The sequence below is a fragment of the Aedes albopictus genome, chromosome 1, assembly GCF_035046485.1.
Source record: "Aedes albopictus strain Foshan chromosome 1, AalbF5, whole genome shotgun sequence".
Taxonomy (NCBI): Eukaryota; Metazoa; Arthropoda; class Insecta; order Diptera; family Culicidae; genus Aedes; species Aedes albopictus.
The window spans coordinates 252586394-252849936 of NC_085136.1; the positions used below are offsets into that span (position 1 = coordinate 252586394).

At 39.8% G+C, this 263543-nt stretch overlaps 4 protein-coding genes and 1 long non-coding RNA gene across 6 annotated transcripts; 2 read left to right on the top strand and 3 right to left on the bottom strand.

Annotated features, from left to right (window-relative positions):
- Window positions 1-19640: 19640 nt before the first annotated feature.
- Window positions 19641-21248, bottom strand: LOC134287281 (uncharacterized). Its single transcript, XR_009997186.1, has 2 exons — window positions 20391-21248; window positions 19641-19794 (listed from the first exon to the last, which is right to left on the bottom strand). It is a non-coding gene; the product is annotated as an uncharacterized LOC134287281 (long non-coding RNA).
- A 22113-nt stretch (window positions 21249-43361) lies between these two features.
- On the top strand, window positions 43362-122141 carry LOC109622456 (transmembrane protein 235). Its single transcript, XM_020076785.3, has 6 exons — window positions 43362-44246; window positions 87735-87864; window positions 115607-115757; window positions 115835-116033; window positions 120708-120873; window positions 120979-122141. Exons 1-6 carry the CDS (start codon window positions 44121-44123, stop codon window positions 121083-121085), a joined length of 879 nt encoding a protein of 292 aa, XP_019932344.1. The 5' UTR covers window positions 43362-44120; the 3' UTR covers window positions 121086-122141.
- A 5511-nt stretch (window positions 122142-127652) lies between these two features.
- On the bottom strand, window positions 127653-149551 carry LOC109621641 (carbonic anhydrase 7). Its single transcript, XM_029860473.2, has 3 exons — window positions 148960-149551; window positions 137915-138125; window positions 127653-131528 (listed from the first exon to the last, which is right to left on the bottom strand). The coding sequence occupies exons 2-3, from the start codon at window positions 137970-137972 to the stop codon at window positions 130579-130581; spliced, it is 1008 nt and encodes a 335-aa protein (XP_029716333.2). The 5' UTR covers window positions 137973-138125; window positions 148960-149551; the 3' UTR covers window positions 127653-130578.
- Window positions 149552-178160: 28609 nt separating this feature from the next.
- Window positions 178161-182420, bottom strand: LOC109400515 (ADP,ATP carrier protein 2). The gene is made up of 4 exons (XM_019673034.4): window positions 182244-182420; window positions 179162-179607; window positions 178858-179092; window positions 178161-178787 (listed from the first exon to the last, which is right to left on the bottom strand). Exons 2-4 carry the CDS (start codon window positions 179581-179583, stop codon window positions 178545-178547), a joined length of 900 nt encoding a protein of 299 aa, XP_019528579.1. The 5' UTR covers window positions 179584-179607; window positions 182244-182420; the 3' UTR covers window positions 178161-178544.
- Window positions 182421-213121: 30701 nt separating this feature from the next.
- LOC134285569 (carbonic anhydrase 2-like) lies at window positions 213122-256696 on the top strand. 2 transcript variants are annotated; one of them, XM_062846619.1, is made up of 3 exons: window positions 213122-213542; window positions 252991-253068; window positions 255233-256696. In XM_062846619.1, exons 2-3 carry the CDS (start codon window positions 252993-252995, stop codon window positions 256294-256296), a joined length of 1140 nt encoding a protein of 379 aa, XP_062702603.1. In that variant the 5' UTR covers window positions 213122-213542; window positions 252991-252992; the 3' UTR covers window positions 256297-256696. The 2 variants fall into 2 exon arrangements, with proteins under 2 accessions (XP_062702603.1, XP_062702604.1); XM_062846620.1 differs by lacking the exon at window positions 213122-213542 and adding an exon at window positions 245345-245682.
- Window positions 256697-263543: the final 6847 nt, after the last annotated feature.

Consider the following 263543-nt stretch of genomic DNA (forward strand, 5'->3'; position numbering starts at 1 on the left):
CTGAAAGCTGGCAAAAGAGAAACGATATGCAAACTCATCCGTGGAATGTATTCAAAATATACAGGGGATAGAAAAAATGATCGGGACAGGCAAAATTTTCACACCTCAAAAAATTTTCAAGTAGCTGTAACTTTTCGAAAAGTGCATCAAATATTCTCAAATTTTCACTGTAAGTTGATCATTTAGTTGTGTATTGGTGGTCCAATTTTGGAAAAGATCGAGCTATTCTGCACGGAGTTATAAAGATTCTAAGAAAAATGTATATTTATCCGATAGCCAACTTTGAGATGTTATATCTCCGGATTCAATGAACCGAATGAAATGAAATTTTGACCAATTATGACTTACATAATGAGCTATGAAAAACTTTTGACTTAACCTAAAATTCTTAACACGAAAGAAAATTATAACGGTTAGATTAATTTTCTAATAAAACTCCAAATTATCTAAAACGTCAACATCGTTTCAAAATTCAAGATGCAAATTATAGTTCATTTAAATTCCCTCTAAATGACTTATATATAAATGTGTTTTGAAGGAAAGTAATAACATAGCCGACAATAAATGGAGAAAGTAATGGGTCGCATATTAAAAATAGATCAATTTACTAAAATTCGTGAAATAAATGAAATTGCTATAACTTTTTCTCTTGTTAAAAATTTCAAGTTAATTCAAACGGTTTTTAGAGTTCATTATATAAGTCATGAATGGTCAAAAATTCATTGAAATCAGTTTATTGAATACGGAGATATAACAGCTCAAAGTTGACTATCGGATAATTTTACCTTTTTCAAGAATCTTTATAACTTCGTGGAAAATAGCCCGATCTTTTCCAAATTTGGACCACTGATATTTAACTAGTTGATGAACTTACTGTAAAAATTTGAGAATATTCGATGCACTTTTCGAAAAATTACAGCTAGTTGAACATTTTTTGAGGTGTGAAAATTTTGCCTGTCCCGATCATTTTGTCTATCCCCTGTAATTAGATTTCCAAAAATATGCTGAATGTTCGTAACATTCACTTTCTAATAGGATATTCCACTCGCCTGGGATTTTAGTTTGGGTGAACAGGTTTTCACTACCGTGTTACCCCACTCATACGACAAAGAATGATATCGAATGCGGTTGCGAATATAAGCGCAATATTTGATTATTTTGCTTTTACCTAATGTGTGCATCGCAGTGACATTTGAACACATTTCAATTTAAAAAATGCCGAATGAACGAGTTACCGTAAAATTTGGAAATTGTAAACCATTTTTTATACGGTTTGCCGATTTCTCAAAGTAGTATGTGAAGACGAATCCCTTAACACTGTTAAGTGTTAAGGGATTCGTCTTCACATACTACTTTGAGAAATCGGCAAACCGTATAAAAAATGGTTTACAATTTCCAAATTCGCTTAAAATGTGTGTTGGCAATAAAGGTATACTATAAGGAAAATGCGACTTTTACTGGACACTAGACATCAAAAACTGAACGGCATTGCTTTTTCTAAATTTCGCTACCATTGAAACGGCTCTATAACATTTACCCGAAAGACATCTACCCGAAAACCATTTACCCGAATGTAACATATACCCGAATGCCAAATACCCGAATGCGACATTTACCCGAATGCGACATTTACCCGAATGCGACACTTACCCGAATATGACATTTACCCGAGTAATGTTTTACTCTGCACAAATCATGATTTTGAATAAAGTTGTAAATAAAGTTTTTTTTTTCTGTTCGGGTGAGCCACTGCGACCAGTATTTAGATCTTTTGTGGCATTACCCGTATCCTTAGTATTTAGTGCATGTCGTACTACTCCATTGTCATTGAGAGGCAATGAAGCATCGATTTCTGTACAGTTCCTGTTTTGTTATCCCAGAGGTGCAAGAAATCGATTGCGATGAAAAGGTCCCGTTATCATAGAGATTTAAATCCCAGTGAAAGAGCGCCCCTAATCAAACACAATTTGTATTCTGAGAAAAGCAAAACGGTGGTACTGATATTTATCCATGCATCGGAACTCTAGCCCCATCCATGTCTTGCTTCTAGTTTAGTCCCAGGACAACATAGAAAAACCCGGGACTTTAGGCTAGTTGCAAAACTCTGTCAAATTAGAAAATGTATTCTGCAATAAGAATGCACGTGAGTCCTTGAATTACCAGAACTTAACAGTCCTTAATAGATTAGTACGCAGTTAGATACGTAAGTCATGTTTGTTTTCCTAACATCAAGTGTAGTGTCGGGTGGGCAAAGTCCGATTCTTTAACTATCAGCAAGGCAGAATAAATGCAATTTTAGAAACTGTCACCAGTAACAAGGACTTTGTACCATGAATCCTTATTACCAAAATACATTACCCCAACTTGACAAACCGGATGTCACTAGGGTTCGGTTTGGTAGATCTTGAACCGTAACGCAACACATAAAGGCGATCTACCGACGTTACGGGCTCCGTTAAAGATCGAGCATATTTTAAACCCCCTCAACCATTCATCCAACAGCACGGGTCGCCTGACACCTTGGATTGGGGTTCCCTGTTTGGTGGACTTTTACCCCCGGAACAGGTGGTCCGTAGTGTTATTCTTAGCCAATTGAGACAACCGCTACCGACACTACACAGCTATCTAGGCTGATCGGGAAAAGAATTTAACATTGAAAGTTAATTTATTTTGTTCAATGTAAAAATTACATGTATTTTTGTATTGCGGCTCGGACAAGAATTTTAAATGTCAAGTTCATCAAGAACACATTTTATTAAATTTTCTCTGAAATGATGCGCGATAGGAATTCACAGGGCAAATACCGTCAAGACGCCATTCACCGTGGGGGCTCCATTCACCATGTGCCTTCCGAATATTTTTTTCATTATTTCCATATTACGATTGAATGATATGACAATTTCCCTTCAATTTCACCAATACAACACTAATGTATTGTTACCATGTCAAAACGCTCATTTAAAACATTTAAAAGTATCATTTTGACACTAAAGTGTGTTTATATGAGGCGGGTTTCTTCTCGTTCACTGCATTCATAATGAAAAAACGAAAACTGCGCTAAGGTGATTTAAGCGATGATAAACTAAACGTAGTAACGTTTTTATTCCACCAAGAAGCAATTAAGTTCACATATCAGGTATGTATTTTGCATTATCGAAGTAAGTTTTAAGTAGATCACTCGTACTTTTTAATTGAAACAAAAAGGCACGGTAAATGGGTACCCTAAAAATCAATGGTCTCCATTCACCGTGCCCCATATTGTCCCATATATCTAGAAAAAATCAAAATTTGAACATTTGTTTTTCTAATAAAATCTTGCAAGTTATTACTTGAAATGAATTTAAACGAAGAAAATTCCCTTGGCTGGGTTGTTTTGATCATTTTTAAACAAAATAGAATAAAATTTCTCATACACGGTGAATGGGTCCCTACTACCACGGTGAATGGTGACCTACCATGGAATCAGGCGACCTTACTACCCTCTACTAATTGTACTATATCACCATATTTTGTGAAAAATTTTCTACTTCTGTGGACATTGCTTTAATTTTAACCTATAATGAAGGCAATTAAAAGCGGCACCAACAATGTTTATAAGACTGGTGTCAAATAAAAGCCCTTATTTGCCCCGAATCCTCTTAGATCCACGGTGAATGATACCTTGACGGTACCTGAATAAAACTAATCACTGCAGCTTACTATTGTTTGTGTTAACGCTGTTAGTATTCTCTCTAGAGATTTACCCTTCTTTGATTCATAAGCTGTTCTTTCGACCAGCAAAGAACAGTTTATGATTTAAAGAAGGGGAAATCTCTGTTTGTAGGTCGAATGATCATTAGACCAAATAGATTAGAGAACAGCCCTAGGAAAACCAACATATCATTAGAAAAAAAAACTTTAATTGAAAAGTTTGATGTTTGTTCACTAAATAGAACATTCTGTTATTAAAAGAAGGAAAGAATCTTAGATGTAGATTTGGAATCCATCAGTTTATCTTGTAAGAGTGTAATTTAAAAGAACATCCTATAACCGAAAGAAGGTCAAAACTGATGTACAGTAAGTAGTTCGAACGCCAATAAAATATGCAGCAGTAAAATTTGAAAGAACAGCCATTGAAGAGAAGAAGGAAAAATTTCCGAAGGATTGGTAATAGTTTGGCCACCAAACAACTCAGTGAGGGTCACAACCAAGTAGCCATATGACACTTTTATCCGCCTTGCGTACTAATACAGTGGTAGTGCACAACTGACCTGCTGTATATTGGCCGTATAATAGGCCTGTAAGGCTAACAAGGCGAAATATAGTGCTAATGGTTACTTGGGCACAATTTCTGTAGAAGAAACTCTATCCCAATTACCCCGAATGCCAAGACCTGAAAGCCATAATCCCGAATAGGCCATTATTCCAAGAAGGACAAATCTCCCATGGAATTACAAGTTTGTCTGAAAATAAACCATATAACATCTAACTCGGAAAGGTGGCCTCTAAAGAAAAGAAGGAAGAAATGAGCAGTTTGACCGACCAACTCAGCAACAGTACACGGTTGGACACTGCGAATTCGAAAGAACAGCCTATTTTAAAAAGAAGGAAAATATTAGAAAAAGTTGGGAAAGCTTGCAGTATGGATACCAGTTTGTGATCGTGTATATAAGTGTTTATAAGTAGCTCAAAGCAGCCTGTGTTGAGAAAATGTTATAGCTTGGTAATGAAAAAGTCAACATATTCGCTCAATTTATACCAAACCGCTTGGTGACAATTAAGCATTCATCCTCATGACTTTCGGCCTGAATGATTTGTGGCCGAATGGCTGGACGTTTCATCGGCCATTCTCACTCATCAAAAAGTCAGTTAGTTGACAAGGTCGGGGGAAGTACTCGATACCAAATGAATTATGATGAAAACGAACTTTGTAGGGGCATTGTTATTTGTCTGTTTGAAAGAACAGTCATCATTTGAAAGAAGGGAATATTTCAGATTAAACTGCTTATGGCTTCCATAATAACTTCGAAAGGACAGTCATAGCTTGAAAGAAGGGGAATTCTCAAATCAAAACTTCAAAACCTAAATGCAACAGCATTTTACTGCTCCAGAGAACAGCCAATGATAAAGAGAAGGAAAAATAATTATTGAAATATGATTTGAGATTCAAGCACTTTTAAAAAAACACCTGAGTTTCAAAAAAGGCCGATTAGATAAGCATACTCAACTCTATCACCCAAAACAAAGCGCGCATATTTTAGGAGGAAAGCGCTCACGCTGCAAGCGCAAAAGTAGCTTGTCGACGGTAGAAGCACTTTTCCGTGCTTATTTGATGGTGCGCCTGCTCGCACAAAAATTCGAGTAGTATTTTTGACCACACATTGACAAGCTGCAATGTGTGGGTGTCATCGGTTGCTACGTTGCTGTGAATGTATTGGTGTTCACATACTTTCGCGTCACCAATACATGCAAAACGTGCATCTGTATTGGTTGGGAAAAATGTTGAGAATGTGTGGGTGTCCTACCGTGATCGGTGGTTTGTTTTCGTTCCGATCGAACGATGGACACGGGTGCGATTATCGGTCCTCGTAGGCGAACGGCATTGCGGATTCTTTGCCGTTTATGAAACATTTGGGAAAGTTCGTCTCCCCATTTCGCTCCCATTATCCCATTCAGTTCAAACCTGTGACAGCAGGATGAGCGAACCAAACAATGATACGACAGAAGGGGTGGTGGGTGGGTGCCTGTAGCAGTCGGATGCGATGCAGAAAGGTACCGGCGTAACGGGCTCAGACGCACCGCGATGACAGCAGCAGGAAACAGCGGTGTTGGTACTTTTCGTCGTCTGCAACTACTTATTAGTACTACATATGAATATGGTAGACGTTGAGAAACAAAATTCCTTCGGCAACTCGGACAATATTTTATTTAAAATTTATCGGCAAACTTATTTCTGGATTCTTTAAGAAGTTTATTAAAAAAATTTCGAAATCTTTTTTTGGTTTTTACTTTATGTTAGGTATTTTAACTAAATGCTCATTATACGCTCAAATCTATTTTTGGGAAATTTCTTTGGCAATTCTTTGTCAATTATTAAGGAAATGTCTGCGGTAGTGTTTTGAGGAATTATTCGTAGTTCCTTATATAAGTTTCTTTGGCAAACAATTAAATTATTGCTACAGCAATATACTGGCAGTTTAGTCAGCGTTTCTCAAGGGTTCCTTCAGGAATTTCTCCAAGGATTTCTCCAGGAAATTCTCCAGGGCTACTTCCAGGGTTTCCTCCAGGAATTTCTCCAGGAATTCCTCTAGGAATTTCTTCAGGGATTCCGCCAAGAATTTCTCCAGGGGTTCCTCCAGCAATTTCTCCAGAAATTCCTCCAGAAATTTCTACAGGGGTTCCTCCAGTATTTCTCCAGGGATTACTCCAGGAATTTCTCCAGGAATTCCTCCAGGAATTTCTTCAGGGATTCCGCCAGGAATTTCTCCAGTGGTTCCTCCAGTAATTTCTCCAGGGGTTCCTCCAGGAACTTGTCCAGGGATAACTCCGGTATTTCTCCAGGAATTCCTCCAAGAATGTCCCTCAGGGATTCCGCCAGGAATTTCTCCAGGGATTCCTACAGAAATTTCTCCAGGGATTCCTCCAGAAATTTCTACAGGGATTCCTCCAGCAATTTCTTCAGGGATTCCTCTAGTATTTCTCCAGGAATTCCTCAAGGAATTTCTTCAGGGATTCTACCAAGAATTTCTCCAGAGGTTCCTCCAGTAATTTCTCCAGGGATTCATCCAGTAATTTCTCCAGGGATTCCTCCAGCAATTTCTCCAGGGATTCCTTCAGTATTTCTCCAGAAATTCCTGCAGGAATTTCCTCATGTATTCCGCAAGGAATATCTCCAGGGGTTCCTCCAGAAATTTCTCCAGGGATTCCACCAGAAATTTCTTCAGGGATTCCTCCAGTATTTCTCCAGGAATTCCTCCAGAAATTTCTTCAGGGATTCCGTCAGGAATTTCTCCAGGGATTCCTCCAGGAATTTCTCCAGGGATTCCTCCAGGAATTTCTCCAGTAATTCCTCCAAGAATTTCCCTCAGGGATTCCGCCAGAAATTTCTCCAGAAGTTCCTCCAGTAATTTTTCCAGGGATTCATCTAGTAATTTCTACAGGGATTTCTCCAGGGATTCCTCCAGGAATTTCTACAGGGATTCCTCCAGAAATTTCTACAGGGATTCCTCCAGTAATTTCTCCAGGGATTCCTCCAGTATTTCTCCAGAAACTCCTCAAGGAATTTTTTCAGGAATTCCGCCAGGAATTTCTCCAGGGGTTCCTTCAGTAATTTCTCCAGAAATTTCTACAGGTTATCCTCCAAGAATTTCTCCAGGGATTTCTCCAGTATTTCTCCAGGAATTTCCTCAGGGATTCCGCCAGAAATTTCTCCAGGGATTCCTCCAGAAATTTCTACAGGGATTCCTCCAGAAATTTCTCCAGGGATGCCTCCAGTATTTCTCCAGGAATTCCTCCAGTTTTACTCCAGGAATTCCTCCAGGAATTCATCCAGGAATTTCTCCAGGGATTCCGCCAGGAATTTCTCCAGTGGTTCCTCCAGTAATTTCTCCAGGGATTCCTCCAGTATTTCTCCGGGAATTCCTCCAGAAATTTCTAAAGGGATTCCTCCAGAAATTTCTACAGGGATTCCTCCAGAAATTTCTCCAGGGATGCCTCCAGTATTTCTCCAGGAATTCCTCCAGTTTTACTCCAGGAATTCCTCCAGGAATTTCTCCAGGGATTCCACCAGGAATTTCTCCAGGGGTTCCTCCAGAAATTTCTCCAGGGGTTCCTCTAGGGATTCCTCCAGGAATTTCTCCAGGGATTCCTCCAGTATTTCTCCAGAAATTCCTCCAGGAATTTCCTCAGGGATTCCGCCATGAATTTCTCCAGGGATTCCTCCAGAAATTTCTGCAGGGATTCCTCCAGTATTTCTCCGGGAATTCCTCCAGTAATTTCTCCAGGGGCTCCTCCAGTAATTTCTCCAGTGGTTCCTCCAGTAATTTCTCCCAGAGTTCTTCCAGTGTTTCTCCAGGGATTCGTCCAAGAATTTCTCCAGGGATTCCTCCAGGAATTTCTCCAGGAATTTTTGCAGGAATTTCTGCAGGAATTTCTCCAGGGATTCCTTCAGTATTTCTCCAGGAATTCGTCCAGCAATTTCTTCAGGGATTCCGCCAGCCTTTCTCCAGGAATTCCTCCAGGAATTTCTTCAGGGATTCCGCCAGGAATTTCTCCAGGGGTTCCTCCAGTAATTTCTCCAGAGATTCCTCCAGTTTTTCTTCGGGAATTCCTCCACGAATTTTTTCAGGGATGTAGCCAGGAATTTCTCCAGTATATCTCCAGGGATTCCTTCAGAAATTTCTCCAGGGATTCCTCCAGTCTTTCTCCAGGAAATTCTCTAGGAATTTCCTCAGGGATTCCTCCAGGAATTTCTCCAGGGGTTCCTACAGTAATTTCTCCAGGGATTCCTCCAGAAATTTCTCCAGGGATTCCTCCAGGAATTTCTCCAGGAATTCCTCCAGGAGTTCCTCCAGGGATTCCGCCAGGAATTTCTCCAGTGGTTCCTCCAGAAATTTCTCCAGGAATGTCTCCAGGGATTTCTCCAGGAATTTCTCCAGGAATTCCTCCAGGAATTTCTCCAGGGATTCCGCCATGAATTTCTCCAGGGATTCCTCCAGGAATGTCTCCAGGGATTTCTCCAGGAATTTCTCCAGGAATTCCTCCAGGAATTTCTCCAGGGATTCCGCCATGAATTTCTCCAGGGATTCCTCCAGAAATTTGTGCAGGGATTCCTCCAGTATTTCTCCGGGAATTCCTCCAGTAATTTCTCCAGGAGCTCCTTCAGTAATTTCTCCAGTGGTTCCTCCAGTAATTTCTCCCAGAATTCTTCCAGTGTTTCTCCAGAGATTCCTCCAGGAATTTCTCCAGGGATTCCTCCAGGAATTTCTCCAGGAATTTCTGCAGGAATTTCTCCAGGGATTCCTTCAGTATTTCTCCAGGAATTCCTCCAGCAATTTCTTCAGGGATTCCGCCAGCCTTACTTCAGGAATTCCTCCAGGAATTTCCTCAGGGATTCCGCCAGGAATTTCTCCAGGGGTTCCTCCAGTAATTTCTCCAGGGATTCCTCCAGAAATTTCTCCAGGGATTCCTCCAGGAATTTCTCCAGGGGTTCCACCAGTAATTTCTCCAGGGATTCCTCCAGAAATTTCTCCAGGGATTCCTCCAGGAATTTATCCAGGGATTCCTCCAGTATTTCTCCAGGAATTTCTCCTGTGGTTCCTCCAGTAATTTCTCCAGAGATTCCTCCAGTTTTTCTCCGGGAATTCTTCTACGAATTTTTTCAGGAATGTAGCCAGGAATTTCTCCAGTATATCTCCAGGGATTCCTTCAGGAATTTCTCCAGGGATTCCTCCAGTCTTTCTCCAGGAAATTCTCTAGGAATTTCCTCAGGGATTCCTCCAGGAATTTCTCCAGGGATTCCTCTAGAAATTTCTCCAGGGATTCCTCTAGGAATTTCTCCAGGAATTCCTCCAGGAATTCCTCCAGGAATTCCTCCAGGGATTCCGCCAGCAATTTCTCCAGTGGTTCCTCCAGTAATTTCTCCAGGGGTTCCTCCAGTATTTCTCCAGGAATTCCTCCAGGAATTCCTCCAGGGATTCCACCAGAAATTTCTCCAGTGGTTCTCCAGTAATTTCTCCAGGAATTCCTCAAGTATTTCTCCAGGAGTTCCTCCAGAAATTTCTTCAGGGATTCCGCCAGGAATTTCTCCAGTGGTTCCTCCAGTAATTTCTTCAGGAATTTCTCCAGGGATTTCTCCAGGAATTTCTCCAGGAATTCCTCCAGGAATTTCCTCTGGGTTTTCGCCAGGAATTTCTCCAGAGGTTCCTTCAGGAATTTCTCCAGGGATTCCTCCAGAAATTTTGACAGAGATTCCTCCAGGAATTTCTCCAAGGATTCCTCCGGGAATTTCTCCAGGGATTCGTCCAGGAATTTCTTCAGGGATTCCTGCAGTAATTTTTCCAGGAATTTCTCCAGGAATTTCTCCAGGGATTCCACCAGGAATTTCTCCAGGGGTTCTTCCAGTAATTTCTCGAAGGATTCCTCCCGAAATTTCTACAGGGATTCCTTCAGGAATTTCTTCAGGAATTCCTCCAGGAATTTCTCCAGGGATCCTCATGGAATTTTTAAATAAATAATAATAATCCTCCAGGAATTTCTCCAGGGATTCCTCCAGTATTTCTCCAGGAATTCCTCCAGAAATTTCCTTAGGGATTTCGCCAGGAATTTCTCCAGGGGTTCCTTTAGTAATTTCTCCAGGGATTCCTCCAGAAATTTCTCCAGGGATTCCTCCAGAAATTTATTCAGGGATTCCTCCAGGAATTCCTCCAGGGATTCCGCCAGGAATTTTTCCAGTGGTTCCTCCAGTAATTTCTCCAGGGGTACCTCCAGAAATTTCAACCGGAGTTCATCCAGGAATTTCTCCAGGGATTCCTCCAGTATTTCTCCAGGAATTCCTCCAGGGATTCCTCCAGAAATTTCTCCAGGAATTCCTCCAGGAATTTCTCCAGGGATTCCTCCAGTATTTCTCCAGGAATCCCTCCAGGAATTTCTCCAGGGATTCCGACAGGAAATTCTCCAGTGGTTCCTCCAGTAATTTCACGAAGAAATTTTCGAAGACATTCCCAATGAGTTTGCAGCAAAAATTTCTAAAGATATCCCGGATTCATGTCCAAAGCAAATTTCAATTGAGTTTCTACGCTGAAAAAATACCAAAGGATTACTAAAAATTAATTCTAAAAAAAAAAACGAAAAATTGCGTAAGAAAATCTCTAATGAATTTAGTAATATTCTGCCAAAGTCAATTTTAGCCGAATTCGTCAAAGGAACATTTAAAAAATATATAAATACTCACATGCTTCCGAAGATATTCCCAATTATTTGTCGAAAGAAATCGCATTATTACTGTAATAATAAATTGTCAAAATTACCAAAAAAAATTACCAAAAAAGGTATTAGAAAATCACGATAGAATTTTCAAAAAATGTCAAAATATTTCCTACTGTTTTCCTGAAAAAAGAAGTAAATTTCAAATGAACTCACGACAAAATCGGCAAAGCCATTATAAATAGAATTACCAAGAACAAAAAAAAACAAACTAATGAATTTGCCGAAGAAAATCTCAAATAAACTTACAAATTAGACTAGTTCTCAAGAATGCAGTGTCAAATTTACATAGAAATCCAAGCTGTACAAGCAAACATAAGGCGTTTTGCGCCTCGCTCCCTAACGGGCGCGTAGAGCATACTTGAAACTTTAAATGCGATTATCTCTGAATCAAGTTTCTTGCGGAAACAGTTCTCAACCGATGTTTTCTATTGATGTGTCCTTGAACGATCAACAATAATTATTGTTTATTTGTTTATTGATTGAGTTTAAATAAGAGCAAAAGTAACACGACTCTATCTTCTTAAATTATCAAATTAAAGTGACAAGATGCTTTTATGGTTACACTCTTCGATCATAAATCGCTAGGTTGCGATGCAATCCAGCGTCTATGTATAAACATGTTTGATTGAATTTGCATCTTGTCACTTTAATTTGAAGAAGAGAGAGGAGATGAAGAGAACTCGCTCATGTTACTTTCGCCCTTACTTAAACTCAATCTAGATTAAAAAAAAAATAAATAAAAAATGAGGGGCCCAGAATCAAAGGGGTGTAAGTGACCATTTTGTCGATTTTGAGCTGAGCATATCATAAAATTCTTCAGATTTCAAGCTTTCAGCAACTTTTTTAAGTTTATTTCTACGATGATTGGAAAAATTACAATAAATCAGAGAAAATTGGGTTGCTTTTGAAACTCCATACATTTTGTATGGGATGAAAAATTGGTCAAAAACTTCAAACCTCATTTACTCGAAAGTGGGGTTTTGTCACTTACATCCCTTTGCTTCTAACCCTCAAATTATATCAGTGTTATTATTTTTTTCATACATTTTTTGGATCAAAAAAAGTATTTTTTTTTTGGAAAAAAAAAGTCTCACTTGAAAAATAAAAACATTTTTTAATATTCTTATGTTCTTGAACCACAAGGTTCTCTAGTAACGGTTTTGTTTTGGGTTTGTACATTCAGTTGAGCCACTGGACTGTAATCGTAGTCACGGCAAACCTCTTTGAGGGAAATACGTTTTACAGGAATTGTTATAACTTTGGTAATTAGTGCTTTTTGTTTAGGTTCTCAAGCTGATTTTACACATTAAATATTGTACTATGAATGACGGAAAATATGAATTTAAAAAAAAATATAGTTAGATACTTTTACAACAGTTCAAACTTTTCCTTATATTCACGCACTTCAACATATTACATTCTTTTGACAACTTCTCAAATTACCAGACGGAAATTAAGTTGAAATTCACTTCAGTAATATACAAAAAAAAAACCCTTTGAGATTTCCTTCTGCAGATGGTTTGAAAAATTCCTTCAAATATCTTTAGGATTTTTTTTTCGTACTTTGTAAAAAGTTAAATTCAATTTGAGATTTCTTTCGGCAAACTAGTTTGGAATCTTCTCGAAGTGTCGTAATGGTATTTTTTTTTGAAAATTTCGGGAAATTGACCTATCATTTTTTTTCGAAATTCCTTTGAAATGTCATTCAGCAATTTAATTAGAAATTTCATCGGAAAATATTTACATTTTTTCGGTAATTTTTTTGATGATTCCTTTGGCAATTATCAATTTAAATTGAAATTTCCAAAGGAATGAACAAATACATCAATTACGAAAAGAAAAATCTTAGAAATTTTTGAAGAAAATTACATCTGAATTTTCAACAAAATTGAGATAGAAATCATTAAAAAAACCCCAAATTAGTTGCCGAACTTAAATTTCCAACAAAATTTCCGAGGAATTATGAAAGAATTACCGAAAAAATCCATGAAATTTCCGAAAGAAATCTCAAAGGAATTTCTATGAAATCTCCAAAGGAATTTTCACTTTAATTCCCAACGAAATTGACAACACAATTGTCAACAGAATAACGTGAAAAATTCTCACAAGTTACCGAAGAAATATCATTTTAATTTGATGAGGGCAATCACAAATAATTTCAAAACAAATTGCCAGAATCAATTTCTATTTCAAATTAAGTACAGTTCAGATTAAATACCAAAACAATTTGAGAACAACAAGGAAACCTCAAAGGATCTTTCAAATGAGTTGCTGGATGAAAGTGCAAAGAAATTCCTGAATTAATTTCATCTGTTTTTCCAAAGAAATTAACAAAGAAACTATTAATAAAAATGCAAAAAAAAAGTTTTCGAAGAAGTGCAAATTTATGTACCGAAATAAATATCAAAGAAACTTTTAGATAATTTGCCGGAGCCAATTTCAATTGAATTTCCAAAGACATCGTCAAAAGAGTTATTAAAAAAATACCTAAGACAAATTACTTACAAAATCCGAAAGAAAAATCATACTTATTTTCTGGATCAATCTGAAAGAAAACGTCTAACCATTGACCGGAGTCAATTTTAATTGCTTTTACTTTGAAATTGCCGAACAAATTTCATAGAAGAATTAAATTAAAGACAAATACTTAAAATATTTTAGAAGATATTCCAAATTAATTTGCCAGAGGAAATCTCAAACTAAATTCTAAATAAATTAACAAAGTCAATTTCAACTGAACCTAACGCAGTTCTTGGAAAAAAAATATCAAAAGAGTCACCTCAAAAATTTCTAACAATTTTTTTAAGAAATTTGCTGAGGAAATTCGAAAATAAACTTTCACATTATTTGCAGAGCGGGGATGGAATCTCAAAAGAATTTCCGAATTAATTACCGAAGAAAATTTCATGTGAGTTTCCAACGGAATTTCCAAAATAGTTATAAAAAAAATTAGCAAAAATTTCCGAAGGAATTCTAAACTGTATTGCCGAAGTAGGAATTCTCAAAAAAAGCTTTCAAATTACTTACCGACATTAATATCAATTGGCTTCCCAACAAAGTTGTCAAAGGAACTATCAAAAGAATTACCGAAAAAATTTCAATATTTTCCGATGAAATTTCCAACTAAATTGCTGAATGACATTTCAAAGGAATTTCGAAAAAAAATTGATAAAGTCAATTTCCTGAAATTTTCAAAAAAAATCTTACCACACTCCGAGAAGATTCCAAACTAGTTTGCAAATTGAATTTAACTTTTTACAAATTTTCCGAAAGAATTACTAAACAAAGTACGAGAAAAAAAAACCTTCCTAAAAATATTTGAAGGAATTTTTCAAACCATCTGCAGAAGGAAATTTCAAAGGATTTTTTTGTATATTACTGAAGTGAATTTCAACTTAATTTCCGTCTGGTAATTTGAGAAGTTGTCGAAAGAATTTCCAAAACAAAACTAACAGATTCAAAAAAACATCCAAACTAATTATCCGAAGGAAAAACTTCCAGATAAGTTGCTGAAGGAATCTTCAATACATTTCCAAATTGATTGCAAAAGTCAACTTCACCTGAAATTCCAACAGGAAATTGCTAACAGGATTATCAAAGGAATTGCCAAATAAATCACATTTTCAGTTCATTGTCGAAGCCAACTTTAATAGAATTCTCAATTAAATTGCTGAAGGATTCAAAACATTACCGAAAGAAAAAAATGCTAGGCAATTTCCAAAGGAATTCCCTAATAATTTGCACAAGAACATGTCAAGGGAATTTTCAAATAAATTGCCGAAATAAAGTTTAAGGCGAAACTGAACGCATGTCCTCGTATTTTTGGTTTTTGATTTTTCATTAAATAACGAAGCAATATTTTCAAAATCGGTTTTCATATACAGTTAGAGGAAGAATCGAGCTATCTCCTGGATTTTTTCAGGTGTAAAACTTTTACTAATTTTTCAAAAAACATTTTTTTTTAAATTTTATTCAAAAATGGTTCCATAAAACTGAAAAACATTTTCCACTTGAAAAAAAATTCAAGAGATACCTTGATACTTACTCTAACTGTGTACGAAAATCGATTTTGAAAATATTGCTTCATTATTTAATAAAAAATCAAAAACCAAAAAGTGAAGAAATGCTTGCAGTTTTGCCTTAATTAAATTTCCGACGAAATTTCCGAAGGAACTTCCAAAAAACTACCTAATTGGGTTGTTTAGTTAATAAAATATTGTTATTTTCTATAGCCTTGTCGAAAGAGCTTTTCTGTGTATAACGTAAGTTCATGGCGTTCCAATACCTTTGTTTTGATGGTTTAATAAACAAAACAGTATTGATGTCCGTGGATAGAATGACAGTTGTACATTCGATAAAATGATTGTTCGCCTCGAACAAAATTTTTCCCCATACAAACTTTAAATGCATTTTAAAAATTGTTCGGGGGTACCAAAAATTATGAAATTTTGGATTTCGACTAATTTGAGGGTGGAGATTCCGATTATGAAATAATCTGGATACCCCTAAAGAACCCAATTATCATAAGTTTCCAAAGAAATGCCAAGTTAATTTACCGAAGAAAAAAAAACAAATAATTTGCTGGAAAAAATATCGAAAAAATTGTCTTAGTCAATTTTATTTGAATTACCATAGACATTGCCAAACGAATTATAACAAAAATCACCGTATAAAATGTTCACAGGATTGCGAAAAAATGTTAGTTTTTTTATCCAAGGAAATCTGAAATGAACTTTCAAATTAATTTACCAGAATAAATTATAATCGAATTTCCAATGAAATCCCTGAACAAATAACCAAAACAATGACGGACAATTATTTTCTTAAAAATTTCCAAAGGAAATAATCCTCGAATTCGATTTCAGCATAATCCTAAAGTACGCGATCACAATGATTCAAAAAAAAAAATGTGCAAATTCCCGGTTGGAACTAAAAATACTAAAAAAACGATTATCGCCAGAAATATTCCAGAAAACACTCACTGGTCCCTGGCACCAGAAATCCTTAAAATTGATTTTGAAAATCGACTATCTCCACAAAGATATCTATTAAATTATCAGTTGGCACCAGAAATGCTAAAAATATATTATGGAAACTGCCCAGACAACCAGTAATCGTACAAGATGTTTTTTTTTTTTTATTCTTAATCACTTAACCTAATTTACAGCTCTATTGTCCACTGGGGCACTACGTGAGCAATTTCAATTGACAGCTGCACTTACATTTTGTGCAGCGCCTAGATTCTATTCTACTTTATCGAACTGGTTGCCTTTCTGCTGCTTTCACTTTTTCTACTTTATACCTAGTAGAATGATGAGCACAAGGATGATGATGGATGGGCGTTGTTCCTTTCCAGTCCGATTGGGGGTCCATTATGAGAAGCAGTTCGCCGATGTCCAGGTATCCGGGTTCGTTTGAGCCATGGGGCTCAGAAGAGGGTCAGTGTCAGTTGCTCTCGGGGGAAAAGCAACTGACGTAAAATTGCAAGTGCCGGGGCTGGGAATCAAACCCATGACCATCCGCATATGAAGCGAACGTGTGACCAACTACGCCACGGGCCCCGGCTTACAAGATGTTGCATAAGATGATAAAGTGGAGGCCATATCCATACATGCCTCCATTTAGGCGCCTGTATGCCCGTGTAGCTGCCGGCTTGGAATAGCACTACGGACCACCTGTTCCGGGGGTAAAAGTCCACCAAACAGGTAACCCCAATCCAAGGTGTCAGGCGACCCGTGCTGAGGGATGAATGGTTGAGGGGGTTTAAAAGATGCTCGATCTTTAACGGAGCCCGTAGCGTGGGTAGATCGTCTTTTTGGGTTGCGTTGCGGTGATAGTTCTACCAAACCGAAATCTAGTGTCGTCCTATTTTTCAATTTTGGAATATGTGTTCTTGTAATTCAAGGAGTTATAGCATTTAGTCCTACTACTGGTGTTTTGGTGACTTCCAGTTTTTGAATAAAACTGAGTTTACCAACTTCATTTTGCATATAGTTAAAAACCTCACCATCTGAGGCTAAACTCAATGCAAAGGAAATCAAATTGGGTTAGGGATCCATGTATGTATGTTTTTATGTATGTTTTTCGGAAACTTGGAAGTTTCTTCGCCAAGGCCTGTGAACTTATTTCTGCATTTTTTTTTGAAATATCCACTAAAATGTCAATTAGAATTCTTTCAATAATGTCAATACATTTTTTTGCCAAAAGTTTTCTGCAATATTTCTGCATCAAAATATTTGCTAACTCTGATGGTAATTCTTTTTGAAGTTACCTCGTCATTTCTTTCGAGAATTCCTATTGTAAAATGAAAATGTCTTATATATTTTCGTGAGAAATGGCATCGGAAATTTCATTGGCATTTTCCTCCTTCTATTTTTTTTTAAATTTGGTTTGTGAGTTCTTCGATTTCCTTGGCGAAATTCTTTGGAAATTTTATGGAAAATTAAAAAAAAAGTTGCTCTGAGAGTTTCTGCAGCATTTCTTTTGTTCTTCAATTTCTTTATTGATTTATTGGAGCACTTCCTTTAGAAATTCCTTTAGATTGTTTTTGCGCAATGCTTTGAACAGTTCTTATATTTTTAAGTAATTCTTTCAAAAATATCCTTAGAAATTTCTCCGGAAATTCCTTCTAGAAGTTTTCTTAGCATTTCCGTTGCAAATTGTCTCTGAATTACTTCGTAGTTTTTTCTGGAGATTCATTAAAGAATTCTTCGATAAAACTTCTTCAGTTGTTTGTTCACAATTCATTCCGAGAATTTCTCCAGCAAATTCTTTTAAATTTTTTTTAGGGATTAAATCAGCAATGTTTTTTTTCTTTGAAAATTACTCCAGCAAATTTATTAAAGTTTCATTTGATGAATTCCTGGTCAGTTTTCTAGAAAATTCCTTTGAAAATCCTTTGGAAAATGTTCTAATCTAATCTAATCTAATCTAATCTCACACTAACGCAGCCATTACTTGAATGCATCCTGGAAAATGAAGACTTTTAAAGTCTATCAAACAATTGCATTATGGTTCATAATGCAACTCATTTCGGTTGAATTAATCAAAATTACAAGTTAACTTTCAAAACTAATTTCAACAAATTAATGAGGCGCGGGCGCCTGTGTTTTGAGTTAGCTGTCACGTTTTTGATCGATTCCGCGTATTCGAACGACCGCATAGTGAAATAATTGCTGGTGCTAAGCCATCCTTAGAAGAAAATTGTGTGCGCCCAATAGTTTCGGTTGTGATTTCAATTGGGCTCCTACTTTCAAGTTCCTGTGCATTGGGAATGTATGATTAGCATTACGAGAAGAAAACAGCAATTAGCCTGGAAGCAACAAACGAAAACGGTCACGTATTTTCTCGCTTCAAAGTGACTCATTTCATTGGTTTGGCCGACGAAAGTTTCTGTGAAATAGTTTAAAAAGTGATGAAGATTTGTAAGCTTGCACAGAACTAGTGAACTAGTGGGTGAAATGGTGTTCCTAGATCTTCTTCAGAGCGCTGCTTAAAGAAAGAAAAGCGGAAAACTCGCGATGGCGTGATGTCTAATCTTAGGATTATGTTTTCGTTTTCAACTATATCAAGGCCCGCTGCTGGAAGAATACTGGAAGTATGATTATTTGGTGAGATCTTTCTTATTTCTATGAGATGCCTTAATGTTGAAAGTGTGAGTCTGTAAACATTTCACAATTTAGTTGCTTACAATTTGATTGTTTTAGTATAACCGGGGAAGGGATGAAATATGTTTATCTCGTTTCAGAGAGCGAGCAATGGCGCTTAAGCCTAGGCTTTCGAGCCCGGGCATATGGGGAAATTCCTATGTCCCATCCCAGGAAGAGGAGCCTTGACGGAGTGACAATAACTTTCTTAGCAAAGTCACTCCCAACGTTTTTGCTTAACTTCTATACCACATACTACACGGAGCGGTTGGTACGAGATGTCCCCGTTCTTTGGTTTTATTTTCATTCAATAACGCTGCACAGTAGGCCTGGCCATTTCAATGCTTGTAATGCATCACTGATTCACTGCAAGTATTGATAATGACAAGAAAAATGATAGAAGTAGTCGATTCTATCATTTTCCAGGATTCTTCCAAGTGATGGCTGTGTATGTGTAGACTAGACTAGACTAGACTAGAAAACTAATTTCAACAAATTAATGAGAATTGCTCCAAGCATCTCCACAAGATATGTGATCTTACGACAACAATTCTTAATACAAGGCAAATAAAAAAAAATCTATAAATAAGAATTGCTCCAAAGAGTACCACAAGCACTGTAATCTTTTAAAAACTGTTCTTATCACAAGTAAAATATAAAAAAAATAATCAGAATTGCTCCACGAAGTTTTAAAGAAACTGTAATATGACGACAACAATTCTTAACGCAAGTCAAATGTTTCAAATAAATTAAAAAAATAAGATCAGAGCCCCATAAGAACAAAAAGTCTCAACAAAAGTCAAATTTGTAAAATCATTTCAATAAATTATCCTTAAATTCGATAAAAATAAAAAAAAATGCGACAGCATTTCTTAATACAATTGAAATTCCAAAAACAATTTTATAATATTTATAATCGGAATTGCTCCAAGGAGTTCCACAAGAATTGTGAACTTTTTCAATTCAAGAAGTTCCGTAAAAGGGGAAAAATACGTACTTCTAACTTGTTGTCCTTTTGCACTGGATCCGGTCACACGCCGACCGTTTCCAATCCTTCTGGACTTGAGCGATCTTAGGTTTAAATCCTCCTCAACTTCACACTGCCTTCCTTCATTACTTTCAAATTCTTCACTCACTTGAAATTTGGTAATGAAACACTACCACCTCCCTCCCCACACATGCACTTAGGGTAAACAGGTATAATATGCCCCCCCTAAGCAGAAATGGTAATATATCTGAAACTGGCGCCTTATTCCATCTATTGTTCACTGCAAATCGTTGTTATTAAAGTTAGTGAAGTGTTGCATGCGAACTTTGCCTTCGGAGAGGTGACTATGGAAGCCTTGAAACGTTTTTCGAAAACGTTCCAAAATTTGCCTTTTCAAAACAAACGGGGCAATACGCCCCATCAAAAGAAAAACATCCAGCCCCGTGATAAAACTGTCCCAGGGGATAATTCCACCACATGCTTATCCTAGAAGGGTCTTTCAACAAGTGTTTAACTGCATAAAAGTTGCAAAGTAACACAAGCGAACAGAACTAGCTTCGTTTACAATGAAGTCAGCTCACAAGAGGTAAAATATTACGCCAAAAGCCTCGATTTCAGACTTTTTGATATTTTAATTGCTTTTCTGTACCAATCCACTAACGGACCAGCTTGATGGCAATAATTCTTCAATATTTGAGATTTCTTATCGATCACGCATGCGAAAAGCGCTTGAATCGCTAGAAAATGAAGAGGGGCGTTTTGCCCCGGTGGGGCGCATTATACCCTTTTACCCTATTTATTCCAATAATTTTCTTGCTACTGCGCTGCCATAGTGCCGCATGAAAGGTAGAGTGGGGGGCACGTCCAAAGGATTTGCTGTTGTTGATACTTTCTTTCCGGCTTCACGCACGCGCACTTTCAATTTCGCACGTAACTATCGGTGCCCTTAGGTGGCATTATCACTGCTCATTTCAATTTTCACTATTTATTTTTTTTTCATTATAACACTGGTCGACTCAGACCGTTCACTTCTGCATGCCAATTTCACTTCCGGCTGCATGCTATATTTTTTGTAGATTAAGAAAAAAAGCCCTTCACTTTATCAGCATGCTGCTGACAGATGAGCCACTTCCCCAAATCGAAATAACAAAAACAATTATCGCCACCACCGCCGCCGCGCCGCGCCACCGCTGATGACGACCGGTCCGACGGTGTTTTTAAAACGTATTCACCGAAATCACTTCTTGCACTTTATTTAAAACAAACATTTATATTAAAACTATTTTAATTCGTAAAATATTCGCGATTGATTCCGCAAACCGTGAACCGACGACGATGGTTGAAAACAAACTGATACAAGATGATTTTGGTCACACACACTTGAGTGTTGGTTATACTGTACGGAATCTGTTTGTACATTCCATACAGTACTTGTGTGCGTGCACCATCATTCGCAGTTTGTTCGAGTTCCATCGTCGAGCAGTTCAGTGGTCGATCTTTGTATCCAGATACTATTTTTGTTACGCATGTATGCGATAACCGAGCATGAGCGTTTGCGCACCATCCAACGTGCACGTTTTGCGCCTATGCCGTGCACGTTTCGTGCACAAAACGACGTGCACTAAAACGCTCCTAAATTCCAGTTTTGGGTGTACAGGATCCATATTTGAAAAGACACGTACATCGTCTTCGGCCATCCGATATGCACACTGAATATCAGGCAAATTGTTTGAATCTGCAGCTTCTTCTTTCGTCACAGTCTTCTTAAATGCATTGCATTTGCTTCTTATGTTTCCACAAACCTTTCTTGTTCATAAAATACAACGTTTTTTGTGTATTTTAACTAATTGCTTATTCTACACTAAAAAACACAACGTTGTTACAGATTACCCCAAAGATGACCTTTTTCTAACTAATTAAGTTCCATCTACTTCTAATAAATTGTCACCAGTGAACACTTTTTGGGCGATCTCCTGAATGATTCGGGTTAGTGTTAGTGTTAGTGAACAAAATATTTAAATAATCCTCTGATTCAAATTGCATTCTGACCATCAGTTAGTCCTCCACCAGAGTGCTTGATGATCACTCAGCATGACGATTATTAGGTCTAACGAAAGCCGGCTGAATGACACTGGGCCTTAACATATTTATTACTGACAAGTCATATGGTGATCAAGTCCACCCTTTTTTCATTTTTTGGGTAAGTGTCGCATTCGGGTAAATGTCGTATTCGGGTAAGTGTCGTATTCGGGTAAATGTCGCATTCGGGTAAATGTCGCATTCGGGTATTTGTTGCATTCGGGTAAATGTCGTTCGGGTAAATGACATTCGGGTAAATGTCTTTCGGGTAAATGGTTTTCGGGTAAATGTTATAGAACCCATTGAAACAATCATTTGTAAGGTCAGAAATATTATTAGGAAAAAATATGTGAGTAATCGTAAGGTGTTCTACAACTGATTTCAAACGAAACTAGGGCAACATATTTGATGTTACTAAGGTGGTTTTCGAACCTTGACAGTTTTTGTAAAAAAAAGTCTTGTTTCAAAAACTGGTGGGTGTTAAGGGATGAAATTTCCATGTCACTTTTTATTAGTATCGTGAAATTTTGAGGCGATTGATTCATTGTATAGCAGTAACTATTCTGAATGACGTAGTACGAGTTTCATTTTCGGACATAAGCATTCCAACAGTTGATATGGATGATAAATTCAACTAATACAATGTAGACCTTTAGAAACAACTGTTAGTTTGATACTCAATATCGCAGTAGTCCCCTATTTACAGAAGTTTGTGTTCTTCAGGTGTTTTATTATGTATCAACGAAGGCGTATTCTTCAAAATAAATTTCTCATCTGTTTTCTTATTTAAATATTATCAATGATTGGCGTCAAAATGTAACATCCAAAGCTTTTCCAAAATGTGGAACATGCTCACTTGTTCCACAGAGAAACAGATGTCACAATCTGATCGCTTCCCATCGATCACCTTCTTAACGGTTGATTAAAATATTTAGTAGTTGATCAATCGACCACTCGCGGCGCTGGCATCGTTTTTGCTCCTGTTTGACGTTTGCTCACTACCGCCACCTAGTGGTGGCCCGGCCAAACACAGTGCGTTTAGCATTTTCGTCACGATTTTGTTTAATAAAATTTGTTCTAAGTGTTTCGTCTGTTTCTCTGTGCTTGTGCCATATATTATGTAAATTAGACTGACTGGTGCAAAAAGAAGTGTTTATGAAGAAGACTCATGGTATTTAGTAAATCATTCAAAAACTTATTTTTTTTACGAAAAACACAACATGAATGTTATATAAATGGCATGCCATAACGAAAAAAAAAAATATACCATAAAACGGGGTAACTTTGATAGTTTTTCAGCGAATTTTCTAAATATTTTTCCATGTAACAAGTACTGAGGCATCAGTTATCGATTGCAATTGATAGATTCGATAATCTTAAATATTTTGGGTGACTTTTAGTTTTCCATATGAGCGAGAATCAGATTTTTATTTAGGGGTAACTTTGATAGTGCCCTGAAAAACACATCAAATCTTTAAAAAGTAATCACTGATAAACATCTTAGGAGTATGAATATGATGAGAGAAGTCTTGTGAAATATTACAGATAGATTTTTCGTATCAAAGCATTGATTTTTTTTACTAAATTCTACAAATAAAAATGACTTGGTGAAGTACTGAGTGAAAAGCACAGTGAATTAAGCTATAATAAGTGATTATCTTTGTAAAAATATATGTTTAACGGTACGTCAACATGTGACCACAGACAAACAGACGTAACACCTTGAACGATTTTCGTGGAAATCCATCGCCCAGTTCACACTACCATCACCTGGTGGAAAAGTTGCACGAATCACTGTGTTGTGCAGTATCACCAACAGAAGGCGCTAGTGTGAAACGTCAAACGCATAGGAAAACGATGCGCGCGCCTCTGGTTGTGAAAGCGACAACTATGAAAATTTAAAATGATCGTTAAAAGCGTGGTCGATGGAAATTTCGAAAGTGTAACGTCTGTTTGTCTGTGATGTGACGCTATTCATGGTGAGTTTTCTTTTTCGGGTAGTTTTCGAATGTTTTATTAACAAATTTTGAACAACACAGATTTGTCTACATGAAATTACAAGGGCATTGCATACTTTTAGGCGTTTTTCGATGTATGAAGATTTATGTCCCAATTTACAAAATTGTTTCCATTTCGTAAAAACACACTTCGTTAAGAGATTCAAGGCCAGATTTGGAATCTACTATGATGGATCTATCAAGAATAAGAGTTCATTCATGGAAAAAATAGTTGAAACAAAGTCGTATAGCATATTGTTTGAAGGGGTTGGCAAATGACAAAAATATCAAAAACTTTAAATTTTTGTCCAAAACACAAACAATACGAGGCGCGACACAAGACAACACTTATCGTTCTTACAATCGTCATGAAAAGATTAAAAAAAAAACCTTTTGTCGACCGGTTTCGGGCGAGATCTAGCCCATCTTTAAGACAATGTCCGACTGGCTGCGTTGTGTTCGTACGTTGTTCGTATACGTCCAAAAGAAGAGAAGTTACTCTATCGTCAAGTCTGCTAGGTCGAAGAGACACGATGCAATGGGAGGGTCATCCTCATTCATCAATTGCTTTTTCGACCCTGTGATGAACATGGACTCCCATGCATTCAAATGCGAAGATTTGTGGACACATTTGAGCAATTTCGCTTCTTCCCGGTTGATGTTGTGATTACTGCTCGCTGTATTCGTTCAAACGAATCGTGTCTCTTCGACCTAGCAGACTTGACGATAGAGTAACTTCTCTTCTTTTGGACGTATACGAACAACGTACGAACACAACGCAGTTAGTCGAACATTGTCCTGAAGATGGGCTAGATCTCGCCTGATAAAGGGTCAACAAATAGTTATTTATGCAACAAGTTGCAAAATGATGATTTTTTCAGCACGAGTCATACATTTATCCAACGAGGCTTGCCGAGTTGGATAAATATGACGAGTGCTGAAAAAATCGAGTTTTGCAACGAGTTGCATACAACATTTTTTGCAATTATAAAAAATATCATTGAATTGGATCATTTCCAGCTGTAGCCATGTTGCAAGAGATACACGTGTGAGCACCAATGCCGCGCTGGACCACGTTTTTCAATCAGGTAGGCTGTGCCACAGTTGGTTGTCAGCAATTTTCGGGCAGCCGTTGGAAATAAGTGCCACAAACCTTCGTGAAACAATTCGGATTTTCTGGGAGTAATTCAACGAGAAAAGTGTCTTCTGATGCTCAATGGACGCAGAGGAGCAGAGGAGCAGAGGAGTCTTGTCCCGGTGTAATGTTCCCTTAAAAAAACCCGAGCATTTCACAGAAGCTTGACAAAAGTGTATACGAACAAAAGTGCCAAAAAGTGGTACTTTTCGGCACTCTTAAGTGTGCTGAAAAGTAGTACTTTTCAGCATACTTATTTGAGTATCGAAAAATAGGACATTTTAGTGTTGTTCTCGCGTGTGAAAAATTAGCTATTTTGCAACTTAATTGCAAAAAGGTATTTTTTTAAATCTTTTCTTGACGATTGTAAGAACGATAAGTGTTGTCTTGTGTCACGTCACGTATTGTGTGTGTCGTGTAGTTCTCACGGTAGTGCAACTGTAAAGTAAATTGTGTTTTGTCCAAAAAGTTGTTTATAAACTGGATTTTAATGAAAATGAGTCTAACAAGAACTTTATTATGTATAGAATTGATTTACGTTTGCATTTTCTTAACTGGTTGAAGGAGTCATACATAGTTATTAAGAAAAACTATACAATACCTGTCGCACTATCAAAGTTACCCGCATTATCAAAGATACCCCGTTTTACGGTATCAAACTTCTTGTATGCATTATTTGCTTAACTTTGCTTATCGAATATTGCTGCTAAAATATTTCAACATCTTAAAATACGACCTATCAGCGATGCTCCAGAGTAGAAATATCAGCATTGAATACATACAGTTTACACTCTGGGCCATCTAATGATGCTTGCATATAAAACATTTCAATATAATGTGTTTTTAAATGAACAAGAAACTGTCAATACACATTGATAAACTTGTAAGCTAAACCTGTTGGTCAGTCTAAGCTGTTCAATTTGGTTACTCTAAATAATAACAGTGAATAATGTGTTTGTTAAACATTGAAGCCACTCAGGTACAATTGACCGTATTTTATATTTTTTTTTTCAGATTTCGAGGCTTTCAAAAAATACTTATATACAAAGGTAGATGACAATTAGACTGTCCCTGTTCCTTCAGAACTATGATAATCTTTTTCGGCAATGTTCCAGAAATATTACAGTCATTGTTTACGATGAATCAATTTTTATCTTTCTTTGAAATATAACAACTTTTAAATTTCTCCCCTTAAGGTGAATATATAACGAAGCCACAAGAGCACAAATGTGAGGAACCAAAACACTGATGGCGCTGAAAAGTTGATCGATTGGTGACCCGCTGGTGGTGACCAATCGATCAACTTTTCAGCGCAAAATAACCCTCGGTTCTTCAGATTTGTGCTAAGTGTGGCTTCGTTATATATTCACCTTAAATTCCTTAACATCCCATTTTTCATATTTTCGAAAAATCCGCACATTTTGTTAAATATCATTAATTTCTGCCAAAAATCATCCAATTTTACAATCTATATGCGTATCAGGCAGCAAGAAAATGGTTGGACTGCTTTCCCTGAAAGTTTTAAGAAGAAGAAGAACCCATGAATTAATGAGGTCCACATTTTTTTCCGTCCCTTAACACCCCTTTTTACGGGACTTTTTTAGTCTTCGAAAGAATGATTCATAAATGATTTTTCTACAAGTACAGTAGACGTTCGATAAGTGCAACATGTTTACGTTTCAGTTACCGAATGAAATTCGCTAACTGCAACGACTGACAGCCGTCAAACCGATGTCAAATGCTGTTGGACGCAGCCAAAATGCACTCAAAAACATCGCAATGCAGCTGAAGTGCATCCGAAAAACATCGCAACTCTATTGACGTTTTGTTTTTGACAGATAGCGGTGCGATAACTGCAAAATTGTTGCACTTAGCGGACTTGCAGTTAAAAAGCATTGCAGTTAAACCGTTTGCACCGAGCGAACGTCTACTGTAGCGTTGTTCGATTTGAATTAAAGAGGCAAGGGGCGACCTCTGGGATTTTTTATCTGATAGAGTAACTGTGCAAACTTAGAATCGCTTGCGCTAAATTGTAGTTTCACCGATTGCCCTGAAGTTTTGCACAGTTCGTATTGGACCTAAATGGAATCCAAAAAGTCGACTGGAGTGAGGATTTTTTTTTTCATACAAGCGTATCCCGTGAGGGCTGTTCTTAAACCACGTAGACCAAATTTTGGTCATCTCAGACCAACCCCCTTCCCCTCGTAGACTTTCATGAGCATGAGCATGAGCATAGATGACCGCACAATTCGTAGTTGCTACTCCGTGATTGACCAGAACAATAGAAATTGCACAGAGAACCAATGAATAGGGCTTGGAACTAGCTTACTATTCTGAATGTACACAGTTCGAGAGCTCTCAACTTTAATAGGGTCAATAACGGCGCCGGCCACGTCCTTACGGTCATCGAGGATGGGAGGGAATGATAGTAAGACAAACATTGTTATAAAGACCGCGAATCGCTACATCTCCACGTTTGTCTCAGGAAAGATTTTTTGTTAGTGGGGTAAGGTACCTTGTCAGTCCGGAAGTTACCTATGGTTGGTGATATGTTTTGACAATGGATCAATATACACAAACCACCGTTAACAACCGACCACTTTTCGACGCAAAAACTAGCCAAAAAGAAAATGCTATCGCGCGTCTCCATTCCACTAGGGAGCAGAAACCTTTAGTATATTCCACACAGAAATACACTGAACGCGACTCACTTATCGGTGCCTGGATTTTTTTTTCTCGGCCGGCGAGCCCGAATTAACACTTTTCACTCTTTGGTGTAATTGCAAAAAATGAAAAAAAAAATATTTATTATCAACTAAAAGAGTAGGGGAGACTGGGGAGACTTGATCCCTTTTTCTTAATTTGCCTGTAACTGTAAGAAAAAAACACAAAAGTAGATCCATTTTTCGTACAGAATAGCAGGTAAACATCTATTGCAAGTTTATACAAAACAGAAGAACTTTAAATTATTGTTTAAGTTTTCAAAACTGTGTTTTTATGGAGGCATGTCTTATGATGTATTTAAAAAAAAAATGGGTCAAAATTGAGCACATGGTTAATTTACAGGGAAAATAACTGCAGAAGCTTCCTATTCATTTTCTTTTCAAGTTTTCTTGCATTTTTATGCATACGGTGCTTCCAAATTGAATTTTATTTTTCACTTGTATAATGTGTGTGTAATCCTCGAGGGATCAAGTCTCCCCATGTCACTGTTGTATACACTAAGCTACATTAATTGAAATATTTATATATTGCGGCGCTCATAATAAATCCACATTGGGCGGCGGCGATATACCCACGAGGAGATTCCCGCGATACAGACGCAATGTCAAAATCGAACAGATACTGTCACCCACCCAGCAGCATCGCAGCAGCCTTCAGGCCGTTCATACCAAAACAAAAGTTAACACAATGGCAACTCAGGTGGCCAGAAATCGTATTTAATAATAAATATTTATCGCGACAATGATTCAATATACGCATACGCATCACCTCGTCGGCTTTGTGTTTAATAATCGGGATGTTATTTAGTGATGCTGCAGGGGGATGCGGCTGCATCTTTTCCATTTCCACATTGCGTCTGTATCGCGTGCATCTCCTCGCAGCCTCATGTGGATTTGATATAAGCGCCGCATGCAGATTTTCTGACCATCAGGTCGCTCATAGTGGTGCGGTCATATTTTGCAACTTGATGGAAAAGAAGAAGACTAACGCGTTTTGCGGATTTATCTTGCAAGGCACAATAACAGCCTAAAAATAAGTTTGATAGTACTTTATTTACTCTATGTGCTGTGAAATTTTGACACGATATGGTTCAATTTTCACAAAGTTATTGAGATTTTTCGGAATGGCCTAAAAGATTTCTGAAAGACTGAAAACAAACCATCAGCCATTAAAAAATAATAAAATATACAATTGAAATCAATTGTAGCACAGAGAACAGACATCCAAGTCCAGTTCCGAAACTGTGTAAGGAATTTAACGACCATTTGAAATCGGCAACACAAGTGGCAATAGCGTGACGCTGCGATCGATTAATTTCCCAAACTAATTTAATTCACCAGTTGAAATGTTTCAATTCACCACTGACTGTGGCAATATGGTGTTTGGTGGCGTTAGTGTTGTCATCGTGTATTGGTTTCCAATCTTACTCAAGTAAAGATTCAAATCCTTACACAACCTTCCGAATGAAACTTGTTCTAGCCTGGATGTCTGTTCTCTGTGATTGTAGCCAAAACATTGTCGTCTGTCCAGATGTTGTTTTGAAAAAAATATGCTAGAAGAAAACTGTTTTTGATTCCGAGAAAATATGGGGGGAACAAGTCTCCCCAGGGATCAAGTCTCCTCAGTCTCCCCTATTGGGAAGTAGCGCCGACGGGAAGCGAAAAATTCGGATCCGACTCGATCCACCGCACACTAAATTCACAGAGAACAGACATCAAGGCTAGAACAAATTTCAATCAGAAAGTTGTGTAAGGATTTGAATCTTCACTTGAGTAAGGTTGCAAACCAATATACGATGACAACACACGCTAAGAAAATGTTACTCTAAAATGAGTAAGATTCACACAAAACTGAGCTAAACTGGAACAGCTCAAAAAATGAGTAAATTGCATTTCCAGCGATAGCGCAGGCCCAAGTGCAAAAATCCAACTGGTTTAAGCCGTATAATATTCTTCGCACACGGTCAGAAAATTCACTCATTTCCGAGCTAAAGTGGGTCAACTCAAAATTGAGTAAATTTTTTTTCTAGCGATAGCGCTGGCCCAAGTGCGAAAATCTCATCAGTTTAAGCCTTATAATATTCTTGATGATGCGAAGAATATTATACGGCTTAAACCAGTTGGATTTTTGCACTTGGGCCTGCGCTATCGCTGGAAATGCAATTTACTCATTTTTTGAGCTGTTCCAGTTTAGCTCAGTTTTGTGTGAATCTTACTCATTTTAGAGTAACATTTTCTTAGCGTGCATCATCAAGAATATTATACGGCTTAAACTGATGAGATTTTCGCACTCGGGCCAGCGCTATCGCTGGAAAAAAAATTTACTCAATTTTGAGTTGTCCCACTTTAGCTCGAAAATGAGTGAATTTTCTGACCGTGAACACTAACGCCGCCAAACACCATATTGCCACAGTCAGTGGTGAATTGAAACATTTCAAGTGGTGAATTAAATTAGTATGAGAAATTAACCGATTGCAGCGCCACGGTATTGCCACTTGTGTTGCCGATTTCAAATGGCCGTTAAATTCCTTACACAGTTTCGGAACTGGACTTGGATATCTGTTCTCTGTGTTAATAACAAAATAAAACATGAATCAGAAGCGGTAGTCACTAGACACCCAAGCCCGTTCATATGGGACCTAAATAGAATCCAAAAAGTCGAGCTTATTTTTTTTTCATACCAGCGTGTCCCATACTAGTGCCCATAGCCGTAAGGATACGATAGGGTAGGGTATGTTGCAAGAACCTCAGATTAACCCTGCATAATAAGTGTTTATCGCTGATCCGGATGGTACAAGAACGCATGGACCACAGGACAAGAAGACTGGTCCATGTAGAAGGTGGTCTGGTAAACATCGGTCGTGTTCAAATATTGATTCTGGACGGACAGTCAATGGAACCGAAAACTGTGTAATGTATTGTGGCGTACCTACATAATGTTATGAAATTCCAAGGAATGTATGAAATGTTCCAAATTTTATGAAAATAATTCATCTTAATTGTAATGTGAAATCAAATTCAATGTTCAATCAGCATCGCATATGCATTGCAAAACGTATGATTTTCTTTTTATTTATCATTTAGGTCGTTTGATTCATCAAGGCATGTGTAGTATAATTAGATGTATTGGCTTGGTTTCAAGCCTACTTAAACTACCCGCCTCGGGTTGTCACCATCCACAAGCCAGACACTTTCTCAACTGGTTTCAACTGGTTTAATGTCCAGGTCCAGCCGTGCAATAACCTGCTTCATTTGGTATCGATTAGCTATCTATTGCCCTGTCAACAGTAGTGGTGGCAAAGAAGAAATTTCACATTTTTTAACATCTTACACTTTGTAACCCGTTGTTGGGTTGGAATGGAACCATTCCGATAACGGACAGTCATGGCAGTGAGATTTTTGACTGAGAGCCTCTATCCTACCAATGAACGTACCTAGTCAATAACGTTGAGCAAGTTTTGTCACCATCCACTCTGGGGACCCCGGTCATCGTCGTCTCCCTTCGGAAGGAAAAGTAGTTCCATCTGCTTATACTTGTGGTTGCGGAGTGATTAGGCGTTAGACAGAGTTAATGACCTCTTCGAAGTCTGGTAGCGATATTCCGCGCGCAAGCATGGTTCATTCTGGCAAGACGATAAATCTTTCTGATGACCCTTTTTTTCTCGCGGGTGGGTGCGATCAAGGTCACGGAGCTTTCAATTTGAACAGTGCCGTTACGACTTTTCGCTCGTCAATGCTTAGGTAGTGGTGACATAGGGTAATTGTTCCCTTCGTTGTGGTAGTACCTAATGTTGCGGTAGTGGCAATTGAGCACTTTTTCGACTGAAATGTTACCAAAAGGCATTTTTAATAGATGTATTATGCTTAAATTATGAGATTGCACCATTTGTGTGCTAAGAATTGCCCAAAAACCTATTTTAAAAAAATATTTTCCTTAATTTTTTTGCTGCTGTGTTCCTATTGTTGCGGTAGTGTTCCTAATGTTGCGGTATCCCATATGATTTCAATGGGATACCGCAACAATAGGAACCAAAATTAAATTTTACCTCCATAATAGGAACAGTGTGCCTAATGTTGTGGTAAGCTATTTATGATCGAAAACAGAGAGAAACGATAGTTTTTATATTTTTCCAAGCAAATTTGGATAGAAAACTACCAACTAACGTTTTGCAACCCTTCATTAGATGGTACGATCATTGTTTTTAAAATGAATTTACCTTAATACCACAACGATGGGCACACTTACCCTACTTATTGTTTGCACACACCTTGTTTGGTTAATAATACATAATTCAATCAGATTTCATTGGAAATTCAACAAGCGGTTGAGTCTTTCCTCGCTAAAACAATCCACCACCAAACGGTACCATGGTTGACATTCATTGAACAAACTGGGGTATGTTATGTGCATAAATAAATATGTGACGCTGTTTGTACGGTTTCGAAAATAAATATTCATCGCTTCTGCGTACCAAATTGCATTCCTCATGGTTATGTATTCCATTCAGTGTTGGGCTGAAGACTATCTCAAACAAAAACGCGCTGTTGAGAAAATGGGACGAATTTTACACAAACTTACTAAAAATATAGATTTTTTCTCTTCAAGTTCAATTCTATAAAAACCTATGGATAAGAATCTGACACGGATCCAATTGTGCAGAGATTATTAGGGAGGCATCTTGGTGAACAGGTTTGAGGTGATCCAAAGGTGGAAGCAGTACTTCGATGAACACCTGAAGAGTAAAGTAGGACTTACTTTATTGCCTACAGAGTAAGTTGTGCGATATTCCTTCAGTTTCCCCGAATGTTGGGATCCCGAGTTTTCTTCAATCGCGTGCAGCCCACGTAGTCACGCACGCTATGTCCAAAGGGAAGTATTATGAAAATTGAATGTACCCCAAATGTTATTCCGTAGGATCGTAGTTTTGGACTCCTAGTTTCAGAATCTGTGCGGTTTAAAATATTTCATCTAGGGTTTTTTTTATATTTTTGATATTTTTCCTATTTTCCCATACAAATATCGAAAAAAAAGTCATTTTAAGGTCAATTTTGTCCCATATAAAAATGTATGGGAAAAAAACCCAAGATGGATTATTTTAAACCACACATTTTCTGAATCTAGAGGTCCAAAAATATGGTTCTAGCGAATACATTTTGAGGTACATTCACTTTTCATAATACTTCTCTTTGGACATAGCGTGTCACGTAGTCACCTGGTTGGCCGGTAGATTGGAATCCAGCCGGACATCTTATCAGAGGTAGACCCAAAGGCTCATGGTGGCGCAGCCTCAACAACGAAATAAAGCAAGTCAACAGAAATTTGACCTGGCCTCAGCACTGGTCAAGGCGATGACGGGCAAACGTCCAGGATGGAGATCTTAGAATTCAGTCCTTTGGACCGACCACCGTGGGTGCTTGAGACTGAAACTCAAACTCACAATGCAATACCAACTAAGCACATAACTCTTATGGTTCATTCAAATATTACGTAACGCGAAATTTTACAATTCTAGACCCTCTCCCTCCCCCACGTAACAACTTTTGTATGGAAAATTTTTAAATGTTGTGTGAAGCGTAACACAGCGCTAGACCCTCTCCTTCCCCTGTCAGCGTTACGTAATATTTGAACGAACCCTTAGCTGGCCGTCTTCGTCATTGATTGACCCGTGGAAGCATGAGGTTGGAACTGCTGAGGACCAGAGCTATGTTGGAGGACGCCCCAGGTTGTCGATTAACCATAAGTTATAAGGTAGAAGCAGAGTATCTGAAATCTCATGTGTACATGAATGAGATAGTGTGTCATGAGCTTGTTTGAAATGCGTTTCATGGATTTGTTGAGATTTGAGATCATAGCACGCGCAAGGATATCCACAAGCACACCTTCTTCGTCTTCTTCTTTTTGGCAATACGTCCTCACTGGGGTTTGGCCTACCTCGCTTCGACTTAGTGTTTTTTGAGCACTTTCACAGTTTTTATTTGAAGGGCTTTCTTTGCCTGCCATTGTTGCATGAATTTGTATATTGTGAAGCAAGTACAATTATATACACTATGCCCAGGGAGTCGAGAAAATTTTCCCGACAGGAACGGAAATCGAACCCGTCGTCTCCGGATTGGCGATCTACAGCCTTAACCACTAAGCTATCTGGAGACCCCATCTTATAGCTTACATCGATGTGATGGCATGAAGGTTGTCCAACAGTATCAACATATCCGGTCGCTTACTTTGGACGCATATCGCGAAGATATTGGTATGCTGCCTTCATTTCTGCAGCGTTTACGGATTGCTTGGGACCTTGGATAGACGAAAAAGCTTTACCGTCTGCACTGCTTTCAGAAGTGGTTTCCTTTCATTTTTAGATGGTGATGTCCATAGACTCGCGTGCGTTGTACTCCTCTCGTCTCAGGTAACATCGGCTGTCCTAGTGATCGTCACCGGTTCGTGAACACTTTCTACACCTAGACTGTCGGTCAACGACCGTTGTTCTAATGTGATTGACGCTACATTATCTAGGAACGCTCATAACACAGTTTCAACAGTGAAGCGTCACTGGAATCATGTGAACCATTATTTTTAACGTGGACGTGGAAATGGGTGTTCATCACCACCATTGCATAGTATGCGACGGGAAAGACAAGTGTACCTCACTGGCGAAGTTCACTCCCTCCGAGAATATTGACACTACAGCGAGGTAGACTAAAATGTTAAAAACGGATTTTGCTCACACACTTTGCTGCTACGAGATGATCACACAGCTGCGGCTTATTCAAGACGGCATTCCCAAAAGTAATTAACGTTTCTAACTTTTCTGCTTTCGGGCACTCCAGCTGATCCACTTTCTCCAAGTGGAAATACATCAGGTCGTCCACAGAGTTGCACCAGCTTTTCGATCATCTTGGGCACTGATTTTGGCAACAACAATTGCCCACGTTCATTGTCCAGTAGAGCCGCTCATTAGTGGTCCTCCTGGAGCCGTTCTCGATGTCGTTGTTTTATCAAGCATTGTTCAACCCCTCACAGCTACCGATAAACAGTGACCATTCTTCAGATTTCCAAGAGAATGTCGGAAGCTTTCTGGAGATCCCCTTCTGTGCAGCCAGTTGGGCTTTCGTGGGGCCCGACGAACATCACGTTCTCCGTCACTTTCTTACTTGATTGCTTCGTCTTACTCTTCAGTTTCTTATATTATTCGGATGCCTCGGATTCTTTGCTTGTCTCTTCTTCCTTCTCTTCTTCGTAGTCGCTCGAAGCTTCTACTTCTTCCAAACTTTCTGTTCCACTTTCTTCTTTCTCCCCTTCTGCAAGCTCGAGCTGCTTTGCCTTCCTTCCTTTCATACTTACTCCTTTCTTCTTCAGCGCAGGCCCTGTGGTCACGTCAAATTGCTTTCGACTTGCTCGATTTCGTTGTTGAGCTTGCGCCGCCATGAACCTCTGGGCCTTCCTCTGCTGCGATGTCCTGCTGGCAGAGAGTTAAAAAATCGAAGATTGAAAGTGAAGATTGACATTCGCATTTTTTCATTCGTGTTTGGCCACATTCATTGTCAGCTGAATGCCTCTCTTTTTTCATTCAATTCTCTGTCACGAATATTTTTTCGCACGTCGTAAAATGTCCAATTTCTGGTAACAGACGCACAATCCGACTTAATGGGCAAATAGAGAACATAATTAATATTCTAAATAACTACTATACACAAGTTTTGAGGTAATTGGAAGTATAATTGGGAGTTACGGTCCAGCTTTATTTCTCAGTGAAAATTGTGACAGAAAAATGAATGAATAGGTGAAAAAATTCATTCACCAAAATGAATTTTATGTTGATCCCTCAATTGAGAATCTTCAAAATTCACGTTGAATTTTACTCATTGAAAATGAAAATTTTAAACTCTGCCTGCTGGGTTCCGATCTAAGGGTACGGCCAGAGTGGACGCGTCCCGCGACGCGACGTGGATTTCCCATACGATTGGACAGCTCCTTATTATTCATTGTTATTCCTTTGCGTGCAAATTTTCGCATCGCGCCACGTTACGCGTCCACTCTGGCCGGCACCTTACACTTGTTTGCAGATTTCGTTCCCGCCTGTGCGTAGAGTGTTGCCGACTCACCTCCACTTTCGCTTTCGAATTTCTGTCGCTATCGGCTTTTGATGACATCGACGATTGAGCTCCACGGTAAAGATCCAATTGTGAGGCGACCATCCACCAATTAAATACCGCAGGCATCTATTGATGAAGATCTGCAGTCATTTAGGTGCTCCATGGTAATGAGTTGCCACAGCAATCCTCGATTCGGTTCACTATCAATCGCACCTACCAGGATCTCGTCGATAACGATGAGGAACAGTAGCGGTGATAGAATACATCCTTGCCTCACTTCAGTAACGACCCGGATGGGATCGGACAAGACACCGTTGTGCAGTACTCTGCACGAAAATGCCCTGTACTGTGCTTCAATGAGGCTGATAATTTTCTCATGGAGACCCTTCCGGCTGAGGACTTCCCACATGTTTCCGTGATTGAGACGGTCGAAAGCTTTTTCGTAATCAAGGAAATTCATTTATTTCCTCCAGGATGATACGGAGCGTGACAATATGGTCCACACAAGATCGTCCGGCACGGAATCCTGCTTGCTGTCGTCGGAAAGTTGCGTCAATCTTCTCCTGTATCCGGTTAAGGATCACTTTGTAGTGGACTTTGAGAACGATACACATTAACATGATGCCCCGCTAATTGTCGCATACAGTCAGGTCACCCTTTTTGGGTACCTTTATAAAGACGCCTTGTATCTAGTCGGTCGGAAATGTCGCGGTTTACTATATGTTGCAGAATAATTGATGCAGACGTTGTGCGGATACTACGGGGTCAGCTTTGAGCATCTCAGCTGATATGCGATCGACCCCTGGGGCTATGTTCGATTTCATGCTACGGATGGCTGTTTCAATCTCTTGCACTGATGGAGCTTCGGTGTTGACACGGGTAATGCGTCGAAGCCTTGGCAGATTATGCTGAGGTGTTAATGGCGTGACCGACGTTTGATAAAGCTTTCCAAAGTGCTCGAACCAGCGTTTCAACTGGTCAGTCGGGTCGGTCAGTAACTGTCCAGACGTGTCTTTCACGGGCATCGTAGCATTCATCTTAGTCCCACTAAGGCGACGTGAAACATCGTAAAGTTGACGGATGTCGCCGGTGTTTGCGGCTTTCTTGTCTTTGTCGGCTAGGGAGTCCGCCCACGCTCTTTTGTCCCGTCTACATGAGCGTTTCACTTTCTTCTCGAGAGCCGAATAGCGCTGACGGGCTACGGCGTTGGCTCCTCGTGTTTTCGCTTGCTTTATCGCGTCTTTGGCGTTCCTTCGCCTCCTCTATCTTCCTCAAGGTATCATTTGTGATCCACTGCTTTCTCCGGGTGCGTAGCTCACCTAAATTATTCTCGCCGGTGGCGATGAAGGCGTTCTTGATGGCGCTTCATTGATCTTCTACGCTTCCACCTGCTGGAATATCCGCAGCATGGTTCTGTAGCTCCTCGACGTAGGACCTTTTCACTGCAGCATCTTCCAGTCGGCGTTTGTTGAACCGGCGCGCTGCGGCGCTCGATTTTCTCCTCCTTTCGCTGGATCCTGGCAATGCGCAGTCGGTTCTCGCCGATTAGGAGATGATGCTCGGACGCAATATCGGCGCTACGTTTGTTCCACACATCAAGAAGGCTCCGTCTCCTTTTTCGGCTGATGCAGATGTGGTCGATTTGAATTTCTGTGACGCCATCACGGGAAACCCATGTCACTTTGTGCACTGATCGTCATTGTTGCCACAAAACTCTGCAAACAGCTCTCCGTTTTCGCTCATTTCTCCGAGACCATGGCGTCCCATGACGTGCTCATAGTCCTAGTTGTCGGAATCAACCTTAGCGTTCAAGTCACCCATGAGGATCTTGATATCACCTTTCGGAATCTAGTCCACGACTGCATTCAGTTGACTGTAAAAGTTCTCTTTATCTTGCAATTCGGCAGCATCGGTTGGCGCGTAACATTGGATCATGATAAGGTTTCGAACCCGTGTTCTAAATCTGACTACAATTATCCTCTTATTAAAAGAGTTCCAACTTCATGAGCGTTGCGTGGGCGTGAGCGCTGAGCAGGAAACCAACTCCACGGTGGCGAGGTGCGTGTTCACCTCGTAGGCCAGAGTATAGTAGAATTTGACCCGACGCCAATCTGTGTTCTCCAAAGTTCGGCCAACGGATTTCGCACAGTCCTAGGATCTCAAGCTTTATACGGCATGCCTCATTGGCTAGTTGTGCCAGTTTACCCTGCTGGGCTAGGGTTGGTACATTCCAAGTTCCAATTCTTGTCCGTTGTTTCGCGCATAAAGTCGTTGCCGTTGAATCAGTTCGTAATCTTTCATTTTCGGTTTCTGTAACGATGTTTTGGTTTCGGAAACAGTATGTTGTTGGCCTAAGGTACCTATCCACCGTGGTGGGGCCGCCACTTTAGGTACAGCTTCCGGTGGAGGACCATTTCATACTCAGCCGCTGGGTGCCAGAACAGACGCTGTTTGAGCCGCACCTCTTTGGTGAACAGACGCTCGAGACGTACCTCCTCAATCTAGCTGAAGTCAGAAGGACAACACCCAACTAACATTTTCAGCGCTATAAGCTTCAGTCATTTGCGTTTTGTTGTGTAACCACGCATAAAAGCAGTCAACGCTGAATAAAAGGGAAGCTAGTCAAATATAAATCATAAGCTAATACACGACTGCAAAACAAGCACCATACAGCTACCAAACTCGGTTTTCAGAAATCCATTGCTTGTCACTGTGGTTGCCTTTACTCCACTCTATTCCAACTCCGGTTATTTCCCGGAAGATGTGACAACTTGAACAAATCGAATAGGAGTCTCCACTAACAAAATAGCTGCTACTATACAGTACAATTCGTTATACTGATAAATCCCCAAACCAGCAGCGCTTTAAAGGCCGTTATGCGATTTCATTACAGCTAGAAGCTGTAATAAAGAAACTGATTGTTTACCAACACGGCTTGTCGGATGAAAACATTATTGTCAAAACAAACTTTGAGCGGGATATATAGCTACTACACAAGTTATTCACAGCTATTCATCTCTGTGCTGTGAAATTATTTGGGTTGCTCTTATTGCACTTTAATTCAATGCCGGAAGATTTGCCGGAAGATGTGCAAATCGAGTAAGAGTCCCAGCCACCACAACAGCTGCTTTTATACAGTACGTTTTGTAATGTTGCCAAAACACAAAACAGCAGCGCTTCGTAGCCGTTTAAAGAACACTTTTTCAGCTAGAAGCTGTGAAGAAGAATCTGTTGGCGCAACCACACAGCTTGTTCAATGTAAACATTATTGAGTTTGACGTTTCACAAGCTTTTACAGCAAGATGAACTTGGGTAAGGTTTCTTGTGGCACAATTATGAAGCCTTGTCTGGAGTAAAATAAAACGGGCTATTTTCTATGCTATTTATATATAGCAGTGTGGTAGCGAGGACATCATCGGGACCAGTGGATACGGAGATCGGAAGTTCGATTCCAAGTAGCGGCAAGTACTTTAATTATTCAATTTTAAAAGTGATAATTCCAGTTCCACATGTATTGCGTCACGGTATCCATAACCTTATTATATTTAATCGATTAATTTGGGGATCTCGTATAACTATTATTTAACACCTGCGAAAAGGCTGAAAACGCGCCTTCTCAAAATGTTATTCAGTTAGTGGTTACATAGGAGCCGAGAAAAGAGCTATAACTTCGTGGCATAGAAGCTTCTCGCACAGCATATACAGTGACCCCACAATTTATGAATCGGCAAAAATGACCACAGTTTATGGATCACTCCATTTGATCAACATAGTGATTCATAAATAGTGTACAAAAAATTAAGGTGATTCATCGGTGTGGGGTCACTGTACTTGTGGATTAAGTTCGCCAGATTCATTGGTATAGGGCTTGCATAGAAGCTTCCGTCCATATGTACAACACAGTAACTCAGCATCAAGCCATATTGAGGATGCTTTGTTGACGTTTACATTCACAATAAATGTTAGTTGGGCAGTGCCCAGGCTGCACTACCAGCTAAGCACACAACTCTTAGCTGGCGGTCTTTGTCATCGCTTGACCCGTGGAAGCATGAGGTACGAACTTATGAGGACCAGAGCTATGTTGAACGCTCTCCTTTTCGATTCATCGTTTTGCAGCCCATGACAGGCTATTGTTTAAGGTTTAATGAAAATATCTTGTACTCGCGAGGTTCATAGAAGTAAGTTGAATAGGTTATTGAACTCGTCCAACAGGCATCGAAGGTCATCCAAGAACTTTTTGAAGTATAGTCGTCCTGATCTACTGCCATAACAAGGTTCATAGAAGTATGTCGAATAGGTTATTGACCACGACGGACGTCCAAGGTAATCCAAGATCTTCTTGCAATAAAGTTTTTTCAGATCTACCGGCATAGTATGCTGTTATTTATGGTTTTATGAAAATATGAAATACTCACGTGGTTCGTGAGTACCGTAAAACGGGGTATCATTGATCAGCGGGGTAACATTGATCGGCTTGGCCGACCTCATGAAATGTTCAAACAAGCATTTCAGATTGAATCAGTTTCTGCTATCGAATGGTATATCGTAATCCGCTGTTACTTAGCTATTAAATAACATGTAATTCTTGAAAATTGAATTTCATAAACATTGAAATAAATCGATTTTTCTATAACTGTGTTTCGTAATGCAATGAGATACATTGTCAAACATTCATGCATGGCACGAATACTAGGTACAATATTAGGTTCGAATTCACTGTATCACTTCAATATGATATCCTAGAGTTAGATTTAATGACCGAAACTTTTATGAAAATGCTCTTTTTCAATAAAATATACGATTTATTAAAAGTAGGCTATCAATTCTTTAAGGCATTGCCTACCTTTAGGCGTTATTCGCGGTTTGGAAAATTTTTATCTTAAAATAACTCAAAAAGTACATAACTTGTAAGAATTTGGACAACATATTCGAAATCAGCGACCCCGAATTCAGTAAGTAAGGGTATTTTCAACACAAACGAACATTGATCACTGACGTGATCAATGTTACCCCAAATCAACAAAATCAAAAATTAGATTAAAAAGCCTATTTAAGCATGTTTAAACGTTTTGCAATACTTATTCGAGTAGCTTAACACATAATCAGAGAGCCAGTACTTGTTTTAAAAATATGAAACATGTAGCATTTGCTTTAACAAGAGAATCATTCAGGAAAGATCGAAAATTCTGATCAATGTTACCCCGGATTACGGTATATAACATTTTCATTGAACATTAAATGGTGGCTTGTTATTCCTGTAGATCTGAAGGTCTTTAATTCAGGTAGATCTTGGATGATCTAAGACGCCTGTTATGGCCGAGAACCTTTACCGAAAACTCAATTGAATAGCTAGCTGAAAAGCCTAGCAAATAAATAAAATTTGTTTGCTTTTCGTTATCGCAATAACTGAACTAACTATGATATGGCTATCTAAGCATTGACTTGAATGGTATCAATATTTGAAGTTATTATCCAATTCAATCTCACACGTGTCGCAAATTTCACAACTCTCCTGTTGACCCGACAACAACGTCCATATGACAAGTTTCTTTCTTCTCCATCACATTCTTCGTCTTTCGATTCAACCTACACCTACCTGTTTCTCCACATTTCATCCAATAATGAAAGAAAAAGACGAAGAAAGAGCATGGAGGAACACAAACACCGAACCTGAATCGACGGAGTTCGCCTGGATTTGGTGCCTGGTTGGTTTGGATAGAAGGTGCCGCACAAGAAAGCAGCAACCACAGAGCCAGAAGCAGCTTTCCGTTGTCGTCGTCGTTGTCGATGTCGCCTGCCTGCATCATCTTCTTCATAGTGGTTTCTGCTTTTAGTGGTGTTGCGTGTACGTACACGCTGCATTACACGAACACCACCTGAGTTACTGGTTGAAAATAGTAAACAAAGATCAGCTGTTCCCAGCAAAATCAAATGGGCATATTTTCAACCAGTAGATTTGCATTAGTGTTCGTGACACCGCGCTGCGAAACCACTATTGATATTGGTTTGGCCGGGCCGCCCGCCGCATGATGGACGAACGATCGCCGCCATGTGAGTGTGGTGTACAAACCAACCAACGTCGCTGACGACGACTTGAATGAGCAATGCAACGACGAGACGCAACGCAAATCTCGAAAACAACTGTAAAATGCTTGGTTTGGTGGCAGCCGCGCTGAAAATATTTACATTCATGCCGAGGGGGCAGAGGGATGAAATGCGGTAGCTAGCGCAACTTAAGCTGGACACGCAGAAAAATATTTTGTAAACACAATTAAATTCTAGTTCAAACCAACCGATTTTTCAGTTTGTTATAGCGACAAACTGATTTCTAGTTTAAACTGAACTGTTCCATTGTTTGATAATACAAATATTTGCATTTGCCGAAATTTTTGACAGTTTGTTAGAACAAACAGAGATTTGGTAGTTTCAACATAAAATAACAGATTGTTTTAAACGACTGCACTTTTGCCACTTACAAAGCCGGGAAGTGATTGTGTTGGTGACGGCAGCTCCTGCGGCAGCTCGGAAATCTATTTTTAGACACTCGACAAGCAGATGGAAGCGAGAACGAATAAAAAAAGGCAAAAAATCGAAACCGACCAACTTTTTTTTTGATGCAGTCTTGAGTACCTGCGCGTTATCCATCACGGCCAAAACTGCACTTGGAAGTTGGAGTGATGGATTTGTTACACTTTCTTCGTTGTGGCGATGTTAGGGTAAGAATTTTGAAGATGTGTGAGTGCTTCCGGGCCATGTTAATGGTCCCCAATTTGTTGAAACAAATGCAGATTTTAACGTTATATGGAATGATCGGAATTGGTTGTTTTGATCGATATACTCTAAGTAAGAACAAAGAAATATAACTTTGGAATAAATAAATGCTCAGTTTGAAAATCAACCATGCGTTTTATTGTTTTAAACAAGCCTCATTTTTCTGCGTGGAGAATGTCACATCGCCGAAGATCACTCTCGTAAGTGTTCATTGTGTAAATATGATGCATACATTAGGGCGCCGTACTAGACATCGCTGGGTTAAACCACAGAGAACAGACATCCAACTCCAGTTCCGAAACTGTGTAAGGAATTTAACGGCCATTTGAAATCGGCAACACAAGTGGCAATAGCGTGGCGCTGCAATCGGTTAATTTCCCATACTAATTTAATTCACCACTTGAAATATTTCAATTCACCACTGACTGTGGCAATATGGTGTTTGGTGGCGTTAGTGTTGTCATCGTATATTGGTTTGCAACCTTACTCAAGTTAAGATTCAAATCCTTACACAACTTTCCGAATGAAATTTGTTCTATCCTTGATGTCTGTTCTCTGTGGTTAAACATTTAAAAGGTTCTAGCTTTATCCAAATACGACAGTTGTTTTGGAGGTATGTACTTTGAGTCAATGGATCACTAAAACAACTTCAACGGGATGCATAGATAGCGCCACCGTAGTCTTGTGTGTTTGACGTAACTCGTCTGCTGTCACAATGCTGAAGCTAATGCACGGTGGAGCGTTTGTTGCCGATTCCCTGCACACTCGACAGCCAAACAAGCGATTCAAGAGCCTCAAGCGCAGTGACGATGTGGCGGCGACGACTGTGGTGAAATTCCTCCGAGCAGTGGTGAATTTCTTACCATTCGTCTTGCGTGCGGATAGGATCGACCGATCGAGTGTCTTGAGGAGGCACCAACAACGCCGCGTTGGTAAGTAGTATTGGTGATCGCGCTCACCGTCGTCGTCGTCGTCGGCTCAGCTCAGCTCAACTCAAGGCAACAGGCAGCCAGGCAGGGGGTTCAGCATGATCTTGCGTCCAGCGGTGGATTTAGTCGAGCCTTGCCCATCGAAGATGTCGGAGTGAGAAAACCGCGAAGCGCGTCAGAAGAGAGAAAATCATCCCCCGTGGTCATATTGGCGCTGTGCATAGGTAGGCTGTTGTGGTAGTGTGTGCACGTAGGATAGAGAAGAAGCTGTTCCAACAACGGGAGATTCAGCACCAAGAAGAAACAAGATCGCCGAGTGATCCGAATTGCCCCGTTTCTGTGGTTGGCAAGTTCTGTTATTGGTAGCGGGTGAAATCCGTTCGAGATCGGTTCGAAAGTTTTTGGGAGTTTGACACCTTTGATCCGGGAGTGTTAAGGGAATGTTAACAGCTCGAACCAAGTGAGATTTCGAAGCACTGGTTGGAAGGTGAAGTTGAAGCAGTTGGTGGTTCGAACGCAGAAGTGAAGATCGAGTGGAGGGCAGAGTGATCGGAAGAGTTATTTTTTCGGTGAAACCGTAGCCAATGATCGCCAGTGAGTGTGCCCAAATAACCTGATTCCGGTGAAGATCGTAGTTCCCGCAGTAGAGAGAACGTCCAGAGTTTGCGTTACAGGAATTTCTGGAAGACGAAGAATTCTCCCAGCAGCGAGAGATCGTGTTTGTGTGGTGGTGTAGTTGTAGAGAAAGTACCCTAGAAAATCCGACGAAGACAACGACAACGACAACGTAACCAAGATGCCCTGCAGTGCAGTAACGTTGTCTCTCGCGACGATATCCGCCATCATTGCCGTTGCCCTGCTGGCAATCGCCTTCTCCACAGATAATTGGCTCAGCTACGAAGTGAAGCGGAATAACATACAGGTAAGCGAACAGTCTCTCTTATTCGGGAGAGTCTCCCCAACGATGGAGCAGGTTGCGGGAAACTCTCTCGCACGATCGCGCGGATCGCAGCAGGGGATGGAAATCGCGCGAGAGCTTTCGATCGCGCAGAGCTGGAGATCAGCTGCTGGCTGGAGAGGAAGTGTAAATGATGATGTGAAACTTATCAACGACGATCCCCCATCACACGGCAAGACGAGACGGTCGGTGGTTTACATTTTTCCGTGAACACGTAAATCCACCCATCCGGGTCCGGGATTCGTTGACGACCGTCGTAGTCGTGAAAGCCTATCATTATAATCGATTAGCAAGAGTCGGTCATTGGCGATTCACGGTGTGTGCAGCTAAACCAAATCATTATGTTTTGGTCAACCTCAGAACTACTGGTGATTTCGGGGGATACTTGGTATTTTCAGTTTTCAGTCATGGAAAAGCGTTAATTATTTTCTATCATCACTTTTTGGAGGATATTTTAATTTAAAATAATCTGTTTTATCGGAATACCGAAGTATCATGGGAGCTGGAAATCTACTGCATGTGTACTAAGGTGGCCCACACTTATATGAAAAACAAAAACTTCGAAAAATGCCAAGTCTTACCTCCTAAATCAGTTGTTTTGGACTCCCAGAAGCTACGTTCAAAATTTGAGCAAAATCGGTTGAACCTAAGGGGGCGCTCAAAACGCTTGAAGTTTGTATGGGAAAACTAGGCCAAATGTATGCAGATATTTTAAGTTTTCGAATTTTGCCGCTAGGTGGCGCTGTGTGCGTTCAATTATCAAACCCTTCGGTATTATTGTAGGTGACTATATGCCAAACAACTTTGTCGAAGACCGCAAAGTGATCCAACGTCTGTGAAAAAAGTTATACCCTAGGTAAAGTGAGGATAAACTTAATTGTTGTTTTTTCAATACATGTAAAAGAATAATATCAATAATGAAATCTCAACACTTTGCCTCACTTTGCCTAGGGTATAACTTTTTTCACAGCCGTCGGATCACTTTGCGGTCTTTGACAAAGTTGTTTGGCATATAGTCACCTACAATAATACTAAAGGGTTTGATTATTGAAAGCACATAGCGCCACCTAGCCGCAAAATTCGAAAACATAAAAATTCTGCATACATTTGGCCTAGTTTTCCCATACAAAATTTAAGCGTTTTGAGCGCCCCCTTAGGCTCAACCGATTTTGCTCAAATTTTGAACGTAGCTTCTGGGAGTCCAAAACAACTGATTTAGGAGGTAAGACTTGGCATTTTTCGAAATTTTTGTTTTTCATATAAGTGTGGGCCACCCTAATGTGTACTGTGTAGATCATAAGCCCTGAATTACAGGATAGCAGGACAGGTTGAATGACCTATCACCATTCCAAATGGTGTTCCAGTATTCATAGTCATTGCGCTACTATCTGGCCAAGGCCTTGCGAGCTTTCTAGTTCATGTTTCTTATCATCAACTAAGAAACCGTCCAGACCAGCAGTAACTTCCAATAGATGATAGGATGATCAAAATACCGCATTTGTAACACTAGTTTACAAAATAAAACGAAAGTCGTGAACTTCTGTCAACGACCAAAATTTTTGAAGCACAATTTAGCGCTGATTTCGAAACCCCTGGGCTTGGATTATATCTTCCAGGAAGCTTTGATTTCAGGCATGTGGTCGACGGCCTTTGCAGTAATGATTGGATTAGCTGAATGTATAATCAATGGCAAACAATTCTGTAAGAATCAGATCTTGAAGTCATCCGATATAGTTATACTGATCATGACGCTGCATAGTATATCGAACATTTGTCGAAGTCATTTATGTGCCGGGAAAATATAATTTCAAGTTGGAGAGAATATTACAAACTGAGGGAGGGTAATAGGCCCAGTCAGACCCCTGAATGGGCAATGTGGGTTAGTTTATGGGAATGCCATTGAAGGTTTGTAATATTCTCCGAGGCTTTCAAAATCCAACAGGGCGCGTCCCCGGGTTGCGGATAGGGGGAAAAGGGAGATTTTTCACATTTGTACTGTAATCAGCCAATGTGGTATTATCTCCTATGGTGTTGTAGTGCGAATGAATGATCTCATTCTATGGGAATTCGAACCTTGTAATGTATTGTTTATCAACTTCAATTTTCTAATCTTGATAAGGTTTTGAAGACAAACATGAGATGAGAGAATTGCCTAATAGGAAAGCCACATCAGCAAAGCTTTTACATATGCAAATGCTATCCATGGGGTCATGTCTAGCATTTAATATGTATGGCAATGACTGATTCTTACCTAGCAGGGGTACTACAAGACCACGCGGACAATTCGATTAAAGGCCTTATTGGGGATAATATATTTTCCAGAACTGAAGGGACATTTTTCCGGTGTGACTGGCGAGTCGGAGAGGATAGAAGTTTCCGTTTGTTATAATTGACAAAATAAACAATCGGGCGCTTTTTCTTTCTATGACTTGCTTGGTATTTTGTGAATTATTGTTTTTTGGTTTTGGAAGGTATGCGATTCACTATTGAGCCTTAAAATTATTTTGCATCTGAATAGCATTGATATCGTCAAGTCTGCACCAACACCCTAATCCCACACCAAAATACCCTTTTCCTATCCCATGGCGTTTATGTGGTCAGCAAAGACTATTCAGCCATTACCCCTCCTTATCATCGGCTTTGGACTGACTTGCGCTCTCATTGCCCCACCAAATGCTGCAAAATGAAAATGAAAATGAAATGAAATTTAGCGCTGATTTCGAAACCGTGCTTCAAAAAATTTCAAGTAGAGCAGTTTCTGAGTTTTAGCTCAATATCGAGTTTTACAACTTTTTAAAATAAGGAATTTACTGAAATTCAAATAGGGTGACAATGGGTATTATCGGCAGGTTTGTTCTCTTCGTCATGGGGGGTTTTTGTCAGCCAAATTGTCTGAAACTTGGCCATATAATTCAGCTTAGTTGGGAAGGATTTAAGACCAAGTCTGAGTTCAATAGGTTTCAAAAATCCCTCAAAGACGAAGAGAACAAAACGGCCGAGTATAGGTAATTTCCCCTATCTTGCATTTTGTTTAACCAATTTTAAATCTTTTTCCATAAATCAAAAGCTGAATATAATACCATTCGATCATCTGAATGCTGGATTTGCGTCAGATTGATGTAATTCAAGATATTGGCGAGTTTTAGGGACGATCTCCTTAAATTTTAGCCAAATTTCTAAAAATATATGAAGAAATGTTTTTTTCCAATAAAAAGAAAACATTTAAAAAATTCTTTCTCAACGGTTATTTGATATATAATATGTTGGCGAGTTACAGTAAAAAATTCAGCTCAATCGGAGCATTGATTACGGAGAATGAGATGTGCGAAGTGAGCGCCTATGCTTTAAAATAGAACAAAAATCGATTTCAAATCTTCAACCTTGTATGGAAAGTCGAAAAAATTTCCGCTCTATTGTATTTTTTTTCCTTTGCGTTTTCGAACTCAGGGCATGATTCTACACCAAAAATGATCATCAGCTTACCGAGTTCAAAAATGCTGTAAACTAGTGTAATTAATCGGAAAGATCTCACCAAGTTCCATCTCTTTGGAAGATCGCATCCAAGATTCGATTTGCGCCTCATTTTTGCTTCACTTCTCACTCACTGTTCACTTTCCGCGGTGAACAGTGTATACTTTTGGCAAGAATTCCCCTAAAGAAGTCGCGCCCATGCCAATGTACTCGTCTCGTGTCGAAACACCCATTCCCGACCAAGAAGCTTCCGAATCTAGTCGTGCTCACGCCGTTTACATTTAACGTTGAAAAACTCACTTCCGACAAGGAACAAGGAAAATATTCTTATCAGCATTGATTTGAGGTTCATTTTAATCTAATATGAGGAAGTCAATCACACTCAGTCCTCGCAACTCATTGCCGGAATACAGAGAGGAATCTCTACCGTTCATGACGAAGAATAAATCGCTGGCAATCAGCATTTATTCGGGTCATCAAATCAGCTTTTTGCTGTGTGTGTGGCTGCTGTCTGATGCTGGAATGTTTGAATCCATTCAATCCCATCGGATCGTCTCTACAGCAAATGAAAAGAATATGAACAAAAAAAAACTAGTTTTATTCCCCTGCTGATTCGTCGGCAACCTGTGCTGTGGGTATCTTGCAATCAACGTGGATGACGGTGGTTTTTGTTTCTCTTGTGTTTTCTAACTCTCGAGGTTTGACAGTGTTAGTCATAGTGTTTGCGACTTTTTCCGAGTTTTATTAAATAAGTGTTAACTTCGGAAGTCGTAGTAGAATTCGATTGATAATTTTATTGTCTACATACTAGGGCATTGCGTAAGTGATTACACTGCCGTTATTCTGCAAAGTGACGTAAGCGCCATTCAAAATTCCGATATTTTGTGGTATCTATCTATATATATATAAATGCAGTGGCATACGTGGGACCGCGCATAACTTGCGAACAGAAGGTCCGATTTTGATCGTCTTAGTTTTGTTCTGTAAGTTTTCACCTAAGGAAGGTTTATGAGGCAAAAAACATTGAAATATTGAGAGTTTTTAAAAATCGATCTTTCATACATTTTGTGACCGGGGACTTGGTCTTGGATAGAAACTTGAAACGTCAAAAAACGCAGTAGGCAAGACAAAGTTTGCCGGGTACCGCTAGTCTATCTATATATATATAAATGAATTTCTGTCTGTCTGTCTGACCGCTATGGGTTCGGAAACTAATGAAACAATCGGTGTGAAATTTTGAATGTGGGTGCTGTTGGGGCCGGGGAAGGTTCTAAACTTGGTGTGAGACCTCTCCGGTCTTTGGAACGGGGGGCTCTCATACACATAACTTTGCGGGGGACGTCCGTATGGAGCTGTATGTCAAAAAACACAGTAGGCAGGCAGTACGACGTTTGCCGGGACAGCTAGTATCTAGTCCTAGGCTAGTATTATATATAATATCTGGTGTAAAAACATAACTGTGGTATTCCTGCTGTGCTAGAATGCAAGATCTAGTCGTAATATATCATCTGTAGAAAGAAACTTAGAGGATGAGCAAGAGTTTTATGGATAATAAACAAGAAATTGGTTAAAACTATCAATGTCGCTTACGTCACTTTGCAGAATTACGCCAGTAACAGTTAGCAGCTGCACTTACACTGTATGCACTTACAGTTTGGTATATACAGCTTCTAAATGTTCTATATCGAACTGGTTGCTTTAGTGCTGTTTTCACTTTCTGCGTTTTTGAAACTGTCATACGTTTTCTTCGATCTGCGTTGTTTTGGTTATGGCTGGCCGATTTTAGAAACGGCTGGTGTTGCCAGTTTTACCTCGGAAAGTGCTTGTAAAATAATCTCCGGATAAAATTAGTCATTGCTATGAGAGCTTTTCTTATTCTCATCGGGGTGCCGGAATTCGTCTCCATTTCCGCGTGATTCGCCTGTTGTTTTTGGTGATAGGGGCTGTCCATAAACCACGTGGTCATTTTTTTGGGACTTTTCAACCCCCCCCCCCCCCCCCCCGCGTGGTCATTAGTCCATACAAAAAATTTTATTTGTCCATACAAAATGGTCAGTGACCGAACCCAACCCCCCCCCCCCCCCCCATGGCCACGTGGTTTATGGACAGCCCCATATTGCTGCTGGATGTCCGGGACACGCAAATGGAATTCAATAATTTCGTCTGAAGAGTACTGTAAGTCGTTTGATTTGGTGAACCTGTTTCTGTACATACAACATTTCAACTGGTTTGGATTTGACTGAATTATAGCGAAAAAAGCCAGCCAGTGGCTCGATACTCTATTAACGTCAAGATCAGTGAAGAGAATTGTCAGACAAAAGAGGCACAAAACAAGCAACAAAGAATACGCGGCGATTACTCTTTATCCCAACTGGTAACAGATAATGATATGATCTCGAATTTTTTTGTTGCAGACAAAACGGAAGCTGAATTTGTTGCGTACTTTTCAACTCGTGAATAATCAATTATTACTAAACCAAAATCGAAACTTTTTGATGATACATCTTCAGCAGCGTTGCAGTGTTTACCGACTCGAAGTTGCCGCTTGAAAATCACAATGCCAGGCTTAAAAATCTCTAAACTCGTGGTACACGATCTTTGTCCTATTCTGTTCAAGTAGGGACAAACATATGTCGCATTGGGTAGAATGTCGCAACAAATTCAGGTTGCGACATTGTCGTTATTGTTGCACGATGGTTGAATTTTGATTCACTGGCCAAGAATATCATCTACCTGGTAATCTCTGTACACATTCTTAGAGGAATATCTGGAAGAATATCTGAAAGAGCTCCTGCACCAATGCGTAACGGAACTCCAAGAGGAATCATTGAAGAAAGTCCATGAGGAACCCCTGACTGGTTTCCTGGACGAATCTCTAAAGGGATTTCTGAGGTGATCCCTGAATGAATATGTAGTGGTTTTTTTAAAGGATTTCTAAGGGAAATACCTAAAGGTACTCCTAGAGGAATCCCTGAAAAATCTCATGAAATAATTCCGAAAAAAAAAACTCCTAAAGAAACTTTGAATGAGTGCACAATATGCAATGGGTTTTGGTATACCTTTCCGTCTTCTATTGCTTATGTTTTCATAGATACGCGTATTTAGACGCGTAATAAGACAGAAAACTATGATTGGTACAAATTTGGGCTCGATTGATTAATTTTTTCGCGAAGTAAGAACCGTTCGGGTAAAACACTATTATTTAGACAACTAACTTTTGAACTGTCATATCTCGGAAACCAGTGAACCGAATTGAATGATTCTTTTTACCGTTTATCAACAATATATTGATACTTAATACGACGTTTTAAAATGTAATAGTACTTAAGAGAGTTCGACTGATATGTGTGATCTAGCTACTTTATCGGCGCTGCAGTTTTGGGGAATCAAAACGACTGTTTTAGATTTGTCCCTGTTTGTCACTGTTTTGATTCCCCAAGACTGCAGCGCCGATAAAGTAGCTAAAATGTAATATTTTCTCACGGTAAATTAAGTTATACCGGGTTGAAATTTTTACCCATATATAAAAAAAATAAGTCAAATTTACAATACATACCACACAAAAATTACTAAATGTGTTCTTCCATTAATCTAAATAGGCTCTAATATATCTGATTAGAGATAACTTGAGAACAGAAGTGGAAAGTCTTTGGATATCAACACTAAAATTTATTGACATTGATTTAAAAAAAATGCCTTTTTTCGAAAAAAAAACCAAAAAGTGTCAATCCATGATCACTTTTTTCAACGTTTAAAAAGTACCTATGTTTTAATAGTTTGTGAAGCATTTACATATTGTTAGTGTGCGTTCAAAATTTTATTCAATTCGGTTCACTGGTTTCCGAGATATGACAGCTCAAAAATGAGTTAGCACAGCATAGCATAGCATAGCATAGCATAGCATAGCATAGCATAGCCGACCGTACACATCCTGGGGTGGCTGTCGATAGAGAATTTTAATGCGCCAGAAAAGTTGCCTGGGACTTGATAAACCTTTCATTTAACGAACTCTCGACACCTGGCCAGGTCCTTACGATCAGCGGGGATGGGGAGGAAATGTTGATTAGATATCTACTCAGAATATGTCCAAGAACTTGGCCCACTTCGTAGATACCTGGAGTTGGAAATTGGATAGGGTTTAATGGGGTGCTTTCCTTGGCGAAAAAGCGTACGAGAAATTGTCATGGTTTAATCATTTACCTGGTTACCACTGAAAAAGTAAAAATAAGCATTAATCAAGTCGCACACATTTCGTAGGTAGTACAGCCATAGACCACAGGTGTGAGGATTGCCTCCTTCCCGTCGGATACCAAAACACAAAGATTGGAGACTTCTCTCTGACTTCTCAACAAGACTGACGCAATCCTCCAACAGTCTAGAGTTGTCCTGGCCTCGTTCTTGCGACTGCTGAGGAATATGAAAGGATGGTTAGTTAGGCATCTAAAGAAAGATGTAGAAAGTTCTACGACTTCTCTGGCCTAGGTGTCAAGGGAATATGGGTGTTGTTCTAGGTGTTGTTAGTGGAAGGGTACTCCAAAGGATGCGGTTGGTACACCATTATTAGACTGCTCCAAAATAGTTATCTGCCCAATACGTCTTGGTTTTCTCGTCATCTTAATGGCATTTATTTGTATTACTTGATTTTTCGGTTGAGAATCTGAAATATTACATAATATCAACATTGACGCCGAATAAGCTACATATTAGTGATACGCTCGCCACAGTTACATATTTTTACAATATAATTTGTATCATAAAATAAATTTACCTGAATCCTGCTGAAATAAAATGTTGATTAGCAGCAAAATTGAAACAAAAATATTACATAAACATCAAAAAAGTGCATCAAACTTTGATCTTGGAATATTTGTAAACTACTGCCTGATTACTTTAGGCAGGAAAATTTCAAGATCAAAATTTGTTTTGGTAGATCTTACGCCGTAACGCACCATTCTGAGGTGATCTACCCACGTTACGGAAAAAAAAATTAAATTTGTTATTGAAATATTTTACAAATGCACTGTTATTTAGTTGTTATTGAAATTACCTAAGAAAACAAGCTATCAAAATGGTATTCCAGGAATATTTTTTGTTATAGTATTTGGAGGGGTTAGAAGCAACAAGAAGTGACAAAAACCCACTTTCGAGTAAATGAATTTTAAAGTTTTTCACCAATGTTTCATCCCATACAAATTGTATGGAGTTTCAAAATCGACCCAATTTTCTCAGATTTATTGCAATTTTTTCAATCATCATAAAAATAATCTTAAAAAAGTTCCTGAAAGCTTAAAATCTGAAGAATTGCTTGGTATGCTAAGCTTAAAATCGAGAGAATGGTCACTTACATCCATTTGTATCTGGGCCCCTCATTTGTTACTTTGTCGCAGTCCGGGATGAAACTTTGAACAAATTTCGGAAATAATCCTTGGAGTCCCAGCTAATAAAAGTAGCTGCATAACAGCTTATTAAGCAAATGATTGAACAAAAGTGCTTAATTAAGCTCTTATACAGCAAACATGTTAGTTGGGGTGTACTCTGAAGAAATATCCAAAGGGTTAAGGAGAGATTTCTGGATGAATCACGGAAAATATCTGGAAGAAATCAAAGATGCATTTCTTGGTGGAACTCTAAAAAACATTCCTGGGCAATTCCCGAGAAAAAAAAATCCAGGAAATCTTAGGAGGGATATCCACGAAGCAGTCCATGAAAGAATTCCAGGATCAAATATAATACATTGAGGAATAGTGAAAAAATACGGTTTCCCGGGGAGAATCCATGGAAGAATCCCTGCATGAATGCTGAGAGAATTATAGATAATAACCTGGAACAATCCCATGAGAAAACAATTCTGAAACGAATCCTTAGATGATTACTTAGAGGAATCTTGATAAAATCTTCACGAAGAGATCGTTGGGAGAGATTTGTTTCAACTACTACATCTCTAGTTGGTGCATATATGGTAGGAGAATACTAGATCAGAAGAAAATAGCACAATCAAAGCAAGGCATGTTATTGATATATGTATCTGTTATAAACTTGCCCAAGCGTCACAGAAGAGTCACCATGGGGCAGGTTTTTGTTGCGCTGAAGTCACCGTGACTTACTTCTAGCCAGTTAGTATTTATTTGTTAGAAGTAAGTCACAGTGACTTTTGCGAAACAAAAACCTGCGCTGCCGTGACTCTTCTGTGACAAGTGTGTTACTTGGGTGGTAGTAATAACGTTAAATAATTCGTAACTGACTAACTCAGGGCGTCACTTCAAGTATCATCTAAATCACAGTTTTCATGTAGAGTTGATTAAGCCTCATTTATTAGGCATTCAAAGTGGTAGCAGCAACTAAACAATATTTGCTTGATATTTCAGCAGAAATATTCACGAAGCTAATGCATTTTCATAGATTTTTCTATTCTTAAACCACTTAACCTAATTTACAGCTCTTTCGTCCACTAGGGCACTGCGTGAGCGATTCCAATTGGCGCTGCACTTACAATTTGTACAGCGCCTAAATGTATCCTATTATAATTCTACTATATCGAACTGGTTGCATTTGCGCTGCTGTCACTTTTATACCCTGTCCATGGTAGAATGATGAGCACGAGGAAGTTGATGTGTGGTTCTTGTTCCTATTCCAGTCCGATTGGGTGCATTATGAGTTGCCATTTGAGCTATAAGCTCAGAAGAGGCTCAAGTGCCAGTCACTCTCGAGGGGAAGAGCACTTCGAAGAGCAACTGACGAAGCTCAAAAATGAGTTGTCTTAAAAATAGTTTTTTACCCGAACGGTTCTAACTTTGCGAAACATTAATCAATCGAGTCCAGATTTGTACCAATCATGCACATATTATAGGTTGACAAACAGTCAAAATTTGAGATTTTTTGATGCACTCTATGAAAAGTTATAGCATGTTGAACTTTTTGTGAGAGAAAAAATAGTTGTCTACCCCAAACATTTTGGTCTGTCTCAAATTCTGTAAACAATACGCATGATTGGCTGATTAATGAGCGAACTGCATTATCTCACGGCAAATGGCTGCAATTGTCAGGTTTCTGGTATAATTTTTAGTTGATCCTTAGCTTACGTGTTGTTTAATTTTCATGATTTCTTTCTGTGTAGACAATCGTTTACCCTTGCCAAACCTGAGCTATGTATTTGAAAGCAGGTTATTCGATTCGACCCAATGATCGAGTCGTGATAGAATCATTTTTTTCCAACAATTGGGCGGTATGAATTATGATCAGACGCTGGTTAACCAGGCTTTTGAATAGCTATTACTACATTCATGCGGAACGATGTTGTTCTCCATGAATGAGTTGAACAGGTCCAGTAATCGTTTTTCGTGATATCTGGGAGATTCTTCAGAAGATTGAACTTTATCATATCGCGTCCTGGAGCTGAATTGTTTGATGACAGAAGAGCCATAGAGAACTCCAGCATGGAGAATGGTCTGTCCAGAGAGCCGTCTCCTGAGGAAGTTTCCCAAGAGAGCGGTTAGCTGGGGCCGAGTCTGAGCAGACCTTTTTGCGAAGTTGAATATCCGGCGATTGGAGTATTCCTCACTCTAATTAGAGGTTGAGTGGTTTCGCATGTTGCGAGCCACTCTCCAAAGCGTTGTCATCGAATTTTTTTCTTAAGAGACCCTTAATGAAATGTCGCCTATAACTACGCTTTTTTGCTTTCAGCAGGTTTTTCAGCTGTCTTTCAAGCTTAGCGTACTCTTGATAAAGATCTGAACTACCATGCATACGAAAAGCTTTGAAAGCATAAGATTTTATATGATATAACTGAATGCAATCATCATTCCAGCCTAGTGTGGCTGGCCTTCTTTTGAAGATTGCACTTGGAACACGCCTTTTTTTTGTGATTCTAATGCACTCGTGTAAATCAGTTCAAACAGGAATCGATACTCATCTAAAGGTGGAAGTGGATTGAATGATTCAACTCCAAAGGATACCGCTGCTGCAGATTATTGCCAATCGATATTCCTAGTGAGGTCAAAAGGAACCTGAATTGGTTGGTCTGACCTTTCACTGTTATTCTTCATGGTGGATATAATGGGTAAGTGATCACTACCATGAGGATCCTCGATTACCTTCCACAAGCAATCGAATGATAGTGAACTTGATCCCAGTGATAGGTCAAGACGACTTTCTTTGCCGTCAGATGCAATACGTGTCACTTCACCTGTATTTAAAATGTTCAAATTGAAATCGTCGCACAAACCATAGAAAATGGCCGCCCTGTGATCGTCATATGGATCGCCCCACCCAGCACCATGTGAGTTCATATCACCCAGAATTAAAACTGGATGTGATAGTGAAGAAACTGCATTCCAAAGATGTCGGCGGTTAATTGAAATTCTTGGAGGTATGTAAACGGAATCTACGCAAAGTTCCTTACCCTTTTACGTTTATTTGGCAAGTGACGATGTCTACACCAGGGTGAGTCGCGATTGGAATTCTATAAAATGAGTAAGTCTTTTTGATCCCCAATAGAACTCCCCCATAATGGTCATCTCGATCCTGGCGTACAATGTTGAAATCGTGGAAGTTGAGTTCATCTTCTGAAGAAAGCCATGTTTCACAAAGGGCAAATGTATCACAGCCAGAGTTGTGAATCAAAAACTTAAACAGGTCTAATTTTGGTTTTAGACTATGACAGTTCCACTGTGGCACAGTGAGATCACAGCAACCCGTGATTGTGAACGGTCGCGTTTTTTGACAGTGATTCTGCGTTCGCGTGTTTCCTCGCTGAAATCGGCTGACGAAATTGGCGGTGCTACGCCTTCCAGCAAAGGCGCACAGTTTTAGTTTTGGCCGTTTCGGAAGATTTGAGGTTGTGCGCTTGTGAAAATAACGTGAAATTTTGGAACAATCAAGAATCAAAGTTAATCTCGGTGGACTTTGGTCTTCAGCCACTTTTGGTGAAACTATCGGGATATTGAGTGGCAGAAGCTTTTCAATTCGCGTCATACGGAAAAATAGCAGTTGAGAGTATTGGTCGATCGATGTCATTTGCAAAGTATGTTTCCGTTTGCTAGGTTCGGTTCCTGTGGCTACAAGTGGACATCGTGGCGCAGTTTTGTGTGTGTGCGGCGGAAGTAGAAAAATAGTTTCGTTTGCTCGATACGTTCCGTTTGAATGCTGCTCAGTAGAGTCGATATTTCCGCGGCGGTGTTCTCGTGCGTACTTGCGCAGTTGCAAACTTTAAATAATAGATTCGGATGAGTGAATTGGATTCAGTTGACATGCAACAAATTTGGTGTAAATAACGGTATTTAGTTGGAAATCTTTAATTTCCTAAGGCGTAATATTGTCTCGACCTTCGGACACACGGAATTATTTATGCCAGTGCTTCCCAAACTGTGCGCCGCGGCGCCCTGGTGCGCCGTGAACATCTCTCAGGTGCGCCGCAGGCTCTTGGGCCAAAACACAAACAACAAACTCTTATTATTGAAGGCAGAATATATTTTTACCTATTTTTGTATTGTTTTGCAAAACTAGTGTCACCTCAAACCCTTTTTTGTATTCGACACCAATGTTTTGGCTTTTTTTTGTGGAAGATTTCAAAAGAAAGTCATTCAAAGGGCTTTTCCCTCTTCTAAATTTTCAATTAAATAGTATTCCAAAGTCAACGAATGTTTTCTGGAATTTATAATATCCTCATGAAACATTCAGATTTTTACAAAAAATTTATATTTCCGGAATTTTGAAAATTTTCGTAAGACTCTCAAATGGTTGGACTTTTTATGATTCGGCTTAGTTTTCGATTAGCTTGTAATTCAATGTAGATATTTCCAGAAACTGTTTTAAATTCTTTCGTGCTGTCTCAAAAGTTTCGGGACGACATTTTTACTTACATCAGCCGTGCGGTTAGCGTCACCAAGCAGGGTGAGGTTTCGATTCCCACTCCGAGTGATGAAACTTTTCGCAAGAAATGTTTCTTCCTCGCATCCACTGGTGCTCGTAATTTGTGTCGTGTCCGTTGTCTAGTGTAAAGTTTCGTTCAGTCTGTGCAGCCTCTGGCTAAAGACGGTGTCCGTGTCTTTTTAGACTGGTTTAGCTCCTTTTCGTAAAAAATTGCGGTAATTTATGTGTCGATTTCATGCATGATTCTGAAACCGCCTTTTTTGAGTTGTTGAGTTGAGCTTTTTGAGTTACGAATACAAAAACATGACCCCTCACCGTCATTGTCAGCCGTCCTGACAGCTTCTGAACAATTCATTTTTACACCTATTTTTTTCTCTTATATTTGGTAATCTTCGTACTTAATTTAAAAAAAAAAATAAAAATTTTGCAATGCAATTCTTCAGAAATCTAAAATTTATGTTAAGTTCTGCGGATCTTTAAGCATTTTTTTAATATTAAAAAAGCATGACATTGAAGGCTTTTTCACGATTTATATTTGAAATTTTGAACTGAAGGTGTTAAAATTATTAAAATTCTTCGTAAAAAGTTGTTGGTGCGCCGCGAAAATTCTGAAAATTTTAAAAGGCGCCGCGGTAGCAAAAAGTTTGGGAACCTCTGATTTATGCTGATCAAATGGCGCTGAAATTCGGTGAGATCTTACCAATATATTTTGTATCTTCCGTATGTTTGTTATCACTTGCCAAGTCACCACTTCGCACACCCTTTATATATTTGCCTATACATGTATTTATTTACTGATTTATTTATCATAACATTTTTGAGTTTTCGTATATACCGGGTAAGATAGTTAATGAAAAACTAATTTATATTTTTGAGTTGGGCCATCATTGAAGGGTCATGGGACCATAACAATTTAGTTTATTTTCAGAGAGCGAGTAAAGGCGCTTTAGCCTAGGCAATAGGGCCAGGACACGGAGTAAATACCTGTGTTCCATCCCAGGAAGGACCAAGGACTAAGGACCAAGGGGTGACATTAACCTTCTTAGCATAGTCACCCCCACCGATTTTCACCGTATTTTGCTTTTCATAAACTGAGCGGTTGGTACGAGATGTCCCCACTCATTGTTTCTATTGTTGTATTAAAACGCTGCACAGTAGGCCTGGCCGCTTTAATGCTTGTAATGCATCTCCGATGTACTGCAATCATTAATAATGACAAGAAAAATGATGGAAGTAGTCAATTCTATCATTTTCCAGGATTCTTTCAGTGAATGGCTGTGTATGTGTAGACTAGACTAGACTAGACTAGATGACAGTTCCACTGTGGCACAGTTATCTTGTACGTAACTTGATGAATTATCCATCGAAAGATATGATCGCAGCAAGGAGGGGCCATGATTGTGTCAGATTCCGAAGATATTCTTCTACTGTAGGTATAAACATATCAATAATGCCTCTAAAAGTTTCTGGAAGGCCGAGGGCATTATATAAGCGATCCACGAGAACCCCAAAAGTAAACAGTCCTCGCTTTGGTCTAGGAGGCTTATTGCTATATACAAACAGAATAAATTTAATTTCTGTGGATCGACAGTTCATTCGATAAAATGACAGTTCGCCTGAACAAAATTTTTTACCCATACATACTTTAAATAGTTCCCGGCTACCACAAATTATGAAATTTTGGATTTCGACTAGTTTTTTGACGGAGAATTCGATTATGACATAAACTAAATACCTCTAAAGAGCCCAATTGGGAGTAATCTTGCCTAATTACTTTCCAGGATGCTTTCTTATACGAGCTGTGTTTGTGTTAGATTAGATTAGATAATATGTTAGATTTAGCTATGGTTATCATTTTGTATGATTATTCACGTATTTGAATAATCATACAAAATGATAAATAATGCAATTGGCTTCTTTAACGGTGTTGAGATAATTCGATATTCTGAATCTGCATGTCAAACTGAGCCGAAATCCAAATTTTCATGAATTTCGGAGCCCGGGAACCTATTTAAAAATCAATTTGAAGTTTGTATGGGAGCGATTTGTCGAATCACCCCTTGTCGCAGTTTGTACTGGGCGGAGCTGTCAAACAGTTGCCCAGCTGTCAAAAGGTAAAAAAAATCATAGTGACTCAGAAAAAGGTGCTCTTTCGTATAAAATCGAAAAATCAATATATTTTTCTTAATTTAAAAACTCAATTGAGACCGATACTGTAAAGTGTACGAGAATGATGATTCGCTCTCTCGCTAGGCTAGCAGGTACACTACCCGTCATAAGTACGGACTCACAAAAAGTATTGCAACAATATTGCATCACCCTGACTCACCTCGATATCTCTAAAACCAGAGCACCTACAAAAATGCCGCCTTCAGAAAAGTTGTTGCTTTTGTTCTTCTGAATAACTTTCCTGAAGACAGCATCTTTGTAAGTCCTCAGGTTTTGGAGATATCGAGGTGAGTCAGGGTGATGCAATATTGTTGCAATACTTTTTGTGAGTCCGTACTTATGACGGGTAGTGTATGTAGCTATACTACAGCAAATTTGAAGAGCCAAGGTTCGCCGCTCGTGACGCGACCAAATCACTCGTATTCGTTGTTTTTCCTTTCCTCCCGCTGAGAGCGACGATTCCGCGGGTGAGGGCATCGATTTCATCGATTCGAAGAAGCTCAGCGTCGCTGATGCAGCTGAACCGTGAACCGTGACAGCGACGCGGCCGTGCGGTGGTTGCTTGCGGTGCTGAATGTCAAAAATCACACCCCTCTGCTATTATTGGCATTACTGCCTCTTCTGTAGGGTTGTGAGATGTTACCTATGTACTTGGTGGCCAACCTGCCTACCTAGATTGGAATTGGATGAGCTAATTTCGGATGAGCGTGCGTGGCCTGGCCTGCTAAGACGATTGGGAAAGATGTGTGAGCAATGCGAACGCAAAACGCGAACATATTTTGGCCCAAAATGAGATTTTAATGTGTGTAATTTGACGTTTGAACAGCGTTGTGATGTAAGGCTTAACATCGCATTATTCGAACGAATGCGATGTAGTTGTTGGAGCTATAGATAGATGTGCAAATGATGAAATCATTTTCAAACGGTGCATGTATGGTTATTTTTATAACTGCATCATCTATTCATTAAACTGCATTGTAATCGTGAGCACGTGTACCGACCGGCCATAGTGCACACGATCGAATGACAGCAGAACATGACGTAACGTGTTTTGTTGACTTTGGCTTGGAGACATCGTGATTGACTGTCTGATGATATCTATTATTTTGTAGTGGAAAATAGCCAGAAGTTTGAGAGATTTTGCGACTTTTAAACATTTAAATTATTATTAAAACATGATTCGTAAAGCCAAGATTCCTCACGATCCCACGCATTTCACACCCACGGTAATTTCTTAACTTTTTTTTTTTGCAAAAATTGGAAATTTATAAAGTTCAATATTGCAAAATAATCGTTTTCACTATAAAAAAAAATGATAAAATTTGAAGGCCGTGTTGTTTACATAAATTATGTAACATTTAACCGTCAGTAAGAATGACTGATATACAAAAAGTGATATATTAGAGCACTCGGCATAATCTTTGGTGAGCTCATTTCATATTGTTATTTTTTCACTCACTTGTCGTTTTCACAGCTCTTTCCCATATTTTACCACAGACCTTGGGATGCATGTCCTCAACAAATGGCAAAAATCACGATCTTAGCGAAGCCGCTTTTGCGTTGTGTATATTATTGCGATAATTCTTCGAACCTACAAAAGCCCTAGCAGGTATAATCCCACTCTTCCAAGAAACGACCACTTGGTTTCATTCTAATGTGCGGTGGCGGCGTGGTCCACGTCCACAAAAGATTCTCTGAGACAAATGTATACCGACCGAGCCAAAAGCAAACATGTGTGTGCACGGTGAAACACTCCCCGACCGACGATTGGACTAAATTTGCATTCCGGTTCTTGTTTTTTCCTTTCTTTCTCGCTTGGTTTCAAGACAGTCACAGCCGGTTCTTTCTGCGTGGATTGTATAACAACAAAGGCTCGAACCCGCCGCACACATGTGTTCCGTCTCCGTCCGGTGTTTCTCCGGTCGTGCCGCATACCTGACGACCTACGATGGACACCCGAGTAAAACTAGGTGTGAAAAACGGACACGGATGGTAGGGAAATAAGGATTGTTGGGGACTTCGAAGGAGATGATTTTGTTTGCGGTTTTCTGGAGGAAAGTAAAGGAGGGAAGATTGTTTGTTTTTTTTCACTCATACTCCCATAAGAAACATCGTAGAAAGAAATTAAAATATACAACAAATCTTGAGAATAGTTAACTTGAGAAAATATACACAAATAAAAATAATAAGTGTATAAGGCGTTATACGAGTATAAAGCCAGGCAACTAACAATGTTACTTTTCCGCTTGTATTTCTATCATCTTTTTACTGAGTTCTCAACAGCAGATTTAACTCGGTACGCTCGGTTGTTTATTTTGCGGATATTCTGTAAATGAGTTACCGAGCTCAGCTAACAAACTGTCAAAAGTTACTGATGCACGGTAAATATCGTTACTGGTGAACGGTAAATACGATTACCGAGTGTAGCGAGATAAATCTGCTGTTGAAAACTCAGTAAAAAGATGGAAAAAATACTGAACTCAGTGAAAAAATTACTGAGCTGGAACATCTGAATCTTAGTGTGTACAAATGGTTAAAAGTTTGTTCTCATTTAGTGTAACAATTTTTCCTGTGTTCATCTATATAAATAAAAATGGAATGATGTTTGTATGTCACGAATAGGCTCGGGAACGGGTCAACAGATCGAAATGATTCTTTCAATGTTGCATTCCGCCAGGGCTCCGACGTGTTCGTACAAAAAATAATTAGGAAAAGTGACCGGGAAGGCAAGAAAAACGGGAAAATCAGAAATTCCATTTTGAGGGGCATTTCTTCATGGAACCGGATGTCAAAAAACAGAGTAGGCAGGCAGTACGACGTTTGCCGGGACTGCTAGTTATAAATATAATAGGCATTTAAATTGATTGGGGTTTAGCTTCTCTTATTAAGGTAATATGCTTTTTTCTAGTAGCTGATTTCGCTGATTTTATTTAAAAATAAAACATTGGTTTAGATAAATTACACTAGGTTCGAAGACTACTATATCAAGAAGACATGCAACAGCAAGCATTAAGTTAAAATTCACAAATACAAAAAAACTAAAAATAAAAATAAAAAAAAAATACAGCAAGCATCACCGACGGCACCGCCGCCTGGTGAGCTAAGGTGGTACCTTTGTGTAAAAGTGTAAGAGTATATTGGTGCGAGTATGAAAATTTACACACTATATTGAATAGTGCCATCTTTATCCGGGGTGGCGCTGCTAGCAGTGACTCCCGATTTTCAGCAGTGCTGCAAGTCTTCTTGATAATGTGGTCTTCGCTAGTTTACAGCATTTTTGAACTCGGTAAGCTGATGATCATTTTTGGTGTAGAATCATGCCCTGAGTTCGAAAACGCGAAGGAAAAAAAATTACAGTAGAGCGGAAATTTTTTCGACTTTCCATACAAGGCTGGCGATTCGAATTTCATTTTTGTTCCATTTTTAAGCAAAGTCGCTCCCTTTATACATCTCATTCTCAGTAACCATAGATCCGATTGAGCTGATTTTTTTTTACTGAGACTCGCTAATATGTTAATGTATGTTGAGAAATAATTCTTAAATTATGTTTTTCTTATTGAAAAAAAAAAATAAAAATCTGCATTATTTTTTGGAAATTTCGCTAAAATTTTTAGGAGTTCATCCCACATACTCACCAACATCTCGACTTACACCAATCTATCGCAAAACATGTGTTCAGATGATCGAAACATATTATAATCAGCTTTCTATTCATGCAAAAAGATTGAAAATTGGTTGAATGCAACGTAAGATATTTGAATTTTAGTAAATTTCATATTTTGAAAGACTGTAGAACTTGATTTTCAGAAATAAAAACTCGAAAACTGAATACCGAGTACGGTAATTTGTTGACGAAAATAGAACAGCTGTGCTGTGTTCAAAAATGGATTGTTTACCATTTGCTCCCGTTTTTTGACAGTTGTGGTACTGAACCTCAGTAAAATCGATTACCGAAACTACCCAAACGATTCTGCTGTTCCGTTTTCGTCAAAAAAAACAGTACCGAACAGTGAATTCGGGATTGAGTATGTAGTGTTATTATTTACTGATATTGAATTTCAATTTTAATTGCTTACGATAACAGTTATTAGAAAACAGTTTATTACTTGAGATTGATGAATATCTACAAGTACAAATAGATTCTTACAATACAGGACACTGTTAATTCTAGTATATAGCACAATACTTGAACTGTCTCTGTTAATGTTGTGCTTTTCTGCAAAATTTATGGTTCAACCACTTTTAAACAATTTGACTTGCAGTTATCCTTGCAAAAAATGGATAATATGTCTTCACTATGACATACAGTATTGCAAAATTTTTGTTCGAGAAAAATGCTGTTTTTTTATAGTAACCTAATTTAACCGCCTTCCCCATATTCTGAGAATGCCCATTACAATATGCCAAATGAGTTACTACAATATACACACACTAAGCGGTGTGATGACGAACAACATGTGATATTGTTCAGGCATTGTTGCAGATGGTTGTGAACAATATGCGGAATAGTGCCCTTACAGTTTACAACTATGCGGGCTGTCATCTATACTTGGAATCAATGGATCAATGAAGCACACTTTTCTAGCATTCATCGCATGTAAACAAAGGCGCCACTGTATATGGACAATCAGAATTGTGACAGTAATGGAGTTATGTCAAACACAGAAGGCTACGGGGGCGCTATCTGTTCATTGCATAGCGACTGTTTCAGTTATTTTAGTGATCCATTTGTCTTGTAGAGGTTATGACAACAAACATAAAACCTTAAACCTTCTATTTTGGTTTTATAATGCTTTAGTAGTCTATTCGGCTATGAAATGATACTTGAGCCCTGCCAAAATGGTCTCACTTGTTTAGTAATATTATCAATCCAGCTATAACCCAGTATTTTCGACTATCGAAGTTAGATTTTTCTGCAAATCCATGCGTCGGACCTAACCTCGGAAGTAGTGCGCTGTATAGCGGACCACTTCCGAAGTTAGGTTCGATGCACGGAATTTGGAGAAAAATCCAACTTCGCTAGACGAAAACTCCGATTTTCAACTGGATTGATAATATTAACACCCTGTATCTAGCAACAACATGCCACCATTAGGGAACCACAATCAGCGCATCCATTGGTCAGTGAAAGCTGCCCTGTAGCAGCGCAGGTCGCAATGGAAAGGAGAAGCTTGGAAATTCCATATGCCTGCCATGCATCCGTAGGTACCCATAGACAGACATATAGAGAGGATAGAGGACTAGCGCACGGGCGGATGTTGTGTGTAGGTACAGTGAGTCAATATACAGTCGGGTCTCCTATAAGACGCTGCCACTCACTTTACGCCCACCGTAATTTTCAGGTTGTCTTCCAATCAATTAAATTCATTTTCGGAATGTGACAAGCTTGTAGTATACTCTAATTACAGTCAAAAAATCAGCTTGATCGGTTGCAAGACACTGGAATATTTCAGTGGGCGTAAAGTGGGTGTCAGCGTCTAATAGGAGACCCGACACCCGACTGTACTTTGGTTTGGTTGGGGAAACACTCCCTTTTCTGCACCCACCCTGCTGATGGCTGTCTGCTGGAGGGCCGGCAGCGGCAGCCCGGTTTATGCTGCCGCGGTGGTACGAGAAGGAATGCAAGCAAAAGCAAATAGACTCGCATTGCGCGGCTGATGGGCTGCCTGAGCCTGCCTAGCATTCGGTCTCGGTGGAGGCAGACTTTCATTTGTTGACCTCAAGTGTGTGAATGCACATTGAACATATTTTCTCTTTAAGGTGATTTGACTCATTCATGGTTGTGCCATTATGTGTCATTTTGCGACTGTTCCTGCCTCGGACAACAAGAGCGACTGTCCTAAAACCGTCAATAAAAAACCAAAATTCAAAACAATGTTGAAACATGTTCAACACCCAAGTCTGAAGGAGACATATGGCTAACACGGTGAACAACTGATGAAATGAAATCACAAAAGCAGTAAACCAATCAGCTACCGTCACACAAATTTCAAACACATGAATTCGTGATCATAAATCTTAAGTGTTGCGTTCTTGAAGGTAAGGGTCAAATAAATGAAGTCTACAGTTTCTAGTGTAGGGGGTGAACTAATTTCTAAACTTGGATTTCAATCCAGCTGGTTCATAATGTGAACTTTTTTTCCTAGAAGACAGCAAGCGATTGTGAGCATATGAAAAAAATACGAGTTACGAAAATAATGCTTTTCAAGCACTTAGTGCTCACTGAAATGCGCAATGTTTGGCTCTGCGCAAATTTTGGTGTTTACCCGGTACCAATGCGTAGGGTCAATTTACTCACTGTACATGTATGTACAGATGGGTAAATTATTAGTAAAAAAAGGTAAAAAATCAACAGCTTAGGTGAGATTTGAACTCACGACCCTTTTACGCTAGAAAAGTGCTTTAGCAACTAAGTAAACGAGCTAATCAATGTCACGTAATTTTAGTTCCTATAAGAGGTCATCCATAAAGTACGTCACGCCTAGAGGGGGAGGGGGTGTTTAGGTATAGTCGTATACCTTCTCTATATCATCCAAATTTTGAGAGTAATGATGATGAAAGAGACGGCAGATACATAGTAAAATTAACACGGTGTCCTGTACCACCATAAGGTGATCAGAAATGATATTGATACTTGGAAAACTTTTAATATTTTTGGCCGTTCTAAAATTTTGACGGAGATGTCAAAGCTCTAAGGGCTGATTCAGATATGACGTCCATCATTTTTCAGGATTTTAAAACCCCCCTCCCCCCTCTGTCACGCTTTTTCGTATACCTAATACATGGAGTGTCACACTTTCTCAGACCCCCCCTCCCCCCTAAAAGATGGTCGTCATATTTGAATGACCCCTAATGCTAGTTATGATGGGCCTCAACCGGAATCGCTCAACCTCAAGTAATTTCCGTTCAGTGCATTCCTTTTCCTGGTCTGGAACGGTCAAGAAATTTTACACAGCAAGCTTCATACCTATGATTTAACCAGCGCTGTTATTGGTCGTGAGCTTCCCATGACGATGAACAAGTAGGCCCTTTCATCGTCACAAAACAAAACGAGCATTCACGCACTTCGTCATGTCATTTTGCAATGATCAAGGGTCATGACGGAAACTTTCATTTTGATTTGAAATTAAAATTTTCTCCTGGTCCAAGTAAATTTAGGGTATCCGTTGTATTTAACAGATAGAGAGGAGTTACATTTATGCTTTGAAGGATCTAAACAATGGCAAAATCCATAAATGTTGTAGTAATTGCATTGTTTACAACCATGTCACGCTCCGTCATGACCGAAAAATGAGCGAATATCGTCAGCCTCTCTTGGTCATTGGCTCCCGATTGTATGTAAAATTCGCGTGACGACCCGTGTTGACGCTGACGCTTTCCAAGCCTGGATTTAACGTTCATTCTCAGCTGCACTGGGGTAAAGAAAATTTAAACGCTTGCTCATTTCTTGGGTAAATCCAACGGAAGCTAACGATCCCTCCGCATCTGGTGGCAGGAATAAGAACCCTATGAAAAACGTGACTCCTCCAAAATTTCACATAGCGCAGCATAGGAAAAGTGCAATTTTTTCACTTTTTCATATCGAATTCCGCTTCGATCAAAAAACGATCAATTCTGACTATACATGTCAATGGTTGCTCCTCCGTGATTGATCTGAACTGGTACCAATTGCACTGAGATCCAACTGAATAAGAGGCTGGGACATTCCACTTATTCTCAAAGTGCAATTTTAGCAGCTCATGCATATTTGATCAATAACGGCGCCGGCCAAGTCCTTATAGTCAGCTGGGAAGGGAAAGGAATGTTAGAGTGTACTGGTTGTTGCTACTAGAGACCGAGAGCACTCTGCGTCCCCACAACCCGCACGGACTGGGATATTTTTAGACGGAAAGGATGGAAGATCTGGGAGTCACCGTTGGGTCGGTGATGCGATCCATGGATAGGGGATATTTATAGTGTTCGTGATAGATTGTGTGGTGAATAAGGTGAATAAGGTCAAGCGGCACAGCACGCTTTGGTTGCATAACTTATAGGCGTTATATATACACTGTGCTGTGAGTAGAAGTTGGAAGGGAGGGAAACGACTTTTTTTCAATTCGTTTCTGGTTCTAGCGATGGCTATGAACATATGAATATACATGAGTTGTATATGTAGAGAAGAGAGAGCGAGAGAAAGTGGATAGAAAGATACAAAGTAGGATGAAAAGGACGGGCCAGGGATTGAACCCATGACCTTCTGCATACGAATCAGAAGCGGTAGCCACTAGACCACCAAGCCCGTCACTTTTTCATATCGAATTCCGCTTCGTAGAGAAACAAAGGAGCACTTTTTGGAAAGAAATTTTAATTCTCTTTCAGATGCGCATAGATCCGGTAGGTACTTACGAACAATTTATGTGATTAACCCTTATGTGGCCGGCAGGGTACCCGGGTACCCAGCACCCATTTAAAATACACGGTGTAGAAAAAAGCAAAAAGTTTGCCGGCCACATAATGGTTAATTTGAGGAGCTCTTGCTATGCCTCCGGCAGGCGATCTTCCGGATTTTTTGTTAGCTGGCCAATACGGTGTCTGTCGGCATGGACATCGAGAATGATGATATTAGAAGCCATTGCAAATGGAAAATAGCAACTTCTAGAGCAAACAATTTACTCATTGACTTGTTTTATGTAAACAAAACGATGTTTTCCTTATCTCACCTAGCACCTCTACAATTGGGGGTCAATTGAATTAGCCTATAGTAAATGATTTAAAAAATCAGGCCGAACATTTCAATAGGTCCTATCTGCATTTGGGTGGCTCTCTTTGTTCACTTTCTCTTTCAATTATTGCAATGTACACTTTTCAACTACTTCTGCAGTACAAATCAAAAGACGATTGTTTTGATCATCGTTCAATGCAAGGAGACAATCATAATACAAATAAACAGCCGAGATATTAACGAAAGAGAAGCAAACCAAAGAGAGCATCTTCTGCAGATAGGACCGTTAGACATTTTTGGCCTGAAATGGTAGAATAACTATTAAATTTCTAATTTAAATTTTTACTAAAAACTAATTTTGTAACTGATGAGATATTGTTGATTTCTTATGAGTTTGATGAAACATCGACGTTTTGGCACTGATTGCACAGTTCAAACCAAATTGGACTGCACGGTATGAAAGTGTGGCGGTTGAAAAGTGTGACGAACAGTGCAACCAGCCTAACTGACAGCATTGTGACGTCTAGAAATGTCATAGATTAGAACGTGGTGCGTAACGCGCCCTATTCTTTCTGTTCTTTTTTTTTTCTAGCCAACTAGCACCGTTCGATGCCAGTTGTGCTTTACGTCGTCTGGGTCTAGGAGCTAAGCCTTATGCCGTTTTCTTTTTTTAACCTGGGTTGGAACTGGATTAGCAAACTTTAGTACAAGCGAAACCGAAGTCGGGTTGGGGTTGAAACTGTGATCTCATCCAGTTCCAACCCAGGTTGGAACTGGATCAAAAAGAAAAACGGCATTAAATTCCGACGCCCAGGGAGACAGCTACCACACCAGGGACCCTGCATATCGAACCCATCAACACATGACACATATGGGCCGGGACCTACGCCTTTACTTCCTATTCGAGGGAAGGCGTGATCACGGATTTTATGTCTCAGAAAATCCCACCGGCGTCGATGGGAATTGAACCCCGACCGACTGGGGTAAGCGGCAACCATGCTAACCGCTACACCACCGACGCTGACTATTATTTCTCGATTTTGTTCTGAATCTCGTCCGCATCTGACAATTCTTCCCACAGCTTGCCACTCGTATTTTCGTGCTTCGTGCCAAGTAGTTTCCGTGTGGCCAGTTTGCAGGTTTCTGCGTTTCTTCTGAAGGAAAAAAGTGAAATGTGAAAATTTTGGAATTGAAGCCGGCAAACGTGCCCGAGCACAATAATAGTGTGGTAGCTGCAGTGCAAAAAGAATTCAACTTTGAAGGCAGTTAGCAATATTAAGAAGACCCACAATAAAATTCATAATAAATCCAATTAGATGCTGAACTCACCAGTTTTGTCACCCTTTAAAAACAGTTACGTAGGACATTTCTGGTTTTCAACCAAATTTTTTTCGATATCATTATGGAAGGCCTTTATAAATCACCCATAAAACTTGAACAAACCCTGTAAAGCTCTGTAAATGTTATTTTGGTACCACCTTAAAGATATTTCTGCGAAACCGTAGAGTATATTTATTGGTTGGTGATATTTTTCGGTGATTGCTACACACTGAAAGACTCAATAAAATCGATGAAATTAAATTCTCTTCATCGATTTTCTTTTTGGTCAATTGCTTTGCAGGCAAATCATTTCCAGTTATTTTTATTGTTTTAGATGCTAGTCCTAGTTGTTCTGCACCGAAAAACATCAAGAGATCATCCGAACACTGATAGTATTTTCAGGAAAAATCCAAAAAGAAAATCGATGATGAAAAATCGATCATTTAAGATACGCCTGTATGATATTAAACGCGAGATTTATTCACGTTTCGGCCAACTTTTTTTCAGCCATCATCAGATTTGTCTAAACCGATACATTCATAGAGTTTCTAACATTTGTTCAAAAGATTTAATTATTACTCGGACGAGATCACAAATAATTAGAAGGAGCTCCACTGCACTGACAGGTATTAATTAACATTGGTTGGTTTGTACTTCTTAGTCTATAGAACACAAAGAACCGTGGTCGGTGTAAAAACCGAAGAAGGCACATGCACGTGAAGACGGTGGCCTGCTCTACAACCGCCGCCGACGCCACCTGATGTGGTAGGTGTAACGGATCTGTTCCGCAAAAGAGAATCAACATTATTTGAATCAGTCCCGATCCGACCAGATCTCGTCGACTCGACAAAACGACGACGCGCTGATTTTCATTGTGTTGGTGACTCAGCTCTGGGTTATTGTTGCGCTGCCACGACGACGACACAACTTGCACATTGTGTGCGGTTGCGGTGGATGTTGAAAAGCTGGGCTGACGACAAATCGCCTCCTCAAGAGCACATGTGTACCGTACCTATATGTAGTGTGGGTTCGCCTGGTTTTCGTCTATCATGCATTCGCCCAGCAGAGCCCGCCGCACCAGAACTTGTTTGTGCGATTACGTTGCGGCGCTGCACCACCGACCGCGCCGGTGTCCTCTACCTACCGCTTCTGGAGTATGTTTTGTGCAGCCTCCTGTCAAGCGGCCATGTTTTTGAGGTCAGCATCAAAATCCAGGAACGATTATTGACTGTGGCTGAATCATATCAATAACAATTATAAATTTTATGGAAACTTTATTCCCGTGACGAAGACAAGCTGATACTATAACGACTTCATTTTTAAATAAATAATTGCGAAATTAAAAACCATGTTTTGCTTAAACTAACGATTTAAAAAGGTGAAAAAAAAAAAATTAATTGTGAAAAAAGGTTTCGCCGCTTTTGATTTTTGCTCCTGGAATTATGTTTGTTTACAAACTTTGCGCTGTCATGGGGAACCAAGCCGCCGAGCCGCCGCTATTGATTTCAACGAGGCGGCTGGAAGTGGGAACCAGAGATGTTGGCTCGTTATTTTCCTGTGGGGCAGTATTGCGGTGACAAGAGGCTGGTTTTGTGCCTTGTCTTGTGCTTTTGGATTTTTTTGTGTTGATGAATTCTTGTACATACGAAGGAACGTGGCCCACTTGAAAACAATTTATCTGGATGTACTTGAACCTACCACCACCGAATGCTTACCGAACTCGCTCAAGAATGTTTGTTTCCTGCTGGTGCTCGAAGGTAGGCTGAATTATAGAATGGATATTGTTTCAGAACATAAATTTAAGTCGAGTGAGTTGACTGTTGAGATTTGGATTTGTTGTTTGGGCATATTTTGCAGAATCAATTGAGATGTAGGGCTTATAATTGTAAGGAAACATATAAAAAAACGAGCAAATACCGATATTACGGATCTCGTCACCCAAACACACACTGTACTGAAAATGCTACGCATTGCCTGTTTACGCATTGAAAACAGTGAGTAGTTGTTTAAGCTTTGTTTTGTGGATAATTAGTCCAGTCCCGTACTCTTTGAAATGCGAGTATAAGAAATACATCTGGACGTGCTCTAATTTTATCTAGAGAAGATTCATTAATTATCTTGAAGATAGAAGCGCCGCATGCCTAGTTTTGGCGCTATGTTCAATTCATCCTCGAAACAGGTTCCTCTAGGGCACATTCCGATGGGCATGGGATGGCCAGGGAAGTCATTGGTTATTTTAATGATTACAGGTTGGACTCGATTATCCGGGGTTTTAACTATCCAGGGGCTCGGTCATCCGGGTAAAACGGCTCGATTACCCGGTATGATACACCTGCCCAAATGGTACAAGACCCTACTTCCGATAACCTTGGAGGAATCGGTTTAGCTTGTGAATCTTATTGAGCAGAAACCTAATTATTTATCAAATAAATAGGAAAAAAATCTCTTTTGATTACCGACTTTCAAAAGGTTTAATTTTAACCATGTAAACAACAAATACCATGGGTCCATCGCCAGCTTTTCGGGCGAATCCTTGACCTAATACATCTCCCAATCACCCACTCCATAGTACTTATGAGAGTGTCGGAGACCTCTCAAGTAAGTACTACATCAACATTTCCTTCCCCTATCCTAAGTTACGGTAAAGATGGGCGTGGCCGGGAATAATTACATTTGTGCTTTTTCCGATTTTATAGACATTCCAAAAATTGAAATGTCTGCTAAATCGAGGTATACCTATATATCCCCATCAATGCATCGCATCACCGACCAAAGGTGACTCCCAGATCTCACATCCTACCCTAGTAACAAATACTCCATCCGTGCTGGTTGTGGGGACGCAGAGTGTACTCGGCCTCAAGCTCGGTCTCTAGAAGCAACAACCATCACACTCTACCATTATTTCCCTTCCCTAAGATTGTAAGGACTTGGCCAGCGCCGGTATTGATCCACAATGTATGAGCCTAAATTGCACTTTGAGAATTCTTCATTACACCAAAAAAGCTAGCCGTGAAAATGTTTGGCACTTCTCATGACATTTTGACAGACCACACACATGCACGAAAAAAAAACGGATCATGTTACACCTAAACCTTGTTTTACGTCCACTATTGGCTAAGCGAAATAAAATTCTACTGCCAAAATAATAATCAAAATAGACATTTTTATATTTTTGTACACTTCTCCTAATCACGGAGATGTTTTAAAAAATATAAAAATGTTGCGTTTGCTTTGTCTTGGTGGTAGAATTTTTTGTCGCCTAGCCAAGCATGGACGTTAAAAAAGGACGAGGTGTACTACCTTATATAGCCCAGTTTCATGTTCAAAAGGAATCGCTCAAGAAATTTCTTGACCGGTTCCTGGCAGGAACTTTCTACAGTGAATGCCATTTGAATTGTCATTTTTTCGCAACTGCGTACTGCGATCAAAGCAAAAGAATTTCTTGGGCGATTCAGGCAAGGAATTTCCCATGTATCAAGATAGGCCGAGAAATTCCTTCAGATCTGCAAACAGCCCTTATCGATCTTGTTGCCGCCCTTTTCATGTTCATATTACATCTGTCAAAATGGTCTGAGAGTTGTCAGTCATTTTGAGGTTAGGTTCTTTGGTGTAATAAAGAATAAGTGGAGTATCCCGACACCTGGGACGGGACGTGACAGTTGACTAAATAGTTAAATCCCTACTTTCCTTTTTGTTTGGTTTTGTATACGAGGTTGCTCTAATGTTGCCAACAATTTGAAATGCAAATCAATCAAAACCTGGTGAAAATGAAGCCCAGGATTATACACATCAGAGCGCCCACAACCTTCACTTTGCACATTATTTCACCACGTCAATTTCATAATCAGAACAGCACAGAAAACGAAAAAAAATGATTAATTTGGATGATTATCAATTTTCAACAATAGGAGGTTTAAAAAATAAGTGACTTCCAGCAATACGGCCAACTTAACAACAAAGTGCCCTTTTGTAAACGAACGTACCGAGACGCAACGCTGCTTTTGTCAAATCGACCAATCAGATGTGGTGTTTTCTGACAGGCAAATGGTTTCGTTTTTGCACAAGCATCTGACGGGTCCCGTCGAAGGCTGGCACATAAGGACGCGGGCTACGCGTGGTTTTGTAGCTTTGTATAATGAAAGAAGTTACCGTTACACCGGTAGACTTTAGGAACTAAACTCAAGAATAGTTTGGATGACCTAGGATATTCCGGCTGATTAGATACAGTCAGGTTTTTTTTTACGCGGGGGATACGTACCGCGTAAAAAAAACTCAGTTCAAAATTCAAAAAACCGCTTAAAAAAAGTCTCACCATTTCTCGACGAATCATGCAAAAATAGAACGATGATTTTTTTTTGTATGGAGTTTTCATTTACGCGGCCGCGTAAATCAAAACCGCGTAAAAGAGACCTGATTGTACTGTCTATTGAACTTTCAGAAGACTTACTGGACATAAAAGATAACAAATCGTAGCATTTGTATAATGAAAGAACTTACCGTTACACTCGTAGACTTTAAGATCTAAACTCAACAACGGTTTGGATGACCTAGGATAACCAGAAACAATATTCTGCATTATTTTCCACCCTTTTTATGCTGTTGAGCACCAAAATTACAGAAATACGTAGAAAAAAACTCTATAATAACGCTTGAAAAAAATCCGGTTTCAAAGGGTTAAGCTTAGCACAAGTGCTGTTTGAAAACAAAGAAAAAATGTTTTGCTCACCGCGTGGTCATTAATTCATACAAAAAAATCTGTGTGGACCATGGTCTTTGCCCTAACCTAGCCACATTCCCCAACCCTACAATGACCACGTGGACGGTCTCTTAGCGCTGTGCATCGCGGCGGTTTATCGGTATCGGCGATACGCAATTCATCTCATATAGGTATCGGCGATATATCGGATTCCAAATTATCGATATCGTATCGATATCCGATAACTTTATTAAAAGGCAACACACAAAAAAAAATGACGAATATGTGTGCCTTTTTAATAAAACATATGTTACAAATGAACATATGGGATCAATGATGTTGCTAAAATAATGAAGCTTATTAAAATTAAAATTAAACTATTACAAAGTGTGACCTTAATATTCAAATTAATCGGAAATATCGGGAATAGTTAGCCTTTATCGTTATCGTTTTATATCGGTTTGAGCAATATCGGATATCGTATCGATAAATTTGATCCGATAATATCGATATTATCGATAATATCGATAAATGCACAGCCCTTGTCTCTAAGCTGTGAAGAAGGTGCTGTCCCAGTTGAGGCGTCACGCTTGAAAGAAGCCGAAGATTCCAATATTCACTGCAAAAATCAAGCACAAATTTGTGCTGCTTACCCAACCTTGCGATTTTGAAGCAAGTTGTATGTATCCGAATGTCACCACCACCGAAGTGAAAACGCGAAAATATGCAGCAGAATGAAGTGCCATCAAAATTCCCAGCGAAATTACCGTTATTATGGTTATTACCTCGCCCTGACTTCATGCTATATGTCTTCGGGCGCGTGTGACTCAGAGAGCATGCGCTTGAGTTTGCAGAACTACTAACGGCGCGGCGTCGGTGGATGGTATATATGTAGCAGCAACAGTCAACTCCATAGTAGGTACAAAGTGAAAAGTGAGCAATTTCTGCAATGTAAACAGACAGCAAGCCTCCAGTCCACACCTTTCTTGAGGTTAGCTGTAGCACAGACCACCATCCGGCCGATCCGACTCTCACTCAATTACTCCGGTGGTGCAGCCAAGCTCTTCTCTCGCGTCGCACTGCACCAGCGAGCTTTCAGAAATTAAGTGCAGTGGGGGTACATTGACCGAGCAACCGGCGCATGATGTGTGCTGCTGCTGCTGCTATGAGAAAAGCGCGCGAGACCACCCACCCGCACCGCACTACATACTGTATCCGCCGCGCCAAGTGTCAGTTTCCGTCATCTTTCGCTCATCGCTGCCGCGCGCGATGGACTGCGGAGTCGGCGGTCGAATGTGGCATACAAATTCGCGAAATTTACGAAATTATTGAATCCATTTCCTGATTACGCGCATAACCACCCCCGGGTACTCCGACTGCACCATGTTTCGGTTATAACACATTCCAATTGGGGACAGCAGGCCGTAAATTTATTAGATACAAATAAGCACGAGGCGAATTATGGGTTATGTGTGCTAACGGTGATATTACGCAAACTACATATAGTGCGGCGCTATTTCATCATGATTGTGCGGTGATGTGATGTCGTCGGTATGCGGGTGGAGATTTGAAGAAATGCTGTGCTATTTAAATGGAAAATTCACTTAGTGGATTAACAATGGATAAACACATTTAAGATAGAAGACATTTTTAATACTTTTTTATTTGTGAATTTTAACGACAGCTAATTCTTCACACAGAAAACACATCCGACTTCAATTTCAAAACTGCGTAAAGAAATCAACGATCATTTGAAATCGTTATAGAAATTGCAACATCATCGTGGCGGCGCCACTGTCGCAAAGTTGACAAGCTGTTTTCATCTACTTACTTAATTCAGTTCTGAGCACGGTGGTGCAGAGGGCCGAAAAGAAAGTTCTTAACCCTGGGTGATTGCCCGCCATCGGATTGATCTATATGCTCTTTTTTCGTTATTTGTTAATTTCACTGCACTTTTTATCCCTTATCTGTAGTGTCTTTTAAACCACTGCTTCCATTCACTGCACTTAGTTGGGAATGTTATACGGTGACATCATTGAATATCCATAACTTATCAGTGTTAGGAACTGGTTATGTGTAAGAACAGAAATTAACACCGAAAGTGGTATAAACAGAAAAATGTTATGACATTTTTGTCATGAAATTCCGCGCAGATTTCGTTACCGCCCCTGCGTAGAGTGTGGCCAACTCACCTCAGCTTTCGCTCCCGAATTTCTGTCCCTATCGGCTTTTGATGATATCGACTTTGGAGCTCCGCGTTTGAGATTCTGCAGTTGTGAGGCCATCACGGTGTGTCTGGTAGAACAAAATTAATTTAAAAAAATCGGTATCGCTAAAACACCCACCAAACGAAAGCTGAAGGTCCCCTTTTTCATTTGAGACTAAAAGGAAAAAGTTCTATCGGCGGGTCTAGAACAATTTTTTTTTTTTCAAATATTACTATCTTTGAGGCTTGTATTTTTTTTTTCAACCTTGAGTGTAGCCAAATGGGCTTGTACGAGGTCGCCCATTAGTAACGTGCCCTTTTAAAAGAGTAAACGGATCAAATCAAAAATTAAAAATTTTCCTTACAAAATATTGCTTAGACAAAAAGTGCAAAAAAATATTTAAGACAGTTGAATAGAATTTCAGCAGTATCTGGGCATATATACAAATAAACTTTGACTTTTATGTGGAAGTAGTTATTGCGGCTGCAATTATCTTATTTTTTATTGACAGTGTCTTATGATTTAACAGTTTTACGATTAAAGTAGGCCGAGTAATGTCAACAAAAATAGAACATACATCAAAGTAGCTCGGATAACGAGGCACAACATTTGAAAGGTAATCTATTTCGGAAAACTGAAAGTTTTTTGATGATGCAATTAAAATCGTTCAAAAGCATGAATAACACGATCTAGAACTCCACACCAATTTTATCAATGTGATGGTCTGTCTTATAGGGCACTGCATGGAATCCTCTCCATCTCTTTCAATCTTACAGAAATCTTGTAAACAACAAGGCCAAGAAACGTCAAAATTCCATACAAATTCAAAACAGTGCGGTGCCCTATATCCTTGTATGCCGTGGCTCGGATAGAATTATCACATGCCGGTATTTGTTCAATTTGTGCACCTTTATGGTACCTAAGACTTAAACATATTTAGTTAATTTAGACTATTGCAGTTAGGTATAGCTCCTTACTTTTAAAGAAACAACTACGACAAAAACCCCCTAAGTGACGAGGAAAAACAAACCAAAGAGTACGTTTTGTGTTTGAAGAACACAACTGACAAAAACAGAATAATTAATGCTACATGCCTAACGGTATATGTAGTAAGAACAATGTGCTAATCTGTCGGTTATCAATAGTTTGATCTTTTGCTATTTTTTTTTTAATCTCTATTAACGAGATTTTTAGCCCTTGGCTAGTTCATCTCGGGACCCAAGCTTCATTTCCCTTCCTAAGGAAGAACTCACATTTTGCGAGTTTGTCGGGAAACATCTTCTGCTAGCATCATGGCATTGTAGACGAGTTAGCAACTTTTCATTGAATTCTACAGCTTTATTGACATATACACATGTTTTACATTAAAGTACTTATGTCTGAGCACATACATATTAATCAGAACGGATTGAACATGCCTTAACTTGTTCTTGTTTCTACTTGCAGGTTTTTGATATTATGAAAACTTTTTTCTGAAAGATATCAGAGATAGCAGTTAGTACTACCCCACAAAAAAGTTCGGACTTGCTCATTTAACCCTCGAGCAGTCGCGTCTTTGACTACCTGCAGCGACACCGCGCTCACGCTGTATACCACATGCGTGCATTTTTTATGGTGCGTGTACTCAGTACACGACGCGACCGCTCCCGGGTTAATTTATCACATTCGCCACCATATACCCATTAGATTTACTCTCTATGAGCTTACATATTATTTGAAACCTTCTACATGGAGTTGCGGCCCTTGTTTGTGAAATATGTAGTTCTGCAAGAACTACAACTTCTCATAAAGGGCAAACGTGGCAGATCTAGCGCTACTACCGATGACGCAGAAAGAAATTGCTCGTTTCAGTTGTGTTCTAGATGCTACAGGAAGGTGATCAAAGGCAAGCAGCTTGTTTGCACTATAGCTGAAGTACATTGAAACTTGTTGAACATCATTCAGACTTCTCATAAAGTTGCTGAGGTTGCTGAATATTTGCGGGCAAAACCCAGAGATCAGGCTGATCAGATGTAGCTCTCAAATATTCATGAACTATCATCCAGATGGAAACCGGCGTCAACGAGTGACCAGAACACTAAACCGATTTTGTTCACCGATGATTTGTTTTTGATAACGAAAAGTGCCCATAAAGCCACAGCTGCAAAGGCGTGAGTACCCAGCACAACCATGCTGAGAATGACGGGTTCGATTCCCGGTCAGTCCAGGACTTTTTCGTGAAGGAAATTTCCTCGACTTAAAAGAGCATGCAGTATTTTCGTGCAAGTCACACGCTATACACATGCAAAATAGTAATTGGCAAAATAAGTTTTTAGTAAAAAACTGTGAAGGTGCTTGTAGGAGATAAAATAAGAAAATTTCAAAAAAATCTAACAATTTCATTTATTCTTATTGCATCTCCTACAGTACTCGTAGAACAAGCTAAGAAGCATGCTTTGTCCCTGTAGGGACGTTTCGCCAAGAAGAAGAAGAAGAAGAAGAAAAAGAAGAAGAAGAAGAAGAAGAAGAAGAAAGAAAGCATGTGTCTTGAGTACCAGACGCGCATTGAAGTTGAGAAGCTGTTTGAGAAGAATATATGACGAAGTCACACCCCGAAATTTCAAGAGCACAAATCTGAAGAACCAAATGACGGTATATGCTGTAAAGGTGGCACCTGCTGGTGCCAGTCAAATACGAGACCCTAAAGACGTATACGCATCTGTCATAGGATGCAAACACATTATTGGAATCTAGATTGGAATTCAAAGGAACAGCATATAACTCTATTTTATACTCACTGTTCTAGTACTTTCACCACACTGTCTATAAACACAAAACTGTCATCTGCTGGATTTCCCATTCACATGGGACTATTGTGCTTTTCTGTGAAGAATAATAAACATAATATAAAAAATATATCGTCGGAAAATCATGCTTGCAATGGAAAAACAGTGTTTTGTCATAAATGTGTTCTTCGAAAAAAATGAAAAAATATCATATTTTTTCAAAAAAAAAAATTGTTCTAGACCCTCCGATAGAACTTTCTCCTTCAAGTCTCAAATGAAAGGGGGGACCCTTAGCTTTCGCTTGGTGGGTGTCTTAGCGATACCGATTTTTTTAAATTAATGTTCTCCAACAGACACACCGTGCCATCTTGTACGAATTGTGCATATACTGCAGGCATTTATTGCTGAATTTTTTTTCCTGTTGGGGACATAGTACCACTGCGACCATTAATTTGATCTATTGTGGTGTCATCCTCTTTATTTTTGCCGTACTGAAAAGACTCATCACTATGGAGAAATGATCATCTTCACAGCTATTGGCGTGTTTCCCAATCAGGTACTGCATTTCGTATGAAATTCAATACCTGCTTGGGATGAGAGGCCCGGATTTCCCAAGGCTCCATCAAGCCCTTATCAAGGTAACCGCGGCGCTTTTGGTAAAGTGCAGCACACTCACACAATAAATGCTCAGAGCTTTCGCTCTCAAATTTACAGAAACGACATTTGTTATCTTGTACTTTCCCAATTATACTTAAGTGATATTTGCAAGGGCAGTGGCCTGTTACTAGTCCAGTGTAAATATTTAAATCATGTTTGTTCAGGTTCATTAACCTTAGTGTTTTAGATGCATCTGGTTCTATGAATCGTTTAGAATGACGACAATCTGAAGTATTCGACCAGATAAGTTTCATTTTAGTTTTTTTCAAAGTTCCTTAATTCCATTTTTAGGGCACAAGGAGCTATTCCAAAAAATGGCTCAGGCCCAATGAATTGTATGGATGACCCTATTTTTTAGATGTCGGCACATTCCAAAATAGCATAAACTTCGGCCTGAAAAACTGTCGGCCACCTTCCTAATGGTAGTGAAACGTTAACTCCAGGGCCATGTATTCCAGCCCCTACCATGTTATCTTGTTTCGAACCATCAGTAAAAAAGATTGTTGAGCCAGATCGAAAATTTGGTTTTCCAGCTGCCCAATCCTGACGAGTCACGCCGGGAACTCGAAATGAATGATCAAAAAATTTACGTTTTACCATGAAATCTTCATTCATTAGGTATATTGGACGGATATTAAAAGTTTTTAAAATGCTCATATGTCCTCTTAGATCACTACTGGTGGCTCTCGAGGACCTTCTTAGTCTCAGAGCACTTTTAACAGCATCCATTTGTATAAATTCGTGTAAAGGAAGAATATTTAACATCGCGTCTAGGGCTTTAGATGGTGTAGTACCCATTGCCCCAGTTAGTGAAGCAGTTGCAAGCCTTTGAAGCTTGTTCTACTTGGGTTGCGTAGCATTTTGTTTGGTTTTTTCCCACCAAACAATAGAAGCATAAGTAATAATAGGTTTCACGATGGCCGTATAAATCCATAGAATCATCTTTGGTTTTAGACCCCATTTCTTTCCAAAAGTTATTTTGCAGCCCCAGAAAGCATTTCTTGCTTTTTCTATCTGTTGTTCAACATGTTTGTTCCAACACAGCTTGCTATCTAGTATGACTCCTAAAAATTTTACATTCAAAGATAAAGACAGCTGAGCATCACCAAGTTTCAAAACTGAAAAGGTGATTTTGCGTCTTCTGGTAAACGGGATTATTGTAGTTTTTGCAGGGTTAATATTCAACCCTTCATGTTTACACCAGGTTAAAGTGAAATTTAACGCTGTTTGCATCCGATCAGAGATAATCTTATCGTATTTTCTGCGGACAACAATAACAATGTCATCTGCAAAGCCAATTACTTCGAATCCATGATACTGTAATTTGTCAAGGAGATCATCAACAATTAGGGACCAGAGGAGGGGAGAAATGACTCCCCCTTGAGGACAGCCCTGAACAGCTGTTACTTTTACAACTGAATTCCCAAGATATGCTGATATTTCCCTTTTAGACAGCATCACTTCAATCCAATCAATTATAAGTCTAGAAAAGCCTCTATTTCTCATGGCCCTTTTCATCGACGCAAAACTAGCGTTGTCAAACGCACCTTCGACGTCAAGTACTGCTGCCAGAAGTATTTCTTTATGTTCAAAAGTTTTCTCTATTTTTGTAATTAATGAATGTAGAGCCGATGTTGTTGATTTGCCCGTTTGGTAGGCAAATTGAGTTCTGTTAATGGTTTATCATTAAGTATATTAGACTTGATATACTCGTCTATAAGTTTTTCCATTAGTTTCAGAAAGATCGACGTAAGACTTATTGGCCTATATGACTTCGGCGACAATTTATCTTTTTTATTAAGCTTGGGTATGAAAACTACTCTAACTTGTCTCCACTTTGTTGGAATGTACCTCAGTAGAAAACTAGATTTGAAAAGTATTATCAAAATTGGAATAATTTTATCCTTGCACTTTTGTAAATGCACTGGTAAAATTCCATCTAAACCTGGAGTTTTAAATGGATCAAAAGAGTCTAGTGCCCATTCGATCTTTGAATATGTGAAAATGTAGTTTGCTAGGTCAGTGTTTTCCGATCCATTAGTTAATCCACAAAAACTGACATCTCGACTGCTTTGAGCAGAAGGAAAAGGAATAGATCCTGGAAAATGAGTTTCCATCATTAAATTCAAGGTTTCTTGAGAATTTCCAGTGAAAGACCCATCAGTCTTTTTTAGCGTTCCAAGACCATTAGCATGATCTTTGGAGAGAACTTTTTGAAGTCTTGCAGTCTCAGGAGTACTTTCTATGCCTTCGCACATGTGTCTCCAATTAAACCGCTTTGATCTTCTAATTTCTCTAATATAGTTTGTTAAAGCCTCTCTGTGCGGAGACCAGTTTAGGGTGAGTTTTGCTCGATTGAATTGTTTTCGAGCAGTTTTTCTAAGTTTTTCTAATCTTGGATTCCATCAAGGAACGTCTCTGCTACTGGAGCGTACCTTAGTTGGACAGCTTTTATTGTAAGCCTCTGTAATTGAAGTAGTGAAGCAGTCAGCTGCTTTTTCAAGTTCAATGGAAGTGGTAATGATATCCGAAATCAGTTCATTTTGATGTAGTAGTCGAGAACAATATAGTTCCCAATTCGTTTTTCGAGGATCTTTAAACGTTTCCCTTAGAATTTCTTTTGCTTCAAGCTCGAATAGAATTTGTTTATGATCTGACAATGAAACTTCATCAGATACACTCCAATTTTCTATTCTACTTGATAATATTGAGCTACAAAGAGTTAAATCCAACACTTCTTGCCTTATGGCATTAACAAATGTAGGAGAATTTCCCCTATTGCATATGTCGATGTCATTTTTAGTTATGAAATCAAAAAGGGACTCACCTCTGTTGTTGATTCCCGTGTGGTGGGAATTAGCATCGCATCCGATGATATACCCTCTGTTCTGGCTTCTGCAGTGGGACACAAATGCTGCAACTTCTGGAGGAGGTACTTCCTCAACATCGCCAGGAAAGTACGCAGATGCAACAAAAATTTGTGTTTTTCCTTTCGCGGGTGGCAACTCTAGTGAAATTGCAGCAATGTCCCTTCCGATGAATTCTGTAATTGGTGTAAAATTAGCATTGCGGTTTATTAGGATTGCAGCTCTTGGAGCAAGCTGAGTATCATCATAAACCAACTTACATCCTGTAGTTTGTATTCCTAAAATCTTACGGTTTCTTGTCCATGGCTCTTGCAGGAGCGCCACGTCCAGTTTGCCTTTTCTAAATGTTTTACTTAATATCGCTGAAGCTGCCTTTGCATGGTGAAGGTTTTCTTGTATGAATTTTATGCTTCTGTTAGTCATTTCTTATAGATTTTTTTCCTAAGCTTTAGTTGATTTATAGGCAGTTTTATCCGCCATTGTTTCATGCTGTTGCTTCTGAGTTTGGCTGTGGTGGTGATCTTTACCTTCCTTATCAGCAACTTGTAGAGAGCGTTTGGGCATATTCGAACGTCTAACAACCTTTTCTCTTGTTTCCGAACAGTTTTGATCTACATTCTGCTGCCCTTTCAATTCCTTGATCTCGTTTCTGCTTTCCTCTTCCGTTTGGTGAGGTGAATACCTGAAGCCTTTGAATGTTCTTCACTGATACACACCAGGTTTCACTGGCGTACAGCAACACAGATTTCACGTTTGAGTTGAAAATTCAGATTTTGGTGCATTGACTACTCTGACTATGTTTCCATACATTTGTTAAACTCGCAAAAGCAGCCCTCTCCTTCTTGATCCGTGCACCTATGTCGATCTTGGTACCGCCATCGGTCACCATTTGGATACCAAGATATTGGATACTTTTAACATTTTTCGCTGCTTGCCCAGCTACCGAAAAGTTGGAAGAGTTGACCCTGTTCAAATCCAACGATTTGATCTTGTTCACATTGATTGTGAGATCAGCCTACTTACTCTGCATGTCAGAGCGTCGTTGTGCTCATCAACCAGTTCGAAGTCAATTAGGTGCATGGTCAATCAGCTCCATGGTAATGAGCTGCCACAACGATCTACGATTTGGTTCACGATCAATCGCACCTACCAGGATCTTGTTGATTACGCACTACTTCCGAAGTTAGGTCCGACGCATGGATTCGGAGTAAAATCCAACTTCGCTAGTCAAAAATACCGGGTTCCAGCTGGATTAATAATATACATCCTTGTCTCACTCCAGAAACGACCCGGATGGGATCGGACAAAACACCGTTGTGCAGTACTCTGCACGAAAATGCCCTGTACTGTGCGTCAATGAGGCCGATGGTTTTCTCAGAGACACCCTTGCGGCTGAGGGCTCCCCACATGTTTTCATGATTGAGACGGTCGAAAGCTTTTCCGTCATAAATGAACACCAGGTAGACAGATTCTTAAGATTCATTGATTTGTTCCAAGATTATACGGAGCGTGACAATATGCACCACACAGGATCGTCCGGCACGGAATTCTGTATCCGATTTAGGATCACTTTGCAGAGGACTTTGAGAACGATACACAGTAACATGATGCCCCACCAATTATCGCATACAGTCAGGTCACTCTTTTTGGGTACCTTTACTAAGACGCTTTAGGACCCATATAGCCGAGGCGGTAAACGCACGGGTATTCAGCATGACCATGCTAGGTTCGATTCCCGGTCGGTCCAGGATCTTTTCGTAAAGGAAATGTCCTTGACTTCCTTGGGCATAGAGTATCTTCGTGCCTGCCACACGATATACACATGCAAAATGGTCATTGGCAGAGGAGGCTGTCAGTATCTCAGTAACTGTATAAGTGCTCATAGAACACTAAGCTGAGAAGCAGGCTTTGTCCCAGTGAGGACGTTACGCCAAGAAGAGGAGGAACTAAGACGCTTTGCATAGTCGACCGGAAATGCCACGATTGTCCATATGTTGCAGAATAATGGATGCAGTAGTTGTGCGGATACTACGGGGTCAGCTTTGAGCATCTCAGCTGATATGTGATCGACCCACGGGACTCAATTTCATGCTACGGATGGCTGTGTCTATCTCCTGCACTGATGGAGCTTCGATGTTGACACGGATAATGCGTCGAACCCTTGGCAGATCATGCTGAGGTGTTGATGGCGTGGCCGACACTTGAAAAAGGTTTCCGAAGTGCTCGAACCAGCGTTTCAACTGGTCAGCCGGGTCGGTCAGTAACTCTCCAGTCGTGTTTTTCACGGGCATCGAAGCATTCATCTTAGTCCCACTTAGGCGACGTGAAACATCGAGGAGATGGATGTCGCCGGTGTTTGCAACATTCTCGTCTTTGTCGGCTAGGGAGTCCACTCACGTTCCCGTCTACATGATCGTTTCGCTCGCTCTATCGCGGCTTTGACGTACTTTCGTTCCTCTATCTTCCTCCAGGTATCATATGTGATCCACTGATTTCTCCAGGTGCGTAGCTCACCCAAATTATTTTCGTCGGTGGCGAAGAAGGCGTTCTTGATGGCGCTTCATTGATCTTCTACGCTTCCACCTTCTGGAATATCCGCAGCACGGTTCTATAGCTCCTCGACGAAGCAGCTTTTCACCGCAGCGTCTTCCAGTTAGCGTGTGTTGAGCCGGCTCCCGATTTTATCCTCCTGTTGATTAATCCTATGCGCAGCCGGATCTCACGGATTTAGGAAATGATGGTCGGACGCAATGTCGGAGCTACGTTTTTTCCGTACATCAAGAAGGCTCCGTCTCCATTTTTGGCTGATTCTGATGTGGTCGATTTGATATTCCGTGACGCCATCACGGGAAACCCATGTCACTTTGTGCACTGGTCGATGAGGAAAGAGCGATCCCCCAATCACCATGTTATTGTTGCCATAAAACTCTGCAAACAGCTCTCCGTTTTCGCTCATTTCTCGCAGATCATGTCGTGCTCAGCTCATAGTTCGAGTTGTCGGAACCAACCTTCGCGTTGAAGTCGCCCATGAGGATCTTGATATCACCTTTCGGAAACTTGTCCACGACAGCATTCAGTTGACCGTAAAAGTTCTCTTTGTCTTGCAATGCATAACATTGGATCATGGTGAGGTTTCGAACCCGTGTTCTGAATCTGGCTACAATTATCCTCTCATTAATAGGTTCCCACTTCATGAGCGCAGCAGCGAGGGCGTGAGCGCTGAGTAGGAAACCAACTCCACGGTGGCGAGGAGCGTGTTCACCTCGTAGGCCAGAGTATAGCAGAATTTGACCCGACGTCAATCTGTGTTCTCCAAAGTTCGACCAACGGACTTCGCTCATTCCAAGGATCTCAAGCTTCATACGGTATGCCTCATTGGCTAGTTGTGCCAGTTTACCCTGCTGGGCTAGGTTTAAAACATTCCAAGTTCCAATTCTTGTCCGTTGTTTCGCGCTTAAAGTCGTTGCCGTTGAATCAGTTCGTAATCTTTCATTTTCGGTTTCAGTAACGGTTTTTTTGGGAAACAGTATGTTGTTGGCCTAAGGTACCTATCCACCGTGGTGGGGCTGCCACCTTGGGTATAGCTTCCGGTGGAGGAGCATTTCTTACTCAGCCGCTGGATGCCAGAACAAACGCTGTTTGAGCCGCACCTCCTTGGTGAACAGACGCTCGAGACGTACCTCCTCAATCTAGCTGAAGTCAGAAGGACAACCAGTGCCCAGGCTGCACTACCAGCTAAGCACACAACTCTTAGCTGGCGGTCTTTGTTATTCGCTTGACCCGTGGAAGCATGAGGTATAGGAACTTGTGAGGACCAGAGCTATGTTGGACGCTCTCCTTTTCGACTCACCGTTTTGCAGCCTCGCACGACGGCATGCTGTAATTCTGGCATGTCGTTATTCAAAAGAGATTTTTAACATAATTCTTGCTAATTGTTCCGGTATGTGTTAAATGTTTTCCGAAGATCAAAATAAGAATAAATTAGGAAATCATATCACGATGAGATATTGAGCAGTTATTTGGCAAATCTTTTAATAATTCATCAATATCATATTAACATATGTCATCAAAATTTGTTCGGTTTGGGATATGATTTAGATATTCCCGTCTGCTAGCGTTCAATGTCTTAGATGTCTGTTTCCTGTGTTAAAAGAGGTTTAAACATATAACATTATTTCAGTTCAGGGTCTTACGTGTCCCATTGACTACGAACTGCAAATAATGTCTGGTGCATCTGTTGCCATTTAAACAACTTGCAGATAGGCTACATACCTAATTGTTAAATGTAAGCGAACCCAACTTTCACTGGCCGCTTTGGCATTTATCTCGAAAGGCTCTTCTGCTGCTGTTGTAGCAGTAGCTAGGAGTGTTCCAAACCGAAAGGGAGGCAATGAAACAGAAGTTCAACGTCACCGATCATGTAGTCGCCACACCGCATATGCTTCCGACGACCGAAGCATGTGCCCATCAGCTACATACAAGTCCTCTCTAGTTGGCACAGCATGTTTTGTCGGATGAAGCGTGCGAGCTAAGTGCCAAAGAGAAAACATAGATAACGGCTAGCTACTAGTACTGTGACTTAATTTGTTCACCTTCTGCTATGATTTCGCACCACATAAAGCTGCAGGAGTTAAACCGGAGATATACCACGATTTTATCAGCTTCATTCATAAGATCCATGTGACAACGGAGTTTTAACATTTTTTTTCTCTTCTCCATCTTCCGATTTCAGACATTTATAGCAAAACATCCGGATGGAGCGTCACTCACCGAATCGTTCAACAACAGGCTCGTCTACTACACCCGGACGCGCGGTTTGTTCCGGTACTGCTACCCGAAGGAGAAGCCCCCAGCGTCATCTGGTGAGTGATGGTGTAAGGGTGATTAGGGCAAAGAATGAATCGATGATGCTAGGTTGTTAGGACGAAGGTCATAAGGTCGAATGATCATCAGGACGAATTGCAATTCAGCAGTTATGAAACTGAAAAACAGTTATGAAACTGAAAACTGGAAAAGTGTCCCCCATGAGATACTTTCAGAATGTCTTGCAACTCCACCTTTTATTGTCCAAAATTACGGTACAGTGGAGTTAACCTTCCGTAACTCGCGCGGTTGACTACCTGCGTCAGCACCACGCTAATGCTGAGTACAAAAAGCGAGATTTTTTCAACGTGTTGTACAAAATACAACAGCGCGATCGTTCGAGGGTTAAAAAAAATCTGATTCCTTTGGATGCCTTTGGAATGTGTAACCTATCGCTATTTTAGGATACCCTAAGTACCTTATTTTTTTTGCCCAAATCCAGAACTACGTAACAATTGATATTGTACAATTGCATAGAATAAAAATATAACTCATTCGTGATTTCTGCAAAATTTTCATCAAAATTGGATAAACCATGATAAAGTTACAGATTTTTGAAAAATTGATGTTGGCCCCTGGTACTGTGAAGGTTATTCTTGCGTGGGTGTTGATCGAAGTATGTAGATCAGTTGAAGAAAAGAAGGGGAGTTGGTGAGAACGTGAGCGAATTCCACCGAGTGGAACATGTTCTGTACCATACATAGAGGAAGAATAATCACTGAGCAGAGTGGGTCGATTTTTTTTTTATTATAACACTAATAACGGAAGAATCAACCGTTCGACGTACGGTGCATTCTTCGTGGGGGCGCTCTCGCGTTGCGGCTAATAGCAGCGCAGTTCTCACATTGATCATTTTTTGATGAGGTGATGATAATAATCATTAGCATTTTCTCGGGATGTGTTGTGTTGGTTTGTGATTGGGGGTCAAGAAAAAAAGCAGAAGATAAATAATTGCTGTTGACCTTGTTTTCGATTTCCATGAAGCTTTGATTTTGTGGCGAGGTGATTGTACAGAGAACAGACATCATTCTAGCTAGGATAAAGTTTGTTTCAAAAACTGTGTAAGAATTCAACTCTGAATACTTACGTTGAAAATATTGGCTTCATCTAGATAAGCTTTGTTTTCTCACCACTGACAACAACCATTTCAAATGACCGTTAAGCTCTTTACACAGTTTTATTTTATCTTAGATGTCTGTTCTCTGTGATTTGAAAGAGTATTTCTGCTGGGTGATTTCAAAACTGTGTGTAAAATTTGACAATAATTTCAAATGATAGCACAAGTAGCTACACCATCTCGGCGCTCCGTACGTTCCTATCGTAAAGTTTTCATGAAGCTGTCAGTGGTGAATATAAAACTTATCTTGACACTAGTATTTCACCACTAACTTACACAATATGCTGTTTGGTGGCGCTAGTGTTGTCAACGTATGTTAAAAGGAATTCTTCTTTCGAAACGAAATAACCTAATTCAATTCAATATTGAAATTTGTTGTTAAATTGAATTCTTTAATCCAAACTCAAAAGTATCAAGACGTAGCCGTCAGTCTTCGCTAATGGCTAGTTTCCACTTCGTACGTACTGTGCAAAAAGATAGGACAAGTAATGGTCAAGTAATGATTCTGCTTCAAAATTACTTGAGCGGTTCGCAGATGGCAAGTAAGGATAAAAGTGTAACACTCATAACGCCTCCCGTGCGAATCAAATGGAGCTGTCACTTTTCCTTGCGGAAAAATTGTCCGCGCTATTATTCCGTAAGGAAAAGTAACGTTTCTCCCCATACTGGATCAGTTGTCAAAATTACTTGGGGAAAAAGAGGGAATTTTACTTGAGCGCTCTACTTGGCAGCACGAAACTTAGCTCAATCATCAATTTTAATTTCCCACATGAAAATTTTATTTTCATAAAACCCGCTTATCACTCACAGACCAAACGTCAATAATACCGTTGCAGTTGCATTTTCAAATTTTGATTAAAATTTCTCCTTACCTTCAGTTGATTTTCTTTCTTCTGTCATTCAGTTGTCTTGTCGATTCATACCCATCATCATACACATATGATTTATACGGATAGGAGGAAAAATGAGCGAGTAACAACAAATCTGTTGATGCGCACCTTACCTTGCCTACTTGGATGAATGATTTTGCAAGGTTGCTCCTCGATCGCTCGATCATCAACGGCGATGGCTGGCTGATCAGCGCGTACCTTGAATATCTCAATGACCACCATCGCACACGTCATATCAATCAGTTCAATGTTAGCCGAAAGGGAAAACGTTTTTTTTTGAGATTTTGTGAATGGTGATAGAGATATATAGAGGCATAGGGGTACTGATTGCAAGCAAACGGTGCTAATTACTTTTGTACATTTCACCACTGTTTACAAATTTTCGCCTTTTGCGATATTCGCAGTGCGTTAGCTAGTTCCAACCAGTCCGAACAAGACGGTTGAAAAATTTGATTAGCTTTTTCAGCTACCGTAAAACTATCCTAGCCTTCACAACTTGAAATTGGTTGTCGAGCAAGGCCTTTCACAGATGTTCCAACAGTTTCAAAATTGAAGTTGTTTATCTGATTTCTGTGATAATACTTCCAAGTGCAGTATACATTGGGCTGCTATTTTCTCCGAATAAACGTTTTAACGTTGACAACTCTAGCACCGCCACATACAGAAGCATGTTTCCACAGAGAAATGTTGCTACAAATGGTAAGATTCAGTCGAGGTTTTCCTTAGAAGAACACTAAGCTGAAGAAGCAGATTAAGTTTCATTAGGGTTCTTATGAACTCGCGGAATAGTTGCGACTTCTAGACTGCGGTTTTAAAAACGCGAATTCGCACTTAACTGCCCAAGGAACAATTCAAAGTCATACATAATCATGCATGTCGAATTATTGCTGATTTATATCATTCTCAGCTGGACAAAACCAAATGCTCAATAATAAGCTGAAATGATGCTATTTACATTGTAAATAAGCCAAAAGTTAACATTTGGCAAGTATGTGAACAACGATTAAATTACAAGCTTAACAAACGTCAGCAATTTGTGTTTGTTCGATTTGCTCTTACTAGCTTTGATATAAGCTGAAAAAGAACTTTTTTCTACAAGTTAAAAAACTTATACTACACGGTTTCCGATAGCTGATTATTGTGGTTTAATTTGTTCGATTATCACGCTTCGATTGAACACCAGATTAAAGTGATGATAATAGAGCAGTTCTTCAGTAATAAATATGAATTGAAGTTAGTTATACACCAATGCTAAATATTTGAAATTTAGCAATTATAAAGTTGCAGTCATCTTGCAACTTTTTTTTTGGTAAATATTTCCAGGGTCTCCAGTTAGCCTAGTGGTTAAGGCTATGAATCGTCAATCCGGAGACGGCGGGTTCGATTCCTGTTCCGGTCGTGAACATTTTCTCGGCTCCCTGGGCATGGAGTATCATTGTACTTGCCTCACAATATACAAATTCATGCAATGGCAGGCAAAGAAAGCCCTTCAATTAATAGCTGTAGAAGTGCTCAAAAGAACACTAAGTTGAAGCGAGGCAGGCCAAGTCCCAGTGCGGACGTCGAGCCATAAAGAAGAGAGAATTCCAAGCTTCCATAAATCTCAATAATAATCTTTCACAGCTTTGGGAAGATGGTTCGCTTTCAGCAACCGACTTCCTAGTTCCAGGATGGCGTAGACGACAAGGCATGCGACGGGTGATTGGGAGATCACGAGTTCAAATCCCAAGTTGAGAAAATTTTTAGAAGAGCCGGTGTGTTACAAATGTGTTTGGAAGGAACAAAAAAAATAATGATTGGTCTGAAAGGTAGAAGCTGACTGTCAACTGGGAACAAATTGCGCCTACCCTCTATCATGCTTTAGAACCAGTAAAAAGACGTAACTGCCAAACAAGAAAAGTTCAATTTTCGATTGCAAAACTGATTTTAATACCGTTTTATCATGCTAAAAGCAAGTCAGTATGTGATTCAAACATAAAGAATGTTATATTCAGCATATTAGATTAAACAATTTCATTCCGAAAAAATCAGTATTTTGTTTTCACCATTATGAAATATTAGTCTCTACTCTCGTTTGTTTTTGTTGTTGTTTTGTTTGAAGTGCGAAAATCGACTGAAAATTCAAAACTCCCTGAACGATTATTTTTCTCCAATGTGAGCATAATTTAACACTATGACTCAAGAAATGTCGGTAATTACCGAAAACACTGATCATATGCATCAAAATCGAGAGAAAAACACTGATGTTTGTGCTACTGTTGATGTTTATAAAACCATTAAACAAAAGATGTTTACAAATTAGAACCAACAGTAGATGGCGCGCAGGTGGGCATGTTTGGGTAGGCGTAACGGGTAGGATCTTCTACCCCTGGTCTGAAATTACACCACAGAGAACAGACATCCAAGTCCAGTTCCGAAACTGTGTAAGGAATTTAACGGCCTTTTGAAATCGGCAACACAAGTGGCAATAGCGTGGCGCTGCAATCGGTTAATTCTCCATACTAATTTAATTCACCACTTGAAATGTTTCACTTCACCACTGACTGTGGCAATATAGTGTTTGGTGGCGTTAGTGTTGTCATCGTGTATTGGTTTGCAACCTTACTCAAGTAAAGATTCAAATCCTTACACAACTTTCCGAATGAAATTTGTTCTAGCCTGGATGTCTGTTCTCTGTGATTACACCTCGCACGTCAATTTGTTTTTATTTACAGCAGGTTATCATAGCTGAATACAAGTTTAATATGAGGCTGATATCAAATATACTATATTAACAATATAGGTCACTTCGTGTTTTCACATACAACGACATGGAGACGCCGTTTACGAATGATTACAGCACCACCTGTTGTCAGAAAAAGTCAATAATTGAATTTTGATCATTTTTAATTTACCGTGCAAGGTGACATTTCTCGAAAAAAGATGTTAGGGGTGTCGAAGTTTTTTGTTCCCAAATAATCGATTAATAAATAATCGATTTACAATATAGGTACACAAACAAAATAATATTTCATTAGATGACATCTACGAATATAAATAGTCTACTTAGCTGTAAAATACTCAATATCTGTAGAAGAATTTGAATGCTCCCTTATTGTAAAGTCACCGAAATCGTTTAAAAAAAATTGAAATTTAAAATTTTCACCCTCAAAATTTGTTGAACTTGGCCTCGCAGTGGACACGGTTATATGTAATTCCAACCGATCTATCACATCACTACCGTCCCGGGATTCGCGTAACCAAGAAGAAATTGATTAACTCTCAGAGTGCGTTTTTACATTTGTTTATTTGCCAACAGGCTAGTACGGACTAATGATAAAAACAAAACAATCAACACAATTATTCAGCAATATGCTTCGTCGATACTCGTACACATACACACTCAGACAGATCTCATCAGTCATCATCATTCATCGTTATTATAATTCTAGTAGAAGGGGGCTGTTTCTACTTTACTCCAACAAAATTAACTTATACAGTACTGGCCAAAATTATAGGCAGTGATGATAATACGATGCATAGTTCGATATACCTTTCTTCGGGTTAGCTTAACTCAAATGCCATTATTCGATTATAAGTGTTTATTGATCACGAAATAAAACTGCATTGTTTCAAACATTAAGCAAAACTTAACGAAGGAGAAAGAATTCAAATCTTGAATTTGGTCGAAAATTGTCTGGCCAAAATTATAGGCACTTATCGACCTTCCTAAGAAAGTTTGATGTTCTCTCTCAGACATTAGTAATAACATCACCAGGATCCTACAATATTCTGTTTAGCAGAGGTGTTAGTATTGTTTAGAATCGAGATCATTGGTTTGTAAGTTTGATTTTGGGTGTATTTTATCAAATGCCAATGATAGCTATCTCGAGATACTTGTGATTTCTAGTTTATAAATTTGCAGTTAATAATAAATGTCCTCCATACGTTTCCAAAAGGTTTTAAGTGTAGGTTAGTGGGCAAGCCATCCAGAATATGAACTCCCAGGTATTGTAATGGGTAAGTTTTGTTGTATGGCATTGAAATTGATTAATTTTGAATTGTGAAATGAAGCGTTGGCTTGTTCAAAATACCTGTAACCATCATTACGACTAAAGTTCTTGTTGAAATATTTCTCGTGGACATTGTAAATGTTTCTGATATAGCTAATGGAATTCAATCTATCTTTCTATGAAACCGGCAGTCCAGTTTCTATTGAAGAAATGCAGTCTCAGACACTGTTAGTATCCAGTCCCACTTTCCGTTATTAGTTATACAGCTACTCAAAAAAGCGGTTTTCAGTCTAAGACAACAAGTAAATTAAGAACGCCTCGAAGGATGCCAAAAACATGCCCATTGGAGCCAAATACAACGGTACCATGCTGTATTCAGTGATTTTATCCTTTTTGAAGAAATTTACTGGAATATGGGGTGTCTGTAAGGTGGAGAGTAGAATAACGCAATATGCCATTCAGCATCCAAATACGACTGCAAGGGGCTGGGGTAGTAACAGTCTGTGGGGATGATTTTTTTTTTAAAGATATTGATCCCCTGATATCATCTGGGGGTATGCTGAATGCCAAACAATATATCAAAACTATATCTGTTGTCTAGGATAAACACTTTGATGAGAACTTCAGTTATAATGATGATAACTGGTATTTCCATGAAGAGAATGCTTCATATCACAAGGTGAAATATCAGATGATAGGTTCCAAAGCCATGGAATTTCTGTCCAAGCTTGATCGTCAACTAGCCTAGATAACAATCGTATTGAGAACACTTGAAGTATATTGATCAGCAGCTGTAGAACTATCAAACTAAAAATCGCCAGGTATTCGTTGTAGCTTTCATGGATATTTGTTCAAAATTCACCAAACGCCAATGGCATAAACTTATGATCCCGATTCCAAACCGTACTAAAAGAATATTTAAGGCTCGTGAAAGTATTATAACCTCGATGATAAAAAGTTTCTGAGATAGGACATCATACCTTCTTTAGTAGGTCAACATAGTGCCTATAATTTTGGCCAGACAGTTTTTGACCAATTTCAAGATTTTAATTAGTTTTTTCTATGTTTATAATCGTTTGGAGTAAAAAAACGTTGTATTGTTAATATGTAGTCAATAGACAATAATACTAAAATAATTGCATTTGAATAAAGCTATCTCAAAGGGAGATTTATCAACCTAAACATAGTATCATGAGCATTGCCTATAATTTTGGCCAGTACTGTATTTTGCCCTGGTGGTTGCTTTTTTCCGTTGACAATGGCTTTCAATGTCATCTTTCTTAATGTCCACGCTGACATACATACATCGGATTGGATAGCTTACAAAATCCGGAAGATCACCAACCAAGTATCATACAGGTGTATCTACAATGATCGATTTCTCGTCATCGATTTTCCCTTCGGATTATTCCGGGAAATACGACCAATATTCGGATGATCTCTGGGCGTGTTTCAGTAAAAGACTACTAGAACTAGCATCTAAAACAAAAACAGCCGAAAATGATTTGCTGGTCAATTTATTAACCAAAGAGAAAGTCGATGAAAAGAAATCGATCATTGTAGATACGCCCGTATGATACTAAGCGCGAGAAGTGCACGTCAAATTTCTTGTGGCAGAGTGCAAGACATTGCATCCATTCCGTGCTTACAAAAAATAAGCTCCGGGACCGGACCTGAGAATGAAAATATTTAATTTCGATTAATTTCGTTGTTCTTCCGAAGTGAACTGTGAGTTTATTCGAATACTGATAGTTTTATTCTAAACTAATTGATTTCCTTGCGCCTGCGGCTCAGTTAGCAGCGGTTAGCGACGGTTAGGAACGGATAAATGCGGATTTTCCAATTAGAAAAAGGATATGCCATTCCCCTTGGTTTCCTCCTAGAGTTTTTTTTTTCAGAGATTCATTCAGGAGTTCTTTTTGAAATTCATCCAAGAGTGCCTTCAGAGATTGATTTAAAGTTTTTTTTTCTTAAATTTCTCCAGAGGTTTTTCGAGGGACCCCCTGGAGTTCCTACTGAAATTACTCCAGCAATTTCTTCTGATGTTCCTTCAAGAATTAGTTCTAGGAATCCTCAAGAATTCTCTTCTTGGATTCGTTAAGAAGTTCCTTATAGGATTTCCTTATAGGAGTTTCTTGGAGTCTTTCTTGGATTTCTGCAGAAGCTCCTTTAACGATTCCCTCAGGAGTTTTATTTTACGGATACCTCCCGGAGTTCCTTCTTGAATTCCTCCAAAGTTGTTTCAGTGATTTATCCAAGAGTTCCTTCAAAAATTCCTCCTTCTGGGGATTTCAACCGGGATTAATACCAGTATTCCTCCAACTGGAACTGGAACGAATCGCCCAAACGTGTACCAGACGGCGTGACCCTTTTCAACCCGACAGTTTTAAATTTGAACAAAATTGTGTAACTTGTTGATTAGCGTATCGAGTGAGTTAGTGTAATGTAGTTTTATGTGTTTAATGTTAATTTGTGCCAATTTTAATAAAATTTACTCTTACTGTTTACTCTTAAAATCTGTCATTATGGATATCTTCAAGTATACTATAAAACATTTCCTCGATGGTTTTCATAAAAGCAGTCATAAAACTGCGAGTTTTAATTATTGCTGTAATAAAACCCTAATAAAAATCAAACAAAACCAATCAGCAATGAAATTGTTACTTGGGAGGGATCTCACAAGAAAATTCTTGTGTAATTTCCGGAGAAAATACCGTTCATAACTCGCTAACGGAAAGCTCGTTTAGGGTCTTCTGTGTTTTAGTCTGTTATGTACGTTTATGAGTTTAGTTATTATGCTTTTGGTCGAAATACAAAGTGACCGAACGTGCGAAAATTGATTTTTAACCTACATAGAAATGTCGCAACTCAATTTGGATTAGTGCATATTGTTGCTCTTAACTAGCTTAATGATGCGCAACAAAAAAATAGATTCAAATTTACTTCGCAGCTGCAACTTCGCATGTGCTTCTAGCGACGACTTCGATTTGGTGGTGCGACGATAATATTTCGCATGTCGCGAGTCGCGACTTCGATTTGGTGCTGCAACGATTCTAATTTGAGTATAGTTGAAAAAAAAATCGATTAATGTTAAACGATTATTTCAGAAGAAATGGGCATCCCCATCATGCAATGACAGTTCGACAGAATAAACGTCATTCGGATAGCGCATGCATTTAGTGTGTAGTAGTACCTCTTCTGACGCTTGGTGGCGCCACATTCACTAAAAAGGTGTCGCCAAAAAATCGTAAGAGTGACCTATATTGTTAATATAGTATATTTGCTGATATGACACAGGTTACTTCCAACTGTAAAGCCTGTATCGCGCTTGGAGAGAATAATACTGAATAACTTCTCTACTTTTGTTTGAACAGCACCTGACTACAAGCCGTTATATGGAACAATGTTAAACTGTATAAACCATTTTAGTGATTCCAAGAAGAAGTCAAAATACATTGCGCCGAAACGTCGGAGAATAGATAACATCTGTTTCCTTTGATTTGAGAGACTGTAAGCCAAGCCATTTTTGATATAAAACTTTACAGTCAATAAATCAACAGGTTAAACTGTAATTCAATCAAATGTGGAATAAAAATGTCATTGCAATGTTGATTAAATGAGTGATTGTTCGTTGGGTGGTGCTTTTTTGTGTAAACAAGATAAAATGTTCGAATGATATAATAAAATTTCCGGAGGAATCCCTGGAAATTTTCATAAGAGATATTCTTGGGAGAATTTCGGAAAGTTTGTTTGAAAAAATTCTAGGGAAATCCTTGGAAGAATTCTTCAAAAAAGTATTGACGGTTTCCCCCCATATCGAATGCGACGATTGGAATCCGTCGCGAATGAAACCGTCGCCAGAGTCGTCGCAGCCAATCAGCAGGCGAAAGTCTGACGTTTCTCCGATCTCACTAACACAAATAGCAGCAGAGGTGGTGCTTGATTCGTTGCGATGATTAAGAAATGCCGACTGTAAGTTGGCAGCGCGTTTTGTTATGAAAGCAACATACAATACTTGGAAAAATCTTTGAAAAAAAAAATGTTGGATAAATCCTACGAAGAAATTCCGGGGAAATATATGAGGAATAACTAACTTGCAAAAAAAGATGAGGAAAACATTTGGAAAACCTGCTGGAGGAATTAAAAAAAAGTTATTGAAAAAGTCTTCGAAGGAAACCCTTGAAAAGTTTTCTCGGAAAGTCATGAAAGTAATCCTTCATAAATCTCTGAAAGAATTCTGCATTGGAGGAAATTCTAGTAAGAACTCCAAGAAATTCTAATAGGAATGCAATTTTTTTTTTTTGAAAAAATCCCCGAAATTTATGGACAAATTCTTGAAAAAGTTGCAGACAGAATTTCCAAGAGATACCTGAAGATCCCTATTTTCACAGAGAACAGACATCCAAGTCCAGTTCTAAAGCTGTATAAGTATTTTAACGGTCATTTGAAATGGCAAGACAAGTAAGTGGCAACATGGTGATGGCACTGCTATCGCAAAGTTCCCACGCTGCTGTCAGCCTTGAATGTAAAGCTTATTTAGATATGTATATTCACCACCGACTGTAGCAACAGGCTGCATAGGTGGCGCTAGTGTTCTCAACGCTAATAAAAGATTTCTTACACAGCTTTCGAGGGAATTTTTATCTAGTTTGGATGTCTGTCCTCTGTGTTATTTGTTTATGCTTGTGATCATAAGCTTGATCGATAGCACTCAGATGCCGAATATCTGTGGCTGGTACTTACTTATATTGATATCATTTCGCGTTGTGAGTCTTATTTTGGGCTGTCTGCATCTAATCTAGTCTACATTGGGGGTGTTCTCTACAAGGTTCTACCACAGAGAATAGACAGCCATGATAGAAGGAAACTCCCTCGAAAGCTGTGTAAGGAATCAAACTTTTTAAGCGTTGAGAATACTGGAGCAGCATGTTGTTACAGTCAGTGGTGAATACGCATATCTAGATAAGTTGTATATTCACCACTGACAGCAGCATAGGAACCTTGCTAAAGCAGCGCCATCATGAAGTTGTCACTTGTGTTGCCATTTCAAATGACGGTTAAATTCCGTACAGTTTTGAAATTGGACTTGGATGTCTGTTCTCTGTGGTACTACGTAACATCACAGAGAAGCAACAGCCCGTTTGGTGGCGCTAGCGGTATCAAAGCAAAATAAATCTTATACTGCTTTCAAGAGAAAGGTTGTTCTAACTTGGATGTCTGTTCTCTGTGATACATGTTCATTCTATAAATACAAGATGATGGGAATTGAAACAGGAACCCACAATCGTGGGAGAATGACAATTTTGGATGAATCACGTGTTTTAATTGGAATTGGTTTATGATTTAATGGTAAGGACTTTTTTTGTATAGAATGACATAGTACGAATACGACTGCATAGGAAGCGATTGTTTGATAGTTCCGCCCGAGAAGAAGGAATTAAATATAACCGAGATAAATGGAGATCAAACCGAAGCTTTGTTTGATTTTCTCATGAACGAAAAACGCATATAAAAAGACCGGAAGCCATGGCAACGGCACGACGGCTCGCTCAGGTATTCAAACAATTTGCTTTTGTCAAAGTCTTCCTCCGCTTGCAGTGATTGAGGTTCGGGTCCGGTTGCGTGTCAGCTCAATTAAATATCGGAGAAAATCACTTGGAATAAATAACTTTTCCACGCTGCATCGAAAACAAACACAAAAAAACGTCGAAACGTCAGATGCGTGTGGTGAATAAATTATCGACTGCCTGGCAACGCGGTAGACCGGTGGTGGTGTGGTGTGGTACACGCAAAGTAGGCCCTGTCGGGCCTATACATGATTGAACTAGGGACGCCGCACGAAGGCTTTCATAATCGAAGAGAAAGTGTACCCTCTAGACGGCTCGGCACTCTGGAACTGGACTGGACTAGGTGCGCATGAGAGATCGCGGATAAAGCGTTCACCAAAACTGGCCGCAAAATTGCGTCGATTACGAAACTCGCACATATACGATTGGAACTCACCACTCGTGGTCGCCGTGTAGTTGCATGGGATGGAATGCGTTGTCATAGCCTACTGCTGGCTGTTGTCATCGCCCGCGGTCGCTGCAAAAATACCTTGCCAAAAGACATGCCGCGGCATTGATTGATGGACGTTGTTTTATTGACGATATTTTTTTCTTTCTTCTACGCTTTGATTACCTATTCCTCCTCATTCGCTTTCATTTACACACCACTTAAAAGGTATATGTCACGCTCTCGCGCAGACTTGAAACCCGGTTGGCTACTCTCCTCGGCGAATGGAAGGTGTTCATCTACCTGCACAGATTCGACGGACGGAACAGGTTTGCGTGTTTGGCCATCCGTTCGGAGGGTACCTACTCATCCAGTCCGATGGTTGAGGGAAATTTTAATTTTGTGCAGTACAATGCACTGCACATCACCGGGTAATGATTGGTGGCAGTTGCAAGGAAAATATTTATGATTTATATGCGATGAAAGTGAAGCTCTCTCGAAATTCACCACATTGGTCAGCAACAGGGTTGCCAGTTTTATTTTTAATGGTTTGGGGAATTTCCTTTTGTTTTAAACACTTCATACAGAGAACAGGCACTTTCTCGATTAGGCTTACATGTTTGTCCCTTTTTGTCAATGTCTTCAAAAACTGTCAAATGCTTTAAAAGTTAAGACTTAGCTCCACATCTGGCATCTCTGCTCAGAAGTTGCATATATACTTCACTGAGCTCCAACCAAGTGGATCATTGCGCGGTGAGCTTTGGTCAGAAATAAATATGGTCGAACAAATCAATTTCGGCCGGGTGATGCTCATCATCATCGTAACCATCATTAAATTTAAACGGTAGCATGTAGGTATATGAAGGAAAATTTGAAGCGAAAGACCGGCTAATGACCGGACGTAGTGGGTTGTTGTTGTGTATATCTCGCAAATACGCGGCCTACTTGTGAAGGAGCCGCGGTGTTATTTTGCTTTTGTGACGTTTGCGGAATTCACCATACCGTACCGACGGTGCTCAGTCATCTCTCTTTTAGTTATGCGCGTCATAACAAATCACACAAAGTGATCTACCATCACTCATCATTGCGGGATTGTTGTAGAAGTAAATTTTATAATGCGATCGCGCATTCATCGGAGGAGATTCAATATTTATTTTCTACGAACAAAATCACTCATAGATTTGGTTTGAAGTGCGTTACCGTAGAGAAACAGACGCAGCACTTAAGACTAACGCATAATGGATACACTTGCGTTGTGTTGACTAAAACTAGACATATAACCCGAGGGAAAACTGTCAGATTAACGCAAACGCAACCGTAACGTATCAATTCTGCGCCAGGCTTTAGAACAAAGTCGTAAATGCTAAACATGTTGTGTTGGGTTGAGCAATCACTAGGTGGCGGTAGTGAGCAAACGTCAAACAGGAATAGGAACGATGTGAACGCTGCAAGCGGTCAATCAACCCACTAACCTAATAGGCATTTGAATCAACCGTTCAAATGTGATCAATGGATAGCGAATGATAGCGAGTGAAGTATGACGTCTGCTTCTCTGTGGTGTTACCTAACGCAGGATGAACTATTTTACGACTGATTTTAGTTACATTTGATTTGGTGCTCATTAGCTATAGATTTTTTCGCAACGTAGGTAAGCGAGTTTTGCTTGAATGAAATCTAATTAGCAGTCGTAAAGCTAGCTGTACTTATAAGATTCGCCAAAGGAGGCACCAGTGTGTATGCATTTGCGGCGGCTTCACTTCTCAATGAAAAATGACAGTAGAGTGCACTTTTCATTTCACAAGTCGCCACTAGGTAGCGACGCGACGAGGAGAAAAGATGGTGTAACGAAAACTTTCGAGTGATCGCCCGCGAGTTGATGTGACTGCTTGCTTGCTTGCCTGGAGGCAACTTGCGCGAGGGTTATTTTGTGTCATATTCTCCCACTTCGACAAGATGAAAAGTGTACTTCATACGGGTGAGATTTATTTCACCTATTTGCACTTGTCTGCAGCAAATGGGGAGTGGTTTTTGGTTATTGAATTCTGTTGCATAATAAGGTATGTGCAACGCATTCGTACACAAACAGAAGATGTCGATGTAAGGCAACCCAATCCACTGCCGTTCGGTAATTTTTACCGAAATCTCAACTGCTGAGCAATGCTAGTGGGTTTTACCGAAATTCTGTAAAAAAATACCAAATTTCGGTGAAACGCTACCCAAGTAACAAAAAGTTCAGATAAAAGGGTACTTTATAAGCTAAGCAGCTTGTTCGAGGTTGCTCATTAGCCTTCTAAGCAGCTTCATTTTTAAGTAATTTTGGAACTTGAAAGTTCACATAAGCACGCTGGATAGCCTTCTAAGCAGCTTCTGACAGAACTTTGACAAAATTCATGCAGAAACAAAAATGTGTTTTTCAGAATCTCAACCCTGTGATTCACGTCTGGAAATTGCTTCTGATAATTAATTTTCACACATGTCGCTGCTATGTAGATTTGAACTGGATCCTCCTGCGTGATAACCTGTTGACTTACCGCTGCGCTGCTGAAGACACTTGACAAAGTCAAGCTAACTTCACTACTGTACAAATGTGCAAAACTAGCTGCCGACAGAAAATCGATTCAAGTCAGACTTTACCTGCTGTCCACTCAATCACAGCTGTAGTACTGTGGTAGAGTATAGGGTACTCACGCAGCGACTATCGGTTCGAATCCGATGGGCGGCATTTTTTTTTGCTTAAGCCTAGTATTTATTGATTTGATGCATTCATATTTGTCTTTTATTCGTTTATGCTTAAAAAGTTGTTTTCTATAAAAGAAATAAATTTAATCCTCATTGAAACACAATGCTACTGAACTGAACTTCTATGAACTTGAAAGTTCCGACAAAGTTCCGCGTAGCATCTTAAGCAGCTTTAAAGTTCCGCGAAGTTCAGATAAAGCTCCGAATGGAACTTTCTGGCTGCTTAAGAGGCTAACAATGAGCCTTGCCGGAACTTGTGACCGAAGTTCCAGCAAGGCTCATCGTTAGCCTCTTAAGCAGCCAGAAAGTTCCATTTGGAACTTTATCTGAACTTCGCGGAACTTGAAAGTGCATTTTGTCATGGGAAGCGGAACTTTTGGTTACTTGGGTATCGTTTATCTGTCAAATTCTAACGAAGTTCGGTAAAAGTTGCTATCTTGTTTTGCCAAGCCGAAAACCCCAAAAAAAGCCGAAAAAAATCGAAGAAACCCGGTAAAACCCGCAAACTTTTGCGCAAGCTGTCCAAGCTCATGAGGTGCAGTTGTGTAAAGAGTTGCAACGGTTGTTTTGAAATAACTGGGAATGTGGCCATTACGCGGCGCTGTCGCATTGCGAATCGGGGTGCAAATTCCGCCGTTGTTTTATCTTTTGGCGCTAGTATCGCCAAGTGTGCACCCCAATATAGTTCCACCGAGAGAATGTGTTGGATTTACTTGGAAAACAATAATTGTATTGTTGTTCAACTCACTTCTAATTGAAAGCCATGAAACAAATTATCAATGGGTTGCCCAAATTTTGTTGTTGAATTAGTGAAATAATCATAAACATCTTGTTATTTTACCAAATACAGCACAGTCTCTGAGTAGGAAAATTTAAAGGTGCGCTAGTGAAATATTTCTTTAGTAAGCGCCATCATGATGTCAAAACGAGTTTTTAGGTGGGAAAGTCACCGTCGATGCCACTACTGAGCTTGTTTTTTTCTTTACACAAGATTTTCAAGCAATTTTGTTCGAGCATGTTCGTCTGTTCTCTGTGCTTCCACCCAGAGATGTCAGGTGAAATTTTCAAAAATCTTCGCAAGGCACGCTAAAATGTCTTTACATGTCTTCACACTCCATATTGCGGCTTGTGTATAAAACTAATGTAAAAAATCAAAATTTATGCTATGTTCTCATAGTGTTCACACTATGCCGACATTAAAAAGCTTACCATTTATGTTTATGAACTAAAGAAACAATAACGTTGCGCGTAAGCTTACATTTTCAGCCTCCTCAAGAAAATGAAAATTCCTTAAAAAGCTGCCAAAGAACTCCTGCAGCATTTGTGGCAGAATTCCTTCAGGATTGCCCAGGGAATTTTTCCATGATTTGACCCGAAAATTCCCTCAAAAACTTCCATGAAATACTTTAAGTCCTCCAGCAATAATGCATGGTTCTCTCAGGATTTCCTTTGAATATTTCTTGTTCTTCTTTGCCGAAATTCCTCAAGAAGTTCCTCGGATTGATTTCCAAGAGTTCCACAAAAAATCCGGAAGTTCCTTCAGAAGATCCTCAGGCATTCATCCTGGAGTTCCTCGGAATTTACTACAGAAAGTTTTTGGAAATTACTGTAGAAATAGTTCCTCAAGAGATCCACGGGAATTCTTTTAGCAGTTCGTTGGGAGTTTCTGCTGGACTTCCTCGTTAATTCCTTCAGGAGTTCCTCGGATATTTCTCCAGGAGATCCTCGCGAATTCCTCCAGGAGGTCCTTGGGAATTCCACTAATAGATCCTTGGGAATTTCTATAGGAGATCCTCGGGAATTCCTCCATGAGTTCTTTAGAAATTCCTACAGGATTTTCTAGACAATTTCTTCAGAAACCCCCGAGAGTGTATCTTGGAGCTCCCAGGAAATTTCTTCAGGAGTTTAATGAAAATTTCTCCACGAGTCTCTGAGAATTTTTCCAGGAATTCTCCGGGAAACTCCATCCAGAATTTTCATGAAATTTACTTCAGAAGTTCACCAAGAACTTCTCCAACAAAAGTGCATGGTTTTTTCCAGGTTTTCCCTGGTATTTTTCATGGTTTTTCCCGAAGTTTCTCGTATTTATTTCCTCAAGTGCCGCAAAGAAATCCGAAAATTCCTCCAGTAATCCCATGGGTATTCCCCCGTAAATTTTTCGGAAATTCTCCCATGGTATCCTCGGAAATTCCTCCAGGAGATCCTCGAGAAGTCGTCCAGGGGTTCATCAGGAATTCCTCCAGGAGTTCCTCGGGTATTCCTCCAGGAGGTGCTCGGGAATTCTTTCCGGGGTTCCTCGGGAATTCCTCCAGAAGATTCTCAGGTAATCCTCCAGATGATCCTTGGGAAATCCTTCTGAAGATCGCCGGTAGTTCCTCCAAGAGTTCCTCAGAAATTCCTCAGGAACTCAATCAGGAGATCTTCGGAAGTTCCTCCATAATTTTCCCAAAAAAATCCTCCACTAGTACCTCAGGAATTTCTTCAGGAGTTCCTGGAGTTATCCATAAGAACATCCAGTTGAACTTCTTAAAAATCCGGAAAGATTTCTTGAGATTCTCGTGGAAGCATTCCTCAGAAAATGCTAGAGGGATTCTCGAGGATCTCCTTGAGAAATGCCCAAGCAGATCCTAGAGAAACTCCCCAAGGATCTCCTTAAGGAACTCCCGAGGGACTCCTGGAGGTATACCCGCGAAACTCCTGGAGAGATTTCCGTGGAGAAATTCCCGAGAAACTCCTGGAAGAATACCCGAAGAGCTCTTGGATGAATTCCAGAAGAAATTCTGGAGAAATTCCCGAGGAACTCCTGAAAAAAACACCCGAAGAACTCCCGGATGAATTCCAGAAGAAGTTTTGGAGAAATTCCCGAGGAACTCCTAGAGGAATTCCCGAAGAACTCCTGTTGGAATTGTCCAGGAGCTTCTGGAGAAATTCCGAGGAATGCATGTAGGAATTCCCGAGGAACTCCTGAATAAACTTTCGGTGAACTCCTTCAGGAATTCCCGATGAACTCATGGAGGTATTTGCAGGGAACTCCTAGAGGTATACACGAGAAACTATCGAAGAGCGTTCCGAGGAACTGCTGGAAGAATCTACGAGGAACTCACGGAGAAATTTCCGAGGAATTTATGGAGAAATTCCCGAGGAACTCCTGGAGGAATACCCGAGGAACTCTTTGAGGAATTCCTGAAGAACTTCTGGGGCAAATCTCGAGGAACTCCAGGAGAAATTTCCGAGGAACTCCTGGAGGAATGCCTAAGGAACTCCAGGAAGAATTTCCGAAGAACTCCAGGAAAAATTCCCGAGAAAATCTTGGATTAATTCCCCAGGAAATCCTGGAGAAATTCCCGAAGAACTGAGTGTCTGAGGAACTCCTGGAGGACTTTCCGAGGAACCTCTAGATGAATGTTCTAGGTGAGATTCCCAAGGATTTTCTAGAGGATTTCCCAAGGAACTCCCATAGGAATTCCCGACGATCTCCTCTAGAAATTCTCGGAATGCTTCTGGAAGAATTTCCGGGGAACTCCAGTCAGAATTTTCGAGGAGCATCTGGAGGAATTTTCGAGAAAATCCTGGGAGAATTCTTGAAACTCTAATGAATTTTGCAGATGAAATCCTGAAGTAATTCCCGTGGAATTTCTGGAGGTATTTTCCAGGAATTACTGGAGAAATCTTAACAGGCTCTCTTGGACAATTCTTCGGAAAAATATGCGGGAAATTCTGGACGTAGCTCTGTTTGAAATTCAAACGAGGTTCTAGTGATAGTGACCATTTTGACGATTTTAAATTGAGCATATCAAAAAATGCTTCACATTTCATGGTTTTAGGAACTGTTAGGATTGTTTAGGTTGTTTAGAAAGAACCTCTGTTTTTGGAGATTTTTGGAAAACTAGAGGAGGATATCCAGATTCCTTGAGAAAACTAAAAAAAAATCTAAAAATAACGTTTTTCAGAATCTTTGATGTCATTCAAAAAAGTCCTCGAATGAAATGATAAATAATATGAACAAATAGAGTAGGTGTTCCATCAGTAATCTCATGCTCCCATATTCATCCTATTCGAAACCAAGCGATTACGGTACCAATAGGAAGCAATCAGTGAAGTACTAGATTGAAAGTAGTGAGCTGAATTTTTGTATGGTGAGATGATCAGTTCTCCATTTCTGCTATGAAATGGTGCAAACAACGTGGATTATATGGTTTCATGCCTAATTTGATGCTGTTTGAGCAAAAGTTTGGGTAACTGTTTTGTTGAAGTTGCAAGAAATAAACAATACAACAACACAGTTACCCAAACTTTTGCTCAAACAGCATCAAATTAGGCAAGAAACCATATAACCCACGTTGTTTGCACCATTTCATTGCAGAAATGGAGAACTGATCATCTCACCATACAAAAATTCAGCTCACTACTTTAAATCTAGTACTTCACTGATTGCGTCCTATTGATTCCGTTCTTTTTGTTTTCATGCGTGCTCACTTCTAACAAAAAATACAAAAATATGAAACACAACAAACAACGCTTCAATCCTTTGTTTTTCGTAGGATGAAAATGGGAGCCACATGCTTAATAAGGGAACCAATACCCTATTTGATTGTTCTGGAAGATATATTGAAGCATTCATGGAATGCATTGGTTGTTTCCTGAAAATTTTGCTTTTTTTCATATAATTGCTGATCTAAAATAATTCAAAAAATCGGCACATATCCTAAAATTTCCAAGAAATTGTAGTCGTCATATTAGAAACGTATCGACGGTCTCCCCCTTATCGAACGGGACGATTTGAATCCGTCGCGGATGAAACCGTCGCTAGAGTCGTCGCAGCCAATCAGCAGGCGGGAATCTGACGTTTCTCAGATCTCACTATCACAAACAGCAGCAGATGTGGTGCTTGATCCGTTGCGATGATTCAGAAATATCGACTGGAAGTTGGCAGCGCGTTTTGTTATGAAAGCAACATACAATATTTTAACTAAAAACTGCTTCAAAAATTCCACCAATATGAAGACCGAAAATTTAGGAATCTTTAAGTTTTTACCAACAAAAATTAAAACGCATTTAATCTGATTATTGGATTGGATCAACAATATAAATATTATTTTTTCAGCTTTTAAAAGTCTTCAAAAGTCTTCACATAATTGAAAATGTCTTCAATATGTCTCCACAGAAAAAATGCCTTCACAGAAGTTCAAATGCCTTCAAATTGAAGACATGTCTTCACATCTGGCTCCACCAGAGGCGCTAGAGTTCGATCGCTATGACGTTTGCCAGTGTACACGTTGCTGAATGATGCAAACGAAAATTACAGAGAAAATAGGTAGAGAAGCGAAGAGTGAACTACCGTCTGAATGGCAACACTTTTTCTGTTTTGATTTCATCACTCGGATGTTGGCAACTGCCGGAAAACAGATTAATCCACATATCGAGGGCAGTGTCTTTCTCGTATACTCCATTAGAAAACTATTTATGGTGTTTATTTATTAACAGGGAATCATCTCAATTGTATCCCAAAATGAAACAATTTTCATCAATGTAAGGAGTCAATGTTATTTACAGTGATATTCTTGATATTTAACCTCCGAGCGATCGCGCTGTTGTATTTTGTACAACACGTTGAAAAAATCTCGCTTTTTGTACTCAGCATTAGTGTGGTGCTGACGCAGGTAGTCAACCGCCCGAGTTACGGAAGGTTAAACATTTTGGTGAAACAATGATTTAAATGATTGCGATACCTATCCTTAATTACGCGACAATCGTCAAGGTTTGTTGATTTTGTTCGATAGGATACCAGTTTGACGGTTCGATAAGGTATTTTTGGCTTCACACTCTTCGCTTCTCTACCTATTTTCTCTGGAAAATTACAGACGATTTATGTAGTAGTGTGCGTGTTAGCAAACATCAAATCGAAATCCATCATGGCCGAAAGTGTCTCGCGCGGTTGTACCAGCAGGTGGCAGTGTGATCATGAACAAGACACCGAGCAAGATTTTTTGATGAATTTCCTTTAACCTTCCGTAACTCGCGCGGTTGACTACCTGCGTCAGCACCACTCCACAGACAAACAGACGTAACACTTGCGAAATTTCCATCGACCACGCATTTAACGATCACTTTAAACACAGAGAACAGACATCCAAGTCCAGTTCCGAAACTGTGTAAGGAATTTAACGGCCATTTGAAATCGGCAACACAAGTGGCAATAGCGTGGCGCTGCAATCGGTTAATTTCCCATACTAATTTAATTCACCACTTGAAATGTTTCAATTCACCACTGACTGTGGCAATATGGTGTTTGGTGGCGTTAGTGTTGTCATCGTGTATTGGTTTGCAACCTTACTTAAGTAAAGATTCAAATCCTTACACAACATTCCGAATGAAATTTGTTCTAGCCTGGATGTCTGTTCTCTGTGCTTTAAATTTTCATTGTTGTGGCTTTCACAACCACAGGCGCGCGCATCGTTTTTCTATGCGTTTGACGTTTCACACTAGTGCCTTCTGTTGACGATATTGCACAACACAGTGATTCGTGCAACTTTTCCACCAGGTGATGATAGTGTGAACTGGGCGATGGATTTCCATGAAAATCGTTCAAGGTGTTACGTCTGTTTGTCTGTGACCATACTAATGCCACAGAGAACAGACATCCAAGTCCAGTTCCGAAACTGTGTAAGGAATTTAACGGCCATTTGAAATCGGCAACACAAGTGGCAATAGCGTGGCACTGCAATCGGTTAATTCCCCATACTAATTAAATTCACCACTTGAAATGTTTCAATTCACCACTGACTGTGGCAATATGGTGTTTGGTGGCGTTAGTGTTGTCATCGTTTATTGGTTGTGTACCTTACTCAAGTAAAGATTTAAATCCTTACACAACTTTCCGAATGAAATTTGTTCTAGCCTTGATGTCTGTTCTCTATGCTAATGCTGAATACAAAAAGCGAGATTTTTTCAACGTGTTGTACAAAATACAACAGCGCGATCGCTCGAGGGTTAAGAGTTACGTCTGTTTGTCTGTGGTTATACCCTTCACATCGACCCATTTTTTGTATTTTATAGAGGCTTTTAATTTCGCGATTCATTCGCCTCTGCACACTGCTCCATGTCGTCTATTGCTCGTCTGGCAATCAACGTTCGGTCTAAGACATCTTGACGAATCCTTCGTTGTAGTCTACAATTACAGTTGTAGCACGTCGCATTTAGCACAGAGAACAGACATCCAAGTCCAGTTCCGAAACTGTGTAAGGAATTTAACGGCCATTTGAATTCGGCAACACAAGTGGCAATAGCGTGGCGCTGCAATCGATTAATTTCCCATACTAATTTAATTCACCACTTGAAATGTTTCAATTCACCACTGACTGTGGCAATATAGTGTTTGGTGGCGTTAGTGTTGTCATCGTGTATTGGTTTGCAACATTACTCAAGTAAAGATTCAAATCCTTACACAACTTTCCGAATGAAATTTGTTCTAGCCTGGATGTCTGTTCTCTGTGCATTTAGGTTGGGATAGGTTTTGGTGGTGTAGTTGTTAACATAACACTAAAAAATTAAAACATGCTTGCGCCGGGAGTGGTCAATCGACCAACTACCGAAAATTTGAATCAATCGTTAAAAAGGTGATCGATGAGAAGCGAGTGGAGTGGGACGTTTGTTTTTCTGTGTCTGAATACTCCGACATCTGTATGAGTCTGTGCAGACGCAGTGGTATATTACGGTCTGCCATAGTCATGCGATTGCAATCATCATTTCGCTCCTCTTTCCAATATTGATCTGGAACACGGAGAAAACAAAGTACCCAAATATGAGTTTGTTTCACCCAACTTCGGGGTTGCGTGCGGGAACCCATATTCGAGTCCGTGGAAGCGATGTTGAAGTAGGATTTTTACATTTGATCCCGTGCGGCTAAGTTTTTTTCACCCAACTGCTAGTTCAAAATACTCAAATTTGAGTTTAATGCTGTTTACTCAATTTTGGATACTCGCACCAAACTGTCAAAGTTGAGTTGTTTTGCTCTTCGCTCTCTGACAACAACAAAGAGAGTGGATGAGAGAGAAGACAAAAAAGAACTCAAAAGTGAGTTTAAAAATACTCAAATTTAAGTTCTCGAGTTTCTCCGTGAACTGACGTAGCAAAGGCCACTCTCGCCTAAAAATAGAAGATCAACAATACTCACACACTGAAGAGCCTGTTAGTCCTAGACAGCCGTCTCTTTGGTTCCTTGTGTGAGTTTAGTCTGACGATACTGGAATAGAAAGTTCTTTTCCCCTACTGGGACAACGCCATCCTCTCTAAAGAGATAAGTGACATTTCAACACACGAACACTAGCGCAAATTTTTCCTCACACAAAAGTGCACGCCGATTGAAAGGCTACTCAGATTGCATATGCAAATATTACCCAATCGATTTGGGTAAAACGGGTAAATAATGATAAAACTAACGTCCGGAGCAAGAGTGCAAATATTTTCCTCGCAGTTTCACAACAGAGGTAATCACATTCAAATGTATGCGTGCCTTTTTTGTAGATGTAGTTGTGAAACTGCGAGGAAAATATTTGCACTCTTGCCCCGGACGTTAGTTTTATCATTATTTACCCGTTTTACCCAATTCGATTGGGTAATATTTGCATATGCAATCTGAATAGCCTTTCAATCGGCGTGCACTTTTGTGTGAGGAAAAATTTGCGCTAGTGTTCGTGTGTTGAAATGTCACTTATCTCTACTACATCTACAAAAAAGGCACGCATACATTTGAACGTGAGTACCTCTATGAGATCAACCAGGTGTACTATAGAGGTAATCACGTTCAAATGTATGCGTGCCTTTTTTGTAGATGTAGTTGTGAAACTGCGAGGAAAATATGTGCACTCTTGCCCCGGATGTTAGTTAAGTTTTATCATTATTTACCCGTTTTACCCAATTTGATTGGGTAATATTTGCATATGCAATCTGAATAGCCTTTCAATCGGCGTGCACTTTTGTGTGAGGAAAAATTTGCGCTACACTGAACGGCGGCTTGCGGTGAAAATTACTATTCTCAGGGTCAATTTAAATACACAACGCCACTAAATTTGTGCAGACTGATTTTCGTTTCAATTATGTTTTCAATTTTACCATGGACTCGATTTTCAATTAAAAAAAGTTTCTTTTGGCAACCGGATTCGAACCAAGAACCTTGACATCACCAGGCTCGCACGCTACCACTCGGCTATCGAACTGGTTGATGAGAGATGAAGCAAAACGCACACAAGAAGCGTTGGTGGGTCGATGATGATGTTTTGCCATGGTAAATTTAAAAACATTGTTATGCTTGTCATTACTGCAAGCCGCCTTTCAGTGTAGTGTTCGTGTGTTGAAATGTCACTTATCTCTATGAGAACTCCCACAGTTATTAAGGCGAAGGTCGCTTCCGTCTACTTTCTTCAGAGCTTTCTCTGTTGATGACCATTTTGCCACAGAGAAACAGACGTAACACTTTGAACAAATTTACGAAAACTCAATCTCCCAATGCTAAATGTAAAACGATGCCAGCGCCGCGAGTGGCCAATCGACCTACTACTAGATATTTGAATCAACAGAGTGTGACGTCTGTTTCTCTGTGATTTTGCATTTGTGTATCGTGAGACAGGTACGAAGATACTATATTCCCAAGCAAGCCAAGGAAATTACGAAATAAAATCCTGGACCGACCGGGAATCGAAACCGTCACCTTCAGCATGGTCAGCTGAATACTCGCGCGTTTGTCGCTCTGACTAGCTTGAAATCAATATCCTTATAATAAAAGATTAGTTCGTCTCAGATTACCCCTTAATTATAGCAAACAGTGGTTAACTCAACTCTCCAAAAAGATGCCCTTCAAACTGAAACCGATTGTACAACCGGCATCCGTTTCGGACGTTGTAACAATCAGTTCAAGAAGCCAAAAATTAACACAAAAACCAGCATAACGAAAGCAGCCCAATCAAGAAAACAAACGGTGAACTTGGAACCACATCTTATGCGTACAACACAACTCTGCTGGTTTACAAAACCCACCGCATCGCGTTCCGGTGGTGCGTTGACCAGCGCTCACTTGATTTCGCACAGCACAACCACTGCTAGTTGGGTGGTAAAAACAAACCGGACGAAAAATACCTTCCCAAAAAGAGACCTTGCGCTTGCTCCGCGTGGTGCAGTGGCAGTAGGCGTATCAACGCATCAGGGCCCACCGCACCGCTGAAGAAATTACATCACAGCTTCTTTTGCGCTGGCGCTGCTTTGTTGATCTAGTCCACTGTGAGTACGTATACATTTGGGTACCGTGCTACGGGGTGATATCGATCAGGTGGATATCTCGATTCACGGAGAACACAGAGAACAGACATCCAAGTCCAGTTCCAAAACTGTGTAAGGAATTGACCGGTCATTTGAAATGGCAACACAAGTTGTAACATCGTGATGGCGCTGCTATCGCAAAGTTCCCACACTGCTGTCAGTGGTGAATATAAAACTTATCTAGACATGCGTATTTGCCACAGACTGTAGCAACATGCTGCTTAGGCATAATACCGAACCACACGATGAAGGCGACTTGCTCCGCCAAAGCTCCTCTCCTTTAAGAGGCAGCTTCACACTGACCACTTCGTCATGGTGCTGGTTGTCACTGATGCTTGCTAGGAGAAGGACACGTAAGGGGAATAACACTAAACTATATTCACACCCCACAAATTCTTTCACTGATATTCCAACTAAATTTGTTCTTAAATTTGACACACTAGTCTGTTCTCTGTGTTTGACTGCTCAGTAAAGACGGCAGACATCGAAGTCCTGCTTCAAAACTTTGTAAGGAGTTCAACGGTCATAAGAAATGACAACACTAGTAGTAACATCATGGTGGAGCTGCTGCCGAGAAGTTTCCAAGGTACTGTCAGTGGTTAATATAAAATTTATCTAGATGAGTGTATTTCACTGTTGGCTGTTTTGCGACGCTGGAGTTTTCAACTAATTCCAATTTGAATTCTTTGTGATTCAAAGTGGTTTTTTAGCTTTAAGTCTGCTTGAAAATTGAATTAATGTGACCCCACATTACGGTCGCCTTCCGCAACAGACACCGGTGGGCGATAATGGTTGCCGCTAGATGCACGCTTGGCTGCACGCAGTTCAAAGACTTGCGCTTGCTTGCGGAGAAGAATTTAGATCAAATCGTGAAGCTGGAGCTATAGTTGGCATGGCATTACACTGGCGTGATTCATTGCATAGGGGAAGTCAGCGTAAAATGCACCATCTCGGGGTGAAACGACAGAGAACAGACAATTAAACTAGAACAAATTTTCTTTCAAAAGTTGTGTAAGAATTCATATTATTTTAGGGTTGACAACACTAAAACCACCATAGAGCTTCTTGCGCCAATCATCGGTGAATTATACATATTTAGATAAAGTTTATATTCACCTCTGACAATAGCGTAGGAGCTTTGCGATAGCAGCGCCGTCACGTTGTTGCTATACTTGTGTTGCCAATTCAAAAGGATATTCTTTACAATGTTTTGAAACTGGATTTGGATACTTGTTCCACAGAGAAACAGACGTAACACTTGAAACAAATTTCAATAATAAACATTGTTACGAAAACTCGACCGCTCAATGCTAATCTCACTGTGTTGGAACGGATCATCACTAGGTGGCGGTAGTAAGCAAACGTCAAACAGGAGCAAAAACCTACCGAATAAAAAAGGGTGTGATGGAAAGCGAGTGGAGTGTGACGTCTGTTTCTGTAGCTTTGGTTGTAACGTTGTAATATGGGCCATTTTTCTGACGGAGGCATTTCATCCCAAACTCCCCTATGAATGGCTGTGAAGACTCATAGCGAAACAAAATTTTGCATTTCAATGACGTCCAAGACCGTTGTTTCCTGGATGTCTCAATTAGTTTTAAGGGTCATCCATTGAGGAGACCATAGGTATGTACATTGTAACAAATGCAGTTTTCGTGGGTGATTTTGCCGAGTTCCATTTACATTTCCATTTCGAGGAAAATAAAATTACGGTTTCACTAGTTTTTGTGCTTTAGTTTGAATAGGTAAGATTGATTTCCTTTCCTGCATCAGGGCAGGGCCTTTATATTCCGAGAACGCCGCGTGGGCTTGTTCCGTTTCACTACATATACAAAACAAAGGAAAAAAAAGTTCGCCAAAAGAGAATCATGGGGAATTTAATTAGCTTTCTTTACGGTATTTTGCTCGAATTAATTTTCACTCATGTTAATTTCCTTTGGTTGGTTCTTTGCCTTGGGGCAAGACAAAGCAAATATGGGGTGGTGAAGAAAATAACAAATTATATGGATGCTGAAAAAGCACAGTCAGTCAGTGGCCATTACGGGTGGGCATGATGGGAAACGAATTGGGCAAAAGTGATTTTTCGTAACAGAACTTTCGTCTGCGGAATGAACTAATAAGGTTATATTTAGCTCATTTAAATAGTTGAAAAATTGGGGCACATACCTACTGTGTGAATGCACGGTATAGCAAGAGATAAACATATCATTGATAAACATACAGATATCCGTATGTTTATCAATGATATGTTTATCTACTCTGCTCCTGCTCCTGCTCTGCTCCTGCTCTGCCCCTGCTCTGCCCCTGCTCTGCTCTGCTCCTGCTCTGCTCCTGCTCAGCTCCTGCTCTGCTACTGCTCTGCTCCTGCTCTGCTCCTGCTCTGCTCCTGCTCTGCTCTGCTCTGCATTCATTTCAAAATCAGTTCTTGAGCCGCACAAAACCTTCCCAAGGGCCGTAGTTTCAAAAACTACACAATGATCGCTAGTTGCACATTTCCCTATAATTCAAGGGTATGCTGGATGACCCAAAACAGACGTCGCATCAAGCACATGCATCACAGGGTTTACATTTTTACAAGCTTTTGGATAACCTAAGATGTATCCAAAAAATTGTTTCGATACGCTTCATAATTAATTCTAAACAACCAACAATGATTGGCATTTTTTACTAATCTTTCACATTCACAACTCTCTCGTTTCAGTTCAAATCTACCTCTCGCCGGTAGAGACCCACTGTTCCAACATTGACTACTTCCCTCAGACCGAGGAGGACAAGTCATCGCCCGGCTTCAACGAGGACATCATGGCTCGTCTGCATCTGGCCCGTTCCGTCATTGCCGCCTTCATTCTCAGGTTATTGACGACGAATTGCCATCTGCAGAAGTCACATTATCCTAACTCTCTTCTTTTTTCAACGTCTACATTTTTAGCTTCGTTGCCATCTTCTGCGCCTTCTGGACCGGACTGTCCGGCTGCTGGAAGCGATCAGCCGGTGCCATCACGGCCACAGCCATCCTGATGCTGACGGCCTGTCTGCTCGCGGCCGGTGCCATGGGCCTCTGGCACACGGTGGAGTTCTTCGAGAAGGAGAAGGTCGTCGGCGACGATTACTACCAGAGCTGGACCACGGTAAGTATTCATTGGATGAATTTGTCCGGAAGTTCTCCGGAGTCATTGGACCTCTCGGTATATAGATCTTCCACCTCGTCAGAATAATGCAGAAGCGGACAGACTGTACTGTACGACGAAGGGTCGCCAGGTGGCTTGCAGTGTTTTAACAATAGAATCTGAACCTTTTCCAACTGCCTAGAAATTTGCTATGGTGGTCAAACTCATGCTGAACATAAGCGAGCCACATTGACTACCTTTATGGTTATGGCCGGGTTACCGTCCGGGTCTCGTGTCTTACGATGTTCTCAGTTCCTGTACAGACCTCTATTCGTCCGACGAAAGTGTTGTACCGACTTTTGTACTGTACTAATACACAATGATCTGATATGAGGGCTGACCAAGAACTCCACTATGGACTCCGTCCAGGTGGACGTTACGGCCACGCCGGCTCTGATACTTGACCAACTTCTTGGTTTCCATCCAGGCTTTTCGGAGAGCTTACGGGACAGCTTCTCGAATCCATGGCCGTTCAGGTCGTACTTGCTGAACGTGAACGCCAGCAGCATGAATTCAAATGACTTTTTTAGTTGTTGGTTGATAAACTTTTACAGGTCATTGGCAATGTTTCGGATAGAGGAAAATTGGGCGGTGAATTAATTAAGAATTGTAGTCTACAACGTGGATTACGCAGAGTTTGGCCAGAAAGTGTACTGCTAGTAAGATGTTCTTTATGTTGACTCGTTGCCACGACTTTGTGAACCTTCTTGATTCGATATAATCAACAGGTGAGCGTCGAATATCTGAACGCTTATGTTCAATAAGCTTTGCTATTGTGACGAGCTCCGGAGATCCGGATGTCACCGGAGAAACCTGGGTTTGTTTCACATGTTCGGAGGGAACGGTCACATGGTCGCGTCACGTGACCCGGAGAAAATGTATCCTTGTTCAGTACCAGTTTAACCCAAGGAAGTGGCATCCCTATCCCTCTAATGCAATGTTTTCGTAGCCAACATAACTGCGGCTCAAGCGTACGGCTCAAGCTGACAACCTATCTTTCAACACAGCAGCATATTTTTAATGCTGGGTAAGAAAACAAGAAGATCATAACAGTCCCCTGGTTTAGCCCCCTTGTACGTTCATTCCGATCTGTCCTCATTGGTGCGAGCTTTTTGTGTCCTTCACCTAGCTCTTAGGTAGAGTCCGCTGAGCCTCACGATGTCCAAAAAATACCACCAGTACAGTGGTAGCTGCCCGTTCCTGAGTACGGATAGCCTTGGCACGTGTGACCGAGGATTCCGACTAAGTCGTCCTTGGACAGGTCGGCAGTGTGAGCAATCGCTCCACAGATCTGGCTTCGGCTTATCGACGCGCGAGGTCAGTAATTTGGGATTGCTATCGACGACTCTCGGTTGTTGACAGTTTCCTTCATACTGCACACTGCATCGAATTGTCAGATGGTCACTATGCAATCATCGTCAACCACCCAGGTTGACCTGGGACTTAGACCCATGGTCTACCTTGGGCTTCACCAGGTCCCGTCGATGAGGAGCGCTTCATTTGTAGATATACACCTACGCCTTCGTTTGCAATATTCATGTCCTAGTTGACCATAGTTTCGAGTGGGGCCCAGTCTCTGGGGCTGGTCTAGCAGCTGCACCGTTCGACCGCCCAGGCGTTTTGGAGTCTCTGCAGATGACCACAGGGGTTAAACCCGCTTGTGCGCTGGATAATGAATCTAGCAAAGACGTGCACTGGTGAATCGGCCACCTGGCAGAGGCATAACAACTACAATAGTGTATCAGGATCACAAGGTATCTATTTGCCGTGCAGACCAGGTACTTTAGTGCCGAGTTGACGATGTGACCTTTCTCTCTGCACTTCCTGTAGAGTTTGCTTCTAGCGGAGTTTCTACACTCCCACAACTTGTGGCCTTGTACAAAACCTGTGAAGCATGCCGCTGGTGACTCGTAGATGCAGCGTGCTGAACACGCACGTTGAACATCGAACTCTGATCTTCCAGACTCAGATCACCTGGTTAACACCGGTCTTGAAGAACAGCACTTTGGCTTTATCGCGCTTGCGAGCTGGCATTAATTGTTATCGCCTACTATGATCTAGGCTTAGTTCAGCAGTCATACAGTCCAAAATCTGCGCGAAATGAACAATAGACCAACGTGGAGGTACATAACAGCTATAGAAGAGGACCCCGTTGACCTTGGCGACCACGAAGTTCTCGGAAAATGGTGACTTTAACTCCTGGACTGGGTATTTACCCGTTGTTCATAACGTTGCCAGTTTGGACCCAATAGCGATTCAGTTGCCGTTACCGGCGGGTAATATCCGTGGTGACATTAGTTCTCCATTCAGCGACTACCGAAATCAATGTGGTGTAGGTTCAGCTGCGTTGCCTGCGCTTTGACTTGTCCACTGTGGCTCTCTTGAAAGCCAGGCACTTTGGAACTCCCATCGGGTGCTTGCTGTTCACGGATTTCTTGCAACAAATCAAGCACTCGGGAGAGTTCGTGCTGCCTTGCGTCTTAGGTCTTTCTCCTCCACATCACCTACAAAGCTTGCTCAAACGGCTGCGGTGGCCATCTGCTCCTCGCACTATTGTCGTAGTGACGAGCTTTATCATGCTTGAGCTCGAGGATTAATTCCCCGGTACGAGTACGTCGAATACTGCGTACATCATTCCGTAAGATTCGTGAGCTTGGCATCACTCCTTATCGCCTTCAATTCACCTGAAAACTTAGCCTCGTTTGCTTTTATGACGATGGCGTTGCCTTTTTTTCGCTTGGCTCTCCTACCTTGGCCCTTCTACCTCTCCTTGGTTTAGCGTCCCAATGCTTCTGTTTATCTTTCTTCTACCTCTTTTTTATCTATCTTTCCACTTGGGTTCAGGGAGCGTCCTCTCCCTTAGCCGCCACACTCTGAGGTGGCTTAGTACCAACGCAAGACCGCAAGCCCTGGTATCTTCAATCCAAGACGAACCGGCCTTTTCAGAACCACCCTTCTCAGTTTTTTGGGGTTAACAACCTCCTGGACTTGCGAGCGCTGCCAGGTGCTTCTAACTTGACGATTGCCTCGCACGCTACTTCGATTGCTGGTCATAAGTGATCGCGTCTGGTGGACTCTTCGGGCTATCTGCGAATCTGGTTAGACTTCGGCGCCTTCAGTATCACGGACTCTGCTGTTGCCAAAGTGGTCATGAGCATTTAGGCTCATCTGTCACTTTGTCCCTGCTCGCCGTTCAAATCAGGCATTTTCGTGCCGAGTTGCACTCCCTGGGGATGTGGCCCTCTTCTCCGCATTTCCTGCAGAGTTTACTCTGGTCGGATCCGCTGCACTATCACGTTTTGCGGCCTTACTCAAAGCACTTGAAGCACGCCTCTGGCGACTCAATTATGCTGAGCGGAAACGCTAACCAGCCAACTCTGAAGTTCCCGACAGCGCACGCCACGTTAACCTTCCCTACTGGAAGCTTAACCTCGGTGATCTGAGTGCCTCAGCGTCGGCTATGTCGTCCAGGTTGTTGTACTGGAGAGTTACCGTCAGAGGCCTGACCGAGGGCTGCAAATTTTGGGGCTTAATCACCTTGCCTTGGTTCCCCCTTACGCACTTTGTAACCAGTTCAGGTACCTGATTACTAGCGCTGGCTGTCGCCTTCGCCTTGAGCGGTCTACCGGCCTTTGCCAGGTGCTTCTTGCCGCGCTTCTTTAGCAGGTTTCGGCCATGTTGACATGGCCTCTCTCCTACGGCTCCGGTGAGCTGCACGAACTCATGGATAGACATCTGCTCTTTGCGTGAATCGATCGCACTTCACTCATCGGCCAAAAGGTCGAACTCTCTTGGTCAGTGCCAAAGACTTGCGGACTTTCAACATGTCAAGATCCTTGCTGATGATGTCCCGTCTGCTAATCGAGGTGCTCGGTGACTACCAACATCTTGGGCAGTCCACACCTATTGCGGTTCACCTTCACGTGAGATCTGCATTACTCATTTGCACTTTCTCCGTCGGTGCTGCTCCCAAATGTGCATCTCCTGACTGCTCACTGAGGTTACTCCAGCTTCCGTCGCCACCGCTATTATATATGCAAGCAACAAGACCACTCTAGGCTTAACAGAGCTTCCTATGGATGCTGAACTCAGAGTCGGGTCATCTGAACCTATTCCCACCAGTTCGTAGCGTAAGCTGAATACAAACTGATGAGAACGCACTTAAGGCCTCGTGGCACAAATTTCCCAAATGGAGGACAACGTGCCTCTAGAGCTGACCTACTGATACCTGAAGGTCTCTTTACGGAAGGTGGAAGCCCACGGACCGTTTCCAGTCAGTATCACACAACTCTTCTAAGGAGAATAAAACGCTGTCACTCAGAAACATACATGATTCGTTCCTGATGTGCCCAAAGCACTTCTAGCTGGACTAAGGCACTTTTGAAAGCGGTACCAGCTCGCTTGTACAGAGGTGCTGCCGGATGCATTGAGGTTTCGTAGAGGCTCAATAGAGCTTCCGCAACGCCTAGGTCTTTTCCGCTTGAGATACCTGGGTATCAGAAATTCCATCAGTTACCGAGGAAGTGCCAGAGGTGGTATGTCCAATTGTCCACACGCATGTACAGGAAGTTCTTCCAACAGGAGATTTCATCTAATAGTTATCGTTTTACTTACCATCTCAATCTTACCATACAGGTCCTCCGTGACAACACCCGCATCTCGTACGACTGGTCCTACATCGTGGCCTGGGCCGGTGTGGCCTCCAGCCTGCTGGCGTCGATCCTCCTCTCGGGTGCGGCCGTCTGCCTCCGAGGCGAACGCGAGAAGGAAGAACAGCTGAACCTGCAATACCTGATGCCAGGTAAGTACCCGATTTCGGGCGGCTCGGGTGTTTCCGACAGCACAACTACCGGCACAATAAGCTATCCTCTGTCGCACATCGCTAACCTTCTGTCTCCGGTTTCAGTGTATCCTCAAAAGCAGCCTCCCTACCCCTATGGTGGTTTCCCTCAGCCCCAGCTCTACCCGCAGCCATACTATCACGGATCGCAGTACGGACCGTACAACTACTAAACGCACCCCTCATTTTTATTTTCGCTAGCGAAAAGCGGTAAAACAAAACAACACACACAAAACAAAACAAATGTAATTTTTGGGTAATAACGTAACCGTCGACTATTCGTCCGTTTTTATGATTAGAAATCTAGCTGTTTCGATCGAAACCTTACCCTTTGTGGGACAATCAAATCGGACCTATCGCAACGATCAAAGCCGAGAATTAGCGTTTAAACTCCTCGAATCGCGCGCCCTCTACTCTTCACATCACGAACAAAACCAACCCTCTCGCTTCCAGTTTCCGCTTTTGTTCTATCGCATCCGTAGAATAACTCTGAGAGACATTACTCTTCCACCCTCCCCTCACCACCCATCGAAGACGAAACGAGAGCGCAATCGAATTTTACTCAAGATGAGCTGCCGCGCGAGCTTGGAAAACAAACGTCGACTCCCTCATTAAGACACGGACTGCTCCTTATTGGTCTTCCATTTGTTTTATTTTAACTAAATTCTTTTCGACTGTGTACTTAACTTTTCATATGTAAAATGTGTGTTCGAAAGCGAGTTGGTATTCACCAATTCTCAAGTGCCTTTGGCTCCTTTCTCATACTTGGATTTCAAATTTCTCCCTCCCTATCTATCATTAATACATTTTAATTTCAATTATATCATACACGCAAAAGCCGGTGTCATTCTCATCATCTCTTTCTCTCTAACTTTCTTTCTTTCTCTCTTCGCGAGTGTGTGTGAGACCGTTCCACTGTTTCCGGTATTACTTTTTTTTTAATTAAATTTTTACGTCAACTACTTTTAAGTTTAGAATGACATTTGCTATTTTTGTTTTAAGTAAGCAGAAGAAAATCGAGGTTAAGAATCAAGACGATACCTAGATATGATGCTTATGTGTAAGTGAAGCTCTCGGGAGAACCTATTTGTTTTCCGAGAGACGGAAGAAGCGAAGTGGCGAATTGAACAATGCGTAATGCTGTTTTGTATTATGTATAGAAGAAGATAATTTAATACTAGGTTGTAAGGAAGAAGAAAAATGAAAAATATATTTTAGTTATAAACCAATGGAGTGCTGGATCGTAGCGGTCATTTCGGATGTCAAAGAGTGAACTATTCCATGTTTTGTTGCAGATTTCTTGTTTATAATTTAACAGATTATTATAACTTACATTTCACATAATGGTAGTGGATGAAAATCGATACTGAAGTTCGTTGTTTCCAATAGGCCATATGAATAAAGTTGAGTAAATACTCTTTACTAAATCTTTGTGAAACCGTGGAGTTAATCTCTGTGAATCTTCACAGAGATCTGAGTAAAGAATATTTACTCAGTTTTATTCATATAGCCTTGTCTCATGCGTTGAGCATTTCAAAGAAGGAAAAAAACCATGCTATTTTGTTTTTCAAAAATCAATCCCAATAATGGGTTGTATAGAATGTCCTTGTTACACATGCTGTTTGGTCGAGTTAAGCTTGTTTGATTTTTTTTATGATTGCCCGAATTAAGAAACATGCCATACTCGATTTAAAAAAGGACATATACAATAGCCGAATCGTCGAACAGAAAGTGATACCGCCCAGTTAATTTTATGATTGAGATAGCCGCAATAAAAAAGGAAAAAATAGCACGTTCTTATTTTTGTTGCCATTTTGGAGAATAAGGCTTTTTAAATTTTGAAATACAGTTCTCAATTGAGCCTTTTAGGGAGGTTTCATAGGCTTTTAGGGAGGTTTCAGGAGTATTTCATACTGTCTTAGAAGGGTTTAAATACGTTTCAAGTGGAATTAAGGCATATCCCTTTCGTGACGGAGCGAAAAAAAAACGAAATCTCCATACAAATGGCTCAACTTTGGCTCTCCAGAACTCTAAGATTTCCCAACAAAACAACAATTATTTTACCTCATTTGAAAGAACTACTCTTTATCTTTCGATTTCTAGCTTTGACCACCTTGACAAATCGGAAATAAAAATTATGCGTCAGACAAAACTTTTTCATGTTTTACGGTTTTTGTCCACTTTTTATCTACCTTGTTGTGATAAATCTCACAGGCAACGTAAACAAAATTTTGTTTACACACAAACAAGTATATGAGCCTCTGCACGAATCTGGTGTACTGCTCACTCCCACAGAAAATTTGAAAACAGCGCGCACAGTAAAAGTCAAATGTGACTTTTACTGTGCGCGCTGTTTTCAAATTTTCTGTGGGAGTGAGCAGGACAGGGCAAATTCGTACAGAGGCTCATGTAATGGCTGAATTGTTGAAACAGTTTACATCACATAAAGCAAAGTCTTTACAAATGAAAACATATGCATAGCTACTATCGCTCAACAGCACAATTGTGCTGGTTCGTCACGAAAGGGATATAAACACAGAGAACAGACATCCAGGCTAGAACAAATTTCATTCGGAAAGTTGTGTAAGGATTTGAATCTTTACTTGAGTAAGGTTGCAAACCAATACACGATGACAACACTAACGCCACCAAACACTATATTGCCACAGTCAGTGGTGAAGTGAAACATTTCAAGTGGTGAATTAAATTAGTATGGAGAATTAACCGATTGCAGCGCCACGCTATTGCCACTTGTGTTGCCGATTTCAAAAGGCCGTTAAATTCCTTACACAGTTTCGGAACTGGACTTGGATGTCTGTTCTCTGTGATATAAAGTAGTTTCGGGAGCGTTTCAGAAGCGTTCAGATGGTTTCATTGCGCTTGAAGGAGTATCTGAGCATTTCAAAGGATCAGCTGCTAGTATTTCAAAGACTTAGCTGCTAGACGCTTCATTAGCATCACGATGTGGGCCGCCGAATAGAATGTCGTCGACATATAGCACCAGTAACAGTTTCGATTCGTCTTCTCCTCTCACGTATTGACCACGATCGTTCTTGCTATGCCGAAATCGGAGCTTGACAGCTCATGGAACCTCTCGTTCCAGGCCCTCCTCCAGGCCAACTTCAGGCCATTCAGCGCTCGATTCAGTCAACAATCAGCGTCTTTCTCTCTCCATCAACACCTTTTGGTTTGTCATGTGGATATCTTATGATATCATCTCTGAGTTTCTCATTCTGAAACGCTGTTTTACCGTCCATCTCTGATAGACTTCTAGGTGCTCCAGATTCGCGATGACCAAAACAGTTCGAACAGCCACAGTGTTCGAATCGCTGTGAGAATCCACGCACCACAAGTCTGGCCTTGTAGTGGTCGATAACGCCGTCCTCACTACACTTGATAAGAAATATTCACTTGAACGACTCAGCTTTTCTTTCTGCCGGCAGCTTGCACAAGCTCCACGTGTTGTTTGTTCTGATGAGACTTCATCTTTTTGTCGACCAATCTTCACGCTTCTTAATCTCGTCCAATGTGTCCGGAAAACTCTCTACGAAGTTCATTGTACTCAAAGCATATTCATATCGTGATCCTTATGCCATATGGCGGATCAGACTTTCGAGTACTTCGACCATGATTTTCAGGATTCCCCGAGATAGAATGACTTTCCGATGCTTCTTCAATGTCCGGATTTGACAATTTTTTGCCCTTGCTGAATGCGATCCTGTCGTTTCTTTGTAATCCTCAAACGACTCGAACGATTCTTTCAGATCATCCTGATGAACATCTCCAATCTCACTTTTATCAGAATCGGTATCAGGCTACGCCGTGGTTCTTTCAGCTCGTCAATAGCAATAGCATTGCCGGTGATCACATCCCGCAGTACTACCACTTTCCTCCTTTGTTCGGATCCTAGAAACGATAACCATTCCAGTGGTAGCCGAGGAAAACGACTTTCCACACCTTGCTGTCCAGCTTCTTACGGTGGTGCTACAGCTCTCAGGTGTCATCCCATCCTGAAGAGCACTCGCTGGGCTTCGGTTGATCAGATAAATGAACATCTCTACGGCCGCGAACCAGAATATCTTGTCTACCTTGGATTCGAAGTGCATCGTCCAAACACTGGGTCCATAACCTCTTGGGAAATAGGAATTCGGCCGCGATAACAGTGCAAAAGTATATAAAGAGTTTTGTAACTAGGTATTTGGCCCTTAATAGAGCATGGACTCACCTGGTCTTATCCCAGAGGCACAGCAAACAGCGTCTGTTCTGGCATCCAGCTAAAGCGAATGAGGCACGTTACAGACAGGCGTGGAATAGGCAGAACTCAGTCTTCCGGATGAAGAAGCGCCAGCAGGAAGAACGAGATCGTGAAGCGATGGAAGAGCTGTACCGCGCTAGGGACACACGAAAGTTCTACGAGAAGCTGAACCGCTCGCGCAGAGGCTTTGTGCCACAAGCCGACATGTGCCGAGATTATCACGGGAATATTCTCACGAGTGAGCGTGAGGTGGTCGAGAGGTGGCGACAGCATTACGATGAGCACCTCAATGGCGACGTTGCAAGCACCGAAGGTGGTGTGGTAACAGATCTAGGAGTATGTGCACAGGACGAAAGACTTCCGGCCCCTGACCTCCAAGAGATTCAAGAAGAGGTTAGTCGGTTGAAAAACAACATAGCCGCTGGAGCAGATCAACTATCAAGCGAGCTTCTAAAATACGGTGGAGAAGCACTGGTGAGAGCACTACACTGGGTCATTACCAAGATTTGGGAGGAGGAAGTATTACCGGAGGAATGGATGGGAGGTATCGTGTGTCCCATCTACAAAAAGGGCGACAAGTTGGATTGCGGGAACTACCGCACGATCACACTACTGAGCGCTGCCTACAAGATACTCTCTCAAATTTTATGCCGCCGACTATCACCGATTGCAAGAGAGTTCGTGGGGCAATATCAGGCTGGATTTATGGGTGAACACGCTACAACGGACCAGATGTTCGCCATTCGCCAGGTGTTGCAGAAATGCCGCGAATACAACGTGCCCACACATCACTTGTTCATCGATTTCAAATCGGCGTATGATACAATCGATCGAGAACAGCTATGGCAGATTATGCACGAAAACGGATTCCCGGATAAACTGACACGGTTGATCAAGGCGACGATGGATCGAGTGATGTGCGTAGTTCGAGTATCAGGGACACTCCCGAGTCCCTTCGAATCTCGCAGAGGGTTACGGCAAGGTGATGGTCTTTCGTGCTTGCTGTTCAACATTGTCTTAGAGGGTGTAATTAGGAGATCGGGGATAAACACGAGTGGAACGATTTTCACGAAGTCCGTTCAGCTGCTTGGTTTCGCTGATGATATTGATATTATTGCTCGTAAATTTGAGACGATGGCGGAAACGTACATCCGACTAAAGAGTGAAGTCAGACGAATCGGATTAGTCATTAATGAGTCGAAGACAAAGTACATGATGGCAAAGGGCTCCAGGGAGGAATGTTCGCGCCCGCCACTCGGAATTCATATCGACGGTGATGAAATCGTGGCGGTTGAAGAATTCGTGTACTTGGGCTCACTGGTGACCGCCGACAATGACACCAGCAGAGAAATTCAGAGGCGTATTGTGGCAGGAAATCGTACTTACTTTGGACTCCGCAGAACTCTACGATCGAATAAAGTTCGCCGTAACACGAAGTTAACTATCTACAAAACGCTGATTAGACCGGTAGTTCTCTATGGGTACGAAACATGGACCCTACGTGCAGAGGACCAACGCCCCTTTGGAGTTTTTGAACGGAAGGTGTTGCGTACCATCTACGGTGGAGTGCAGATGGAAAACGGGACTTGGAGAAGGCGAATGAACCACGAGCTGCTGAGAGAACCAACCATCGTCCACACCGCGAACATCGGGAGGCTACGGTGGGCGGGTCACGTCATCAGGATGTCGGATAGCAACCCGACAAAAATGGTTCTCGAGGGTCATCCGACCGGTACAAAACGACGTGGTGTGCAGCGAGCTAGGTGGGTCGACCAAGTGGAGGGCGATCTGCGGACCCTACGCAGAGTGCGGAACTGGAGATAAACAGCCATGGACCGAGTGTAATGGAGACGGCTATTATGTACAGCAGAGACCACCCCGGCCTTAGCCTGATCGGTAAGGTAAGGTAAGTGTCTGGTACCGTTGTCCCCGGAATCCAAAACTAGAAGAGTTTTTCGAAAAGTTTCTTGAAACTTCGTAGAAAATGTTGTGACTATTTACATTTGTGCTTTTCCAAAGGCGTGAAATGTATGTTGACAGGAACTGTGAATGGGGTCGATATGCCAATCCAAACTTTTTTGTGACTACTTCAAGGAACCCTACTTATAGAATAAAGGGGTTTCAAAGTGGTTAACTGGAGACGAATTATGGGGAATACTTACAAGGGAGATTCAGAGAAGGTTCAGGTTTTTTTTTTCTAGTCTTTTCATGGCGTTTCATGGGAATGCAGGCAGTTTCAGAGGTTAAAGAGGGCATCAAGAGACCTTCATGGGAGTTTCAGAAAGGTTTCAAGGAGTTACAGAAAATTTCACAGAATTTTGTGGAAGTCGAAACTGTCAGTTAAGTTGGGGTGGGGTGGAGGTGTGATTGGTTCGGTTGACATATTTGTTGATTTTTGGGGGCTTTCAAGAGGGTCTCAGAGGAGTTCCAAGGTGTTTGAAAAGGTTCTGGGAGGTTTCGGATGGGTTTTCAAGGGTTTTAAAAGACCCGCAGAGAAATTTTCTATCCCCAGTAGTATATTCACTGAACAGAAACTCAAAATATGTGCTTCTCGTGGAATGAAGAAAATGTAAAATCACAGAACTGTTACAATGGCTTAATTTCAATTAAGAACCGATTATTTTCCATGACTTTCATGTCATTGATGTTAAAATTTTATGTTTTGAAAACATAAAGGGTGTCCACGATGAAATTGGCACACAGAATTGGCACACATAATAGTATATTATGTGTAGCTAATACCATAAAATTTTCATTGAAATCGGTTGAGTATTGGCGCAGATATTGTCGATATCATTAAATGAGATTTTAGAAAATTTGGGCACCCATTTCAAAAAATTGGTTAGGCTATAACTTTTTTGTTACCTCATAAAAACGTTTCAAAAATTTCATTTGATATTCTTAACATAGTATCAATTAGGTGGTAAAATTTGATTGAAATCGGTTCAGTACTTTTTCTAGTAAATATCCAAAGCTCAAATCGCTTCAAGGTTAATTTTAGGTACTTTTTGACCATTTTTAGTTCCGCGTGCACTATTTCGACTGTAGAACTGGTAACACTGTTCCGATTTTTATAAAACTTTGACAGTGTAAAATTGTTGTGTTAAACTGTTTACAGTGAAAATTTCAGCCATTTTTGTTGAGTACTTTTAAAGGCCAGTTTGAATTTCACTATATCAAAAACCACATCTGTTTATTGTGACATAGTGCGACATATATGGCTATAACTTTTTAACGGTATGATCAAATTGAATGAAATTTTGTCAAATTACTTCTACATACATACTTTACGTACATAAAAATTTTCATTGAAATCGGTTCGGTATTTTTGGCGCCAGAGTTGAAACGGCAAAAAAGTGGTACCTATTTTCCAAAAAGTTTGTTTGCACAAGATTCTCAAGTCGCAATTACCTTATTTCAACGATATCTCCGCCAATACTCAACCGATTTTAATGAAAATTTTATGGTATTAGCTACACATAATATACTATTCAAGGTCAAAAAATAGCTATTTTGGCGAACGCAATCAAAAGTTATAAAATATTTTGCCAATTTCATCGTGGACACCCTTTATTTGCCACCTTTTTCGAGACTACAATTTTATTAGCTCTTAAAGTATGTTGTTTTGATGAATTTCGATATTGTTCAATTAAGATTATCATTTGGCTAGTTAAAACTATTATTCCTTATTCTAATGGACACAATGAATTTTGTAAGATAAGAAAAAAAAACTTTGCTCGTGGATTAGAATCTGAGATTTGTATCTTTTATCGGGCCCATAGCCGAGACGGTAAACGCACGGGTATTCAGCATGACCATGCTGAGGGTGACGGGTTCGATTCCCGGTCGGTCCAGGATCTTTTCGTAAAGGAAATTTCCTTGACTTCCTTGGGCATAGAGTATCTTCGTGCCTGCCACACGATATACACATGCAAAATGGTCATTGGCAGAGGAAGCTCTCAGTTAATAACTGTGGAAATGCTCATAGAACACTAAGCTGAGAAGCAGGCTTTGTCCCAGTGAGGACGTTACGCCAAGAAGAGGAGAGAGGAGAGGATTTGTATCTTTTACTGTCAGCACAGCAATGAATAAAAGCTCCATTCGAGACGGCTTCACCATATCATACACAATTGTTGTCATATGAGCTATATAAAACTGACTTGAATCATCATTTTAATGTTAGATTCAGACATACTTGTAGATGTAGATATTTGTAATCTTTGAAGTGAGCTCTGGATGGAATTTTAAAGCTGCTTTAATAATCCTATTGTCTTGCCAGCCTAATATCTTACAGAACATTTAAAAATATCTCAACGATAGGAAGAGCTCAGAAATTACCTTATTAACTAATGGCACACAGAGTATCGATAGATGGAGCGAGGTGTTTCATCTCGGGTGTAGGTCGCATTTCTTCATGTTGTATCCGTATACTATGTACAATCTTCCTTATCTTATTGCTATATCTTATATTTAAAATCCAGTTCACAAATCAACACTTTGATAATTTCTTATGAAAATTCAAGGAATACATTCAGTTATTGCAGACAAGTAAGTAAATTCTAGATGTTCAATCTATGCTAACAGTTAGGCTGGGCCATCTGTTATGTAGGAAAAACAAATTCCACCGCTGTTGACCAGATTAAGTTTATTCTAGTTTCATTCCAACTGTGGACGATCGGTTATGTCTACGATTTTTTTTGTACTTCTTCGTTTTCGTGGGCACCAATTTTGCCTAAACTTGTGCAACGCATCTGAAAGTTTGTAATGGAATTCAAGGAGAAACATCAGAGAATACAAATATGGCTGCCACAATAGCCTACTTGGTCCCCTACTCACGTTTTCAAGAGCATCAATCCTGTAAATTCGTAAACATATGCGCTCGATTTAGAAAAGCAGCCCCTTTTGGCAAGTGAGCAAAGCCAGGATAAACAAGTGCGTTCGTCAGATTTGTGCCTCTAAAGTTTGTATGCAAAAATGCAATGGGATTTCTTGATGTTTCACCTTTTTCTTGAACCATAAGAGAACATCACAGGTCAGATGTGCTGAAAAACATTGTCCAAGATCACGAAGTAATCCGACGCTTATAAACAAAGTTTATTCGTTGACATTGCTTAAACAGATACATTTTGTTATTTATTGTCATTCCTTTAGATGTTGAAACAAAAACGCTATGGAAATGTTTGTAGAACATAGCTCTTGGACAAAGTTTTTCAGTCCCTTTACGAACAAAAACATAACAAAGTGTATGATTTCAGGAAAAACTGCAATGAAAACTTCTATTGCCATGTGCAACACGTAGACACAACCGATCGCGCTCAAATTGGCATGGTTTGCAGGTACCGAAATTAATTAAAAAGCTTTGATCTATTTAAACGGACACCATACCCCACTCTACCAACCATGTACAAACATCAATAGATGAACACCCTTCGGAAATTGAGAGCCTGCGTTGGTCGCGCCGTCTGCACCCAATCGCCACCTCTTCCCTTGATCGTTCGCATCGTTTTCAGCTCGCTCCGAGTCAGCAACCGCCGCTCGCTAGCCACAATCCACTGTACCGTCTCCGAGCAGGGTGGCGTCGTTAGGCTTCCTTCGTACGCAAAGTACGGCCACTCCATGTCCCCCAATACCTCACCCACCGAAAACAACCCCTGCCGAGGTATGCTGTACTCGCTTCCCTCCTCGATGACTTCCGCCAAAGCCCGGGTCCACTTATTCAGCGAATTGATCCTGCGGCTTTTCAACACATCATAAGTCAACGCAATCACTGCCACTCCATTGGCGTGATCCCGGGCGGCCTTAAACGATCCGTACAGCTCGTTGTAGAACACCAGATGCATCTCAGCCGAATATCTCTTCTTGTCGAACGTGTGCTCCGACCCCAGATGGTAGTGGAACTGATAGAACAGGTACTCCCCCCGAAGCGGCCCTCCACGTAGTCTCGGTAGATCGTCCTTCCGGAACTCGGGAAAGAAAGCGGCGGCTCCGCCTTCGTTTTCCACTACCATGGCTAGCGGAACGTTCTTGAAACCCTCCAGCTCCAGAGCTCGCTTCCGATGGACGATCACGGACCGATTGGCGATTAGGTTGATTGGACTTTGGTACATACCCTCGCAGGTGGCGTTCAGGGCTCCCCAGTTCGATGGGCCGAAGTCGTCCTCTTCACGATAGGAGAAGGAACCTTGTGTCATGAGGTTTCTTGAGGTTGCGGTAGGCCAAACTTCGTTGGTCGAGATGAGTTTTTCTGAGCGGATGGGTTCAGTCACATGTTGGTAAAAGTTGTAAAATCGATGATGAGTTTTATCCGTAAACTGGAAGAATCCGTTCGAGTCGAAGTAGGAACTGGTTGTGCGAGGATAGGCTGAAACGAGCAAATTAAAGAAATAACAATCAGTTATAGAAGATTTTTTTTTAAATATGGATTTGAAAAGTTCTAGGTTTTACTCCTTATTCCTTCAGACAACCATGAAATATAGTCTATTCCGAAATTCTTGAGGTCCATGAAGACCTTAATTTTGTCATTTTTTTGGATGTTACGACATTTTCACATGTTAGTCTAGAATGGTGCTGGTTCGTCACGAAAGGTATATATCCCAAGCAACACAGAAAACATCTTTGGACCATCAGTATTTCCAAAGATGTTTTTAAGTGAATTATAAGCGATTCAGAAAACATCTTGTGTTAATATCCAGCTGTAATTATGCTAATCGAAAACAAACAACACCAAATATGTTATTATCTATATCACGTATGAAATATGTTTATATAACTATTATATAACAGAAACATTAAGTTGCTTATTCAATCATAAAAGCAAACGCGACAGAACAACAGAAAAAAGATGAAGATAAAAATAAACCTAAATGCAAACATTGTATGCATTGATTTTAACCATTCCTGGAGGCTCTGGCCGATGGGGGAGAGTGAGTGGTTCAAGGGAATTGACCCAAAGTAACAGTGAAGTTTCTGAAAAAAAATCAATCAGCACTTCTCGGTCGATGGGGTTACAATTGATGTTCCAGTCCCCCATACCGTTTGCCGGGTACCATATCCTTCCTTACGAACGTCCCCGCGCTAATTAGGATCACCATACACAAATTTGGCCAACATCCTCAAGGCCAAAATGTACAGGCTGCTGATCTACCAACTGGTCTGTCGAATACCATCCAGAAACACCGCGCAACTTGTATTCCGGCCTATGTGAAAAAATCAGCATCCAACAGTCGGTGCTATTCCAACTCCAGCGTGAATTCCGGCACTCAAACTTCACCTCTAGCACACATGAATTTCACCGGAACCTTTTCTCAGTGCTCCAATGCACTGCGTCGTCATTCTTCCTGCTACCGCGGGGATTATACGGAACACTGAATGGTCGGATAAATCATCGACCACCTATAATTCCACGGGAAACACCAAATTCCGTCGGACCATCAGACCATCGCAATTATTTACTATTGACAATTAGTTTGCCATTTTGACAGGTATAGCCCCGCTAAAAGTATAGCTATAAATATGTTATTTTGGCGTAGTCTAAATGTTAAGAAAACAGAGAGTGAGGGTATGTTGAAATGATGTTATTTAGACGTATTATAAATGCTTTTTCCGTTATTGGTTGCAAAGTTGCTCTCGGGGTGCAAATTTAACGTATTTTGAACTTGTTTCAAAAAGCTTGACGTGTAAAGATTGGTTGTTCTTATTTAAGAAACGTCATGTAGATTACAGTACCGAACAGATATATTAATACACAAATTAAAAAAATATGGAACAAAACCCACGCTTTCATTGCTCGCTCGAAATTATTAAGGAATCTACTTCCTCAGTTTTAAAATACTCGAACTTTACTTGAGTAATAATCAGTAGTTAGCCAGAGGTTCAGTTATTTAAAAAAAGTAAATATTGATTGCAACATTTCTGAACGGCACTGTAAGCCAATTGGAAAAGCTGCCATATTGCTCTCACCGTAATTTGGAAAAATAGAAAATTTAGAAAAAAAAATGCACCATTTGATTGATTCAATCTGAATATTTCAACAGAGATGAACCAGCCACGGGCTGAAAGTCTCTTTAATAAAGATAATAAAAAAAAAAAAAAAAAAAATGAATATTTCAACGCAATTCAGGGGCGGTTGAATTTTAGATAGGTAAAATCATATGTTCCATCATAAATCTTTAATCGCAATCAAAAAACACTACCCTTCCTGAAAATAAACCAATGCGTAAATTGTCAATAATTTGTTGTAGAAAATATGGTCTTTGTCTTCATCACCAGAGAACAATTTGTCGCGTTGTTGAAGTCATAAAATTATATGTAATATATTCTTTTCTGTCAGTCGCTACGTAGTCTATATCTTCATTATGAGATGATGTTTATATTATTATGTAGTTCGTTATAAACAAGGCTCTCGCAAGTTATATCACTATCATTTTTTCCAATTTGAACCCATGCATGTGGTATGTTATATAATAGTATTTTACAAATCGTATTACTAAGAAGCAGCTTAGTTTCAACCAATGAATATATTTGTATTATTAAGGTATTTTCCAAGTATCCATTGCCGAAAAGTAACTTTGTTAATGCATGAAAGCTAAATGGAAAGCAATTATTAGTACTATAAGAGTATTGGGATACATCTTATATAACCTTTAAGGCCGGACGGGACGGTGGTTGAATCGTCCGCCATTGCTCTGTTGCTAGTAAGATGCAAATCTCAACTTCTACTTCATATTATTGACTAGAAATTTGATCGTTTATTTGCTCACTTGTGGTGCACAATCGACTAAAGTTTCAGCTACGTCAGTGCAGCGGAAATTGATATTTGCTTCTTCAAAATCGCGAGGCAAATTGTTAGAAAGAGAGGGAAGATAGGAAAAATTACACGTCGTCCCGTGCGGCCTTAAGATGTTTTATAAGCCGCCATTTTTTGCGCTGTTTTGAATATATAAGTATCCCATCCCGGGTAGACGAGAATATCTAAATCATATCTCGAATCGAACACTTTTTGCTGTCATAGCTCGATGTGATTTTGAAGAGTTATTCAAAATTCTAATGAATATCGCATGAATAGCTCAAAGTGATATGATATCAGTTTTTGTTCTTGTCGAAATAGCTGAAAATTTCTACATAAGAACAAGTTCAGCTCTTCTGCACGAAATGGAACACATACACCCATAGAGATGGCTGAATGTTAGTGAAATGCCTCGTGCCCCTTTCTGAGCTGTGGAAACGAAGAACCGCATGCTCTTATTCCCATGATATTTACAACAGCGAGCCACAGTTGAGTGGTAAGCATCGCCGCCTGTGAATCCTAAGGTCATAGGTTCGATGCTGGTTGCTGCCATTTTTTAAATTGTTTTTTTTTTTCTAGAAAAAAAGTGACAAATCTTGTCTGCTATTGTTTTGATCTTGTAATATCTTAACGAGCTATTATTGAGTAGTTCACCATATTAGATTTTGCTATTATTTCTGTTCTTTTACCTCTTATATCAATCAAACCAATATCAGTTTTTGCTCTTCAGTAATTCAATCAATCATAACTGAATATGCTATTCATCAGATTTTTCCACCTACTCGGGATACGACGTTAAAAATGCAAGAATAATATAATCGAGTTAGTTCGAAACTTGAATTTTAAACTCTTATATAACAAGCTGTGTTACTTGGGATGGGTTGGCAATTGTGACAGTGTTACGTCTGTTTTTTTTTCTGGGTTCCACACGAGCATCAACACTTAAGTAAGATTTGTTCTACAGGCACTTCTTCTTCATCCTTATGGCTCGACGTTCGCATTAGAACTTGGCCTGCCTCTCTTCAACTTAGGGTGCCGTTATAGTTACGCGTGAGAGTTGAAGTGCGCGTGTGCGAAGCCGCAAAAAAGAATATCAACAACAGCAAAGCCACGAAAATCCTTTGGACGCGCACTCCCACTCTCACTTTGAAGCGGCACTATGTCGGCGCCGTTAGTGTTCTTAGAGCACTTCCACAGTTATTAATTGAAGGGCTTTCTTTGCCTGCCATTGCATGAATTTGTACATTGTGTTGCAAGTACAATGATACACTATGCCCAGGGAGTCGAGAGAATTTTTCCTGGCCGAAACGGGAATTGAACTCGCCGTCTCCGGATTGGCGATCCATAGCCATAACCACTAGGCTAACTGGAGACCCCATGGGAAACCTTACATTTCGTGATTTTTCAAAATACATTTTGCGTTATCCGAACTACTTCCTCCTACGATTTCTCCAAGGACTCCTCCATGGATTCCTCCAAAAAATGCTTCTATCGATTCTACCAGGGATTTTTCTAGGTATTCCACAATGGAACTCCTTTTAGCAACTCCAGTCATTTCTAATTCAGTTCATTAGAAATTTCTACAGAGATTCCTTTAGCAATTTCTGCTAGCAATTCTTACTATGATATTTACCGGAGTTTTTTGTATGAATACCACTAGAAATTTCTATTGGGATTTCTTGAGAAAGGCCAAAAGGAGTTCCTGGAGGAATTCCATGTGGAATTCGATGAAGAATCCCTGGATAAATACTGAAGAAATTCCTAAATTAGTCCATAGAGAAATCCATGGAAGAATCACCGAAAGAATTTCTGAAATAATCCTAGAAAGTTTCTCAGCAAGAATGCCAAGAGAAACCACAAGAAGAATTCCGGGAGGTATCACAGTAGCAGTAGGTCTAGAATGAACTGCTGGAAGAATCACAGCAGGAACTGCTTGTGGAATCCCTGCTGGAATTTCTGAAGGATGGCCAAAAAGAGGTCCTGAGAGAATCTTTGGATCAAGTCTTTGAGATATTCCTGAAGGTTACTGGGAGAACCTCTGGAAAACCCAAGAACATTTCCTTAAAAGATTCCAGCAAGAATTCGCGAAGGGATCTCAAGAGAAATCGCTAGAGGAATTCCTAGAACAATTCCGGGAGGTATAGTTGGAATTTCTAGAGATATCATATAAGGAATTGCTGAATTATTGTGATGGAAAAACAAACCAGATGAATTATGTAGACAGCTGTCCTAACATAATCCAATAATATTTAATGCGCCTGAACGTTCACCAAACGTATCCTTTGGAGTTTGCCCTTCCACTAACAACACCTGACCACTAAAGGCCAGAGAGATCGTAGAGCTGTCTACATCTTTCTTAGGTGTCCAATTAACTATATTTTCCCTTCTCTCAGAAGTCACAAGGACGTGGCCAGGACAGTTCTCGACCATTGGAGGATTGCGTCTGTCTTGTCTAAAGGTCAGAAATTAGTCCCAAACATGTGTGCTTTGGTTCGGACGGGAAGTAGGCAACCCTCATAGCAGCGGTCTAGGACTGTACCAACTACGAATTTGTGCGATTAGCTAATGCTAAATGGCGAATGGAATTGCTGAAACAATATTTATAAAAAATTCTGGTGAAACACCATCAGGAACTCCTGGAGGAATCCTAACAGATGTTTTGAGGCACAAATCTCCCAGAACTTGCCAATTGAGCCGAATTTCTGAAGAGATGCTCCATGGAGAAATACCTGACAGCATCGGCAGAGGTAATCTGATGGAATCCATTGAGGAGTCGTTATACGAATCGCAGAAAAACAAATTCTGCAAGAATCCTAAAAAATTGCCCGGAAGAATGCCAGAACACAAGTAACACAATTGTCACAGAAGAGTCACGGCGGCGCAGGTTTTTATTGCGCAGAAGTTGCCGTGACTTGCTTCTAACAAATAAATACTTACTTGCTAGAAGTAAGTCCCAGTGACTTCTGCGCAACAAAAACATGCGCCGCCGTGACTCTGTGACATGTGTGTTACTTCGGAAAAAAAAATCCCTAGAAGAATTCATGGAGGTACCGCAGTTACAATTTCTGGAAGATTCATCGGAAGAATTGCTAGAAGAATCGCATGAAAAGTTTCTGTAGAAATTCTTGGATCAATCCTTGAAGAAACCCTTGGAAGAGTCACCGATGGAATTTACGAAAATGCCAGAAAAAATCTCTTGAGGTATCCCTGGAAAAAATCCTGGAAGTTCCACAGTTTGAATTTATGGAACAGTCATAGAAAAAAAATCTGGAAGAACTGCAGGAGGAACCGCAAGAGGAAATGCTTGAAGATTCGCAGCTGGAATTCCAGGAGAAAGGAAGAACCGCCGAACTAAATCGGAATTCCTGGAAGATCTTCTGAAAGAATCCCAGGAACATGAAATTATGAAGGAATCCCTGGAGCCCTAGACTCCTAGAGAAAAGGTGCAGTAAGAATTCCTGAAGGAGTCCTAGGGGGTCATTCCACATCAGAAGTCCAAGACAAGTTGCTGGCGGAATTTGTGCAGGAATCCCTAAAAAAAACCTGAAGCAATTCCTCTATGAATCACAGGAGAATCTTCTTTAAAAAGATCCGCTACTAGCTTTGTGCTTTATCGCTCTAAACTGCGTTCGTTTTGTACCGTTTTTTTTATTATTTGTTTGTGTCCTTACCATTTTAAGAACTTTAGGCTCCTTTGGGACACCTTAGCCTTTAGATACGGACTTAAGATGACAATGCTGCAAAATGAAACCCTTCAAAATATCAAATCAACAATCAAATGTCTTTTTAGGAAATTACTATATCCTAATCCAGGTTTGAGCCTTGATATCAACTAGTCATAGAACACAGAATAAATAATGATATTCATATACGAATCAATGCCACATGAGCTCCAGTGACCCGATTCTGCAAAGGCATATACAGGTAATATAGTTGCCCTGATCATAATCAAACATACTTACGCCCACTGTTCACCAACGGCACTGCTGTCAACACTAGGGCCACGAACCAGACCTTCATTTTCGCGAATCAATCAGCACCACGCCAGTTGCCACGCCTAATCCGGATTAGCTACGAGCTTCCAATTCCAATGATGACAGACGACGACGGGTTCCGAAGTCTCCTTAATGGCACGCACTAAGCTGACAGGCTTCAATTAATTATCTCCACTATCTGGATAGAATTGATAAATTACTGTTAGGTAAGTGTACCAGTTATGGGCTTGGTGGTTCTTTATTTGAACATTCGTGTGTGTGTGTGTTTTTTTTTTATTTCACTAACTATGTACTGTGGATAATTTCAGAAGAAATTAATAACTAATAACAATACTGCAATCTTTTTGCATAATTTAAGATTTTCATTTCTTTTCACTACTTTTTTTATCATTCTGTACTTAGTAAAGATTTGAATTCGGATTTCGGTTGGGAAATAATTAAGATTTGGTCATTTAAAGTTGACTAGATTGTATTGGAAAACAGCTTTGGTACAATTTTAACGCCCTATATTGTATCTCTTAGTTTTTTTACATTGGTATTACTTCAAGAATTCCATTAGAAATCCTCTAAAAGTTCCGACAAGCATTCCATTAGAAATTTCCGTAGTCATTTCTTCAGCAATTTTTCGAGGCAGGCGTTCATAAATTCCTTCATGGATCATTTCTGAAATTTCTCCAGAAATGCCCCCAGAAACCTCTAGAAACTTTCCCTTTGGATTTCTCCATAATATTTCTCAGGAAATCAGTTACGGAATATCCGGATAATTGGCTCAATTATTCTGGTAGTCCATGGCTTAATCCCGGTTTTTTTTACAACCATCTAAAGACACTCAAATTGATGGACAAACTATCTGAATATGCCGGAACCGGTTTCGCAAGGGAAAGAGAAGTACCGTCTAGTACACCATAAGCTGCTAGTGTGCGGCCAAGTTCACGAAGTATTCGATTCAAATAAACGTCGTTTTGAGGGCAAAAACCCAGGAAATTTCCAAATCTTCACGAATTTCTTAAGAAATTTCTTCTTCGTTAATTAGTCCATGGACGCCCATGAAGGGTTCCGATAGTAATTATTTTAGAGTTTGTTTCGAGAAATGCTTCAGAAACTTTTTTAAGGTTGCATCGAAGAATTTCTTCCGAAATTTTTCCAAGGCTTCCACCACCTTCCTTCAATACATCATGGATTCCTGTAAATATTCCTTCAGGAATTCCTTCAGATTTCACCAGATATTCCGGAGATTTCTTCAGGGATATCTGTAGAAGCTTATCCAGTGACCATTTCTGTGAATTTTTGGAGGATTCCCTCAGGAATTTCTCCAGGGATTCCTGAATGAATTTTGGCAGAGATTCGTTTAGGTATTTCTCGAGGTACTTCTTTAGAGAATTCTTCGAGGATTTCTCCATGTATTCTTTCAAGAATTGCGCTAGAGATTTCTATAATAATTCTTTGTGGTATTATTCGAAGTGTTCTGCAGTAATTTTTCCCAGGAATTCCAAAAATTAATCCAGGATCACTTCAAAACTTTCTAAAAAGAATCCTTTCAGAAATTCCAAGAATTCCTTCAAGAATTCGTGCAGAAATAACAACATACATGGATTAATTCAGAGTTTTTCTTCCAGTGATTCCATCAGTAATTCTTCATGGGATTCGTTTGGAAATTATTCCTGGTATTAAATCCGGGATTCCTCCTGGGATTTCTTCAGGAATTTCTCTACGGATTCCTCCAAGAGTTCCTCCAGGGATTCCCTCAGAAATTCCTCCAGGCATTCTTTCAGGAACTGCTTCAGGGATTACTTCATAATTTTCACCAAGGATTCCTTCACGAGTTCTAATTGGGGTTTCTTCAAGAATTCTCTGGAAATTCTTCAGTAGCTCCTTCTGAGATTCTTTCAGAAACTCACACCCGGATTCTTTCGGAAGCTCCTACTGCGATTTTTTTGGGAATTCCTTCTGCGGTTTCTCCAGGAATTCCTCCTGGGATTTTCTCAGGAATATCTCTTGGGATTCGTTTAGTAATATCTCCTGTGGTTCTATTACGAATTCCTCCTGGAATTGCTTCCGGAATTCCTCCTGATGTTAGGAGGAACTCCTCAAGAAATCCCATCAAAGATGCTAGAAAGAATTCCTGGAAATAATTTTAAAGGATCCCAGGAGTTTTTTAATGAATTTAACACGCTGTTAAGACCGGTGGATCTCTACGCGCACGAGACATGGACTATGCTCGAGGAGGACATGCAACCACGAGCTCGCTGCACTCTACGGCGAACCTAGCCTCCGGATGGTCCCAAAAGCTGGAAGGTTACGATGAGCAGGACATGTTGTGAGAATGCCGAACAACAACCCTACAAAGCTGGTGCTCCCAAGAGATCTGAATGGTACAAGAAGACCTGTAGGACAGCGGCTGGCAAATGCCCCCGAGAGGGTAAGCCACATCAAAAAATCGAATTTCCCCGTGAGGGTAACCAAATGGCGAATTACCTCTACAGGGTAAGCCAAAGGCGATGACGATGATGATCATTAAGGCTCAAGCATCCGTCATCATTTTTCGAAAAATAAAAAGCAGTTTTCTCGCTGTAAACCAAAACAAGGGTCATGAAAATATATTCACTGCATTATATTCCTCATGTGGAGTACAGTGAATATATTTTCATAGCAAAAGCTTTTGTTTTGAACGAAAAAACTGCTTTCAAATGTTTGATGATGACGATGATTTCAATGACGAAAAGTTCAACGTTAAGGATGAAAAGTGAAGAATGTTGACGATGATGAATGATAAAAGGTGAAAGATTATGGATAAAGGATGCAGGATGCAGAATGCTAGATGTAGGATGAAGGATGATAATGATGATGATGATGATGATGATGATTATGATAATGATGATGAAAAACGAAGGATAAAGTATGAGATGTAGGATGAAGGACATGGGATGTAGGATGGTAGGATGGAAGATTAAGGATGAAGAATGATGATGATGGAAAAGAATGAAGAAAAAAAAATAACAGGACGATGATGCTGGTGATGATTATGATGAAGATAAAAAGTGAAGAATGAAGGGTGTAGAATAAAAGATGAAGGATGTGGGATGGAAGATGAAGAATAATAATGATAATGATAAAGGATGAAGGGTGTAAGATGTACGATGGAGGATGAAGGAGGATGATGATGATCATTATTATGATCGTGGACACGTGAAGATCATTATGGTGTTGTTTATGATGAGGAAGTATGAAGGATGAAAGATGAAGGATAGTATATAAAGGATGATCATGATGAAGGATGAAGAGTGAATGATGAAAGATGTAGGATAAAAGATGAAGATAATGACTAAAATGATGATGAAGGGTGATGACTGATGAGTGAAGGATGCAGGATAAATAATGATGGATAATGGATGAACTATCGAGGATGTAGGATGAAGGATGATGATCATGATGATAATGATGGTTAGAATGATGGCGAAGATCATGATGAAAGCTGAAGGGTGTAAGATGTAGAATGAAGAGTTAAGGATGGTGATGATTACACACTCAATCCTGAGTTGCCTGTTCAGCACTTTTTTTGACAAAAATAGAACAGCAGATTAATTTCGGTAGCTTCGGTAATCGATTTTACTGTGGCTCAGTACACCAACTGTCAAAACCAGGTGTAAAAGGTAAACAATGCAGTATAGCTGTATTCAGTTGTTCTATTTTCGTCAAAAGTTTACCGAACACGGTTTTTCAAATTGAGTGTGCATGATGAAGTATGAAGGATGATTATGTTGATGATGGATGAAGGATAAAGGAGGATAAAGTATACTTTCCCATACAGGGTGGCAACGTGAAAGTGATATACTAGTTTGGGAGCCATACGTTGCAATTCATGCTGTTGCATTGAAAACAAGTGTGCTTGGGGAAACGGGATCTTAGATATGGGGATTTTAAGAAACAAAGGATTCACGGATTGACTCTGAAGAATATTTCCGACAGGGTTGCCAGATTTTGCGTTCTGCCTAAGACGCACGCTGCTCACAACATTTTTTTTTACTTTGGAGGCGTCTCTGAGAGGGCCCATATAGCCGAGGTGGTAAACGCACGGGTATTCAGCATGACCATGCTGAGGGTGACGGGTTCGATTCCCGGTCGGTCCAGGATCTTTTCGTAAAGGAAATTTTCTTGACTTCCTTGGGCATAGAGTATCTTCGTGCCTGCCACACGATATACACATGCAAAATGGTCATTGGCAGAGGAAGCTATCAGTTAATAACTGTGGAAGTGCTCATAGAACACTAAGCTGAGAAGCAGGCTTTGTCCCAGTGAGGACGTTGGTTACGCCAAGAAGAGAGAGAGAGAGCGTCTCTGAATAAACAAAATGATCGTGTATATAAAGCAAGTCTTCGTGAAATACCTGCCGACAAACGAGAGGTTCAACGATATCGAAGTGCTGCAGCGGTGATGGTTTGAGGCGATATATCAACAAAAGGCCAATTACCATTGTTGTCCATCGACAGGGGCATAAAAATCAACGAAGTGTACTTTTTATAACACGTCATCAAAGATCACCTATTCCCCAGTGCCAAGAAACTGTTTGGAAAAGAAAGTATTTGTTTCAAGCAGGACTCAGCACCGACGCATTGAAAAGTGATGCAAGCAAAATTTACCGTGGAATAGCTGGTTTCGTCTCCCGATTTGAACCTACTGGAATTTTGTACATGGGAATACATGCTAGGGAACCTGGGCGACGCGAAGAACTTGGTTTTGGATACCTTCAAAAACCGTTTGGTAAAAATTTGGGATGAAATGCCGGACGAAGAGGTGCGTGCTACTTGTAATAACTTCGAGAAGCGTCGGCGAGCCGTTATTCAGAACAAAGAGGAATGATTCTAATTGAACTAAATACTTTGTAAGTTTAATACTTTGTTGTGTTATTAAATTTGAATTTGCAGAAAAATTAAATCCTGTTTGAATTTTGCATCAGTTTTCGAGTGTATCATTTCTACGTTGCCACCCTGTACGAAATCCCATACAAATTTCAATTGCAATGCGTAAAGTGTAGAAGCAACCGATCGTGCTCAAATTTTGCACAGATACTCAGGACCCGAAACGGAACCAAAAATGCTTTGATCTGAGAAAACGGTTCCAATAACCCAAACTAATATCACATGTTAGGTAAGCAAAAATGTAAATATATAGGCCCACCAGTTCAACTTCAACATAGGTAAACACTACAAAAAAACAGCTGACTTGAAACGTCTTTTAAAATGCCCTATAGGATGTAGAATGAAGGTAACCCGTAACGTGGGTAGATCACCTTGGAATGGTGCGTTACGGCGTAAGATCTACCATACCATACCAAACTTTTATCTTGCTATTTCCAATCTTGTTAATTTAAATGCAGGATCAAGATTTGGTTTATTTTTTTTACTGTTTTTTGTTTATTAATTGTTTTTATTCTATTTTTGTAATTTGGTTTTCACTGCTAATATACCGTTTGTTTCAGAGGGATGCAGGTAAACTTGTCCTATGTGTAAATAACACAATTTACAAAAAAATATAACTGTTGTGAACGTATCATCATTTAATACTATTTTCTTTTTCAGATTTACAAGCAGCGATCAAAGCGGCGAAGCATCTCCTTTTTAGAAAGATTAAGATTACCGTACGATTCAGTGGCTGGTAGACCATGGTGTCCGTGTCGATTTTTCGTAATTTCGCGTGTCGAGCTTAGTTTCGTAATTTCGCGTGTTCTGTTTCTTCGAGTACAGTTTCGTAATTTCACGGGTGTTGATGTGTGTTTCTTCCGTTTCTTATTTTCGCGAAACTCGTTTTACGCGAACTATTTTTTTATATAAAAAAATTAAATGGAAGCCATCCGGTATTTAAAATATAGTGATCGAGGCGTGAGTGTGGTATCCGGGATCAGCCGTACGACGGGTTTGTTTTCTCGAATTGATTGTGCGGTGGACATTATTCCCAGACATGTCGCGTATGTGAGGACGTATTCAATTTTTCACGAGTGCATCGTTCATAGCAAAACAAGAATCGGTCTGGTGATTGTAGCAATTTGTTTACCAAAACAAAGCCCCTAACAAATCATCCCTACCCGTATCCAAACTCCTAGTGATTACTCGTAGTAACGCAGAGTATTCCTCGGTTATTGGCCTAAGCGAGAATCACGTCATCACTTCCTTCCCTATCCTCAATTGACCTGCATTCGGACGCGGCCGGCGCTGGTATTGCTTATTGAAAAGTATTGGGATTCCAGCATTTACACAATGAGGAGAAAGCTAGTCTTAAGCATCACCTGTTGGTTCTTTGTGTAAATGCAGCTCTCCTTGCAATAACAGAGGAGCAACCGCGGGCGGTCAATCATGCTCATGCTCATGCTCATGCTCATGCCTTATAGGATGTAGAATGAAGGATAAAAGATACAATATATAGGTGGAAGGATGAAGGATGTAGGATGATAATTTTTTTTAATTCTTAATCACTTAACCTAATTTACAGCTCTTTTGTCCACTAGGGCACTACGTGAGCAATTCCAATTGGACGCTGCTAGGATAAAGGATAAAAGATGAAAGATGGAAAATGGTGCATGGTGATGAAGGATGCAGGATACAGAACGAAGGATAAGGGATGAGGGATGAACAGCTTATTCAGTCGAAATTTTCAATATCAAGCTTAAGAGCAGCTGTTGTACAGCAATAATTTTTATTGGGTAGGATGAATGATTATGATGATGATGATGGGAGAAGGATAAAGGATATAGGATAAAGCAGTTTATGCTGATGAAGCATGAAGAATGAAAAATGAAGACTAAATTGTGAGATACTAGCATACGATTGAAATTAAATAAAATAGAGTTTAAAAATATGAATGATAAAGGATGTCGGATGAAGGATGATGATGATCATGATAAGGGATGAAGATTGTAGGATGTAGGATGAAGAATGAAGGATGATGATGGTGATAATGATGGTGATGATTATGATGATGATTATTATTATGATGATGATTATTATGATGATGTTTATGATGATGATGAAGTTCGAAGGATAAACAATTAAGAATGATGATGATGATGATTATAATGATAAAGATGAAAGATGTAAGATGAAGGAGCAAGTATGACGATAATGGCTATGATGACGATGATAAAGTATAAAAGATGGTTATGATGATGATGATGAAGTATAAAGGATGAAAGATGATGGTGATCATGACGATGATTATGATCTAGGAGGGAGAAACCGACTTGGAAAATGTGTGCGTCACGGCAAACCGAGATTTCGCTGTCATGAGCTGTCAAAACGAGCCCAAAATCATATCAACGCTTTCTGCGGACGAAGTTGAGGAAAGAGCGTAACTGGTATTAGTATTTATTTCACATTGAAATCATACAAGTTCAATTCCATTTTCTTCCCATAGACACATAAGATAATTACAACAACTTACATGTTTCGTAATAAAATTCAATCAATATTGCCCGTTGCGAAGATTTATAGATTCCGACGCAAATAAATGATTAGGCTCATTTTCAGCGTAGGTGCGTTATAAATGTTTGTTTACAATGCAAAACTATTACCACATGTGAACCTAACAACACAGCGTAAAATATTTACCAGGACGCGGTCTGGTTTTATATCTGTGGGCCCACGCAAGAAAAATCCACGCAACTAATTTTCGCGCAGGAGTCTAAACAGGTGGAATCTCCGCAATAACGGGTTTTTCGCTGTTTTGAACAGATAGGTATTGAGGTTGAATAACACAAGGGGGAAGACAGCTTTTGCTCTCTGTGCTGATCTTGAGTAAAATTTGAGCAACTCGGAGCAACTCGCTTTGCTCAGCACAGCGTTAGCCGTACATAGCAACCATATGATTGATTTGTTTACGCAATGGAACATTCATGTATTGCTTGCAGGATACCCCGTCCGTGCCTTTCATATATATTTTTTTTTTGTTAAAATGATGTGTAAGATAAACCTGTGGGTGAATTCCGGTGCGCTTTTTTATCAGAAAGTATTTTTCTTCCCATGCTCACCAACACGAAAGTTTTCTTTTCTTTGAAGAAATTCGTCCACTGGTGTGGTGTTGTGTGGTGTGGGATAACAAAAGTGTCTTCAGTATGCTTATGGTAATGGCGATGCCTATGCGTAACCCAGCCTGCAACTGGCTAGGATTTTTATGCCTGGGACAAACCGGGCCCCGCAAAAGCTGCCTTAGGAATTCACATACGGATCAACTGCCGTGAGCTTCCTAATAACAAGATTGAGTTAAGCAATTGTAAAATTTAACCACTTCCATGCAAGGTCATTCCATCATTGAATACTTTATGGCTCAGGATAAAAGCCAATCGAACCAAATAATAGTAAAACTTTGTGTTCCTATCCTGGAACAAGACTTCCAATCCAACCAAGATTGACGGATCGAGTGTTCGTCATACGTTTGACTACTTGGATCAGACAAAAATGTTTGAGCAAAATGGGAGCAACGGGAGCAGCTCACAGCTGCTCGATCAACAAAAGCTTGCTCTGAGCAAAGCTGTCTTCCCCCTTGGAATAACAGTAAAACATTCATATCTACTTCAGTCCTTATTCAAGGTTTGTCTGGAGAGGTGAAGGTTACACACTAAACAAAAACGAGTGATGTGCATGCCGGCTGTCTTGATGGTTGTTGACACAATACAGTTTTCTTGAAGAACGGTGAAGTTTTGGTTTACATTTCGTGTGTAGTATCTAGAATACTCCAACTGGCTGCGATGCGGCCATGTTTTTGAAGTCATCATCTGTTTCAGGTCAAACATTTGATTTAGGCGTAGTTTACGAGTGATATTTTTTCTTTAACAAAAAAAGTTCTTTACATCCCCAATTGCGGCCTAATTTGAACACGTTTTTATTTATTGTAACATATTTCAGCTAAGAGAATTAGATTTTTTCATAATTCTTCTAGTATTTTTGAAAATTTTCTTTTTTGTTGTGGAAAATATTACGCGCTTTTCAAGTGTTGGTCCAGAAAAGTTTACTGTTTACAAATTGTGCTGTCAAAATGGGGTTCAACGCACAATGGGGGTCAGAGATGTTGGCTAGCTTTTTTACTGTGGGGTAGTATTTGGATGACAAGTGGCTGGAATACTCAGATTATGATTATGATGATAATGAAGGGTCAAGGATGAAGGATGTAGGATGAAGAATCTAAGGTGGAAGATGAAGGGTTAATCATGAAAGATGATGCTGAAGAATGAAGGATGATGATAATAATGATGAAGCAGGTTTGTGATGTTCATAACTATTTTTTTTTTATCAAACTCATACATTCAGTTCATATTGTTGATAAAAAAATATATCCTTCAGAAACCAAAGGATTAAAACATTCAGAGAGTAGGACAGGAAGAGAATGTAGGGAATGAGAATTGTACTGAGATAATGGGAAATAGGGCATACAGTATTGGTAGCGGGCCAGTGCCACCGGCAAAACAAAACATACGAGGAAAATGAAAAAAAAGTAATGTATTTCTCACGAGTAGGTTGTTTCTTTGCTTCTTTCCTCGTTGTAGAGAGTTTCGGTCATCGGAATGGTCTGGTCTTGCTGATTCGCAACACCACGGTGTCCGTCCGGACACTACACCCTCAAGGATTTCTCCAGGAGTTGCTCCAAGAATTCTTGCAGGAGCACCTCCTGGAATTCCTCCATAATTCTTAGAGGAATCCTTGAAGGGATTCCTGGACAAATTGCTGATGGATCCCATAAGGGTTTTCCGTAGGAATCTCTGGAGGAATTCCAAAAAAAAAAAAACCTCAGGTAGGATCATGGAAGCAGTCGCAGGATGAATTTCTAACCAAGGGAATCCCAGGAGAAATTTCTAATCGATTCCCTGAAGAAATCCCTGAAGGAATTCTTGAAAAAATCATGGACAAGTTGTTGAAGGATCCCATAAGAAATTCCATAAGAAATTCCTGAGCAAATCCCAGGAAGAATTTCTGAAGAAATCCCAGAAGAAATGCCTGAGGGAACCCCTGAAGACATAGCAGTGATAGTTTCACGATTTTTTATGAGCATACCTTCAGGAATTCCTCCAAGGATCCTTTTCAGATGTGAAATACGCTCTCTTTCGGCTCGTCTCGGAATCGGTTTCGGAAGTTCCTGTGTCCAAGTATTGGCAAGCCGTCAAGAGTGGTCCAAATTAACATTATAAAAAGTCATATCTTAAGGTTAGTTTAAGGTGAATATAGAACGAAGCCACACGTCGAATTTCCAAAAGCACAAATCTGAGGAACCAAATGACGGTTCACCCTGAAAACTTGATCGATTGGTCACCACCAGCAGGTGACCAATCGATCAACTTTTCAGCGCGATACAATATTTGGTTCGTCAAATTTGTGCTTTTGAAAATCCGAGGCGTGGATTCGGTCTATATTCACCTTAAGGTCAACAGAGATGCTGAAATGATTTTTTAAGAGCACTTTCAAGGCAGCGGTAATTTTTAACTTCTTAATGCACATTGTGTCACTTTTTTAAGCGAAGCTCCTATCTACACACAACCAAAAAACAGTGTGAAAATTCATTAGAAATTCATAAGAACCTCAAGTTTTTTTTTGCCATAATTGTAATTAGTTGAATGCCATGAGATTAACTTATGAAAACTCATTTTATAAAGATATTCTTATGACGTGCTATAAGAATAACTTATTAAAACTCCTTTTCAGAAGGTATTCATATGAAATTCATATAATTAAATAATGGCAAAAAAAATCATAAGCTATTTATGAATTTCTAAAGGTTTAATGATTGAGTGTAGAGGTCTCTGTAAATCGAAAATTAGGAAAACCCAGGCAATTTTGAAGTAATATCTTACTCCTGTATGAAATAACATCATGATTATTGTGTTGATTGACCAACAAATATCCCAATGCACTAGAATGATTACAGCCGTAAACACACATCTCCTTCCAAAGTTGATCACTTTTGCAACACATAAATTCACCATCACTGCTTGTCCAGTTAGGAACCACCATAACGTCCACAACTAGTACACTCACCCTACACACCAACTTGATCCGCATGCAGCTAGCCACACTTTCTCACGCCAACGCAATTTCCCACAACTTCTAGACGAGAATTCCCGGATAGCGAACTTGATCTTGCCGACCACCACCGCCGTACAAGGGCGAGAGCGCGCGCGCGCGTAATTTGTACGTATGCCTAGTCGCGAGTACGTTTCAGTTGGTTCGGTTCGGTGGGCAGGCAATCATATTCAAATGAAATGTAGAGTTGACACGCCCAAGCTCTGGCAGGTCACCACAAGCTTCTGGCGCGCGTTGCTCAGCAAATTTCTTCTCAGGGCTACTATCTGGAGCCGTTTGGGCTTGACTGCTGGTTGACACCGGCGCGATACGATTCGAACTGGGGCGGCGGCGACCGATTGCTCCAGTTTTTAACCGTTCTGGACGGGACCTGGCGCGGGTCCAGAACTTGTAAATAGGTTGTTCTGTTCTTTGCTATTTCTGGGATTGGTTGTGGCGGGATATCGGCATTGGAGGAAACCCGGATGCTTTTTACATGGGTACTACAATTGTTCAATTGCTTTCGTTGTCGGGATATCGTGTCGGATTTGCGTTGTTTTGCTGGGAAGTGAGAAGCTGTTTATGGGTTCGAATGACAACCGGATAAGAAGTATATGTAGGCATTGCTCGCATTTGCCTTCGGGCTGCATGGGTGGGCTGTACCTGTGACTGTACTGTATTAGTGTTCGAATAATTGATTTTATGAAGAAATCTAAATCTACCAACTGCAATGGGAAACGGAAACAGATTTCTACTAGAGTTGCTGATCTGGTGGAAGTTGTTTGTTTTTATGGATATATAATATATGATTCAAAGGATGGAAGGATATATGATACAAATACAGTGCAGTGGTGACTTTATTTGTTCAGTTTCCAATAGGAGGGTGGGGGGGGGGGGTTTGGTCTGCAAAATGAGACGATAAGGAGAGCGTCCAACATAGCTCTGGTCCTCACAAGATCTTACCTCATGCCTTCACGGGTCAATCGATGGAAAAGACCGCTAGCTTAGATTTGTGTACTTAGCTGTTAGTGCAGCCTGGACATTACGGTTGGCCTTCTGACTTCAGCTAGTTTGAGGAGGTACGCCCGAGCGTCTGTTCGCCAAGGTGGTACAGCTCAAACAGCGTCTGTTCTGGCATACAGCGGCTAAGTATGAAATGCTCCTCCACACCGGAAGCTATACCTACAGGGTGCGGCAGTAAAAAATGCGAAAAGTTCAAGGCACTATTACACACTAAATATGGGATATATATCACTATTTTTTCTTGACAGTGTATCAGTCAATGTCTATATTCTAGCACTGAAAAATAAAAATGAACATATTTGATGTTTAACATGTGATAATGTAGGCCTCAGAAAATCAAAATTTTTTGTTTTATCAGATGCGAAATTTAGCGACCTGTGCGATTTTCTGCGGTTTGAAAATTCTGGTTGTTTTCATCTTCAGGCGCCGCCCTGTAAAGGTTAGTGACCAAAATGGGAAATTTTTTAATTAACTTTTCAGAAAACTAGCCTATTATAGATCATGGAACGTTGAAACATAGATTGGTTAATGTCAAATGGACGAAAATGAGGTTTGAAGTTGAAAAACACTTTCGCATTTTTTCCTGCCGCATACTGTACACGCGAAAAAATCCTTTCTGATAAACGTGAACAAACAAATGCAAATATGAGAACAAGCAAATATAAACCGTGAACTGGAACTAGTTCCAGCTGTCAATATGGGCGTTTCAGAAACCGTGATATCTAGTTCACGGTGTACATTTCTTATTGTTGTTATCGTTGCTATGCATAGTTCCCGTTTGTTCCCGTTGCCGTGACTGAGAGTTCACGTATATCGGAACGGATTTTTTGTGTGTAAGGTGGCAGCCCCACCACAGTAGGGGACTTTAGGTCAACAACCTGCTGTTTCCGAAACCCAAAAACCATTACAGAATCCGAAAATGAAAGATTTCGAACTGATTCAACGGCATCGACTTTTAGCGCAAAACAACGGATAAGAATTGGAGCTAGGAATGTGCTAATCCTAGCTCAGCAGGGTAAACTGGCACAACTAGCCAATGATGCATGCCGTATGAAGCTTGAGATCGTAGGACTGAGCAAAGTCCGTTGACCGAACATTGGGGAACACTGGTTGGCGTCGGGCCAAATTCTGCTATACTCTGGCTTACGAGGTGAACACGCTCTTCGCCACCATGGAGTTAGTTTCCTGCTCAGCGCTCACGCCCACGCTGCGCTCATGAAGTAGGAACCTACTAATGAGAGGATAATTGTAGCCAAATTCAGAACACGGGTTCGAAACCTTACCATGATCCAATGTTACGCGCCGACCGATGCTGCCGAATTGCAAGACAAAAAAAACTTTTACAGCCAACTGAATGCTGTCGCGGACAAGATTCCGAAAGGTGATATCAAGGTCCTCATGGGTGACTTCAACGCGAAGGTTGGTTCCGAAAACTCGAACCATGAGCACGGAGATGAGGTCTTACGGAACACAGGTAGTGCCGACATAGCGTCCGACCATATCATCTCCTAATCGGCCAGATCCCACATTACGAGCGATTCATCAACAGGAGGAGAAAATGGAAACAGGAGGAGAAGATGGAAGCGTAGAAGATCAATGGAGCGCCATCAAGAACGCTTTCGTCGCCCCCGGCGCGAATAATTCGAGTGAGCTACGCACCCATAGAAAGCAGTGGATCACAGATGACACCTGTTTTGTGTCTATCGAATCTACCATTTATCTACGGAACTGAACTGAAGAAGGGGTTTAAAACTGTCCCAAGCAACACAACTTGTTACAATAATGTATATAATACATGTTTCAAACAAATGTCAATGTTTTATTCTCAATACAGAAAACGTATTTTCGTGCACTTATATCACCGAAAAAGCGCAAAAAATGGCGGCTTATAAAACATCTTTGATGTTTCTAAAGATGTTTTTCAATACATTCTTATAACATCATATAAAGTATTGAGTATGTTCTCAGCAACATCTTGCATACTTGTTGCTAGCAGGAATATCTAAATTTTTCAAACGCACGCTGTGCAAATGTGAACCTCATCAAGAGATTTGGTAATGGCGCAAAATAATGTTCAAGCATTATATTTCATTAGTAATTTACTACCTTGATGACTGGTCCCTATGACTTAATTTCTTGTGCCATCAAAAATTTATGGTGAAATAAACATTTTTACTCCGCATAAATTAATTCGCTTTTCGTCGAATAGGAAACAAGAAGAGAGGTTTTTGTCATCTCTCTAGTTTTTGTAAGATTTTGGTGTAAATTTTTAAATAAGCAACATGGTGCCTTCTTGATACAGTACCGTTTGGATGTTTTTGAATGCAATTTTAAATTGTGTTGTATTGATTATCTGTTTTGGACTGTAGAATTTGTATTCGTTAAGAATAAGGAATTTATATTGTTTAAAAAAAAGTTTAGACTGGCCCAGAGAGTAATTGAGAGAAACCCTTGTAGATGAACAAACAACTGTAAATAAAAGTGTTAGTGTAAAAATTTTTAGCAGGCACTGTAATTTATCTGCCATGATAGTGAAAAAAAAACAAAATATTAAAAATACGTTTAAATCACATCTTTTGAACATATAAATAACATGTTTATCGAATTGATTAAAATACATTGAAAAAACATCATACACACTTGGAAAAAATCACCGACTTCGGTAATTTTTTTACCGAAATCTCAACCGTTAAGTTTTTTACCGGAAAATTCGGTGACGTTTACCGAACTTCGTTAAATTTTGACAGATAAACGATAACATTTTACCGAAATTTGGTAATTTTTACAGAATTTCGGTAAAAAACCATTACCGATCGCTCAGCTGTTGAGATTTCGGTAAAAATTACCGAACGCGACTAGCTGTGTAGTAACGTATTTTAAACATTCATTCCCAAATCGCTCCCAACGATGTCTTTGGATACTTGTTTTGAGCATAAGTATAACAATAACAAACTTGGAGAGTAAAAGTTGCTTTCTAATATTTCGGAGGTTCAAAAACAGTGTTAAAGATTGATTTAGCTGCCACGTAAGTACCTCAAGTGATTATAAGATGACGGGAGGCCTGATATTTAAGTGAAATTCAATTATGGCTTTCTTCTTTCGAGCCATTCAGGTTTAAAAAGGTGTTCTACAATCGGCAAGCGTTTTGGAGAACATACCTATGTGTTCACCTGTTTAGCAAATTCGTACTCTGAACAATTATGAAAGATCAAGCCCCAATTGCAAAGTATTAAATATATGGATGGTATCATAGTTGAATTGTGATGTATTTTGAAGTACTAGAGATATTTCATAAATAATGCTAAACTTATAGTGATAACAAACAGTGAACTGATAACCTTTCCCATTGACGTATTTAATACGTAAAAATAGCGTATTCCAAACATATTCCAGCCCAAAAGTTATAACTATGTGCTGATGATGTTTTACATATCATCTTTAATTGAAAGAAGATGATGGTTAAACATTCTTGTGTAATCAACGTTAAATTTACGTTACTGAAACTTGCAGAGAAGCTGTTCAGATTTTTCAGCAGTTTGTTATTGACAAACATTGTTACAACATGATTTCAACACAAGATGTGTGCAGATACGGTTATAGTACTGCATTACAACATCTTTTATAAACTTTAATTTCATAGATGTTTTCTGTGTTACTTGGGGTATATAATGCGTGATAGCTAGGGTTTGATGAAGAACTGATCTTTCGTGAGCTGATCACGAAAACAAACGAATGCACACTTCGTAGGTACACGGTTAAAATAGACACAACAACCTGGAGGAAGATAGAGGAGCGAAGGAACGCCAAAGCGGCGTAAAGGTATGCGGTATACCGAATGATTTTGCCAAATATACCTTGAAACGAAATTCCGAGGAATTACACGGAATTCACCTAGGCAAAATTTATGATTTTGAATTTTGTTTTTTCCAAGTTCTAAAAATTTCGTCTCCAAAAAAATAGATTTTGACGAAATCAAACGGAATTCCGCGGAATGTCTAATAAATTTCGAGAACAAATGAATAGTGTAAATGTCCACATCATCTATCGAAGATCTTGGTTATCTCAAATTACTCAAAAGTGTTTAAAAAAGCATCTCGGATAGCGAGAGACAAACAACTCCCAGGTTCTATAATAAAGACAGAAAAAATCTCAAATATACTTCTTATCTTGGACCTACCATTAAGATCTTGCTTAAGGGGAAACTGGATCCATTTCCTCACTTTTTGGTTTTTGATTTTTCATAACATAACGAAGCAATATTTTCAAAATCGGTTTTCGTACACATGTAGAGTATGGATCAAGGTATTTCCTATTTTCCACCTGGAAAAAAAATTAGGAGATACCTTGATCCATACTCTACATGTGTACGAAAACCGATTTTAAAAATATTGCTTCGTTGTTTTATAAAAATCAAAAACCAAAAAAATGAGGAAATACTTCCAGTTTCACCAGTTTCAGTTAGGTATGCTTTCAATATTTGCGGTATGCAATACCATCCATAATATTTGGATTAAATTTTATGATTGAACCAAATGCAAAAAAAAACACGAGTTTAGTTCCTGTCTTCAGTTTAGATTCCCAACAAGATTTTTTGCAGAGTAATGGAGAATATTAGGATAGCATGATATAGGGTGTGGAATACACTAGCAAAAGTACTAAGAAAACATGAAAGCTTTGCCAAAATATATCTCTGAAAAAAAATGTGAAAATCCCAGGAGAAATGGATTAAGACAAATTCGGTAGAAGGTTTGGTACAAGGAAAGTTTTCATGAAAAAACGCTTTTCCAGGAAATTTGCAGTGGAGACACTGAAAAGAGTACTTTGGCGATAATTGGATGAATTTAAGCAAATGCTGTAAAAGGATATTAGTGGAATCCTAAATCACATTTTTTTTTAAATTGATAAATTTCTAAAGTTCAGGTGCAGACGTAGATGTAGGAGCAAAATTCTTGAAGTATTTCAAGTGAAAAGTATGTGATCGTAGGGATTCATTTTGACAAATTTCTTCGAATGCCTTCAAGAGTGAATAGAAAAGGTCAAAATGTTAGATGGGCACGACAAACTCTAACATTGCTCTGTGCGCAGCCAACTTTTATTCTAAATTTTGGTAAAATAGACGTTTGTTGGCTGGATTTCATCAGATTATTCACCAACATACTCTGGGCTGGTGATATAAGGTGAGATTTTTTTTTTCAAAAACATAAGTTCTGAAAAATGTTGTTTTTTTTTTCAACTTTTGTAACAATATGTTTAACCCTAGGTTAGTTGATTCCGAAATCTACAGTATCGAATCGAAAGATTCGAAGGTAGAACTCACATTTTGCAAGTCTTTTGGGAGTGATATTTGATCCCAGGTCCTCGGTGAAAATGACATGCACTTCAACCGCACCAGGTCCGCTATAGTCCAGATCTATCTGGTGGAATTTTTTAGATGATTGTGTTATATTTTTCGAATTTCAAGTTTGCGGATGCCTTCATATTTATTGAGTGCGCATACATTTTTTAAGTATTCTTTTTCATTTCTATATAAGTTTTCTAGTAAATTCAATCATCCATCAATTTTAGGTTTAAACATCTAGCTAGTGTTTCCATATTATTGCATCAGGTTTCTTATTAAGTCATTGGATATATCTTATTAGGCTTTTGGTAATTATTTAGATTTTCAATATAGGTCGCGAAAAATGGAAAAAAATGTAAATGGCACTGTAGCAAAAGAAGCTATGGGATGAGATCTTTATGGAAATGCAATTCGCACCGCCGTAAACACGCAGTATCAATTCGCACAAAGTTGATGTAACTTGGGCATAGAGCAATGCTCTAAGAGCATCTTCGTGCCTGCCACACGATATACGCAAAATGGTCATTGGCAGAGGAAGCTCTCAGTTAATAACTGTGGAAATGCTCATAGAACACTAAGCTGAGAAGCAGGCTTTGTCCCAATGAGGACGTTACGCCAAGAAGAGAGAGAGAGAGTGATGTAACTGAAAAATTCCACGTAACTTTTTCGAAAATTTCGTTTCGTTTCGAAAAATACCGAGTGAATTCGGATTTCGTATCGATCTTTCGAAACAATTTTAAATTTCGTTTCGTTTCGTACCGCATCATATCAAAAATTTTATATTTCGTTTCGTTTCGTTACGCCTTGAAAAAATCCTATACCGCATACCAGGCGATAGGGCAAGCGAAAACACAAGGAGCCAAAGCCGTAACCCGCCAGCGCTATTCGGCCATCGAGAAGGAAGTGAAGCGCTCATCTAGGCGGGACAGAAGAGCGTGGGCGGACTCCCTAGCTGACGAAGGCGAGAAAGCCGCAAATACCGGCGACATTCGTCCCCTCTACGATGCCACGTTGCCTTAGTGCATAGGTTCCCAAACTTTCAGGTCGTGCGACCCCCTTTTGCCACCAGACGTAGTTTTCGCGACCCCCCATAGAAATTCCCTCATTTGTTGTCTGTTACAGTAAAATATTTTATTGTCTCTCGCGACCCCCTGAATGAGGACTGGCGACCCCCCTGGGGGGTCGCGACCCACAGTTTGGGAAACCATGCCTTAGTGCATCGCTATCCAAACTTGGCTATCGCGACCTCCCAGTCTGTTGTCAACCCGCTTTTCGTAGAACAATCGCAGCGTGCGTGCAAGCAGTTGGGGTGTCGCGAAATGAAAGTTGGGAAGTCATGCCTCAGTGGACTAAGATGAATGCTACGGGCCGTGAAAGACACATCTGGACAGCTATTGATCGACACAGCCGACCAGTTGAAACGATGGTTCAATTCTGGAAACCTTTTTCAAATGTCGGCCACGCCAGGAACACCTCAGCATGATAAGCCAAGGGTTCGACGCATTACCCGTGTCAACGCCGAAAATCCATCGGTGCAGGAGATAAAAACAGCCATCGGTAGCATATGGAATCGAACAGAGCCCCGGAGGTCGATCGCATATTAGCTGAAATTCTCAAAGCTAACCCCGTAGTCTCGGCACAACTGGTGCATCGATTATTCTGTAAAATATACTCTATGCAAGGCGTCTATGTAAAGGTGCCCAGAAAGGGTGAGCTGATTGTATGTGATAATTGGTGGGGCATTATCGTTCTCAAAGTTCTCTGCAAAGTGATCCTATGGATAACATAGATGTTTATCCAATAAGAAAATTCAACTCAAAGCCTGTATAAACACTGTAAAAACCAAATACGTTGCTCACTGCTTCCATCTATACAACGAATTACTGCAGTGATTGCTATCTGATAGGGAATATTTGTGTTTGCCATTTGCACACAAGCGATATGAATGCGATAATTGCGCCATCTCTAAATGGTTGCTAGTTAGCTTTCCTTATTGAAATAACAGTTGAAAGGGTTTACACATAATTCGTATGCTAGCATAAACGTCTGTTTTCTGTGGAAATTCTTAAGGGGAAAGGAAGCCGTGAGCCTGAGAATAATCTGTGATCAACCGCCGTTTTAAAATTTATGGGATGAACCTGTTATGAAAATGAACTAGCTACCACTACACGCGCAATTTAGAAGAACGAGTGTTTCTTTTACCGGAAAAGTATTGATATCTGTTATTTCAGAAAAAACTGCAAAATTAATATTTTATCGAAATCAAAATAGCAGACCCATTATAGTGTGTAGAACATAGTAAACAGTGTAATAAATAATATAAAACATATTGAGAGATCTTTTGTGAATCTAAAAGAAAAAAAATAGAAGAATTATGTTGATTCCAAAGTATAGAACCATTTATGTTTTTGATAAGAAAAAAAAAAGAACAACAATAAGAATAATAATGAAATTCATATTCTAGATATGCAAAGAAAAAAAAAAGCAAGAATAGTTATTGCGGATTGATTACTGAAAAAATAATCAGGCATACAATTACAAAATGTTCGATACTCATATGTATAATCATCATTTTTTAATCTGCCGCATTGCCAGTATTCGATAAAATTACAGTTTCTATATACCTAAAATGAGTGCTATATAGCAATAATTGTCAATGATCTTTTGAAATCTCTAGTCAGTCACACCGGTCAAACAGAAAAGAAAAAAAATCAGAACCGCACCCTAGTCGTAGAAATGAACTCGATCCTTCCGAACGCAGCGTAGGACATGCATGTGTTGATGCGCTGTTGTGGGTGCGGGCGTTGCACCCAAGATTATTCGATTTTTTTATATGAAAGTATAAACTTTTGTATATGCCAAAAGATTCCTTATAAAATTTCCAATCTGATGGTGTAATTTAGAACACTGAAAAAATAAGTTCATAGCATACTTTTTGCTTTTCCAATTCGAGCGCAAACGTTCCCCGCTGTAACAGCAGCATGCGGGTGTGAGGTGAGAATCGAAAAACCAGCCAGCCAGCAACAAAAGCGCAATGTGTTCATCTCATCGAACGGTACATTCATTTTCTGTGCGGCGGACCGGGCGGGCGGGTATGGTACTTGCTAACACAACACGTGATGGTTAGTTGAAATGGGAGATTCTTTCAACAGTTTTTATATTATGTCGGCAATAATTACATACGTTCTTTTATTGAAAAAACATTTTATTTATAAGAAAAAAAAAACAGTGAACGATTTTCTAGAAATGACATTGAATAATTTTCCATTATTATGCAGATATTGGACATTTTATCATCTTTGGGATTGCAAAGAAATACCAGCATCGCCCAAAGATTACTTTCTTTGCTTATAAACTACAAAACAAATTCCATCATTATTTAAAATAGCAAGATCATAAATGTCGGAAGTGATCTATGAGTGAAACTGAAAATTCTGACAAAACCAAATAAAATCAATAAGAATCCCGAATCTTGAGAGATCAGAAAAATGATCTTTTTATTCATAAACAATGGAAGTTTTCTTGGGTGAAGCTGTAAATTCTAGAAAAAAAAACCAAAGATGGTCAGATAAAATCTCTAATCTTGATAGATAAGTAAAATAATCTTCATATTCATAAGCGAAGAGAGTTTTCTCTGAGTGAAGCTGAAAATTCTTGCAAATTCTCAATATAATCAGTAAGAATCCCGAATCTTGAGAGATTAGTATAATAATCTATAAATTCGTAAACGAAGAAAGTTTTCTTGGGTGAAGCTGAAATTTCTTGAAAAATCCAAAGATAGTCAATAAAAATCCTAAATATTAAGAGATGGGTGAAATGATCTGCATATTCATAAATAAAGAAAGTTTTCTCTGAGTGAAGCTGAAAATTCTTTAAAATGCTCAAGATAATCAATAAGGATTTCGAATCTTTAGAGATTAGTAAAATGATCTTCACATTCACAAACGAAAAAACTTTTCTTGGGTAAAGGTGAAATTTATTGAAAAAAAATTCCTATTCCTGAAGTTCTTCCTAAAGTTCCATCTGGATATTCCTCCAGGAGTTCTCTCTGTGGAATCTTCCAGGAGTTACTTCTAGGAATTCCTCCAAGAGTTCTTTCTAGGGATTTCCCCAGGAGTTTCCCCTGGAGATTTAAGGAATTTCTGCCAGGAATTCCTCTAGAAGTTCACTCTGGAGATTCTTCCAGAAGTTACCTCTAGGGAAACTTTGTGGAAGCTCCCTCTGGAGAATTCCTCTAGTAGTTCCCTCTGGGGAATCTTCCAGGATTTCCCTCTAGGGATTCCTCCAGGTGATCTTTCTGGAAATTCCTTCAGATGTTTCCTCTGGAGATTCCTCCAAGAGTTCTCCCCAGGGAATCCACCAGGGGTTCCTTCTGGGAATTCTTACAGGAGTTCCTTCTGGAGATCCCTGCAGGAGTTTGTTCTGGGATATCCTCCAAATGCACCATATGGGAATAACTTCAGGAGTTGACTCTGGAAAAAATCATCTGGGAGTTCCGTTTGGGGATTATTCCAGAAGTTTCTTCTGGGGATTCCCCAAGGAGTTTCAACTGGCAATGAAATCAGGAGTTCCCTCTCGAAAAAAATCATCTAAGAGCAACCTTTGGGGCATTTCTTCAAAAGTACCCTTTGGGAAATTCCTCCAGGAGTTCCTTCTGGGCATTCTTCAAGAACTTCCTTCTGGAGGTTCCTCCAGGAGTTCCTTCCTGAGCTTCCTTCAGAGTTCCTTCTAAAAGAAAAGTCGGGAGTTTCCTGTAGAGATTTTTCCAAGAGTTTCATTTGGAAATTCCGGATGAAATTCTTGGAAGAAGCCTCAGAAGGAACGCGTGTAGGAAACCCTAGAATGAACTCCTGGAGAAATTCTCAGAAGAAACTCCTAGAATTCCCATAAGGGTTTCCGAGAGCATTCCCCAAAAGAAAATCCTGGAAAAATTTCCAGATAAAACTTCGCAGATGCCTAGAGGGAATTATTGGAGGAATTTCCATATAAAACTCGCAAAGTAAACTGTAGAGGAAACTCCTGGTGGAATCCCCAGAGTTTCCTTGGAGGAATCAAAATGACTCTTCTGCTGAAATCCCCAAACGGAATTCCCAAAAGATTTCCCTGAAAGAACTCCTGAAGGAATCCCCAAAAGAACTCCTGCATAAATTCCCAGATTAAACTCCTGGAACCCATAGAAGAACCAAATCACCAGTAGCATCTCCTGAAGAAATCATTTGAGAGATCTCCTGGAGGAATCCCCAGAGGGAAGTCCTGGAGAAATCTTCTGAAGGAATCCCTTGAAGAAACTCCTTGAAGAGTTCCCAGAGGGAGCTCCTGAAAGAATCCTTAGAAAAAAATCTTGGAGGATTCCTCAGATGGAACTCGTTTGCCGTATGCAGCATAGTTGTGTTAATAGGGATACCCATAGAACATGGAACAACTATACCGCACACGGCAGTCGATGAAGAATCCCTAGAATGAGCTCCTGGAGGAATCACCAGAGGGAACTCCTAGATGGATCCTTCAAACTTTCTTCGCTTATGAAAATGAAGATCATTATACTAATCTCTCAATATTCGGGATTATTACTGATTATCTTGAGAACTTTCAGCTTCACTAAGAGAAAACTTTCTTCGCTTATGAATATGGAGATCATTTTCCTGATCTCTCAAAATTCGAGATTTTTACTGATCATCTTCGGATTTTTCAAGAAGTTTCAGCTTCTCCCAAAAAAAACTTTATTCGCTTACGAAAATGAATGAAAACTTTCTTCGCTTATGAAAAGGAATTCCTTTGGAAATTCATCCAGGAATTTCTCTAGGAATTTCTCTTGGAATTTCTCAAGGAAATCTTCCAGATACTGCTCCACGAAATCCTGCATAATTTCACCAGGGAAATCCTCCTGGAATTCTTCTAGAAACTGCTCAGGGAGTTCCTTCAAAAATTTCTCTATAAATTCTTCTAAGAATTCCTCCAGGAATTCTTCTAGGAATTATTCCAGCAATTCTTCTAGGAATAGATGTTGTGATTCCTCCAGCTATTTCTCAGAGAATTCCTCTAGGACATCATTAGGGTTTTTTTTCAGGAATTTCTTGGGGAGTGCTCCAGAATCTCCTCTGGAAATTTCTCCAGGAATTCCTCAGGGGGTTCGGAGGAAATTTCTGAAGCAATTTCCAGGCAATCAACCAGCAAAGCTCTTGGAGGACTTTCCAGAGGGAACTCCTGGAGGATTCTCAAAAGGAACTCCTGAAAAATTTCCCAAAGGGAACTGATTGAGCAATATCCCAGAAATAAGTTCTGACGGAATTCGTCAGAAGGAAATCCTAAAGAAATCCTTAGACTGAACCCCTAGATGAATTGTCCAAAGAGAACCCCTGGAGGAATTCTCCAGAAGATCCTCCTGGTTGAATTCCCCATGGGAAAACCCTAGAAGAATAACTAGAATGACTCCAGGAGGAATTCCCAGAGAGAACTCTTGGAGTAATTATCCAGATTAAATTGCTGAAAAAAATTTCATAGTGAATGTCTGGAGGATTCTCGAAGAAAACTCCAGGAGAATTCTTAGATGAAACTCCAGGAGAAATCCCCAGCGGAAACTTCTGGAAAATTGCCGAAGGAATCGAAAGAAATTTTCGATGGGATCCCTACAGAAAGTTTTGAACGAATTCCCAAAAACGTCTAATCAGCAAAAGTCAAAGAATATTCCTAATGGAGTTGCCGCAAAAATTACCGAAGGAATTGCCAGATGAACTGCCGATGGAAATCTCAAAGAAATTTGAAAAAAATACTAAATGAATTTTCCAAGGAAACTTTCTTCGTTTACGAATTTGAAGATTATTATACTAATCTCTCAAGATTCGAGATCCTTACCGATTATCTTGAGAATTTGCAAGAATTTTCAGCTTCACTCAGAGAAAACTTTTTTCGGTTATGAATATGAAGATTATTTTACTTATCTCTCAACATTAGAGGTTCTATCTGACCATCTTTGAGTTTTTCTAGAATTTTCGGCTTCACCTAAGAAAACTTCCTACGTTTATGAATATTTAGAACATTTAAGTAATCTCTCAAGATTCCTACTGACCATCTTTAGAATTTACAGCTTTACTCAAAGAAAACTTTCTTCGCTTATAAATATGATGATTATTTTGCTAATCTCTCAAGATCCGGGATTCTTATTGACCATCTTTGGATTTTTCTAGAATTCTGCTCCACCCAAGAAAACTTTCTATGTTTATTAAAAATAAGAATATTTGAGTAATCTCTCAAGATTCGGGAATCTTACTGATCATCTTGAAAATTTGCAAGAATTTTTAGCTTCACTCAGAGAAACCTTTCTACGCTTATGAATATGAAGATTATTTTACTAATCTCTCAAGATAAGAAATTCTATCTGACCATCTTTGGATTTTTCTAGAAAGTTCAGCTACATCCAAGAAACTTTGTTTGTCTCTAAAAATGAAGATTATTTTTAGAATCTCTCAAAATACGGGATTTTCACTGATCTCAAGATTCGGGATTTTTACTTAGAGGAATTCCCGGAGGAATTTTCAGAGGAATTCCGGGAAAAATTTCCAGAGAATTCCTAAAGGAATTTTCAGAAGAATTCTTGGAGAATTTTCCAGAGGAATTCCCGGTGGAATTTTCAGAGAAATTACACTAGTTTACAGCATTTTCGGTAAGCTGATGATCATTTTTGGTGTAGATTCATGCCCTGAGTTCGAAAACGCGAAAGAAAAAAATTACAGTAGAGCGGAAATTTTTTCGACTTTCCATACAAGGTTGATGATTTGAAATCGATTTTTGTTCTATTTTTAACCAAAGTCGCTCACTTCAAACATCTTATCTCCGTAACCAATGCTCCGATTGAGCTGAAATTTTTACTGTAACTCGTCTACATATGATATGTCAAATAAACGTCGAGAAAGAATTTTTAAGCTGGTTTTTTCTTATAAAAAAATACATTTCTTCAAAAAATTTTGGGAATTTTGCTAAAATTTAAGAAGATCGTACCTAAAAATCGTCGATATCTTGAATTTCATCAATCTGACGTAAAACCTGTATTCAGATGATCGAATGGAATTGTATTCAGCTTTCAATTTATGGAAAAAGATTTAAAATTGGTTGAGCAAAACGCTATATATTTGAATTTTAGTAAATTACATATTTTGAAAAATTGTAAAACTCGATATTGAGCTCAAACTCAAAAACTGTTCTACTTTAAATTTTTTGAAGGTCGGTTTCGAAATCAGCACTAAATTGTGCTTCAAAAATTTTGGTCGTTGACAGAAGTTCACGACTTTCATTTTATTTTGTAAACTTGTGTTACCGATGTAATTTCCAAAGAACTTTTAGAGGAATTTCCAGAAGAACTTCCGGAGGAATTTCCAGAGGAATTTCCAGAGGAATTCCTGAAGGAATTACCAGAGGATTTTCTAGAGGAATTTCCAGAGGAGTTCCTCTCGAAATTCCTCTCGAAATTCCTGGTGGAATTTCTGGAAATTCTATGAATTCCTCTGAAAATTTCTCCAGGAATTCCATTAGAAATTCATCCATGCATTGCTCTGGAAATTCCTCCAGGAATTCTCTGGAAATTCAACCAGAAATTCGATTGGAAATTTCTTCAGGAATTCTTGACAATCCCTTTAGGAGTTTGGCTAGACATTCAGACATTCCTCCGGAAGTTCCTCCAGGAATTAATCTGGAAATTCCTCCAGGATATTCTCTGGAAATTCCTTCAGGAAAACTTCTGGAAATTGATCCAGAATTTACTCCAGAAATTCCTCCAAGAAATCCTCTAGAAATTCAATCAGGAATTCCTGTGGAAATTCCTCCAAGAGTTCATCTGGAAATTCCTTAAAAATTTTTTTTGGAAATTCCTCTAAGAATTTCTCTGAAAATTCCTTCGGGAGTTTTTATAAACACTTTTGCAGGAATTCCTTTGGAACTTTTTCCAGGAATAACTCTGGAAATTCTTTAAAAATTCCTGTGCAAATTCCTATGAAAATTCTTCCAGGAATTCCTTCGAAATTTCCCCTAAGAATTTCTTTGGAAATTCTTCCCCGAATTTCTCAGAAAATCCTTCCAGGAATTCCTTAGGAAATTCATTCTGGAATTCCTTTGGAATTTTCAAAGGAATTTGCACATGAATTTCTAGAGGAATTTCCAGAGTTATTCCTAGAAAAATTTCCAAAGGAATTCCTAGAAGAACTTTCATAAAAACTTCTGAAGGAATTTCCAGAGAAATTCCTAGCGGAATTTCCAAATGAATTCTTGAAGGAATTTCCAGATGAACTCTTAGAAGATCTTCCAGAAAAATTCCTGAAGGAATTCCTGGAGGAATTTTTGGAGGAATTTCTAGAAGAAATTATGGAGAAAATTCTGGAGGAATTTCCAGAGGTATTTCTGAAGGAATTTCCAGAGAAATTCCTGGAGAAATTTTCAGAGGAATTCCTAGAGGAACTTCCGGAGTAATGTCTGAATGTCTTGCAAAACTCCTAAAGGATTTGTCAGGAATTCCTGAAGAAATTTCCAATCAAATTCCTGGAGGAATTTCCAGAGCAATGTATGGATGAATTTCCTATGGAATTCCTGGAGAAATTTCTAGAGAAACTCCTGGATGAAATTCCAGAGGAATTCCTGAAGGAATTTTAAGAAAAAATCCTAGAGAAATTTCCAGAGGAAATACTAGAGGAATTTTCAGAAGAATTCTCGGAGGAATTTCCAGACGAATTCCTAGAGGAATTTCCAGAGGGTTTCCTGGAGGAATTTCCAGAGGAATTCCCGGAGGAATTTCCAGAGGAATTCCGGGAAGAATTTCCATGGATTCTTTAGAGGAATTTCCAGAGGAATTCCTGGAGCAATTTCCAGAGAAATTCCGGAAAGAATTTCCAAAAGAATTCTTGAAGGAATTTCCAGAGGAATTTCTGAAAGAGTTTTCAGAGGAATTCCTGAAGGAATTTCCAGAGGAATTCCTGAAGGAAAACCCAGAGGAATTCCTGAAAGAATTTCTAGAGGCATTCCTGAAGAAATTTCTGAAAGAATTCCTGAAGGAGTTTGCAGAGTAATTCCTGAAGGACATTCCAGAGAAATTTCTCTGGGAATAACCTCAGGAATTGCTCTGGAAATTCCTCTAGGATTTTTTTTGGGAATTCCTCCCGAAATTCCTCTGGGAATTTCCAGAAATTCCTCTAGGAATTTCGAGAGGAATTCCTCTGGAAATTGCTCTAGAAAATCCTCTGGAAATTGCTCTAGAAAATCCACTGGAAATTTCTTCACAGGAATTCCTCTGTAAATTCCTCTTGAATTCCTCTGGAAATTCCTTCAGGAATTCCTCTGGAAATTCCTTCAGGAATTCCTCTGGAAATTCCTTCAGGAATTCCTCTGGAAATTCCTTCAGGAATTCCTCTGGAAATTCCTTCAGGAATTCCTCTGAAAATTCCTTCAGGAGTTTATCTGGAAATTCCTCCAGGAATTCCTCTTCAAATTTCTTCAGAAATTTCTCTGGAAATTCTTCCAGGAATTCCTCTGTAAATTCCTAAGAAATTTCTTTCAGGAGTTCAACTGGAAATTCCCTCAGGAATTCCTCTGGAAATTCCTTCAGGAATTCCTCTAGAAATTCCTCCAGAAATTTCTGAAGGAATTTCCAGAGGAATTCCTGAAGCACGTTCCAGAGAAATTTCTCTGGGAATTACCTCAGGGATTGCTCTGGGAATTCCACTAGGATTTTTTCTGAGAATTCCTCTAGAAATTCCTCTGGGAATGTCCAGAATTTCCTTTAGGATTTCCTGCAGGATTTTCGAGAGGAATTCCTCTGGAAATTGCTCTAGAAAATCCACATGAAACTCCTTCAGGAATTCCTCTAGAAAATCCTCTGGAAATTTCTTCACTGGAATTCCTCTTGAAATTCCTCTCGAAGTTCCTTCAGGAATTCCTCTGGAAATTCTTTTACGAACTCCTCCGGAAATTCTTTCAGGAATTTCTCTTGAGTTCCACCGGAAATTCCTCTGGAAATTCCTCCGGAAATTCCTCCAGGAATTCCTCCGGAAATCCCTCTGGGAATTCCTCCGGAAATTGTTTCGGAAATTCCTCTGGAAATTCCTCCAGGAATTCCTCTGGAAATTCCTCCAGGAATTCCTCTGGAAATTCCTCCAGGAATTCCTCTGGAAATTCCTCCAGGAATTCCTCTGGAAATTTCTCCAGGAGTTCTACTGGAAATTCCTTGAAAAATTCTCTGAAAATTCCTCTAAGAATTCCTCTAGAAATCTCTCCAGGTATTTCGATGGAAATTCCTCCGGGAATCCCTCTGGGAACTCCTCCAGTATTTCCTCTGGAAATTTCTCCAGGATTTTTTCTGGAATTTCCTCCAGGAGTTTCTCTGGAAATTCCTCCATGAATTCCTCTGGAAATTTCTCCAGAAATTCCATTGGAAATTTATCCATGCATTGCTCTGGAAATTTCTCCAGGAATTCTCTGGAAATTCAACCAGGAATTCGATTGGAAATTTCTTCAGGAATTCCTGACAATTCCTTTAGGAGTTTTGCTGGACATTCAGACATTCCTCCGGAAGTTCCTCCAGGAATTATTCTGGAAATTCCTCCAGGAATTTCTCTGGAAATTCCCTCAGGAATGCCTCTGGAAATTCCTCCAGAATTTTCTCCAGAAATTCCTCCAAAAATTCCTCTGGAAATTCCTTTAGGAATTCCTCTAGAAATTCCTCCAAGAGTTCATCTGGAAATTCCTTCAAGAATTCATTTGGAAATTCCTCTAGGAATTTCTCTGGAAATTCCTTCAGGAGTTTTTATGAAAATTCTTCCAGGATTTCCTTTGGATTTTTTTCCAGGAATAACTCTGGAAATTCCTTTAGAAATTCCTATGCCAATTCCTTTAAAAATTCCTCCAGGAATTCCTTTGAAAATTTCGCTAAGAATTTCTTTGGAAATTCTTCCACGTTTTTCTCAGGAAATCCCTCCAGTAGTTCCTTAGGAAATTCATCCTGGAATTACTTTGGAAGTTCCTTCAGGAATTTCTTTGGAAATTTCTTCAGGAATTCCTGACAATTCCTTTAGGAAATTGTCTAGAAATTTCTTCAGAAATTCCTCTAGAAGTTTATCTAGGAGCTCCTCTGGAAATTTTAGCAGGAACTCCTCTGGAATTTCCTCCAAGAATTCCTGCGGGAATTCTTTCAGACTTCCTCTGGAAATTCCATCAGAAATTGTTATAAAAATTATCCTATGAATGTATCTAGAAACTCTTCCATGAATTTTTCTTGAAATTCCGTCAGGAATCCCTTGGAAATTTCTTTAGAAAATTCCTCTGAAAATTCCCTCAGGAATTCGTCTGGAAATTCCTCCAAGAATTCCTCAGGAAATTATTCCACAAATTTCTATAGCAATTCCCCTTAGAATTTCTCTAGTTAATCACCTCCGTATTCTTCCTCTGGGACTTCCTCCAAGGATTCATCTGGGACTTCCTCCAAGAATTCCTGTGAGAATTGCTCCAAAATTTCCTTTGAAAATTTCGCCAGAAACTGCACTGAAAATTTCACCAAAAATTTGGGAATTCCTCTTGAAGTTCCTCCAGAAGTTGCTGTTGGAATTTATCCAGGTATTCCTCTGGGAAGTTTTCCAGAAACATCCAGGAATTACTTTGGAAATTCATCCAGAATTTCTCTAGGAATTCTTTCAGGAAATCTTCCAGATACTGCTCCACGAATTCCTCAAGAATTTCATCAAGGCAATCCTCATGGAGACCATCTAGAAAATGCTCATGGAATTCCTTCGGAAATTTCTCTATGAATTCTTCTAAGAATTTCTCCATGAATTCTTCTTGGAATTCTTCCAGCAATTCGACACTGATTTTTCATTTGGGCCTAACTGACATTTTCGAATTCTCCTAAAGGAATTGTCAGGAATTCCTGAAGAAATTTCCAATCGAATTCCTGGTTGAATTTCCAGAGAATTCCTGGAGGAATTTCCAGAGCAATGTATGGATGAATTTTCAATGGAATTCCTGGAGAAATTTCCAGAGAAACTCCTTGATGAAATTCCAGAGGAATTCCTGGAGGAATTTCAAGAAAAATTCCTAGAGAAATTTCCAGAGGAAATACTGGAGGAATTTCCAGAGAGATTCCTGGAGGAATTTCCAGAGGAATACCTGGAGGAATTTCCAGAGGAATTCCGGGAAGAATTTCCTAGATTTTTTAGAGGAATTTCCAGAGGAATTCCTGGAGAAATTTCCAGGGGAACTCCCGGTGGAATTTCCAGAGAAATTCCGGAAAGAATTTCCAAAAGAATTCTTGAAGGAAGTTCCAGAGCAATTTCTGAAGGAATTTCCAGAGGAATTCCTGAAAGAACTTCCACAGGAATTCCTGAAGAACGTTCCAGAGAAATTTCTCTGGGAATTATCTCAGGAATTGCTCTGGAAATTCCTCTAGGATTTTTATTTGGGAATTCCTCCCGAAATTCCTCTGGGAATTGCTCTAGAAAATCCTCTGGAAATTGCTCTAGAAAATCCACTGGAAATTTCTTCACAGGAATTCCTCTGGAAATTCCTCTTGAAATTCCTTCAGGAATTCCTCTGGAAATTCCTTCAGGAATTCCTCTGTAAATTCCTAGGATTTTTTTTTCAGGAATTAAACTGGAAATTCCTTCAGGAATTCCTCTGGAAATTCCTTCAGGAATTCCTCTGGAAATTCCTCCAGGTGTTTCTCTGGAAATTCCTCCAGGAATGCCTCTTCAAATTTCTTCAGGAATTTCTCTAGAAATTCCTCCAGGAATTCCTCTGTAAATTCCTAGGATTTTTTTTTCAGGAATTCAACTGAAAATTCCTTCAGGAATTCCTATGGAAATTCCTCTAAAAAGTCCATGGAAATTCTTCCCGGAATTCCTCTGGAAATTTATCCAGGTATTCCTCTGGAAATTTCTCCAGGAATCCTTCTGGAAATTCCTCCAGGAATTCGCCTGGAAATTCCTCAGGGAATTCATCTGAAAATTCCTCCAGTATTTCCTCTAAAAATTTCTCTAGGATTTTTTCTTGAAATTCCTCCAGGAATTCCTCTGGAATTTCATCCAGTAGTTTCTCTGGAAATTTCCCCAGGAATTCCATTGGAAATTCATCCATGCATTGCTCTGGAAATTCCTCCAAGAATTCTCTGGAAATTCAACCAGGAATTCGATTGGAAATTTCTTCAGGAATTCCTGACAATTCCTTTAGCAGAACTCGAAAATATCAGTTAGGCCCAAATGATAAATCAGTTTCGAAATTGCTGGAAGAATTCCAAGAAGAATTCATGGAGAAATTCTTAGAAGAATTCATAGAGAAATTTCCGAAGGAATTCCATGAGCAGTTTCTAGATGGTCTCCATGAGGATTTCCTTGATGAAATTCGGGAGGAATTCGTGGAGCATTATCTGGAAGATTTCCTGAAAGAATTCCTAGAGAAATTCTGGATGAATTTCCAAAGCAATTCCTGGATGTTTCTGGAAAACTTCCCAGAGGAATACCTGGATAAATTCCAACAGCAACTTCTGGAGGAACTTCAAGAGGAATTCCCAGATTTTTGGTGATATTTTCAGTGCAGTTTCTGGCGAAATTTTCAAAGGAAATTTTGGAGCAATTCTCAGAGGAATTCTTGGAGGAAGTCCCAGATGAATCCTTGGAGGAAGTCCCAAAGGAAGAATACGGAGGTGATTAACTTGAGAAATTCTAAGGGGAATTGCTATTGAAATTTGTGGAATAATTTCCTGAGGAATTCTTGGAGGAATTTCCAGACGAATTCCTGAGGGAATTTCCAGAGGAATTTTCTAAAGAAATTTCCAAGGGATTCCTGACGGAATTTCAAGAAACATTCGTGGAAGAGTTTCTAGATAAATTCCTAGGATAATTTTTATAACAATTTCTGAAGGAATTGTCAGAGGAAGTCCTGAAAGAATTCCCGCAGGAATTCTTGGAGGAAATTCCAGAGGAATTCCTGCTAAAATTTCCAGAGGAGCTCCTAGATAAACTTCTAGAGGAATTTCTGAAGAAATTTCTAGACAATTTCCTAAAGGAATCGTCAGGAATTCCTGAAGAAATTTTCAAAGAAATTCCTGAAGAAACTTCCAAAGTAATTCCAGGATGAATTTCCTAAGGAATTACTGGAGGGATTTCCTGAGAAAGTCGTGGAAGAATTTCCAAAGAAATTCTTAGCAAAATTTTCAAAGGAATTCCTGGAGGAATTTTCAAAGGAATTTGCACAGGAATATCTAAAGGAATTTCCAGAGTTATTCCTGGAAAAATTTCCAAAGGAATTCCTGGAAGAATTTTCATAAAAACTCCTGAAGGAATTTCCAGAGAAATTCCTAGAGGAATTTCCAAGTGAATTCTTGAAGGAATTTCCAAACGAATTCCTGGAGGAATTCCCAGGAGTTCCCTCCTGGAGGAGTCTCTAGAGAAAACTCATGGCGATCCAGAGAGAACTCCGGGAGAAACCTCCAGTAGAATCATCTTAAAGAATCTTCAAATCGAACACCAAGAGGAATCTGAAGAAGTAACTCCTGGAGGAATCCCCAGAGGGGACCCTAAAAGAATTCCCATGAACAGATTGCTTGAGGAGTCCGCTGATGGTACTTTTGAAGGAATTCCCAAAATTTTCAGAGGGAACTCTTGAAGTAGTTTCTCATAGGGCAATCCTGGAGAAATTTACCAGTGGATGCTCCTAAAAGAATTCTTCAAAGAACTCTTGAAGCAATTTTGGAGCTAAGGAACCAGAAAAAACTCCTGCAGGGATTACACAAAGAGAACACTGGAGAAATTAACCAGAGGGAACACCAAGGAGGATTCCCAGATGGATCCTCTGGAGGAATCCCCAAAGAAAAACTCCTGGTAAAATCCCCAAAGGGAACACCTGGAGAAAATCCCCGATGAAAACTCCTGGATAAATTCCGCAATGAGAGTTCCTGTAGAAATTCCCCAGAGAGAACATTTAGAGAAATACCCAGAATAAATTTCTGAAAGAATCTGCAGATGAAACCCCTGAAGCAATCCCCAGATAGAACTCCTGGAGGAATTACCAGAAAAAAACTTACTTGGGGATTAAAAAGGAACTTTGGAATTCCTCAAGGAACTCGCTCTGGGAATTCCTGAAGCAGTTCCCTCTAAGAATTCCTTCAGGAATTCCCTTTTGGGAATTCCTCCAAAAGTTCCAGCTTGTCATTTCTTCAGGAGTTTTCTCAGAAGTTTTCCTCCAGGAGTTCTATCCAAGAATCCCTCAGAAGTTTGTTCTGATTAATTCCTGCAGTAGTTCTATCTAGGTATTCGCCAGGAATTTCCTCTGATAAATTCCTGCAGGAGTTACCTCTAGGGAATTCTTGCAGGAATTTCGTCTGATGATGGGGAATTCCTCCAGGAGTTCAAATTGGGGAATTCCTAAAGAAGTTTTCTTTGGAGAATTCCTCCAGAAGTTCCCTCAAGGCATTTCCCAAGCGATTCGCTATGTGGAATTACTCGAGTTCCTTCTGGGTACAAACAGCTGAAGGATTTTCCAGATGGAACTCCATGAGGAACTTCCAGACGGAACTCCTGGTGGAATCTTCAGAGCAAATTGTTTGAGGAATTCACAAATGGCACATCTGGAGGATTCCCTGATAAACCTCATGAAAGAAATTCCACAGGGAACACCTGGAGGAATTCCCAGATAAAAACCTGGAGGAATCCCCAGTGGGAATGGAACACTCCAGAAAGAACTCCTGGACAAATTTTCCATAGTTACCTGATGGAGGAATTCACTGATGAAACTCCTGAAGTATTTCTAGATGGAATTCCTGGAGTAATCTCCAGAGGGAACTGCTGTAGGTTTCCCAGATAGATGGAACTCTTGTAGGATATTCCCAGAGGGAACTGCTTGGGGAATCGCCAGCGCCAGGGAACTACGGGATAAATTCTTCTGTGGAGGTTTTTTTCTTGCTGGAGGAATCTCCAGAAAGAACTTCTGAAAGAATCCACAGAGGAAAGGCTGTAGGAACACCTAAAGGAAATCTCAGAAGGAACTCCTGGAGGAATTCCCAGGCGAAACTCCTCGTGGAATCTCCAGGGCAAACTGTTGAGAAACTCACATAGGGCACTCCTGGAGGATTCCCTAATGAACCTCCTGTTCCACAGGGAACATTTTCTGTAGAGAATCCATCAGGAGTTTCCTCTCGGGTATCCTACAGGTTTTCCCTCTAGTTCTCTCTGGGAAATTTTTTGAGAGTCTCTTCTAGGGAATCCTTCAGTGAATCCTTCAGGAGCGCCCTCCGGAGAATCCTCCAGGTGTTCCCTCTGGGGAATCCTCGTCATTATATCAATCATTCAATATTCGGGATTCTTACTGATCATCATGAGAATTTACAGCTTCACCCAAGAAAACTTCCATTGTTTATGAATAAGAAGATCATTTTTCTGATCTCTCAAGATTCGGGATTCTTATTGATTTTATTTGGTTTTGTCAGAATTTTCAGTTTCACTCATAGATCACTTCCGACATTTATGATCTTGCTATTTTAAATAATGATGGAATTTGTTTTGTAGTTTATAAGCAAAGAAAGTAATCTTTGGGCGATGCTGGTATTTCTTTGCAATCCCAAAGATGATAAAATGTCCAATATCTGCATAATAATGGAAAATTATTCAATGTCATTTCTAGAAAATCGTTTACTGTTTTTTTTTTCTTATAAATAAAATGTTTTTTCAATAAAAGAACGTATGTAATTATTGCCGACATAATATAAAAACTGTTGAAAGAATCTCCCATTTCAACTAACCATCACGTGTTGTGTTAGCAAGTACCATACCCGCCCGCCCGGTCCGCCGCACAGAAAATGAATGTACCGTTCGATGAGATGAACACATTGCGCTTTTGTTGCTGGCTGGCTGGTTTTTCGATTCTCACCTCACACCCGCATGCTGCTGTTACAGCGGGGAACGTTTGCGCTCGAATTGGAAAAGCAAAAAGTATGCTATGAACTTATTTTTTCAGTGTTCTAAATTACACCATCAGATTGGAAATTTTATAAGGAATCTTTTGGCATATACAAAAGTTTATACTTTCATATAAAAAAATCGAATAATCTTGGGTGCAACGCCCGCACCCACAACAGCGCATCAATACATGCATGTCCTACGCTGCGTTCGGAAGGATCGAGTTCATTTCTACGACTAGGGTGTGGCTGTGGTTTGGTCGACTGCTTTTACCAAACAATATTGAAAATAGTAAAAATACGAAGAAAATATAGAATAAAAAAATAACTAATCGGTGATAGTAAGCAACCTATTTGAATACGAGCTAATTTGTTTATGAATCCCATTGTCATGTACTCAATAGAATACCTTGTCAACCCAGTTATCGAAATGGAATTATAAATCAGACTGCCAAAACAACTTTTGTATGACGAAAAAGAGATGGTTTCGAAAAAAAATATTTTTCTTCTATCATAATTTTTGATAAATGTTTAATATTTATAAATTTCATAATAGAAGAATTTGTAGAATCCTTCCGAATTGACCGACGATTTATTCTGCTACATGGATTACTCCAAAAATTCATTAGTCTGCTCCGATAAGTTCATCGGTCGTTTCGAGGCGATCGTAGCTCAAGCAATGGTAAGATTTATGAGATTTATGCTAATTATTGATGCGGACTCTAAAGAGCTTCGAGAATTTCAGAGAATTTTTTTCGTAATTATTATTCAATTAGATTATTCTTTATAAAATTCTCTATCGACGGATTGTTTCCAATTTTCGAAATTTGGCCGGGAACGGTCTCTGGCACACAAAAAAGGTAGAAATGTCATGAAATGTTGGAAGCTTTTCGTTACTAAAAAGACATTCCAGCCAAAACTAAAAGTCTAATCAAAATGGTTTCTTCACAGAAAATGATCTTCATTCAATTTCGAAGAGACGGATTGATTCCAAATCTTTAAAAATTTGACCAATAATTGCCAAAAATGCTACAATAGTTAGCCGCGCGCACCAGAGAACACCACAGACAAATCTCGGGCGCGCCACTGCCTTTCCTCTTAACCGGATACAGGAAAAGATTTCCCGTTTTTTTTTGGCACTTCTAAGATATGGTTCTGTGTAACTATAGTTATGCGTTTAAAACTTATAAAACCCTCCTCGAGAAAAATGCGGAATGCGTTTCTCCATATAAACTCCCATGCTAACTTCAAACAAGTTTAGCACCGTTCAAATGTTAAGGGGCTGTTCACAAACCACGTAGACAAAAATTTGGTCATCTTAGACCCCCCCTCCCCCTCGTAGACTTTTGTCCATACAAAAATTTTGAAATTTGTATGGAGCGTAGACTTTGGTCAAACCCCCCCAAAAGTCCACGTGGTTTATGAACGGCCCCTAACGGATTAATGGAGTATTTGACCAGAGATCGTGGCGTCATATTGGTTGAAATGAGAAGGGGGCCCATCAACCTTTTTTACATGTGGTATTTTGAGCCACGCTAGAACCCACCATTGGGTATGATTTGAGAAGAAATACCCTTGAGTTTTTACTTTTTGAAATATTTGGAAATAGCTTCAACATCAGCTTTTTCCGTTCATGGAGTTTGTTACTGTATTATGCATCTTTCCGCCTTCAACTCATTCGAAGTTATTTCCGTCTGTGTTACCGTTTGTAACAGAAAGTCTGTGTATTAATGTGTTAATTTGTTTATTCTATTTATAAAAAAAATATATGTTGCATGTCTCCGGATTATTTATTCAAAAATTTAAATTACACTACACTACAATAAGAAGCACCAATATTTATAGTTCAGTGGAAAAGGAGAATTGAAAGGGAAAAAGAGAGAAGAAGAAGATGGCTACTGAACGATAGGGGAATTAAGCAGCGTTGAGGGAATGATTCAGCAAATTTCATTCGAAAAAGTCGTTGAGGTTGAAATAGTAAAAGTTGAGAGTTAATTTGGATAAAGTTTGTGAATACGTTTTGAAGTTAAACGTGGAGAATCAGGTATGGCAAAGTTCAATGAGGAAGTGGAAGATTTTTAGAAAGCTAAGGTGTCATATTTCTGGTATTGGACCCGTAGGTTTTAACACTCAATCCGCTTTTTTCCGGTGTTACGGATAGAGCCGGAGTTTCCGGACGTGCTGAGGTGGCCCGCAGAGCTCGGCCGACGCGATATACCGTCGGGCTAGCTGAGAATCCCGCCACCGTGAAGCTCCAGAACGAATAGGGCAGTGGACATAACTTCATTGTGTCCCCACGCCGAGCATTATTGCGAATTTAGTGCGAATTCGGACCCCACGGAATTCTGCCGAAACCCTTCTACTCCAGGTAACCGTCGTTGTCGCTGGTCCAACCCCCAGACCGAGATCAGTACTTACCAAGCGCTCACGCCAATTCTTCAGCAGTTCCCGTCCGGCCCATAGGTATTTATAGGTATTATACAGTGATAGACATTCGTTTAGCCGAGACCAAAAAAAGTGTCATGAAACCCATACAAAAGATGTTATGATAAAACATTTTTATCGTAGTGATAGTATATCTAGTACTGTTTTATAAAAATGTGATACATCACACTTACATATACACTGAAACAAAAACGAGGGTAAAAACCCTTCAAATGTCATTTTTTGCCTAGACATTCGTTTAGCCGAGGTAAAAGAAAAATTGGTTTTCAATAGATTTTTTGCAATTTTGTGAGTATATTTCGAGGATATACTCCAAGGCATTTAGTTTATGACGTGTTAGCAAAATAATTGACCTTAAAAGTTTAGTTATTTGTGAAATTCAGAGAAATATTATAAAAAAATGTCCCGGTAAGGAGAAGCGACGGCAAACACATTTATTTAAAGAAAATGATTTCTGTAAACACTCAAAAGTAAGCTAGATTAGCAGTTTTGAAAATATGGCACAGAATTATTATTAGAAATGTTCAAATTATTGCATAAAATGTCATGAAAAAATGAAGTATACTAGTTTTTGGTTGTTTAAACTTTAAAATGGGATTGATAAAAGCTAAAATAAACAGTTCTGCATTGAAATAAAGACGTGCCTTAATGCCTGTGGAGTATACCTGTTCGATACTAGCATTACTAAATGAGTTAGAAGACTGCTAAGTGAAAGAACAGCAAGTAGTGTCAGAATTTATGTACCCTGTTTATTTAAAAGCAGATGCTCATACAAAAATGCAAGATATGGTCAATCAATTGGCTTATTTCATTCAATCTGATGAAATATATTATAAATGAGTCTTAGTTGTGAACCACATTCATTTTTAACATGATTTATTTGAAAAGAATGTCTAAATTATGAAACAAGTAGTTCATGCTAGAAATTTGAATACTTTCAGTGCCATTTCTCGAAATATGAGCCGTTCAATGTATGTTATTTCAGCCAGAATACAGTCTGGAAGGTATTGGGAGCTATTAGAAGACGTAATAGTAGTAAATGCTGTGATTTATGCAAGTGAAACCATAATATTTCATCAAAATAATACTTAAATACGTGATTTTTTGATGGTTTGCTTTATTTTTTTCTGTTAAAAACATTGTTTTTCGTAAATTTTCAACTTGCTTTGGTCATGAAACTTTCATTGCATTCTTTTGAAACACTTCCGATAAAAATAACTACATCAAATCTCAATTTGAAAACATTTACAATATTATGACATATTTATATGACATGCATGCAAAATTAATATGGCAACACTTCCAAAAACGATCTAATTTATGATTTACAAGTTGATCTATAATGCAGGTCACCATACAAAATGACTTTGTTGGATATTTTTCGAAATTTGTTAGTATTTTATTACAGAATTCTAAAAAATGTTCAATTCGGCTAAACGAATGTCTAGGCAAAAAATGACATTTGAAGGGTTTTTACCCTCGTTTTTGTTTCAGTGTATATGTAAGTATGATGTATCACATTTTTATAAAACAGTACTAGATATACTATCACTACGACAAAAAAGTTTTATCATACAATCTTTTGTATGAGTTTCCTGACATTTTTTTGAAAATTTTTTAGCCTCGGCTAAACGAATGTCTATCACTGTATAGACATACACCCACACCCACATAGAGTTGTAATAGCATGGCAATAAATTGCATAATATTGTAAATCACCAAGTTTTCTTACATTACACTCACATATCCGAGATCTGATTAGCAAAGTAGACCCACTCCAGCCGACCTTGAGACCAGAGCGGTGATCCAGATCGCGCTAGCCAGTGAAAGAGGTTGTTGAAGAACCCGGCCTCACACGGCAAGCCGTTGCTCTGCCAAGCTTGCCGAGATCCTTTGTTCTGGTAGGACGTGTGTTACCCTACCTACCAGTAACAACTGTTACAGTGACCCCACACCGATGAATCACTTTAATTTTGTACACTATTTAAGAATCACCGTGTTGATCAAATGAGTGATTCATAAACTGTGGTCATTTTTTCCGATTCATAAATTGTGGGGTCACTGTACCAGTCGTAAATACCACTTACCGAAGAAATATCCCTTGGGCGATTCTAAGCCTAAAGGACTTAAGGAAACCGCCAAACGATTACTCTATATACAGACGTCTGTGTTGATCCACGCGCATGCAATGACATTCACCGTATTAGCGAAGTAAAATAATAGTATGGGGCATGTGATATTACATACGGTGTTTAGTAAAGTTAGGCTTGATTTTTTTTTAACACTTTCGTTATCAATGTTAACCCTTCAGGACGCGCCCTGTTGTAAAAAGTACAACACTACCAAAAAACCTCGCTCCTCGTATACAGCGCAAGCGCGATGCAGCTTCGGGTGCTTGATGGCGCGCGTCCTGAAAGGTTAAGAAGGCAGGACAAATAAAGCAATTTTTGTAGGTGTGTTTTGTTTTTGTTTATTCGATTTGTCTTTTCTTTCTCAGATACCTGGCTTAGCACTTTACTTCGTACTTCTTTTTGGCTAATACCTTTCGCTGCTTCGCTTTTTCAGATCTTAGATTCTGTTTTGTACATTTACACGCAAAATACGCAACTTTTTACACGACGGGTTGTTTCGTGAATACAACTGGTCGATTCGCTTAAGAGGAGACAATATACATTACAATACATTAGTTTAAGAGAGAGATAGATTAGGAACTACCACGGGCATTGTGTTTGAGGGAGAAAAGGAAGGAAAAGGAAGGATCGTCGGGATGGGAAGGAACGTTAGGGAATCCACGATGGAAAGGAACAAAACGCATTAAAAGCAGGGTTTTGCGGAGCTTTACAGAAGCTTCTTGATTTCATCGTACAGCACAAGTACGAAGGCACCGCCAGTACCACGGAGCACGTTCGAGAAGGCACCCTTGAAGAAGGCACCGGTACCTTCCTGCTTGGCGATCGTGGCCCAGCAGTGAACTGTGCTCTTGTAGATGATCTCGGTCTTGGCACGACCGGACTGCATCATCATACGACGACGGACGGTATCGAAGGGATAGGACACGATACCGGCGACGGTGGTGACGACCTGTTGAGGGGAAGAAACACATGGTTCATCAGCAATTGATTGATGGAAGAATGAGTATTCAGATACTAACCTGAGCAATGGCCCAGCTGACGTACCACGGAGTGGTCTTCGGGTTTGGCAGCATACCACGAGCAGTATCGTAGAAGCCGAAGTAGGCAGCACGGTAGATGATGATACCCTGGACGGAGACACCGAATCCTCGGTACAGACCGACAATTCCGTCACTCTTGAAGATCTTACCCAGACAATCTCCCAGACCCTTGAACTCACGCTCACCGGAGCCCTTACCGACATCAGCAGCCAGACTGAAATGCGAATTAAGTTAGACCACTGCACAGGAGTTGACGTAAATGTACAAGAACAATGGAACCTACCGGGTACGGGCGAAGTCAAGTGGGTAGACGAAGCACAGCGAGGTGGCTCCAGCCATACCACCGGAGGCCAGGTTACCGACGAAGTACCGCACAAACTGGGTGTTCTTGTCCACACCACCCAGGAAGACCTGCTTGTACTTGTCCTTGAAGGCGAAGTTCAACGCCTGGGTCGGGAAGTACCGGATGACGTTGGCCATGTTACCACGCCAGTAGGCACCGATGCCCTGCTCCTTGGGGATACGGATGAAGCAGTCCACCATGCCCTTGTACCGGTCGGCTTCGGCGATCTGCTTGGAGATGTGCTGGACCTGGAGCAGCAGCTTGACACGCTCGATGGGAGCCACGGCGGTCTTGGAGATGGCCGCCGAGATGCCACCGGCGGCGAAATCCTTCAGGAAGGCAACGGGATCGGCCAACGACATGGTTCAGCTGTGGGGGTTGGTCGGCTGGAATGAAGTACGGACGAGAGCAGGAGCGAACGGTGAGCTTTATTTGGTTCAGAATATTCTTAGTTATGGCTTCGATATATTCTATAAATTTTCTCCGTAAATTTCAAGAAAAATGTCTTCGAGTGAAACGAAATGTTTTGTGAATCTATTATTAAGTCTATCTTCAATGAATTTTCTACTATGTTAATATTTAATATTTTCCATACGATGTTCCAGCGTATTTTTGATGGAATTGAAAATTTTCATCAAAAAAAAAAAAAAAAAAGAATGAGAGTTGGAAACAATCCAATAAAGCTCACGTTTATTTAAAGTCATTTGATGGTTTGTTGATATTTCTTAAGCGTTGCAGTTATCGAATTTCGATCGCTTACCCAGTCAACCAGTAATCGTATTAGATGTTGCATAAGATGTTAACGTGGAGGCGATATGCATACATTTTACATGCGCCTAAATGGAGGCATGCACGCATATGGCCTCCACTTTATCATCTTATGCAATCGTATACGATTATTGGTTGTCTAGGTAATAATACGTAAACAATGTTTACTTAACATGCTGCAGTTATTGAACGTCTATTGTATACCCAAGTGTACTATACTTTTCTATACAAAATTCAATTAATCGTTAAAGGTTAACGTAAATGAGCGTAATTTCCTACACAGCAAAAAAAATCTTGTAATATCACATCATTTTCGCTGCACATCAGTCGCGTCGTAAAACTTATGTAAAAATTACATCCTTCCAACGCATCAAATTAGCCGGCGCAGCTCGTCCGGTCTAGCAATCGCTGGAACCGGATCGATAGATGAATCATATATAAGTAAAATATTGGCATGGATTCGTACACTGATCCGTTGGTTGTGAGCATGTCCCTTGCCTCTCGGCTATTTCACCGAGTTACAAGGTAGATGATACATATAATACTGCTTCTAGGTATCTGCCGAAATGGGTTTGTTGATAGTTTCCAGTGCCAATCAGAGTGTACATGGTGAGTATGATATATTTTGGAAAACGATGTAACCGAATGATATTACGTTCAAAAATGGATTCATCGCCAGAAATTACGCACCTGGATATTACAAAATTATTTGCTGTGTACAATAATATGTTAACGGTTCAACGAAAGCTCTTCACATTTAAAGCTTTATCGTTAAGTTGAAGATATAACGGTTAAAATACTAGTTAAAATTTAAAAACGCTTCACTATTAGGCTCAGTGTACCAGTTATGGCTATAGTACCTCAAATTGGCTATAGTTGATTTTCAACCTTTAACGATGAAAAACAGCATGAAACATTGTAAGAATACAAGATCACACTCACGAAAGATGATTGCAATCATTCAAACTTCACAATTTGCTAAAATTATTATAGAAATAAATCATTTTCCTTATAATTTCGGCTTTCTTGCACCCTATTTCGCCATAGTGTACCAGTTATGGCTAATCCCATAAGGAATGCATGCGAATAGTGCGAAGTGGAACCGAAATAAGAAAATGTGTCCATAACTGGTACAGGGTTCCTATCATTGGCACACGCCTTAATAAATACTTAGGGTAGATTTGGCTCGGTTTGTTTATTTTTCCTGTAAAGCATGGAAACTACACAATCATTTGACATATTGGAAACATTCTTCTTATTTTTATAGAATTAGTTTTTCTTAACTAGTGCGATAAATGGTACAGGTACCCTACTTCACTTTTGCAAAAAAAAAAAAACTAAAAATGAAACTTTCAAAGAAAACTAGAAAGTACGAGAAAATTCCTTTTGATTTCACTACTTTGATTATTTTCTTCAGCGTCGAGTGCTCGATATAACGGTGCCACACTTTGAATATTATCAACAGCAAAAAATTGAAAAATCAAATGACAGTTTGCGCAGAAAAGATTATCGATTAGTCACTACCAGCGAGTAATCAATCGATCTACTTTTCAGCGAAAACCGTCATCTGGTTATTCCAATTTGTACTCTTAATATTCGAGATATAGCTTCGTCATATCAGTCATATCTACACCTTAACGGCAGTTAGTGCCCAACACTGTTTGTCCCCAACGGAGAAAAACTTCGAAAATTGAAGTTTTAAGAGGCCTAATCAAAGGCAATTAAGTAAGTATTGGAACCACTTGGACATCTGAATTAGAAGAGCCTCTTTAAACCCCACTTCAAATATGTAGACAAACAGCAGAGGTACAACGAACCACTGTGCACTTGTTTATTTTGACTTGTCCCTAAGGGATGTTTCTCTTTCAGCAATTATGTAACATTTGTAATGCACTTGCACTTGACTCATTATGCAATTTTCACGTTGTGTAACGAGTCCACCGTGTGATCAACTGAGTTTGTCGCTGAACTGCCAGTTGATCGCTTAAGTTCTGAAATTAATTATACAATCACAATCAATTAGATATTCTTCCTGCTGCATCAAAGGGAAAGTCTGTAATCCAGCTAAAACAACTTCAAATAACTGTCTCTGTTGTGATCATCACCGATACGCTCGATCCACATTTGTTGCGCAATCATGGCTGTTCAGCTGTTTTCTCGAAAATTGTGTACACACATCTTCCCAATCGATTTTCACTGAATCACAACCATTTTCTTCACTTTAACTTATTTTCCAACGTTTCTTCCTTCTTACCTTCGGGGTCGAAAGAATGAAAGACTTATTCGCAAGTTGGCGGTTGCGAATGGGGGTATCCTCCTCCTGCTGCTGCTAGTTCGGATGCTGAGTCTTGCTTAGAAGACCGCGGGACAGGAACTAACCGTTGATTGAGGCTCGATCGAACGGGGTAGCCTTATTTTGCTCCTTTTTGATCGTGCGACAGACAGACGATTGATGTTCGCTCACGACCTTCGCCTCGTTTTCGAGGGTTTTTTGGGATGGGTGCATTTGTAAACTGCATTCTGCGCCGAATCCGTGAGAGTTGGGTGGTGATCGTGACACTGTATCGTCATTGGCACACGATTGTGCACGGAGCAAGTGCATCTCGTGATCGCGATCATATGGCACCAAAATGCGGTTTGGTAAACTAACGAAGGGGCGACGGTGACGTAAGTGCCTCGCATATGTTGGCGGCGCTCCTCGTAACGATTTTGTTTTGGAGTGCATCATCCTTGACCTTACGGACGGACGGACGGAGATCGACGACGCTGTTCAAATTTCGCTTTCGTTCCGTTCGCGAAAGAGTCGGGAATGTGACATTAGCATGATTGTTTCCGACCGACTAGGTAAAAACCTGTTATGTGTGGTTGTTGAGTTCTACTGCATAGTGTAATTAGAATAATTTTTCGATTCAATTAGACGGTGATTACTCGATAAATGCGCGTTTCACTACAGGTTCCGTTGCATCGTAGTGCTACCCGAGTAGAGTTTATTTCTGTTGATGGTTCAAATTTGGATCTTGTATTAACTTGGCTAATTGCATTAGTTCTAGTGAAATTTATTAAAGTGTTTCCTAATTTCATTTCCAAACAGGCCAAACATGTCTAAAGGTCCTATCAGCAGAAGAGAGGTGTTGCGGGGGCAGAAGGAGAAATTCTCACCGTGTTCTCAGCAGCGGTAACGCGAGCTATGCGTTTGATGCAGCTTTAAACTGCAAATAATGTTTTATTATTGCATCTGGAATTGATTATACAAATTATAGTTCTTACACTTTCGGTGTCCTTCTCGGCATATCAATCTGCCTTTACTAGCGCAACAATCTATGTACATCACTTCATTAGTGAACTACAATGAAAACAATAGTGATGATTTTACACTTAAAACAACCTAATTTAAGTTCACAATATTCTCACCCAATTTGACCTTATACATATTCTCAAGAAACTCCTCTCAATAGGTAGGATTTACGCTAAGTAGAATAATCAACATAAGACCCCATTAGACATGACAAATATTTGGCCAAACAAGCCCAACAAATGACCAACACAACGTGAATCATAGCAACCTTGGATGAATGTCGGGCTTCAATGACAAATATTTGTCATAATGACAAACAGTCTAATGGCACCTTTAGAATAACTAGATATAGAAATATAGAAATTTTACCAGTTTGGTCCATTCCGACTGGATTTCAGACAATACAATTGATCCTCAAACTTTTCTCTCTTTCGCTTGAACGTTTGTCAAACTTGTCTTCGAAAATCAGTGTGCCCAGCGGCAACAAGAGGCTCTCTTTGGTTTCCCTCTCTTTCGTTAATATCTCAGCTGTTTATTTGTATTATGATTGTCTCCTTGCTTTGAACGACGGTCAAAACAATCGTCTTTTGATTTGTACTGCAAAAATAGTTGAAAAGTGTACCATTACAGTCAGGTTTTTTTTTACGCGGGGGATACGTACCGCGTAAAAAAAACTCAGTTCAAATTTCGAAAAACCGCGTAAAAAAAGTCTCACCATTTCTCGACGAATCATGCAAAAATAAGACGATGAATTTTTTTTTTGTATGGAGTTTTCATTTACGCGGCCGCGTAAATCAAAACCGCGTAAAAATAAACCTGACTGTACATTGCAAAATTGAAAGATAAAGTGAACATAGAGAGCCTCTCAAATGCAGATAGGACATATTGAAATGTTTGGCCTGAACTATCGTTTATTACCGTTGTGGTAGTTTAGCAGACCGCTGAAGTAGGCGGTGTGTCAATAAGGATCATTATTAGTATAACTGTCAAGATAGAAACACCACATTGGCGACAAGCTTGGCGACAAGAAACAAGAACCCAGCGTAGAAAATCGAAGCTGATTGGAGTTTGACTCGGAATATGAACTAGTGTGGTAAATATATACTGTCTAATCCCGGCGGATAGTATCTGACCGGGTCAGACAAAAGAGGGAAAAGATGCCTCACCGGCGGATGAAAATCTGGTCGGTGCAGGCGAAAAAGAAAAGCTCACCTCAAAAGGTAGCTGCCGTAGCGACAGATACGATCTGTCGGGTCCGGCGAGAGAATGCTTACCTAAGAAGGAAGCAACCGTAGCGGCAGTTTCGAACTGTCGGGTCCGGTAGTTGTAAAAAGTTCACCTCATGAAGGGAACTTGCCTTAGCGGTGGAAACGATCCACTGGGTCAGGCTGTCTGAAGTTAAAAGTTCGCCTCGAGAAGGAAACTTGCCTCAGCGGTGAATACGATCCACCGGGTCAGGCTGTTCAATAGTCAAAAGTTCACCTCAAGAAGGGAATATGCCTTAGCGGTGGATGCGATCCACTGGGTCAGGCTGTCAGATAAGAGAAAGTTTGCCCAAGAGGAAACTTGTCTCAATTTCGGATTTGATTGACGTGTCAGGTTGTCTACTCACTAGAAGAAAATAATCGTTGCGGCAGTTTAAATCTGTCGGGTCCGGTGATTGCAAGTAAGCTCACAATAGAAGGGTGCCACCGTAGCGACGGCCCAACCTAAAACAAAAGGAGATATGGTAGTTCCGACTCCACCGACTGGGCGGTACAATTACAATTAATCAGATTTGATAGAACTGTCAAGCAGAGTGGACAAATTAACTCCACATTTTGAGACGTTCGCCTTTTGAAGGTAGGAAGAAATAGTACATAGTTCAACAATTGGTCTAGCATGCAATGAAACCCAAAGAAACGGAAATATGAAACCCGCTGAAATCAGTTGCACATATGGAGTCTTAGCATAAGTAACTAATCGTGTAACTGATGCTAAAATAAACATTTTCCTTTGAAGAAAAGGAGATGTGGTAGTTTAGCAGACCGCTGAAGTAGGCGGTGTGTCAATAAGGATCATTATTAGTATAACTGTCAAGATAGAAACACCACAACCGTAAAACCCGATAATTCGTCAATATTCTTCTTCTTCTTCTTTATGACTCTACGTTCCCACTGGGACTTTTTTTTCTGTTTAATTTATTTGGCAGGCTCGGTCGTGAATAACACATTGCGGAGCCGAATTCAACATTAACACAATACAAGAAGATTTACATTATTACACAAAATAAGTTTTACAAAAGGCAGAAAAAAATCAATCGTGGTAAAAAATAAATTGATCCATCGGAGTGTTGGTGGCCTCGGCAATTCTCTGCTTGTCCTCCTCAATAAGCGATCGTCGTTCGTTTTCATCGGTGATCCAATCATAGCTTGCGATTCTCTGTGTAATTTTTCTGGAAGATGCATCAGCGGCGGTGATCAAACTGCTATCCTCACTTTCACTCGATGACGTGTTGCTTTTGTTCTGGCGTTTATAGGCTTGACTCTGTGCAGAATCAGCCTGGCTGTCCGTATCCAACGAACGCTGTCTCTTGGTTTCGGTCTTCTTCGTCTTCTGTTGTCGTTTATCGCTTGTTTTTTCATTTTTTTCCACAATGCCCTCCACAACAATAGAGGCGTCTCCATCAGCTTGCTCCTCGGATGTTCCTATTTCAACGCCACCCACTGGGACTTGGCCTGCCTCGCTTCAACTTAGTGTTCTTTGAGAACTTCCACAGTTATTAGTTGAAGGGCTTTCTTTGCCTGCCATTGTATGAATTTGTATATTACAAATAATCTTCGATATAACGTACCCTCGATATAGCGAATTCAATATAACGTACATTTTGCTTCGATATAACGTACAACCACAGACAAACAGACGTAACACTCTGATGATTCCCATCGTACACCGATTTAACGGTCTTTTTCAAAATTTGATAGTTGGCCAACTGCCCAACCGTGGCGCTCGCATAGTTTTTGTTCGAGTTTGACGTTTGCTCACTACCGCCACCTAGTTGGTGGTCGGCCAAACATTGTCCCTTTAGCATTGGGCGAATATGTTTCCGTGACTATGATTTAACCCTTTGGAGCCGGAGGGGTCATATATGACCCCGGCGATGAAACCGAGCATAACAAACGTGCTCGACACCAGCGAGGTTGCGTCGACAGCGGCGAAACAAATCGGCTCCAAAAGGTTAAATCGAAAAAGAATCGAAGAGTTACGTCTGTTTGTCTGTGGTACAACATTGATTTTTTTTTTATTTTTCCCAGGTATAACTCTCATTTAAACTAGAACCATTAGCCTTGTTACCCAAAATTAGCGCAATTTGGGGAAATTTTAGTGTACGTTATATCGAAGCACAAAAAACGAAATTATGTTTTCGTGAAAACTCACGTTTTTCATTATTGGTTATGTGAATTTCACCGAAATCATTATTTGGGGTAATTTCACGTCGAATACATCAACACTAGCATAAAAAAATTAATTTCTTCTCTGCTTCGATATAACGTACAAAGAGAATTTTCATTTGTACGTTATATCGAAGAATACCTGTATTGCGACATTTGCATCCATTTAGACTCGGTCCGAATTCATTATAGGCCTAATCAGAAGACGTTCAAAATCAGCTGATTTTGGGGGTTTTTGACAGACAGTTCTCCTATGAAAATGACAGTTCAGCGTTTGCGCCTTTGTTCGGCTGTTGTAAACAGTAACATACAAGGACCTGCCAACTGGAAAGGCCTATTGTCACAGTCGAATTTCGCACACGACTTCGCAGCGGGTAGCGTACACAGGTTCGGTTGAGTTCATGACAGAGGCGTCGGATGCACAACATGTAAACAAAATATGTTTGATTAATGTGAAATGTCGCTGGGTGATATTGTCGTCGCGGTTGAAACCCGAAGTTTCCCCACACCCGACAATTGAATTTTCTCAAAATCCGACACACGGTTTAGAAAAAAAAATCGATTTTCGCGTGTCAAAAATTCCGATTTTCAACTGCACGAACAATATAGTGGATTCTCATATTATCACAGTTGTCTAAACATTAATGAGAAACCCAACACGAGGAAAGTATAATGATACACTACCGTCTACCCCCGTTGGTTGACCGCATCTAATCTGAACACTTTTCAATTTGAACCCCGCTAATCTGCACATCTTTCAAACTAAAAATGATTCAAACGTTCATTCTGGTCATGGAACGTGATGAAGTGGAACGCAGAATCAAAACAAAACAGCAAAACGGGTTGCCATCAGTGTATTTTTCGATGCCCACAGGGTTACAAGAAGTTCAAATAAAAAATGAACCCTGTTGGTTTGCAAGAGGTGTCGTTCAAACCCAGGGAGTCGAGAAAATTTTCCCGACTGGAACGGGAATCGAACCCGCCTTCCTAGTATTGGCGCTCCATATCCTTAACCAGAGCGTTAATGATTAATCATAAATTTAATCATGATTAATGATTAAGATAATTTTAAAATTATCAATCACTAGCTGTCCCGGCAAACGTTGTCTTGCCAAGGTGGTTTGACAACTGTTGAGCTCATAACGTCACCGCACTCTAGATTGGTTTTATTTCGATCGTGTTGATTTCCTTCCCAGCTCATAAAAATCAGTATTTTATCAATTTTCTTACTTTTCTAGTTTATTTTCATAACTTTTTATACATATAAACACAGCCACCATGAATACGAATCGAACCGTGCAAGAGTCATACTGATTGGTTCACCCGTTCGTGAGTTTTGTTGCCTCAAAAGTACATCAAACTCATTTTTATATATATAGATAATCACAAAAAATATCGTTTAATCATTAATCATTAAATCTTAATCACGTTGGTTTCGCAATTCAATCATTAATCAGTAATCATAATCATAGGATTTTTTTTTAATCAATCATTAATCATTCATCATAAAAAATGATTCACCATAATATATATGATCCAGTTGAAATGCTGTTCTAAATACTACAACCTCTTTTATGCAGGTTATTCTATGCAATTTCAGTTTATGCATCTCCTTTATGCTCTGCAATGTTGTGCATAAAAAATGTAATAATGACGGTAACTATGGCAACGGCGGCTAGGTAGCGTTTATAGGGACGAACAAGGGTTGAATGGAGGGGGAAAAAAGGGGTGTCAGCGGGGTACCAGGAGATAGCCGGAGTGTTTCAAGGAGGTACCAGGAGATCTCAGGAGCGTTTAAGGCGGTTTCAGGGTTGTCTCAGGGGGCTTCAGGGATTCTAGGAGGTCTCAGGAGTGCTTCAGGTGGCCTTAGAGGGTTCTAGAGGAGTTCTAACGGGTCTCAGGACTGTTTCGAAGGAACTCCATGGGGAACCAGGGCACACCAGGAGGTCTTAGGGGCATTTTAAGGGGGATTCAAGGGGGATTCAAGGGGTCTCATGGGTGTTTCGAGGAATTCAGGGGGTTTCTGGGGGTACCTAAAGGTCAAGGCCATTTTATGGGGTTCTAGGGGCTTTCAGGGGGTCTCAGGGGTGTTTTAGGAGGTCTTAGAGGCGTTTCAGGAAATCCAAAAGGGTTTCAGGGGAGTACCTGGCTGAGGATATTGATATTTGGAGCAGGTCTTAGGGGCGTTTTCGGGGGCATTTCAGGAAATATCAGAGGATTTCTGGCGGGTTTCAGAGGTGGTTTTAAGATGATTTCGGAGGCATTCCAGGAAATTTCAGAGGTTTTGCGGTGGGTTTCAAAGGCATTACGCAGGTGCTGTCGGGAGTTTCGGAATGTCTCAGGTGCAGGTGAGGCCTATGGGGTTTTCAGGGGATTTCGGGGTCATTTCAGTAAGTTCCAGATTATTTTTTTGTGAAGAATTAGCATTATGTTAATATTCACAAATACAAAGAAATTAAAAAAAAGATTATTTTTTGCGAGTTTTGAAGGCGTTACTGAGGTGTTTTCGATGCGAGTCTCAGGTGCGTTACATGGGGTTCATGGACGTTTTAGGTGATCCGGGGGGTCTCTGATGCGTTACATGGATTCCGAGGGGATTTTATGGGAATTTTGATTATTTTTGGCGAGTTTTAGAGTCGTTACGTAGGCGTTTTCAGTGCTTCCACATGGTCTCAGGTGAATTACATGGGGTCCGTGGGGGTTTCAGGCGGATTTGAGAGGCGTTTCATAAAAATTCAGACGATTTTCAGAGACCTTTTAACGCAAACCCTCGAAACGTCTGTAACTTAGATAATCTAATTGAAACGCCCTTGAAATCCCCTAATTCTGTTTCCAATTCCCCTGAAACCCTAAAATGTTCCTGAAAATCCCCTGATATGACCCTATCTGAAATGACTCGCAACGCTCTTGAAACTCCCGTAATCCCATTGAAACGCCCTTGAAATCATCATAATCAATTTGAATACACCCTTAAACCCCTTGGAACGCCCGTAAAACTCTGTGAAATGTTCTTTTTTTTTTTTTTGTTTGTATTTACGTGTATTTTAACTTATGCTAATTCTACACTTATGCGAAATGTTCTTTATACTATTGAAATGCCCATAAACGCCCTTAAAATGCTCTTGAAATCACCTAAAACAACCCAATGAAACACCCCTGAAGAACCTTGGAGCCTCCTGGAAATCCCCTTGGTCCCATCTCAAATTTCCAGGAGCAAGATCTGTTCTAGAGAACCGCATTCGCTCATTAAAGCCCTGACTTAAGTTATGCACAAATTGCCCTCTTTCATGCCCATTTTAATTCATGTACCCCCAGCCAATACAGAGATACATTTCTATGGCTAGTTTCCATTTTGTACGTATTGAACAAAAAGATAGAACAAGTAATGGTCAAGTATGTAATGACTCCACTTCAAAATTTCTTGAGCAGTTCGCAGGTGGTAAGCAAAGTGTAACATCGGTAATATCTGCCCATGAATTTCAAATGGAGCTGTCCTTTTCTTCGCGGAAAATAGTCCATTATTCCGTCTATTAGTCCGTAAGTAATGCTGCAGTTGTCAAAAGTACTTGCGGAAAAAGGAGGAATGCTACTCGAGAACAGGAAACTATATAATTGAAATTTCAAATATATGTTAAATAACCCAGATTTTATTTTTCATTAATCATTTACAGTTTTTTGTAATTGATTAATCATGACTAATCATGAGTTTCAATCAATTAGCCATTTTTAATCATTAATCATAATCATTAATGACAGATAAAAACAAATTTAATCATTAATCATAATCATCAACCATACTAAAAATCAAATTAATCATTCATCTTAATCGTTAATCACAGAAATAGAAATTTTGATCATCAATCATTAGTCATGATTAAATTTTTTGTTAATCATGAACGCTCTGGTTAAAAATTACCGAACGCGACTTGGGGGCCGTACACAAATTATGTCACGCTTTTAGGGGGGAGGGGGGGGGGGTTTTGCAGTACGTGACGACCCTTACAAAAAATATTGAGGTCCCATACAAAAAGTGTGGCATAGGGGGGAGGGGGGTTGAAAAAGGTCGATTTTTGCGTGACATAATTTGTGTATCACCCCTTGCTGTGTATATTGACACAACATCCCATCTTGTCCATCTCCACCTTGTCCATCTCCATCTTGTATACCCATCATACTCTCTACGCTCACGTTACCTTGTGCCAAGCGGATCAGTAGCAAACACCAATTTTGTAAGGCTCTTAACGATCATTCTTGCAGCATGCCCTGCCCACCGTATCCTTCCGTTCCAAATGTTCTGGACGAAAATCTCCATGTCGTCCACACAACTCACAAATTGACCGGATTTCGTAAAAAATCTTCCCCGACTATTGATTTCGGCTCGTCGCATTACACTTTCCAACGCGATGTTAAAGAGTTGGCATAAGAGTCCGTCACCTTGTCGCAATCCCCGAATAAACTGGATATTTCACACGGAACCCGGTTTGCATACCGATTGCATAGCCAGCTTCCAAAGGAAACAAAACGGCATTGGAACTCTAACCCCATCCAGGTCTTGCTTCTAGTTTAGTCCCAGGACGACAAAGAAAACCCGGGGTTTTGCAATCGTTGTCGAATTAGCGGGGTAATACGGTGTTTTTTTTCTGAATTCCTACAACTTTGGTGCCAATGAAGCAAATAACGATAAGACTTTATGGAGAAAACGGGTGGGGCAAGATGAAACAGGGGGTTAACATGATGTTTTCTAATGATGATAAACAATTTGATTGCCACAACACATAGTTTTTGATTCAAACAATCTTTTAGCGAAGGACAAATTTTCAAATTATATTGAAATCTATTTCAAAACTTCGTGTTTCATCTTGCCCCACTCGTTTCAACTTGCCCCGGTGTACCTTACTCCAAAGGTTGCGGTTGGGCAATGTTCAGGCACAACATTATTAGACTGCTTCAAATAAGCTACAGTGTATCAAACAATTGTCCGTACAGCAATTTATTGGTCAAAATAATTTTCCATTCAAATGTGTATAACTTTTTTATACGTCAATCAAAAACGCTGAAATTATAGAAAGTTATAGAACTATAAGTAAAACTTATAAGATTTTTGAACACATTTTTAAAACATTATATCTTAATATGTACTCGATAAAACTTTTCCATTTTTTTTGTGTTACAGCTTATACCTAAGGCTTTCATATGCAGCTTCGTTTGAGGTTTTATATTCACTACAAAAAATATGAAAAATTTGTATATGTTCAGAGTATTATTTGGAATTTTATCATATTTTGATCAATGAAATTGCCAAGTGTTTTCAACTTTTTTAAACTCTCTTAATGTAATGTTTTTATACAGGACCTACTAAACTACATATGAAGAGTAGGTCCTATGCATTTTTCGTTCAGTTAATGCACTTTTATTGGTGGGAAACGGTTGGCAGATTATATATCTAAAATATGGTATTTTTTTTAAATATCGTCAACTACATAAGAACATTTTTCATATTTTTTGTAGTGAATATAAAACCTCAAACGTAGCTGCATATGAACATCTAAGGTTTAAGCTGCAACACAAAAAAATTGAAAAAGTTTCATCGAGTACATTTTGACATATAATGTGTGTTCAAAAAACTTTTAAGTTTTACTAAAAGTTCTATAACTTTCAGAAAACTAATTCGATCTCGTTTTAAATTTTACCAATAGAGCATTAATATATGATTCATGATTGGTCAAAATCAGAGCGTTTTTGATTGACGTATAAAAAAGTTATAAACATTTGATTGAAACATTTTTTTAATCAAAAATTTGTTGTACGGACAATTGTTTGATACACTGTATCTGCCCTATACGTCCTGGTTTCCTCGTCATCGGCATTTATTTGAATTACTTAATTTTTCGGATGAGAATCTGAAATATTAGATAAAATTAACATTGACGTCCAATAAGCTACATATTAGTGAAACGCACCCCACAGTTATATATTTCTACAATATTATTTGTATCATACAATAAATTTACTTGAATCTTGCTGAAATAAGACGTTGATTAGCTGCAAAATTGAAACAAAAACAATACATAAACATCAAAAAGTGCATCAAACTTTGGTCTTAGAGTATTTGTAAACTACTGCCTAATTACTTCGGGCAGGAAAATTCCAAGATCAAAATTTGATTTGGTAGATCTTACGCCGCAACGCACCATTCTCAGGTGATCTGTCCACGTTACGGGACGAAGCTCAGTTTAATAATGACGAAATATGCACAGCAGAGAAGTCAGCAATTTGTTTTAATAAGGTATCAGTTAATAAAGGCGAAAATCTGCATATCACGGGTCGTTGCCAAGCAACCAATCAAATTAAAAGCTGAATCTCGGTTGAAATTGAGAAACAGATATTTGCACAGCCAAGCTCGGGAAATAGAACTAAGCGTGTATGTATTAACATATTCATCATCCATAACATTTTGGGAACGATCCATAAGCTGTGGAGCCTCGTAGCCGTGCGGTTAGGGTCAGCAAGCTTATAATCGCACCATGCTATGGGGTGAGGGTACGATTCCCGCTTCGGGCGTTGAAACTTTTCGTGAGAATAGTTTCTTCCCCGTTTCCACTGGTGCATGCTCCGTTGTCTCATGTTAAGTTTAAAACAGTCTGTACAGCCGAAAGCTGAAGGCGTTGTGCGCGTCTTTTTCTTTTTTCATAAAATTTTAGAAATGATCCTCTAAATTAAGTAAATAACCCATAAGCCAACAGTGTAAATTTTACGAAAATGTCGTCCATGGTTTTATTGGATCAATATTTATTTTTATAGTTCGTTTTTCCAATTTTATAAATTGTTTAAAAAACAAAAAAAAATATGGTTCGTTCCCAAAATTTTATGAATCATTTCTCATATTTTATAAATCGTTTTCAGATTTTCTACAGATAATTTTCTATATTTCATGGATCTTTTTTCTATTTTCTATGGATTATTTTATATTTTTTAAACAAAATGATTAATACATTAACGCTTTGCAAAGAATTCCTACCCGGGCACGCAGGCCCTCCAAGTACCAAGTACCACCAAACTAGAGTGCAGGCCAGCGCACTGGCATTAACCTGGAAAAACTCGTTTTCTGCACTATTTTTAAGTGACCGCGTGCCGTTTCAAGTACACCCCATATAGAACCTGACACGCGCAATTTGCCTTTACGTACCCATCACCATATGCTCGAGTAACCTAGTACATAGCAGTGCAGTACGATTATTGTGCATACCGACGACGATGGTTGGCGCGATCGACGGACGATCATCGCATCGCTGCTGCTGGGCTGGCTGGCGGTTGTTGGCGGGTGAATAAATTTAGATAGCCGATCAATTGTTCAATAGAGGTGTAGGGCTTCTATTATCACACCGCCTTCAGGTCTTCATAGTTGTCGGCGTCGTCGTTTTCTTCGGATTCAATCACTAAGGCGCGTGTGAGAAACGGTCAAGAACTGTTCGCCGGGGTCATTTCCCTACGAGAAAAAAAAAATCCGATGATGGCATTACCTCGAAGATAACGAGTTGAGACGATGCACAGCAGACGGGGATGAGTTATTTCCGCGATTGTGTCTTCCTATTTTTGGGGAAGACATAATTGGTTGGCTAACATACAGTATGGGACAAAAAAAATACACCAAAGACGTTATCTCATACAAACCTGTCTTCTTTAGATCATCTTATCTTAGTCATTTCTCAACCGATTGATTTCATTTTCCTGTGGCGAACTAAAAAACATTTCATTTTTTTAAACAATTGCAATAGTTAGAGCTAAATTGTATTTTGAAATCAAAAGTGCACTATGACAAAAAATGTTATGGCAAAAATGGTTAATTCATATCATTATGATATCTTCGACGTGTGATGACGAATGAATGTGCTGGAGAAAAACCAACGACATGTCTTTAACATTACTTTTTTTTATGTTTTGGTGTGTTTTTATGCTATTTGACAAAAAAAAATCTTCACATAGAATCTATACCACTAAGCATATGCAAAATCATCCAGATATGGATTTGTTTTCATGTTCGATTTATAAGTTTTTATAAGTTAAGCCATTTCATAATTCTTTCCTTCAAATTGAATCAGTGGTCTTTGGCATCCATTAGATATCCATATATCCAATATCAGACAGCAGCTGGCACCATGGTATGGAAGTTCCTACTGATTACCTATATGTTGCGAATCGTGGAAAGTTTCATACAGTGTTAACATTCTTCAACGAGTTCAATGGAATGTAGTCCGTGACATGCAATAGTATTCGTCAACCTTCACGCATTCCTGAAGCATGCTACTCCACATGCAGGGATCCTTCACCGAAGCTACCACTTGCTAATTAGGCAAATACCTAGTATGCATGAGGCATTTTCCTATTTATACGGAAGTGCATATGGCATTTGCAGCTTGGTTATGTATTGTATATTGTGAACCTCATTTGAGGGCGATAACATGCAGCATTTTTGGTTGCTCCACATTCCAGGAAGTTACATTATTATACAGACGACAGTCTTGATATTTTACATCTCGATATCTTTCCCCATCTCGACAGTTTGGTCATTTTACTTTACTAGTGTGCATGACAAATTGGGTCTTCAATTCTATCTTTTTCTATCTCAATGGTCATAGAAGGGACCATCGAGCTCTGGAGAGTCAACTGTAGGGCATTTTTGATGATTTTAACTTCTATTTAGATTCTTTTTATGTTCCTTACAAGTTGTCTTGAAAAATATATTAAGTATTCCAGATTATGTAAGCTATTTTTTTAAGCATTGCATAAAATATACTAGGAGGTGCATAGCAATTTCGGTAGTTTAGCTCATAATCAATGATGTTATGCCAAATCCTCGATATTTTCTAGAATAACGAAACGTCACAATCACACAAAATATGAATTAGGGTTTTTATCTAATTTTCGTCTTCCTAAGCAGCGATCAATAATGATCGAATTTGTTCTTGCACTTCACCTAATGCGTCATTGCCAATTTAGTATCATTTGCTAATTTATAAGTTAGCTTTACCCGTAACGTGGGTAGATCACCTTAGAATGGTGCGTTGCGGCGTAAGATCTACCGAATCAAATTTTGATCTTGAAATTTTCTTGCCTAAAGTAATGAGGCAGTAGTTTACAAATACTCCAAGATCAAAGTTTGATGCACTTTTTTTATGTTTACGTTATGATTTTGTTTTAATTTTGCTGCTAATCAATATTTTATTTCAGCAGGGTCCAGGTAAATTTATTATATGAAACAAATAATACTGTACTAATATATAACTGTAGCGAGCGTATCACTAATATGTAATAATATTCGACGCCAATGTTAATATTATCTAATATTTCAGATTCTTAACCGAAAAATCAAGTAATTCAAATAAATGCCACTAAGATGATGAGGAAATCAGGACGTATTGGGCAGATAACTAATTCGAAGCAATCTAATAATGGTGTGCCTGAACGTTGATGAACCGTATCCTTTGGAGTGCCCTTCCACTAACAACACCCATATCCCCTTGACGCCTAGGCCTGAGAGATCGTCGAACTTTCTACATTCTTCTTATTGGTATCTAACTAACCATCCTTTCCTATTCCTCAGCAGCCGCAAGGACGAGGCCAGGACAACTCTCGACTGTTGGAGGATTGCTTCAGTCTTGTCGAGAAGTCAGAGATAAGTCTTCAATCTTTGTGTTTTGTTATCCGACGGGAAGGAGGCAATCCTCATAACTGTGGTCTACGGCTGTACTACCCTCGAAATTTGTGCGACTTGTATAATGCTTATGTTTACTTTTTCAGTGGTAACCAGGTAAATTATTAAACCATGACATTTTCTCATACGCTTTTTCGCCAAGGAAAGCACCCCATTGAAACCTATCCAATATCCAACTCCAGATATCTATGAAGTGGGCCAAGTTCTTGGACATATTCTGAGTAGATATCTAATCAACATTTCCTCCCCATCCCCGCTGATCGTAAGGACCTGGCCAGGTGTCGAGAGTTCGTTAAATGAAAGATTTGTCAAGTCCCAGGCAACTTTTCTGGCGCATTAAACGTCTCTATCGACAGCCACCCCAGGATGTGTACGGTCGGCTATGCTATGCTATGCTATGCTATGCTATGCTATGCTATTTGCTAATTTATAAGTTAGCTTTCATAACACGTAAAAAAATATTGTGAAAGAACTATAATTTCCTTAAAATAATAAGATTGAAAAATTGTCCATCGAATTCTGTCTCCGTCTTGCCCATGTCTATTTCGGGCGAAACGTGAATTGAATTTCTACGTGACACTATGATACATAGGATGGACAAAAATTATGGTTTGACCGTAGGAGTTTATTCAAAAGTTGATCGAATTCTTCGCAACGCAAATCAAACCATGTTATCGAAGTATGATTTAACGGAAAGCTTTTAAAATAATGTGGATGTAGCTTGAGAATAACGACCAAAATATTTCAATTAATATTTTTGTCCACCAGATCATTATACGCCAACACAGTGCAACGCGGAAATCATTCTCTGTGGTTGTGAAATACGATGTTTCGAATGCAGAAAATCCACGCACACTTTTGCTTGCATCCTCCCTAGACGATGAAAAGTTGTTGTTTACATTTTACCGACGGGGAAAAAGTGATTTATTTGATTAATTGAACATCTTTTGCTACATTCTGCAGCAGTGAAATCCGACTTTGAAGCTACAGAGCTTTTGTGGGGTGTGAATTGAAGGTTGGTTCATCAAGTGCATCTGGTGAAATGAAAATTGAACGTTGATAAAGATTAACTCGATTAGCTGCTGCTTTGGTGTGGTTTCCGTCGTCGTATGCAAAACGAGAAAAAATGTGAAGTCGCAAGTGGAGTGAAACTGAAACGTTAAATTTTGTGTCATTATTCGATTTCCAGTGCTAAAGAAGGTGGTCTACATCTTTTTGCTTCCATCTAATGGGGCATCGGCAAAAGTTAGTAAGAATATTTGTAATGATTTGATAATTTCCTTCTGAGGAGACGAATATTATAGCGCATGCAACGAAGTAATTTTGTACCCTATTGTCCAAATTGTTTGTCTGTTCTTCACGTTTTGACTAACGACACCTTTTTCAGTCCCGGAAGTAGCGAGCGCACGCTGTATTCATTGAATGATGCACTGTGATGCTGTGAAAACCCACAATATTAGAAAAAAAAAATGAATTTTCCAACTGAATGCATAATATGGTAAACATTTACTCCGTCATAAGCGCTAATATCCGTCACATCAGATGAAAATTAGTCAATCATTTCAGATATATTGACTTACCTTCGCACATCACCTCATTATTTCATTTCATTTCATTTATTTATTTCCCAATAAACTTAAGACAAAAGTCTTTTGTGTTTTAGATTTTTTATGATACATGTAGTGCGTCGAATGCATGAAGTTGACAATTTCTGTAACTGACTAATTATTTATCTAAGTTGCTCTAGAAATGCCCTCTTGAATTGTACAAACGAAGTCATGAATTGTGGATCAGTTGGCAAAGAGTTCCAATTGTAAATGCTTTTAAGGACAGACTTGTTAGAATCCCAAAATGGCCGCCACAATGGTCGACTTTGGCATCTACTCACGATTTTAAAGGCACAAATCTCTTCGTAAACAAACCCAGCGCATCTGATCTTCTTATTTTATGCTTATTACAGGTGAGCAAGAACGGAATAATAAAATGCTTTGTTGTGTAAAGCTTGCTTCTTGAGATTTGTGCGTTTGAAGTTTTGATGCACTGTTGAAGCGGGATGTCAAGACGTTTGTCCTTAACTAGAAAAGAGTTAGAATGATGTGAAGTACGGCAAAGAGGCATTGAAAATTTAACCCCCCTTTGACTTCTCAAGCGAATGAGTTTGCTAAATAGATAGATGGGACATTTTTTGTTTATTATTGGATGTAATAAGAGTATGGATCTTGCTTCTGGAAAATTATTGAATGAACAACCAATCAATGATCTGTGCAGGTGAAAAACTCTAGCATATCGATTCAAGTTATATACATATCTTACACAACAGTTGAGAGCTTTTTTCAGTTTTTTCAGAGCAATTGTGGATGCCTGAGTGGTAACAAAATCACAAAATAGAAAATGAGGATATATTAAACTTTTAAACAAATTCAACTTAGTGTCTTGTCGTAAGAAATCAGCATTATAACACAGAGTACGCAGAACTGAATATATTTTTCCACATTGTTTTGAAATAAAACCATCCCATGATAGATTACTTTCTAGGGTTACTCCTAAACTTACTACAGTATTTGAATACATAATCGGAACGTTATTCAAAACTATCTCGGGTCTGTCTTGATTTTGATTCTGGCGAGTAATACAACACGCTTGGGTTTTACGTGCATTAAGCATGAACGAGCTTTCGGTGGCCCATGAAGAAATCAAAGATAAACAATCATTTATTAAAGTTGCAGCATTCTCATTAGACAAATTCGAAATATCCACATATATTTGTACGTCGTCTGCAAATAAATGAATCTGGCATCCATTGAGTCTTAAAGCACCTTAAAGGCAAATCATTTATATAAATAGAAAACAGTAGTGGTCCTAGTACAGATCCTTGTGGAACTCCTGATACTATTGGAATAAACTCAGAAAAACTACCATTTATGAAAACAGTTTGCGTCCTTTCTGACAGATATGATTAGATGGAAGCAAAAAGATATAGGCTATTGACAACCAGTCTCTTTAGCACTAAAGATCGAATAATTACAAAACTTTCACGTTTCTATTTCACTCCACTTGCGACTTAACATTTTTTTCGTTTTGTGTTTGTCGAAGGCAACTACACCAAAGCAGCCGCTAGGTGAATTGTTCTTCATCACCGTTTAATTTTTACTTCGTCAGATGTACTTGTTAAACCAACCTTCAACTCATACCCCACAAAAACTCTATGGCACTTTAAAGCTGATTTTCATTGCTGCAGAATGCAGCAGAAGCTGTTCAATTAATCAAATCAATCGCTTTTTCCGCCGGCGAAATTTTTGTTTACAGTTATCTTCGCCTAAGGAAGATTCAAGCAAATGGGTGCGTGGATTTTCTGCACGAAACATCGTGTATTTCACAACCACGGAGAGAGATTTGTTCGTTGCACTGTGATAGCGTTTTATAATCTGGTGGGCAAAAATATTGAATTATATTTTGGTCGATATCCATCTCAATTTTAAGTTTCTGCCCAATCATACTTTAAACACATGATTTGATTTGGATTGCGAAGAATTTGATCGACTTTTTGTATAAAATCAAAATTTTTGATTATCTTATATACCATAGTGCCACGTAGAAGGTGTGCCCGAAATAGACGGGGACTTGACGGAAACAGAATTTGAGGGACAATTGTTCAATCTTATTAAGTAAACTAAATTGTAGTTCTTTTACAATATTTTTTGCATGAGAGCTAATTTATGAATCAATAATTGATACCAAATTGGCCGTGAGGCGTTAGGCGAAGTTCAAGAATTAATTCGATCATTATTGGTCGATGCTTACACAGACGAATTAGATAAAAACCCTACCCCATGTATCTCAAAGTGTTCAATATATTCAGCCAACAGCGTCAGAGAAGCTAATTGTCGTCTTGGATACCGTGTTACTAAATGTGTATAAAAGCCAAGTTGTTGTTCGTTTCTGCGTCACAGGTATCAAACTTATGAAATTCATTGAAATCGTTATCAATTTTTCAAAGGCCATTTCATAACCTAGATGTGTGTGTGTGTGTGTATACAATTCAACTCCCACTGTCCGGCAGTGGTATTATGGAAGAAAGATGTCTGCAGTTGTCTGCGCGATTTTTACTGAATTTCACACTAAAAACTGAAATCATCTTTAGCCCGGGAGTTGAAAGGTGATAGCTCTGTTGGGATCCAGTGACCCGTTTCAGAATGTCTGGTTACTCACGTCCATTCCGAGGTCACTTTCACTTACAACAAGCCCCGCATGTGTGCATTACCGTTATCAAATGGATAATGATAATGCAAACACACTTCCTGCTTCAAAGGTAACCTTCGAAACTGGCGCGTATTTAGTTCAATTTGTTGTAGTTATGATAATCAGAACATTCTCACCGGAATCCATCCAAGGTAGCGCCGCCATCACCACGGGAACGTCGTAACAGCGCAGATAGGCTTGCTCGGCATGCTCCTCGTCTCACCACCGTCGCGCACGCATTCAGTCATCATTAGAACACACGTCACTTGACCTCTCACATAATTCACTGTTTGATTCCAGAATCACTCGCGAATTATTGATAGCGTGGTGTACCGACCGATTCGCGAATCTTACAACGTGACATATCAGCCAAAAACGCGAAAAACTACGAAAAAATCAGGAACCAAACAAAATCACATCGCAACTATTTTATAACCGAAAAGCTACAATTAAAAAACGCGAGATTGTCGGTATATTTTGTTACTATCTATACGAACTTCAGCACCTCTTGCGTGGACCCTCTGCTGGCAGCGGCATTCAATCACGAACAAGACACTAAAACTCTTCTGGATGGTGTAACGCTGCCAGCTTCCAGTAACACGGATCCAAGTTTGAACACAATCCTATGTTTGAACATAAATCTTCTTGAAAATGATATTTCGCACTTTCTCACCCGCGGAAGAGCCATCCGGATGGCGTTGCACCGGCCAAACCGTCAGCGGAATCGCGAGGAAAAAAAAACTTTCAAACGCGATCTAAATGCGACAAGCAGATCAAAACACGTCTGCACACGGCAACGCCTACTGCGCTTTTTTTTTCAAGGCCATTTCATAACCTAGATCTTGTAAAAATTTCAAGTTAATTTGGTTGTTTGTATACAGTTCTGCAAATGAAAAAAATCGGCGTTTAGCACGGATATAGGGTATGTGTGCCATCAGTAATCTCACGCTCCCATATTCATCCTATTAGAAAACAAGCGATTACGGCTCCGATTGATTCCGTTCTTTTTGTTTTCATGGGTGCTTACTCTAACAAAAAAATACAAAAATAACAAACAGTGCTTCAATCATTTGTTTTTCGTAGGATGAAAATAAAAGCCACATGCTTAAGAAAGGAACCAATACCCTACACACCAAAAATAGATTGAGGGTTTCAGCAAAAATTTTGCTGAAATTTGGCAACATTTTGCTGATTTGTTCAGTAAACTCTGCTGATCACCAGTAACGTTTTGCTGAAATTCGGCAAACTTTGTTGAAAATTCATCAAAAGAATTTGCTGGACCCTTGAGCTCGGCTAAATTCAGCAAAATATTGCTGGAAGCATTTGGTGTGTACGAATTCGTACGTTAATTAATCGAAAAAAAAAATTGAAAGGAAACCGACGGAAATCCGCATTATTCAACGGATCATTCCACGAGAATAATGAATAAGTGCTCTGAGCCCGCAAAACTCAAAACCACACCAAAACAGCACCCCAGTGCAATAATGTTCATTAATGTTTTGACAGTAATGAACTGTAACGCATACGTTGTGATGCATACATTTTGTTTGAAATCGGGAAAGTTTTTCTATTTGATTTTTATTTCACAATTGAAGAATTAATACATTTCAAGCGTACATTCAATTTTATACTGCCGTGCTTATCTAAACTCCGTCTGTGCCCCGTCTCCCGTATCTCATGTTCCTGAGAGGAGTTACCTTCATAAATTTCTCTTTCTATCTCAGCTGAGTGCTCGTTACATCTCCCCCCGCTACAACTGCGAAGATATACTCTTTTGGCAGTTGTACTCATTCCACTGCTATCAACGCTGTTCTGATCGGTGATGTTCTCGCCAGCGGTGGGTTCTACCGAAGACTCACTGTTGTTCGTACTGCTCTCTTCTTGATTATCTTCATTTGCCCGATACTCTGAATTCTCTGCCAAACGTTCACATCGCTGCAGATAAAGCTGCATACAATAATTTCGCATACGATCCTCTTCTAGCAGGTACAAATATACTTCTTCGGTGGAGCGCATTTTATTGATCTTCTGCTGGATATGGAAAGGGAAATGATAGCCAATCGTTTCTATGAAATATGAATCTGTTGGTGGATGTGTAACGTGGATCATTCGTCGTAGAATGGCTAAAAAGTAATTTGACATTTTCGATCTTTGTGCCCGTTGTTTATATGTCCCATATTGGAATTGGTCTTGGATATGCCGCTGGACAGTCGTACTCCAAAATCGTCGCAGAAAAGCGTTGGTCAATTCTTCGATGCTCCGGTATTTGCCGCCAAACGTAGACATCCATATGGCACCGTCTTTCTCCAAACATGATCGGAATATATCAATTAACGACGACCTTGGCACAAAATAGCTACGTCTGAGGCTGCTTATATATGTTTCAAAATCTTTCAGGAACTGTGGTGCGGGATAACCAATAATAGAACCATCAAATCTCGGGGCGCGAATAACAGGCATGTAAGGTTTTTGATAATTGTTATGCCATCGTCGATTGTTGTTCGATCTGTAATTATTCGTTGGAGACCGTTGGAAGCCGCACGCACTGTAGTTGTTTGTTCGATATCTCGTCGGTGCACATCGAAATTCATGGCTTGGGAAAAATCCCGGTTGAGCCCCCACGTTGTAACGCATACGTTGTGATGCATACATTTTGTTTGAAATCGGGAAAGTTTTTCTATTTGATTTTTATTTCACAATTGAAGAATTAATACATTTCAAGCGTACATTCAATTTTATACTGCCGTGCTTATCTAAACTCCGTCTGTGCCCCGTCTCCCGTATCTCATGTTCCTGAGAGGAGTTACCTTCATAAATTTCTCTTGCTATCTCAGCTGAGTGCTCGTTACAGAACTAATTAGTAATGTTTTTGGCGAATCGACCACGTGAACAATGGGTTGCTAAGAATGTTTACCATTTCAAAATCCAATTTTTCTCATACATATTTTGATCGCCGATCGTAATAAAACCATATCGAATGTAGTTGAAAAAATCATGGCTGAAAAGTTGAAACCATGGTTGGCGAGCAGTTTTACTACAACAGGAAACAGTACGTGGCGAAGTGTAGAATTAAAATTATAATACAGTGATAGACATTCGTTTAGCCGAGGCAAAAAAAATTTCAAAAGAGTGCCAGGAAACTCATACAAAAAATTTTATGATAAAACTTTTTTATCGTAGTTATAGTATATCTAGTACTGTTTTATAAAAATGTGATACATCACACTTACATATACACTGAAACAAAAACGAGAGTAAAAACCCTTCAAATGTCATTTTTTGCCTAGACTTTCGTTTAGCCGAATTGTACAATTTTTAGAATTCCATAATAAAAAACTATCAAATTTCGAAAAATATCCAACAAAGTCATTTTGTATGTTGATCTGCATTATAGATCGACTTGTAAATCATGAATTAGATCGTTTTTGGAAGTGTTGCCATATTAATTTTGCATGCATCTCATATAAATATGTCATAATATTTTAAATGTTTCTCAATTGAGATTTGATTTAGTTATTTTTATCGGAAGTGTTTCAAAAGAATCTAATGAAAGTTTCATGACCAAAGCAGGTTGAAATTTTACGAAAAACAACGTTTTTAACAGAAAAAAATAACACAAACCATCCAAAAATCACGTATTTAAGTATTGTTTTGATGAAATATGATGGTTTCACTTGCATAAATCACAGCGTTTACTACTATTACGTCTTCTAATAGCTACCAACATCTTCTAGACTGTATTCTGGCTGAAATAATATACATTGGACGGCTCATATTTCGAGAAATGACACCGAAAGTATTCAGATTTCTAGCAAGAACTACTTGTTTCATAATTTAGACATTCTTTTCAAATAAATCATGATAAAAATGAATGTGGTTCACAACTAAGACTCATTTATAATATATTTCTTCAGATTGAATGAAATAAGCCAATTATTTTACCAAATCTTGCATTTTTGTATGAGCATCTGCTTTTGAATAAACAGGGTACACAAAATCTGACACTTCTGGCAGTTCTTTCACTTTGCAGTCTTCTCATTTAGTAATGGTAGTATCAAACAGGTATACTCCACAGGCATTAGGGCACGTCTTTATTTCAATGCAGAACGATTTATTTTAGCTTTTCACAGCGTAACAAAAATTAACTTTTTGTCTGCCTCAAGAGCAAACTTATGTGTCTCCGAAGGATTTTGGGCCGCTGAATCCGAATCCGGGCTCAGATTTGCTCTAACACGTCACAATTTTGAGCTATACCTCAATTTATAGGACAAAATATGCGATTTTGGGCTTTTTTGACTGTAAGCCATTAAGCAAGGACATATTTTTTTTAAGCAATCAAAAGGTTTATTGATCAACTAACATCTAAATTAACGACTTATGCAAAATATTTCGTTTTACCAAATCGAATTTGATGGTTTTAAGCGATTTATGTTAGGTACGATATTTCCCATACAAGTCACCCTCCAAAAGTTGCATGCAAGTTTTCATACTAACATAAAATGCTTAAATGTATCAAATTTGATGAGGTAAAACGAAATATTTTGCATGAGTAGTTAATTTAGATGTTAATTGACCAATTAACCTTTTGATTGCTTAAAAAAAATATTTCCTTGCTTAATGGCTTACAGTCAAAAAAGCCCAAAATCGCATATTTTGCCCTATAAATTGAGGTATAGCTCAAAATTGTGACGTGTTAGAGCAAATCTGAGCCCGGATTCGGATTCAGCAGCCCAAAATCCTTCGGAGACACATAAGTTTGCTCTTGAGACAAAAAAATGTTGCGCTGTGTTATCAATCCCATTTTAAAGTTTAACCAACCAAAAACCAATATACTTATTTTTTTCATGACATTTTATGCAATAATTTGAACATTTCTGACAATAATTCTGTGCCACATTTTCAAAACTGCTAATCTAGCTTACGTTTGAGTGTTTACAAAAATCAGTTTTCTTAAATAAATTTGTTTATCATCGCTTCTCCTTATCGGGACATTTATTTATAATATTTCTTTGAATCTCTCAAATAAATAAACTTTTAAGGTTAAGTATCTTGCTAACACGTCATAAACTAAATGCCTTGGAGTATATTCTCGAAATATACTCACGAAATTGCAAAAAAAACTATTGAAAACCAATTTTTCATTTACCTCGGCTAAACGAATGTCTAGGCAAAAAATGAAATTTGAAGGGTTTTTACCCTCGGTTTTGTTTCAGTGTATATGTAAGTTTAATGTATCACATTTTTATAAAACTGTACTAGATATACTATTACTATGATAAAAAAGTTTTATCATAAAATCTTTTGTATGAGTTTCCTGACACTTTTTTTGTTCTCGGCTAAACGAATGTCTATCACTGTACACGTTATTAAAAATATATAAAATAAATAAAATAAAACAGTACGTGATGTACTTTAAGGAATATTCGTTTTTTTTCTTTATTGATAAATTATTTGTGGATGGAAACAACCATTTTAGAGTAATTTTATAAGGGTTTATTAAGGACAGACTTGTTAGAATCCCAAAATGGCCGCCACAATAACCGACTTTGGCACCTACTCACGATTTCGAGGGCACAAATCTCTTCGTAAACAAAATCAGCGCACCTGAGCTTCTCATTTTCAGCTTATTACGAGTGAGCAAGAACAGAATAATAAAATGCATTGATGTTTGAAGCTTGCTTCTTGAGATTTGTGCGTCTGAAGTTTCGATGCGCTGTTGAAGCGGGATCTCAAGACGTTTGTCCTTAAAAATATCACTCAAATTATGTCACAAACACAAACACTTATAACTTACACTTTTTCTTATCTCCCTACATTTGGCACATACCATTTACACTTTTTTGTAATCATGAACTTCTGTGGTATCAATACACACTGCCTAATCGAAATTCCAGCCGTCTGGAAGCTGTGGTAGAACCATTGTGCAACTTAAATGTGTTGCATAATGAAAAATAGTTGTATAGTGTTCATTATGCAGCCGATTTGAGTTGCATTATGTACATTATGCAACTCAAATGAGTTCTATAATAAAAAAAAAATATTGCATAAAATTTTGTATGTTACTCGAAGCAAAACTTGATTTTTCAGCACTCTTCGTATTTATCCAACTCGGCAAGCCTCGCAACTCGTCACATAAATAACTGTTTCGGGGGTTATGGTAGGTACTACGTGATGTGCTTATGACGTGCAGCATATTTCCGCGCGTGATACTTAGATGAACGTCTCTTCGCTCTCCGCTCTTTTCGAGTATGCAAGGAAAAAACAACTGTAACAGAAAATCCCTGCTAGTCGTGCGCAATTTATTAACTCCACCCCATCTACCTATAATACACTCAATGGAACTCTCAGAGCTCTCTTAGCACTATACGACCCATGTGCAATACGTTCAATGGTGCAATTGTACCTACTTAGTTCCAGACATGTCGCCGCCGTTGTGGTTTGTGCATCCGATAATGTCATCAATTGTCGCTGGTTGCTGACGAACGTTTGATGCGATGCGGTAATAAGGAAGGACAAAATCCCCGCGATAGAAAATTTCCCTCCAACGCAACGCGTGGAGCTTAGCAGCATGAAAGGTATCACATATACTGCCCGTTTAACATGAAGTTATGTTGCCATATACAGTCATTCCCCAGTCATATTTTTTTGTTCCATTTTCTTGCTATTTAAATAATAAGTGTAATCTAAAGAATAGTCTATATGATATTACACTCCTCGTGGAACCAAGCCTGCTACTCAGTTATACGTTATATGACCAAATTTGCAGTTTTATGAGTTTTCAGTGTCAAAGTTGTATAAGTTTATTTGGGATACTGGGAGTGAGAACACTAGTAAAACGGAAAAGTCTGCTTAGTATTTAGAGGAAAGCTTGCATAAAATGACTAGAGCAATTCTCTGACAAATCCCTGGAAGAACTTCTTGAGAATTCACTGGATGAATCCCCGAAGAAATCTCCAGAACAACTCTTGAAAGAATTTCTACAAAAATTCCTTGATAAATGATGAAACTCTCGGAGGAATGCTAGGAGAAATTCTAGTAACTACAGACACTTACAGGGCTGCTCCGCAGCCACAGTGGCTCCCATATTACTCCCGGACAAGCTTAGTAACATGAGACCCCTCGAGCTGGGTCTCAGGGCCGACATTCTACTTGGTAATCGGAGGAGCTTCGCGACAACGTATGAAAACCAGGGAAATATCACATTCCTCAACACAATTTATTAAAACTTTTCCGTGGCGTGTGGGTGTGGGTGTACATAGCTGTGTGGCGTGTAAGCGAGACTATTTGGACTAGGCCTAGGCACTGCACTGTACTCTCTCTTGCTGCAGACTATCGCCTCATCACTTTGGCCCCCACGGCTGCTCCTGCGCTACCGTGGGGCCGGAATACGCCATCGGGACAGCTTGGGATCGGTGCATTGTCGGGTCGGTATTCTACCGACGGAACCAGCGAGCGTTGCTGGGGAGGCAGGGTCTTTTGGCGTCTTCCCTCGTAGACACGATCGGCCGGCCGTGGCATGGGACTCCAGGGGGGCTCCAAAGGGTTTTAAGGGTGTTTCAGGGGGTCACCGAGGCGGTTCAGAGAGTCACAAAAGTTTCCGGGGGGCTTCAGGAACGATTCAAGTGGTCTTAGGTAGGGGGGTTCCAGCGGGACTCAGGGGCGTTTCAGGGACATTTTAGGGGGGTTCAAGAGGTTCCAGGAAATCTCAGAGGCGTATCAAATGGGTCCCAGGGGCTTCAATAAGTATGGTCTTAATCGCAATCTCAATGTCAGGGGATTTCAAGGGGCTCCCGGTGGTCTCAAGGCGCTTCAAAGGAATCTCAGAGGCATTTTATGAGATCCAGGAGGTGTCAGCGGGGTACCAAGAGGTCTCAAAAGCGTTTTAGAGGGTTCAAAGGGATCTTAGGAGCGTTTTATTATCTCTTGGACGTTACTGGGGATTACAAGGGGAGGGGGTTTCAGGAAAGTACATGAAGGTCTCAGAGGATTTCAGGAAGTTTCAGGAGCGCTTCACTAACGTTTTAGTGGATTTCAGACTGTGAGCCGTACACTACTTTTTTTCACTATTCTCGTAATATTTTTACCGTCATGGCTCGGCTAATGTTACATACTACCGTCGCACGGTTGCACCCTACAATGTTTGGGGAGCTCATTGCATTGCAAAGAGTTTCACGGGGCACTTTGCCCCCTCTTTTATCTCGCTCTTTCTTGCGTTCAATGAAATGAACGAGCGAGAAAAAAGAAAAGGCTGCGCACGCAAGTGGTTTGGGGACTAGCACAGCATTCTCAATGTACACAGTTCAAGAACACTTAACTATATTTGAAGTTATTGGAAAGAGTTTCAGAGCATTTTCGACGGGTTCCAGAGGCGTTACGCAGGTGTTTTCGAGGGTTTCTGAGGGTTTGAGGTGCATGAGACGAGGTCATAGAGGGCCTTAGGAGGATTTCCATGTCATTTCAGAAAGTTAGAGAGTATTTTCAGTGAGTTTTGGAGGCGTTAAAGGTGCATTTCCGGTGGCTTGGGAAGGTCTCAGTCTCAGGTGCGTTACTCAGGTACGTTTAAGGGAATTTTGGAGGCATTTCAAGAGAGTTCTAAAGGCACTCCTCCAGGAAGCTTAAGGGTTTTTTGTGGGTTTCTGAAACCAGTTCAGATGTGGTTGCAGGAGGGTGATTTACAAGGGGTTGGAAGAGGTTTAGGGGGATTTCAGGAAGTTTAACAAAATTTACAGCGAGTTACAGAAGTGTAACGCATGCGTTTTAAGGGGTTTCGGAGGGGGTCTCATGTGCGTTACACATCTAGTCGCGTTAAGTATTTTTTTTCCGAAATCTTAACTGCTGAATGTTTGGTAACGGGCTTAACACGAAATGCTATAAAATATCAAAATTCGATCAAATGTTATTGTTTATCCATAGACAAACAGACGTAACACTTGCGAATTTTGCACGGACCACGCTTTTAATGTTCATTTTAAATCTTCTTAGTTATATCTTTCACAACCAGAGGCGCGAGCATCGTTTTTCTTCGAGTTTGATGTTTCACACTAACGCCATCTGATGACGGTATTGCACAACGCACTGTTTCGTGAAACATTTACACCAGGTGATGGCAGTGTGAAGTGGGCGATGAATTTTCACGGAAATTGTTCTAGGTGTTACGTCAGTTGGTCTGTTGTCTTTCAAACTCTAACCACAGAGAACAGACGTCCAGACGCCGATGCTTTATCATTTAACGCTAGTGTCGCCAGGTGTGCGCCCCAATATAGTTCCACCATTCCACCGAGAGAATGTGTTGGATTTACTAGGGAAACAATAATTGTGTTGTTGTTCAACTCATTTCTATCAATTAATTGCTCAAATTTTAACATAAACATCTTGCTATTTGTGCAAATACAGCTATTTAAAGCATTTAAGAAAACTTCAGAGAAATTTTGGCGGGAATAAGAGGCGTTAGATGGTTTCAGGTGGGTCTCAGTTATGTTACATGGTCCGAGGGGGTTCAGGGGAATTTCAGAGAAGTTACAGTGGGTTTCAGAGGCATACCAGAGTGATTCGGATGGTTTCAGGTGCGTTAAATGGGGTCCATGTGAGTTTTAGGGAGATTTTAGAGGCATTTCAGGAAGTTATAGAGAATTTCCAGCGGATTTCACAAGCATTACATGGGGCCATGGGGCTTCGTGGGCGTTTTCGGGGGTTTCGGAAGATCTCAGGTACGTTACTCTCTGTAACCTGTAGTAACACAGAGAACAGACGTCTAAGCTAGAATCATTCAGTAAGTTGTGTGAGAATTTGACTCCTTACTTGAGTGGGGATGCAATTCAATCTAGTTTCCAGCGTTGGCAGCTCGGCGGCGACACCATCACTTGTAAAACGAGAAAATTTTGTTGAAAAGTTAGTGAATAGAAATCAAGAATGGTTTGAAAAGGCAACTTTTTGTGTTTACTTTATGCTCCGAGACACCTTCTTGAGCAAGAAAATTCGATTTTACTACCACACAAAAAAGAGCCATCTGTTATATTTTTAGCTTGGATTCAAAAATGGCGGAGGATATCGGATTTCGACATCAGCTCAATGAAAACCGTTAAAACCCCTAGAAACGCCTATGAAATGGCTTGAAACGTCCCTGAAGTCTCCATTATCTTATTGAAATGCCCTTGAAATACCCGTTAACCATTCGAAATGCCTCTAAAACCCGTTGGATTCAAGGTCGTTCCTAAAACCTCCTTGAAACGACCCTGAACACCTCTGAAACCTCCATAATCCAATCGGAACACCCTTGAAATCATAATAATCAATCTGAAATGCACCTGAAACCCCTTCCAATGCCCTGGAACTCTCTGAAATGCGACATGAAACCCCATGTAAAGCTCTTTAAAACCTTCTGAGACGCCGAAAAAGGAATGATGAACTTAAGGGATCATTACACTGTTTCCTGTATCAGGAACAGAATCTTTGACAAAAGTTCGAAAGACATAAGGTCGAAGGACAAAAGGTCGAATAGGATAAAAGGTTAAATAGACAAAAGACAAATTTGAAGACATGAGTGAGCATAATTTGACAGAAAAACGACAACTAAAATTCCGATAACAATAATAGAACCGGTGATTCCAAAATTATTCAATAATTTCGTAAAAAAAACATTATTGAAAGATAGGATGTCCATAAATGATAGAAAGTAAAGTTATTCATTGAAGTTAAATGTGCACAACAATATTCCTTGAAAAAGCAGCCTATGGATAGAAGAAGGATGAATCATTGATTGGAATATTGTCATTTGAAACTCCAATCATTGCAGCAATTTAACCCCCTTAAGATGTTAGGCTTCTCGCACCACGATGGCGTTGTGCACGTTCAGCGTGCCCGTCTGGGCTGGGTCATATCGACCCCACCATTCTACTAGGGTTAATAAAGCCAAACTGTCTATAAATTAGGGAAGGACAAAGCAAACAAAATTAAATTGTTCTTAATACAGTAGTACAGTTCATAAAACTACCTATGATTTCAAGGGAGGATGATCGCTAAGCACAAATAGTAAATGAATATTTCTGCAGTTAAGCTAGGAAGAACAGCTATTGAATAAAGAAGGCAAAATGTCTGATTGAAATATAAGCACCTAAAGAGTCAATAATTATTTTAGTAACAAAACTTAAAAGAGCAGCCTATTAATTAAAGAAGGAAAAAATCCTAAACAAGAAATCTAAATAAATTGCCATCAAATACTACATCAACACAACTTGAAAGAACAGCCTATAAACGAAAGAAGGGAAAATTGCCTATTGATATGTTAGTGGCTGAAATGCATATGATTTCTTTAACAGCACTACATATAATGTTCTCTCAATGAGTTACAACAAAGACTCATAGTTTTTTTATTCTTATAAGTGAGGCACACCAGCTGGTAACTTGGTCTACTAAAATTTTCAGGAACAGCCTATGATTCAAAGGAGGAAAATCTCTGACACGAATATCCGCCGAGAAATCTTACGCGCCATACATAAATGTTTAGGCTCTTATACATCTCATTATCGAAAAAAATCGTGGAAATTTTCTTAATATGGTATCGCGCCACTTGGGCGGTGGCTTCTATATTCGTCTGTTTTCCACTATAACTCAGTCAGTTTCGAACCAATTGACTTGAAATGTTGTACACGGGTAGATACTATACCTATCTCACCACATTCCAGAAGTTGTGTCAATTCGTTCAAATTTGACTGAGTTTTAGTGGAAAACAGACGAATATAGAAGCCACCGCCCAAGTGGTGCGATTCCCTAAATGGACGAAATGGACACCCTCTTCGTGTTACGTGTGGCAGGCACGAAGATACTCTATGCCCAAAGAAGTCAAGGAAGTTTCCTTCACGAAAAGATCCTGGACCGACTAGGTTTCTATTTCCTGAATACTCGTGTGTTTGCCGCATCGGCTATAAGGGACAACAAGTAAACTAGTCTAAAATGGATAACCATTTTTGGGCAGAAATTTTCCAATTTCATCTCCGATTTTTCTTATATTTTGTTGCTGCCCAATGTGCTCCAACAAGTTACTAGATATCATCGAAAACTTTTTATGATACTCAAATGTTTAGAGAATCAACTTTGTTACCCTCGCAACAATCCCAACAATAAAACTTTATGCGCCACATCCAACAATCATCAACCAGGCAACAACTGCAAACGCCCTTAGAGTGAAGCGAAAGCAGGAAAAGGGCATTTACCGGCCGGCTTAGAATCGCATGGTCTGTCATACCACTACAGCAGCCTAGTCGTCATCATTGCTGCGACGCTCGGCGGCGGCGTCTCGTCGTGCATCAATCGAAGAACTGGAGAATTGGACTGAACGATGACGAATTCGATTCTAGGGACAACAACTGCCCACCGACTCAGTGTAAAGAAGGTTTACCCAGTGCAAACAGAACGCCCCGAGCGATCGAAATGTATGTTATTACTATAAAACGACCGTTGAGCGCTTCCCTTGATCGCAAACGTTGTTCGACCGGCGTTCATCGCTGAACTATAGGCAACTGGCACAAGTCTTGGCGCGAGTCTATTCTAAGAGAGTGAGAGGGTGCCTTCCAGTAGTTGCTTGCACGTGGTCAACGATCAGATTTAAGTGCGTAACCGAAAAACAAAATTCAAGTGCCAAAATCTTGTTCTTCAACCACTTGGGGGTCGTTGGTAGCTACCTTCGAAGAGCTCTGGTTGAGACCTTAACCGCCGCAGAGACCGAAGTTGTGCGTGGAGCGGAAAGTGCAGAAGGTTTTCGTCCGGACCTAGCAGTAGCCATCAAGCCAACACTGAGCGGGTAATAGCTTGAAGTGGAGTACGCGCGTTTTCAGTGACACCAGGAGTACATCGTTTGTTGTCTCCAAAGCAAAGGAAAAGGTTAGTATTGGACAAGTGTGGTGTGCCGCGTGCGGGATTTGTTTTGATTGTGGATTATGATAATCTTGATGTAGGTACTTCGAGGAGCGATAGGGCGCGATGCGTAAAGTGATTTTCCCGCCTTTGCGCGGTTCTCCGGTAGCTGAATGGAGCTTTCTAATCTGTATTTAGAACACGCTGTCGTGAATGAATGGGATGTGTGCTATACGTTGTGGAGTGATTCAGAAGCTTGTTTGGGTGGAAATAGTGATTGATTCCTTAGTTTTAAGTGACTGGAACCACAAGTTTATTTCATGGAATTGAAAATTTTTCTTGATGATTTCAACGCTTAAGGGTTTAGGGATATCAGATGTGACGGTGACGGCGTGTAATTTAAGCTGATGACAATCGGAATGTAACTTGTGGGAAAACATTATGCAGATTTGAGAATACATGGAGGCTTTGTATGAATTTCTTATATTCTACATAGTGGAGTTTGAACGAATTATTGAGTTATTTTTATAATATTCCTTCGTTACGGAAATACTCAGCATAAGACTGTTTCATCACATTTGGATGGAGAAAATTTTGAAGAAATTTCCTGCGGAATTCCTACAGTCATTGCCAAATCCGTTCTTGATTAATTTTCTCACTAAACTTTTACAGTATTTTGTCAGCGTGAAGACAGTTAAGAGGCCAAGACGTAAAGGGGCGTAAAAGACCTTTTTGCCGAATTGCAATTCAACGTACAAAAAAGACTTCGAAACTTTTTCAAGTTTTATTTTAAACGTTGATTAGCTAATTTATAATTGGCTTACTTCATACATATGGAATGGTATTTAAACGGCTTTTTGGGCCCAATGAAGTTGATCAACAAAATTAACTTCTTTTCCACATCAGCCTTGAAGCTATGCTGTGTCGATAGCCATTGGCGTATCTAGGATTTTTTTTTCTAGGGGGTGCCTAGGGGGTGCGAGTTGCAGTGTCTTCTAGTGTTAATGGATTCCAGTTTTTTTTTTATTCTTCAACCACTTAACCTAATTTACAGCTCTTTTATCCACTAGGGCACTGCGTGAGCGATTCCAATTGGCGGCTGCACTTACACTTTGTACAGCGCCTAAATGTATTCTATTCTAATTCTACTATATCGAACTGGTTGCCGTTTCGCTGCTGTCACTTTTCTACCCTATCCATGGTAGAATGAAGAACACGAGGATGTTGTTGTGTGGGCTCTTGTTCCTTCTCCAGTCCGATTAGGGGTCCATTATAAGTTACCGTTAGCCGATATCCATGTTTCCGGGTCCGTTAGAGCATATGCTCAGAAGCGGGTCAAGTGTCAGCTGCTCTCGGGGGCAAGAGCAACTGACGAAAAATTGCAAGTGCCGGGGCTGGGATTGAACCCATGACCATCCACTCATGAAGTGAACGTGTAGCCACTACGCTACGGGCTCCGGCTGGATTCTAGTTTGTTTACTTGTTTTGTAAAAGAAAATACCGATCGGCCCTGAATTTCTAAGTATAATGATAATCTGCGTAATAATAAACGCAACCGTATAAAGATATGTACGACTGCGGTAAACAGTTTTTGTGTCAACCGTGATGTGAAGTTTGGGAATTTAATACTGTTTGCTGTGTGGTTAATTATTCGCAAAATAACATATAATACATGATGACAGCAATTATGAGTGTGGTTTTTAAAAACTACAACATTTTGTCATAGAACAGATTAAACTAGATTATCCGTCGCGTTCTAAAGTTTCACAAACAACTTTGATTATTATTTAGTCAAATCTTCGTACGGTATTTCGATTGCAAGATGTATGTTTTGGGAAGTCCCAAGCTCGACTATGAATAATCAAGGCCGTTTCCGGCAATTCTTCAGGGAATAGGGTGACGAAGGGTATTATCGGCAGGTTTGTTCACTTCGTCAGGGGAGGGAGTGTGTGGGCCGAATTTCCTGGAAGGATTTGGGGCCAACTCTGAAATCAACAGGTTTCAACAAACCCCCATGACGAAGAGCACAAAACTGTCAAAAAGATGTAAGTTCCCCTATTCCCGGCAATTTATTAAGAAATTGTTTTGCAATTTGTTTGTTTATTTAGAATCTTATTGGAAATCCCTCGGTAATTCCTTTGGAAAGTCAAACTGCGAGGAGATGTCAAGTTTCCGCACTCTCGCGGCATACGAACAACAAGTGCGAGCGAAAATATCAACTTCCTGTATTATACGTAGATTTACTATTTATTCGTATTTTTATTTAATAGCTCTTACTTCTCACAACTGTAGTGGAAAAGAGTTCTTAGGAATATTTTCAAGAAATACATAAAGGGATTTTCGCGATAAAGGTAGGGTTCGAACGGAAAGTACAAATTTTGAGACTATTGTGTAGTTTTCAGGAGTCCTACTATACACATTTATGCTGAAACATATTTTTTTATTAGAAAGTCAATCGTGAGAAACCCACGTGTCACGCACTCGATATTAAACAACCATAAGCTTTATTCAAACTAATTCGCTTAAGGTAAAATTGCGTTCTAATAAAACCAACTATGCGACTTTAAACAATTGGCTAATACCAGGAGACATTTATCAAAGAAGTAAAATAATCATTCTGGACCTACCACGGCTCCAACAAGCTGACATACTTTTATAAAAAATGTGAGTTTTTCCTTCGGAAAAGAAATACAGCCGTGCTTTCCGAGATGAGCTAGCCCTGGGCTTAAGGACAAACGTCTTGAAATTCCGCTTTTACAGTACAAGCTTCAAAAAACAGTGAATTTTATTATTCTGTTCTTGCTCACTTGTAATAAGCTTAAAATAACAAACTTGTAATAAGCTTAAAATAAGAAGATCAAGTGCGCTGGTTTTGTTTACAGAGAGATTTTTGCGCTCGAAATCGTGAGTAGGTGCCAAAGTCAGCCATTTTGGTGGCCATTTTGGGATTCTAATAAGTCTATCCTTAAAATCCCATCCTTAAAGATAATCAAAATTAGGCCCCAATAACTCCATGGCGAAAATGAAAAAAAAAAAAATACATTCAGAGGGATACCAAATCCGGCTTTGGTCATGGCGTTCACTTCTTTCCAGTTATAGCATTACCAGATTCTTGATAATAGAAGGATTGTTCAGTACTAGAATTGTTTTAAATTGATCCGCCAGGTCACTATCAGAACCGAAAAAATGATACACACATTTTATGTAGAATAATCCTACTTAGAGGGTTCTAAGCAAAATAACCAGCTAGGATAAAATTGGCACGATTAGGTGATTTTGACTCCCCATTTAAGGTGAAACATCAAGAAATCCCTTTGCAATTTTGCATACAAACTCTATAGGCACAAATCTGACGAAACAAGCATCAAACTAAGCCGCACTTGTTAAACCTGGCTTTGCTCACTTGCAAAAGGAGGCAGCTTTTCCAAATCGAGCGCATTTGTTTACGAATTTTCAAGATTGGAGCTCTTGAAAACGCGAGTAGGGGACCACGTCGGCCATTGTGGCAGCCATGTTTGTGTTCTTTGAAGTTTCTCCTTAATCGGTAACCTGACCGATAGCACCAAGAAGTGGATCTGAATAGGTTTCACCCATGCCAGAACCTTTACACTAGACAAAGAAAAACTTCCCAGAAAAAAAAATCTGAAAACATTCCAAAGGGTACTGGAGAAATATCAGAAGAAACTGATGAAGGAATCCCTGAATGAACTTCTACAGTAATTGCATAGAAAACTCCTGGAGGAATCTCGGAAGGAATTTCTAAAGAAATCCAGGAAGGAATCTTGTAAGAACGTAAGAAGTTCCAGGAGTAATGCTGGAGAGAACTCCTATAAAATTCCCAGATGGAAGTTCTGAACAAATCCCAAAAAAATATCCAGAAAGAATATCTGGAAGAATACCCTGAGGTATCCCTGAAAGAACTCCTGGAGCAATCCTAAATAAAGTTCTGGAGAGATCACGGATGGAACTTCTGGAGGAATCTTAAGGAGAAATTTTGGGGGAATCTCAGAAGTAATTCTCCTAGGGATCTTGGAATGAACTCTTAGAATTCAGAATGATTTTCTCATGGCATCACGGAAGAAATTCAGGTAAAAATTCTGTCAGGGATGTGAAGAATACACTGAGGTAAACCCTTATTAAAGTCCTGCAAAAACCCATGAATAACCTCCTAGGGAACCTAACAAGGAGGTTCTGGAGGTATCTTAGAAAGAGGAATCACCAGAAGGAGCAATTTAGAAAGAACTTCTGGAGGAAACGCATATAGGAAAATTCACTAAAGAAGTAAACCACAGAAGGCACTCCTTGAGAAATCATAGATGGAGCTCTTGGAGAAAGAGCATAAGAAACTTCTGAAAGGTCCGTCCAAGGAACGATGTTGCACAATGACTTTTATTCACATAAACCAATTTAATATGCCAACATAGCAGATTTATTAGTATGCATGCTATGCAATTATTTCAAAAGTTGAAATAATTTCTAAAATAATTGCATAGCATGCATGCTAATAAATCTGCTATGTTCCTGAAACGGTGAGTCGATAAGGAGAGCGTCCAATATAGCTCTGGTCCTCACAAGTTCCTACCTCATGCTTCCACGGGTCAAGCGATGACAAAGACCGTCAGCTAAGAGTTGTGTGCTTAGCTGGTAGTGCAGCCTGGGCACTGTTGTCCTTCTGACTTCAGCTAGATTGAGGAGGTACGATCCGAGTGTCTGTTCACCAAGGAGGTGCGGCTCAAACAGCGTCTGTTCTGGCATCCAGCGGCTGAGTAAGAAACGCTGCACCACGCCCAGCTAGATCCAAGGTGGTAGCCCCATCAGCGTGGTCGTCCCAGTGTTGGTTGGGACGTTAAACAGAACTGGCACGATGGCCCTCCGGCGAGACAGGAGTGTTGGCGTAGGCCCAATAAGCCACCCGTAAAAATCCCCATTGCGAATAACATAGGAGAAAATACGACTCGATACAATCGGCAAAGACCCACGCGACGAAATAAGGACTACGATTGGAAACTTGGAACATGGAATTGCAAGTCACTAGGTTTCGCAGGATGTGACAGGATAATCTACGACGAACTACATCCCCGCAACTTCGACATCGTGGCGTTGCAGGAACTTTGTTGGACTGGACAGAAAGTGTGGAAAAGCGGGCATCGAGCGGCTACCTTCTACCAAAGCTGTGGCACCACCAATGAACTGGGAACAGGTTTTATAGTGTTGGGCAAGATGCGACAACGTGTGATCGGGTGGCAGCCGATCAACGCAAGGATGTGCATGTTGAGAGTTAAGGGCCGTTTCTTTAACTACAGCATCATCAACGTCCACTGCCCACACGAAGGGAGACCTGATGACGAGAAAGAAGCGTTCTACGCGCAGTTAGAGCAAACATACGATGGTTGCTCGCCGCGTGACGTGAAAATCGTTGTCGGCGACATGAACGCGCAGGTAGGAAGGGAGGAAATGTACAGACCGGTAATCGGGCGAAACAGCCTGCACGCCGTATCGAATGATAACGGCCAGCGATGCGTAAACTTTGCAGCCTCCCATGGTATGGTAGTCCGAAGCACCTTCTTCCCCCGCAAAGATATCCACAAAGCCACCTGGAGATCACCCGACCACCAAACAGAAAACCTAATCGACCACGTTCTAATCGACGGTAAATTCTTCTCAGATATAACCAACGTCCGCACATACCGTAGTGCGAATATAGATTCGGATCACTACTTAGTAGCTGTATGCATGCGCTCAAAACTTTCGACAGTTATCACCACGCGTCGAAGTCGAACGCCGCGGCTCAACATCGAGCAACTTCGTAACGTAGAAGTGGCTCAAGACTACGCGCAGCAGTTAGCAGTGGCCCTACCAACGGAAGAGCAGCTTGGCGCAGCTACACTTGAAGATGGCTGGAGGGACATCCGATCCGCCATAGGTAGTACCTCGGCTACAGCACTAGGCTTCGCGACTCCGAATCACAGAAACGACTGGTACGACGGCGAATGTGAACAGTTGAAAAACGAGAAGAATGCAGCATGGGCGAGAATGCTGCAACACCGTACGAGAGCGAATGAGGCACGTTACAAACAGGCGCGGAACAGGCAGAACTCAGTCTTCCGGATGAAGAAGCGCCAGCAGGAAGAACGAGATCGCGAAGCGATGGAAGAGCTGTACCGCGCTAAGGACACACGAAAATTCTACGAGAAGCTGAACCGCTCGCGCAGAGGCTTTGTGCCACAAGCCGACATGTGCCGAGATAATCACGGGAATATTCTCACGAGCGAGCGTGAGGTGGTCGAGAGGTGGCGGCAGCATTTCGATGAGCACCTCAATGGCGACGTTGCAAGTACCGAAGGTGGCGTGGTAACAGATCTAGGAGTATGTGCACAGGACGAAAGACTTCCGGCCCCTGACCTTCAAGAGATTGAGGAGGAGGTTGGCCGGTTGAAAAACAACAAAGCCGCTGGAGCAGATCAACTACCAAGCGAGCTTCTAAAATACGGTGGAGAAGCACTGGTGAGAGCACTACACTGGGTCATTACCAAGATTTGGGAGGAGGAAGTATTACCGGAGGAATGGATGGAAGGTATCGTGTGTCCCATCTACAAAACCCGATTTAATCCACCTATGGTGAACAGAACCCTTCTTACACCTATTAAAATTATTGTTGTATTATTTGTATTTAACATAAAAGCTTTCATTTAACATATTGTTAGTTTTCATAAAATTGCTGTGTATTTGTAATTTGTTATTCATAATTTTGTTGAAAACAATAACCTGCTAGTAAACACTTTGTTCAGAATCAGCATTATTTATGGAAAAATAATATCCCATAGACTGGTCAAAAACTAATGCAAGATAACAAGTGAATATAATAATAATGAAGAACTTATTGAAATACTCTTCGTAAGATATCTTAATAATCAAATGTCAAATCGAAATAAAATTTCAGGGCCTTATACAAGGATACTGTAGCTTTCATTTGGTGCTTAGAGAACCCAAATCGGTTGACAGACGGCTGAGATATTTATGATGGTACTCTTGGTCAAAAATCTCTCAAAAAGTTAACCTGTATTACTCCCAAGTACTCTTTGAAAGATATCTCGGTAACCAAATGTCCAATCCAAATGAAATTGTGTAGGGTTCTACTAGAATGTTGTAGCTTTCATTTGGTGCCAGGATAACTGAAATCGGTTGACAGACGGCTAAGATATTTATTATGATACACTTGGGCAAAATTCTCAAAAGGTTTAGTTGTAGAAATCCTAAGTACTCTTCGAAAGATATCTCTGTAACAAAATGTCCAGTCGAAATAAAATTTCTGGGCGATCTGCTAGGATGCTGTATCTTGCATTTGGTGCCAAGAAAACTTAAATCGATTGACAAACGGCCGAAATATTCATTATGATACACTTGGTCAAAAATCTTAAAAGTTTAGATGTATGACTCATAAGTACTCTTCGAGAGATATCTCGGTAACCAAACGTCCAATCGAAAAAAAATTCAATAGCGTTCTACTAGGATGTAGTAGCTTTCATTTGCTTCCAAGAGAACTCAAATCGGTTGACAGACGGCTGAGAAACGTGCGTGACTTTTTTTTGTAACGCACATACACACACACACACATACACACATACACACATACACACACACACACACACATACAGACATTTGTTATGGAATGTCATGTACGACGAGGTGTTGAGGTTAGAGTATCCAGTGGGAGTGGTGATTGTCGGATTTGCCGACGACATTACGCTCGAAGTCTACGGTGAAACGATCGAGGAGGTAAAGTTGACTACCAACCACTCGATCAAGGTTGTGGAGGCGTGGATGCGGTCCAGGAAACTGGAGCTGGCTCACCACAAGACAGAGGTGACGGTTGTTAACAACCTGAAGTCGGAGCAGCAGACGGAGATCAGTGTAGGAGACTGTACTATCCTGTCAAAGCGCTCCGTCAAACACTTGGGCGTGATGATCGACGATAAGCTTACCTTCGGTAGCCACGTCGATTATGCCTGTAAAAGAGCCTCCACAGCTATTGCGGCACTGTCCCGGATGATGTCCAATAGCTCTGCGGTGTACGCCAGTAAGCGCAAGCTTCTGGCTAGTGTTGCTACATCCATACTTAGGTATGGCGGCCCGGCGTGGGGCACCGCGCTAAGTACTAAATGCTACCGACGGAAGCTGGAAAGTACTTACAGGCTTATGTGCCTGAGGGTTGCGAGCGCGTACCGTACCGTGTCACACGACGCTCTCTGCGTCATTACTGGTATGGTGCCTATCAGCATTCTTATCAGTGAGGACATGGAGTGCTTCGAAATGCGCGGCACAAGAGGCATACGCAGGACTGTCAGGATGGCCTCTATGGTCAAATGGCAGCGCGCGTGGGACAGTTCCACCAAAGGAAGGTGGACCTATAGGTTGATACCGAGGGTAGATAGTTGGATTAATAGGCGCCATGGGGAAGTCACATTCCACCTGACACAGGTCCTTACAGGTCATGGTTGCTTCCGACAGTATCTACACCGTTTCGGGCATGCGGATTCTCCCGAATGCCCAGTGTGCAATGGTTTAGAGGAAACGGCGGAACACGTTTTGTTCGTGTGCCCGCGTTTTCGCACAATGCGTGACCGCATGCTTGCCACATGCGGGGAGGACACAACTCCGGACAACTTGGTCCAGAGGATGTGTAGGGATGAGTTTGGCTGGAACGCCGTTTCAACGGCTATTACCCACATCGTCTGGGAGCTACAGAGGAGGTGGCGCGTGGACTCGGAGAATGGCTAGTCCAGATGCAGTACAAGAGGTGGTCCAGGGGTTCGGAGTCGGCTTCGTAGGTCATACCGGTGCCCTGCGGTCGAGATCGACCCTTACAACGATTAAGTGGCCGCGGAGAGGAAGTCCCGGTAGCGGTGCTGTCGTGGCGTCGGTCTACTGGGTTGGATCCAAGCCCGCGGTTGGAAAGGGGTCCCCGGCAAGGGTCGGGGCAGGTGGAGACCCTGCCGTCAGCAACCTACGGATGCATCTGATAGGGCCTGAAGGGTAGTGATACCCTTCCTTTGCGGGCAGGTCAGATCGGGTTGCATGTGGGCATCAGTTCTTGATGTCCGCTCAGCAGTAGGGCGCGGGCGGGGTTGACTCTGCCCGCCTTCCGAGGACAAAGGGAGTGGCGAGGACCACTCGGGAAACTGGCTAAGCGCCAGCATGCTACCGTGATGGACTCTCCAAAGCGAGTCATCGATGTTCGTTGCTGCAGGCTACGCAGCTAACCTTGTGGGTGCGATGTGCACTAGCCCCTCTCTGAAGCAATACCTTCTTGGTGGTTCCGGAGAGACGTAGGGTTTGGCGACCATAGGAATGGTTTAGTGGGTACGAGGAGAGAGTAGTCCTGGATTTTACTTTTGTTGTAGAAGACGGCCTGTCAGACCTACACTACCCTAACCTTCTGTTAGGGTGTCTGTTGAGCAGATTATCCCCCTATGGTTTAGAAGGAAAAAAAAAAAAAAAAAAAACATACAGACATTTGCTCAGTTCGTCGAGCTGAGTTCATTGGTATATGAGACTCGGCCCTCCGGGCCTCGGATCGAATGTCGGTTTTTCGAGCGATATTTATACCCTTCTTATGGGTGTAAGAAGGGTAAAAAGGATATCGAGTACTCAAAACGGGAAAAAATAACTAATGTTTACCGAATGAAAGAGAAAAGGAAGGAAAAAAATTACCATGATCGAGAAAGACAAACTAATGCACTACGTATGGCAGAACTTAGATCCTCCGTTCAATACTCTCAAAATGAAATCTTGACCAATCGAATAAGAATACAAAATTTGAGAGAAAATGAGTTATTCAATATCAATGAAACGTATAACGACAGATTGGCAAGACGCAATGCGCGATCCAATGAAATTATGCATTACAGAGAAACGCTTCGAAACAGTCTTCGGAACCAATTAGATCAACAATCGGAATTGTTCTTAACGTTTATCGAGCAAAAACGACAATTTCCAAACTTTGTTTGTTCGAGTTGCGAGGGTGCATTTTTTCAAAATGGAGTAATTGCAATAACACGCGCTAATATTTTGGAAAAAAATAAAAACAAGCAGTTCACCAAAAAAAGTAACATCGACGAAGCAACATTAGATGTCAGAGTACTCAACCATTATGACGATAATTCACAAAACTACTTATGCCATACCTGTAATAAATATATAGGTAGAGGCGAAATCCCGAAACTTGCAAGTAGTTGGGGATTGAAGTTGCCAGTTGTACCGAATTGTGTTAGTCGTCTTAATGATTTGGAAGAACGTATGGTTTCGCCATATGTTCCCTTCATGGTAATTAGAACGTTATCAAACCGGGCGTCAAATCCTCAGGATGGAATAAAAGGCAGTGTGATTCATATTCCTGTTGATGTAAATGAAATGGTGACATCTATTCCAAGAAACTTCAATAATCTGAATATGTTGGCGATTCCAGTGGATTGGAAACGGAGAATGGAGTACAAAACATGTTACCTGCAAGGATTTGTTCGTCCAAACTATCTCATCGAAGCATTAAATTATTTAATGAACACAGAGCTGTACAAAAATCATGGAATTCAAATCGATGAAACGTTTCTGCTGCTGTTACAGGGGAATTCCGATAACTTTTCTCAAAATGTTAGTCAACAACAACAGGAACTAATAGACGAAAATGCGAATAATGATTTTGACTACTTCAATGACGGTGACGATGAATGTTTGCTGTTTGACTTCAATGAACAAACTGCCAATAATGCAAAACTTGTATTAGCGCCAGGTCAAAACCAATTTCCAGTATCTGTTCACACTAATCGTGATATAGAATACCTTAGCTTTCCAAAAATCTTTGGTGGAATTCCCAGAAACATTGGAAACAAAAACATCACACCAACAGATATTACTAAATGGGAAATCAGATACTTCAAAGCTGACACAACAACTAATCGTCTATTGTACCTAGCAAAAATGAAGTTGGAGCGAGATGTTTTGAATTCAGTACAAATAACCATGAAGAAAAAGGTTAATTCTGCTTCAGTCACAGCAGCACAGGCATTGAATCCTAGATTCATATCCGATTTGCTACAACACAATGAAGGCTTGAAGTTTTTGAGTAATATAGCCAACTCCCCAAGTTATTGGGCTGCTCAAAAAAAAAAGGTGTTCGCTATGATTAGGCAACTTGGAAGACCGGTTTTGTTTTTGACAGTGTCTGCAGTAGAAACAAATTGGCCAGAATTAATACAAGGATTAGTTAAGAGAAAAACAAACGAAAACATATCCTTGGTAGCTGCCATGAATTTACCGTCAAACGAAAAGTACAAATTGGTGAAAGAAGATCCTGTTTTTACTGCTCGTTACTATGATTACCGGATGAAGCAACTCATGAAAATCATCAACAATCCCTCAGGACCTTTTGCTCCGTATCAAGTGACAGATTTTTATCGGCGACGTGAATTCCAGCAACGCGGATCTCCTCATGATCACCTTCTTCTGTTTTTGGAAGATGCACCAACTTTAGATTCCAATGACCAAAACTCATTTGAAAGGGTAATCGACTTTGTGGATAGATTCATTACATGTGAATTCGATGATCGAAATCCATATTGCAAATACGCACGACATAAACATTCGGAGACATGTAGTAAAGGTCGTAAAAACAAACAATCATGCAGATTTCATTTTCCAAAGTTTGTAATGCCCGAAACAATGATTCTAGAACCATTGTCCAACAACGAAAAAACTATGGAAGTGAAGGAAAACTTACGAAAAATCAAGGATCTGATGGAAACGTTTTTCAAAAGCAAAGAACGAGTGTACAAAGATTTCGATGCAATTCTGGAAGAGTTAGATATGACCAGAGAAGCGTATATAACAGCAGTGCGTTGCTCTACGCCAAAACTTGCTCTATTTTACAAACGCCGAAGCTGCGACGTAGATATCAATACATATAACCGCAATATACTGAATTTGGTAGAAGCGAATACCGATCTCCAATTTATTGTGGATGAATACGCAGTAGCAACATACTTGGTAGAATACATTGCTAAAGCAGAAGCTGGTTTGTCTAAAGGTCTGAAGATTTGTCAAGAAGAATTCGCCAAGGGCAATCGTAGTTTACAAGAGCAATTTCGTGGCATTGCAAATAAATTCTTGAACTCAAATGTAATGTCTGCATCAGAAGCTGTGTACCATTGTTTAGGAACTTCATTGTCAGAAACGAGTAGAGCGGTTATTTTCATCAACACAAGCAAAAAAGAAGACAGAGTGGTTTTTTTGAAATCTAACGCTGATCTGATGAAATTGGATCCGGATTCCACCGACATTGCAGGCAAAAACATTATAACGTACTATTCTGAGCGGAAAGGATTGGATAGTGTTTGTCTGGCGGAATATGCAGCATACTACTTTCAGGCTGAAAAGAAACGACGCAAGGATAAAAACATTGACTCCGATGATGATTTCAACGATGATGAGGAGCTTCGGAATATAACAAGTGAGCCGATAAATCGTCGTAGAAAAGCTCGTATTGTGCGGTACGTGCGTTACAAACTAGATAGGGATCCTGATAACTTCTACAGGGAGCAACTACTGTTGTTCGTTCCATGGCGAGATGAAGATAAAGAAATAGAAACAGTAAATTGGCATGATTGCTACAACGCTAATTTGCATACCATCAACGCAAACTTCATCAAATTATTTGCTCTTTCGGATAATGCACTAGATGCAGCGATTGAAGCGGCTGTCCAAAATAGAAACCAACGAGATGACGAAGAAGCAGCTGAATTCGAAGACGATCAAATTCCAAAGGACCAAGAAATTGATATACTAGTACAAGGCGGAATGGATCGTCCTAAAAATAATATTCCATTTATCTATGCAGCACCTCCAAAGACAGAGCTTCCAAGTGTTTTTGAAACACTAAAAAACCTGAACGAACGCCAAAAAGAAATTGTAATGCATATATATAAATGCTTTACTTCCAATCAATTGCCACTCAGAGTCTTCATATCAGGTTCAGCAGGAGTAGGAAAAAGTATGGTTATATCTACATTATATCAACTCATAACCCATCATTTGAGTTATTCCATTACAGCAGCAACAAATCAACAAATTGATTCACTGAAAGTTTTATTATGTGCATTTTCGGGAAAAGCTGCTTTTCTGATTGGAGGGAATACATTGCATTCTGCCTTTGCCTTACCGTTAATGGAAAGTGCAAGTATGCCTGATTTACCCATGGATGTTGCAAACAATTTAAGACAGCAACTGTTACATGTTAAGCTTATTATCATTGACGAAATATCAATGGTAGGTAGCACAATGTTTAGCAGAATAGACACAAGACTACGTCAGATAACAGGAGTAAACGATGCATTTGGAGGAATTTCAATGATCACCGTTGGAGATTTCTTGCAGTTGTCGCCCGTAAAAGACTGTGCAGTGTTTCTGCCTCCAAAATATAGCATGATTCAGGCTGACGTGTCTCCGTTATGGAACTATTTTGAGTTGTATGAGCTTACAGAAGTAATGCGTCAAAAGGATGATCTTGCATTTGTTCACGCACTCAATAATTTTGCTCATGGCCAGATGACTGAACATGATATCAATATATTTAAAACACGAGAAGTCGAAGAAGACCAAGTACCTAGTCATGTCATGCGTCTATATTACAGGAATGCAGATGTAGATGCATACAATCAGCTTAAAATTGCAGCATCCCCAGAAACAGAACTCAAATGCATAGCTATAGATACAATAACTGGCAAACTCACAAATGCACAAAAAACTAAAAAATTGAGTACTTGGAAAGAAAAGCCTACGAAAGATTGCGGAGGATATCCGTACACACTTTTGTTGAAGAAAGGTATCAAGTATATGGTAACCGCAAACCTTGATGTTTCTGACGGACTTGTGAATGGTGCTACAGGCACATTGATGTTTATTCACTGTGATCCAGGAACAGAGAAGCTGAAAATTGTTTTTCTCAAATTTGATTCACCAGCCGTGGGCCGAAAAATGAGATTAAAGTACAAAGACTTCATGAACAATAACGGTATACATGGAAGCTGGACTCCTATTCCCAGGAAAAGCTACAATCTCACCAACGTGTTTCATAAGGACCACCAAGTGTTAAGAGATCAATTTGCACTTGTGCCATGCGAAGCACTCACAATACACAAAAGTCAAGGTCAGACTTATGAAGCAGTATGTGTAGATTTTCGTAAAAAAGGATGCCTGACTCGTCAGTTGGTTTACGTAGCACTTAGTCGTGTTACCAAGCTCTCTGGGCTTTATATGCTGGGTAAGTTTCCCGGAAATATGAAAAGCAACAATACAATCGAATCGAGCTTGAACGAAATGCACAGATTGAGAATAAATCGACAACTATCACTTGGATTCAACAATCTGAAGAACGAAATAGGAACTTCAGTCTGTTATTTGAATATTCGTTCGTTACGCTCGAATATCACACATATTCTTGCTGATAATTGGTATAGTCGTTGTGATGTGATGATTTTCTCAGAAACATCTACATATTCTGATGAGCAGATAGTTATTCCCGGCTTTAAAATATTTTATCGTTCAGATCAAAACGTGTATCCCACCTATGTCAACAAAAATGTTGCCAAAGGTGTTATATGCTTCGCCAAGCTTGGCTTGCAAGTCAATGTTGAACATTATTGTCAAGTATTCAATGCTGATCATACAGGTAACTATAAAAATCATGTTGATTTAGTAAATTTTACGATAAACAACACCTGCATACTCACCGGATACAAATCACCTAAAACTAGTTTTGCTGATTTTAAAATGGCGTTTTCTGAATTCAACACTGCTGCAACACGTCCTTTTGTTGTACTCGGAGATTTAAATTTCAATTTAAACGATTCCCTTTGTCATCAAGTACAACAATTTTGCTCATTGATGCAAGATATACATCTCAGGGATTGTTTGCAATCATATACAGCAACAACCATACTTGGCTCAAAATTGGATGTAATTTTTTCCAATATAGTGGATATTCGAACTGGAATATACGAGAGTTATTTTTCGGATCATAAACCAATTTTCTTCATTTTAAATGAACATAATAAAGCTACATCATGTGATACGGTATCTTTCAATAATCAATCAGAATCCAAGAATAATGAGCAACCCAATATATTAGTGGATCTCTCCGAAAAACCTACTAACATTGAAAGCATATATTCATATTCTACCACAGACAACTGCGTTGAAATATCTTCTAGCGAAGATAACATATGTGACAATTATAGTAATGTTGATAACTATTCAGTTATATGCAGTGACATTAATCCAAATGAAAAAATATTTGATTATGAAGCAAACGATGCTAATTGGTTGAACATCATAAATGACCAGTCTAATACATATGACTATACAAGTAGTGAAATCATAACAAATCTACAAAATTCCTTTTGCGAGCTCAACCGTAATGAAGAACTAACAACATCATTTTTGAATGAAAAGATCATGACATTAAAACCTTGCATAAATTATATTGCAAACTATCTGAAAAATATACCAACAATTTCATTCAATTGTAACCGAGTTGCTCAGTATGAGTTTTCGGCACTGTATTTGACAGGGTTTAAAGAGATCGTAATAAGTGGATTTGGCAACTGTCAATTCAATGCTGTGTCTTATGCTCTAATAGGAAATGAAAGTTTTTCAATGGACCTAAGAGCGCTAGCATTTTCAACAGTGATCGAAAAAATGCATCTATTCCAAAACCTGGCAAATGAGCATTGGCTAGAATCAGGGACAGTTTATGATCTATTAAAACTATGCTGTACACCAGGAGAATATGGTAATACGGATACATTGTTTGCTCTCAGTATGGCACTAGAGAGATGTTTTATCATTGTGCAAAATCAGAATGGAAGAAACAATTTCTTCAAAGTTCAACCTCCATGTTTTGATACTACTTCTATTCCAATAGTGCTACATTTATCGAATCCAGGTAGAAACGATGCGCACTATAATGTTTTACTTTCAGAAAATGTAAACTCAAGTTACGAGTTTCCAAACATGCAGGTTTACAACATAAGCGCTCTATTGAGAGAATGATAAATCGCAGCGGTAGCTTTATAATACCATACTTATTATCTGATAAAAGCAGAGCAGCTACAGTGTCACTAGGATCATACAAAGCAATTCATAACAATTCGCTATATTTTTGTTAGTACATTCATAAACAAAACCAACCACTGTAACAGAAATGTATATTTTAAATCGTATTGCATACCAGTGTTTATATTTTAGCATCTTTCCAAACATTTTCCCTTTCCCTAGTATAGACTCGTTCATACGTTGTTGTTTTCGCAACTTCGTATTGAGTGTTTACTATACAGTATATAAGCCGTGATCCACACAATTTTCTTAAATTGATAAGGAGTAATAAGGCTTATTCCCCTCCCTTTTCCTGTTCTTTATTAATTTATATAATCCATTCCTTACTACTGTAAATATATTTTAACATGTCATTTATTCTGAAACGAGGTTTAGTGATTGTTTTTGTTTTGTTGTTTTATTAACTGAAACATAGCGTCGATGTTGTGATTGAAAAATAAATTCTGTTTAATGATGAATGTAACAAAGTTGGAAGTAAATTGATCATTTTAAAATTGAATGCAGTGCTAAATATTGCACATCCTTGGTGGACGTGGAAGGTTTGAACATAGTTGAAATATAATTATGAGGCTGATACGGTTGAAGCTATCTCATGCAGTCATTTTTGCATGTAAATGACAACTACGATGAGGCACAAATTAGACGGATAAAATCAACTACTCACTCAATTTTACAATATATAATACTACAAAGATAATAAATAGTTATTTAAAAAAAATAAAATAAATAAAACCAATCCGTATAGTAATTTGAATGTCTAGTTGATATTTCCAATAGCAACCAAGAGCAACCTTAATTATGTCTGATACCATTGAATGCATAACAATATATGATCAAAAAAACCTCAGCATGAAGAGGAAGCCAACATTCAAGTTACAATGGTCAGTAACAACAGATAGATCCTAAACGAATGACGAAAGTTAGCTAAAACATTGTTATTATTGCATCTAATTATATAGAACAAAGAGGATAAGCCCTATTAAATATGCAAGATAGTAACATAATGCAATGGTTTAAATCTGCCAGCACTTCGTGTTTGATTCGGTTTTATGCGCTTGAGTAATAAAAACACTTTTATTCGTAAAAAAAAAACAAGAAACGCTTTACAATACATTAGTGCTAAATCAAATAAAATGGTGTTAATTAGGCGCAAAAAATCGAAAAAACACTGCAAACAGTATTCATTATTCCTACAAGGTCAGATCAAGATATAAGTTAAGTTTAACATGATATACCTAATTGTATTCTATTATCTCCTAATCGAATGTGGATGAACATGTTAATGTAAATGTGCTGAAATGTTTTATAAACTTGAACATTTTCTTTTCTTGGTAGGTTAACCGATACCGTGTACATATCCTAGTTAATCCCAATAAAGCGCGTATTTTTTTAGCTAGTAAAACTTAAAAAGAAAACTTACGGCGTTCAATGTATAGTAATGAATACTGTTTTAATCAAACATGCTTCGTGCAACTAGTTCAATAAAGTTCAGTTCGTATGTTTGTAGTGTTGCCGGTCCCAAGCCCGTCAAGATGAGGGAACCATTGCATTGTATTGATAATATTACAGTTCGATGCATTAAAAAGCAGCTCTAGGCGATTTTTTAACATCATGGAGTTTTTTCAGACTCTAGTTTAATTTAAAAAACACTTCACTAATACTTCACTTTTGCAAAAGAAAATAAAAAATGAATAACTCTTTTTAAAGAAAAACTAGAAAGGACGAGCAAATTCCTTTTAATTCTACTACTGTGCTTATCTTCGGACAGATAGGCCTATTTCGTCTGTGACTTACAGACTTCTTCAGTGTCAAGTGCTCGACAGTCGAGCACTTGACACTGAAGAAGTCTGTAAGTCACAGACGAAATAGGCCTATCTGTCCGAAGATAAGCACAGTAGTAGAATTAAAAGGAATTTGCTCGTCCTTTCTAGTTTTTCTTTAAAAAGAGTTATTCATTTTTTATTTTCTTTTGCAAAAGTGAAGTATTAGTGAAGTGTTTTTTAAATTAAACTAGAGTCTGAAGTAACAAGTTCTACTAAAAGCTCTAAAGTAATAGTAAAGATCATGGAGTTTGCGAAAGATATCTTTTCTCATACACTTTAATTTGCGAGGCATTTTCTCCATGGAGCTGAATGTCAAAAACCACTGTATGCAGGCAGTACGACGTTTGCCGGGACAGCTAGTATAATCATAAAATAAAAAAAGGATTTATTTTAAAAATAATTTGTTTTAATACTCTTTGTTTAATATCTCGGTAACGGAATGTCCAATCAATATAAAATTCAGTAGCATTCTATTAGGATGTGGTAGCTCTGATTTGGTGCTAAGGGAATCAAAACCGACGGACAGACAGCTGAGAAATTGATTGTGATACATTGAGTTGAATGTCTCTGAAATTGTCATTTGAAATTGCTCTTGAATACTATCTGAACTTTTATTTGAACAATATCTCGATAACGAGAGGTGCAATCAAAATTACTTTTAAAAGACTTTCAAACGATGCTGTAGTTTAGATTTGACATCCTAATAGGTGCTAAGAGAATCAAATCGGTTGACACTGGGCTGATGAATTTATTATGAAACACTTTGTCAAAAATTTCTCAGAAAGTAAATTTGTATACTCTTCGAAAGATATCTCGGTAATCAAATGTCCAATCGAAATGAAATTCAATAGCGTTCTACTCGAATGTTGTAGCTCTCATTTGGTATCAAGAAAACCCGAATCGGTTGACACACGGCAGATAAGTGTATTATGTATAATACATTTTGTCAAAAATCTCTCATAATGTTAGGTTGTATTACTCCCGAGTACTCTTCGAAAAATATCTCGATAACCAAATGTCCAATCGAAATGAAATTCAAGAGCGTTCTACTAGGATGTAGTAGCTATCATTTGAGGCTTAGAGACCCCGAATCGGTTGATAAACGGTTGGGAAATCTATTATGATACACTTTGTCAAAAATCTCTAAAATTGGTAAGTTGTGCTACTCCCAAGTACTCTTCGAAAGATATCTCTGTAACCAAATGTCCAATCGAAATAAAATTTCTGGGCGATCTACTAGGATGCTGTAGCTTTCATTTGGTGTCAAGAGAACCCAAATCGATTGACAAACGGTCCAAATATTTATTATGATACACTTGGTCAAAAATCTTAAAAAGTTTAGAAGTATGACTCATAAGTACTCTTCGAGAGATATCTCGGTAACCAAACGTCCAATCGAAAAAAAAATTCAATAGCGTTCTACTAGGATGTAGTAGCTTTCATTTGCTTCCAAGAGAACTCAAATCGGTTGACAGACGGCTGAGAAACGTGCGTGACTTTTTTTTGTAACGCACATACACACACACACACATACACACATACACACATACACACACACACACATACAGACATTTGCTCAGTTCGTCGAGCTGAGTTCATTGGTATATGAGACTCGGCCCTCCGGGCCTCGGATCGAAAGTCGGTTTTTCGAGCGATATTTATACCCTTCTTATGGGTGTAAGAAGGGTAAAAAGGGCGACAAGTTGGATTGCGGGAACTACCGCGCGATCACACTACTGAGCGCTGCCTACAAGATACTCTCTCAAATTTTATGCCGCCGTCTATCACCGATTGCAAGAGAGTTCGTGGGGCAATATCAGGCTGGATTTATGGGTGAACGTGCTACAACGGACCAGATGTTCGCCATCCGCCAGGTGTTGCAGAAATGCCGCGAATACAACGTGCCCACACATCACTTGTTCATCGATTTCAAATCGGCTTATGATAAAATCGATCGAGAACAGCTATGGCAGATTATGCACGAATACGGATTCCCGGATAAACTGATACGGTTGATCAAGGCGACGATGGATCGAGTGATGTGCGTAGTTCGAGTATCAGGGACACTCTCGAGTCCCTTCGAATCTCGCAGAGGGTTACGGCAAGGTGATGGTCTTTCGTGCTTGCTGTTCAACATTGCTTTGGAGGGTGTAATAAGAAGAGCGGGGATAAACACGAGTGGGACGATTCTCACGAAGTCCGTTCAGCTGCTTGGTTTCGCCGATGATATTGATATTATTGCTCGTAAATTTGAGACGATGGCGGAAACGTACATCCGACTAAAGAGTGAAGCCAGGCGAATCGGATTAGTCATCAATGTGTCGAAGACAAAGTACATGATGGCAAAGGGCTCCAGGGAGGAATCACCGCGCCCGCCACCCCGAATTCATATCGACGGTGATGAAATCGAGGCGGTTGAAGAATTCGTGTACTTGGGCTCACTGGTGACCGACGACAACGACACCAGCAGAGAAATTCAGAGGCGCATTGTGGCAGGAAATCGTGCCTACTTTGGACTCCGCAGAACTCTACGATCGAATAAAGTTCGCCGTAACACGAAGTTAACCATCTACAAAACGTTGATTAGACCGGTCGTCCTCTATGGGCACGAAACATGGACCCTACGTGCAGAGGACCAACGCGCCCTTGGAGTTTTCGAACGGAAGGTGTTGCGTACCATCTACGGCGGAGTGCAGATGGAAGACGGGACTTGGAGAAGGCGAATGAACCACGAGCTGCATCAGCTGCTGAGAGAACCAACCATCGTCCATACCGCGAAAATCGGGAGGCTACGGTGGGCGGGTCACGTCATCAGGATGTCGGATAGCAACCCGACTAAAATGGTTCTCGAGAGTCATCCGACCGGTACAAGAAGACGTGGTGCGCAGCGAGCTAGGTGGGTCGACCAAGTGGAGGACGATCTGAGGACCCTACGCAGAGTGCGGAACTGGAGGCAAACAGCCATGGACCGAGTGGAATGGAGGCGGCTACTATGTACAGCAGAGGCCACCCCGGCCTTAGCCTGACCGGTAAGGTAAGGTAAGTATGTTCCTGAAATAGGAATTTATTCTCGAGTTTCTTCTGAGTTTTCTACAGTACCTTTTGGAATGTCTTCAGATGTTTTTCTTAGAAGGAACTATTGAAAGAATCTCAGAAATAGTTCATGTAGGAATTCCCTGCAAAACTGCTGGAGGTATTCCTTAAGAAGTTGTGAGAGGAATTTCATAAGGAACTCAAGGGGAAATTCCGGATGGAAGTCTTGAGCAATCCCGGTTGAAATTAATGGAGAGCGTTCCGAAAAAACTCCTGGTATAATCTTAGAAAAAAACCTCTGAAAAAAAAACCTTAAGGAACTCCATTAAGAACTCAAGGAGAGATTTCTTGTAGAACTTCTAATGAAATTTGATAAGAATGTCCGGTGAACTTCTGGTGGAAGAATTTCAAGAGGGCCTTTTGCGAAACCTCAAAGAAAAACTCTTGTAGGGTAGGTAATCAAAATTTGAACCAAATTGCGGCTTTCTGAAGGAATGCAAATTTTAAGTGATTTTTTCTCCCACATGGAAATAATTTACTACGGCAAAATAGTATGTACATGAAAGCCACGGGTATAAGCTTTCTGTTAAATGATAAAAATTTTGTATTTGCACCGAATTTCATTGAAAAATTCGATTATTCGTCAACAATGATTTTAATCTTAATTTGAACCATCGTAATCATAATTTGAACCAATTTTAATCTTAATTTGAACTACTGGCGGCAGCAGCTCGAGCAACTCACAAAACAGCCAATTCCATGCTAAACAATGAAAAATCACATGAATCTGCTAATTCTCATACCTATTTTTCATTAAGCAGTGGAATCTCAATTCAGAATGTTCGAAATTCTTTAGGAATTCGGAAACTAAATTTGGAATTTTTCATCCCCCAAGAGTAAACAAAGCAACCACTAGCGCAATCTACAGGCCAACACTAGAAGCTCACCCCCGTTTACTAGTTCAAATTTAGATTACAAATGGTTCAACTTAAGATAACATTCTCCAAGTAAGAATCACTTAAATTTGATAATTTTATGACAAATAATGCGGAATATTATTCGGTTGGTCGATTCTACGATAAATAAGCTTTCATTTGACGTGTTCACATATTGCGTGTGATACAATGCATGAGCTGTACGAGTGCACCGAAAATGTGCTTTCTCTGGGGGCAAATGGGTGAAATCACAGTGATTTTTCGATTGCCTGTTTTCCATGACAAAAACGCTTTTTTCAAGTCCATGTTATCAAGTTATATTACGGAAAGCTGTTTAACATCTTTTTCGGGACAATATTTGCCTGAAAAGTACTTCGTTTTAATGAATTTTGAAATGGTTTAAATTAAGATTAGAATTTGACTAGTTCAAAGCTTGATTTCTTACCCTACGAAGTGCCAAAAGATTAATCACAAAGAATCTTTCGTGGATTAAATTCCCATCAAATTCAGCACTCACAAGGTTATCGTGAGGGTCCCAGCACAATGACTCACTTATGCCCAGGGAAGTCGAGAAAAAAACGGGAATCGAACCCACCGTCGCCGAATTGGCAATCCAAAGTCTAATGCATGAGGCTATCATGAGGAAAACAGCACAGTACTCCCTAGTACATATTGGCCAAACCTTCAACATAAACCAAATTGAAGTGTGCGACCTTTTACTAATGATCTTGTAGAGCTTTTCGATCTACATGCAATTTGCTTTATGTACGTGATTCTATTATTGTTCAGCCAATGAAAGCTAATATGCTAGCTAATATATCCAACAGCATCGAACTTCGCTAATAAGTAGTAAGTAGCACACAGATCACTGTTACCGTTCGGTTCAGCATACATACCTACCTTCACCTGTTTCGTTGCTCATTGTTTGAGAGTGGTGATGATTGGTGCGTTTATGCGCAGAGCACCTTTCCGCTCTAAGTTTTACAAGGTAGGTGTTAGTTGGAGGCAATTTGAATTGCGATTTTTTTTTCTCATTATGTCTCTATACATGGTCAATCAAGCGTTTTTGCCTCCAACTGATATTCATTATGAGACAACCTTGTGCCGAGGTGTAAAATCAGTGGAAATGATCATAATTCAATTGGTGCAAACAATACGCGAATCGATTAATGTTGTGCAACTTCAGTTTTTTTGTGTCATTTTCAAGGGCATCTACCAAACGTATGGCAGGTTGTAAAAACAGCGGACATTTCTGACCTGAAACATAGAGGCTTTATTATCATTATTAGCTTTATTAAGGAGATTTTCAGCCCGAGGCTGGTTCATCTCCAATAGAGGCTTTAGCTAAATCCCAAATACTCTCGCTCTCGCATCGTAGACATAGAACAGGCTCTCACATTGCCAAAAAGGCTGTTGTTTAACCCTTCTGAGCTGAAGGGATCATATATGAGCCCAACATAAAAACAGCTGTATAAATTCACATATTCAATACACCCAAACCTTATTTTACGTCCACTATTGGCTTAGCGAAAAAAATTTCTACCGATCAAAATAATCTAATGATTCTAATGATCAAAATACACATTTTTATATTTTTGTACACTTCTCACGAAGATGTTTTAAAAAATATTAAACTGTTGAGTTTGCTCATTGTCTTAGCGGTAGAATTTTTTGTCGCTTAGTCAAGCATGGACGTTAAAAAAGGACGAGGTGTAATATAAAATTTAGTCTTTGGCAAAGTTGTTGCAAATTAAGTTCTCTTAAAGATTAAGGAAAAATGGAAATAATTGTATTTACTGACTTCACTGACAACCTAGAACAACCTGAACACCATAAAGCTTGGAGAAACGAACTAATTAACATACCAGTTCTTATAAAAGCTGAATTTGGGTGTAGGTTGCGTTCATATGTATTAATTTAACCTTCGTAAAGAATATCGAAAGGTGTTTTATATTCTGGGATGTTCTAGGTGTTCCAAACTGTCCTGTAGTAAAGTCCTTCAAATCTACAAGAATAACTTTATGTGTTTTCGCCATAAATAACAGCATTACATAATCTACTGGGATCCGTCAAGCTCTTGAAATCTCAAATGTCATTTGGAGACATTATAGGGATATTCCAAATCAGCCAAACTACCTTGGACTTCAGAACATCAGGGTGCTTCAGGTCTACACTCGTAACTTCTGCCATATCTGCTATACCGAGCAACGTTGCATAATCAACTGCGGTTACTAGACCGACCTGAAGTCTACTAGTAATTGTAATTAACCTTTGGGACAGCACCTAAATGTATTCTACACGCAGAAAAAAGCATGGTAAAATCAAAAATATTTCAAGTAAACTCAAATAAATTGTCAATTTGTTCTGGCAACAAAAATAAAACTGTTTGGAGCAAATCAAATGTCACATTTGAAGCAAATTCAATCCATTTTTGAAACAAACATGCATCTTCTGACAAGTTATGTTAGAAACAAATGTAAATTTTTTTGTTTTTTTTTGTGGCAGGTCGATCCTACTGAAATATTTGTTTTCCAATTAAATTTACAAAATCATTTCCTTCTCTAGGAAAACTCACTTCCCGCGTGGCACTTTCAATGCCAACATCATGTAGATAACATACGCTCCCGAAATCAATGGCATTTCGTGGAAACTTTTGGTGAAACTTGCCTTTTTTGCAAGAGGAAATCTTGTTTGGTGCTGCAGCTGGAACTTGAGAGTTTTGTTTATGTTCTCGACGGTGGAACGGGGGGCTCTTCAATGGGTATTGTAGAAATCAATATGTAATTGAGTTAGTTTTAAAAATAAATATTTTAATTTTAAATATTTTATCAGTTTACCGAATAAACATGAATATTTTTGTTTCCAACGAACGAAATTTGTCTCCGTGTATTATTCTACTATATCAAACTGGTTGCTTTTTGCGCTGCTTTCACTGTCTACCCTATCATGATAGCGAGCATGGTAGAGTGATGAGCACGAGGATGTTGATGTGTTAGGGCTGGCTGTTCCTTTTTCCAGTCCGATTGGGGGTCCATTATAGCACAGAGAACAGACGTCTATCTTCGCTTTCTGCCTTGTGTAAAACTTTGTAACGGTCATATCAGAGTATGTGGTTATGCTCCCGTTGCGCGGCGCTAGCGTCCCACCACTTACATTGTTGTGTTGTCAAATTTGTTTCCAGTGCTCGCCGTTTTTGGCCGTTTGGCGCTCGTGGCGCTTTGTGGGCTAGTGTATTTTAACGATGAACACTGCCATCGTGGGGTCAAATCGACTTTTTATGTGGGGCAGTCTCCGTTGGTGGCGTTGAGGTACACTTAAATCCTTTACACACGATTTCAACGTATTTTTGTTCGAGCTTAAATGTCTGTTCTCTGTGATTATAGGTTGCCGTTCGCCGATGTCCAAGTATCCGCGACCATCTGAGCCATGAGCTCAGAAGAGGGTTAGTGTCAGCTGCTCTTAGGGGGAAAAAGCAACTGACGAAAGTGCCGGGGCTGAGATCGAACCCATGACCATCTGCTTATGAAGCAAACGTGGAACCACTTGCGCCACGGGCCCCGACTGGGTCTGTACTTGTGATAATAGCTTTTGCCAGTACGTTAAGTAGTGTTACATCCACTGTGTTTACCAAAGTAGTTCGAGGAACAAAAGGCGTTGTTATATATTTTTGGGATATTATGGACCATCGGTACTCTGCCCATATTCGCATAGTCGATGTAACCACCATTGGCAATGCCACCGTACAAAAGCTAATATTTAACGCGTGTGTATATTTGTGACCAGTTTTATTCAAAAGATTACAAGATCTAACCCTTAGTTAGATGTCAACGCGGAAAAAATCTTGAACTTTATATTTATTCATTGTTAAAATTCCAAAAGTATGTTGAAAAGTACGGTGGCGCTTACATCGACTATGCGAATATGGGCAGTACTGTTATGAAGCTTAATTGATAAAAACAACCACTGTAACATGAGGTGATTTCGTTTTATATCCCTTTCGTGACGAACCAGCACAATTGTGCTGTTCAGCGGTAACAGTTTTGCATATTTTTTTCATCTGTTTAGACTATGTTTTATGTGATGTAAACTGTTTCAATAATTCAGCCATTATTTATACTTGTATGTGTGCAAAAAACTTTTGTTTACGTTGCCTGTGAGATTTACCACAATAAGGTAAACAAAAAGTGGGCAAAAACCGTAAAACATGAAAAAGTTTTGTCTATCCCATATTTTTTTATTTCCGATTTATCTAGGTAGTCAAAGAGTAGTTCTTTCAAATAAGGGAAAATAATTGCTGTTTTGTTGGGAAGTCTAAGAGTTCCGGAGAGCCAAAGTTGAGCAATTTGTATGGAAATTTCGTTTTTTTTGCGCTCCGTCTCGAAAGGGATATAGTAACGTTACACTTGTCAATTTCTTGATTTTGTTTTGGCTGACCAAGCCATGTGGGAAATTACACTGTTGAAAATGCTTTGACATCCATGTGCACAACAGAACATGTGCTCGATGAACAAATTGAGATTTGAAATTATGAAAAGAAATCCACGTACTCCGGTGAGACTCGAACTCACGACTCCCAATTCGCTAGACGGGCGCTTCTATTCCTTCAAGCTACGGAGTCACTCGACTATCTCCGTCGCCAGCAGGCCTAGAACTGAACTCGATTCCACAATCGCACATGGTTATCTTCTTTTCACAATCCAAACCCCCTTCGGATGGGATTAGATGAACATCTAACACATTGTCTGTTGTGCACATGTATGTCAAAGCGGGAGAGGAAGTTATTTTTAATTGTCGAGAGCTTCGGGCACTGCCTTCCAATCACTTATTGGTATGGCAATTAGTGTGCAGTCGGACTCTCGACGGGTCGATCCTCGGCCGACCGAATACGGTAAGGGTGACCGTAGCACCTTACAAATGTCAATTTCTTGATTTTGTTTTGGCTGACCAAGCCATGTGGGAAATTACACTGTTGAAAATGCTTTGACATCCATGTGCACAACAGAACATGTGCTCGATGAACAAATTGAGATTTGAAATTATGAAAAGAAATCCACGTACTCCGGTGAGACTCGAACTCACGACTCCCAATTCGCTAGACGGGCGCTTCTATTCCTTCAAGCTACGGAGTCACTCGACTATCTCCGTCGCCAGCAGGCCTAGAACTGAACTCTAATCCCATCCGAAGGGGGTTTGGATTGTGAAAAGAAGATAACCATGTGCGATTGTGGAATCGAGTTCAGTTCTAGGCCTGCTGGCGACGGAGATAGTCGAGTGACTCCGTAGCTTGAAGGAATAGAAGCGCCCGTCTAGCGAATTGGGAGTCGTGAGTTCGAGTCTCACCGGAGTACGTGGATTTCTTTTCATAATTTCAAATCTCAATTTGTTCATCGAGCACATGTTCTGTTGTGCACATGGATGTCAAAGCATTTTCAACAGTGTAATTTCCCACATGGCTTGGTCAGCCAAAACAAAATCAAGAAATTGACATTTGTAAGGTGCTACGGTCACCCTTACCGTATTCGGTCGGCCGAGGACCGACCCGTCGAGAGTCCGACTGCACACTAATTGCCATACCAATAAGTGATTGGAAGGCAGTGCCCGAAGCTCTCGACAATTAAAAATAACTTCCTCTCCCGCTTTGACATACATGTGCACAACAGACAATGTGTTAGATGTTCATCTAATCCCATCCGAAGGGGGTTTGGATTGTGAAAAGAAGATAACCATGTGCGATTGTGGAATCGAGTTCAGTTCTAGGCCTGCTGGCGACGGAGATAGTCGAGTGACTCCGTAGCTTGAAGGAATAGAAGCGCCCGTCTAGCGAATTGGGAGTCGTGAGTTCGAGTCTCACCGGAGTACGTGGATTTCTTTTCATAATTTCAAATCTCAATTTGTTCATCGAGCACATGTTCTGTTGTGCACATGGATGTCAAAGCATTTTCAACAGTGTAACGTTACACTACCAAATAGAGTCCATGAACCTCTTAACTCTCAAGGGCTAGGGGCAAGACACTGTGCAATCCTGAATGACACTTTTTGTTCGAAACCATTCAGAAACGTCTCAACGAAGCGGAAAATCGGGCAAGACTGCTTGATTTTTTACTGGTATCAGGCAACACTTCGGGGAAATCAGAGTGATCTAAAGCTATCCTGAGGAATTCTAAGCAACACTTCAATATCAGAGTTACTCTCGCTGTATCTGTCTTGTCCCTAGCTCAAGGGTCACTTCATGATAGATTTGTGATAATTTGGGTCATTCAATCTTTCATGGAGTACACAGCTTTATATCTACACTTGCAATGCTAGCCTGCTATACTAAAAAATGATACATAATGAACAATATTTACTAATATTCTACAAATACTATCATGAAAACTATTTTTTTTAATCTGCATTCGTTGTAGTCATTATTTGTGCTATAAAAATTACGTTACCTAGTATAACCAACCCAGATCTGTGAACATCTGTGTGAAACTCGCTGGCTCAGCGGGATAAGGATCTACAGGGTCGTTTACGGTATTTCATTGACCCAATACTCAAGCAGAGGATGATTCATCCGAGTAGGAGCAGAATTTAAGAAGGCTCTTCACAGAAAGGCTGGTATTTACAGAACAGGCAAACATATAATAAAAAAGGGGGGGGGTCAACTAACTACAACTGCGATCCAAGCAAGACGAGGCTTGACGGTTCCGTTGTGAACCCGGAGTAACGTAGCAAAGGAACATTGGTGAAAGGCCTTAGAAACTCATGGCTGCTCTTTCTTCCCAAGGATAGGTTACACCTGAGGCTAGTTATATTAACAATTTAACAATTTATTTGTGACGTCACAATATGGGTGTCTTACTTGCATGCATGGTCAGGTGGTTGCTCACGGATCCGGAGTGGGTTTGGTGACGTTCGTAGAGGGGTGAGCGTCCAGGTGTTCGGCCTTCAGAAGATGGCGATGGTATCTCGACGAGCGATGGCGGTGGCTTACTCTCCGTGGCCGGAGACAATGGCGGAATCGCACCGGAGCCGACAATTATCGGACGTCCATATCGCCGAACCAGCCTCGCCGAAGCAGCAGAAACTTTCACGATCCACGGGAGACACTTTCGGCACCGCACTGTCGTAGATCTTGATGATAAATAAAAAGAAAAAGGTCCCCTGACGTGGACCTGTGCACCCTTGATTAACACCCTGCAACGTCACACCTAACCTCTAACTTTCGCTTTTCACTATATTTACCTTTTTCTTATAACTTTTATATTCGCGTTTTACTTGTTTGTTCTTGTCGTTTGTTTGTGACACTTGTTTCTTGCGTTTTACTATAATTTTAATTGAATAACATTAGTTTTAGGTCGCATTTTAGACACTAACACCACTAACCGTACTAACTGATTTTAACGACCAATTTAGCATTTAACATTACTAACATTTTAACGAGAAACAAATCCTATAGTTTAAGAAAAGAAACAACACAAAATTTATAAGAAATTTCACCAACGAAAAACAATTATTACACAATTCTTACAATAAATTCTACAATTACACGCGCGCGCACTACGACTTCTTACTAAGGTCACAATTGTCACAAAAGAGACATTTTGCATTCACTATGCTTCTTTCATAGAATGCCTTTCAACATAAGAAGGCGAAATGGCATCATTTTATGCTTGCCCATCCTGTTGCAAGCAGCACCCTCTGTGGGCGAGCGCGATATCAACAGGGCTGTGTTAGTGTTTTGCCCAAGCTCAAACTGCTCGAACTCTCTCGCATCTTGTCTGACCTGGCATGGCATCAATGCGGAACACGCACTCACTCGCGACTTGTCAACCAGTGAGTGTGATTGTTCTGGTTTGCCTTTTGGAAAGGTCATAATTAGGAAAAAACTACTTGAGGTGGAGCCTCAGAGCAATTCCAAAATAACTTCGAGATATTTCAGGATTACTAAACTTCCCTACAACTAAGAACTTCCAGCTAAGGTGAAGATATGACGAAGTCACAACTCGAGCACAAATCTGGCGGCAAATGTGGAACGCGGCCGCGGATAAGAACTGTAGCCACAAACCGAGTAATGCACACTTAAAATAAAGTACCGTATTCAGCTGTTCCATTTTCGGTAAAAGTTCAGATTACCGAATGTTCAGCAAAACTTTACCGAAGTTCGTCAAAAAATTACCGAACGTTCGGTAAACTCTACCGAATCATTGGCAATGCTTACCGAACGTTCGGTAAAAATTAACCGAACTTCGGTAAAACTGTGCTGAACTTTTACCGAAAATAGAACAGCCGAACAAGGGACTCTAAAATCAGTGTGTGTGGTGAAGAATTGTCGATTCAATTGAATTGTAATTGTTATTAACGATAAATAACTGAAATATAACAATCATTACTACATAATCTTCAATTGCTAGAGATGCTAGATTTTTAACATCATAATAGATAATAGTTTGGATAATCCCAGCCGATCTGATGATGTCCATTTAACTTTCAGAAGATTTACTGGACATGAGAGATTAAATATCGTAGCATTGTATAATAAAAAAAGTTACCGTTACACGCGTAGAATCTAGAATCTAAACTCAAGAACAGTTTGGATGACCTAGGATATCCCGACTATTAAACTTTCAGAAGAATTATTGGACATGACAGAATACAAATCGTAAATTTGTATAATGAAAGAAGTTACTTTTACAAAAAAAAAAATTAAAACTCGCCATACAAAATAAAACAGCATTGCGAACGGCCTTAGACTGTAGGATTTAAATTCAAGAACAGTTTGGATGGCCTAAGACATCCCCAATGATCTGATACTGTCAATTGAGTTACATAAGTGACCCGATTTTGTCAGCCCCTCTTCGGAACACATCTTTTGCTCTCTGCAAAAACTTAAACAATTTTTCAAACGTTTTATCCCTGTGTGTTCTGCATCTCAGTTGTAGGTTGATGATAAACAATAATAAATTTATTAAAATTTGACAGTAAGATAATGAGAGCAAAATGTTTGTTGCGAAATGGGGCTGACAAAATTGGGTCCTTACTGTATTAGAAAACTAACTGGACATGATAGATTACAAATCGTAGATTTGTATCATGAAAGAAGTTACCGTTACACCCGTAGACTTTAAGATCTAAACTCCAGAACAATTTGGATGACCTAGGATATCCCAACTGATCTGATACTTTCTATTGAACTTTCAGAAGACTTGCTGGACATGATAGATTACAAATCGTAGCATTGCATAATGAAAGAAGTCACCGTTATTCGCGTACACTTTAGGATCTAAACTCAAGAACAATTTGGATGACATAGAATATCCAGAAAAAAATATCCCTCATCATGTTCTACCCTTTCTATGCTGTTGTGCACCAAAACACAGAAATACGTGAAAAAACTAAAATAAAGCGTGGGAAAATTTCGGCTTCAAAGGATTTTAAATGTTTATTGGTTGGGAAACTTGAAGCTATAATTATGGGACACCCTAATGTTAAGTCTCTGTAAACAGAAATTATTGATTTACATTGTTTTTGCCAAAAAAAAAAATAGACAATGTTACATACATGGATGAATCGACAATTTCATTCTTCCAAAGACATACATACATACCCAAATTTTGAATTACACATGCATGTACTCATTTCAGTGAACCCTAATTTGCCTCGGGAGGGTTCAAAAACTTCTCCAGGGCACTTACAAATTGAGCCAGCGCAATTTGTAATACATAGCACCCGCGGTCTTCTCACCTTATTGACCGGTGCTGACCGATCTATTGTATTGCTTTAAACAAAATTGACTAAATGATTTTTAACCATTACAGAGCTCCATTCCCCGCGCTGCTCTGCTCTGGTGCTGCTAGTCGCGTGGCGATCATCGGTCAGTTATGGCTCAATCGTCATCGTCGTAGTCGCCGTCGTCGCCGTCGTCACCACCGCTAGGCATTAATTGTCTACCCATAACAAAAGCCCGTTTTGAGTTTGGTCCGTTGGTTGCTTTTCCCACCCGACAGCGATGTTGAGGAGGAAGGGGCACGCGTTGCACTTAACCTACCTGGCGCTACCGACCAAGCAGTGCCCTCAGTGAGTGTTGAGTACTTTTGCAGTGCAGTTAGTGACCTTGACTTTGCGCGCGCGCCGCCACCGCTCGAGTAGGCTCCGTTCGTGCTTCTAAAACGTTATTACCAATTCGTCTAATGTTTGTCGTTGCAATTCGAATGTTGTCTTGACCAGAAGGTAATTTCCAATCAAACTCCCGCAGTAAAGTGTTCTGTTCTATGCTTTTACTACCGTGATAATGATTCTGATATGTACCTACAAGTACTTGGCTATGGATCGATCGGGATCGTGACCTGTCCAATGCTGGTAGGTGAAGTCGGCAAAGGCGGTACCCGTGCCATACGCGAATATGATAAAGTTGCACCGAATCCAAGTTGCCCCCGGAATATTATGGTTTAGTGTGGAATGTTGTATCGGCGCTGTGAGGCGGTAATTGTAGCATTACCAAGAACCGGCTCCCTCGTTCGATTCGATAACAACCGTGAACTTGAAGATTGCACACAGTGGCTTAGAATGGAGAAATTGCGCAACAAAATGCATTACGTTCATGTAATGCGTTGAATTAGTAGATATAACATAAAACTGCATTCATCATGTTTTGAATTAAAGTTTTTATCTAATTCCCGTTCTACTAAGCACCGACCAGTATTGAGTTTATTCTTACACCTCGCCTAATGCCCAATTTGGTATCAAAACTAATTTATTTTTTTAGCTTCCACATCATGTAATAGATATTTATGTAACGAGATGCAAAATGATGATTTTTACAGCACGAGTTGTACATTTATCCAACGAGGCTGACCGAGTTGGATAAATACGACGAGTGCTGTAAAAATCGAGTTTTGCAACGAGTTGCATACATTTTTTTTGCAATGAAAGAAAAAATCATTAGAATATGATCGTTTCCATCAATATCATCGTGCTTCGCGATGGTTGAATGGGAACGACCACGTGCTCTAGCGTGCAAGACACAAAATTTGGATCAAGCATGCCTTGCTATAACCGTCACAGTTTTTCAAGCTATAGCCGTGGAAACTGAGGGCAGACTGAGGTGGTCAATCAAACAATTGCATTATGATTCATATTGCTACCGAAATGAGTAGCATTATGGACCATAATGCAATTGTTTGGTATCGTACGGAAAAGTAGGCCGTTACCTTACCGAAACGGCAAGTATAACGTAAATAATTATAGTGCCGAGATACAAAAAAAATATTGTAAAAGAACTATGATTTCTTTAAAAAAAATAAGATTGAATAATTGGCCCTCGAATTCTGTTTTCCGTCTAGTCCACGTATTTTGCGGGCACAACCTGAATTCAATTTCCGGCACACCTTTTACGTGACACTACGGTACAATGATACATAGAATGGTCAAAATAATGTTTTGACTGTAGGGTGCCTGTACCCTAGCCTGTACCAGTTATCGCACTACCTAAGAAGAACTATTTCTACAAAAATAAGAAGAAGACAATCGAATGTCATCGATATGTCGAATGATTGATAAGTTCCCATACTTCACAAGAAAAATATAGAAACGGGTCCAAAATTATGTTTAGTATTTACAGTCGACTCTCCACATGTCGATGTTCTACATCTCCATATCTCTCCCTATCTCGATGGTTTGGTAAGTCCCTTCAATCAGCATATATTTTACCTTTCTACATCTCGATATCTCCTTATCGTGATGCGATTTCATTCGTTTTTGTTCGAGATTTTCTCTCCATATGCCCGTTTTTACAGGTTGCTAGATCTCGTTTCTTAGGTGCAAAACATTCAGGGAAGGTGAAGTGACATCTGTTTATTGACGGTTTTTCCTAGTTACGGACGATTTTTCAATCTAGTGTGCATTACAAATTGGTTCTTGAGTTCGATCTCTCCCTATCTCGATGGTCCCTTCAATATCGAGATGTAGAGAGCAGTGAATCAAAATTCAACCATCGTGCAACAATAATGACAATGTCGCAACCTGAATTTGTTGCGACATTCTACCCAATGCGACATACGTTTGTCCCAACTTGAACAGAATAGGACAATGATCGTGCACCACCAGTTTAGAGATTTTTAAGGCTTGCATAGTGATTTTCGAGCGGTAACTTTGAGTCCGTAAACACTGCAACGCTACTGAAGATGTACCATCAAAAAGTTTCGATTTTGGATTGGTAATAATTGATTATTCACGAGTTGAAAAGTACGCAACAAATTCAGGCTCCGTTTTGTCTGCAACAAAAATTTTCGAGATCATGTCATTATCTGTTACCAGTTGGGATAAAGAGTAATCGCCGCGCCTTCTTTGTTGCTTGTTTTGTGCCTCTTTTGTCTGACAATTCTCTTCACTGGTAGAGAGTAAACTGTATTACGGCGTGTGCCAATGATAGGAACCCTGTACCAGTTATGGTCACATTTGTTAATTTGGGTTCCACTTCGCACTATTTACATGCATTCCTTATGGGATTAGCCTAAAGTGACCAGATGATCAGAGCTCCAACGCGGGACATTAATTTGGAAAGATGTATAGTAAGGTGAAATCATGATCAAAGTTTTTATTTTTTTTTTAATTTTTTTTTGTTAACGAATACGTAACGATATTTTCGTAGAATACGAAGCACTTGTAGGGTCACCATCCGTCCTAATTTACCAGGACATGTTCTGATTTTGGTCTAAATTTGGCAAAATCTTTCTTAACAAATCCGAGGAGTTTTCTTGGCTGAGTAGATGGGAACCCTAAGCACTCGTTTCTTCTACCAAGCATATTTTTCAACGTTGTGAGCTTCGCAGAAGTGGGGCAAACTCATAAACAAGTTTTTCTACATTGAAGACTGTAGAAAAAAATGTTTATGAGAAACCTGATAATTAAATCTAGCATGAAACAATGATTTTAATATTTCTTCTCTCAATTGCTTTTAAAATAAAATTAAGGTGGTTCAAACTTCGTACACAACTGAAACAAAAATTGTTTATTACAGCATTGGTGCCTGACAAGGATTACGTGGACTCTACATTATAATTACCCTCAAAGTGCCTGAAAATACTTACCAATCTAGCTTCTGCTTGTCCAAATTTGTCCTTGAATAGTCCGGAAGCTTCTCTGTCAACATTGATTAACTTATTGGATGAATTTAATTCACGAGCTTATTCGTTTGACCCGCCTGCCAGTAGCTTTCTACCCTTTCATGAAATTTGAATTTGAGACAGTTTCGTCTACTATTTTTTGTAATTGTACTCTTGTCACTCTCTATTTTATTCACCGAACTGTAAAATTATGCTGTCTGACTGTGCATAAAAATCAATCAAATATTCGAATTTCTTCATCAAAAATTTAAAAAAATGCTGGACTGCTATCGATTGATAAAAAAGCTCTCAGAAGTTCAAACTGTACTGTAACCCAGAATCTTCATGTACTTTCTCTCAAAAATCTTTCAGTTTCTGAACCCTGATGTTGAAAGTTTTGTTAATAGGTTTGATATGATTTGTGCTTTGCACAAAAGCGGTTTGACTATTTTGGCACTGAAGTTACTATAATATGTTGTATGCTTGTTGAAGTTTTTTCAAATGTGGGACATTTTTACGATTTGAGACGAACGCGGGACATAATTTGTCGCGGGATATTTGGTCGAAATGCGGGACTGTCCCGCGAAACGCGGGACGTCTGGTCACTTTAGATTAGCCATAACTGGTACACTATGGCAAAATAGGGTGCCGAAAAATCAAGGAAAATGATTTATTTCTATCGTAATTTGAGGGAATTGTGAAGTTTAAATGATTGCAATCATCTTTTTTGAACGTGATCTGTTGTTCACAATTTTTTCTTGTTGGTTTGCATCATTGAAGGTTAAAAATCGACTATGGCGAATTTGAGATACTATAGCCATAACCGGTACACTGAGCCTAGGTGTTTATGCGAAAAGTCGGTTAAATTCTTCGCAATCCAAATCAAATCATCTGCTCAAAGTAAGCAGTTTTTACTTATCCTTTGACAGATACATATCTGTCAGAAGATAAGCAAAACAGGGCGGAATTAAAAGGTACAAAACTGATTACATTCATTCGAAGAGGATGTTCTGCATAGAGGGTTCGAAAAGTCGATACAAGATGCTCCAAGTATTGTTGAGAAAACTTTTGAATTAAGATAGATGAAGCTTTTGAATAATACGACACCACAGTGCAACGAAAAAATCTTTCTCTTTTTGTGAAGTTTGTGAATGCAGAAAATCCTCACACACATTTGTTTGCATCCTCCCTAGGCGAAGATATAGGCACAAACAGACGAACAACTTGCGAAATTTCCATCGACCACTCTTTCAACGATAATTTTGAATCTTCATAGTTGTAGGTTTCACAACCAGAGGCACGCACATCGCTTTTCTTTGCGTTTGACATTTCACACTAGCCACTAGCGCCTTCTGTAGACGATATTACATAACCCAGTGTAGCGTGAAACATTTCCACGAGGTGATGGTAGTGTGAGCTGGGCGATGGATTTTCACGAAAATTGTTCTAGGTGTTACGTCTGTTTGTCTGTGATATAGATATGTAAACAAATATTTTACCGACGGGAAAAAGGATTGATTTGAGTAATTGAATAGCTTTTGCTGCATTCTGCAACAAATCCTGCAGCATTGAAATCCATTTTTTATGTCTTTATTAACGAGATTGTTAGCCATAAGCTATTTCATCTCGGGACCCACGCTGTACTTCCCTTCCGAAGGAAGAACTCACATTTGGCGAGTTTGTCGGGAGTGGAATTCGATCCCAGGTCCTCGACGTGATAGTCACGTAACGTGGTTCAACCATCACACCAGGTCCGCTCCACCAATGAAAGCCAACTTTGAAGTGCCACAGAGCTTTTTGTGGGGTGTAAATTGAAGGTTGATTCAAGAAGTTTATCTGGTGAAGTGGAAATTGAACGGTTATGAAGAACAATTCGGCTAGCTGCTACTTTGATACGGTTGCCTTCGTCGTATGCAAAACGAGAAAAAAAAATCAACTCGTAAGTGGAGTGAAATTGAAATAATTGTTCGATAGCCTACATCTCTTTGCTAACATCTGATGTAAGTTTGAATAGCTGTACAAAATGGCTTTTTTCTCGTCAGATATGACGGGAATTAGTGCAAATAACGAAGTAGATTTCTACCCTATTCTTGTGTATGTGAAATGTGAAAAATGTATCTTGTTTTGCAGTCTACAGCAGAACTATTAGATTTTTACTACTTCTTGTCATGAAACTCCAATACATACTAACTTTTGTCGCGATATTCCGATTCCTGATCCATAGTAGAAAACTAAATTACACAGTGGCGTAGGCGGTTATCGCGGTAGCGTGTGTGTATAACACTAGGATGATCCAAGAAATCGTTGCTTACTTTACATCGCTTATTCCATTCCTCTAATTTTGTACCTTCTCCCAAAATTAAAGTTTATTTGGTTGAAAATTGAGCCTAAACAAGCCTTTCGAAGTTTAAATATATAGGAATTGTAATGGGAACCCAATGATCTTCAGTCAATTAACCGTTTATTTTCTTTATTGGGCCCTGGTACTTCTAGTTAATCCTATTGCTAATTAAAACATTATCGAAAACCGTTTCCAAATCAGACTTTTCGGTAATTTGTTACCGATTTTCAGATGGTTACGAAATAAGCTTTGTCGCCAAACAGAAACAGGTTATTTTAAATTTAGACTACCGGAGTGAACCGTTCAACGTAGGTAACAGCGCAGGTAGCACGCATCGCTCAACATTAATATGAACTAGCATAAGGATACCACAGACAAACAGACGTAACAATTAGAACAATTTAATTTCCATCACCCAGTTTACACTATTACCACAGAGAACAGACATCCAAGTCCAGTTCCGAAACTGTGTAAGGAATTTAACGACCATTTGAAATCGGCAACACAAGTGGCAATAGCGTGGCGCTGCAATCGGTTAAGTTCCCATACTAATTTAATTCACCATTTGAAATGTTTCAATTCACCACTGACTGTGGCAATATGGTGTTTGGTGGCGTTAGTGTTGTCATCGTGTATTGGTTTGCAAACTTACTCAAGTAAAGATTCAAATCCTTACACAACTTCCCGAATGAAATTTGTTCTAGCCTGGATGTCTGTTCTCTGTGCTATTACCACCTGATGAACATGTTTCACGAAACACTGCGTTTCACATTATCTCCAACTAGTGTGGCTCTAGTGTGAAACGTCAAACGCAAAGTAAAACGATGTGCGCGCCTCTGGTTGTGAAGGTTAGATTTTTTTTAAATGATTGTAAAAAAATGGAAATGGAATTTAAATACAATGGAAAGTATAAGTATTAGGATGAAGACATTTATTGCCTGTTGCGGAGATTTATAGATGTTGGCGCAAACAAAAAATGATTCCAGCGTTTATTCGCAATGTAAAACTATCGCCAAATGTGTACAATTCAACAGCGTAGCGTAAAATATTCACCAGGACGCGGTCTGTTTTTTTATCTGTGGGCTCAAGCAAGAAAAATCCACGCAACTGGGCTTCGTGGCCGTGCGGTTAGCAGCGCAGCCGTTTAGGTGTATTATTTATAAGCCACGAAGTCTGCATTCGATTCCCACTCCAGCCGGAGAAAAAATTTCGTCCAACGGAAAATTTTATATACTGGATATTTTTCAACTACCGTGGAATTATGTACGGAAAACAAATGGTAACAAAAAATCCAGTACTAAAGCCATATAATGGCACCTTTGTTATGAAGCTGTGAATGCCGGGAAACTATTTTTCGATGATCGATTGTACAGTCGTCTATGATCATGCTCATTGTGACTCAATGTGGTGAAATTTTTCATCGCGTGTTCTACAAAGTTTTGAACTATGCATTTTGATCGGAAACCCCTTCGAGGCATCACTGCACCACCGCGCCTTGATCTTGCTCGATGTACCATGAAAATGTTCAATCCCTCCTCCACCACAAAGTGTAGGTACACTACCTCTCATAGTAGCTTTACGATCCACGACTGATGATGGTCACTCTTGTTTGATTGCCGTTTTGATTACCTACATGGTGTTCTATCAGCAACGGTCAGACGAATGCCGCGCCGTTAGTTGGTTTTGCCTTACATCGTCGGCGGAGCTCGTAAATCCCATGGTTAAATTCTTGACAAGAGCTAACGATTTACATATTTTTTTTTCATATCGCATAACATGTGGTCCACATTTGCTATTTTTTTACCAAGATAATGAGCATGATTATCGATGTAACCGTTTATCGTTGATTAGCGGTCTATGGCAGCGGAAGTTGTGCGCAGGGTTTGATCAGTTGCATTCGTTGATCAGCAGGTATCGTCGGTGTGTGAACAACTGTCCGCGCGGCTTTGGGTGGGAAAATTGCCTTACGTGTGTGAAATAATCGCGAGAAAGATATAGCAAGGACTGATTAAATATTAGCGTGTGCGCTCTGTTTCCAGTTGTAGTGACAAATTATTAAAAAAGCTGTTTTTGGTATTATGTTTGATTTTCTAGAGATGAAGCTTGCCAAACTGCAACGACAATGGGTGCTGCTGAACACGTTGGTGATCGTGCCGTGGATTTCATGTCAGAGTGAGTATTGTTATGGTGTTAATGACTAGAAAAAGTGTAACTTTTCTTGCATAGTTTCCAAATTTAAAGAATACTTCCAATTCTAACCAACTGTCTTTACTTCGAAATTGCGTTCTACGATCGAAGAACAAATGGTTTCATGAGCGATTAAGACAAGAAATTTCCCATGCATCAAGATACAGAGGCTGGTTCCTTCTGAAATGCAAACAATTCTGAAACTCTAGAAGAAACTCTTTAAAGAATTCCTAAAGTATTTTATGAAAGAAATATCAAAAAAAAAAACTTGATGGATTCCCATTGTAAGAATTCCGGGGAAAATCCCTGGAAGAACTCCTGGAGGATTTATAAAAAGATACCTGTAAATAATGCCTTGAAGAATTCGGAGAGGGTTGCTTGAAAGAATTCCGGTAGGAATGCCTGAAAGTGTTCCGGGAGGAGTCGCTTAAAAACTCCATGAGAAATCTTTGGGGGAATTCCCGAATTTCTTAGTGAAGTTCACTTTAAAAATTCCAAGAACAGTCCCTGAAAAGGAAGAACACAAATAGAAGATTTCCAGATCAACTCCCTAAAAATCCTAGGATACTTCCAGGAGAAATCCTTGGGAGAATTTCCATAAAAAAAAACCTTGCAGAATACCAGAAGGAATTTATAGAAAAAAATCTGGAGACATGCCGGGACGGAATCTCCGGAATAAAATCCGTAAGGAATCCCTAGAAGAATTCCGGAAGGCATTCTTGAAAGATTCCTTGAAAGTATTTTGGAACATTTTCGTAGTTTATGGGAAGTATCTTGGGAAGACGTTCTGGGAAGCCTCTCTGTAAGAACTCCTGCAGACCACCACCCTGAAAGAACTCCGGAAAAAATCTCTTCGAATATTTATGGGAAGAAGCCCGACAGGAAATTCAAGAACTCCGGGAGTATCCTTACAAGAATCTCGGAAGACGTGCAAAGAAAATCTTAATAAATTACGTCAAGCAAAAATTGCCCATTTTCAAAACCAGAAAATGAAATGGCAGACAAAGAAAGCCCTTCAACTTATAACTGTGGAAGTGATCAAAGAACACTAAGTTGAAGCGAGGCAGGCCAATTAATTGTATAATAAATCTTGAGATTCCACCTCGTTCCTCATCTCCAGTTTACTTTGGAGGTTTCTTTCTGCATGTCCTGAGACATTTTTCCTAGGTTTCCATTCAAAATTCCTTTCGGGACTCCTTCATTGATCCTTCCCCGGATTTTTAGAGATTTTTGTCGGTATTGCTTCAAGCACCTCTTTAGGTTTTTGCGATTTTTTGAAAAATCCTCTCGAGTTATTTCAGGGATTGCTTCAGACATTCTTCCTAAAATTGTGGAATACCTTCCAGGATTTCTCGCGGGAATCTTACCGGGAACTGTCCAAGAATTACTTTCACCCTTTATTAATTATTTCAGCATTCATTCATGGATTCCTCCTGATATTTTTCCAGGGGTTCATTGCTGGATTCTGGATTCCTCCAGAGTTTGCTCCAGGTATATTCTGGGATTTCTCGCGGGATTTCTTCCAGGATTGCATCGTCGATTTTCCCGGATTTCGTTTAAGATACTCTCATGAGATTCTGCACTGGTTTTCTCGAGGGGTTTTCCCGGAATTTTCTCAGTTGTTTTTTTTTCGCGATCCCTTTAGGGACTCCTCTGGAGTTTTCGGATCGATTTTAACGGATCCCCTCAGAAATGCCTTCAGGGTTCTTTCAGATATTCCTCCCGGTATTCCTTTATTGATTCAGCGATGGATTCCTTTGAGGATTCTTCTAGGGATTCCTCCTGTGATTCCGGTAGGGAATTTTCCTGGTGTTTCTGCAGAGATTTCCCCGGGAATCTTCCAGGGATCCCTCCCGGAATTATTTTATTGATTCCTCCGGGGGTTCCTCTAGTATTCTGTTATGTATTCCTTTAAGGACTTCTCCGGAGATTTGTTCAGGGATTCCACCCGGGATAACTTCATGGATTTCTTTCAGTTTACAAAAAAATTCCCAACATTTCGCTGGAAGTAGACATATATTATTCCTATCACAACGTTTGGAATTCCTGCATTATCTGAAACATGATCCTGAAATCTCAATACATAACTGCACGACAGCAAAAAAAAACATCAAAATATAAATTGTTTTTCTTTTTTTTTCTCACCCAGGACTCGATGCACACCGCAGCAGCCATCGAAACGCCGAATTCCCGGCGGTTCGACCAAGACGGGCTGTATCCTTCCGAAATGACGATACTCGGCGGGTCGGTCTATTCGGGGACTTCGACAGCGCTGAAGTCGACTACAACCCATCGCCCAGTCGGGCGCGTTTTGGTTTCAACCGAGATTTTTATTTCGACTACTCTCGGGACTTACCCGCCACCACCACACGTCGTAGTCTCCCGCTGGTTCGGGAGCGCCCCCGAAACAATGAGGCCGCAGGAGGCGAAGAGTTTTCCTACCGGGAAAAGGACAAGAACGGACCATCCAACTGGGACAAGATTGCACCGCAGTGCGGTGGCAAATACCAGAGCCCGATCATGCTGAACACGAGTAGCGCACTATTTGTCAGGAACAAGAGGCCTTTACAGCTGGTCGGTCAAACCAATCTTCCTCAATCGATCCGGCTGCAAAACGACGGCCATTCGGCCAAGTTCACCTACAATTGGCGCAACGGAGAACGCCCGTACCTCCGTGGAGGTCCCCTCAAGACCAAGTACTTCTTTGAGCAGTTCCACTTCCACTGGGGATCGAACAGCTCGGTTGGATCGGAGCACGTTCTGGACTTCCACCGATACCCAATGGAGTTGCATCTGCTCTTCTACAATTCCCTGTACTCCTCATTCGAAGACGCCCGAAACGAAGTGGACGGCCTGGTGGTGGTGGGTCTTTTCTACGAACTGTACGAAGTCAATGACGAACCGCTCAACACTTGGACCCGTTTCCTGCAGGAAATCGTTAACCCCGAATCGGAGTACACCATCCAGTTCATCGACACGTTCCCGCTGTACGACCTGATCGGAGACGTCGAGTGGCCGTACTTCTCGTACGAGGGAAGTCTGACAACGCCGCCATGTCTGGAGACGGTAACGTGGATCGTGTCGGCCAAACCGCTGCTGATTACACCACGGGAAATCCGAGAATTCCGAAAGATTCGATCCCGAAGTGGTCCCATGGTAAACAACTACCGTCCGGTTCAGAAGCTGTACAATCGCCGAGTCTACCGATACTAGTATGGAGGATGGCGCGACGAGTGATAAACAAATGCATTTGAAAACAGATTTCAGACGTTTTAGATTAAGGAAATAGCTCAAAGCCAAAACCAAAGTATTCGCTTCCGGGCGGGCATTAATCTTAAGTATATCGGTAATGTGGTGCATTATTAGAGCATGAACTGAAGAATGTTAGGAAAGCTGACCGGAGGGCGTTAGAAAATGTTCGATTTTGTGTTCCACTGATTGTTGTAAACCAAAGCAGTTTTTTTTATGTTCAAATATCTATTGTACTTATCCTCATTTATGTATGTCTATACGGATACATCTTTCAATTTTGAGCTTTGCATTACTTAAAGAGAACTTTTTAAATGATAAACAAATTTTATGAACGAATTATATTTAAACATACGCAAATGAATTCATTGAATTGTGCTATATAATCCGAATATTCTAAATGTGAAATGTTATTTTTTCTACGTTTCACTATCACGTTTCTGGCTGCGCATCTTGATAAGCTCACCTACAATACCTAGGGGCTGTCCATAAACCACGTGGTCATGAGGGGGGGGGGGGGGGGGGGGTGGGTTCGGCCAATGACCATTTATTGTATGGAAGAAAAAAAATTTTTGTATGAACTAATGACCACGCTGGGGGGGGGGGGGGGGGGGTGTTAAGAAGTCCCAAAAAAATGACCACGTGGTTTATGGACAGCCCCCTACCTACTATCCTTACGAGCGGCCTTCTTGCGATTGAGCTGACAAATGGCACCATTTACTTCACTTAATGAGGAATTTGGTTGGTTCCCGTCATGCTGCCATGCTGATGTTGTCATTTCTTCCGATGCCTTGATTCTCAGGGCCTGCGTTCTCTGCATCATTCAGGTGTTTGTCGAAGCGCTGCTTCCACCTTTCCACCTCACGTTCGTACGTCAAAAAGCTCCCGTTGCACATTTCAGCTCGCGGCACGAGTCCGTTGTGTGATTCGTTGAGTTTCTGTGATAAATTCCGCGTAGCATGAGAACAGCGTAGCAATGCCATTTTCATGCTCTTCGCTTCTTCCAGTCGACGTTTCTTCTCCCGCTATAGGCGGATCTATTCTCCTCCTAAACCGCTTTACATTTCTCGTCGAACCAATCATTCCATCTACTCCGTGACCTGCTTCCAGCTACATTGTTGATAGTTGCTCTAACTAAGTTGCTACTTGCGTTCCCATTTCATATGACCGTTTATTCTTTAGGTACTCGGTTTTGGAATTGGACTTGCATGTCCGTTCTCAGTGCCGAAGTTTCGTTGAGATCCGTCGTACACCCGAGTACTCAGCTTTAGCCAGGGGACGAAACAAGTTTTCACAACCCAAAAAAGTCAAAACATCCCACAAAAAGTCGAATATCCACCGAAAAGACAATTAGCTACACTGCCCTCGGACGCATAAATGTCACATGTTACATTAGAAAATCACGAGAAGAATGCATATGAAATTTCAAATTAAACTTTGGATATAGTCGCATTTGATTGGCTTCAACGCAATTCAACCACAGACAAACAGACGTCTCACTCTACTCAATTCCCATCGTTACCCTTTTTAACGGTTATTTCAAATATTTTGTAGTTCGCAAATGGCTCGGTCATGGCGCTCGCATCGTTTTTGCTCCTGGTTGACGTCAGCACAGTAAAACCGCTCAGCACTAAAATGTGTAAGCCCTACTCATAAGTGCATAATTTCCAGACCACACAAAAATGTGTTAGAGTTACACATTCTCAAAAACAGCTCGTACACTCGTCTAGATGCGAAATGTCGATATCTTTTTTGTTTTCCTAGGTCACTAGTAAACCTAGCCAGATTGTTGCACAATTTTTTTTGCGAATTTAACGATTTTGCGGACACAGGAGCTGATTTTGTGAATGTGCAAGGGTTACACATTTTTGGTGTAGTCTGGAAATTATGCACTCTAGTGCTGAGCGGCGTTAGCGTGAGAGAAAATAGGTAGAGAAGCGAAGAGTGAACAGCCCTCTGAACGGCAACACTTTTTCTGTTTTGATTTCGTCACTCGGATGGTGGCAACTGCCAACAAACAGATTAATCCACCTATCGAGGGTAGTGTCTTTCTCGTGTACTGCATTAGAAAATGATTTATGCTGTTGATTTATTAACAAGAATTCATCTAAATTGTATACTAAAAAGGATTAATTTTCATCAATTTAAGGAATCAATGTTATTTACAGTAATATCTTTGATATTTAAAAATATTGGTAAAAAAATGCTTCAAATGATCGCAATATTTATCTTGAATTATGCGGCAATCGTCAAGGTTTGTTGATTTTGTTCGGTAGGATACCAGTTTGACGGTTCGATAAGGTATTTTTGGCTTCACACTCTTCGCTTCTCTACCTATTTTCTCTGGTTGACGTTTGCTCACTACCGCCACCTACTGAGTGGTTTGCGTAACACAGCACGGTTAATATTGGGCGATTGTGTTTTCGTGACGATGATTATTATCGCAGTTTGTTCCAAGTGGTACGTCTGTTTGTCTGTGATTCAACTATCGAAATAGGGTGGGGCGGGGCAAGATGGGTCACCTGAGGATGGATCACCATAACTTTGTAAATACATCGTATTGGTTTGTATTCGTCCGCTACTCTTTAATACACTAGTTAGCTATGCTAAAAGGCGATAAAAAGTTCCTTACATACAAAATATGATATTAAACGAGCAGTTTTAAAAAGTGATCAATTTGGCGCCGTGAAAAAAGTGCGGGGCAAGATGGGTCACCTTTTAACTAATTCACATTTTCTCAACGAAAAACGTCAAAATATGAGATTTGTTCCGCATTCATATATGCTCCATATCCATACTGAGTAAACAAGAGCTACTAGTAAACATTTTATAAATTTATTTAAAATATAAAAAACTTTACGATTTGAGTGGTCCTAAGGCGACTTGAAAATCGATGTTTTCACTAAAAAATTATCATAATTTTATGTTATAATTTTGAGCGTTCATTCCGCTTGATTGAAGTCATTTATGAGATGGTCTTGTAATAAAAAATAATTAACTTTTGATTACTTCAACAATACGTTCAAAATTGAAGGTGACCCATCTTGCCCCGCGGCCGTTTATATGGAGATTATATGGAATGTATCGCATAAGAAAAATGGCTAAAAACCATTTTATTTTTTATTTCCAATGAGAGTGAATTATTTTTCAATCAATGCCCCAAACTTTTGTATATTCATGCTGGTCATCTAACAAAATTATTAACATCGACAAAACATGAGTAATGCGCCCAAAAATGGCACTGACCCATCTTGCCCCGCCCCACCCTATATATACAATACTTTCATATGTTGACAAAATATTGTGGATTTACCGGCTACTTGTATTCTACCGGTTACTTAAGTAGCCGTTACAAAGTAGCCGTTTTCATATAAAAATCAACTTGATTGTCAAAAAATGAATGTCGCTGAGTAGCTAGTGGAAACGAGGAATAGCGCATACAATAAAAATGTTTAAAATCATTTTTAAGTTACTCTTTTTATAAAACGGCTACTTTGGAGGCCATACTGAAGCGACCGGTAGAATACAAGTAGCCGGTAAATCCACAATATTTCAAAAATATATATCTAAATAGGGTATTGTACCATTTGGGCAGGTGTACCTATTTTGGGCACTTGCCGCTATAACTAAGCCAATACCCAACCAATTGATTTGAATTTTTGTACAGAGTTAGATACTGTACGTGCCTAACTCTATTCAAAATTTAAAATCAATCGGTTGGAAATTGACTTAGTTATAGCGGCAAGTACCCAAAATAGGTACACCTGCCCAAATGATACAAGACCCTATGACTTTTGACAATAAAACCTCAAAAATGTCGAAATGTAACATGTGACATTTATGCGTCCGACGGCAGTACAGTCAGTGGTGAGTACGCATATCTAGGTAAGTTTACACACCAAATTTCGATTTTTCCATCCAGCAAAATAAATTGCTGGAAGGGTATCAGCAAACTATAGGTTGCCGTAAATGCAGCAACGATAACTGAAGAGCCAGCAAAATAAGACACTGCTGAAACACCAGCAAAAGTGCTGTCAAACACTTAACATATTCATGATCACTTTTTGCGCGTCTTTGTCCGAAACACTTCGCAAGCAGAAGGATCTGAGAATTCCCCTCCAAAAAAGTTAAAAATTTCATCATATTTACCATTAAGATTCAATGAGCCACTTCTTCGATGAGCCTTCTTTCTGTTTGTGGTAAAGAAACACGTAAATCTAGTTATAAAGAACATTTTTTATCAATGTTTGTTTCAATTGTAAAGAAAAAAAAAATCCGGCTGGACTCCCCCTCGGGCAAAATTGCTGAACGATCAGCAAAACAAGCTGTCAAAACGCATTGCTGAAAACTCAGCAAGAATTATTTTGCTGGTTGGATTACTGGTTTTACAGCTTGTCAAAAACCAGCAAAATATTGCTGGTTTCCAGCGAAATAAAAATAGTGTGTAATATTCACCACCGAAAAAAGCGAGGAAACTTTGCGGTAGCAGCGCCAAAACCGCCTTCCACCAAAGCACAGAGAACAGACATCCAAGTCCAGTTCCGAAACTGTGTAAGGAATTTACCGGTCCTTTGAAATGGCAACACAAGTGGCGATTCCGTGGTGGCGCTGCTATCTCAAAATTCTCTCCCATCCATGCTAGAACACATTTTCTCACGAAAGCTGTGTAAGAACTCAAATATTTTTCGCGTTGACAACACTAGCGTCACCATACTGCAAATTGCCACAATCAGTGGTGAGTAAACATATCTAGATAAGTTTCATATTCACCACTGACAACGGCATGAAAACTTTGCGATAGCAGCGCCACCACGGAATTGCCACTACACTGAAAGGCGGCTTGCAGTAATGACAAGCATAACAATGTTTTTAAATTTACCATGGTATTGAGCTTTGCAAGGATTTCGCGACGATCGTGCAAATCTGGAGCAACATTTGAAAAGGGCATACAAGCATTGGTAAACAATGACTTCACACGTCGCTCCCTAGCCCCCATCAGCTTATTCACAAAAACTAAGACCGTTATCAGATAGAGCAAACATCGATCTTTCAGATAACGGTGTTTATTTGCGTGGGCGGGCTGCTGTTATGCCCGACGAAGCGTTTTCGAAAAAAGACATAAGACCTCTTGGGCCCTTTTCAAATGTTGCTCCAGAAATGCTCAATCTTTGACAGCACAATGTTCACACATCCAACAACAAAGGAAACAGTGCATAAACAAACCGCTTAGTCGAAACACCACCCCAAAATAACGCTCCGTTACTGGAAAACTGTAGCGGCGACATCAACCAATGTATGCTGAAACCGGTGTGCATATTTTGTGGTGGGAAAATTCTGTTTGCCTGTGCGTCGTATTTGGCGCAAGATCGTCAATAAAACATGATCATCGACCCACCAACGCTTCTTGTGTGCGTTTTGTTTCTTCTCACATCAACCGGTTCGATAGCTGAGTGGTAGCATGCGAGCCTGGTGATGTCAAGGTTCTTGGTTCGAATCCGGTTGCCAATCAGGCTGGTTAATTGAAAATCGAGTCCATGGTAAAATTGAAAACATAATTCTGTTGAATTGAAACGAAAATCAGTCTGCACAAGTTTAGTGGAGTTGTGTATTTAAATTGACCCTCAGAATAGTAATTTTCACCGCAAGCCGCCGTTCAGTGTAGTGTTGCCATTTTAAATGCCAGTAAATTCCTTACACAGTTTCGGAACTGGACTTGGATGTCTATTCTCTGTGGTGTGTATACAATACACTGACTTATATTGTACTACATGACATGTAACAGATAAATTAATTTACATGACATGTCTGTATTCCATGCTCCAATTATGTGTCATGAAGTATCAATTTTTCTAGCGATCTGGGAAGGTACTCTCTGTCATAAACATATATGTACATTCTATACAAATTTCTTTACTAACTAACTTGATTAACTCTTATCAGCAACTCGTATTCTCGTTCATTCAGTATTAGGTTCTTTAAATTGGAATGTAACTCGCTTTGCCCCTCACTGGTTCCCTGTAATAAACCTAGTTCACGTTTGGTGTCAGTTTAGCATTCCGCAAACAATAAACTTACATTAGGAGGTTACATTATGCATACCGGCAGATTGGTACTAATGTTCTAAACACACTATTGCTAGGTACCCACTACTATTGCACGTGACAGCTGTGATCGATGAAAAGCGACAAACGTGAAAGTGCCGCGCGGTGGCCCTAATGAGATACCCTGGGGCAGAAATTTTCATTAGTAGATACTACTATACCTACCATAAAAAAATGCCGATATCATGGTGGAGTTGGTTCAGTGAAAATTGAATTTGAGCTTAATCGTCATTCTCTTCGTATTGCACTTTTACCGAATGGAGTCGCGAAAAATTGTTTTTAATAAATACCGTGGACCGGAAAGGTACATCATGTCAGTTCGAACTGTGACAAAGCTCAGGATGAAAGTGCTTACAGTTCTAGTGGTGTCGCTCGGGCTGGTAGCATCGCAGGTGTTCAGCGATGAGCGTAAGTTATGGAAGGATCCTAGTAGGCCTTCGTCAACCTTACTTTGACTTCGCATTCAAACATCAGAAATGTGTTATCAAATCATCTTCCTGAACCAATCGTTTTCGTCTCCAATAACTATGTCATAGCCGACTTTACCTACGGACCCAACGCTGAGTCAGAGTGGGGTAACGCCTATCCGGAGTGTAACGGAACTATGCAAAGCCCTATTCCGCTGTCGGCAATGACGGCCCGTCCGGGTCTCGAGGCGCAACCGTTGGAGTTGACAAATTATCAACTGGATCCTACCCAGGTCACGGTCATCAATGATGGAAAATTGGGTAAGCATGAATGGATTCTATTACATACCAGCTGTTTCGGCAAATGTTGTCCTGCTTGATTCAACTTTTCCCTTAATTTTCCCTTAACCTTTAACCCCTAATTTTCTTAATTTTATAAAGCAAAAGATAAAAAAAAGTAAAAAATAGCAGAACAAAACATAGACGGCTTAAACCGGACATTTCGTTCAATTCTAAGCACAGATTTTATTTCAAAACCTGTGATTTTATTTCAAAACTGATACAACCAAACACATTGGTCTGTGCTACTATCTATACAACTAATTGGTACAGTATCTACTATCTGGCAGGGGCTATTTACGTTTGTCAGTATGTAGCTTCAAAGCGCTAAGTTATCCATTTCGAAAAGTAGGTTGATAGTGTG

Coding starts and splice junctions, on each gene's coding strand:
- LOC109622456 (XM_020076785.3), top strand. CDS start 44,121: ATGCCCTGCAGTGCAGTAACGTTGTCTCTCGCGACGATATCCGCCATC. Junction 44,247..87,734: donor TGAAGCGGAATAACATACAG/GTAAGCGAACAG, acceptor TTCCGATTTCAG/ACATTTATAGCAAAACATCC. Junction 87,865..115,606: donor GAAGCCCCCAGCGTCATCTG/GTGAGTGATGGT, acceptor CTCTCGTTTCAG/TTCAAATCTACCTCTCGCCG.
- LOC109621641 (XM_029860473.2), bottom strand. CDS start 137,972: ATGAAGGTCTGGTTCGTGGCCCTAGTGTTGACAGCAGTGCCGTTGGTG. Junction 131,529..137,914: donor GCCGTTGGTGAACAGTGGGC/GTAAGTATGTTT, acceptor TGCTCGTTTCAG/CCTATCCTCGCACAACCAGT.
- LOC109400515 (XM_019673034.4), bottom strand. CDS start 179,583: ATGTCGTTGGCCGATCCCGTTGCCTTCCTGAAGGATTTCGCCGCCGGT. Junction 179,093..179,161: donor CTTGACTTCGCCCGTACCCG/GTAGGTTCCATT, acceptor TTCGCATTTCAG/TCTGGCTGCTGATGTCGGTA. Junction 178,788..178,857: donor TCAGCTGGGCCATTGCTCAG/GTTAGTATCTGA, acceptor TCCCCTCAACAG/GTCGTCACCACCGTCGCCGG.
- LOC134285569 (XM_062846619.1), top strand. CDS start 252,993: ATGAAGCTTGCCAAACTGCAACGACAATGGGTGCTGCTGAACACGTTG. Junction 253,069..255,232: donor GCCGTGGATTTCATGTCAGA/GTGAGTATTGTT, acceptor TTTCTCACCCAG/GACTCGATGCACACCGCAGC.